Here is a 288,358-nt window from a genome sequence, read left to right as displayed (position 1 = left end):
GGATTTTATGAGGTATTAAATTATGAAAAAAAAAAATTAAAATTAAGAAATATATCTGACACAAACACACTCTTCCAGAAATGAGGGGATCACTTTTGATAAGGAAAAATAGAGTTGCAATATTGACACTTAGACAAAAGCAGTTTGGAGGAAATATATTCATGTCTTAGCTTACATTGAAAAGGAATGTTTTTATGTCTTTGGTGTTACTGCTTTCAGGAAAGAAAAAAAGAGACTTATCAGATTATGGGTCTGTTGGGACAGAAAAAAAATCAGACTTGGCTTGATGATCATGTTTTCCAAACCTGAAATGATACATTAACTGTGTTTTCAGAAAGACAGCTATTACTAGGAAAGCAAAACCTGACTCATAAGTTGGTCTCCTGCATAAGCAATGCAGATTGCAGTTTATATCAAGGATAACCTTGGGTCTCTCCAGTTGGCTTATCTAACAATGCAAACTCAATGGCTCACCTGGGAAAGTTCCTAGTTTCATAAATACCTGCCCACACACTTGTAGACATTTCTGGGGATACACTTGGACTGTGCTTTACAGAGGTGTAAAATTATGAGGAAAAAGAAACTGTCCACTACTTGAATAAGCTACATGATAGTTAAATGCTTTCCTGTCTCATTTTACCCTTAAATTACAGCATAAAACACAGTGAGAATGGATTTACTGTCTCCAAATGTATTGTGAGAAGGGGTTCCATTCTGCCTCCTTCAGGAGGTTGAGTACTGCTTTGGTGTGTCTGGAAATCCTAGGAAACAGGCTAGTCTTACACTCAGGAGGGAAACATGATCTTGGGAGGCCATGCCTCCTGTAGTCATTGGTACTCCTCTGTCTGCTGACCCGGCTCTAGGTCATACTGGCAAGAACAATATTTTTTTGTATATTTGCAGTATTTTCTAAATTTCAGGAAGGTGACATGCTCACTTTGGCTGCTCCCGTGTCAGATCCATGCACTCAATGTGAAAGGCACAGAGAAGCTGACATTAGTCATGTAATGGATTGTAGTGGTGCAACCCTTCCCTGCTCACTTGAACCTGAGCTCAACTGCTGAATGGACAAGGATGTCACCACTGTTGGGTGGATGGTGACAATGACAATGATTATATTATTCTTATTCTTATTTTTATTTTTTTCTTAATATCATCTACAGCAAAATCCATCTTCTGATTAGTTTACCTGATTAATTTCCTTTCTACCATAAGGTTTAAGTTATCAGTGTGTGGGTTTCCATGAAAGAAAGAGGATACCTTTCTCAGCTACAGTATAGAAAGGAGAAACAAAGCACACTAGTGGTGAAGTCAATATTCTCATGTTAAATACCTCCTCACCTTTAAATAACGAACTGCACACTCTGCAGGAGGGTACTTCCCTGTTGGAGTTACTCTATATTACTCAAATCATTAATATTCCTTGGATTAGAGGAATTGTTTAGAGACACTCTAACTTTGAATTAGTCTTCCCAAATATCTGGTGACTGGCCTGATCACTGAGATCCTGCCTGGTTTCAGGTTGTGCTCTACATGTATAATCAGTACATTTCAAGGGTTTTGGTTGCTCTGTGATACACAATGAAACTATGCAACTAAATTGAAATTATTCCTACCTAACCTGACAAAAACAAGGCATTTTCTTACTTTGGTGTAAGTGTTCCTCAATTGTCCCCATGTAACTAGAACCAGGATCTAGCACTAGAAAGGAAATACCAGATGACTAGAAGATCTGAATACCCACCTTCCCATGGAGATCACCCCAGCTGTGATCTCACAGGCATGTAAAGTTTGAGCTTGGTCCAAGTTCTCGTGCTTTATATCTCATGTAAAAAAACCCTTCGCTGAAACTATGCCGTGTGGAAAATATGCATTATTTAGGTATACCCTGATATATGTGATTGACTGTGGATATTAGCATATACATATATTTGCAAGGAAAATGGAGCTTGGTTTCAATGGTACATGTCTTCTGATTTATTTTGTAGGTGTACTTTGATGCTTTTTTAATCAAATATTTATAAAACCAATGATGAATATATAGCACTTCACCAGTTTAAGCATTAATCCCACCATGACACAGAAAAGCTGATGATTCATTTTTTAAGAGAGAATTTTTAATGGCCATCAGATTAGGCTGTGATTTTTCCAGCACTGCACATATTTATTAGCATAGCTAATATTTTCACAATCAAGATATTCTTTCATCAGTAATGAACGGAAGCAAGAGAGGCTTTGCCACAAGCTTTTGTGTATGTTTCAAATGTATTATAAAGTTACACTCAGGCTGATACGTTTGAAGGTTTATGGCTTAGCTAACCTTTTCAGTCTTTTTTTGGGAGTAACTAGCAGTTATAAGCTAATAGTTACCTTTACTATTCATCACTTATGACAGTGCAGAACAGACTGATAGAAATTAAATGAGGAAGGTCTGTTTACACCCTCTATTACTATAGCTATCTGTGTTCAGGTAATTTGTCTCATTTTCCTTCGTTTTTCCAACTGTTAAGAAAAGACTACTCTAATTCTTATGTCTATTGGTGAATGTAGAAGGACGCACTTCCTCCAGGGCAAACTATTTCAGACAGATGAGAGGAGATGAGTTATTCCACTGACTACTGAGAAAACCTGAAAAACAAGGTTGAGCAAGACAAATTTGCTAAATAAATCAGTTTGAATTCTGCTTTAGAGAGGAAAGCCAATAACTTTTATTAGTCTAGTATTTCTAAAGCCTTGAACACGGGATGGAGGTGTCCACGTACAAAGCAAAAACTGGATATACCAAACTCAGTGTTATTCCACAGTAACTTGCTCCAGAACAAAAAAACTCCAAGCCCATCCTTGGGAGTGTAGCGAGAATTAACATTTCTATATTTGCACTTACTGAAATGGTAGTTTCAGGAGGTGATGTTTCTTACACACATATTTCCTTTTGGAGCAGAAGGGTTTTTTTTTCCTTCACTAAGCTCCTTGTGTATTTGTGGTTAAGGACAATGCACAGATGCTTTCCTAGATGTGGCACTGAGGTTATGTGTGGTAGGAAGTTATTTGTTGGTGCCATGGACTTTTTCCTCCATCATTAACTTTTATTTTTACTTTAGTGTATCAGTTACTGAAATAATGAGAGAAGGTTTTAATCTGTTTTCTGTGCAATTTCTTTTTTTTTTTTTTTTCCAGGTTTGAGGACCCTAGGTTTAAGCAAATACTGGGTCTATAGAAAAAAGTCACACCTCTGTTTGTCTTACAAAGTCAAACATTTGGAAACACTTTTCATCAGACCCTGAAAAAAGAAGGCAGATCAAGATGGCACACCAGTCCACAGAGTTAAGAAACAAGACACTGTTCTTTATCTCTCCACAGATCTCTTTATTTTTTGGTCTCTGTGACTTCCCCAAGATAACTTTCTTGCAAGAGAGCTACACATGTTGAGGGGTAGGTTTATGGGAAGAAGAGCAAAGAGATCTTTGATCTTCTTCTGTGCTCACAAGAGCAGAGATAAGCCTACCTCACCACTTGACTCAAAGGCTAATGGAAATGGGGTAGTCCTTCAGCCACACTGTCCCATCACTCACACATGCCTTTCTTCAGAATTGATGTTTTCTTGAGCTTATGGCTGGATGGTTATACTGAAGCCATTTCCAAGGTTCTACATTTCTCTCTTTGCTGTTCAGAGTGCACACTCTTGAGCTATTTTGGCACAAATTTGCTCCCAAAGGGATGTTGATCTGCTATTATATTCTATTTAAAATGTAACTGAAGCAACTGCATGTCAGATAGTTCATAAACTTACTTGAAAAATAGGGCCAAACCAGATATGTTTGTCAATCCTTGAAAGATTTTATTTTTGATCAGTCACTTAATACGTTGTGATAATACCAGTTAGCAAGAACTAAACCTTGTACTCAATTTTGTTTTTCATGTTTCTGAAGGAAGTTAGTAAGGATGATGAAATGATATGCCACTTCCCAAGTCTAGCTAGAACAAACTGTTTGCATTAAGTTCTTAATGCCATGATACATAACTACTATACTGGCCGTTCTGTGGGGAAGTTCTAAAGGCACAACTCTGTCAAAAATAGCAAAAAATCAATTGCCTGTGACCCTATGGGTGCAGTGCACTGAGAGGTAATATGTTTCAGAGCTCTTTCCTCTCAGTGTCTGCCTATGCTGTCTGTGTGCTGCGTGATGAGACCTGTTGCTCTGCCAGAAGAAAATTCCTTTGTCTGAAGATAGTGCTGGAATTGGAGGTCCAGCCCTAAGCCATCTGCTCATGAATCAGCTTCTCATACTGCTCCATTGCTCTTTTTCCTCGAGCATTATGTTGAGCCTAACACATGTTAAATGGTGATTGAGAGGATTGTTTTAATCCTGAGTTAATTAAGTCCCCTCCAGTGACATTTCTGCTGCAGACACTTGTTTGTTGTAAGGGTATTATTTGTCTGTTGGCTAAAGGAGTGCTGCTATTCAATCCCCTCATTGCCTCAGTGAGGTAAGGACTTGAATATGTTTAAACTCAAGGCAGGCATGAAGATGTTGGCAGAAAATAGTTTGAAGAACTCCAGACCTCAGTAATAACCCTGTTGTATGGAATAATCTGCCTGCCATTTAGTATGCCAACCACCTGGTCCCATACTGTGGCAAGGGGTTGACCTCACAGTACTTGACCTGGCTGCTACCTGAGACATTGTGACAAAAAGATGCTTTGTAAAAAAACACAGTGTCATGTAAACCAACCACTATCAAAAAACATGGGAAAGTGGTGCTGTTTTGCAACTCTTCTAAAAATCTCCATAGGAACATAAATTAAATAACACAGAGCAAAATAATAAAATTAATTGACCTTAACTATAAAATTTAACTCCAAAATCCACAGTTTAGCCCTGTAAAATGAGGAGTTAAGAAAAATGAAAGACTACTAGGGATGCATTACTTCCAACCACTGCTGAGCCAAATCTAAGCATGCAGATAGTCCAGTCTGAAAAGTCACACTGTCTGGCTGAAAAACAAAAAAGAAGTTACATTTTTTCTTTCTAAAAAAGATTTCTTATTCTTCAGAATTTTCTTGTGCCCAAAATTTCAATTATATTGTTTCTTTCCATGTCTGGAAATAAAGTTTATCTTACATTCTCCCTCACTTCTCCACTTGAATTTTACTGCCTATGCTTCTAATTGTAATACAAATGTGAAAGTAGCTTTCAGCAGTAAAATGAGTCGTGTAATAAAAATTCTTTGTTGAAATTTTTCCAGTGCACATCCCTATGAAGTAGAAAATATGTCTAATGATCAGATTGCAGCTTCCATTTACTAGTTATAATTACTAAAAAAAAAATAATGTGAATGTTATAAATCTATAGAGTTTTTTTGCAAGTAAGTACTTCTACTGAGTTCTGATAAAATATGCCAATATAGAGAGGAAAGCTACAAGCACCTGGTTACAAAACAGAATCTTGGGGAAAAATCAATTCTAGGAAGCCTGTTGATTAAATAAAATTCTGTTTTATTTTGAATGATAACTTTTGCTCCTTTTTTCTATTGCAATGACATGTGAACAGTTTTTTAACAATTTCCCTCATTCTGGATTCCTTTTTATATGGAATGTAAAAAAAAAAAAAAAAAAAAAAAAAAAAAAAAAAAAAAAAAAAAAAAAGCATGGTTTATATATATATCACTTGGATTCCTACATGCAGGGAGAGAAGAAAAACCCTCGATAATGAAAGAAGAATCACTCAAGTCAGATTCAAAGACAGTTCATGCAATTAGCATATAATTTAATGCAAGGACAAAAACTTGATGTATTAAGAAAGAGTCATTAAAATGTTCTTCATTTCATGACTCCAGAAAATATGGCAGAACGTAACTAAAATTTTGATAATAGCTTCTTATAATCACATTTTTCTTTCCAAATTATAACTTTTGCTACAATGGGTACTAACAAAGTTTATGTCATGTAAATGCATGGTTGAAAAAAGAAAAAAGCCAACCTTAATTACACTTAATACTCTTTTTTTTACCATTCTAATAAGTAGGCTGAGGTTCCTTTGTTATGCTGTATACCAATTTGTCTATATCACACAACCCATAATTACAGTTTTCAGTTGCAGTGAAATATGCAGTAAAACTTTATGTTTTTATAATTTATTTCTCCCCCACTCCCAAAGCACACATCCCTAATTATATCTGCCAATAAGCAGCCCATAATTGTAAGAATATCAAAATTCCTGAATGATGCAAAAATTTTCATGACAGTATATGAATAGATGTCACAGAACAATTCCATAAGGGAAACAAATGCGTAGGTAAAGCCTCTAGCTGAGCAGTTTAACATTTTCATTAAAATCAGAGATTGCTGAGTTTTGGTCTTGACTTGATAAAAATTAATAAAAATTAATTATAAAAAAGAAAATTCCAGATTCAGAAAAAGCTGAATTTGATGCAAGAGATGAATGGGCTTTGGTTTTGTCCCGGAGAAAGGCGTATTCTGCAATTTAATTTACAGACTAGTTCCTTGAGTCAAAACTAGCCATAGCTAACCACATCCCTGCAGTGAGTCAGGTTTTGTCGTTTACCCACACGTCTGGAAGCTGTTGGTGCACATGGCATAAATCCTTTGGTGACTGTCTGAAACAGGCAGCAGTGATGGCCCATTATTATAAAGATGGGATTAACAGTAGAACATTGCCATCTGCAACAGCCTGAAACTTATAGAATGACAGAGAAATGGAACAATTGAGGCTGGAAGACACCTTTGGAGATCATCGAGTCTAATCCCTCTGCTCAGAGTAGGGTGGGCTACAGCAGGATGCTCATGGCTTTTTCCAGCTGGATTCTGAATATGTCTCTGTATGGAGACTCCACAACATCTGTGGGCAAGATACTCCAGTGTTTGACCATCCTCACACTGAAACACTTTTTCTTTTGTTTAAATGGACTTCGTTGATCCATGCTGACTGCTACCTTCTTGTCCTTCTTATATTCAGAAATGGCTTCTGAAGGGAATGGATAGTTATGCAATGTGGATGATGATGGAAGCACGACTAAATTAATGATCTCTGTTGTGTCATGTGTTCCTGATGTTATACATGTCTTTAGCGTGATTTCAGAAGGACTTTTAGGAAATGTGGGTGTACATGTGGCTGTCTTATTCCTGTGTCATAAATGAGGTCAGGAGATAGATTCCTGTGATTACTCCATGTAAAATAACCAAGCTTCTGGATTCAACTTTCAGCAAGAAAACTATTGTTTGTAAGAAATTCTAGGTGTACTTCAGACACCTATGGAATTGGGCAGGTTTTATTCCTTCGTTTTTCCTTACTTCATGGCAGAGGCTATAGTTTCCTTAATTTGAACCTGTTGAAATGCTCGTTTGAAGCACAAGTTGAAAGCTTATCCTTGGATCTGTGATATGGCTTGTCAGAGGGATGGAATTTCTGTTGTAATGTACAGAATCACTGAATGTTAGGGACACGTGCGACAGGTATGAACTGTTGTAAAGATATTTTTTTCTGTGGACTGGACGGATCATATATTTTCCTTCTTGGGGATTTGCCTGTTAAAATAGAAGTGGTTTGCAAAGCACAAAATTTAAATCCCCTCTCCTCCCATCAGCAAAATTAGAAACGTTCTTTGCTAAATCCCTAAGTAGTTCAATGACACTTAAAAAGCAGTTTTACAGGGCAGTAAATTGTTTAAAAAGTAAAGTATGAATATAATAACCATTTAATTTGATAAATCACCGACACAAACAATAGCTAATAACTGGTTATTCTAATTAGATCCTGACTTTTAAAAGCATGGAAAGAACAAATAACAACACCAATGTAGAGTAGCACTTTTGTCCAATTACTCAAGAAAATGCATTTCATAGGATAAAAAGTGAGCTATTAATTGCTCCCCCCCCCCCCCCGCCCCAGTTAGTCTAATTTGCTTTTGGTGTTACTTTTTCTATTTATTTTTAGAGTCCATAGAATTTATGCTTTTTATTGAAACCTAAAATGAAAGAAAAACTGCATTATCATCTAATTTTCAGGTAAACCTTCATCTGTTTTTACACTACCAGCCACATTTACAGGTTATGAGCCCCAGGCATCTGCAGACTTAGCACTCAAAGACTTAGGCTATGATGTTTGAAGAAAAAAGTAACAATTTGTTTTTCCATAAAGACACAGATATGTGAGTCACAGTTTTTGCTGAATTTCAGGTAAATTAATTTCTTATGGCTTTGTAGGCTGCATTTAGCATCTCCCAGGCCATGTCAAAGTTGGTTATTTTTAAATATCTAATTTTCTTTAGCTTAGCATGGCTTTGATGGTGCTGAAGAGATTTAGAGTGATTCAGTATTGTCACATGACACAAATACATGTTAAATATGAAGGAATGTCTTAGACTAGCAAAATTAAAGAAATGCTGTTATTAAACTGAGCAGTCATGGATCTTGGAAACTCAGAGATATAAAAACCAGAAGATAATAAAACTTCTCTAGGAGAGACTGTACAGATATATTAGATTAAAAGTGCATAATGCAAAGAAAAGTACAAAGAGAAGAAAATGGCACATGAAAACTATAGGATTTATTTGGGCTGCTAAGAAAACAACAGGAGTATGTTTTAAATGGATTTCAGTGTAAAGCTTCAACACACTAATGCCTCTGAACTGAAACAATGTTGTCAATGCATCTCGATAAAAATGTGAGAATCAATACCTTTGGATTAAAATACCAAGTTATATATATATTTCACCATCTGAAATTGTAAGAGTACACATGAATGGACGCAAAAAACCTGGCTGATAAGCTGAAGAGAGCAGAGCTGGATTCAGATAGGTCATCTTTAATGCTCTTTAGTTTTAGTAGAATAAGGTGCTTTGGGGAAGAAATAAATATTTCATAAAGTTATATCAGTTTCATGTGGGTGTCTTCATGTGGATGGTTCCCCTGAGATCCAAAGGAAAAAGAAAGAGGTAAGAAACCAATGAATCATCTTCTAAATTTATTTTATAAAGTTGCTTAAAGCATCAAAACTGCAAATGTTTACTTTCATGTTTAACTTTAATTACATTTCACAGAGGATATTGAAGCCATATGTCTCACAGTACAAAATTTAACCACCTCAATATGGTGTTGGAAGGAGTAATTTTAAAAAGGGAACAGAACTCCAAGTAACCATTCCTGTTAATTTTCATAAGTGTTTGAAAATAATATTTATATTCTCATTTTTGGAGAAGTTGTGAAGTGATCCTTAGGCATGAAAAGCTTGAAGAAGCACCCCAGTTTGTATAACAATATGGTAAAAATATCCTAGAAATGATCCCCCACCCCTCACAAAAATGCTTAATGGAAACTAAAGCACCAAGAGAGGTCATTACCCCAAAGCAGGAGAATATTTGTAATTTAATTTACTCCTCTATTTCTGCTTATGTTACAGCCTGGAGAAATAAGCAACTCTCACAGAAAAAAAAAAAAAGACTTTTCATTCTGCATGTTAATTGCTAAAGCTTTTATGAATTCACTAACAATATTAATAAGAAAAGCTCTTATAACCAATTCATTGCTCTTTTGTAGAGATTTGAAGCAACATTTTGAGAAAACATGCTTCTGGTGAGCTTGATTGGTTTAAAAAAACCCACGCCAATTCTTCTTCCAGAAAGCCTTTGAAGCACAGTATTGAAAGAGAGAGCATATTTTGACAAATTACTTAAAAAAATATTAAAATTCAATTTTACAAGATATGGTATATTATTTTCTTAACTTTCAAAGTTTAAATATGATCTATATTTTTTTCAAACCTTGTTTCTGTTCAAGAAAAAAGGTATTTTTTTTTCCTTGAAAAACAGAGGTTTTGAATTATGAGCTGCTTTAGTCATCATAGAAGAGTTTCTAACCATGGGTTTAGGGGTAGCTGGTGTTACTGTTGCCTAAGCTTCCTCTCCAGTCAAGGGATATAAATAAGAACTGTCCATTTTACATGAGAGGATGAATGCCTTGTGAGTTACTTCCAGCACAGATAGAGGAAGCTTGCATTACTGACTTAAACTATTTGTTAATTTACTAAAAGCTTTTAGTCAGGTAACTCCCACTGGCAATGTGGGAGAAGTGTGTCTAAGTGTGTGTCAGAAAACAATGGCAACAGCAAATTCTTCATTTTTGTCAATGTCAAAACCAAAAAATTAAATGGCCTTGTTAGACTAGAAAGAAAAGGAGGTTATGCTATAATTTTTAGCTAGTCGGTCTTTCCTGATGGTCAAAGAGAAAAATTATGGCTTATATTTCCTTTGATAAAACAACTGAAATGTACAGGCCCAAAAGCAGTGGACTCTGTACACTGGGGACAAGTGAATTCATGCAGGTCAAAGTTTTCTGAACTTCTAAGTCTAACGGGAATTCATAAAGCAATTAGAGTTTCTTAACCTCTTTGAAGCCAAGTTACACCAGTTACATGATCGCAATAATAGGAGTGCAAGGCTATCAAAAGATATAATGTGAAATACTGAAAAATCAGTTGTCTGGAATGCAATGAAAACCCTCTTGCCTAGTTTTGAAACCAATTCTTGAAAGTTGAGAAAATGATGGCACTGTCATCTGTATTGTACTATCTGGAAAACATAATGGCATAGAAGTCATTCATTGCTTAGTTATAATAATGGAAGGCATTAAAAAAAATCATGTTTTTAAATGCTCTGGAAACAAAGTCTAAGTCTTTCTACAGCTTGGAGTAATTTACAAACACAAATTGTTAAACACAAACCTTGGATAATCTTGAATTATTGGAAAAATAGAGCTCTGAGGCTTGTTTTTCAGGCTAAGAGTTAGCTTTTTATTATGATTGGTCCTCTGAAAACCGAGATGCCCTGCAATAAAATGGTGTCCTTTTCACTTGGACTGTGGAATACCTAAAGTATTGTGCTGGAATGCTCATGTTATTCTCCAGTTAAGCCCTTCGTGGGGTGTTTATTGAAAATATTTTTATTGGATACTACAGACAATGATCTCTTTTCTTCCATCTGTGAATTGCAGATGTTGCCTATTTTGCTTTTCAATGTACCATTCTGCTTTTGGGAAATAAGAATATAGAGCATTTCTGGCTTTATGAGAGAGAGCAGAGTTTTCCAGTAAATGAACAGCACATTGGAAAAAAACAGTATTTCACTTTCTCAATGGATAAGCAGCAAGCTCTTTCCAAAATTATAGCGTAAATTCACAGAATGTCTTTAAGTTTGCAGAGTGGCTGCTTGCCCAAAAGCCATGTTGAGGTAATGCCAAATGCCAGAGTACTTATATACTTTGAAATAAAGTCCATGTTCAACAGACTGCTGCTCTTTGTTTCCATATTTACTTCCAGTTTAAGCTAACAAAAAGATGGTCTGAAATAAGTTTTGGATCTCGACAATTTGAATGTGCCTGAAAATTTGCATTGATCATTTGTAATGGATTTGCTCACATGTTCTTACAGCTGTAGACATGTATTTTGGTTATCACCTCCTGGTTGGGTGGAAAACTTGAGCTGAAATGTTTTCTTTTGGGAAGAACATATTGTGGTTGAAGATACCATTTAATAGCACTGTTAAAAGTCCTTGATGCATATCTCCTGCCAGACTGGCCTAGACAGCTGTCAAAGGATTTGCCCAGTGCCTATGGAAACAAGTGGAAATAATCTCACTGATTTCAGTAGGTTTTGCTGGTTGACTTCCCCACCATGTTATTCAGTACACGCTCACTTCCCCTTCAGGAACTTCCTCTCCTTGCCACATTAGCTTTTCTCTATCACTCCTATACAACAGGGAAACAAGAAAGGAGTGTTAAAACAGAGTGGTGGCCTAGGTAGGATTCAGCTGTGGAAATGCATTGTGATTGAGCAGAGCGGAATAATTTGAGTAAGTGACTATGCCCATGGAAAAGCAATACAGTGGTCTTTTTTACCTCTTAGGAAAGGTTTGTAAAACAAACTACTCTGGATTTTTGGCAGTTCAATAGGATTTTGCCATAAACTTTATTCACAAATTCCTCTGCAGTGAATGGAGAGCCTGGAAATAGCCTTTCTTACTGCCAAAAGTATGTGACTACATACTTTGTATGTAGATGTAGTAGACTGAACAACATGTACATTAAAGATTATATTTAATTCCTGATGAAAACCTAGCTGTACTTGCCTGTGATCACTTGGGTTTACTCAGTGAGGATTGCTAATGATTTCCAGAGTAATCACACTTCCACTGGTCAGCATCGTAAGAGAGAGGGATTACACAATACTTTATCACAAACAAGGCTTTAGCACAGGTTGAGGAAAAGCAGCTCAGATTTTTTCTGTTCTTGATTTTGTTCTTGAGAAGAACCTGACTGGAAAAGGGAAGGAAAATGCTCTTGAGGAGCAGAAGGGATCATAGAATATTTTGAGTTGGAAGGGACCTTCAAAGTTCGTCTTGTCCCGGCCCCCTGCAAGGAGCAGAGACATCTTCAACCTCAATAAGCAGGGACATCAAAGGTTTCTCAGAGTCCCATCCAACCTGACCTTGCCTATTTCCATGGATGGGCCATCTACTACTGCTCTGGGCACCCTCTTTCAGTGTTTTACCACCTTCATAGTAAAAAGACTTAGTTCTTATATCTGACCTAAATAGATCCTCATTCAGTTTAAAACCATTGCCGCTTTTCCTATCACTACATGCACTTGTCTTAGGTCTTCAGCTCTTTCTTAGGCCCCCTTAAGGTACTGGAAGTCTGACATATGAGTGTTATATAGCAGAAGGCAGTTACTCCATGCTTTATAGTTCTAGGTTTGGCCAAGGAAGGGAACAAGATAAATCACAATGGTAAAAATGATAATTTCACTAGGACCATAAAATAATTTTTTAAAAAAAGTTTGCCTAAGACTCAGCTGCATAATAAAGCGAATAATAAAGCCTTTTCCTTATGGATGCTGGAAATGGGTTTGGCGATAGCTGACACAAGGGGACAACCACCAAAGAAAGTGTTATGTTAATTGAAGGGAATTTGCTTAAAAATCTCAGATTATTAACCATTATGGAGTGTGAATTGTGTGGGCCTAATTCCAATATTCTCCAACTTTAAAGCAGGCTTCAAAGAACTTCTTCTGTGGGTTTAATAAAAAAGTTTGAGATTTTTGTATAGAATACAATGGGCGATTTTATTTTGCATAATTACTCTACTGGAAAAATAGCTGATTTTGGTTTGGAACTCACTGAAATAAACCCCCCTTTGTTAGGGCTGGACCTGCTTCTTAGTCACTTCTTCTACAGAACTGAGATTTCTTTTCAAGTGTGATTAATTGGCAGTCTTTGATATTATGATTAATTAAACATCTCATCCAGACCCTCTTAAAGGTAAAACTCAGCACACCTCCAGTTAATCTTACGTTGTTGATGAAGAGTTGCTATGAAACCACAGGGGTTATACATTTTCTTTGTGCGTAAACCATCAAGCAGAGTTACAGTGCTGAGGATATTAGGTAATTTTTTCTGTACAAATAGATCAGTAATGTTTGTCTATAGCTATTGGTGATATAGTACAAAAGTTCAACCTTCTCTGAATTCCATTTTTATGCATGCAAAACACAATAAATAAAAACAAGAAAGGATCACATTTTTTGTTTCTTAATTTCAAAAATGTCCCAGTTGTTTAGTAAACCAGATGTTTTCAGTCTTAAAGTGCAAGAGTTCAGAACTTGGTGCCTGGCTAAGGCAACTTTTTTTTTTTTTTTGTAACTAAAGATATAAAATAACAAATAGTTAAGAATAATATGTTGTAATCTTCTGTGTTAGGGTCAGTTCCATGGGGAAATTAAATCTGAAAACAAAAGGGAAAACCTCTACCCTGAAAGATATATCAGTCCTCTTCTATCCCTTCCCCAAGTTTGAATAACAGGATGTGACAGTACGTAGAAATCATCTGTTTCCACCTTTTCCCCATCTGCTTTTCAATCTGATGCAGCAGTATACTTCAGAGTAGGAAAATATGTCTATCAAACAGAGCCCAAAAGAGTTCTGTAAACCAGGTGACTGTTATAAGGATTGAAGCAAAAGGTCTGTAAGAAAATTCTCAATATCTCTAGCGGGATATAAAGTTCCTTATAAAGGCTACTAATTTAGCTGTCTGTGCTTTGATGACATGGATATACTAGAAGTGCTATTCCACTAAGTGCAATATTTTTGGCCAAGTGTAAAAAATGTGGTTACTTCAGTCATCTCAGATTTGTGTTTTGAAGGTTTTGCTGGTTTTGTCTGGGATAGAGCTAATTCTCTTCACAGTAGCTGGGATGGGGCTGTGCTTTGGATTTGTTCTGAAAATAGTGTTGACAACATGAGGATGTTTTAGCTATTAATGAGCAAGGCTTACACCATGTCAAGGCCCGTTCTGCCTCTCACCACACCCCATCAGTGAATGGGCTGGGGTATGCCAGAAGATGGGATGGGATGGGACACAGCTTGGACAGCTGATCCCCACTGACCAAAGATATCCTGTATCTTATGGCATCGTGCTCAGTGTATAAAGCTTTGGGAAGAAGAAGGGAATGTATGAAGTGATGGAATTTTTCTTCCCACATTCCTATTACACGTGATGGAACCCCACTTTCCTGGAAATGGCTGAACACTTGCCTGCACATGGCAAGTGAGGAATTAATTCCTTGTTTTGCTTTGCTTGTGTGCACGGCTTTTGCTCTGCCTATTAAAGTGTCTTTATCTCAACCCATGAGTTATCCAGCTTTTGCCCTTTTGTTTTTCTCCCCCATTCTGCTGTGGCTGGGATTAAACCACAGCGAAGGTCCATTCAGGTCATGGGTGCTATGGCTGACTGGAGATACAACTAACCACAGTTTTGCTTTCCTAGTCTTTCAAAAACTTTCACGTTGTTCCTTCCAACATTCTATACACATTATAACTCTAAATATGGTTCTCATGTGACTGACTGTCTTTCTTGTTTATGTTTTTCTGTATATCTTCTTATCTGGGTTTGCACAGACCTTTAATGAATTTTTTCATTCCTCCATGACACAAAGCCTCAACATATGTTTGAAGTGGATAAATAATATTAGCATATTTCTTTAGAAAAATACAAAGTTCATTTTATTAGCTTTGACGTGGCCATTGTTTAAGACGGATGTTATTTTTATTTCTTCCCAGTCTCATGGACCCTGATTTATTTTCTGGTTTACTGGAATGCACCCTTGGACATAAACTACAGTAGTACGTGGCAAACCTGATCTTTTCTGAAAAGGATACATAGCTGATTTGTCTCTGGTTAATGCAATTTTCCATCCAAACTTGAAGTATGTAAAAATATGATGTTTCATACTGACAAGAGGATGGGTTTTTCTGACCTGCTCAATTATATAAGGTATACCTTCCATTGAAAATAAAATAAAGCCCCAAGCCTCTTAATGAAAATTAAAGCATGGTAATGACCCATTTTAACTCATGTTAATGTGTATTCCATTCATTTATCTCATAGTTTTTTCTATTATTTTAAGATGAATATTATCCTTCTTTACATCAGCAGCTGATAAAAGTGATCATGTCAAAGGAGTTAGTAGCATTTATTTGCTTAAAGACACAAAGCTGATAGCAAGGCAGGGAAGTATCAGGCCTGAAAACAAAGATGGAAAATTGCTGAAGAGAAAACCTCTATCAACTGGCAACTGTAGGCTTCATCTAATATTGATGCCTTTGTGCTTTGCTCATGATTTTTAAAAATCAATTTCTTTATGATATTGACAGAAATAAGTCCCTTTACTACATAAATCATTGAGAAATCAGGTAGGGAGAGGTAATTTCTGCATAACATACTCTTGATATACTTGGATGAGGGGGAAAGGCACAAAGGCTTCTGTCAGTCCAGAAGACAAATCCTTCTTGGTTTCAGGTGTAGAAATATAAAATAATTTAGGTTGGAAGGGTCTGCCACAGATCATCCATGCTTAGAAGCCTGTGGCTCTGACGGTGTTTGGCAAGCAGCTGGCAGGAGAAAGAAGAACCTCACCTCAGTTCCCATCCCCTTCTCTCCAGCCCCTAGAGCTCTGTAGCCACTCTTGGTATGATCAAACTCACTCTGGCAGTGTCACGAGTACCAGTGCTGGTGATCAGAGAAGGATGACCACCCAAAGGCCCCTGCACTCTTTCTCTACCACCCCACATCTGGGTTCCTGGTAAGAAATACCTCTGCAGGACCACAGGTCTAGAACAGTGCCTCCATCCCCTGTAGCAGGAGTCCAAAGCCACACCAAATAAAGCATTCTTTTGTAGCTAGCACAGGCTTATTTCTTGAGAAAAGCTCCAAATAATAGGCTGATTTAATTTAAATGATATTTTCTTCAGTACTTGTTCATCTTCTATCCTGCTTCCTGTATGCACAATATCTGGTGCACTGCAAAAGAGGTATTGTACAAATATGCCCTTTCCATCAGGGGAACATGACATTTCCAAGTAAGTTAATATCCTTCAACAATCTTTGAAGATGCATTCTGGGTACAAGTGCTTACTATATATTTATATAAATCTTTGTGTGAGCTGCTCTTTTACGGGTGTTGTGAAATTTATTTGATTTACAAGGGGAAGAACTGGCACATTCCCACATGGCATTTGACACATTTTTATGGAAGAAAAATTCTGTACATTTGACTTATTTTCAAGATGTAAAGAACTTTGACATCTTCATGAAAAATAACAAGAGAGAAATAAATATAAATTAGCGCAGAAGAATCAACATATTTTTTTCTCTCTTTTTGGCCCAGAAGTTGACTTAAATCATCTTTTCCCATTCTTTTTCCATTATAGAGATTCTATGTGTACACACGTCTCCAAATTTGTTATTGACATTCATGATACTCACATATGGCAGTCATTAACTGCTGAAAAAATGTACCACAGCTGATTTAATTATTTTTCTAGAACATTATTTGTGGAATTCAGGTACAAGCACACATACTTAGAGACACACTTTATACTTTGTATCACCTTCTACTGAGGATAATACATACTACATTTTGGAAATAACATTATATACCTGTAATGACTAACTAAAACACATCTGATTCTTTTCTCAATGGAAGACTTAAAGGCAGACCTGGTATTTTGCAAGCAGACAGATTAAGCTGTAGTCTTGGAAAGAAAATCAGTGAAATATATCAAGCTCAGAATACTGGAAGGATCTTTATATTTCCTGATTTCAAAACCAGTTCACTCGTACACTATGCCATCAAGAAATGCTCTTTGTGTCTTTTGACATCAACCATTACTGAATAAATGTTGGAATATGCCTTTCCTGACCCATCTCTCTGGATTGTCACCCACAAGATTCTACTTTTCTATCACCAGTTTTAAACACCTTGGTCCACCTTAGTTGTTAAAGGTCACTTAGTTTTTACAGTTTTTGAACCAGACCAGTTTTCATGACTTCTACTTTTTCTCCCTTCCAATGACATCACCCTTCCACAGCAAGATCCTCAGGATTACTCTTGCCTGTCCTAGCCTCCTACTTGTCCATATACCTCCTTTTCTCCCTGCACCTGATCTGTGCCAACCTGGAACTGAGGAACACTCTTCATCTGATACCACGAGACCCTTGGCTAGACTCTAACTCCTCTCTAAACAAAACCCATGGAAAATCACAACTATGTAAACAGAAATCAACACTGTAAATAACTCTCTAAGGCCAATGGGAACTGTCAACATGATCAGTCCTTTAGCTAAATAAAATTGTGGTTTTATGGGTGGAGGTTAATGGATACAGAGTAGCAAAATCCAGCCTTATATTTTTGGCAAGTTGGATTTGGACAAATGTGAAGTCAAAAATTGCCTGTGCTGATATGGTGTCTCATTATGAAGAATTTCCTTTGTCGAATTTTTGCAAACGTTGGAGATACAAGGTCCATATTACTGAAGTGAAGTAAGGAAGCTTTTAAACTTCAATTCACCTGCCTCTATCAATCTGAACATTAACTCTCTAGTGCAGTATTGCTGTTTGGGCTCTCTGTATATTTGTCAGAGAGTGAGAGGTAATTCCATGTTTAATGAGAGATATCACAATTTTCTTTCCTTTTGTACTTCCTTGCCATAAAGCAAGTGTTCATACTAACTTGAACAAAACTGAAATGCTGTCATCATGAAGTTTAATGAAAAAGCATTTTTGGATTTTCATGTCCTCTCAATGTCACTATCATTCCATTGGAAGGGAAATTTATGCCCGATGGATACATTTTTATTAATGTTGTATTTTCAAAATGGCACCTTTCACTACTATTTTTCCCACAATTTTTTTCTCTATTTCAATTAGCTCTAATAATGTATGGAAAAAATACAGACAATTCTAGAAAACAAATAATTTGACTTATAAGTTGCCATCATTAGTATGCCTAGAACGTTACACATATATCTTTTTATCAATAGATATTTCCATCTGTATCTATCCTTGATAATTGTACAACAAAACTAGTTTTTATGATTACCTAAGTAAAAACAAATGTTTATAATGTCCCTGAAAATTCCTGGAAACTGGAAGAATTTTTTTATCCCCTTTAGGGCTGGTGATATAATTATATGAGTTTATAAAATACTTTGTTAGGCCAGTTTACATTTTGAAACTTTAACTTTGTTGCCAAAAGTTATAAAAAGAGTTCCCAGTGTAATGTCAATGATTTCATTCATAGCAGCAGTGCAAGAGAACACCCACAGCTCAGGAGGGCCACTTCATGCAAAATGAGGTCTTTGAAGAAAGTAGATAGATTGACAGATAATTTGTGCACCTAGAGAGGTGGTGTGTGCTGGGTTGAGGAAAAGCTGCTCCACCCTGAATGTCAGCCATGGTGAACATTTTATCCAAAGCTGGTTTTGCCAGAAAAAAATTAATCAACTTTTCTGCTAGAAAAGGATCTGTGTTTCATATACAACCAAGGAGCAGTGTGCATATGAAACATTTTTCCACTCATCGATAATTGGTGGGACATGAGGTAGCGTAGAATGCATATGTATGTCTGTGTATATATATATTATATATAATATATATATATTTCTTTTTACCAGACAGTGTATTAATTAGTAAACTGTGCTACATATTAGAAAAGATATAGCTATATCTGGAAAGCTGAATAACCCAAATGAGAATTTCTCCAAGCTTGTAAAAGCCCCTGGAGTTTAAATAATAAAAAGAATATTCTGAATTCACCCCGAGTTGGGTAGAGATTGTGGTTTCACTGGTATATCACTATCAATCATGTCACGAAGCATGTTTATGCAGAGAAGGCATGACTTGTTTGTGTCTCTTCAGTTGCTTTGTCTATTTACTTGGAGTATCACTAATGTTTTGACATGAAATATGCTTAAAACAACAGAAATCCCAAATCAGCAACTTTCTAGTTTCTTTTGACAAGCTGTTGCATGTTACCTCACTTTTTCACTGGAATCTGCATGCTTTCAGTTAGCTTAAAAAAAAAAAAATCATTACCACTCCTCTGGGTCAGCCAGGAAGCAGAAGTCTGTGTCCAGCTTTCCTGAAGGTACTGCTATTTATCTTAGAATTTTACAAATGTGTCCAAGAAACCCCCTTCTTTATAGTACTCCTCAAAACATGCCTGTTGAAACTTTGATTTAGATTTTAATTTCAAACTTAGTCTGAAAGCAAACTTAATGCTGGCAGAAAAGCGCAACCGCAAGTTTTCCACCGTTCATGAAAAACAGATTTTGTTTTCCTTAAAAGGCTGCACATGTACGTATGCAAAAGGGTTCAGGACTTTTACAGGCAACAAGAACATAACCAAAATTATAATGCAGGCAGGATACCATGTGTCCTTGAGAGGTGTTTGTGCTCTGCCTTTAGTGGCACAGCTCGTTCTGGAGTGGGGCTGTGTGTTGCTTTCAAGGCCCCAGCATTCATCCTTGCAGTGAGCATGGACATAGTCATAGTACCTCATGGAGCAATATGGCATACTGGAATAGGATTTATGGAGCAGGTCAGCTTATATTTTTATCCTTGCTGATTCCCAACATATTCAAACTTTACTTTTGTTTCTGCAAGCACACAGAGATTTGTGAGTCATTCTCAGGACAGTAAATCTTTGGCTTTTGTAAGGCATGTCCTGCTCTCACCTCCACACCTGTCTCTGCTGAGGGCTCAGTGGACTCATGAAGGGACTTAATTGCATATGCTGCAGGTTGTACTTAGTGTAAATTGTAAAAGCAGATGCAATAGAAATACATAGTAGGGGACATATTTCCTAAATAAACAGGCCCTCTGCTTACCTTACACTTTTGCCTTAGACAATAAGATAAATGCAGGTTTACCTACATACTTTAGAATGAAGCATTTTGATGCTTGTCCCAAAGAAGAGTAGGAACAGCATGAAGGAAACAGAGATATTATCTGTAACCTTTCCTAGGTGCTCACAGGCAACGTAGGGCAACTGAAACAGAAGGAAAAGAAATATCCAAAAGTAGGATGTGGTTGACATTAGTCATATTCAGCAATTCTCTCATACTGTGGAAGTTATTTTGCAGATTGTAGTGGTCACAGTCTCAAGGGCTGATTATAGAAGAGGAGCAAGAAGGAGAAAGAAGGGGAGACACCACTAATGTAGGAAACACGGAGATGAAGTGGGCCAAGACAAGCCAAACAGATTTTTTGTACCCTTCTGGTCATAGAGAAGAGATTTCTGTTTCAACAGTAAGAGAAAAACAGTAAATTATTAAATGATGGACTGAGACTGTGGAGCCTCACTCCTCCCCTTACTCCTTTTATTAATGGTTTTGAAGTACTTAAAAAATCCCTGAAACACTGCCCCATATCTGTGTGCTCTAAAGAGCCTGGATATGCACCTGTATAGCCTGTATATTCTGGCTGCCACTGGTTGTTAGAGTGGGGATACTGTAACACATTGTGGGTAGGGAAGTTGCTGGGACTGGTTTTCTAAGAATCTGTGCTGAGAGAGAACATTAGATCTGTATATATAAAAGTGTTTAAGAATAACCCTTTTGTTCTAATTTATTAGGAAAATATGTACAATAACAGGAGCAAAAATAGGCAGCAGTGAGGATTGCCAGCAGATTCACACAGTGGGAGGACTTGTTTAGAAATTGCTCATGGTGTTTCATAAGTTGTTAGCAAAGATTTGTGTACTATTTGTGCTATGTGCGAGGTGTAGTGGTGGTTGTTGGGGTTTGGGTTTTTTTTTAAATTGGCTTTACAGAGGCTGTGCTTCCATATGTATTTTTTTGATGACCATGCCTAGTTAAGCATTATCTTCCATCCCTCTGCCACGCCTTGCACAACCTCAGAATAAAGCGTTTGTAGGGCCGTTTTCTAAAGTGGATTGAGATGATCCAGCTGAAGACAAAACAAGTTTTCTTCCCAGCTAAATACATTCTTCATTCCAGTTGAAATTACAGTTCATTAACCAGGTCTGCTTATACAGCCCTGAGTGATGAGCAAAGAAGCAATGCGCTAAGCGGGCAAAAACAGCTGAAGCTGTCTAAGGCCATAAATGCATAGCATAGCCCCAAGATGGTTTCACCCCTTTTGCCTTGCCCAAAGCCATTTATTCCTTACTCCTCCAGTGCACTGGCACTGAAGTTAGGCAGATTGGGTGAGAAGAGGGCTTGTCCAAAGACAAGCTGGAAACCAGCTGAAAAATGAATGGACTGTTCCTGATTCAGCTTTGCTGAGTTGTTAAGTATGTGCCAGTGTAGTTTCATTGTAGGACAGACAACATTTACGAGTTACTATTAGACTTTGACATCTATGGGTTTTCATACTCAAATATTATACGTCCATCACCTTCTCTCTCCCATTCTTGTCTGAATAAGACTATAAAATATTAATCCCCAAGCTGCAGGATTTATGCAGTTTTTAACCTGTACTAAATTATGCATAATGTATCCTGAAAGTCCCTACAGACTAGAAATTTTGCCTTATTTGACAAATGAAGTAATCTTGGTTTCAGGAAAAAAATAAGAGGATATTAGAGATGACAGAGTTATATAAATATTGTCTGTGGTCTCTTCCACACAGAAATGCATAAATATTGAAAAAAATCTGACTGGAGTTGCATATGTTCTTTAGTCAAGAAATCAAATAGTTACTGGGTGTTATGATGTCAGAAACAAGATATTGATGGTGAAGAACCAATAATAACCTGCCTCATGGACATGAATGATTTTCTTGATATTTAAAAAAGAAAAAAAGAAAAAAGGCAGTCTGTGTGGTTTCTTTTATAAGGAAAATCAATTCCCTGCACTTCCAGTATTTCCAAATGTTCAGCCTGTCTCATGATTTAAAGTCATTAAATGCTGTATTTGTTACAGCAATGTTAAAAATATTTTATTCTCTCTCTCTTCAAGTAAACCATGTACGTATTTCAGCAGCTACTTTTCTGTCTCCTCTCACAATTGTAGTTCTTCAGTATTTCCATGCAGGCCATTTTTTTCAGATAAGTTTCTCTGCTCTCTTCTAAACTTTCTGTAATCGCCTTCTGCAATTAATTTCATGTTTTAACTAATCTTCCACTCCCAATTGTGTTTTATCTCCAAACATCCTTTCTGCCTTGAATAGAAAGATTTCTCAACACGTCTTTTTCAGATTGTACATCTGTTTAAATATATATGATGTTTACTTGTAACAACACGTGCTCAGCTTTGTTAGTTGAATCATATCTCTCCTTATGCTTTTTTGAAGAATTCATATGGCCATGTTTTCTTCCCAATATATATTTCATGTGTCTGAGTCTTCTTTCCCAAATTGCATTTATCCCAAACTGCATTCATTTATTGAATTTTAGTTTAAATTTTCTAAGCACTAATTTGTGAACAACATTTCAAATTCTGGATTTCTGGATTGCCTATGTTTAGTTAGTTTCATGTTCCCAAATTCAGCAAACACTTTCCCCATTTTACAATCTCTGCAAGTAACAAAAAAATATGAATAGTTCCATAAGAAGACAGAATGGTGGTCTGCATTTAATGATTCGCTGCTTAGACAGTGTTATTCCACTCATAAAAAAATGATGAATTAGTCTGGAGACCTGTATTTTCATGAGGACTGATACATAAATGGAAAACATAAGGACATACTTCTCATGTAGTATCTGAATACTGACTTAGAAGAACACTCTCTAAGGCCTCATGGGACAGCACATTTATCTTCTGGTCCATGGCTTGTCCAGTGACTTGTCAGCAGTGATCTCCCACATACAGTAGGAGTGGCTTTTAGCCATGCATTTTATTTGTTTGTTTTGGCGATTAAAATACCATCTGCACATCAAAGACACTTTATCACTGTTTGAATTTTCCAAACTCTGATGTGTGGGTGGATATTTAGAGCCAAACCAAAAATGCTCCTGCTTCTAAAGACCACATAATACAAAGTCTATTCCAGTAAATTATACTTTGGAATAATGTGGTTTTAAGTTGTGTTTACTTTTGAGATTCTGATCTGTAGGAGTGTGATCTTCTCATATACCTCATGACAGTTCAACTTTGTTTAATGCATGATAGGATGTTAATCTTCATCAAAATATATACCAAAGCTCTTAATCAGAGCAGTGACAGAAAGCATGTGTCACGGTTTTGCCAGCACAGGAGCAAGTAAAAGTATTCTCATGGTCTTAGGATGGATGTAAATTGTGTAGACTGGCAACTTGAACAGGAGAAGTTTTGTTCCTGCCTGAGTTAGAGATGGTTCTAAGATGTGACAAAAATGGGTGCCTAGACGTGCCTGGATACTCCACACCTTCCCCAGAAGATGGCGAATCAGATTCTCAGGTCAAGGCTCTGTTCTCCCTCTTGCCTCCCTTTCCTTATTCCACTGACATTTTCAGAAGCAGCTAAGAACCATACGTGATTTCCAATAGGATTTCAAACTGTCACCACTTTCCCATTACAGTCACCTTTCTCCAGCTAAAATTCAAGATATTGCAGGAAGTGGGGTCCTGTCTCACTCTTTCTCAGCTGTATTATACTATAAGATGTGTGCAACAGCTTCTTACCATCACCTTGCAAGCACAGACAGGTCTTGCTCTGCTCGGATTTCAGAAAGTCTGATCCATATTCCTGCAGACTTTTGGTCCCAAGTCTTACTCTCATAAATCCATGAAATTAATTTAAATTATTTTTAAAACATTACTTTCGTTTTATTAAATAAATGGAAAAAAAAGAGACATCTGTTTCCCAAACTGATTTTAGAGAAGAAAGCTGATGTGAGAAAACCAAACCTTTACTTATTTCAGACTGTTCTTATACATTTTCTTCTAATCCAACTGAAAAGCACTTGCACATAAGAAGCCAAATAAAACTTTGCTTAGAAAAAGAGAAATGACTGGAAATGTTCTTTCCTTTTTGGAAATGTGAGGAAAAATTAAATAAGAGTTAATGAAAAAACACAATTAAAAATTGCCTTAGTTAGACAAATAACACTAAACATTGTCTGTGATATTTTTTTTTTTTAAATGGTACTGTTAGAAAAGCTTTGCTGTCTGCTAAATTCATTATAATGAAACAACTGTGACTCTTAACATTTTACATATCTTTCACTTGAACACAGACGCACAGGACTGTTATTCATTTCAGCAGTAAAACATTTTCTCAGCTATGTTGGTCAAACAACAGTGCAGAAAGGCATAATGTGGGGAAGAAATAGGGTAGACATGTCTCCTGACACTTTTTAAACCTCAATATTCCCCTTAGAGAAAATACAGGCATAGATAGTAATGGGCATCCTATAAGAATGACATGAGGTTGATGAAACATAAGTCATTGTCTTAAAATAAAAAGTTATTGGTTACATTTTTCTTTTTTCAGTTGTCTCAGTAGAAGCCAGTTTTTACCACAACATTATTATTTGCCTAAAGTAGAAAGAAAGAAAGGTCTGTTTCACATCTGTAATAGGCTTAAATTCGCTTATGTGTCTGAAAAAGCTTTATGTCTTAAGCAGCTATGTACCCATATTTCTTAAGAAAAGGAAATCCATTAATTGAAGACACATTTCACTAATACTCCATTTAACTTGAATCTAGCTTATAAGTGAATGAAGGAAATAATTTTTCCTCTACTATTCAAACTTTACCCTGAAGCTGCAGCCAGGATATTTGCTCTCAGTCAAGAGTAAGCATTGTCAGTTCAGCTGCACCCTGTGACTTAAACTGTATGCTAGTGACTTAAAACAAATGTAGAGTAGCAAACAGGTCACAGCTGAAATCTAGGAATCTAACCTCATCAATAGATAGTTGCCCACACCTCCTGACAACAAGGATTCAGGCTAAAACTGAACACAGGAAATCCCCAGTGATTTATCAAATGGCAGATGGCTGAATTTGGAAAGCTCTAGATTTTAAAGCTTGAACTTACTGGTCATTAGCTTTAGCTTCCTAATGCCATCATTCCTTGGCAAACCACCCAGGTTAGTACTGAAACTTATATAAAGTATATAACAATAGTACAGTTTTGATTTGTTTTGGTAATTACACAAGATTGCTCAAAGAAAAAAAATGTATCAGGTAGCTGTGAGTTTATGCAACTTCAGTTGAGCATAAGGTTTAATTCAGTGAAGAATTAGCTCAATAACATGCTATGCCTCTGGATTTTAGCAGACCTAGAAGAATGGTTCCATCTGAACTGATAAAGCTGATGTTCTTAATTTTAGAGGAGCACTGAGCTAGGAGGCAATCTGGCAAGAAATCTAACTCGACAGCTAACCTTGCCAAGACGTGTATCAGGAAAATGGAGAGGATTTACCAGAAATGAGGGTATAAGTCTTTGAAGTCAGGATGTCATAGCAAAATTTGAGAAGTACAAAAAGATAACTGCCAATTAAACTTCATGAAACTGTTAAAATACAGGTCCGGAGGTCACCTTACCATAAAAATGATTGATCGCTTCCCCTGACATTGTGAAGGTGGTAGGTGGTAAAGTAACTTAGTAGCAACCCCCAGGTTAGCCAAAAATTTGACTCAGGTTTTGAGAGGAAGTATAATACTGGCTGGGAGGATAACACTGGGGAGAGAGGAAAGAAAGTGTGACCGGCATGGAAAGTGATGGGAAAAAGGGCAGTATGAAACCCACCACATTCATCTCCCTGGGGAATGTCAGCTCCAGGAATCACAGTGAAGGTTCGTATCGAGTTTCAGTCTGGCTGCAGATACATATAGCAGATATAGGGAGAGAGAGCACCATATTAGATTTAAAAGCAGTAGTAATGCTTATAAGTGGAAAATGTAAGGAAGTGATCCAGGCAGTTGTATTTGCTCTCATGGGTTATTTCTTTCTGAGCAGCATGAAAAGGTTTAGGAAACATCTTGAAAGGAAGAGTAACTAATACATGAATGTTGAAGGGGAGTGTCGTAAAGAGCAATGAAGATTTGCCAGTTGTATGTGCCAGACTAATCTGATAACTTTCTCTGATATGAGAGCTTATTTTCTAGGCAAGAAAATGCAATAGATTTTATCTGTCTGGATTTCTTCAACACATTAGATAGGGTGTTTCTTGAAAAATTACTAGTTAGGCGGAAATGATGTGGATAAGCACAGGAATTTTGATGTAGGTGATGAGCTGCCTGAAGAGAAGATAACCACATAACATTTTGAGATTTCAAGACCACTTTCTTATGGCTCACCTTTCAGTGTTTCCATTGGCAAACAAATGTTAGAACACTTACATGCAGGAGACATATTCCTTGTAAAAGAATTCGTTGGGAGGATGTTGAAACTGCAACATCTGGAAAGAAGCCGTAGCTAAAATGAAAGTTCACATGCACAGAAAGCAGTAACAAGAATTTCCTATGTGGGAGTTTGACACTTATCAGAGTACAGTAACGGGTTCAAATGTGCAATAATCCACCAGCAACACGCAGCTTCTGACTTAGTCATGTGCCACATAAGATACATGAAGCAGAGTATTAACGTCATGTGAAGCACTAAGAAGGTCACATTTCATGTCCTGTGCTTAGGACTGGCTAGTGTCTTTTAAAGTAAATGAGGCCAAATTGTAATGGTTTAGCAAAGGGCCTCTAGTGTTACTAGAGGCATGGACTGCCTGTGCAGGGAGCAGACAAAAGAAACTTGGCTTACATGGGAGAATGAAGGCAGGAATCGGAAAGGATTCTTCTCTGTACAAAGTAAGGTGGGGTAGAACTACATGAGTTGAATGAACCATGTCAGTGTAAGTGAGGATCATCTGGCTATGAATTAAGACAGGCTGGGTAACAGAAGAGATTTTGCCTCCAGAAGGAGGAGGTTCTGTGACAGCCTTCTAACACAAATAAAAGGGGGCAATAACTGTCTTGTTGCAAGGAGACACTTCACAGATTCCTGAAAGGTCCTGAGCAACACCACTATGTGTTGCTCCACGAGGCTGAATTCAGCCTCAGATTAGAGCATTTCCCCATGACTTCTGACCCCAAAATTTCCTCAGATTTTGGTGCAGATTTATGTTAATCTGAGGTATCAGAGTTTAAAAACCATTTCCATAAACTGAAGTCATCCACTAGTGAGAAAATGGAATTTCTATAATCCTTTCCAGCCCTTTGATAAATCTTTTCCTGAATAATTGTTTTCATATTTTTTTTTCCTAAGGATCTTAATAAAGCCAGTACTGGAACAGGCCTGATAATAATTAGGGAATTAGCAGAGTGTTATCTGAGGAGCTGCAAGCTTACACAAAATGATGAAAATATTTATAAGTTAATATTGGGTTTGGGAAGACATATTTTTGAATTTTGAATTAAAAAAAAAGAAATGTGAGGAAGATGGTGTTTTTTTTAAAATACTTAGAAGACTCGGCTTCTGAACAGAAAAGGGGGCTAAAAATAATCACAGTTATTAGAATGCATTGGAGCTGCTTCAGTATTTTCTTTATAACACAGTGTTTGAATAATCTTTAAGTAACAATATAAGGGATTGATCCATTTTAATTCTTTGTAGGAAAGGTAGAAACATAATACTGCTTTTGAAATCTCACATTTAACTAATCCAGACAATCCTGCAAATACTGATGCTGATTCGTGTTCACTTTCTATTTTCAAAATTATTTTCTTCTTCCTCATTGGAATGAAATTACAAATTTTTAAATCTTTCACCCAACATTTGCAGATCCAAGATTTTGCAGACCCAGTATGGGCATATCCTGTGCAAAATATGTCTCTGAACTTTCCGTCTATGAGGTGCTATGAATATTGTTTTCCTCAGTGCTAAAAAGAACATTAGGGAAGTGAAGGAATTTTGACTTCAGTCTGTGGAAAAATGTTTGGTTTTGACATTTCAACAACATTCATTAAAACACAAACCCCTCCATTTTTTTTAAAGATCCACAGAATTTATCAAAAATTGTTGAATAATCATTGGAGATCTGTAATCTGGCATATAAACACTACTGAGGCATGTGGGACACACGTGCTTGTCACACTCTGCTATTACAATGCTTCCTGTAGGGCTTTTGGCTTAGGTCAGCCCAAGTTGCCCATGTGATCCAAAACTTGTGGTTTGAGAAACAGCATGGGTCCAGTGACTTTTCCTGTTTGGGGCAACTTTAACAATCCATTCAGTTGTGATTCCATACCACTGGACTAGATTTTTTATTGCTCTGTCAGCTGAAAGGTCTTTACACTTGCAATGGAATAAAGTTCCAAATCCTGTTTTCTGTAAGCAGGCAGAGTATCTTTTCCTCTGAATTCTGAGAAAACAAAGAATGAAATAAATTATTTAAATTGGCACCCAAGTACACAGTTAGAATCCCAGACATCTCAACTGCATAAAAGTGCTGCAGGTTAGAGGATGTTCACTATGTCACTGTAAATTGCACTGTCCTGCTGACTGCAATGAAAGTATTCCAACTAATATTATCCCAGGATCTGGATAACTCAAAGCATGCCATACATACACCTTTATAAATTTAATATGGGTAGTAAATATTTAATTCTAAGTTTGAGAAAGCCTTATTTTGTTTAGTTGTCTTTTGTTTGGCAGTGAATGAGACATAGATACAAGTAGTTGAGTGATGGGTGCCTGTAGGATGCATTATGTCTCTGCAAAGCTGATGTGATCAATTGCTGGTTTTAAAGAATATTCACTGAAGGTTACCCTTTTCTAGTTTTACTTAGTTTCTTCTTATGTATACTTTCTTGATTCATTGCAGTGTGAGTACCCAAGCAGGTATGGACTAAAATGAATCAGTTTTCTCTTTTAGGAGCTTTTGAACCCATACCAAGACTGCAATACCTGAAGTATTTGGTTTTGCTGGAAACTTTGTTCTGATAGCTCAGATGTGGCATGGGAACCAACCTCTCTTAGGGTCTAAAGCTACAAACTGGTAAAAAACACTCAACATTTATTTATCCTGTGTTTGACACATACAGGAAAAATAAGTTATTTAGGAATCTCCTTCTTTTTGGATTGGAATTTTATTGCTTCTTTAAGCAACATTTATAAAGAAGATTTTGAGACATTTTCAAGTGTGAAAATCTATTTGGGAGCTATGGAAAACTAATCTCAACTCTTTTCCAGGTTCTCTGTGCTAAAATCTCTGTCATATGGTGTTTTGCCAGTTGCTTCAATGGGCCCAGAATCAACTTTTGCATTACAGTTCACAGAACTGGGCAGACCTGAAGTGCTAGTATGGTGAGCAAGCTGGTAGAAAGCTTAATTTAAACAACTTCAATTCCTTTAACATGCAATGAAAAAAGTCAAAGATCTTTATTTTCATTATTTTCCCATGTTTAATACTAAATTGGGTAAACATTTGCTGTGTGCTTTTCAGTCCAACGAGTTCTCAAAGTTGGGTACTGAGTTGCATTCACTTTCTGCTCCTTCTCTCAGAAAATTGTCTCAGATTCTTTGAGGTTTTATGAGGGAGTTACAGCTCAGACTAATGAATGTTTGTAAGAAGTCAGCCAAGAGATTCAAGTGGTAGAAAAATTGTTGACAGTCATGATGCTCTCTGTGAGAAGAAAGGGAATAAATCCTTTCAAGACAGCATCTGCTGATGGCAATTTCATGAGCAACACTTTGTATAAAATGAAACCCACTGGGGGCTGTGTCCATGGTGTGCTACTGGAGTTTAGTTCTCACCGTCCATATAATCCAGGGGCTGGATTAAGAATAATCTGACAAAAAAACTCCCAAGCTTTTGTTTTAACCTGGATCATTTTCCCAGACTGAGTCACCGAGCAGCTGCAAGGGCCATTGCAGCAGTACAGAAGCAGCTACAGGGCAGACATGAGTGAGGGAGGGGGAAGAGCAAGGGGGAACCTGGGAGCAGTAAAGCAGGTACTGCTGTTTAGTGGAGGTGTTACTCAGGCTCTGGCACTTAAGAAGGGAAAGGAATGCCTGCCTGGAAGGGCCTATCAGGATACACTGCCACCTGACATGGCCTGGGAACCTGTGTTTCCATGATTCAGTCAGCAGTCTCCATTGATTGCACTGAGAGCTTGCCTATCTCCTCAGTAATGGACATCCTCTTCAAAACTAATACAGCGAAGTTAAGAGGAGCCTGAATTTCATACCTAATATTTAGAGAGCAACACTTGCATCTATAACCTGAATCTAAAGGTGAAACCTCCCCTTTGACTCGTGGCCCTTCATTTGTGCTAGTATTAGTGGGCTGGAGCTGTATACTTGTAAATATGGTATGACAGTGATTTGTAGAACAGTAAAGAAGGCTTGCTGGATATATAAATTTTCTAATCCTGGCCCCAGTTTCTTGATGCATTGTGTGGGTGCTGGAAAAGTGTCCACCATTTGTACTCTGCTGCAAAAAAGCTCAAAGCATCTAACATAAAGGAGATGGGCATTCCCAGGCAGAGCCATCTCTATACAGACTATCTCAAAACTGAAGGGACCTATAAGTGGACCCATTGGTTCCACTATTTCATCTTTCAACTTCAGCTGTCAACTTTAGAAATTTTGATATTCTCTAGTGAGACTTGGAATAACTTGCAGCAGAAATCCAATTTTGAGAAAATACACTTTGCCATATTGCAATCAGCACTCAGTGAAGAGAGTTTGCTCCATATGCAGAGATGAGACTGTAAAGCTTAATTTGTGGTAGCATCAATATCTTCATTTATTATCTTGAGTAAGGTACAATGCTGATAAGTTGTAACACGCAAAATTCAGATTAAACATAAAGAAATATTTTCATTTCAGGAGGGACGTAGTATCTCTGTTGTTGGAGATTTTCAAGAATTTTTACAAAACCCTGACCTGTATTGTGTTGGCTATAATTCCAATTTGAGCAGGAGATTAGATTCTGTCATGTCTACAGATCTCTTCCAGACAACATTCCTATGGTCCTGCACTATGTTACTTTACTTCCGATTGCCTTATTTATCTGACAGTATCTGAACATCTTCTTCAGTACCTGCCATAGTACTTGGTCTTAATAATTTTGGAGATCTTGTTGTTACTGTACTCCATAAGAATAAATAACGATACTGAAAACATCTCTTTGTAAATTCTACCGTAGTGAACAGTTCTCTGGCAGTTTTTAATCCACCCATGAGCTTTCAAAAGACTATTTGTACATTGAAATTTGTGTCCTGCCTTATTGCTGGCATACTGTGTATCTGAAATCCACGAGGTCTTCATCATGTTGAAGAACTGTAGTCTGTGGAAATAATTATGAGAGGTTTAAAAAAAATCTGTCTGTAAAACCTCACTCCTTGAACACTTCAATGGTGTTTTTCTCTACCCATGAGCTTTTGAAATACATTTTGAAATACTATTTGCACATTAAAATATTTGTACTTTGAAAACTACTATGCAAATAGTTCCTTTCATAAAATCAAGAAAATAGAATGTTAAATATGTACAGGAATAGTTGCCAGATGGCCAGAGCAACGGTCTGGAGCTACTAAATGGAAAACATTCTTCTTTATTAATTCAAGGCAAACACGTATCTGTTAGGCACAGCCCTAAGTCAGGTATTTAGCCATAAAACACCTCCAAATTCCCCAAGAGACAGTCAGGAAATAACCTTTAATCCTATTGAGCTGAGACACGTCTGTGGTTAGGTTGAGAAAGCAATGTACCTTCCTCTCTTTCCTATTTCTGCAATCTAAAGCACTACACAGTTCTAGAGGGTGGGGAGGTAATATCTCTGTACATTTAGTCTCAAATTCTCTGGCTTTGTCTTCTAATTTATGGCACCCTTATGTAAGGACAAGTTAGTAAAATTTTTCATTTATCCCTCTTTCTTCTTCTTTCTTGATTTTTTTGTCCTAAACCTTCAATTGACTACCTTGAAGCTGTATCAAGAGAAAGCAATGACACAGAATTATTCATGGAATTATTGAATACATTTACTTTTCTTTTAGATCAATGTACATTTTATTTACATTCACTTGTTGTCAACCATGCCAAGTCCTTATAAAATGTTCAAAACAGATCATGTGCCTTAGTAAAAAATGGAATATTCAGATAACTTTTTCAACCTCTTTAGATGGAAAAATTTAAAATATTTTTCAAAACCACAGATAATTTTTATGGTGCACCATATATTAACACAGATTTCTTATAGCATGAGTCACTTAAGAAAAATAATCAAAAACTGCCGTGCCCCACTTGTGGACTACTGAGGACTGTTCATGCATTGTGTAATGCTTTATTGAAGAGAATGTCAAGTAAGTGAGGTAGCACAAGTTTAATGATATAACTGATTATTTATATATGGTTACTTTGCTGCGAGATGGTACAATAAAAATATTACTGCACAAATTAATTTTAAGTTGTAATATTCCTTTGAGGAAGTCAACATTGCAGATGATTCAGTTGTCTTCTGAAATCAGCAGTATATAAATCCCTTTAAAGTGTCTATTTTGAAATTAGAGATTAGCCTGCCTTCTCTGAAGGTTCACATAATTTCTTTCTCTTAAGAAGGGCATTATTACTTTTCCCCTCTCTTTTTTTCAGAGCTGCCTCCCAGCATCTGGACACTGCACTTCTCCAAAGACAGATTCTGCCTTTGCTAATCTTTAGTAGGTTTTATCATCTGTAAAGTTGACTCTAGATGTATAATTGTTTTGCAGTAGGTATGTATTTATTAGGGGACTGAAATTAAACCAAACCAATCTGCTCTGAAAATGAAGATGTAAATGAAGATGTGGTCACAATTTGTGCTAGCTTTAATCAAATAACCCCAGGAAAAAATACAACAGTTCAGGTTTCAGCATAGACTAACATCCCAATGGACTTGGACTGACTGCAAAAATCATTGGCAACAGGCTATAATCATGCATGCTTGTAGGAACCTGGGCAGTATGGAGTTAATGCAGTGCTATGCCTCAAACACCAATGGCCAATCAGGCAGGCGAGTTTGAACAGGATGTGGGTGAAAAGGGGGACTGTACAGAGGTATGACAGCAGCTTTCTGGCACCAGCTTCCCTGTTCCAGTTCATGGTGACCGCACAACATAAAGGATGGTGCAAGCACAGAAGTGGGGTCAAGAAGTGGGCATGAACTGTACAGTGAAAGTCAATCCAATAGAGGGGGATCAACACCACCAAAAAAAACATCAAAGCCCCATGGCCCATTTACAGAATGGGCCAGAAGAACAGACTGTTAATGCTCACTCATTTACATGAAGAGCAAGAAATTCAATCCCAGGACAAGGAAAACTTGTCCCCAGGACCATGGACACCCCATCAACAGGATTGATGCTGGCCCTGGGCTGGTGATTTTCTTTCCTCTCTTATCTGAGCTCTCTTTCACACTCTGCTTCTTGCCTATATCCTTTTATTCTTTTGTTTCTCTTACAGTTAGAAGAGAAGGGCAAAACATATACCAATTTCCATGCCAAGTGTGTAGTTTGTCAATAAAATGTAGTGAACTTGGTTTTCGAAACCCTTTTGGAACTCTTTTGGCTTTTGCCTTTTTTTTTTTTTTTGACCATGGATATCTGTGCATCTCAGATGCTCCGTTCCATATAGGAGTGGGATGCAACATTTTTACTGGTTTCATAGGCAGAATGCCATATCATCATTTTCTTGCAGGGACATCCTTAACCTTAGAGTAATACTGTTTTTATAAACTTAGAGAAATAGTGCTTGTGCATAGATGATGATATTTGCATACATGTAACATTTCTACCAGGTCATTTCCATAGAAGCTTCTCACAGTACTGGATGAGCCCAGTGCTTGAAGCACAGGTTAAAAAAAAAAGAAAACAATTCTACAAATCTCTTTATTTTGTGATAGGCCATTTAAATCAACTGATGAATACAAGTTGGTGTATGAAAATTTGTTTATCAGTTGTCATTGATAAGCACTTTACCTGCTAATTGCCATTTTTGAGGGTTACTTTGCTGATTTGCTTTCCTCCTTTGGAGCTTCCAGCCATCTGAAACTTCTTCACACACCTCAGGTGGAGGTTTCTGCCCCAACACTTAGAAGACAGAGACATAAACAGTTCATTTACAGGCATGGTCTGAGAGAGGGTAGGCAGGAATAGATGCAAATGTATTCAGGCATTTCTAAAAAGGGAATTATCTTCAGCAGGAGAAGAAAATCTCTTTTCCCTTATGGCAATTCATTTCCACTACCCTCTCCAGATGTTTATGTCCCTTGGGTTGAATACTGAGTAGACAATTTGTGTGACTGAACTCAGAATTAGCAGAAAAAAACCACCAACAAAATTCATTTGAGAGAAATAAAAATAAATATTTGATTGGTCTTAACAATGAAAAATAAATGGTCTTCCTCTGAAATATGGGGACTGGGTATTTATTCCAGTGGTTGTTCTCCAGAGTTTAGTACCTTTGCACATTTATCTAATTACAGTACCAAATCCTGCTAATTTCTAATCCTGAATGAAATGAAGTACTTAATTATCATCTTAGAAAAAAGAGATTTACATTTTCTGAGGTTGGCTATACTATGGCAGTAGTAGTAGAAAAGAAATAACTTATGCATTTAATCTTTATTTAAAACAATGCTTTATCATTTAATTTTTTATAAGGCTGCTAAGTAAAAAGAACCAGGGCCATGCATTTAGAATACATCTATGTAATTCATGCCATATTCATTACTTTCACAATACAAGTTTACTTACTGGAATTACTAATTCACTAGTAAAAGAAATAGAGAAATACAAATAGAAAAAGACAAATACTACAAATAGGAAATCCTCACAAAGTTTCCACACAGGCAGTTGTCAACACTGACTTTAATAAAGATCTTCTGCTGGCTTTTTTAGATATTCAAACAAGAGGAAAAGCCACTGAGGAAAGTAAACGAAATGAGACAAACTAGAACATTGGTATCACAACAAAGGCCATTAGCAGCCACAGATGGCACAGGGATGTGAAAATTACAGTTATCACTTCTGTATAAACTGAATCCCAGAGCTGAGTGATCTGCTCTGTGATTACACTCAAAAGGAACAGGAAGTCAAAAGGTGGTTTCACAATCCAGCTAAAAGTGCATTCCCTAATACTGACTTCATCTTGTACTACAGGCTGTTGTGGTCTCTGTGGCTTAACTCTAGCCCTTGGCTGTTTTCTCATGTCTCTGATGCTTTTGTCATCAGCAGGTCTTGCACTCAAGGATGTACCAACCAAAAGGGTGTCGAAGAAGAAGAATATGAGAAGCAGCAGCTTGGGTGCTACTGGTACGGCTGAGACAGCAGCACAGTCCCCAGCCTTTTAAAGCATGGACAGAAAGTCTGTTACAATACCCATATAAGTTCCAGGGGGTTTAGAACAATGGAAAATTCAAATACATTAAAGAAACCTCTTGGCTCATCCAGGCATAGGTTTTTTTAACTCTCTTATTTGCATATTTATCTCTTAACTTTTGCTTTTAGGGTGCAAGGTTCAGAAAATAAAAGAAGGAAACTAATCTTTTTTGACCTGCCTGTTATGCTGAAGAAGGACCAGGCAGGTCTTTGCTACTTCCATGAAATGGATTTCATGATGTCTGTAGATAGCCTGCTACAAGGTTTTGCTCTCCTGAGAATTACGAAGTCATTTCCTAAATTCTATCCTGTGGATTGCCAGTAGAACTGGTCATCATCCTTACAGTACCATTACGGTATCTTCCTTTTCTCCCTTCTTTTCCAGCTGCCCCCTAATTTGTCCTTCTCGCCACAAAAAACAAACCTAGTTCCTTCTCAGTTTTCTCATACTTTGCTTTTTAAAAACAAATTAACCAATAATTTTCCTGCATGTCTTATTACTCCATACATTTTAATGAATCACAGCATCTACCTTTTTTTTAAATAGGAGAATCATATTTGTTACTAACTTTTTAAAATTTAGTGGCCTTCTGTGTCCTAATCTGCCACTCTTCTGCCTAGTCATGTACCTAATTCCTTCAATGTGTTTTCCAGCCTCTCAGTTTGGTGTAACCTACCATCTTTATAGAAAAACTTTATTCTTTTCCTAGTATTCCAGGAAGCTATTAACCAAACACAAGATATGTATTTATGGGATCCTAATAGAAATGTATCAAGCACTTTAGGAAAAATCATGGCTAATGGCTTTGAGAATGACTTCTCAAACATGTACACTTTGTGATGATTTCCTTTATTCCACATTTCCTTGATTTGCATATGGAAATTTCACCACAACAGCGTCAAAAGACTAATAGAGACTTAAAGCCAAACAATACCATGTGTTGGCTTTCCTTTACCATCCGGCATTGAATGAGGGCTTCAGTGGATCGATGCTGTGTTTTTTCCACAGGGTCCCTCGTGGAGACGCTCAGGCGGCGCTCTGCCAGCACCCACACGTGCACACGATCTCACCTTCGCAGGTAGCCCTGAGCAGCCACTCACACACTCAGTCTAAGCACGAACCGGAGACGAAGAGGCGAGAGGGGCTCTCTGCACGCAGCTCCGAGGCGCTCAATGAAACCAACACACCCGCAGGGAACAGAGGCAAGAAGAACACAAAACCAAAAGCCCACACATGGTTTTATCCTGAAAACTCCCAAAGATGGGCAGATCATCCAAACCCAATAGTATGAGGGCTGGGGGACAGAGGCAGGGTTGAGTGACATAACAGGGGCCAATGGGAGAAGGGATGGGAGGGGGGAGAGGGCCAGTGACCAGCAGAATCTAGACAAAGGGAGAACTTTCTAGCACAGTGTTGTAGGGAGAGAGCACTTTTAGGGCAACTTGAGGGGTGTAAAGTGGGCTTAGCCACTGCAACAACCCACCATGAGAGAGAGGAGAATTATTTCAGTGGCTGAAAAGCATAATGGCTATAGGAGAAAGTTTCACGAAGGATGTCTGGACTTCAGGCGGCTCTCTTGAAAGCTGTTTATTGCATAGGCAAAGTTACAGCATTTCAGGGAGTGGGTATCCAGAGCTAGCCCTACAGCTGCCAGCTCCAGCTGTAGGCATCCCTGAAGCCGCTTTCTGTTCAAGTTACAAAGCATTATATACTTTTCTTTGCAGAGTATCTTAACACATAACAACCAATAAGCACCATATACAATACCTTTACATTTGCCTATAGCCTATCATAACTACTACCATCACCATATTATAGTCATTATTATCCATTCACAAGAGTAAGTAAGTTATAATTTAAGCTTACAGTGGAAAATTCTCAGACTTCTTTTCTTCTTGCTACATCAACATTTCTTGTTTGCCTGCGATAGCTCTTTTTGGTAAAGACATGTTTTCTGTTTACTTATGCTCTTCTTGAGACTTACTTACTTGGTGAAAAACATGTCTTTGTTTGTAGTCACATATCTTTGTCCTATTCATAAAAATCTCCTTCCATCTCATCTCCAACCTTTGCCTTCTCAGTTATTCAGTGGTCAGTGTTTCAGCAAAACATCTTTTACTCTATATCAAAACTTGCTTCTATTTCTATCTCATCCTCAGTTTCTACATTCAGAGATCTTTCTGCCAAGCCTACATACTTGTGAAACTTTCTTACCAAACTTTCGCCCTCTCCAACAAATGGCAAATATGGGAGCACAATGTAATAATGTAAATGACACTCTTCATGTTGTGTTTTACCCTGTCATTAGAGGTCTGGGGATGACTGTTGTCCATCTTTCTTAGACATATGGTTTTATTTAACTATGGTAAACCAGAAATTTCAACTGGAGGACATATATTCCTAATTAGGAGTAGCCTAATGCTATTGCCTAGGCTGCAGGAGAAGCCTTTATCCAGTTAATCCTTGTCATGAATGGGAGGCTGCCTATGATATTATGCAATTTTGTCCAACAAACCTTCTGCAAACAAAATCATAAAAGGGTTTCCATGCCATGAGTGCAGAACTAGGCAAAAATTCACCATGCAGATTACTGTAAGAAAAAAGTAGCAATGACTGAGGGCTGTACTTGAGGATGGGAAGGAAGCATTGTTTCACAGTTGCAGCTAAGAAAAAGTGAGCCTCTGAAGCATTTGAAGCTGCAGTAAATTTTAAATTAGAAGTTAATTTAAAAACCCCTGTCATTATCATAGATAATCTTCTGTTCTCTCAGTGTCTACATTATCTAAATTATCCTTTCTTGGAAGCAATCAGGATTTGCTGAAAGTGCTTCACACCAAAACTGGGATTTTGGGACAGCAATTTTTATTATTTCATATAAAATTTTCATGGAAATAATTGTTCTGTGCAAATTTATGTTGTTGCATTGTTCATGAGCCAAACATTTTTCATTTTACTATGTGTTTTCCTGCTTCCTCATCTGTCTCCCAAAATGTTACAGCATCTCTATTATTCCCTTCAAGAAAGAGGAAAGGCAAGATAGGTAACAAGCCCAAAAACAGCAAAAAGGAGGTCATAAACCCTCAAATATTTTAAAATTAAGCTAAATAGGATCACGCTAATATGTGAACATCTGCTACTTCTTCCAGTACAGTGGTGTATGACAAGATGAATATTTGGAGAAATTTTTACCCTATAAATCATAATAATTCCAGAAAATGATGCTGTTTAGTGGCTGTGACTCCAAAGACCATATAAATACAATGTCAGATATCATTATCATTATGGAAAGTGACATCATAAAGGAGCATGAAATGGAAAGCAGGTACAGAGCAAGTGTCCCGGGCTTTTAATTCTCTTCTCCTCCTGCATCCTTTGCCTGAGAGCAGGGAGGCAACTCCCCAGGGGTATGTGTTGAAGTGAAGAAGCTGCTTAACCATTTTCTGAAGGGTAAGCAAGCCAACCCTTCTGAATACACTCCAAAGACTCCAAAGATTGCTAGGACTTTTAGACACTCGAACTTGTAGCTATCATGTTGTGTCATTTTCCAGAGTTCTTTTCACCTGACCTCTGCCCACCAACAGCAGGGTATCTTGGCACACTCCAAATCCCTGTGCATGCTTGGCTGCATCTCTGGGTGCTTTGGACATACCTGCATGGTGTGCAAGGCTGTGTCTGGGCAAACATAACCTACCTCAGATCAGAGGGGTGCCTCAGCCTGAGAGGCCAGCTGGGTTGCAGTAAGACACTGACACAGATCAGCTTCATACACACCAAATCTGGCCTGTATCCAAATATCCAATTGTGGAACCAACAGGCCATTTTTTAATCCCACTAGACAGAGTTTGAAATACCTCTATAAATAGGATTTGGTAAGCAAACACACTGCTGTTACACGTAAGACTGATCAAATCATAACACTTGAACATGATTCAGTGTCTGAGCTATTCCGTGTTTCTGCTTAGTATAAGCTGTCTGTCCATGGGTTCCACCCACTTTCTGTAGTCACAGTAAAATCATTCTTCATTTGCTCTCAAAAATCTTGTTTAGAATATTCTTCTGGAATGTAGTTCCTCAATCATGCACAGTAAGTCTTCAAAAATTCTATCTTTCATAGGTTTTTTTTTTTTTAAATTTAAAAAATATTACTACTATAAGACTACTAGGAACATATTTCTAGTGAAAATGAAGTTGAACTTTTCTTAGCCTTCCTTTATTAGGTATAAGTTTAAATTCCAGACTCCTTCTGATTTCCCACTGGTATGTTGTCCCCAAAGCAATGCAAGTCTTCCAACAGAAAATGAATAAATCACAACTTAACCCAAGTATAACCTGCAATCTGGTTTTGCTTTGCGCAGCAAATATTGTGTTTCATTTAATTTTTTGGTCTTTTATATATTCTGGTAGTTTATTTGCCTTTAACTGTAACCACATTTTAGACTTATGTTTCACATATATTTTTTTTTACAGAAAATAACTATCAACAAAGACACCATTAAATCTCCAGAGCTTCTTTGTTTCTTCCTGCAACTGTTTTTGAATTTGGAATCAACTTCTACATGACCCATTAGAAATGTTCCATATTGTTTCTATACCCCACTTTTTCTTATATCCTACACAGTTACCAGGTCGCTGCTTGTTGTTGCTGTTGTTTTTACTAGATACCATTTCAGATGCAGTCATCCTTCTGCTCTGTGAGGCCTATAATGTTGATCTTTCTGACTCTAAATCTGTATCCAGAGATGGACCTTTTTATGGATGCACTTATACAAGTAATAACTTCAAACCTCTAAATGTCCAGGTACTGTCCAGAAGGGAATAGTCCCTCTATAAATGTTCGACGTAATTTGAATTTTGTATCAGGGTTCTGCTTATCTCCCATTCTGCTGTAGTGTTGCTGCAGTTAAGCAATGGTAGCTGTTTGTGACATGTAATTATCTAATTTTATTATTTATTAAATACTGCTAAAATTCAGAGATCACATTGGCCTGCAAATTGTGACATACATCTAAGGAAGTGGAATGTGTTTCCTGGAAATTTTATTTTCTGAAAATCATCAAAGCCTCCATAAATCTGTAAAACTAATAACATTCTCAGGTGTTGTGACACCTGACACCTCCTAGAGGCTGGATAATGTAGTAAAAGAAGCAAGGTGACAAAATGTTGGCAGGGAAACAGAGGGTGCTTGGCCCTGGCATCTCTGCCTTACAAAATTCAGTTACAGCATTGGTCATAAAGCTCAGGAAAATTACCTACAATGAGTACAAGAACTGCTTTTGAGGGCATGGTATGGGGCGTGGAAGATACCTCTGTGTTTTAATGTACACTGAAGAGGAACTGCTTGGCTTCCTGGTTATCTAAGCACTTCTGTTGCAGTGGAGTCAGGTAGGCTGCCAAAGAATGGGAAAGCATCAAGGGCACATTCCTACCACTGAATTCAGCACCAGTAAAAGGGAAATCTCTGTGACTGGATATGAGAAAACCATGTGGGATTAATGAAATAAGCATGATATCTGAATTTTGTATATGAAAGAAACTGGATCTAAGGCACTTAATTTTAGAAGCTTGTTATATGTGTAGCTTGTACATATGAATATTCTACTGCTAGCTTGGGATTTATGGAGCGGATTCCCAGATCCTTTTCAGTTTATAAATTAACAATCTGGACTGAGTCCAAGTGCTCTGTCTGAGTTGAAGCCCAGTGCCTTAAGAGAATACTCATCAGCTTTCTGGCAGGCGCAACCCTGGCCTTGCACTGCACTGCTTCCAGGGGTCACCGCTGCAGGGCAGATCACACAAATACACAAACCCGTGCTTTTCTGAACAGAGGTCTTAAGCACAAGGGTACAGAGTATTCTGTGTAATGACTCATGATTTATTCCCCCCTCCTCCTTTTTGTTGACTACTTAGTATTTTGCAACAAAGGCTTGAGGAGCTCCTGTGCTCGACGAGTATCAGGAGAAGCTGTGTAGATCAGCACTGCATTCAACTGGGAAGGGAAGACTTTCTACAATCACTCCTTTATTTTGTCCAGGCTATGCTGAATATGTGTCAAATAAGTAGAAAGCGAATTTGACAGCACGGCCCTGTGTGCAGGGCCAGGCACAGTGGGGTGTTACACCCATCGACTGGCTCAAAGTATTTTCTTTTGCCTGCTCTCTTTCCAGCATCCTGTGTACTTTAACGTGGTAAAGCTTCAAAAGGACAGGCGCAGAGTACCTCACTCTAGCAGAGAAAGTCTCATAATAGTTGCTGACATAAACCTCTGCTGACTGAGGTGAAATCCATCAGGGTGAAATTTCTTTTCCTCAGTGAGGACAGTTGCTAGGTAAGAGATGGCTGTGACCATCATAGTCTTCCTTGACTATCTTCTACAATTTTTAAAAAAGAAATGTCACTATTCCACCTTAACATGTTTTAGCCAAAACACATGCATAATTGTCAGACCTAACAGATCAGATCTATCAGTCAGCTTAAGCAGATGAACATGTGGATTTCAGATGAGTGATAAGATAGGTGTCAGTTACTGACCTCTGAAGTGTTTCTGGGACTAGGAACCCAGATATTTAGTGATCTTCAAAGCAAAAGAATAAATTACCCACAGAACCTGCATACTTCTAGCTTTAGGTGGTCTGACCATTGAAATGGCATTTGCTCAATCACATCTTAGGTTTTATGAAGCTAAATTCCATTTAATTGTCATATTAAATTCATAAGTGTCTTCCTGGATTTTAGCCATCCTCCAGGCTAGGAAGCTATTTGGCCTAGTGGTTTAATGGGATCTTACTGTGTGAAAGTTATCAGCATGCTGTAAAGCAGAATAAGTAAGCCAAGTTCTCTCTGTTTCACAGAAAAATTTCCTTAACCTCCTGAAGCCCTGTAACATTTACATTGGTGCAACTTGGAACTTTCCTCCGGGAGTCAATTTCCTTTTGCAGGCTAATTTACAGCATTCCTTTGATAAATGGTAAGATAAGAGCTAATTACTGTATGCTTAAGATGTATATTCATGCTTAACGAAAATGTTAATAGGTCATGGTTTGAGACTGTGAGAAAGTTATAATGGGGAGAAAAAAGGTAGCTATCCAAAGCCAGTCCTGCCATGCTGTTTGCATGGCTCTGGTGAACGTGTATGTCAGTGATGTGCTGGGTACAAACTGTTACCTCTGGGAGTTTGCTTTCAGTGATGCACTCCAAGGAACAGCCCTGAGTACAGCTGTGTAAAGAAACGGCATGGAAGTTATTTGATTTCTGAGAAAGCACAGATCTCTCCTCTATGCTGTGGTCTGTCTAAAGGTTCTTCGGAGAGGAATGTCAGCAGTAAAAGCTTCTGACCTCATTCTTATATGGACTTACAATTTGAACATCTGAAGCTTACTGAAGCTCACTATAATGTAGGTGAAAGAGACCTACTGAAGAGGGAGATTCCCAATTGATGAACTTGTGAAATATGACTGAGGGTGATAAAAGGAAGGAAAAGTGTAAAAAAACTTGTTGTTTCACTAGCCTGCTACTTTGCTAGACCTGCTGAAGATTAGCAGTGCCTTTGTCTGACAAAAATACTAAATGAATGCTTTTAAAATCTATAAAGTTTTGCAGCAGTTTTCAGTGGACTGGTAATCCTGGTAAGTTCACACAGGTGTGAACTTGAGACACCTGAGCTCTCTCCAAATGTATGTTTTTATTTTCTGAAATTCCCAATGTAAAACACCCAGATTAAACAGGAGCAACTTTCCTTCACTGTTGGAAACTTTCTCTTCTCCAGGTTGAACAGTCCCAGCTCTCTCAGCCTTTCTTCAGAGGAGAGATGTTTCAGTCCCTTCATCATCTTCACAGCTCTTCGCTGAATTGTCTCCAGTATACCCATGTCTCTTTTATAGTGAGGAGCCCAGCACTGAACCCAGTTTGTCTCACTTGTTCCAGCGAGAAAAGCTTCACCTCCCTTGACCTGCTGGTGATGCCAATTGTTAAGTAAAAGCTGCAGTTGCCAGGGTATTTTGGAAGAAATTCAGTGTGATGTGTCACATTGACTCAGATGTATTGGGTCTTTTGGGTGTTTAGAAGGAACATGTCATCCCTGCATCACAGCAGAGTCAGCTGTGGGACAATTATCTTGCCAGGACTGAGGCATCTTTTGATCAACTCAGAATTTCACATGCTGGGGGAATAGTCAATTTGTAAGGCAAAATATTACTGTGCAGTTTAGCAGCCTCCAATACTTAGCAGGAACTTAAGGTGGAGATAGGTGTGATAACTGGATAAAGGTGCCTGGTTTCTGTTCCAGCACCATTTTCCAAGAGTGAACACTTATGTAAAAGCTGGTTGTTGATCAGGAATTCAGTGATACAGGTAAAGTGTGAGCCAGCATAGAGATTTCTGAGTTATATTGCTAATGTTTCAGAAAAGGCTGACAGGCAATGCCAGTAATGCAAATGTTAATTACACTGTCAGTTCATTTTTTTTTTTTTTTGCTGGTGTTTGGAAAAGGGTAAATGCTGTTTTTATCACTCTTTAAATGGCAAAGGAATGGATTTCCTTGCTACTAGTACATAGGAAATGTGATAATATTTGTAAAATTATTACCTTATGAAAGGTTAGAATATTTTTTAAGTTTGTACCTTTGATTTTTTCAATCTAGACATAAATATCGTCTTTGCCAACTCTGTGAAGGATCTCTGAAACCTGTGATGTTGAGCTGAGGTCAATGCACTTAAAATGTATTTACACAAATTTCTGTCCAGAAATTTGCTCATTCTGCAGGTGAAGTGTCAATTAGACTATTGATGTCTCAGGTTTTAACTTTTATATTTTTCAAATCCTGTACTGCCTAGTGTGTAACTCTGAAGTTTCTTGTGGCCTGTTAGCTGCTGTTCTCTCATGATGGTTAGACATAACAAAACCTCTCTAGGTTTCCACCTCAAGGACACCAGGCCCCAAAATGTGTAAACTAAAAGCTTCTGAGAGGGGAGTAAACTTGGGGAAATTACATCATGAACTGAAGTTATAATTGGACAACTAACCCTGATATGCAAATGGACCAAACTTATAAAAGTGTGAAGAACTCGTGATCTGGGGTGTAGCCTTTGGCCTGCCCAGGGTGTACCTTTGAAGGCCCTTCAAATAAATACCTACCTTTATTCCCTTATTCTTGTCTAGTCTCTGTTTTTAGGTAGCCATCTCAGGCATCACTATGATGGGACAAGCAAAGAATTCTTGAGTGAGTTACTGAGTGACTAAAGTACATAAAACTGTACTTGCTGTCATAGGGTAACATAATTTGATTTTTTTCCCAATAGCTATTGAATAAACAATCATTTTAATATAATTTCATAGCAGTCAGATCTTCTATCAGTTTGTGTAATTGGGTGTCTTCTCACATGCTATTATGAAAATGCAGTTACAGCCCTCCTAATGACTAACTTCTGCCTAACAAGCTGTGTTGAAAATTTTTAAGGAATGAATCCATGTAAAACACATATCTTCTTGTTTTCTTTGTCAAATGAAAAATTAGAAAGAGAAAGTTAAGGTTTTTCAAAAAATATATGATAAGAAAACATTTCATTATTTTTGGATGTAATTTAATCACATTTCAGCCCATTTAATCAATTTTGTTCTGAAATTTCATTTTAAAATGCCAACTGAAAGATCCAAAAATGCTGGGATAATTGTTTCTTCCATTTTTAATCAAAATTATTCTGTGACCTTTATATGGATTAACATACATGATTAATCAAAATAAAATATCAAGCGTTGGTATATTTGTTATTCTCCTGGATACATTTACCCCCTTCCATTAAACATAATTTTATCTTCATTAATTGTGGTTCTTTGAAGTCTTAAGATCAAATCATTAATGCACAGCTTAGCTGCTCTGACTACAAACACATGGAGATAAGAGATCACAAAGTTCATGAAGAATCCTAAACAGCAGTAGGACAAATGACTCATGATGTTTTCTATATCTCAACACATTCTTTTATGGAACTAATGAGACAGAACTGTTTGTCTGAGCATTACAATGCATCACCTGAGATTTCTGGTTCTTTTTTTAGTAGGCAACCAATTTTTGTCAAAATAGTTTTTGAATCCATATTACATTCTGTGCTTTATTTATAATCACTACAGTTTCTGTTAAGAGAATTAAGCTTGGTGGGGCTCACATGAACTAGAATCCAAATCAGTAGTGAAGAAATTCAGGTTACATATTGATCCCTTTTCCTTCTTTCATTTTCTTCTACAGCCTGAGCTTGGAACGTAGAGTTTAAATTTTATTTTATTAGGTGGACATTGGCTTTTAAAACATTTCCCTCCTCTTTAGCTGAAAAAATGTCAAGTGATTTGAAAAATACATAGGTACCCAAAACTGGAAAAATTTCTGTGGTACTCAGCGCTGCAATGCCTAAAAGTCTGGTTCCTGGCTCTGAGATGAGATGTTATGACACTAGACCCTACAGGGGGAGAAGGGACCTGTCTGGACCAGGAGTTCTCAGGCTGGTTTTTTGTTTACCCCTTTGAGAGTCATAACATACAACCTTTGTTTTAAACTGGGCATGTGTGCTGGGTGAGCAAGCTCCCCACTCTGGAAGACATCGCTAATCCTGATGGTGGTACCTCCACAGTTATATGGCCCCATGGGAGAAGGCAGCTGCCCACCAGAGGCAGGAGAGAGGGATCTGCTGAAGTTCACACCTGCTGTTTTACTCACCAGGTCCCCTGGCTCTGCAAGTGCTGCAGCTGAAACCTCTTCCTTGAATTTGAGAAACTCCAGGCTCTTTGTGTGATTTATGAGATTATGTGAAGCTATAAATCTTCTGCTACAGCTAAATGCAGCAACGATACTGTTTGTGTAACAATTTGCGTCAGCTTTTCTTGACCACATCTGTGTTGATGCCGAATTGCTGAAGGACTGAGTAATGGCTGTACAGAGAGCATGACTGAAATAACTCCAGGCTCCCAAAGGGAAGTTCCAAAGGGAGCTGCCCTAGCTTCCTCTGGTTCCCAGGGAATTATCAGAATCAGTATAAATAAATCTACGAGAGCTTCAGTTAACCTCAAATGAAGTGACATCCTTTGAAAAACTAAAATAAACCCCCTGAGGTTTAGCTGGCAGAAATATCCACCAGCAATGTCCAGATGACCTTTCTCTATGGAAGAACAATTCTCTTCACAGGATGGAATATATCTGTCACCATTAGTGTCTGGACCAGAATGCCAGAGAAACATAAAGAGCTCATTCTCTTTCTCCAGTAGAAAAATTAAACTGAAAATTCTTCAGCACTTTTAAGAGTTGAGTTTTACTTCTTCACTTCTCAATTTTGGATTGGTGCCAAAAGAGGAAATATTTGGTGTAAGGTGCTCTATTTAGTTTTTTCACAGCTCAGCATAAAACTACCAGAAAATGTGTAAGAAATATTATACTTTGTGAAATTTACAACCTACTTCTGTAAACTAATAGACATATGGATAAATACAACATTTGGAAGAGCTTTAGTTTTAGGACAAAGTGTTTGGCCTGTACAAGAGATGTGTAAGATCTAATGGGTGCATGCTAAGACTAGCCTTTGACACAATCAGCCTATTTTCACATGGTCAACAAGCTGCCCATATAATACCTTAATTGCAAAAGCCAAACACAAAGTCTGAGACTGATTCAGTGCAGATTATTTCAAATGTAGGTCAATATAAATTTTCTTACATAACATACCATCCTAGGGTTTTTTGTACACTATATATATAACATAGGCCAATTGTTTTAGGAACATTTAGACAATTTAGAGGAGACTCATGGCAATGGGTTTTTTTTTAATGTTTCCCTTTCCTTGTATCCAGAAAGTCTATTACCTAGAAGAAAACCACATGTTTTTAACCTGAGTTCTAATTGACCATTCTCTCAGTTATGGTTTTCTTTGTTATTTACATGTGCTGAAAGATTGCTTCCTTCAGAACTTCTTCAGGATTGCAGTCCTTTTCTAGGATCATACTGAACTCTGCCCAATCAATAGGACTGAAAATTCATGTTTTCTGTTTTCTCCCTTTTTAGAAATACTTCTTTAAATGTTCCTGTACTTCCTTTCTCCAAAAACTTCTTCAAGGTGATATCTTTTTCTTCTGACATTAGGTCAGTTTCTGTTATCTCCTAGAACAGAATTCATCAGATCCAACCAATTAAAAGCCATTGAATTCTCCAAGTATTTTTTTTTTCATTCTACTCTAGAGAAAGACGTTTGTTCCTTGTCACTGGAGTTAATTTTGATAGCAACTTGTCTGATTGACCTGGGGAGCACTATTTCAAGGGGTTACAGAAAGCATCAAGTTGGTTGGCAGTTTTCCCTTTCAGTGTTCCTGCTAAACAACACTTCCAATGCTCTTTTTGCTACTTAAGAACTCATCAATTACACCCTGGTACTCTCATGGTGTTAGACGTATTTAGGTTTCAGCCTTGACTTTTCTGATACCCGCTCTGCATGGTTGGCTTGGTATTTATTTCTTGTTAGGACTTTTATCTCTGTGTCTTTGTGTTTTGTGCCGAAGGGGAATGAAGCGTTTATATGCAAGTCAAATTACTTTCTTACTGCATTTCCTATTTTTTCAAGATTAGGTGAAATTTGTACTCATGTTGACCTCTTTATTTCCCCCTATGGAAGTGCCAGCTCTTTTAGGTAAAGTTTCACATTTTTATATTTCATTTAACAATACTGCAACTTGTCGCTACTCAAATGATGGGAGCAAGGACATTGCTCTGCAGTTATTAAACTTAGACCTTCAGATCTTCAGACCTTCAGCTTCAGCCCATGTGTTCTATTGTGGTTTTTGACCACAGTAAGTGGGAGTTGCCATTGCTTACTTTGAGAAAAGAATAGAAACCCAAGGGGTAAACAAAATTATTGATAAGCAACTTAAGAGTTAAAATGAAAATCCTTAACAGTGAAGGATTTATTGGCATGAAATAACACATGGCAACAAACAGGAAAAATGCTTTTAAATGCAAATATTGGACTAAACCCCAAAATAACATGGCTCAGTAAGCAATTTTTATGACTTAAGGAGCCATGAAACCCAAAACAGGCAGAACAAATGCAACAAAGCATTAAATTGCACTGTTATTTTCTATCATAATATATGTGCGCTGTATCTTTAAGCCAGCAAATACGCTCACACAAAGGAAACCAAAAACTGCTGAACACTGCCAGATTTGGCTTTTCAAGAAGCTGAAAGAGGATGATGAAAGTATGTGAAGTAATGAGAGCTTTTTAAAAGACCCAGATGGCGTTTCATGAACAGCTGAAGGTACCCATCACATTGCATAACAGAAGCAAGGACTTCTGACAAAGATGTGAGCAGATGTTTTATGTCACTTATCCTAGAAGTTAGAAATGGAGAGGCAAGGCAAATGTACTGTGAATGTATGACTTATGAGTCCTGGTTTCTGTGGCCTTTTCCCATATTTTTTTTCTCTGAATAATCATAGAATCATAGGATCGCCTGGGTTTGAAGGGACCTTAAAAGTCATCTAGTTACAACGTCTCTGCCATGGCCAGGGACAGAAATCAGAGTTCCATCCAGCTCCTGATACCTAATCTAAACCTACTCTCTTTGAGAAGGAAATGTTTGAATTCATAACAGAAGAATTACACTGGTTTAGGCCTGCCTGGAGAAGCAAACTGTGTGCTTTTGTTCAAACACCTCTATTGTTAAAATAGTTAAGACATGTTCTGCCTCTTTGATCTCCAGTGATAGGAAGACTTAATGACTGATTTAAGCAAAATTCCTAAATCAGAAAGTCCTAAATCAGCACTAAGAATCTTTAGGCCACTGACTTATTTTTGTCTATTTCCTGGAACTGCATAATTGAATTTCAGGCACTGAAATGCACAGAAATTTATGCTAATAATTAAAAAAAAACAAAACAAAAAACCCCACTGGAACAAATATACAGCTCATAATGGCTCCACAAATCCTAACTTTTAAGCAGATGTATACTTACCAGAAACCTTTTAGTCCTGTTATGTTCTCTGACAATGTATAAATAATTCCAGAGAACACTTCAGTACAGTTCAAAGCAGTGTTTTATAAGGTATAAAAGGTGTCTAAAGATGGAAAAGGCTTCATTAAACAGAACAGTTCTATCAAAGTGTAAAAATGTGCCACATGTGGTGACAACTTAGTTGTCTAAAATGTAGGGCAAAAATAAAGCTGGAAAAATGGATTTTCTCATAGAAAGTTTCAATTTCTTTGAGGGGGAAAAAATTATTAATTCTGCACAAGAGAAAAATACATTGACTGAAAAACTCCCATGGCAATCTCTCCTGGAAAGTGAGCACAGGTACCTCACATGACTGTCCTCCTGAGACAAGGTCAGGAAAATAGACGCATACAACCCACAAAGCATTGGAACAAAATCCATTTCTCTCATCAGCTTTTGATTCCTTCTTGGTGGTTCCTTTATTGTACAGTTCACTGCTATGGAGACAATGTGTGTAGTCATTTATAATGAATGATTCTGCCTGCTGTAGAGTTTTCTATCTTCTGCACTGACAAAGAAAAAGAACCCTGAAGGATACTATTTTCTGCGCATCTTAGGGACAAGGTAATGGACAGTTGTGGGAAAGTATGGAAATGAGACGCTTCAAGTTACTCAATGGCCACATGAAGATCCAGGGATCCCAGCTACCAGTCCATATTTTCTAACACTTTGGGGTTTTTTTATTAGTAGTAACAGTAGTATTAGCGATACTATTAATCTTGTGGTTTTTTAAAGAAATATTAATTTTGTTGGTAAATATTTACAGTTTATGAAAGGGAAAAAATGTAATACAAAATAACAGATTATCATCATAAAAAAAAACCACTTACTTAAAAGACATGATCTGACAAAACAGAAAAAACAGCTTGGTTTTTTTATAAACATGATTAAAACTTTCTTGGATGAGGGTAAACACAGGTCTTTTCCCCTTATATGTGGCATATGCTCTCTTAGAATGAAGACCTCACATATTTTGAATGGTTCATAATTTCCTTAAAATAAGAAGGCAAGCAGTGTCTTTTACACTTTTTCTCTTTAATGAGATAGGAGAATGCACGAACCAGACAATGTCATAGTTTTTCCACATATAATATGTATTTAAAGTTGCACTTGTATCAGTGACCTCAAAGCATTTTTATAGGCTTAAAAAATTTATTATTATTATTATTATTATTATTATTATTATTATTACACTCAAGATTATACTCATTACCAGAAACAACAGAAAAAATGCTTCTTTATTATTATTTAATTATGTGTATAGGGTTTAGTATGTGTTGGCTATTTTTCTTCATATAATTTGAAATTATAAGGACTCCCACATTTTTTTTTTTATGCTTTTCCAGCTAGTTAAAAGCTGCAACTGCCTAAATGTTTTGACAATGAAGTCTAAATACCAAAGATTAATTCTAACACTGAATACCTTAAAAGACTTTAATGAAGATAGCCAAAGACTGTGCACGTTATGCATCAGGCTTACGTTCATTGCAATGACTCTTCCTTTTTTGGGTGAAGAACACTCACTCAGGCCGAGTGAAACAAAGCAAATTCCCAATTTAGAAACATGAAATATCCCCTGGATAACTCAAGTGTTTTTGTACTTACTGAAAAGGAGATTGAATTCACTACAGAGATCTTCACTCTTGCGTAGATTTACACGTGGCAATAAGCCTTATTGCCAGAAGTTAAAGTGCCAGAGACTTTCCTGTGGTCCAGGGCGTGTGCCTCTGCAGGCAGGAACACCTGGGCTGATTGCACCAGCAGCTGCACTTCCACCAGCTTTGGAATTTGAACATTTTGGAGAATCATTGTGTGAACCGGTCTGCAAACCACTCAGAACTGGTATTTCGGCCAGCACCACATCAGTGCATTTTCAGCTGAGGCAACTTGTGCACTGAGTCTCAGCTAACTACTAACAAAAAACATAATGATAAGAGCATTTTAAAATATTGAGATTGGGCTGGGTAGAGGGAACAGAAATCTTTCCCAAGTGAAGCCTGGGGAAGGAGGTGCAGCTTTAGCAATGGGATTTATATCCCATGATATAACCTGCAATGAAGTATGGGGTCAAAGCCATAGTTTCTACTTCCTTTGCTTTTGCTGCAGTATTAAAAATCTATCCTGACAAAAAAACCAATCCAAACCAAACCACACCAAAAAACCAAAAAAGTATAGCAAGTAGGTAAAGGTAAAGGGTAAAGTATTATGCCAGAGTTTTTTGTTATTATGTTGGAACATTCCCTGGATGTGAAGACTGTAGTGGATGATCTGTTTGGTCTCTTTACTAAGAGTCTGGCTGACTATATTATGGTGTGCCTGAAAGTATCCCTGTAATCACATGAACATCATGTCTTCATGTCTTCTGCTGAGGACTCATAGGATTCACCTAACTTTAGATCAGGCTCTGGTTACCTAACTTCTTCAGCTGTGTTTTGCCCCTGAGACCCTTCCTTTCCTGATTTTGTGGGTAGAGCTGAATTTTAAGTGTGCGGGTGGAATCTTTGCTCTTAAAGACTTGTTTCCTTGCTTGTCCACACTGGCTTACTGAATTCAGCATATACTGCTCATGTGTGCATGTACTTGGGTGTTCTATTGGAAAACCTGAGCTGGTGAGATGATGATTACCATAATTGCCACAAATCTGTCCCCAGTTCTGGAAAGAGAATGCTCTCCAAGGTTCTCCGGTTCAGGCATATGTATGGTGTTCTCCAAAGCAAAGCATTTCTTAATTTTATCGGCAGAAGCCGGACAAACATCTATTGTGTTGAAGGCTGTAATAGAGAAGAATGTTTAAACAGGCAGGTCTCCACAGGACAGTCTTTTTTGCCTTGTGTGATTGCATGATCAGCCTTCTGGCTGCTCTTTTATCAGGGGTGAGCACCTGTGTTTTCTCAGTCTGCAGCTTTCTGACTCTGCTGATAGCTGGTATCTATGTGTAAGTGAGTGAATCTGCTTCAGGGACATCATGCCATATGAGGACAGTGGCTGTATCCATGCTGTTCCTGTACAAGTGGATTGGCTCATCCATACGGTGCATGAATCCAAGCCTTCTCTCAACCCTGCAGTTCTTTGGTCTGTGCCTGTCCAGAGTGTCAGAAATAACATGAAACCTGTGTTGCAACCTTGCAGAACAATATGTCATGAAATTCCCATAGAAAGGTTGCATCCAGTATTTACAAATTGGTAAATTTCCATGTGTGTCCTCTGATCTAAATATTGTGTGTTCACTTTAATTTCTTAAAAACATTTTTTAAAATTTGGAAGTGATGTACTGCCAAACTGCTATATCTGGATATCTGATGCGACAAAGAGGATGATGGGGTTAGGTGAAAAAATAATTCTATGAGTGAATTAGCTGAGCCTGCTTCAGAGAGCTCTGGAATGCCATTATCCAAAACAGACTCCTTCTTTCTTAGATGCAACACCAGTAAACCAGATTCCCTAATTACACTTCTGTTTCAGTCAGTCATTCCCTTGAAAAAAACCCTGACCATGAGTAATTTACACCAAGTTGTGTTTTAACAGCATCTGAGAACATAGCCCAGGTGTTCCAGTTTGCACACTGGTATTTTGAGGCCAGTAACTTCCACAGCTTCATCTAGGTGATAGTCATAACTGAAGACTTTCCTTTCCCTGGATACTGAGATACCAAGAATCATAATCTGTCTATTTACTGTAGAGCAGATGACAGACTTAGGTACCTACCTTAGTTTCAAAGTCCAAGAGGAGAGTGATGTAGGTCCAAATCACCCACACTTCGGGACTTTCCACTCGCAGCTCCCTTTGTTGGTAGGAAATGCTGGAAGGAAGACCATCTCATGTACCAAGCCACTGACATCATGTATTTCAACGTTTTATTCAGATTCAGAGTCACAACTCCTCTTTGTAAGGTATTTTATTAAATTATGGGTGGAGAGACAGTGCCAAAAGATAGGAAAATATTATGATGTACTCCTGCCTGCAGTAAACTTGACAAAACTCCCACTGGGGTCTGCAGGGGAAGGGCATCTCCTCCCAGATTATATCCACCTAATGTCTGTGATGAAACAGCTGTTAAAATATGTGTCCCAGTGATATATTTTGCATATTTAAAATTAATCTGATAAAGTCACCATTACATCTGGTACTGGATCAGTTAATGAATATTCAGTTTCAGCCCCGATGATTGTGTAGCTAAAAGATTGTTGCAGGTATAGCCATAGCCACCAAAAATTCTCTTATTTTTCTATAGATTGTTGAAAAGACTAGGAGAATAAAAAGAAATAGTGGTATCAGTGAAGGAAAAATAAATAATTAAATTGCAGAAGTAAAAGTTTACCACATTAAATAGTGCAGAGAAATGAACATAGGGATATATCTAAATAGGGAAGAGGTTGGTTAATTTTATCATTATGTTCTTGTGTGACCTGAGAGTACTTCTGAAGTGCAGGGCTTGTGCATGACCTGCCATCACCCTCATGTTCGCGTGAGCCTGGGTCATGCAAGGATTTCCTCTCCACACTGTGGTTTCCCTGAGGGGAAGACATGGTGACCAGAGCAGAGAGTGAAGCCAGACTGGCTTCCAATAGTGCCTCATCACCCATGAATGAGTAAAAGAGAATCCAGGAATGGACATACAAAAAGTCTGGTTTGTATCTTCAATATTCATTATGACTTATGTGGTAATTTTTCACTGTAAAAATATTTTTAATAACATTCACACAAAAACCACACAGAGTTAGATCACAACCTCACAATTTGATTATATGGTAGTATGGAATTTTGGACAAGGAGAAAACAACTTTTATCCAAAAGAGCTGTTTAGCACTTGGTCCAGAATCTTAGTGGTGAAGGTATCAGTGTAGGGAATTTTAATGATTGAAATTATTTTATGATTAAAACAGAATTTACCATTGAACTACTCTTTGAGCAGAAGGAGGACAGTCCATGATTAATGGCATGGTTGGGTACTTTAGCATTGCTAAGCCACAGACTCATAGGTAACATGTGACTCTGGTTGCTTATATAAAATTTAGAGGAGCTTTTTTTTTCACGTAGCAGTTCAGAGTGGCTGGCTGCTGTACTAAGATAATTCGAATTGTACTGTATAACCAGGCTTCAAATTTTGACATTTCCAGTTGAGTACCCAGTTAAAAATGTGCAGAACTCTACACGTGGGGAAATCACGGTGACTGTGTACATGGCTTATATGGACAGATGAGGCAGGCACATTCTGAAGATTCCCACTGAACAAAGTGAAGATGCACATATAGCTTATTTTCTGTCTATGATCAGCTAATACAGCCTGATTTTGTCTTGTTATTTCAGTTACCAGTGCTCCTACTCACAGGTATTTCTGACGGTCAAACCATAAGCCTAGGGGCTTTCTACACTTTGAAACTCAGGGTCTAGATGCCAAGAGCTAAATGAGTTGAAATGGTTTCCTGATTCATGGGCACAGCCCTGGCATTATGGCTGCCAATGGATGAAGACTTTCAGACCAGTAAGATTTTCAATGCTGAAACTGAAAAGCATGCTGAATTTTATAAGCATCTGCTGCCACACTCCTACTGACATAACCTTACTTGATTCATGAGAAGTGTCAACAATTATACAAAATAGTTTTTCACTGAATGGTGTTGAAAAAATAATTTGGTTTTGGGACAAGGAGGAAAATACCTAGAGCTATTTCCAGTTCATAAGAAATTATTCACAAATGCAATAGAGTCTCTAAATAATTTTTAGAGCTCTAGTTGGCCTTACTGGAGTAGTGGGTTTGGACCAGATGATGTCCAGAGGTCCCTTCCAACATTAAACGTTCTGTGATTTCATGAACCACACATCCTGAACTTATATGGCATCATATGATGGCAAAAAAAGAAAAAAGTGGCAGACCTATGAGACCATCCACGAACTAAATCAAAGTCAGTAGTTTGTTCAAAACCAAAATAGTTACTCAATTGTACAGATGTTTCGGGAAAATATGAGTGAGTTGATTTTTGTCACATTAACAGGAACGTTCACGCTTGGTATAGCTAAAGCAGTTGTCACTTCTGCTGAAGGACTACTTGGTGGAATACATCTGCTTTATTTGATGGCAGGTAAGACAGGAAGGGGAACAAAATATAGGAAAGTGGCTCTGAGGAGAGTATGAGAGAATGACTGTGGGAAGGTACCACTCATCTGGGTAAAGCATTATGGAACGTAATAGTGGGGAGCAATCCAGTCTTGGCAAGTAGACTGATAACATAATCTAGTAAGACTTTTCCATCTGTAATGTCTCTGATCCCTAGGTGGAGAAACAATAAATACACATTTGATATGCAGCTGCTTTGTTCCAGACTCGCTTCTATTTGGATTGTGGCATGACAAATCCCTGGCTCATGCTTTTAGAGTCCTTTCTGAGGACTGGAGGTGGAGGAGAGTACACATTCAGGTATTGTCCCAAAAGAGGTGGGGTTTTTTTACACACATGAAGATCCATTATCTTGGATTTTATATATATATATACTCCAATACTCCTGGGGCTTCTTCAGGCTTGTACAGGAGGCAAGAGTCTTGCAGTGGTTACATGCAGTATTACTGAGGTCTTGGCACTATGGGATAAGTCTTTCCAAAGACAACCCCATCCATATCCAATTTCATATGAAAATTCAAAACAAAACCCCCAAACCAACAGCAATATACTTCTTATTTTAAAAAAGGTCTCTGCCAGGACTTCTCTTTAAAAATTGTACTTAGTGCATTTCCTGTCTCTGTCCAGCTGGGATCCAGAAATGAGTTTTCCTTCTGCCCTCCCTGGAAGGAGCAGACTTTCCCAGTTATGTCTCAACTGCTTTTTTTCTAGAGATGGGACAAGAGGGCACAGCAGTCTCCTCACCACTACATCTATACCTTCAAACACCATCCAGGCACCTTGTAATCGTGGTCTTCACAGAAGACAGAAACCAGTCCTACTAGGTCGTCCAGACAAATGGACCTAGGTAGAAAGATGGATGTGAGATCTGGATTTACTATGGACTGTGGTGGCAGTGACAGGCAGGCACATGAGCTTTGGGGGATTGCAGGGACATTGATGACCTTAAGAGGTTTTTTTCTCTAGTCAACAAGCTGAAGACACTGGGGTAAATTTCTGCAAATCATACCCCGTATTACTCCTGTCTATGCCTGAAATCATCCCTGTCTCTTTCCAGTGCTTTTTGCACTGATGCATTTTTCTCAATTAACAAACATGCTGTTTTTATTCTGTTTAGCATTACAATCACATCACATGGCTTCAATGTGCTCCTGACTCAGGGCACATGTTGAGTTGGTGAGAAATACAGCTGTTCCATGTGAGAAATACAGCTGTTGGCAAAGCTGTTAAGTATTTCACTAAGAAAAAGATTAAAATACAACTGGACTAGCAATTAGAGGTATTAATTGCCTGTTATCCAACCCAGACATGATTAAAACAGCCCTAAAATGTACCAGCAGGGGTTATCCTGAAATGAATTAATATAAAGCAGGCATGCAGAAAGCAGCGCTCCTCCTGTCTTAAACAGCCAACACACCATGACAAGCAGCATCTTCCATTTCTTAGTGGTATATCCCTCAGCAAGTTTGCAGATGACACAAAGCTGAGCAGTGCAGTTGATGCAATAGAAGGATGGAATGCAATCCAGGGAAACTTGAGAAGCAGGCCCATAAGAACCTCATGAGGCTTAACAAGTCTAAGTGCAAGGGCTGCACCTGCATCGGGCACTAGGTGGTAAAAGAAGCTGAGGACAAAGCGCTGGTAGTGTGGATGAAAGCTGCCTGTGCCACTGGATCTAAATACACAAGCAAAGAGTCTAGTTATGTTTTTACTTAGTAGCATAAGAAATAAAATCAAAAGTCAGGAAATCAGAGCAGACAGGAGATGCATCAGATCAGAATGCAACCTAACACATGAGGATTGACGAACATTGTGATCCAAAGTGCAAGTGCTGATGCCATTCCTCTGACTTACACATTCTATCATAGAGGTTACTTTTGTTTAGCAAGAAAGAAATCCATAAAAGAAGGCTTGATCTCTGTGGTATTTAAAAGACACTAGTTAAAACAGCAAGAAAAGAAGCATTTTAATCTAGTATGATGTAAGGAATAAATTAGTATGGCTGTAAATGAGACTGAAAAGTCTGAATAGAAAGTGCTTCTACTTTCAGTCAATAACATGCTTGGCTCCTAATGCTGTATTGTCATCCTGATCCTAATTACTTGTACCACACAGAATTTTTCTCCTCCCCATGTAGAACAATTAGCTAATTATCCTCTTTTGTGCCAGCTGTTAAATATAAATCCCATATATCACTGAATGTTTTAATTAGTCTTGGTTAAAGAAAAAATAATATACTGAATCAAATTTTTCCCATCTGTTATAAAAAGATTAATGCTATACTGGAAAACAACCCTTGGTTGAGATGGTATACCATCTTGAGATGGTATAAAAACCACAGCTGTGGAGGAAGGGGACACAAAAGAGAAAGTGAACCTTTGAAATCTTCACATTTGGGGTTTATGCAGAAGAGAAGTGGAGGCAAATCTTGTTTTAATAATTGAAGATGAAGCTCTGTGCCACTATAAATCTTAGAAAATCCCACATGATCCAATTACACATCTTATGCTATCACTGGTAATTTTGCAGCTCAGTACTCAAGGGAATCAGTTCTTCTTCCATTTGAGTTGTGCTTAGGCTTTGGTATCCCTCCTCAGAGCCTCCATCTGGGATTGGTGTTTATCAGTTCTGAGCTTTAGGCAGTAAAATAATTAATCACAATACAACTGATCTGGCAGGACTACTGCCTCCACCCACTATTTTATTAGAATACTTTGTGGACCAAAAGTGGAATTCTTTAGTTTAGTATTGCTATTCTGGTCTTATGAGAGATGGCATGAAAGGCCATTGAGAGGGTCACTTGCTTAGCACATTTTCAGTTGTCAAAATGGAAATGGTAAAAAAATATCCTTCCTGACATTTTTTTTTCAGATTTCACACAATTTTCTTTATAAAGGAATCAAAAGACTCATTTTATTTTACTTAGATCCTATAGTCCAATCCCCATATTTAGTGAGCGTGTAGATTATTTATGTGCACTTACTGCTGGCAAAACTGACAGATTTGGGAACGTTGACAGTTAAAAATTCTTCTGCATTAGTTTTCATACAGGATATCAAAGGAAGCAGAAGAAATGCTTTGAGAATTCCACCACCAACTCAACTGGACATACCTGCTTATAAATACCTGAGTGACTACAAGGAAACACAAATAAGTGGGTGCTTATTCTGACATGGTAGTGTGCTAACCCCCTTTTTAATCACATTACATCAATTTAAATTGCTCTGAGGTGAGGGGAAATAAATAGCAGGGCAGGAGAAGCTGTCAGTTCTCAAAATTTGCTCTTTGGTAAAAGACTATCTGTGTTGAAACAGAAATGGCTAAGCATATAAAAAGCAAATAAAAGAAGATATTGATTTTCTTTCTGCATTGGGTTGTGGAAAGATTCTTGTTCAGATATCTAGAAAAAGCCACTCCACTAAAAGAAATGTCACTGCTCATTGTAGCTGGGCAGACATCTACTGTGGTCTAAGAAGGACTGAGAGGGATGATATACCAGGGAAACAAGTTTTCATGGAGAAATACCCTTTATATACTGTTGTATTTAACTTGTATTGTATTATATATTAATATTATATTATACATTATATATTATTAATAGATTCTATTGAAGAGTGAAGTACAGAAATGTATTTTAGTGAATACCAGATGCTTTAAAATGTTATCAAAGCAGAAAACATACCAAATTTATGGTATGTCACCAATTTATTCCTAATTGAAAAGGTAAAATTGTCCTACCACAGGATAGGTTTTAATCATTTTTTTGCTACGTTCGACTTTCTTCCCATTTTCTGTCCATTCTTTATCTGTCATTACCATTCTATTTTTTTTGTTATCTCCTAAACTTTTTTGAGGCAAGAACACAGACACATTCTTCAACTAAAACAATTCCTGTCATTTAAAATCTTGCTTGACTGATAGCTTATGGTAGCACAGTAATGAAGGAAGAAGTTTAAAGCCAGTGGTTTAATGACAATGAATTGTCCCAAATTGACAGCTTCAGTTCACCTTCTAGATAGTCCTAAGACCTCTGATGCTGACCTAAAAGTCATCTAGGTCTTGCCGGAGTTAAAAGCTGTCCTTCCACTAAAGCACTATCATAGTAGATACGGAGGTTACCTTAGTGACATCTGATGGCCCAGTAAGGCTGCACAACTTATCAATCCCATTCTCAGATAGTTGTATTGTTTTAGGAGCAGTGTTTAGGATATGTCATTATGGAATTAGGGAAAGTTTTTAATTGTTTAAGGAAGTGATGCAGTTTAAGTCCATTAGCACATGCTAAGTAAGAAGGGAAGCATCAGTTTTCTTCTGTGAAAGCATATTTTGCAATTACCAGATAGACTAAAAATCTTAAGAATATTTAGAATTTGCTTTACTGCTAAAAAATATTTACAAATGAAAGAAGGCACAATTCAGCCAAATTCTTTATTGAGTATTTGTTTCAAAACAGAAGTAGAAAAGCATGTTAGACAATGCCTCTGAAACTTTGGTCTGCAAAATTGAGGAACTTTGAATATGTTTTTTCTACTCCATTAATAATTGCCTTTCACCTTTTGTTGATAAAAGCAGAAAACTTCTATGAGTACAAAACTAGAGTTATAAAATTGACATAATTTACAGAAAACTCCACATTATACCAGATATTAGCAAAGCATGCTTTGTTACAAAAGCTTTCGGACCTGGCCTCATTTTTGTAAGACCTTTTTCCATGCTGAATTAACTGTTTGCATGCATTTTATTTATCCCTTTTACAATCCACTTTAATAATCAAAAGACACATTTAGGGTAAAGTGGGAAAACACTTAAGAATCTCAGTATATGTATTAAGATTCCTTTAATGGGAATGATTTTTCTTAAAGGTAAAGAAGTTAACATGATCTCGAATACATTGCAAGAAACTCATAATGTTTGCTTTTTTCCTTTTTTCAAGAGCTTCCGTTAGCCAAGTTACTAGGAGGTATTTGGATATGCACTGTAGGACAAAAAGAGGATACATTTAACATAAGGCATATTTGTTTGCTCAGAAAAGGTAACATTACTGGTACCATTACAAATTTAAACACATGATGAATTTTGACTTATAAAAAAGCATACAATACTACTGAACCAAAAGTGCTATGTTAACATCTCTCACTTCCTTAGATTACTATAAAAGTCACCTGAGGTGATTATTTTTTTTCCTAGAAATTATCTAACTCATTTATATTTCTTATTTAGTGGAAATAATAATAATAAAAAAATACACTCTGTGTTGTTCCCTGCTCATTTTTAATCCAATCCATCAAACACTTACTAGCCAGCATACGAAGGGATCCTGGTTCTACAAAAGTTTTTGGGCTTCCAGGACCCCACCTTGCATATGCTTACTATCAAGAGCAGTAAAAGCACCTCCAATGGACTACTCCTAGTGAGCACTGTGCTGGCAGTGAGTATCTGCAGCTTCACATCTTTTTGTGGATTCATGGTTCAGTTTACGTTACTTCATCAAAACAACGTCATTTTCTAATGCTCTCATTTATAAAAAAACCCAAACAACAGTTCCTCTCAAAGACCATGTTGTTAATTTGCAATTCTGTGAGTTCTGTCTTGGCAAGCTTTTAGGAATGATCTAGTCTTGTCCTCCGTCTTGCTGCTCCCCCTGCAGAACATGGAAAAAGAACTTTAATTATTACCTATAATTATATATAACATAGTAACACTATATACTGTATTTACTTGTGAAACAGACATGTGAAAAGGAAAGATGAAGCCTGGTGGTGAACATTTCTCTCCTGTGCTGGCAGCTGTGAAATTAAATGGATCTTCCATCTTCTTCGTTAATCATAATAACATAGATTCTGAGAGTTATAAGTCCTGTGGTGGAAAATCCCAGATTGCCATTTTCCCATTGTTAAGACTCCAAAGTCAGATTTCACTTTGATGGCTTTGTTTTCATCTGAAACACTTTTTGACTAAAGCACATAATCTTGGTTGTTTTCAAATATCAGAAAAAAATAATTAGCAATTCCAGACTTTTTTTAGGTTTTTTTTTAAAGCAGAAATACAACTTTTTCCTTTTGAAGTCTGTATTTTTAAGAGCTTTATTTCCCTCCTGACTCTTAATATAACTGAGAATAATATCAGATATATGCTATATGTTTAAATGTATGCTTTGCTTTTACCTTGTGTCCTCCTTGTTGGTTGTGGTTTCCGTACAGGTGCTTCTAGAAAACAGAAATTTTGCAGTCAGAAGTTATTTGCTGAAGCCTTTGAATTAAAACTCATTAGAAATATTGGAAACTCGTTGCTCACTTTTGAAGTTTGTTCTTTAAATTTTTCAGTAAATTAAGAATTTTTTTCCAGTAGCATGTTGGCTTGATCACCTGAAACATGAATGCTTATAATACAATTCCCACATTTCACTCATGTGCAGCCATCCATTAAAGCTTAGTAACATTTCAAAAGTATTCTTGCATTTTAAACATATGAATGAATCCATTATCTGCACTGATCCTCTACAGATGGTTACAGGATGTAGGCAGGTGCCAGGGCATTTTGTCTATGCTCTTCATTCATCAAAAGCCGTGTGACACTGTCAGTGAGGTAAAAGCTCAGGTTAAGGCAAAGGACTCAGTCTCAGCTTTCAGCAGAGGATATCCAGGTCTGTTGCCATTACTTCAGGAATTATGCATAAGCTAAATGCCTGAAAGCGTTGCAAGATGTTGGCCACATTTCCAGCTGTGTTTGGGGCTTGATTTGTAACTGCATTGTGAGCCCACTGTGCGATTCCACATTTAGAGTTCAGTTAATTTTCTCAGTCTTCTGCTTTAAAAGGTGGAGCAGAGCAAGGGCTGTTGAATACATACCACCCCGATTAGATAGATCCTTTTTTTTTTACTTATTCAGTGAAACTGTGGACATGTTTTCCTTTTTCTCATCAAACTGAGACTTTTTTTAAACCAGATGTCTCCTCATTGGGAGGAAAGACACATCACAAGCATAAGAAGTAATTCTTCTGTTACCATCACAGAAATGTTACTGCAGTGATTTTTCCTTCTTTACAACCACGAAGTACTTGTGTATTCACTTAACAAGCTGCAGCCAGTTCTCTTTTCGTCCTGAGGAACAGGATATATCAATGCATAGCCCTGAGATACAGGCTGGACCTCATTCCAGCTGAGGCTAAACACTGGGTATCTGCACCACCATGGCAGAATATTTCAAGCTCTGCACTGCCCTGACAAGGACAGAATATGGTCCACCCAAACCATGCTTTCCATACTTAGGTGCTGTCGGTACAATTATTCTTTCAGATAAGCCTCATGTTTGGAGATCACACCCATCTGTCATTTTCAGGCAATAGGGGACTCCCCAGCATGACTTGTACTATTCAGCACCAAAGCTGTACAAACACTATGTATCAACCTGCACTATTTGGCACAGACTTCAAAATTAAAAAGGTAGAAACACATTTATTTAATTTCATTCTCCAAAAGCCATAATATTTTTTTCCTATGCATTTGGTTCAAAGGCTGACAGAATAACCTATTCTGCATTATTAGAATTAGAATTAGAAAAAGACATAAATACAAAAGAAACTGTAAGCAAATTACTTCTTAACTTTGAAAGAAGATCCTTAAACAACGATTGTTAAACTTGAAGAACAAATTGCTGGTATAAAAGCAGATTGAATTCTAAATGGGTCCTCTTGGACCTTTATTCCATTCTGGTTTTTCAAATCCAAGAGCTTCCCTCATTTAGCAACAGGACAAAGGTAGAGAAATACCAAGACACTGTGAGATATTTACTCAGCCCCAGAGGTTATATTCCCTGTACCCCACCCACTCTTTCACAACACTGAGAAACCCTCACAGCAACAGATCACATTTACTCTGACAAGAAATAACTCAAGTTAAAAGCAACTCACGTGGTCTTCTTCTTTATGTGCTGCTTAAAGAAAAGTCAATTCTTTATGGTGCATTTTTCTTCAAAGGTTTTACCTAAGCTTTGTGGTTGGGCATTTCCTCCTGTCTACTATGCTTGCCAAACCGTTTAGTTACTTTTAGCCACAAGGTAAGCCTCAACATTTTTTCTCTGTAACGTCAGTGAAAGGATTCCTTTCCAAAACAATTACAAAATTCTTCTTCCTAAAATGCTGGCTTCAGACCTAGTAATTTTTATGAACAGATACTATAAAACCTCACCTGGAATGATCACTTTAGACAAAGCAGGTCTTAGTGATACTGAATTTTTAACAAACTAACCTTCCAGATGAACTTTCTTGATTTCTCTCTCGATAATCTGTGGCTCCCCCTCAATTACTTTAGTAACCTTGGTGTACTCAGTTCCGGCTACGATAAGCATCAAAAACAAATGAGTTAAATCTGGAACAGCATTTTTCCATATGCAAGGAGCCTTCAGTGGAAACAATGTCATTTTTGGGCATAGATGTTGCAGGATGCCATGCTATTCATGCCATCAGGCATGTTATTTCAAAGAATGAGTTGTTCAATGCAGTCTTGGCTTAAAGCTTTGTTTCAGCAGACTGCTAATTGTTTTAAGCAGTGTTGGATATTTTATGAGCAGAATTAAAGCCCATATGAAATAATTCCTTTATTTAGACAGTGATAATACATTTGTTTGGGACTGTACTCAAATTTAAATGATTAGGAAATTCTCAGTAAAAAATAATTTTGTATAGACAAGGGGGCCATAAAGCATTATCACCATTATCACCAACAACCCTAAAGCAGCATGTGTATCTGCTTTTATTGGCTAAATGTCTAGGAAGGTATTATCATGGCAGCCAAGGGTAGCTGACTGGATAAATCATGGAAAAAATAGAGAAAAATCAAATTAAAGCAAAAGACAAATCTGCCTGTTTGGTCCATTCTGTGAAGCAGGATGCTTAGGCAAACTAACATATAATAGCAAGGAAAATAGCAAGAATTCAAGAGATGATGTTGTCTTTTTCAAATTTCCTGCAGAGAAACTATCTCTTTTCCATACACCTATGCTCCAAGAGGTATCTCTACAGATTATCCCTATTTAATTGTATACCTCTGTATCTGAAGGTGATTACAAGTACAGTTATAATTATTAGATTCTGGCATCAGACCTGTCAGTTTTGAACAGTTCTACAGATAAAGTTTGATCCTGCCCATTGTTACCTGGTTTAAACCCGTAGAACATAGTGCAGTATATGGAGGAATTTTCTTGCTGCAATTTTTTAATTTCCAGTTTTTCTTTTAAATATTCAATCCAGAAATAGGCATCTCCAGAGAGCAAATCTTTTCATATAGATGGATATTTAGGATAAAATTAAAAATCCTCTGGAAGTTTAGGTTTCTGTCCAATATTATAGGCAAATTCTGGCTTAGGTCTGTAAAACTAAGATTCAGATGTTTAAAACAGAACAAAGAATTACAGTCAACAGGAGTCATAGCCATACCTTGGCTTTTCTCTAAGACTAGCTGGGTTATCAACTAGCATATTTAAGTTTGGCAGACAGCTGTTCACCTGTTCAGCCATCAGGAAATTTTTTACTTGACTGAAGTTTTTCACATCCACAGAATAGTTTTTTTGAAAAACTACAAGATTTAGTTCATTGAACTAAATGTGGCTGTAAGTTACTTTACTGGTATACAACTTGGTAACTTACTAAAAAGTGAACATAAAATGAAATGGATTAATTTAATTTATGTCAAGAGAAGCATCCATCCATATTTTTGAGCTTCTGACTCAGGTTTAAACTAACATTTACGAAAACCTTGTCACTTAAATTCCTTTTTTATTCCCCATTGCTATTATAGATAGTTTTTCTAATCTACATTAAGCAGAGAACATTCCAAATTCATAGATAAAGATTAATTTCATAAGCAGAAGTTCTTTTACTAATTTTCTACAGCTACTGGTTATATACTGCCAAAACTGTTAGAATTAAGAGAGCAAGAAGGAAAGAAAACCATTCCTTGGAATGCTGTATTTGAAGAGAATTAAAGTTAATTTCTTGATATCCATCACCTGTAAGCATTTAAAGAAGGATATTAAACATGCCTTTAATTATTAACTTGAGGGCAATGAACATTCATTTCTGACGAACTGATAAGTAAGATGAATTTGGCCTGTTAAAATATGTTCCATTTCATAAGTGTTTTCCACAGATTTAAATTTACTGAAAAAAAAAAAAAGGAATAAATCTTCATTGCTCCCCTGAGTTTTAATTAGGTAACTTTTTAAAGACTGAAAAAACCCAATTTTTTTTTTCTGTGATCAATGTAATTAAAAAGATTGATAACTCAAACTTTGGTACTTATTTCCATTTCACAGATATGTGGCATTAGAATAGAGTATTCTATTTTTTCCATTAAAGTTCCACTTCTACTATGTCAGTCTTTAAAATGTTGAGTTCAACATATCTGAGAGGAGTTTCAGTTATCATAACCTGTTGCAAAAATGTTAGTTATAATACACTGAATTACCTCCCTGTAGAAGTCTTTTGATTTCTTCATCTTCCAGTAAATGACCATCACCTTCAATAAATTTGGTCACCTTGGTAACTTCTGATAGGATACAGGTTATGGCAAAAAAATTGATTTACAGAAAACATTTGGCAATCCCACAAGAGCATATTAATGAATTAATCCTGTCATATCATTGTTCTGAATTTAAAAATTCATCTGATATCAAATTCCACATAAACACTGGAAACACCATATTTTATGATAAACATAGCATACTATATAATAGACCCAGGCAGCCTCAACTCTAGAGCTGACTGAAATGTGAAGATCAAGGACTCAAACCAGAACATTACATTTGGACAGTTCCGAGGTTTAATCTCTGGGTAAGATTTTTCAGTATGAGCATCATTTTTTAAAACATGCAATATCTATTCATTACTTAATTATATAGAGAGCAATATATATGCATGAAAGAAATTAAACAAAACAAGCAAACTAACCTTCTTCAAAGATTTTCTTTAACTTCTCTTCATTGTCTGGATCCCCTGCAGTAATTCGGGTGTATTTTATTTCAGGACCTGGAAAAATTTTATAAGATAGTGGCTTTTTTCAGATATAACAGGTTTGTCCTTTAAATGATTTTTTCCTATTTAATACATATGGTGATTCCATGGTTGATATGCTGTAATCTCCTTATATGATAACTTTATTTTTCACAATTTCCCAAATTAAACTGAAAGAGCATTAAAAACAGTGGTTAAAACTATTCTTGAAAGTAATTAGGCAAATTTATCATAATTAGAGTAATTACCTGCTTACATTCTTAGACTAAGACACAATTTTAAACACTTCTGTATTAGGTCATAGATTGGATATTTCTGCAGTCCCATGATTAGTCCTAATTGACTGTTGTAAATAGACAATTTTGCTTTTTTAACTGCTATGATTCATTTGAAAGCTTAACATTTGAGATTCCTTATCAGTTTCTACAGATTAAAAATAAGGAGATATCAGCTCTGAAATTCTGGCATTGTATGTTATATTTACCACTTCCTGTGGGATATTAGTGAAACTTGAATCCAATAATTGAGAAAATTATATTTTGTTCATCTCCCCCAAATTTTTTTCATATATCTTCACCATAGCAAAAAGTTGTATGATAATAACTTAAGCATGGTTCTTTATTTCTGTCTTGCTCAAATGAATTCATTTAAATTTCAATATTTTCTAAATAAACTGAATATTAAGACTTGCAGCTAATTCAATATGTTGTTATAACAGTGTCTTTTCCTTGCAAGCTCCCTGGCAGACAGAATTTTAATGGCAGCATTCAAACTGATATTAAACAAGGTGATCAAAAAAGTGTCAATAAAGAACTCCATATAGCACCTAATATGCTTAAATACACCTCACTCCATTCGTAAATTTCTAGGATGCTTAAAGAAATATCTCTGTAATAGGTCAAATACAACTGAAATTGGACAAGGAATTTGGGAGCTTTTGTGTCAGTAAATCAAGGGATGCAGATGCACATTAATTTTCTCTCACATTAGCTGTATCCAAGTGTCTAACTTGTGGATGTCAGATAAAGTCCCCACCTTACAGAGAAATAGAGATCTTTTTCTGACATGGCTGTCAAGAGAGCCTGGGATGACATGCAAAAGTAGGCATCTACACATTAAATATCTGTGTTTGGTAAAATGAAACCTTCCTGGAGGTATACAACCCAGAAGTTCTGGAAAAAAAAGTTTTCCTTCTAAAGCAAGACAGAGAACAAAAACACAATAAAAGCAGTCTCACTGTGAAATGGTAGCAAGAGCTTTGCAAAAGAAGACTTAGCTAATATATGAAAATAAAAACCAAAAAATAGAAGACAAATTTTCATGGTTTTCATGCTGTTAAAATATTGTTGCCATTTCTGTATATGTGTGTAGGACACATGGCCAGTTTTTCAGCCTTACAGAGACAGTGGGAAGCATTAAGGAAAATTCATCTGTCAAGGAAATGCAGTTTAGGCACTGGGACAGAACTTAAGATGTGTTATGTTTGTGTGTAAATGTGGACTTTACTAAGAATGAACATCTCAGCTTAATTTACCTTGAATAATTCTTTCTTCTGTTACTTTTTTCTCTGTCACTTCCACAGGTCGTCCATCAATAATTTTGGTGTATGTTTTAATAATTGGTTCTACAAGGATTTTTAAATTGAAGACATTAATCAAGTAATGAACTTTCAAGAGTTCTTTTTGAGATGTGGAAACTGACTGAAGCATACAAGGAGATACCGTAGAATATCTTATGAACAATAAAAGAGTTCAGAGACCAGGAACTAATTCTACTCAAAATTTTGGATGATCACGTGATTTTTCCTTCAAAAACATCCTAGATATGAACATCTCAATGCCCTTAGCAAAGAGAAGGCAAGGTTTACCTCACTTTCTGACAAAATAGCCTTTTATTCACAGAATGATATACTACATATTTGATAGCAGGACAACAATGACCAAATAATTCTTAACTGAGACATATGTTATGTCAGCATGCAGAGTATTTCTAAAACTGTCTTGTCTATAGCTATGGGACACAACTAAGGAAAAAAAAACCATTTTGAAATGCATGAGAATTAAAAAATAAATGATGCAATAAAATTACAGCACTTCACAAAAGTTTTGTTTAAAGCAGAACGGCTGTCTAACATGAATCACCCAGATAAAGTAGAAATTGACGGGGAATAGTGAATGCTTCCAATTTAAGCTAATACAAATTGAGTTGCTGAAAGCATACCAACCTCCATGAATCACTTTAGTTATTGTCTCCCCTTCCCTGACTATTTTGAACTCAGGTTCCCCTTCAATAAATTTAGTGAGCTGTGTGATAGATGGGTCTGTGACATAGGAAAAAAACAACACGTTACAAATAGTCATAAAATAGTTATAGTATTCCATGGGGGTGAGATGAAGCTTGCTTTTTCTCCCCCTACTCTAGATAAACCAGATGATTGTAATAGAGGGCTGTTTAAATCTGAGAGGTTATTTGTGGCAGCATTGTACAATTCTTTGTTTCCTCACACATGATCTCAAACATAGATCCTATTGTACAGTAACTCTTTATATTTTTTTAATATAATAAATTTTAATTTTTTAATTTTGTGTATATGATATTTTTAATGTTTTTTGACTAGTTTCAGGCAATAAACCAGATCCTCAGCTGCAGAAAGGAAGTATTTTTTTATATATATTGGTAAGAAGGCTACTCTGCATTTTTGCAGGTATCTTATAGCTATTGCTCTACTGGTGATCAGCCTGCAATCTACATAGTGAGACATTTTATTTTTTAAATTATTTTTATTTTTCGTTGTTTTGGAGGTTATTATTTTAATTGTTGTTTTGAAGTTTCTTTTATTTTTTGCTTTGAGGTTTTTTATGTGGCTTTTTTTTTCCCCTTTGTATTTAAGAGTTGGCCAGTGGTTACACAGCTTAAAAAAAACCCCAAAAAGCAGATTTCTGAGGTCAGCTGGAATGGCTGTAAGGGTATTTATCAGCATTACTGGATATCATTATCATGAGTGAAGTCATGTTGATTAAACTAATCCAAATGTATCTAAATGTATCTAAAGCAGGAGATACTGGATAAATTAGGAAAATACATCAATTAGCAGTAATAGTACGGTTCTTCTCTAAGGAGTGCCATAGCACTCCTTCTACTTACGAAGCTGCTGTAAAACAAACTTCTTTTAATCATTATTCAGAGACAGAGACTTATCATAATCCATCTTTTTTACTTTCCTTAAAAATCCCTTAAATATCTTTATATGAATTTGTGTAGAACTTGATTATGCATTTGGGGTTTTTTTCCATAATTACTGATCAGGATTTAACAACAGCTTTTAAATATGTGTGCCTCATGTGAATTGTTGAAAACAGCCAGTTTAGGCTAAGTTTAATTGTAAAAAATAAAAATGCACTTTTTTTTATTTGCAATAGCAAATGATTGCATAAATTAGAATTTAGAGGTAAATAATTGATTTATTTGCTGCAGAGGAGATGATATGATGGGATCATAAAGATGCTCTGTTATTATAGACCTCTATTTATCTACTCTGAGTTCTAAACAGCTGAACAAGCCATCACTTCTTTTATTTTCTAACAGGTCTGGATGAAAACCATTTATAAATATTTTAAAGAAACCGTCTTAGAAGACTCATTCCCTTGCTTCTGTTTTAAACTTATGTTGAGAATCCATTAAATATCAATTTACATTGATACAAGTGAAGAATACAAATGAATTAATGTAAAAGGGGAATTTATGAATGTTTATAAATACTTTATTTTTACATTTCTCAAAAACTGTACCTTTCCATGTGATTGGTACTGCAGATGTATGCAAACCAAAAAGTGAAGGTGCAGCCAGCTATATCGCCTAGTCTAGGATCAATCCTTTGAATATTTAACCTGTTAAGATTTGGGTTTCAGACAGACTTAACTCTTTAAATCTGTTTAATCTTTTTGATCCCATACATGCCTATGTATGAACAATGGAAACTCAACACAAGTAGAAAACAATGAGAAAGGAAAAGTCACACATTCCCCTCTAAACTTGGTGAGGAGAGGTGTAATTTTTTTTTTTTTAATGGAAACCTCCTTCCCATCATGATCTGGTAGAACTTCTTGGCAAAAAAATTAACATGTAACTTAGCCAGCATTTATTTACAGACAGTTGTGGATTTATGTGGTTCTGATGGGATCTGCCACTTGCTACTATTACTGAGAAAGCTCAGAAGGGCCAGAATTGGCTTTATTGGGTCTATATCTGAATCAGTCATCAACAGAAAGGCTTCACTGGCCAGAGATCATCCCCTGGAATGTGTCCCAAAGCAGAAATACTGTACTGGAAATGGAAAGGACTAACCCTTCAATACTCACTAATGTCTAAAGTTATTTTTACTCTATTTGGTGAATAAAATATAGTTCTACATTTGACTATACAAGTGCTCAGACATTTCACTTTTTCTTTAAAAGACAATTTTGTTTCAGTTAATTTTCAGCTTCTAAACATCCCATACATCACCTAGCCTGTATACTCTCTCTCTCTGGGTTTAACAGGGGACGGGTACTTTCAGAGAGTGATTCATCCTCACCATAGGAAGATTTCTAAAATAGCTTGGATGAATCACCATATGAAATAATCTATCCATTTATATTGCACTGTGGATCTGATTTAATGATGGAGACTAGGCAACAAAGATCAGCATATACGTTAAATAGCGTCTAACCCTAAATGGGATGAAGCACAGTCAAGCTCCTGACAAAATAAGCATTTGTCACTTCTTCTGGAAGAAATTCCTCCCAGAAACACTGATTAAGCAGTCTGGATAAAATTCTTTGCATGAAATTTTTAATTGCCTTTCTCAGTCGAGCTCAAACAAGTTCCCTTTCAGCATTTTTATTTCAATGGGAAGCTAGATCTCATCAGCTTTAGTTAAGTTATAAATCACAAGTGATTTTAGCAGTCCCATCCCCACATTTTGTTCTCTTCAGCCCCAGCATTAATCTTTAAGTCATGCTTCTGTCTCAAGAAATTAAAAAACAAAGTTTGGCTAGATATCCTTTTCAGGCATCCAACAGATATTGGTAGTTAGAACTGATTGAAAATGATAGAAAAATGAACCAATTCTTCTTCAAAGTATGAGAAATATATCTACTCCAGTTTTTCAAATATATGTTTTAATTAAAAAAAAGGAAATGTCTTAATTAAAAAAAAAGGTAATAAATGTTTTAAAAAAATTATTTTAAAAAATTTTAAAGGCCTGTAGAAAAAGGAGAAAACTCATTTGGGGAGAACAACTGTGGGTAATCTTTTCATACAAAATGTTTCAGTCAGTTCTAATTGCAATATTTGTATCTTTGCTTTTCCAGCAAAGTGCTTAGTATCCTGGAGTTGCTATGTACAAAGTGCATCCCATGAAGAAATATATTTAATATATATTCTGAATATGCATATGAACATATGCAGAAATATATATAGACCACAGGCCTCATTTACCTTCCTTTGTGATGATAGGCTGGACGTTGCTTTCAATTATGTTAATTTCTGAAAATATAGAAAATGGAATATACAGTACATTCCAATCTTACAAATTCTTTGTGGCTACGATCAGTTACATTTGGTCTGCTCACAAGGATGTGGATAATATCATAGATAGTAATGGGTGGAAAAGCAGCTTGACAAGATCTAGAGTATGAATCTTGGTTCTGGTTATGGAATGGTGAAACACTCAGATCTGAAACACTCAGCAGACAGAATCTGCTGGTATGCTATTTCCCTTTGAGCCTCACGAAACCCATGGGTCACGGGACCCACCATGGTGTATGGTACATAACAGTGAGGGCTTGTATAATTACCCACACAAAGGTTTGCACAACTCCCTGACATACCTTATATCTGAGCATTGGCCTTTTCATTAGGGAGCAGATCTGGCAAACACAGGAAACCTTCAGGCATTCAGAACTATAGATAGAACATCACAGAATGTATGACCTTGGGAGATCAAATTGTCCCTCTACACCTAGGACAGACTCAAGTATTCATTGAACACCTCAGATAGTTATTTGACTCGTGTTCGTTCACTGGTGGAGAAGCCCTCACTGATAAAATTTCCAGCCTTCCTAGTCCTGTACTTAAACAAATCTATGGCTACAGCTTTCCTGATGTCCACATTGACCTCTCTTGCTTCATTTTTACAGACACTGCTTCTTGTGCTACTCTCACTGGCCATGGGAGGTAGAGAATATCTCAAGTTGGAAGAGATGCATAGGGATCATCAAGTCCACCTTCCTTCTTCTCAAAGGACTACCTAAGACTAAGCCATATGACCAAGAGTGTTGTCCAGAAGCTCCTTAAACTCTGTCAGGCTTGATGCTGTGACTACTTTCCTGAGGAGCTTGTTCTAGTCGCTGACCACCCTCTAGGTGAAGAACCTTTTTCTAATGTCCAGCCTGAACTTTTCCCAAAGCAGCTTCACTCCATTTCCTCGTGTCCTGTCATTGGTCACCATAAAGGAAACCAGCACATCCCCCTCCTCTGCCCTTCTTGGGGAAGGCATAGGCAGCAATGGGGTCGGTCACTGCTCAGCAATGAGGTCACCCCTCAGCCTTCTCTTATCCAAAATGAACAAGCCAAGTGACCTCATAAGCTCCTCATAAGTCTTGACCTCAGCACCTTTCACCATGTTGGTCATCCTCATTTGGACACTGGGCCCAAAACTGACTCCCAAATCTGCCCCCAGCACTTGAGGTGAGGCTTCCCCGGAGCAGAGCAGAACAGGACAACCCCCTCCCTTGCCCGGCCGGCAATGTTGTGCCTAATGCACCCCAGGACAGGGTTGGCTCTTTTGGCTGCTGGGGCACTGTTGACTCATGTTCAACTTGTCATCAAGGTGAATTATTCAGTTTTTTGTTCCAAGGGGTTTTTAACTTCAGTGTGTCCATTCCCAGTTTTCAAAAGTCTGATGTGATGGTTTCCATTTCTACTGTGCAATATGGGTAGAACTTCATAGGAATTTAAAAAATTGTCTAAATTCATACTGCCTCACAAAGTTACAGCAGGATCTTTGTCTTCTAACAGATTGTTTCAACATGTATTCTATATTCAGAAACTAAATGCATACCCTGAGAGAGGTTGCAAGGGAGCTAAAGGGGTCTTTTTTACATTTACTCCCTAAAGAGAAAATATTCTGATCAACTGTCTCTCATAAAAGCCTGATGTTTGCACATAAGGGAAACAGGCAGAAGAGGTACATTTGTCCCTCTGGAAATATTTATGAAAAAGAAAGTATCTCAGTGCACAGTCAATGCTGCATCTTGGAGAGTGAGTACAGTACAATGCTACATCTTAGAGAGAGAGAGAATACAACTCTGCTATGCACTAAACCCTGAACCTTGGCTAAGAACTGAAAAACAATCTTTTCCATATGTATCTTGCCTAACCCAAGACTTTGAACAGCTTACTTCAGGGTTACTTTCCAGTCACACATCTGGAAAGGGAAAAATACAGTAGCACAGCAGCCAGAAACATTCTACTTTGAGTCTTTCTCTTCCTTTTCTTCATCGGTACATCCTACTTTCCCAGAAATTGCTTTCTTCCTTATTGAAAAAGAGATGTACAATTCCAAATTGGAATTGGCAACACTAAAAAGCAATATCAAACCCATCTGGAAGTATTTATAATGAACTTACTGTAAAATGTCAGTGGAATCTCTTTGAAGGTACTGTCACGAACAAACTATAAAAACAGAAAAGCAATTTACTTAAACTTTAAAATAAATACCACTTGCCTTATAGTTTCCTAGTGAGTGTGGGTAGGATTTACTGCTTCATTGACCTAAAAGTTAGGTGATGCTACTTGTGTAGGTTCTCTCATTCATTGTTGAGAGAAAATGTAATCTCAAGAGGAAAACTGAGACAGAAAAGAATGCCTACTTTTCTTCACAGTCTATTGATGCTTCTAGCTTTAATGACATAAGACTTTAGCCACTCAGTGTTTTTTTCAAATAAGTGATTTGTTTCCAAGAGTGATAAATTGAACCAAAGAGCAGATTTGGGCCAGTCCGCACTGAAGTTATCCAAATGCAAATATTCTACAATTATTTGGCACTGAAAAAACCCAAATTCTAACTGTTGTTGCAGGGTATCATTCATGATTATATTTGGGTAACTGGGAGCTATTGAATGTGTTGTCTCCTGAGGAAAGCAAGGACCAGAGAATCACTCATGACTTATGAAGTGCTCAGTTTCACACACCCTGCAGAAAGACGGGGATAATTACTGAAAGAGTACCTTAATTTGAATGTACTTAATCAACTTCTTCAGTATTGTGAGCAGCTGATCATTTCCAACAGGCAGTTCTGACAAAAGAAGCAGGCATGTAAGAGGAAATATACAACCATATGCATTTTACTTTCATTTACAGTGATCAGGAGATACAATCATTCTCAAACACTCACACAAGTGTGTACTCAATATATATTATTCCATAGCAGCAGAAAAGGTAGGCTATGGCTACCCTTGTCTTTCTTATACTTTACTTTCATAACATTTCAAAATCTTGGCAAGGTTTCAAGCAAGGTTCTTCCACAAAATGAGCAGTGAGGTAAATTTTCTGTTTCAAATTCCACCTAAGAATTGTATATTTAAATTAAGTAACTTCCTAAGGTTATTGCAGTTACACAGCATGTAAACAGATTTAAGGCAGTGGGTATAAATTTCATGGAATAATACTCACCTGCTGGATATAGGAGTTTGTCAATGACATGAATGACACCATTTGTTGCCATGAGATCAGATTCTCTTGATTTCAGTTCATTAACCAGAAGAGTATCATTCACCTGGTAAAGGATCAAAAGAGAACCCGAGTTATCAGGGACATTAGAAAATAACCCCAAACCCTATTATAACATCTGGAGAAATGCATGCCATTCTATAATGTGGATGGACACAGAATATCAAATCTCTGTTACAAGGCTGTAGCAGGGAGACATTTTCTATACTTAACTGTTTTCAAGTAGAGTTTGCCTCCTTGGATGGTTTTAAGAATATTTGTTACACCAGGCTCAAAGCCACTTCCAATGAAAACTCCTTGTGTCAAGTGGTAAAGAAGAATATTCCTGAGAGCATTTTTGTCTCCTATGTAAAAATAAAAAAAGTAGGAATAAAAATTAAGTGGTAGGGGATTACTCTTTGTGGGAATTGTAAGGGTTCACATAGACTTGAGCTAGAATGAAACATAATACGTATGAAAATACCACGAACACAGAAAATTTGTATTTGTTAAAATTATGACAAAGAGGATAAAGCCCAACTATATGACAAAAAGGTCAGAACATAATCACAAAGAACCGATGAGAAATCTTACTGAAAAGAACATAAAAGGGGTCAATGGAGCAATTAGAATTGCTGGCTTTGTCTGTTCTTACAGAGGACAGAAGCAGCTTGAAGAAGTTGGCAAAGGGAGAAACCACCTTATTTTAGGGATGATTTCCATATTTCAAAGTTTGAAATTCCTATTTGGGATGAAAAGAAAAAAAATCCAATGTTTTCAAGACTGTCTTAAAAAAGAAATGTATCCTCTAGCCCAAGCTAATATCCTGATAGGTCTCTCTGGGTCTATGGAGGCTGACAGTCATAGGGGGGGCTGCAGAAAAACCCATAATATCTGAGGAGAAAAGGTACCAAGGAGAGCAGCTTTAAAACATGTCTGTTTGCCATTACATGGAATATTGACCATTCTAAGTTTAATACTAGAATTTCACACTGATATTGGTTGTTATTAGGAGTTACAGCCTTGATAAAACTGCAAGGGAGATCCTGTCTGGTCGTATTCTTTTCCTGATGTCTCTTTCAGTGAACATTTTCCTTTTTTTTTCTGTGTTTTGCTCTGATCACTGATAGTACTGCAATTTATTTCACTACTGAAGTGCAATTAAATGATCTTTTCCTTCCTAGTAAAATTAGTACTGGTATTTTGTGACTGGGTCACTCATAGATAGCATTAAATTACATACAAAGCCTAAACATGGCCACTCCAAAGATTTTTTCAAAAACTATCAATTACTTTCGTAAACATGCCACTATAGCTACTGGTTAAAATAATCTTTGGTTTGTATCTTTCTTACAGATAAACAAAGTATTTCTTTATATTTTTTTTAAATGTTATATACTTTAAGGTTTAATCTTTATGGAGAAAGCAACATAATAACTTAGAAAACCAAGGCAGAATTCTAGAGCACAATCTGGCACAAAAAAATTAGACATGCTGCTGCAAAAAAAAATTGTGAGGGCCAAGGAAAATATTAAGTAACTGAATCACAATGATAGAAAAGTGGCATAAAGCCCCTTGAAAAGCAGAAGGTCAAATAAAATTGTCTTTTTAAAGACAGAATTAATTCAATATGGCATTGGTCCTGGGCAACTTCAAGTTCGGAATTGAAGACAAAAATAATAAAAGGAAGTAACACCATTGAATAACATCCTGAGGAGTGAAATTTAAATTTAAAAATCAGATTAGATTCTTCTTTCCAAAAGGATATTTTCTCTATGCCCAAGAAGGGCATATAGGCAATTTAGGGAATTCCTATGACCTGCTCTATACAAAAGGTGAACTGCTTCAGCAGAGAGCTTTTGTGTGAAAGGCGCATTAGTCTCCATTCCAATCAATTTTACTTTGCTTATAATTCCAGTTTTCTTATGCTACTTACTTATCAGTATGTCCTTGTCATCATCAGTCAAACCTTTAAAAGCATCATTGGTTGGCACAAACAGAGTCCACTGTCCAGGCCATGACAGAACATCATCCAAATCTGCAGCTTTCACCAGACTGAGGAAAATGCTGTTTACAGCAAAGAGACAAACCACAAATACATTTTGTTGAAATGTGGTAACTATAATTGGGTCCAGGTACTTAGTTCCTCAATTTTCAAACACTTTCACTCTTTCCCAGAAAGAAAGATTGTGGAAGAGGAAAATGAGGAAGAAAAAGGCAAAAAAAAGGGAAAATACAATCTTAAAATTAGCAGACAGAGGAAAAGCTATGTAAAAAAAATATTGAGAGCCTGGATCAGAGCAGGATTCATCAAATAAAAATCCCTGCAGATCAAACAGATGAAAAGAGGATGCCAGGGAGAGTTCTTGCTGTAGGAGTATTGAGATACTTGCAGGAAAGAGGCAGAAATAAGTTCTGGAAAGGTATGCAATCCTGCGTCCACTGCATTTATAGCTCTGGATATATCATTCAATTCCTTCTGTCCTCTTACTCCTCTCATTCTTGTGTCTTACAACCCTTTGTGCCATAAAAACCCCATCCTAGTATAGAGTGTGGAAGTCTTTTCAGCATACAGCTGGAGGACACTTTTTCTTCCCCCACATTTTTTTTTCCCTTTTATGTTATTTGTGTAGGTAATAAACCCTTCTCTGCTCTCCCTGCTCTCCAAACCCCAGCAACTCACATACTCACAGTCCAAAACGTTTTCTCAGACCAGCTGTGATGTTTATACAGTTACCCTCTGCAGGAAAATCTCAGTTCTGTGAAAACTGCTACTCACCTAAAACGCTTATCATTTCTCAGCATTTCATGCAATGTCTTTTCTGCTGGATTGATGATCTGTCTTAAGATGTGAATAAAACCATTTCTTCCTTCTTTGCTTCCTCTGAGCATGCATGAATTTTCAATACATACAGCCTTATTGAAAGAGAAACAAGGGTAGCTGTTTACACAATGTTAAAAATAACAACCATATATATTTCCTACAGTCAAATCATGTGTTCTTGCCAGGAAATTTGGCATTGCTTGAGAAAGCAAAAGTAGCAAAATCTAGAATAAAATAGCATGGTGCAAATATTTCCAAACTTGATTTTTTTTGTGTTTCCCCTGAGAATGTTCTCAAAAACATTTGTAATGTTTTAAAAATGTTTTAAAAATGAGCTTTAAAAATTTATAATCGACTGAGTGCCCAATTTGAAATTGTGTTGCATTTTCCCAAAGAACTTTCCTTGCAAAGAAAGCTCAGATCGATAATGATCAGATTTTCATTTTTTGCTATCTTAAAAGTTTAAGGATTTTTTGCTAGATTCTCATAATGGTAAATATTGTGAGTTTCATTCAGCTTTGCCTTTTATTGATTGTCCATTTTCATAGTTGGATGCATATTTTTAGAAAGACTCATTCACTTACTGTGCGATACACAAAGACTCTAAGTAGTTTTCCTCCAATTGTTTCCAGCTCTTGTCCATTGTACAGTTCATTGAGCCCAACTTTCACTTTTATAATGTGATTCTGCAGGATTGTTTTGAGAAGACGTTGATCCAGCCTTAGGGTGTCATCTGCAAAGCCATTTAGATATTAATATATAGTAATCTATATAGTAAATTTTTATTTAAATAAAGTTAAAAGACTCTGGAAATACTGAATCTCTCTTTGAAATGCTTCAGTTAAAGCATGGAACAGGTCTGGTTATACCAAAGGTGAATTGTTTTGTAGCTCTTGCGTGTGACCATTCCTCAAATTCAGTCAAGAACTTTTGACGTAGCCATGATTAATTACTGTAACTAATATGTCTGATGTGTGGGACTGTGCCATCTTCTGAGTTACTGCTATAGTTTGTATTAGAACTAGTACTTTCTGCATGCACACCTTAAAATCTATCCAAATTTTCTCCTATGGTGATGAGACAACATTCTAATTCTTTGGGGAATGGCAAGATGCCCATGAGGTCACCTCTGCAAATATACAAACACCTGTTTTATGGTATATTTGTATCAGTTTCTCTCTGCTTTAATGTACTGGGAAATACTAACTTTCTTGTATTTCCTGTTTTTGGCTGGGATAGAGTCAATTTTCCTCCTAACTATGTCCTACAGTGATATGTTTTGGGTTTAGTATGAGGATAATGTTGATAACACGCTGGTGTTTTGGTTGTTGCTGAGCAGTGCTCACCCTAAGCCAAGGACATCTCAGTGTCTCATGCTCTGCCATGGGCAGGTGCATGAGAGGCTGGGAGGGAGAATGGCCAGGACAGGTGACCCAAACTCACCAAAGAGATGTTCCATACCATAAGGTGTCATGCTCAGTATATAAACTGGGGGAAGCTGGCCAGGAGGTGCCAGTCACTGGCTGGGCATTGGTCAGTTGGTGGTGCACAATTTTATCATGCATCACCTGTTTCTCTTAGGTTTTAATTATCTGTTATTATTATTATTGCTATTAGTAACATCAGTATTATTAATATTATTATTCTACTTTGTTACACTTATCAAATTGTTCTTGTCTAAACCTATGAGGTTTTCTTATTTATCTTTTTCCCTGATTTTCCTCCCCATCCCAGAGTGGAGAAAAGAGGGGAGTGATCAAGTGGATGTTTGGTACTTAGGTGTTGGCTGGAATTAAACCACTGCATAGATTTTCTGAGAATAAATAAGTTTTGAATCTAATGGAAGTAATGTAAAGATTAAGTCAGTTAATCTTAACTGGCAGTTCATTAATATATTTACATTCCCACAATTTGTCTGTTCATATTTTGTATCTTATTTAAGTGCTACTATTTTCATTAGCAAATGATATTACTGAAAAAAAAGCTGTGCAGTCTGGTGGTTAGGCTTGTTTTGTCTTTCTATGAGGGACATAATTTGAAAGGATGAAGTAATTCCATTTGTCTATGATGCTCTTGCAGTGAGACTTAGAACAGGTACTGGGAGTTATTTCGAAAGCTGTCAGGGTATCACACATTCTCATTTATTTTGACAATCTTTTAGGGCTACTAACCTGAGAAAGCACCATTCAGAGGTGCCAGGAGAGTGTATTGGCCTTCTGGCCTTAGAGAAGAGGTCAGACCTAGCTGTGCCACCAGGTCCGTAAAAGTAGTCTGCTGGGCACCTCCAAGCTCAATGACTTGTTTGGCTGCAAATAAAGAAATAAGGTGTTTTATCACACAATATCTTCCTATTCCTGATTTGGATTCTTTGTGCTTATCCAGAACTATATATCTGAGGGAATCTGGGTAAGGAAAAGATCTTCAGATATTTCAGGATAAGAAATATCTTCAGTGTAACAAGTTTTTAATAGATATCACTGACCAGAATCAGGAATTAGCACTTGATCAATGAGGTGGATAATGCCATTGCTTGTCACAATATCTTTGCGTTTCACCATTTTCACTCCATTAACAGTCAGACTTTCACCATCACAGCCAACTTCAACAGTGTTTCCTTCCAAGGTTTCATAGACAGCTCCACCTGTGATGGCTTCGGAGCACTGGAGAGTATTTAATATATGGAACTTCACGAGAGCTGCAGAAAAAAGAGCAGGAATTTAACAGACGTAGGTGTTAGGACACATATTTGTATACGTATACCTCACACATAGGTGTGGAATAAATATTATAGAATAAATAAATAAATATAGAAATATAAATATAGAAATATAAAAATAGAATACTCTATTTTTAATATTATTCTAGCTTAGCTAGCATATTTTTACTCCCAGATACTTTATTGAAATTTAATGATACTATACGCCCCTAACTAACACTTACTGTCAAAACTATTTGGCATCCCTTATATTATGAAAACTATACAGGTTATGCTACAATCTGCTGGTGATTGCATATGATACACTCCAAAAGGACCTCTGAGTACAAAACTCCATAGGCTATGCAAAGGGGTGAGATAATTTCATATTCAGATAACCCTGAACTTCTAGAGACAGGAATGTCTATCAGACCTAGGCAGCTGAACTATTAGAAAGTCAGTGTGCCTGTATTTCATAGCTCCCTGTAAGATGTTTTGGAGACTAAGTTTTCAATGACTTTCTATCCTTAGGCAAGTGGAAAAATTAAACACAGAAGAAATAACTCCTCCTATACACATGAAAGTAGAGGTGCTTAATTCCAGAGCAATAAGGATAATGTAGTTTCTACCTCCTGATCCACTCATACATATTTCTCATTTGCAAAAAAGTTCAAATACCTTCAGAAGCCACCTTGTCACCCATGATTCTTTCTAAAACTCCTCTTGGAAGTCTCTCAAAAGCTTCATTAGTAGGAGCAAAGAGTGTGTAATGACCAGGTCTTCCAAGAATATCCATGACACCTGATGTAATGGCAGGAGCCTAAAAAACAATTGTTTATTTTAATGCTGATTATTTGAAATATTAGTAAAACACATTATCTGTCTAGTTCCACTTCATGCCCACAGATGCTTGAATGCTAGGCTGAGATCACAGTGTTATAAAAAGAAAGATCATGAATGTTATAGAAAGATGAAAAATTTAATCGACAGAGGAATTTTCTTTTTCAACTGAAGACTAGAAAGGATTGTTTTTTATATTATGTTTTTTTTTAAAAGGTTAAATGTTGTGATTGCCTGTAACTGTCATTAGCTGGATTTGAGGGATTCAGAGGATCTTTTCCACCTTTATGCCTCTGGATTTAAAATACCTTTTTGCATTTATTGAGGAGATGGAAGATGGAAAAGGACAGCAGTTATTTGCAAACCAACGGCATATTTTTTAAATTTGCAGCATGAAATCCCATTACACTGTGCAGACACATTTTTCAGAAGATGGAAACATTAGAAATTTGGACAGTTTCTAATCATACTTCTTATGTGCAAGAAAAATCCTTCTTATGTGAGTCTACTGGTGCTCTAAAACTTGCTATGAGTCAGGTTCTTTGCTGTCTTTACCATTTTTTATCATACATTTTGAAATTGTTCTTATTTATCTAGCACCAGACACTGTAACTTCAGGCTCATGTTTCATTGGCTCAGTGCTTGAAGAGAAGACACTTTTTATGCACAGGGACACATTCTGTTCTATTGATGTTGCCTTTTTATATAACTAGATTTGCAATATTAGCTGGCTCTCTTAATTTAATTTATTTCTCTCTCTTACTGAGCTAACCCTTCTTACTTCCAGGTATCACAAACAAATAGAAAAGGAATGAAAAAAACCTCCTTAAATAAACAGAGAAGAGGTGTTTTTTTTTTGTCCACTTACTCTAAACGATGAAAGATCATCCTCGGCTTCAATGAAATCCTGAATGGTATTTCCAACAGCAGTCAGGACACGATCGACGACATGGACAACACCATTGGTAGCAATCTGGTTGCCATAGATGATCCTGGCACAGTTAACAGTAACAACCTATATTTGAAGAATCAATTAGTAGAAGATTAAATATTAATTTAATCATAAGCTTGGAACCTCACTTTCACAGACTGGCAATGTAGGTACTGTACATCGGGTATTCACTGTTGTTATTTCAGTTGGTTTTTTTTAAATATGAAGTAAAGCCTTGTAAGATTTGAAAGTTTGACTAAGCTTCTGGAAAGATAGCAGCAGATTTATTCAGGTTACATTGATTTCGTATTAATGTTTAATTTCTTACTGCAATTATTCTGATTTGGTTTTGCTTATCTGGCTAATATGGTGATTGTATTGTTTTTGATGATGCAACCTGTAGACAAACATAAACATTTTGATGCATTTAAGAAAACAAAGATGAGTGACTTAACTTGGAGGTGTCTAGCATTTATAAAAATAATTTTTTTCTAGCCAAATAATGGACGTGTGTTTCTTACAATCTTCAGTGCTCCTACCATGCACTCAAATTCAAATAAAAAACCTGCTTTAGTATTATTTAGAAAAAATATGAAAATAATAGTCGATTTTGCTGTCAAATTTATTATGATCGTGTATTTTGACCACAAAAGTCTTTGTCTTTTATGAAGAAAGTTCATTTTCATTTGAACTTTGATTTCTAAACAGCAAACAGCACAATGTTTACTTATTCTTTCTTAGTCTACACAGCAGGCAGAATTTCTTCAAGAAAGTATTTATTTTTGTCAGTGGCAATTGACTTGGTCAATGTTAAATTTTCAAGAATATGTTTTCTTAGTTATAAAAGGAAATAAAGGAAGTAAAGGCTACAACTAAATAAATATATTAGGGGAGAAAAAAGAGAATAAACTTACCCCATTGGGATAATGGTTAATAAGCAATTTCTGGCCATTGTACATAGACACCAGGGTCATGCCATTCTTAAGATCTTTTGTCAACATGCGCTTGTTTAACATGTGGTGGTGGAGAGCATTATACAGTTCAATATTTACATTGTCAACCAAATTCCTGTGAATTTCCTGAAGAAAAGAGGAATTTAATTAATTAGAAGCTTCAACACATTCTTCTCTCAGAAAGATGTAGTTATTGTTTTACCTTATTATATGCTTTCAACATATTCAACATCTGTTAGGGAAGACGACTTTGATGCCTAAAATCTGGCTCTACTTAAATGATCTTTAAGTCTGATTTGCTCACAAATGGAAGATGAGGCTTCATCACAGACAAGTCATTGGAGGAATTTTAATTCAGTGTTTATTTAACTAAAATCATTACTAAAAGAAGGACACCTGAATTACTGACAGCGTATAGCCATACATCATGCAGCTGCTGGAAATCCTAGAAGTTTCCCCAAAACTTTGTTAATAAAATTAACAATACTAATGTGTGTCATGCAAGTGCTTAAATAAGAAGCAATTACAGTTGCTTAGTACTGTTGAAAGTAAACCCAGCCTCCCCAGCTACAGAAATGTATGTTAAACATGCAGATTTTGTCATTCTAACTTGTGTTATGTCCTTTTATGTCTAAAATCTCCACATTGTTTCCAATCTAATTTATCCCACACTAGCTGCTTCAGCTAAAATGTTTAACTCATGCACGTGTGCACACACACACACACACACACACACACACTTACTGAATCTAACTGGTCCCAGGCTTCATTGCTTGGTGCAAAGAAAGTGAATGATCCTCGTCCCTCAATCTCTTCTCTCAGCTTTGATAAGTCAGAGTACTGCTGTGTGGAGGTAGCTCCCACAATACCAAGTGTACCGTATACATGATCAATAGGAGCAACTAAAATAAACATGAGGTAAGAATACTGTAAATTCCTCAGCCCCCCAGTTTATCACAATCAAATTTACTTTGTGTCTTTTGGATGCATAATAGTTCTGAAACTGTTTAAGTCAGTATTAAACAATGTTTAGATTAAAAATTCCATTGTCAACATACTCAAAAAATAATCTAAACATATCTGCTTGCTATTTTTATTTGTGTCTTTCTTAATGAAAAATTAGATCAAACAATATTGAATATTGTAAAGTTTCCTTTAGAAGACCTGTTGTATTTTGTACCAACCCAACATTAAATGGGAGGCTATCCATGTTTAATCACAAAAATTTCAGTGGAGTGGGTCTCATTCAGTCATGATGGACCAGAGTTCTTTTTGTGAGGCTTCTTGCTCTTTTTCCAGTGTCTGGTTTATACATATATTGATTCCTCCCGAGAGTAATGGCCATAGTCTCACAGTTAAAACATGGCTACATGAGAATAGCATTCAGCTCTCCTAACTTTAGGCATCTAGAAGTGGGACATTTGCATGCAATCTAATGGTTCTTGGCTCTTTTTACGGTTATGGAGAAGGACAGGTGATTCAAGAGTGTGACTGATCTCATCCTAATGTAAACATCTGAAGGGAGATTAATTAATCTAAACAAACTGAACTCTGCATTATTGAACATAAAAGGATTATTTCAGATATTTCAGATCAAAAACTATGAAATGTATTCTTTCTCATACTACTTTTTCCTGCAGCAATTAGTTTTATTTATACAAAGCAGAATAGCATAAATAAGAGAGATGAAGAATTTCTGTCTTCATTTTCACTCCTTCTTTGATAAACTCTATAAGATTCTTTAAGTAAATTAGATTCAAGTTTTTTCAGAAGAAGGAAAATACAAAATTTAGATATGGTCCACCTTGTGTCCTGGCTTTCTGACCACTGTGGCATACTTTAGACTAGTCTTGGATATGATGGGAATAGGAATTAAAGTTCTTCTTTGGCAGCTTTGGGAACTGAAGACACTATCAATTCTCACCAATCCAGAATCTGGAAAGAGCTGGGAAATTCAACCTAAACTCTATGATCAAATTCAGTGCTGGCTGATTTTTGACTGTGTTTGCTGTATGCAAATGAAGCTGTGCACTCTTAGGCAGTACTTCTTAAGAAGAGGCAATAGTTTCTCCTCATGACCACCTTTGAAACTGCTGTATTTATACTTCTTTCTATATGCCAACTTATCCATAAGAAAATAAGCTCGTACCTGCAGGACACCCTCTCATACCCTCCATCTTCATATAGCCAGGACAGCACTCATATAAGACAGTTCTGTGGGATATAGACAAAAGCACAATTAAATAATATACCAGAGAAGTATACTAATTTTAGCTAAGTCTAATTTAATTTTCATTATCTTTTTTTCATTGCTAAGTGCATACTCTCCAGATTCATCTTTTTTTTTGTCATTCAGCCTTTTTTGGGTTGGTTACAAATTGGTCATATTTTACTAAATGTAAAGCTTTTGAATTTAAAGAATGACTGCGATCATTAAATTTAAGTGTTGGGAAGGAACATGGATGCGCATGTTGTACTCATATGGAGTTGCTAAAAGATGATGCGACTAGAACAGCAGTTGAAAACCATTAATTTTTCTATTCTGTGTTGAACAGATTATATGACATTGAAGAAAGAGGGAAAAGACTATGAGGACATTAAAATAAAATCCTGGCAGAAGAACTGTAAATGAAAAAGACAAATTAAATGAATAGAATCGAAGTTAAAGTGACAGAACTACAGGAGGTCACCTACATACTGGTTACAGGAATTAACAAGTATTTAGGAGAAGATCCTGTGCATTGTATGGTGAAAAAAGTTGGATAAGAGAGCCTCTGTTTTTCAAGGAAGAATGTGAAGAAGCTCAGGAATGAGGGAGAGAACTAATTAAGAGCAGACATAGAACTGGTTACAGAGAAGGAAGTCACTGAAGACTGGATGGATGGACACCAGGGTAAGTTCACTGGCAAATGTGGCACAGATAAAAACCAGAATACAAGAAATCAAAACCAGAGTTAAAAGAGCATGCCATTACAGCATACAGAGACTTTAGCATTGCCAGGGGCCAGGAAATGTTATATAATTATGCCAGTAAAATACTTGCATTCTCAAATATACGTAAGCTACACATAACAGCAAACCAGGGCTGAATGATAATTCTATAATGTAATGATCATTTTAACATTGTGTTTCTTATAAGATATAATGTCTTCTTAATTAATAGACAGAAATGAAGTTCTACCATAGACCTGTTTGAATTCTCCTCTCTTACATGGAAATGGAAATTCACTAAAGTTATCACAGAGGTATCCTGGCTCCTTGGGAGAAATTTAATACATTAAACTTCAGATATTATTTTTCAAATTATGGAACACTGTACTGTATATGGTACACTATAATGACATCACTGTTTTACATAATAGATTTATTTTATAGGTGCTGCTGATATTGGCAGTTCAAAAGTTCTGAACACTAATTCCTTGAAGGTTTTTACTGGGTTTTTAACCACTACCATCCAGCTTTTAATTTGCAGAATCTTTGGTGGCAGCTGAGTACACTTCTCTCATTTTTCATAATCTAAAGATGACAAAAAGTTAACCACAACCACATTAAAATGAACAGCTTATTCAAATGAAAAATTGGACTTCATATCTTCAACATCCAAACTACTTGAAGAGATTTTAAAATAAAGTAGACTGGAAGAAAAATAATAATAAACAGCATGATTTAAAAAGTGAGGATTATCATTCCGTAAAAGAGAGCAATCTCTTTTTGAGGTGGGGAAGATTAAAGATTTCTTTTTAAAACACACTCTTTTATTTCTCCGTGCTATGAAAATATTTTTTCTCCATTTCCTCATATGCATATACATACATGACATATTCACCCTTCTGCTATGTGCATATTTTCAACTGAGAAGCCATATATTGAAAGTATTCATATAGTTCCTTTTAGTACATCTCTTTCTTTAAAGCAATTCACTGAATGGCTATTTCTCTGGAATGAACAAATAGCACAAAATTTAGGCTACAGATTCTTAAGCTAATAATAAACCTTTTACCTAATAATTAACCAAGTTCTTCTTGCATCCTTGCCAGAAGCTAATAATAAAAACATAATAATCTGATTATCTGATTGAAAAAAAAATGTGTAGCAGAATAGGAATCAAAGTGTTCTCCCAACTGTGTGAACTGCTTTGTCATGAGAAAATATTTTTTCCTTTCCTGGAACAGAAAATCTTTCTCCCTCATCCCATGGGAAGCTATGAAATATTGCAGTTTAATTAGATTTTGGAAAAACGAAAGAGGCAGCTGAGTTATAAGCATAGAGTAAGACATGGCAAGTTTAATCCTCATACTGTATCCAAACACGATACAATTAATGAAAGACAGAAAACTGGCTGAAGAACATAGTTAAGAAGAAAATGCTTCTTCAGCCAAGCATTACAAGATCCGTGCCTTTTTTTATCACATATCTTGTTATACACAGCCCAGGCTTCTTTTCAATCAAGTTCCTACTTAAAGTATTCATATTCCCTTACAGTTTTCTGCAGTTAGTTCGTTTGCTGTGCTCACAGTGTAAGAAAGATGGGATGGGAGAAAGGAGGTTTGTATAGAGCAACATCCCACAAGAAGGTTAGAACCAGATAAAACTCAGAGCAAGGTGCAGTTCCTCAGTGCCACCCATGTGCAGGCACAGCACACAGGGGCAGTACGACCTCAGACCAGACCAGAAATTATCCTCATACGTATCCCTACTAGTTCAATATAAGCCTGTGGCCAAAGAAGAAAGCAAGCAATTATTTAAATGAGAAACAATGTTGCATTCTTGACATTTTGGTGGGGTTTATATCTTTATTTGTCTTGGGATTGTTTTTTTGTTGTTATTGTCTTTTTTTTTTTAGTACAAAGTTGTCCTGATCTCATCCAAGGGAGTATATTCCAAAGGAAAAAGACTGAACAACACTACCTTAATCCTTGTTATTCTTGGCTAAGAGAGACAGTTTTCAGTTTATTCAAATCAGCTCTGTGACTCATCTGTTTCTACTTCTTGCTGGCGTGGAGACAAAATACTGCTGAGAAACAGTGGAAAGACTTTTGGTCCAAAAAAATGATGATTTTAGGAAATTTGTAAGTTACATTCCCATTGTAAACTTATAGCAGTGGACAGGAATTGTCCATAATTAAAACATTCAACATTTTATAGATATAAGTTAGGGATGACTTGTTAACATTGAGATGCTGACATGAGAAGAGCTGTTGTCCTTTGGATTAGCATTCTTTTTGTAGTAACCTCTTTAGTCTTGTCTACATTTCTGTTTTTAGTATGCAGAGTATAAAACTCATTAACAGCTAAGACTAAGTTATAACAGATGCTCAATTATAACCACGAAAACCCCTTAAACAACCCTCGGAGCTCTATGGTTCAACTTATTCTCATCCACATTCTTTTCCTCCTCTACCCTTTGCTCTGGGAATGCTTGGACAATGGTAGGGGGGTTAAAATGGAAGGGAAAGGGCAGGTGATAATTTTGTGTATACTCCCATGACCAAATCCATGCAGCCCCACTGCTCAACGTCTTCCACTGGTTGTCTGTATTAGACTTCTTGGGACCTTGCACAGGATTTGTAAAATGTTTTGCAACTTACATTCCTCTAAATTCTAGTCATGAAGAGAACAAAATCTTCAGGTGACTTCAGTTTGATGAATCTAAACTGCCTACTGCTTCAAACTATTTTTCCTAACACATGAAGGTATCTATCATTGCTCAATGCATTTTGCTTCTGGAGCTTGGCAACATAATGAATTCCCTCAGATTCATTCTGAGAGCAGACTTTCTCTCATAGGAAGACATGACATCTATCTAGGAATAAAACCACAGGAGTAGGTTGTTTTCCAAAACTGCCTGTGAGAACATCCAATTTCCAGCCTAAGCATTTTCAGGAAACACCCTTCTTCCCAATGTGTCTGCGGTAGAATAAAATTTAGTGCCAAAGTTGTCAGTGGTATGGCAGACTTTACTGAAAGGTGAAATATTTTGGATGACTTGCAGCATGCCCAGAGAAGGAAAGGGGAAGTCAGTATAGCAATGCCACCTGGAGGAGAAGTAAAGTTTCTAGCATAAACCAGAAAAAGTTAGCTTGTCTGTGAGAAAAGGAGTTTTCTAATTGTACATTTTATTATCTCAATCAATGGAGAATAGTTTGGAAGCAGAGCATACTTACGCTTTCTTTCCACAGATGGCTTGCTGGTACCAATTTCTGCAAGTGCTGAAGTATTTCTTTTTTGTTCCCATAACTTGCTGAAGAGCGCAGACGTTTGGGCTATGGGTGCAGTGAGAAACATTTTAAAAACACTTTTTGTACATCTTTCAAAAAATTCTACATGAAATAGCAGCAAATAATCTTCCTGTTGAGTAAGAAATTAACATCTGGCTTCAGTTCCTGGGACAGGTGTGCTTTGAAGTAGTCACAGTGCAAGCTCTTGGGACTGCCCAGCTGGATTCCTCGGCAAGCCCACTCTCCCCGGAGAGACAGAATCTTCCCCTTCATTCTGGTTTGACCCTGGGTCTCTGATGGGCAGTGATCACTAGCTGTGCCCAGTCAAGTCTCGGTATCCATTTCTCCCTTCCCCCTGCAAAGTGAATTACCAGCCACCAGGGACCAGTGAATACCATCAGGCCCTTTTCATTAAAGGTTTTGTCTTTTACACATCTGTGCAGCTGAAGGTCATGGGGAGATGGGGAAAAAAAGTGCCTTGTTCTTCATGTAGAAGGAAGCCCTGTCTTCTGTAAATCAATCAGCTATTTTGATTACCAACCATTTGGAGTACCGGAGGCACCTAAGTAAACATTCTGGGAATTACTGGGGACCAAAGGGTAAATTGGCATGTAAATAAAAGGAGTCACAGACTTCAGATGAGGAATACGTGTTCTGTAACATGGTGGTGTACAGAAGAGGAATTTCTTACAGTTAAATTCCATGGGGCAAGGGCATTTCATCATTAATTTTTATACTTCTGCAATTAAAAAATTCATCACTTCAGGACTTAGAATATATACTTTACATCACTGGGAAGTTAGTGAGTTTTTTTTTATTTGAGAAGCTAAAAATTTTGAAAAGTGTGTGTAGCAGGCAGTGGGAAGATAGGATAGTAAACAATTCTTATTCACAGAATGTTTTTTGCTTAAGACTAGAGGAAAATATCTTTAGGCACATGTGTTTCCCTGGCACCAGCTGTTCAAATTATTTCCATGTCTCCAAGCAGCCTGGCTTGTGAGTATTGTCTTTTGGAAGCCCTGCTGAGCAGCTTGCTGCATTGCTCTAGTGGGAACAGAAGTTTTACAAAGGGCTCCCAGTATATATTCCCATGTTAGAAAACATGTAAATAGAGTTCATGATTTTCATCAGGATGGAATAAAGAGAGCAAATACTGTGGGATAGCTCTCAACTCTCTAAAAGTTTGAAAACACACATTAAACTTTTCTGACATCCCATTACAATACTTATGAACTGAAATTAATTTTGGTGATTCTGAATCATATTTTATCCATTGAGAAGTGGTTATTTTAGATTCCTTTCCATTTTATGAAGTTTAACAGTTTGCTATCTCTTTTTAAAACTCCCAGAAAAGCTTTTTATTCAGGAACAATTATTGTAAAATGAATTTAAAAAGAAAGCTCCACTTGAATGACAATAAAAATTCATAGTGAAAAATTACATGTAATATAATGCTAGAAGAAAGGGGAGAATAAAGTTTAACAAGCTTCCTTTTAAATTAGAAATAAAAGCCAGTTACTTACCCCTGGTCGCGTGCCCTTATTCGACTATGAGTTAAAATCTTGTCATAGTGAGCATAAGCAGCTGCTTGTTCAAAAGCCGACAACAAAAAAGTCAAAAATGTGAATAGGAAAAAGATCTTCATCTTTAGTCCTCTGTTGCTTCTGGCAAGTCTAGAAGAGAGAACTGGCAGAGGGTCTGGAGAGCTGACAGTTTATATACATGTTAGAAGGTGGTGGGAGGGAACCACAGGATCAACCTGAAACATCGTACCACCCCCCCTTAGAACAGCAGCTTTTGCTGCCAGCTTCAGTAACCTAAATCAGTACCATACATTAGCCATATAAATAATTTCTTTTAATCTCTAACTGATTAATTTATTCATATTACAGAGGCTTAACATTTTATTCTGCTGACAAGACAACAGAGAGAGTTTGAGAAGTTTAGACTTTGACTTATGGTTTAGTATTTATAGCACTGAGGCATCCAGAGGTCATGATCATTGCACGTGGTTTTATTTAAAACCAAAGGAAGATGTCTGTTCCCATAAGAACTGCATTGCTTTCCTTTGTTTTCCATGTCCTCACAGTTATCAGCTATGAGCTGTTTAACCAGTGAAGTTGATGAAAGTTTCAAGTACAGTTGCCAATAACCTGGAATAGCATTTTTGTCTTGAGAAAAAAAAGCTGTATTAACACACATTCTGATTATGAAGTTGTTACTCAATCAAATACAGTACTAGTTTAAATATTCATTTTAATTCTAATTAAAGAAGTACTTTATTATGTAAAAGTACTAACAAGCACTATTACATAATGATTTTATTCAGAGCTTTATGTAATATATGATTTCATGTCATATCAAAATCACAGAGTATCTGAAAATTTGAACGTGTACCTCTCTGTACTTGTTAGTCAGTCCTTCAAAGCCTCTTGTACAGTAAAAGGAAAGTGTAATTCTGAGCTGTAACTGAGGAAACGGAGGCAGAAGTGGCAGGCTCAAGCCTCCTATCAAGTGATAGCCTTAAGGCTCCGGGGGCAGTTGGAGTTTGGACTGCAACACAGGAGCTTGAAATTTTCATGTCAAGGAAAATATTCTGCCATTTATGTAGATGTGTTTGCATATGAATTCAATTTAAAGGGAAAATCCATAGACGATTTCAGATCTTTATTAACATAAGGTGAGTTCTCATGGCTACTTCACTGAGTTGCCTTCTCAAACTGGAGCAAGTAGTGAGGTGAATAGCTAGGAATGGATGCAGGATTGGACTGACACACCAGTGGGACCAACCTATCGCTACAGAACAGGCACAAATGGGGCAAAGAGCAGCAGACACGGACAGTGACTATTCTGTATATATTATTGTAGGTAAAGGTGGTTATAACTATGCATAGATTACTTGATATTTTAAAGGTAAGGTCTTGCCTTATGTATCCATAACCCTTCATGGTTTCTAAGATTAAGAGCAGGGACATTTGGTTAAATGGTATGTGGGCTTCTCTTCTACCATGACCTCTACATATCAAACTTGCAAAAAACTCAAGATAGCTCACGGAAGTGTCAGCCCCTCTTGATGTGTGAACTCCATGCCTGAAGCCTCACTGACAGATCCACTGATGGAGGTGATAGGTGAGCTCTGTGATTTCATATTACCAGCTTTAGGAGAATATCAGTGCGGGGCTCTAATTGCTCTCAGAGCTTTTTATCTCTTTCTGGTCTTTGCAGCAAGAAATACTCAGAGAAATATCACCTCTTAAGTGCCTAGCTGTGATAATTCAAGCTGCTAAATGGCCTTATTTGAGTAGTCTTTGCAGTTCTCAATTTAAAGGTGAAAAAAATCAGAAGATACACTGTAAAATTAATCTGAAAAACTTCAGAGAGTCCCAGAACTGTCCCAGAAACCTGTCCTTCTCAGGAGCCCCTCCCTCATCTCTGGCCTCTCAGCATAGCTCAGGTTCTTCTCTTCCACACTTACCATGTAGCATCAAAAAATACGTAGAAATTAATGCTGCTACATCCATTGAGCTCTTGTTTACAGAGCTATCCACCACAGTTAAAGATGGGGCAACCATTTTCGTTCCATATTTTTTCAGCTTTCTGATTAGTTACCCTACCTCAAGTCGCAGAGAATCCTGTTTGTTCTCTGCATTGAGTACAGCAGGCTATAATTCAACACCTAATAACAAGCCTGGTGACATCATTATATTATATTTAATGAGGCAAGCTTTAGCAAAAAATAGTAAATGCAGAGATGAATTTCATGGAAATAAAGTAGCATAAAGACATAAAATAATGAATATAAGCTTCATTTTCCGAAAAAATATCTAAATTCCTGAATGAGTTGTTCTGGTGAGTGGTATATAAGTGCACAGATCTTGAAATGGATAAAGCTTACCTTTTAGTGGAAATTAGTTTTTTGAAAATATCAAGCCAAGGAATATGTCACACTTTTAATTGAAAAACTTCTAGTAATAACAAAACAAAATTGAAAGCATACAGAAGACAAAACAATCGAACTACATGGATCTTATTCTTCATTTATGTTTTTGTTAAACTAGATATATAAAACAATATTGGAGCCAAGCTCTATTTTGCCTGTGATATAATGGCACGCTGAGCTGCACACCAGAGTAACCATTTTATAATTTGCCTACTAAAGTATTGCTCTGGTTAACGAACATTTTGTTCACTTGTGCCCATTGCTACTTTATTTATTTTAATTTGTTTTTTATTTAACAGATTGGCTACCCCACCAAGCTGCCACCTTAGCTTTTTCCTTCCTCCAACTAAATGCTTTGTGCTACTTTATTTCCTAAGTGATGTGATGCTGAAGTTCTAAATATAAATGTTAAATATCTAATTATAAAATAGATTAAAACACCTCATGGATTTGAATTATTATTGTAGTTATAGGAATCTTTATTATGCACAACAGAAGGAGCATATCCAAAGAAATACCTGGAATAAGAATAGAACAACTGTTGATTTTCATCTTCCAGGAAATGTAAATAATGTCAAGAAGCGAAGTCTAAGGTATCTGCTATTCTGAACAGTTTATTGCATTTCTCTAGAGACCTCTAGTGGAGAGAAATCTGTAAAGTCATTTTCTGAAACCTGTGTTAAGTGTTTACACTAAGAATTTACTGTATGATAAGCAATTCATTTTATTATTCTTAAACAGGATTAGTTTACCTATATGATACAAATTCCTTGTATTCAAATATTTAGGATTGTGAATAACTGCTTTTACATCAAATTGAAGCAACAGAAGCATCTGTCTATTAGGAATTTGTAGCCAATCCATAAAAATGAAATCTCAACAGAATAGTAATATAATTCAAAAGAAGCCAGTACTAATTCTGGATTTAATTCTCTCTGGTCATTTACTGCAGGAATTAAGAAAAAGAATTCTGCTCCTGAATAGAAATCAATTTTGTTTTACATTTTAAATTTCATTTGGCATACATTGTCAAATATTTTTTCTCCTCATATTTCCACCTTTTTTCAATAACTAAACTTATTCTGTACATTACTCTGTCTTTCCAAGTTTTAGCAGCACTAAGGGGTTTGTCAAAATAATTTCATATGATTTTCCCTATGACATCACCCAGTGAGTGCGTGACATAGCATATATATATATATACATAAATGGGAATTAAATCACAGAAAGCATTGCCAGATGGAGAAACACGAAGATAGCTCATAGCCATCTGAATTTAGAAGAGAAGAAATGGAGAAAGGAAGACTCAAAGTTGTCATTCTGGTGATTCAGAGCTGTAGATACTAATCAATACTTTGGTTCCTTCTATATTGTAAGGAAACATCCATTTTTGGATATCCTCGGAAGCTGTAGGTATCTGGTTTTAAGCAAGTCAAAAGGAGCAGTAAAATCAACCTGATCTCTTAGAAAATGCTATTTTATAGTCAAATTCTGATGGAAGAAGAAATATTACTAAATTTTGAAGTATCATGTACCTACTCCAGTTTTTGTTTATTACAAAATTATTCTATCATTTTTATGCATAATGATTAAATTTAAAGTGTAATGTTCCTAGATGTTATTCTAAACTAGGACTTAGAATATCTGGTATGTCAATTTGTTGCTTTGTTTTTATTTACAAAACCATATTTAATGGTGATTTACAAACCCAGGGAAGGATTGCTTCTAATAAATCTCTCAAAAGTTTTTCATTCTATGGACTGATCCTTCTTATGGGTTTTGGGAAAAATCTACAGCCCCAAACATAAAAATATTCTGCTTTCTCTTTGTCAAAGTGACACTAGAAATTCAAACATATGAATTGCAATGTGAACATGGCAAAATTTTATAAAATATTGCAGTAAAGCATGAATTATATGGTCTGATTCCTCAATCCTGATCTGCATATTCAGCTCAGTTACCCTGAAAAATTAAATAAGGATTAGCCTAACCCCTCAGGAAAAGGGAATGTTGCTTTCTCATCCAGCAGCAGGTGATGCTGTTGCCATAGGCAAACAGTTGTTTTTTTCCTTAGAGAATGAGCACATCTGACAAGGCAGCCTGCGATAAAATCCAACTCATTCTCCACTTCTTGTGCTTGTAAAGCACGTGGCAAGTGTCAGTGTAACACGGAGATAAGAGCTGAGAGGAACAATCAATAGGAGTTAAGAAGCGATTCAGGCAGCAGGAGAATGTAGTACAGAGTCCCAAAGACACGGTAGAAGCTACAAGGGTGTTTGTGTTGGGCCCCAGTGATTTTTCAGGGTTGCCCTGGAATGAGACGGTATGGTAATGAGCTACACTGTGTGTCTACACCCTCTATTCTCTACTGCTTAAAGGAAAAAGCACAGACAAGCAAACAAACAAAAATCCTGTGAGTCTGCCAGTGCCATCCAGTTTATTTAGTAAGTGAACCTGCCTCGCGAACGGTATTTTTTTGGTTGAAATTGAAATGACAGCAAATTGTCAGTAATATGCATCCTAAATTACCCTATTACATGCTTATTTACTCTGCTGGAAAGCTTTTAGAAATTTCAAAGGTCATTTAAACTACTCTAGTGCAGGTAAAATTTACCATACTTTTAGTTAATCAGAAGGTGATTTATTGCAGTGTCTGTATTGTCATGAACGTTAAGGAGTGGTGCCCAGGATAATATACACTACACAAATGGCAGCTGCTTCATCTGGTTTGAATCTTGTGATGGCTACTGTCAACTTAAGGCAAAATTCTAAGCTTCTTGCTATTTACAGACTGTATAATCCTGAAGGTCATGAATCTTTCCTGTAACAGCCAGACTTCAAAACCTAGAACACACAAGGGCATCAATCAAAACCTAAAAAGATGCTGGAATTTATGGTTGAGGTGGTGTGGTGGGTATGTTGTGTGAAAAACATGGGAATAATCACTATTTATGATGAAAGAGATCTTTTAAGTTAGGGTTTTGATCAATAAGACTATAATAATAAAAGAGCTGCTTTTGCTTTTCACTAAGTATAATACAAAAACACTTTGGAGTGGCTCCAAGAGAAACAAATACCTTCAGGTTTTATAAGGTTAAACACAAGAAAGATGGCATTCTGGAAGATGTGAAAATAAGAATTACCAAAATTGAGGTGTAGTGAAACTTCAAAGATTAACTTGCTCAGGTTGAGCTTGTGTATGTATGTATGTATGTATGGAAGGGAAATTGATTTGACATTAAAATTATTGTTCATGATTGATTATTTTTCTCAAGTTTCAAATGCACATGCTATACCAAAATAGAGCTTCTGTTAAGAAAAGAATGTAGTAGTGTCAGCTGAATGTGGGAAAAGAGAAGTAGTCTAGGCAACTACGTGAAGTTTTTTGAGAATTATCTGTCAGATTCTCAGAGATTTCAGGAAACAGAATCATCAATATTGTTAGCAAAATCTAAAATTACTTCTTGTTCAGATAATTTTTTCAGTGGAAGCAATGTGGAACTGAATGCAAAATTCATCACTGATAAAATAGTGATAAATATTAAAATAGATAAAAATAATAATTGAAAAATAGATTTCAAAAATTAGTATAGTTCTATTTCCAGGGGTGACTATAGAACACAAATTAAAATCTTGAGTTTGCAGAGGTACTGGATAGCCACAGCTTCCCCTCAAACTGAGCACGTAGGGATTTGACCCTGGATTCTCACATGGTGTAAAATATCAGGCTCTCTATTTGTCTGAAATTCAAGTTTGTGTTTACTGCCCAGAGCTGAAATGAAAGTCAGGGAACCAATTCCAGACATGACAAGACACATTGCCTTCCTTCCTGCCATTTGCATTCCGATATATCCTGTCTGGAGTCAGGGCAATTGTCTGGTGTCTCTTTCCTACAAACAGCTATAGTACATGGCACAAATTTTAGAACCTTCTTAGTATGTGATTAGGCTACAGTATTGTAAATATGGGAAAAAAACCCAGTATGGGTTCTAAATCAGGGATTCTCCATATAAATATTCACTACGAAAAGTAGTTTGAGTTGGAGAAGCTTAAGACATGTTAACTTTTCTAGGAAACAAAGTACCTCCTCCAGAAGTTGAAGTATTTTGGGCTTTAACTTTTAAAAAATGATGAGTTCACTTAATAAGTCCAGTAAATAGCTCTGCTATTTATTGAACTTGGTGCTGAGGCATTGTCTTGTGCCAATGAGACCCTGCACTGTGCATGAAACAAAGGACAGTGAATAAGACCTTAAATGTGGCCAGACTTTAGTTTTCATATACAGTGTGATAAGGCCAAAAGGTAAATGTTTCTATGACAAAAAACATGTGACTCTCTTCACCATGAATACTTAAAAATACACAGGTTGACTTCTGAAGAGCTAATATGGCATGAAAACATGGGCAAGGTCACCTTTCTAAAGCAGATCATACAAACCAGCTTGAAGAAAATCAAACCTGTTTTTAACTGGATTTCATATAGATTCACACTTAAAGAAAATGAGTGTTGCACTAGTAGATGGTTATGATTTTCAGATTTCAATTCATCAAGTCATATGAGTACATTTATTGCATTTTAGAATTTTCAAAGCATGGACAGTCAGATTCGATCTGTACTATGTGTATTTGGATGCAGTTTTTGAACATTTGCACATCAGTTTTATTTTCAGTCCTTTCTAGAATATGTGACTTTTCATAAGAAGTGACACCTACTGTAGCTTTTATTATTAAATTGGAACTTTGCTCAGTTTAAAGATCATGACTTACAAGGCAAAATTACACATACAAAATCAAAAGAAAATTGATTTTCTCCTTGACATGAGTGGAGGTTTGAGAAAAAGATTAAGGATATCAGTATTGTATTTTGGAGGGAAAAATTAAACCCTTATGTATAATGTCAGGCACACAATCATAATTTCACTGATCTGGTGAATTACCACAGCAATAAAATCCAATGGCTTTCGAAACACCTTATTTATCTTAGTCACTGAGGGGAGGGGTTATTTTTTTCAGAATCAAGCTGAATCAATATGAGAGAATATTTTTTTTTCCACAATTATAGAGAACAGCCCATAGCTTCACAAAATAAGCTTATTGCTTACAGATCCATCTTTTGAAATCAGCCTCACTTCTATACTTAATGAATGCATGAATGCATTGTGAAGAACCAAGAGTAAATCACTTGAGTGGTCACTTTTCATGTCGTTAGGACCACAACTTCCAGTGAGTCTTATCTATTTTGTGGTGTTTATAGAACACTAGAAATTGTAATTAGATAACACAGCTCATTGGTGTGGGCTGGCATCGACACTGGTGTCAAACCAGTGAGATGAAAGTGCAATAGGTAAATTCAGAGCTCGCCTGATAAATCTTTCAGTAACACGGCTTACTTGTTTAGCAGGCAGTATTTATTACGAGCAAGGATTTCACTATCAGATAAGCTCTCACTTCATTAAAGATGAATTAATAGGAACTGGACTGTAATACTGGTTTTTAGAAGTAAAAACCATGGAGTAAAACAAGCATCCATGTCCACAGATGATCAGAGATTCAGCAAAATAAAAATCAGGTTAATTGAAAGCTCATGGAAAGATCTGTGTGTAAAATGACTGGATTTGTTATGCTGATGAACAGAATTACTGTTTGATTATTCTGTATCTGAAAAAGGTAAGTGATTTCTTGTATCACAAAATAGTAAAGTATAAGCCCAAATACTGTACCATAAATCTTGGATTCCATATCATCCCTGAAGATAATTATTGCAAAAGGAGAAGCATTTTTTTTGAGGAATTGATTTTCCTTTTCAATTGTACTTAGAAATTTATACCAGATTGTTTGAGTGATTGGTTAAATCTATATATGTTACAGTACAGACTATACCGATAAATTACATGCTACAGATGGTACCAATCTGTCAGATCATTAAGTAAATTTTAATTTCACTGAATATACTGATTTTTAATGAAATTGTATCTAATAAACTATTAGACACATGGCAGCCACCTCCTTAAATACCTATACTGAGATTTTTCTCACTTCAATGCTACTGAGTGCTGTAGAGTGTCAATATCAAGAAATTTAAATATTATGTATCTGACTGATCCTAAGGCTGTCCAAGCAAATAACCAGTGCCTACAGTTCTTATAAAACTCTGACTGTTAACACTGCTTAGTGTTTATGATGTGGAAAAGATTAAGTTCTTAGACTCTACTAATACAAAGAGAAGTAAGTTTATTAATCTAGTTATAACTGATAAGGGACAAAAGAAAAATGAAAATATTCTACTAACTTTCAATGGACACCACATTTGTACATCACTGAGTGACAAATTTGATAAAGTTCTTTAACAAATTAGAGGAAGCATTCTCACCCATGGGGAGAATTCTACCGCAATTCTGCACGTCTTTAAATTATTTTGAAAGCCTGTCCGCAGAACTGCTCTGAAAAGGTGATCTATTTCAAAGTAAGGACTAGGACACCTGATAGCATGCATGGCCACAGTTTCACTTTGAGACACTGGAAGAGAGCTTATGGAATATAGGATGCCCCAATATGGGGTCGAACCTTTGTCGCAGTGGTATAATAGTAGCCAAGCATACAGTGCAGAAAAAATGTCTAATTTAGGGAGAGGTTATCTTAGACTGAATTTCTGGGTTTTTTTGTTTTCTTTTTTTCCATTTAAGGTGACAATTCTCTTCTGAGCTATACAATCTTGATAAAACCTGAGAAATGTGAGGATTACTTTGGTCCAAGAGAAGTTGTGATAGGTATCATGTGCCCCGCTGCCCCTGGGAATGAGGGTTCTTGCTTTTTTTCAGACTTCTATATTTGACAGAATCATTCCTTGATGTGAACATCACCAAAGATGTATGGATCGATACTTGGTCAATATTTTGTCTTAAGTTACTTCAAAGTAAATAATAATCCATAGTTCTAGATTGAGCAGTACTAGATAATTCAAACATGAGTAATCATCAGTTCCAAGGTTTCTGTTTTAATACAATGTTGTGTCTAAACTAATTCAGAGTTTCTTCCTATGCTCTGCTCACACAGGCTTTAATTTGGATATGGTAATTGTCCCATCTGTAATTAAACGCTGGAGTTAAAGAGCATAATGAGCAAAAAATGGGAGAACAGCAGCCCTGGGGATACTGAGATTGATCTTTGTTTCTAACAGATGGTATAGGCATAGAGTACTGAAAAACATAATGCTTTACTCTGTCATTTTTAGCAGTACTTCCAAATCCTTTGCCCTTTGTCACACCATTGCTTAGAGACACTTAAGTCCTCCTTCTGCTTCCCATAGCTCCCTCTGGCAGAGTAAGGATGGCTGAAGTGGCAAAGAAATAAATCTACATGCACTTTAAGGCAGCCCATAAGAATGCCAGAGTAAAGTAAAAAGGAAGATATACAATTGAGAATGAGGCTGTCAAAATAAATTATAATCACTCCCAGCTGTATTTAAAGTTGATAGCAGACTTTTAAACATGCTGCTAACATTTAGTGAGAGCTGCGACTACATGTGGGGTTTTTTGCCATTGCAGAGCAACTTTGCATTCATGTTGATGCCTTACCCAGACTTGCCTTAAAGTTCTGGCTGGTAACATCAAATCTGGAGAAAAAAATCCCCTAGAAGTCATTAAGTGGGCATAGACATAAGATGTGTGACAGCGGGCACAACCCATTGTCTGAAGCCCTGTGTACTGGGGAGCCACGTGCACACTGAGTTTAAGAAACTCCTCATTGCTGAAAGTGCCATCAGCAATAGCTCCTGATTTTGGTCTGGCTCTCGGAAATTCACGCAGAATGGGCCCTTCCTATGTCTAATTTCTGTCTGCAGAACTCCCCATCCGCAGCTAACAGTTCAAACCGAGATTTGATGGAACTGTGTGCTGGAGAACTAAGCTCGTATACAGCACATTGCTGCCCTTCGTCTCTGGAAGGAACATACTTGAGCAGAAGTCATTAAATAACAGTGGGCATCTGACTGTGGGCCTGCAGGCTGGGCGGTGCCAGAGCAGCCGAGGTCTGCCTTCTGCCAATCACAGCCATTTACAGCTGGCTCCAAACAGCTTGGCAGCAGACAAACCCTGGGTCTTAAATATGTGTTCAGCAAGGCGAAGGTTGGGATATGTTGGGCATCCTTTTGTCTTCTTGAACATTCGTGGTGAACTGCCAAATTTTGCATAGTATTGCTTGTCTAAAAAATTATGTTTAACACCATAAGAAAAATCTGATTCTCCTGATAAAATTTTTAGTCTTTCTTTTAATTAGTTGTGTTTGAAGGCAAGAGTGGTTTTTTTTTTGGATAAATCGCAAAATGTGTTCAAGGTTTTTCTTCTCCATAAGGCTTTGATTAATTTGACTTTCTCAGCACAGAGGTTCTCATTAAGTAACTTTTCAGCAGCTGCCCTGGAGCTGTATGGTTTATGAAATGAAAAATTAAACATGTTCATGTATTTCAGTAAATAAATCAATCACGTTTTGGTGCGCATTTAGTTTCCAAACATTCTTTTATTTATTTTCATATTAAACTGAGGGCAAACAGTTGCCAATATTTATGTGTCTTGAATAGCTGAAGATATCATATTTGTGTTGCACCAGTGATTATTTCTTCAGGCAAGGTTCCTTTGCAGATATAGCTTTTGGAAAGAGAAAATATTTGTGCATTTCAGAGAATGATTACAAAAATTGAATTTGGTGATATTCATTCCATAAACACACCTGAGCCAAGGAACTTTGCACTCCTCAGTTGTCATCATACTGTTGGCACTGGTTGCAGAGGCAGGATGCACAGAATAGTGCCTGATGTATGCGCTTGTGTTGGTTTGCAGGCTACAGAAAACTTGCTCAGGAATCTGCATTCTAATGCCGAAAAATATATCATGCTTGAAAATCCTTAGGAGGCTGCATAAATCCTATTGGAAAAGGATGAGACCATTAGAAAGCCTATTGGCTAAGAAAGTAACCCCTATTCCAAGAGAATGGCCCCTAGAATACAAAGATGTTTGATAGCAAAATAAAGTAAATAAAAGAGGTAAGATTTTTTGTGGTATTCTTATTATTCAAGATTAACCACAATAAAGGCAGAATTAAAAGAAAACATGAAATAAAGCTAATGAGTTCCATTGGATAAGAAGTGTTAATATGATTGCAACAACATCATCTTGTGTGACTAAAACATTTTTGTCTTACACTAGACACATAATGAGAGGTGCTGAAAGGAGCTCAGTGTCTGAGTTTCAAGTTAGCTCTTCCAGGGAAGGAAAATCATTCCCAGCCCAGAAAGCATCAAGTTACTGCAAAGAACAGCAACCAGACAGATCTGCTGCTATTACTCTTAATCCTCTCAGAGTAAAAGCTGTGTTTGAGGAGCTGTGTCTGTGGAAGGTTGTATTCAGATTGTGTTGCTTAGTCCTTTGGGACTACTGAGAACTGATAAATCTCTCCTTCCTTGAGTCTGAGCCAGTGCTATGGCTTGGGATCAGGAAATTATAAATGGAAACTGAACACAACAGTTCATTTCAATCACATGTCTTGAATTTACCCTTCATCTAACTGCTGTGGTCGGTAAGTGTTCATAAGTGTCATGGAAAGGACACAAATCTGAAGATGAATCTAATGCATAAACCAAACAGAAGTGAGAAGTTTTCCCTTTGTCATCACCAAAAAATTAAGTCCAGCAGCACTTCAATATGAGATGACTGTGAAAAAAAAAGGGGGAAGCCTTATGGTTAAATATTTTTTACTTGAGTATTTTAGACTTATTTTCAGATAAAACCCTCTAAATTTGGCTGAGTTTTGTTTGTTTTTAATAAACTAACTTATTTTGCTCTTCAGCTTTATGACAGAGTTGTGGTTGGCTTAGATTAAAAAAAAGTGACCGCACATAAACATTAAAAAAGAATTTGAAAGGCACCCACTCTACTCAAGAATGTTATGTTCCAGAACAGTGTTTTCATTCATTTGTTTTATACCTTATAGCCTTATCAAGTCACTGATTGGTGAAGTAAAAACTCCTCTTAGGACTACAGATGCTGCAATGAGAGTAATGACTCAAAGAAAAGATGCACTTAATTTTGGCAGGGGTCCTCTAGGAAGTGAGTAAGTATAGTCTGACATAATAAATAGCAAGAGTTTTAAATGAGTCATTGCAGATTATACAGTAAATAACAGTTGTTTGAAAAAAGGAAGTAGAATTGTCCATGATGGTGATTACAAATCATCTGGAAAATATTGCCTGCTGCAGAAGAAATGCCATGGACTTTTAAGCATTTGTATGCATCTTAACCTCCTCAAATGCACAAAATTTTTTCTATGCCCATCCTCCTTAAAAGAAAAAGCATATGCCAACATAAAAGAGGACCAGAAGAATCAAAGGAATCAAGTGTTTTTCTACCACCCCTCCCACCTCCTGTTTTGAGGGCTTGTTCTCAGAGATGGAGAGTTGAGCATGTTGAATACTGGCTTCTCAGGGACGGATGGGTTTCTGCATGTGGAAAAGCTTAGGACTGGTCATGTGGCTTCCCTGAGATCAGAGGTACCATCTGTGTACTCTGTCGAGTACCTAAAGTATTACAGATACACTGCAGGCATTATCCCCTGGTATGGTTTACCACAAAGGAGACTGCATCACCAAGCTCCACACAGTTTTCATTGTAGGTGGACAAATGAACTAGGAGAAGTTAACTCCTGAGCTGTCTACAAGCAAACTCTTCAATTTTAAAAGTTTTCTTTTTTGGATGCTTTCAGAAACACACTGCATTGCAAACCTAAAAAAATGGTACATAAGTTTCAGTGGAGAGGATACGTACATATGGCAGTTCTTCCACCTGAATTTTGAAATTTCAAGCTCTTCAGTTTAAAGGAATAGAGCTAGAAAAGAATGAGGAAAGAAGTAATCTCCAGGGACTCCCTTGTCCAGGCCCCTTCAAGGGGAGAGTCAGAGGAGGTTGCTCAGCGCTGTGTCCACTCAGGTTTGGCATATCTGCAAGGATGCAGAAGATCCCACAGCCTCTCTGTTCAAGTGTTTGATCACCCTCAAAATAAAATATTTTTTTCTTATGTTTAAGTGGAATTTCCTGTATTTCAGTTTTTGTTTATTTCTTTTTTCCCATTCACCAGACACCTATCTATCACTAGATATATGGCTTTTTAAAAAAAAGTTATCTAAGTTCTTTCCAAAAACATCTAGAGACTGTTTACTCTTGTGTAGAACAGAATGTGACTTTTTATGTTTCTGTAAACTGATGAACCAAGAATATAAAATCTGAGTGATCATTTTATTATTAAACAAACAACAACAGAAATAAAAGATTTGAACATTAAAACTTATCTGCATGAAAGTTTTTATCCATTATTCTTGATGCTTGGCATCTTTAAACCCATTGCCATATTTCTGTAAGGTCTGTAATGGACCATTTATTCCCCCTAGCAGATATAGCACAGGGTACTTCACATTACACTCCCTGTGAACTCTGAACATAAACCCATAACCCTTCAGCTAGGATAATTGCTCCTATAATGGTTCCATTTCAACTGTTTTAAATTGGTCTTTCATTATTGCAGATTTCAGCATCTTGGTTACAGAGTCGATAAAAATAAAAGTGAGTTTTAAGCAAGTTTAATTTGCTGTGGCTTGTTTCCCTGCTACTTCCATGTAATTGTTTTCTAAACCCAAGGAGTAGGCATGGATCCTAAGCTAAGCCAAAATACATTCCAATAAATAAGTACTAGAATTATCTGAACATTTGTGCTGCTTTTGCCTCGGGTGGAGTTAATTTCCTCCACAGTGGCAAGCATGGGACTATGTTTGGGGTTTGTGTTGAAAGCAGAATTGACAGTATAGAGATGTTTCTGCTATTGCTGAACAGTGTTTGCACAGTGTCAAGGCCTTTTCTGCTTCTCCCCCCACCCATCCACTGAGAGGGTTGGGGGTGCACAAGGAGTTGAGAGGGGACACAGTTGGGACAGCTGAACCCAGCTGAACAAAGGGATATTCTATATTATATGGCATCATGTCAGCATACAAAACTGAGGGAAGAAAGAGGAAGGGGTAATGTGTGATGTGATGGTGTTTGTCTTCACTAGTGACCATTACACATAATGGAGCCCTGCTTTCCTGGAGATGGCAGAACAGCAGTCTTCAGGTGGGAAATGGAGATTTAATTCCTTGTTTTGCTCATTCTGTTTCACAGAATGTTATACATCAATCTCCTGAATTTCTTCAAGACAGAAACAAGGATAAGGGAAAAATAATTTTAAGTCATGTCTTAGCCTTTTTGCTATGAAATTCAAATGAATGCTCAGCAACTGATACATTTGTGTTCCCAGGGATTTAGTCGGTGGGGCTGGGTTGCTTCCAGAAATTCTTATGAGCTCAAGTTCATTGTGGAGGTGCTGCTGATGAAGTTACAGCAGTACTCAGGGGCTGCCTTTTTTTGCAAATGAAGGACCCCCTGTAGCCTGAGCTAAGGAGCAGCTTAAAGTGCAGAAGTTCATTGTGCCAGAGGGACACAAGCTGTTGCCAAGCCAAGCATTTTTCCAGCTAGGTCTAGATTATGCTTAGCCTTTCATGCCAAAGTAGGATAATGGTGACAAAACACAGTAATCTAGGGGAGACTTAGCTACTTGCTGATACAATGATCAAATTCCATCTGACACAGTGTGCTGTAGCTGGGACAAATGCCAAAATTGCCAGAGTATTTTATATTAATAAGCATCTTTCCCAGGTTCTGCCCATTTTTCCACTCTATAAATAGTGGTTTTTGATGAGAAGAAATGGAGAAACTCTTCAGGGTGCTTAGCTGGGGTTTGGGATATCTAGGTTTTTTTTACTGTATATATTTCACCTAAGAGGGGGAAACTTCCTCCAGGCTACCTAAAATCCTTGAGATACAGACAGGTTTTTTTTTTTTTCAGATGTGCACCTCAGAGAGAGTGAGAATTGCAACCTGGTCTTCTAAGCTGAGTGTCCTTTAAAATAGGTCTAGCAATATTTTGGAAAGAGGGCCAGTCCTCTTCTCACATAGAAGTCTAAGTCACAGGAAAACACTTCCTTGCCTTTTGCCTCTTCAGTTTTCCTCAGTAGCTGAAATTATTTGACACTTAGAGGTTTTCTTTCTAATCCTCAAAAATCGTGAAGGAAGGTTGGGTGTTAAACAAAGAGTATCTATTTTCTTTATTTTTAACAGAAATGCCTAAGTCTGTTTCCAGGTATAGAGCTGAAGTATTTAATTTTCAATATTTTGTTAACAAGGACATCATGCAATAAAGCAAATGTTAACTTCTCCTCTGTTGTGATTGTTTCAAGAACCTCTGTGAAAAGACATGGTCTAAGCATCAGGAAGCATGCTTGGATATTAAAAATATATGCTTGCTGACTTCTTTGATGTCAAATCAAAAGAACAACCTAAATGTGTCCAAGTCATTTAGTGGAAAAATACGAAGACTATGAAGCCATGATTAACAAAAAAAACATGATTAAGAAAAAATATGCTACTAAACCACAAGTTATTTTCAGGGAGCGGAAGGCTAGAATATTTCTGGGAAAGAGCGGAAAATTTAAGTGTTGTTCCATACCCAATGAACAAATTAAGAAACTAAAAGAGAAAAAAAGCATTTTAAATAATTTGTGAAAATTAATTTGTATCTAAAAAGGTTTAAAAAGAAGCAAAGATCAGTTAGTAGATTTTCCTTCAAATTGTCAGAATTCTTCAGTCTTCTTCACATGCACTCCCTCTTTCCATTTACTGTAATGGTTATGTCTGAAAAAATCAGTATGAACCTCAGATACAAAGGCATAAAGCACAAAATAGGCTCTGAGCTGGAAATTAGAATGATGAAACAGAGTCCTAAATCCTCATTTCTTACCATCATTAAAAATTAGATATTCGCTATTTTGTGATTAGGTGTATTAGACTAAATATCTTAACTAAACTGTACTGGAGGACTGAATTTTGAAGGATGTAGAGTCAATAGTAAATACCTATAGGAACAGAAGCAGGGAGAGAACTTGGAATAACAGAAGTAGAAGCTTGAAATAGGAAAAAACCAAAGTGAACATAGAAGTCTGTTTCTTGTTTATCAATGTAATTTACTGATGGAGTAGATTTCGAAGAACCATTGACTGAATGATTTTGTGTGATTCCTGAAGCAGGTCCTGTGTACATGACTTAGCATGCTGTTCTTTTCCTCATAAATTCAATTCACTATGGATATTCCACAGTGATGGAATCTCAGATGGCATGGGAACTGAAGCATAACCCTCCTGTTCATACCACACAGCTCAGTCTTACGTAAAACTGCAGCAGGTATAAATATTTCCAAGAGTCACTGGTCTTGACCTGTAGATGCAGAAATAATGCATATTGTAGTAATTTGCTTCTAAACTACCCATCAGAAAAATTATTTAGAAAAGATGTTGTGATAGAAGATTTCAAATTTCTTCTGCAATGTACGTATGACTGGGATGAGTCATTATCTCTATTTAATGGGATAGGAGAAAGGTGTTAAGGGAGCAATGTTGGGGCAGTGCCATGCTCCCGTTGCATGCCTTTTGAAGTTGCAATGTCCAAGGATCTCTGGGCTTTGTGGTTTTCTCAATCCTAACCCTAAAAGTAACCCTAACCCTAAGCGGAGCAGTAAAAACAGTCTTTTACTGAGGTGTCCAGCACATGGGTGGTTCCAAGAAGAAAGTTGGGAAGTTGGAAGAAGTGGGATTTTTTTTTTTTTTGAAGTGAACTGGAAAAAAACAGCCAAAATCATACTTATGGAAATCCCAAAATCAAAGAATGAAGTCAAAAGAAAAGACAGGACAAGAAATTGATGAAATGAAATGCTTAAAGAAAAAAAAAAGATGAACCGAATAGAAAACAATAAAAGGGAATGGGATGATGTGAAGTACACAGAAATGGATGAAACCTTGCCAAATTGATTGATTGAAATCTTGAAACCAGAGAAGAATGTATAACAAACATTCTAGAAAAGAGATATGATAAGTAAAATGCAATTAAATAAAGAAAATTTTGTGAATGGAGTGATGAAATGAGGAACATTGAAAATGACTGAAACTTACCAAAACTAAATTTACCAAAATCCCAAAATCAGTGAACTAAGTCAAATGAAAAGACAGGAGAAGAAATTGATGAAAGGAAATGCTTAAAGAGAAAAAAAAAAAATGCTGCACCAAAGGGAAAACCATAAAATGGCATGGGATGACATGAAGTGCCAGGAAATGGACCTAACCTTTCTGAATTGATCCTAGTTGAAATCACAAGATTTCAATTCCTTTCATGTAATGAAGAATTTCTCTTCATGAAATGAAATGAAATCCCAAAGTCAGAGAAGAAAGTGAAACAAACTGACTGAGGCGGACTTCTAATGAAAAGAAATTCAGTGGAAAGAAATAAATAAAAATTCTGAGATTAAATGATTGTAATAAAATGTAATGAGATGACATGAAGTACTCCCCTTTGCATGTCTTTTGCAGTTGCCATGTCCCTAGATGTCTAGGCTTTGTGGTTTTCTCAAGCCTACCCTTGAGTGTAAGCCTAACCCTATGCGGAGCAGTAAAAGCTGCCTTTTGCTGAGGTGCCAAGCACATGAGTGGTGCCAATCAGAAACCTGGGGAGGGAGCAATGTTGGGGCAGTGCCATGCTCTCCTTGGCATGCTTTTTGTAGTTGCAGTGTCCCTGTAACTCTAAGCTTTGTGGTTATTTCAAGCCTTACCCAAAGCATATGCCGAATCCCATACGGAGCAGGAAAAGCAGCCTTTTACTGAGGTGCCCAGCACATGGGTGGTGCCAAGAAGAAAGGTATGAAGAGAGCAGTCTTTGGGCAGTGGAGCAGTGGGGTGTTCTTGAAATCAGAGAACAAATTGTAACAAATGCTCAGGAAAGGAGATATGATAAAATAAAATGAAATTGAAAAAACCAGAAAATTTGGTAAGGGACTGACCAACCAAATGGATTGCGATGAAATTACATGCAGTGAAAAGGACTGAAACTTGCCTAAATGATACTCATTGAAATCATCAATTCAGGGAACAAAGTCAGGCAAAAAGACAGGAGATGAAATTGATGAAATGAAATGCTTAAAAAACCCCCAATTCTGCACTGAAGTGAAAACAATAAAAGAGAATGGGATGACATGAAGTGCAGAGAAATGGACCCAACCTTGCTGAATTGATCCTCACTGAAATCGCAAGATTTCATTTTCTTTCATAAAACCAAGAATTTTCTTTCGTGAAAGGAAATAAAATCTTGAAATCAGAGAACAAAATGGACAGTTTATCTTGTCTGAATGTCATACATGAAATCCCTAATTAGCTTGGTCTTTGCATGTTAAGTGCCTTAATTAGTTATTTTTGAGTTAAACAGTTCTTTTAATTGAATGATAAAGTTAACCCATTGTCCTGGGTTGAGGTGTATTCTATTACCATCCTCATGAGCTGTTGAAATCAGGTGGGGCAGTGTTTCCTTGCCTCCTCCCCCCAGACTATCTTTCTGTTAATGGCCCATCATTGTCCTGCTGCATGACTCAGAGATAACTCCCTCCAGACTATCTTCTGTTAATGAGCCTAATCAACACTTGGCCTCATGACTCATTACCCCATTGTGAGATGCTCCACCCAGAGGGAGGAACCAAGCATCCCATCGTGGATATAACTGGGACTCTGAGCACGAAAGACACTGGCTCCACTGGATTTCCAGAGGATAGGAGCTACACAGCCACCGCTGGACTTTCTGAGGAAGAGCAGACCCCTTCTACTACAGGATCACCACTTCAGAGGATTGCAGCCACCGTTCCACCAGACTGCTACCACTACCCTGCCTAACAGGGACTCAGGTTGTATCTTGACTCTGTCAGTGTTTTCTTTTACTTTCTGTTCCTTTTCTTTAATTTCCATTAAATTGTTATTCTGACTTGGTGCCTCTCACTGGTTTGTTTTCAAACTAGTACACCCATCAACCCAGGTACAAAAATCAAGCTTCATTATTAGTGTTTTCACTTGTTCAAAACAGTGTATTTGCACTAGTCCCAGTTAAAATTCCCAGTTAAATGTTTCCTAGTTAAAAATCCCTTTTTTCAAACTGTAAACCACTTGTACACTGTAAGAGTTGTTTCTCCTATGTTCATTGTCTGCTTTTGTGGATGTTTTGGGAGGTATTAGATGTATTTTAATTTTTTTTTTTTTTTTGAGGGTTTTGCTTTGCAATTTAGTCTCGGGACTAACTCCAAAACCCCAGTCCTAACAGCCAGTTGCTATTTTTAGCCCCATAGCCGTTATTCTGCAAGTAAGCCCCATAGCAACCTGAATCTTAATGAGGACATGTTACCACCCTTACTTCAGCTGTTACCACCCCCTGACAACGACGAGCCATTGGTAGACAGAGATGATCTGTCAAAAGGAAAGCACCAATCACTTTAGACCAAAGGGGCGGGCTGTGGGCGGACTGGGGCGGAGCAAAGGCACTATAAAACAACGAGGCAGGCATCAGAGCTGTGCAGAGACCACTGCAGATCAGCTGTAGTGGGTGCCAGTGCTGGGTGCTTAAGCCTTACTCCTGTTAAGGAGCCTTTAATAATTTTTCTTTTCGACTTTTGGATTAGCTAAAAGTCAGCCCAGCACTGCAAGTTCTTCCACCAGAGGTCCAGTGCTCTCTAAGCCTGAAGATCTCTAATCCCTGTGCTCCTGGGGCATACCTCCTGAGCCACTAGGATCCCAAATTTTTATATTTTGCTAATTTTTGTAATTTTTCAATTTTTCCATTTTTAATAAATTATTTTAATTTTTTCTAAGAGTTGTCTCATTCCTCACATGAATTAAAAGACTGTGAAGTAAATAGTCATTCTTAAAATTGTATTCCTTCCCTGTTTTGTAAACTGAAAATGAAATGGGCCAGAGAGAAAAAAGAAAAAAAAAAAAGACAAAGTAAAGCTTGAAATGTTTCTCTTAAGTTTTAAGAGTTGCTCTCACAGAATTGGCAAATAAATCAATATTGTTATGCTCTCTTGGCACTGGTGACAATGTCACAGAAGATCAATAAGAAAATCCTAGGTGAGATTGCAGAAGTTGACTTATGAAAATACTTTAAAGGATATTTTAATACTGCCTTTATGTGGGAAATAGATTTCCCATGGAATTTTTTTTTCCAGTTTATTGTAAAGACTTTTGTCTTTTGCAGTACTAGCAGCTTGTTTCAGGTTTATAGTTGCTTTTATTTGGTCTTTCATTACTTACTTCTCTTGACTATGCTGGGTAAATCTTGGCTCAGTATCATACATCTGGTTCTCTCTTCATCAGCTCCAGTGTGTGTGTGTGGGAATACTTAAGGTTTCAGAGGTTATTCATGTTCTGCAGAAATAGAAAACAAACAAACAAGCAAAGAAAGAAGTAGCTTCCAAATTGAAGTGCTCTTTCCCCACCATACATGGGCCTTAATGAATAAACTTTCTCAGTATTCATTTCTCTGGGGAAATGTAAGACAGATTTGGGTTTGAGTCTGACTTCCTAAAACTCTGGGTGTTCAGGCTGATGTTTTGGGTTGGCCTGTTTCAGACAGGCTTAAATACTGAAATGCTTTCTCACATATACCGTGCTTTTATATTTTTTGTGTTATTGTTCCTGTTGCTTAGACATGACTTTCAAGGGCTCTAAATCACTCAGGGCTCTAAATCTAAATTTACCTATGATTTGGTAAGCATCATTATTATAGATTCTTAAAACGAGCAGAGCACATTTGTCTGTGGCTGAAATCCTTATGGAGGCTTCCTCCATATGGATCTGATTTCAGATCAGAGCCACATAATTCAAGGACAGTGCATTCACTTTGGGAAATGGTCAGGGAGTTTTCGATCTTCGGAAGTTACAATCCTGTAAAAATAAAATCAGTAGAACCAGTCTTCAGATGAGGTCTCTCATGATCTCTCCTGATTTACAATCCCTCAGTAATGGAATTCTTATTAATTAAATAAACTTCGGGGTGTCTTGCAAAGCAACCCACAGAAGCAACTCTATCATTTAAAACAATAAAAGTTGAAAAAACGGTCTCTCTACTTTCACTTAATAAAAGTGGAGGGAACTAAGAATGCTGATACTCACTACTCTAATTTCATAAAAATAGATCTCTTTCAATTTTCTTTACTTTGTTTTCTTGATGTAGAACTGGATTCTGCTAAATTAGTCATAGAGAAGGATTATTTCCATGCTTTTCTAGGTGCATTCATGTTTTGGATATGGCTGGAACAATATATCTGAGTGCCACATGTAATTCACCCAAATAAAATTATTTCTAGTATTCCTTAGTAAACCATCTTGCAATCCTACGGACACAAGATCAAAGGTTATACTGCAGATGATGCAACATAAAATCCTGCATTATTTGGTCTTTCTGTCTACTTTTAGAAACAGGTAGCAAAAAAATGTAAGATATTTATCTTTATTAGTGGATTTACGTATCCTCTATAAAAACAAAGCACCACGTAGGTATGATAAGAAGAGGAAAAAAGGAATAAAATTTCTTGCACAAATGAAAATCTGTGTAGGATTCTGAGTTTCTCTGTGTTTGAATGCTTACTGTATTTGAGAAAAGTTGACACTTTCAGAAAATGACGATGTATGCATCACCCATCTTGTAAACTCAATTTTGTATGCTAAAAGTGTAAATCAGAAGGAGTTATTTTGCAGCTGACATTCTCACTTGGCCACATTTAAGGAGCAGTCTATGCTGTCCATTGAATTTATGAAAGGTTAGCTCAATGCTTTCAGATGTTCTTAGGGTACTAATTATACTAAAAAACCTCATGAGTTTCTAAAAACTGAAAAATCTCTGGTTTTTTTTTGTTTGGGGTTGTAAGGTTTTGTTTTGTTTTTCTTTTTTAATGGGGACTGACGTTCAGGAATACAGTATTTCAATCTGTGAAGACTTGCTATTACAGGAGAAAAAAGTCTTTTTACTACCTTGTTAAATTGAAACACATGGATTCCTAGAACATTATTTTATCTTGCTCACTAACCATGGACTTTTATTGCCTGTTTAAACATTTATGGAATAATTTTGTTGTGAACTTAAAAGCTGAGCATACAAAGCGAATACAGATGGGGCTATTCCTGCTTTTTCAGTTCCATTGAATAAAGTATGCCATCTCTTATGCATTAACTCTTGATTCCATGCAGTGGAAGAGTTTCCCATGAGTTCTGCATGTGTGAGGTTCTCTTGGTAATTTTCAGACTAGAACCACCCTTTCTGGAAACTTCTGTTTTACATCTTGAACGTTTCCTCTGTTTCCACTGCAAGCACGGCTCTCACACTCTTAAAGTGCAACGCTGAGTATGTTGCCATAAAGAGACATCTTTAACAAGGACATCATCAGCTGCATTGTCAAAGAAGAAAAGTGAGAGAAAAGATACTGAAGAAGCACCATGTGGAACTGGTATTCATTTCAACTATCAGCTATTGGAAACAGGTTTCTAGTCATAGATAACGAACTAAACTCCCTCTTAAAAGTACAAAAGAGGCAAGGATCTCTATCAAAGACAGTTATTCCGATGTTGAGTGTCTACAATTGAAAGCTGCATTGGCCCTTGAGTGTACCAATGTGGTACGGTGGTAGAAAGGTACTAGGTTACAAAGAAGTAAAGGCCAAAATGAAAAGGCCACAGCAATAATGAGCAGTGCTACACCTACTGCTGCACAGCACTTGGCTGTGACTGTGATAGACAACTAAAGAGAGCAGAAAGTTTAATTGAAATGAAAATAGCATAACTGGTTTAGACTGCACCCAAAGAAACCCAAGGCTGAAGGGGAATGAGTACAGTCAGAACAAACAGTAGCCAGAAAAAAATTATATAGTAAAAAGATAGTGGCTGCCCAAAAGTGCAAATATAAACAGTTGAAATGATTCATGTGTATAAACATTTCATAGCTATATTTAGCAACAGCAGAAGATTTGAATAATTTAGGAAGAGAATTATGTGTTGGAGGGACCTGTGATAAAATTGTATGGCTAAGTTTTCTTACAGTTCAAAATTTGTGATGGTTGAAGGTTGCAACTTTTTTTTTGTTCTTTTAATATTAATGAGAAATGACCTCTGCTTCATTCTTTACACTTACACAAATAAGGCAATTTCTCAAGTACTAAAGCAGTGGTTACTGAACTTGATTTGATGTAGTTCAATGAGTTCCACTCCTTTTCGTATCTGGAGGCTTGAAATTCATCCTCAACTGCAGCAATTTATTTTGGAGTACGTCCAACTACTTACCCATAAACTGTCTCATTGGATCTCTATTCTGCTCATGCTGCAGCGAATGTAGGGTCCATAATTAAAACTTCAGCTAGTGGAAGAGTTTAAACCCAGAGAAGTAAGATTTTCTCAACAGAGATTAGAGTGCCTATGTTGGAAGACAGGTGTGCCCAAGCAGTTTACTGGTGTTATCAAATGGTTACTTGACATGGAAAACAGGCAAATTTTGAGCATGGATTAGAACTGGGGAGTTCCCCTTTCCCAGGGGTAAATACATAGTATTGCTGTTGTTACACTTACATTTACTAGTACTACTGCAATCACTACCATTATCATTACCAGCACTATTATTTACTATTACTATTTACCAGTATTATTATTTTTGTGAGATTACCCTACTTCGTAAAGCTGTTGGTATCTCTCAAGAGACTTTAAAATGAAGATGGATTATGTTGTTGTCCAACTTGTACCTCTATATTCCCAGAATACTTGATACCAAATGTTTTGAACTGTATTCAAAAGTTCATTGCCTCTTCACTATATTTTTAAGCATGATTTGCTTCTTTTCTCTTTCATGTTGCTTCTCAGAATATGTTTAAATATTCATCTGAGGTTTTAAGAGTAAATGGAGTGTTATAACTTGCAATATACATATAGAATTTAAGATGAACATATAATAATTTCTTTGTGTCTTTTTTCTATGCTTTATTCCTGTGAGGAAGCTAAGCAAAAATGTTCCTCCTCAAAGATCAGTCAAAGAATGCTGTTGAGGAAGACATTCTTGTATCAAATATTCTGTTGAAGAATTTTGAGTGCCCAAATACCAGAAATTGCACCATTTACAGAAGATATGCATTCTCCTGGAACTAGGCACTACTTATTTACAAAAAACCCCTCATATTGGGAAAGTAATAGAATTTCTCATTAAAATCCTGATCTATCAAAAAGAAAGCGCTGTGTGAGTTGTTAAGCTCATACCAGTCAATGTAATGGTTTCAATCTATGTACTGAGAAAACAAGATTAAAACCAGCTGCAGAGCTGTGGTTCCCCTGAGGAGGCATCTACCTGGCTTGCTCTCTGGTAATACTGTACCACATACAAATACAGCCATGGCCTACAGCTGGTTCACAGGACCCCACAGTCTGAATCCCCTGATGTTCTGCAGTGCCCTTCAGGGCCACTGAAGCATGCAGAGTCAGAATGGGCTTTTGAAATTTTGTCTTGAAGGTAATCATGCAGTACTTGCATCCCCGACCTCTGACTGTGGATCAGTGTGAAGCACTCCCTTGCATGGATTCAAGCTGCCTCCTGTCCAGCTATGCCAAGGTAGCAAAGTCTTGCTGGGCTGTCTGCATGCTATTTCTCCAGGAGCTGAAGAAAATATAAAGGGCAGTCAGGTTTTTTCTTACCAAAAAAAAAAAAAAAAGATATAAATTAAAAAAAAAGTTATCTCAACATTCTAAGCAACCTAATATTGGTATTAAACCCCTTTGTACTTAGTAAATTTTCGAGGTCCATGGAACATTTTATAAGCTGTGCTTCAAAAGACTGTCTTTTATAGGGGTTCATATCCTGGTTCTTTTCTATTCCTCCTATACTGATGCAAATGGAAACTCAGGAAAGGAAAGGTAAGTTTGAACTTTTCAATTTCTTTTGAGGAGAAAGTATGCTCAGATTTGCAAGGCTTAATAATGCCTCTGCTGTGGCATTACAAACTTTGTGCATATCTAGATCTTTCTCGGCATGGGTCCTCTTAGAGGCATCCAGAGAGGAAGGGGGTTTTTTGGCTGCCTGCAAAGTAAGAAAAGTCCATCACCATTTCAATTTTGGATATATTTTGGGCTCATCTGTTTTCACAGAATGAGGTTCTTATTTGACATTACTTTTAAATGGAATGGCATCGGGTCCTTATTGGTGTCAAGCTTTGATGCCTAAGAATAACATAAAAATAGAGCAAATCTTGATTTTAAGTATGCCTTATTTAATAGATCTATGTTTTACTATTTGGATGTTAAAAAAAAAAAAAAAGAAGCAGCAAAAGACTGACCACCTGTTGCTATGCAGTACATTGTGTCCCTATGATTAATTATCCTGCCCACCTGCACTGTCTTTGCTGGTCTCTCTTGTATCCACTCTATGACTTAGGCTGATGCCCGGCACAGTGGGGTGTGTGTGATGGTATGGCTGGTATTTCACATTAACTGTACGGTGTTGGGAGCTCCATGCATGGGAGAAACAGGCTCTTATGATACCAGAATAATATGCAGAATTCTTAGACCTGTGATAGTTAACTTGTTCTTATAATGGTGATGTTTGCAATACAAATACCCTGCTCAGCCACTTTCTGTCTGGAGTGAAACCATATGGCTGGAATGGGTTGAAAGCTCTTTTGAGCAAGCACTGTCTGTTTTGAATTTGGCTAGTGTAAAGGGAGTAAGCTTAGGACCCAAAGGCATTACAAACCGTGATGAAGAATGAGAAACTGAAAGCAGTAGTGGAGAAGGACTGTTAACTGGGATATAGAAAACTTTGTGACAACTGTGACACATTTGCTTTATGGCACTTCTAGCAAAAATGTTACAGTATAAAAAAGAACTCTCTAAAAGAGTTGACCTAATACAAATGATATGAGGGTATTCCACCATTATTATTATTTATTTCTTTTTATACTTGTAATAATTCAGGTGCTTTCCAAACAGAAAAGCTGCAGGCCCTGCCCCAAGGAGCTTACAATCTAAAGGTGGACAAGGATAGAGACGTGAAGGTCTACAGAGCAGTCAAGAGGCCAAGATGGAAACCATCCAATCAAATATGATTTGAACACATTGTTGCAAAGCTATACAAACTGTTTTCCAATTGCAACTTGTATTTTCCATTTTGGTTTAACTATATCTGCCATGACACAAACAGGTGTGGAGGAAGGAAGCTTTCAGTATGTGAGATCAGAGAGAGTAGCACATGTGTGAAGTAGAGCTGGAAAATTCACCTAAAGGTATAGAGATGAGAGGGGTTTGCCTGGATTTCCAAAACACAGTTCAGTACCAGGACAGTTTAGATCCAGAATGATACGGCTTTAGGTCACGTCCTACAGTTTACATGGGATAGATTCCATCTGAAATGTAAATGTACTCTATGCATCTGGAAGTTCCTTAATACATGCTAATATGAACTAAAAAATCTATCATAGCAGGGCTGGGAAAGTTAAGAATGAAATAACCACACTTTTGTGGTACATTTGGGGTGGGGAGGGAAGAATGGTGTTGAAAGTTGGGGGTGGTCATCCTTATGCCAGCTGTAAAATGACATTTTTAATAATGTAGGACACCAGCCAATGATTAAAAAACCCCAGACTGTTTAAATTTAAAAATACTTGTTTCAACTAAGACAGCAAGTCACTCATCAGTTATGAAAAATACTATTAAGCTTTCTTTATACATTTAAGTATCTATTATAAAACATCCAATCAGGTTCCCCAAACTGTGAAACTGTCAAAGAAACTCTCTTAAGGCGTGCTTTTTAAAACTTCTCAACAAATTGCCATATTTATTCAAGTACTCAGGGGATCATTGTATGCTTATTTATTCCCAACGTATCTTTCCCTTAGCAAATGCAGGTGTATTGTGAAGGCAAAAGCTAATAAGCAGCTGAATATTAAAGTGCATAGGTTGTCCACATTAGGAAAAACAAATGGCTGAAGAAGCAGTAGCTGCGGTGATTAAGGATTCTTGGGGAGTAATCCATCAGCAATTTTTAGTAAGCCGCAGGTATTTCTTTTCCTATAAGAAACATTCTTACAGTCTTCAAAACTTGCAAATGCGTTTCTAACAATGGTATCACGACAATCATACTTCTCTTGCTGTGAGGGAAAAGCTGTAATTAAATAATCAAATAGACTGATTTTTCATAATTTACAGGTATTCATATTCCTTCAATAAATAAAAGAATATAATTTATCTTCTGATTCTGTATAGATCTTGACACAAGTAAGTTTCTAGCTATTTAAATAAATGATTCTAATAGCTGGACATGAATTATGCTGGCAGGAGCCACATACAATTATTATGGTACCCAGAATCTTCCAAGAACCTACAAAGTTAAATAAAAGCTTACAAGTCTCTTAAGCTACTTTTTATTTGCATAGAAAAATATTTATCATAGGAGTCAACTATCATATGAGAGAAATTCCATTTTTTGTAATTGAAAAAGATAGCTAAAAAGTTTCTGTGGGTTATTGCAACAGTACAAGAATACAAGATGCTTCCATTTATTAAAAAATGTAAAACAAATCGTGAGAGCTAAAGCAGGCTACAAAACAGAAGGTCCTCATATTTTCTTTCTCTTGACTACTATGTTACAAGATCATGTGCCACGGTTGAGTACTATAAAGTGTAATTCTGCATTAGCTAATATAATTCTTAAAACACCCCCCCAAAAGCACTATGCAAAATATATATATTTGTAAATGCTTCCTCCTGTAAGCATCACAACCTTGTTATCACATAGTCACCCTGAACAATTGTTTCCTGTTTCCCATCAGAGTCAATGCTAATGTCCAATGCCTTGTCCAGCTGATTCTGCAGAGTGGCAGGTTCTGAGTTCTGTAACTCCATTTTCTCTGTTTCTGAAACACAAATACTTCCCTCTTCCTGTGAATCCAAAGACTCGCTGTTATTTTGCGACTCAGCTAACACGCATTTTTTGCCAGGACTTTGGATGTTTAATTCACAGTTCATGGTCAATTCTCCCTCTTCCAGTTCATCAGTTTTCTCACATTGTTCTTCTGCCTGTTGACGGGAAACTTCTTCAGAAACGGTGTATATTTTATTTGTACTCTGCTCCACAGAGTTTGTTTTTGATCGTCTGTGAAACAACCCAAAATTTTTTATGTCTGTTACAAAATTCACACGCTTTTGTTTCTCCTGAGTGGACTCTGACACCATCATTGCTGAGCCATTGCTTACATTATGACCTTCAGAGGCAATATTGGCTGATCGTGGGTGAATCATCGTTGTTATGTCAAAAAGGCTGAAGGGTTTCTTCTTTCCTTTTTTGTTTCCTTCACTCTCACTATTTTCTTCATTTTCTGACAGAGAAGCAGTGTCTTTGCTCATCTTTGCAGTCTGCAAATTAGACAGCTTGCTTCCTTTTAACAAACCCAGGACTTCAAAGCGAAAGCTGGAAATATCTTGCTTTAACTCCTAAAAATTGGGAAGAAAGATGAAACGTCAGGACATCAAAGCTAATTTGACTTTTCCTTTTGAAATAGAGGGGAGGGGAGGGGAGGGGAGGGAAGGGGAGGGGAGGGGAGGGGAAGAGAGAAGAGAAGAGAAGAGAGGGAGGGGAGAGGAGAGGAGAGGAGAGGAGAGGAGAGGAGAGAAGAGAAGAGAAGAGAAGAGAAGAGAAGAGAAGAGAAGAGAAGAGAAGAGAAGAGAAGAGAAGAGAAGAGAGAGAGAAGAGAAGAGAAGAGAAGAGAAGAGAAGAGAAGAGAAGAGAGAAGAGAAGAGAAGAGAAGAGAAGAGAAGAGAAGAGAAGAGAAGAGAAGAGAAGAGAAGAGAAGAGAAGAGAAGAGAAGAGAAGAGAAGAGAAGAGAAGAGAAGAGAAGAGAAGAGAAGAGAAGAGAAGAGAAGAGAAGAGAAGAGAAGAGAGAAGAGAAGGCTTATACTGGAGAACAGGAATAAACTTTACTGTCTGGATGTTGGCATACCTGGCTTCTTCAAGGCTGAAGATCTTACTCTAGGAAACAATTTATATGCTACCTGAATAACTGAGTTTGAGTAATATGCTTCACAGTCTTAAAATATCTTACTAAATTACTAATATACCTATAAACATAAAAATAAACACATACCTTAAAATTTTCTTCTGTCAATCCTTCCTCAGTTTTGGCATCTCTTATCATTGCTGCAACGTATCTCTTAACCAGATTTCTCATAACTTCCTAAAAATATAAAGTATTGTGTTAGGTTTCTTGGTATTAGTTACTAAACCTACACTCAACAGGCTCTGCTTGGGCTTTTCCATGCCTTAGGAACATGACAAAAACTACACAAACCTTAGGTCTGTTTGAAAATATGTTTTGCTTTTTGATGGAAATTGCTAATGCTTATTACCCTGGGAACTACTATGTTGGGTTTGACCCAAGGTATGTCTCCTGCCAGTAATTTGCAGCCTGGCAGTGAGCAGTTGCCAATGCCTCCTGAGGAGAGCAAGTCTGGTGTGGTTGTACAACTGTATTTCCAGCTATTCTCTCTCAAGCCTCCTGTGCTGTGAGATGCAGTGACTTTCTGAACAAAAATGATAGTTCTAGGTTTAATTGGCTGTGATAGGCTTTTTTATGAGTTTTGAACTAATGCAGACTTTCAGCATTCAGAAGTCCTCTGCCAATGAATTCCATAGTATGGAGTAAGATTCCATTTGGGGTTTTATTTTTAACCTTTGATCTGGTAGTTTCCATTGTTGTCTTCTAAGAATCGTAGAAATTATTTAGGTTGAAAGAGATGCCTGGAGGCTGTCTGAGTCATTTCAGGTCCATGACCAGTCAAGTGCTAAATATCTCCACGGGTGAAGATGCTGCAGCCTTCCTGAGCAACATTTTCCAGTTCTTTACTACCCTCACTGTGAAGATAATTCTCCTTACCTTACGGAATTTCCCTTCCTGCAACTTGTGTCCATTTTGTCTTTTGCATAGTACCTCGAAGAAAAATCTGGCTCCTTCTCTCTAACCACCCACTACATTATTTAAGACAGCAGTTATATTCCCACTAACCTACTCCAGGCTGAAATCTGAACTTATTTTATGAGAATCCTCTAACCATCTTGGTGGTCCCTTGCTGGATCCCTTCCAGTTTCTTAACATCTCTCTTGTAGTGTGGGGCCCAGACTTGACATACTGCTCCAGATACAGTTTCACAAGTGAGGGCAGAAGGAGAATAATCACTTCCCTCAAAAGGCTGCCGACAGCCTCACTAACGCAGTGTAGTACATGTGTGGTATTCAGTTTGCAGATAAATGGCAAGCAGCTGCTCTGTGTTCACCTTCCCCACAATTTTATAGATCCCTGTTGTACTCCCCACAGCTGCCTCTTCTTCAGGTTGGAAAAGTCCCAGCTTACCTAGTTATTTTCTTTATGGGATTCATTAACTACCAAGCCTACAGCTCACACCTTGTTTAACTTGCAGCCCTTTTAACATGACAAAAACGCAAAATAAAGCTGAAAATGATTAATTGGGCAATAATAATCTAAAAAAAAAAATAGATGCTGAAGAAGGAAGGATGAAAAAGAACTGCTTACAGGGGATCTAGGCAGAAGGGTTATTAAGGAAGTTGTCTATGGGCTATAAAGCTGGAGAGATGAAGAGAAGGTCCTGATTATTCCTGGCAGGGAGGTGGGTATTTGCTTTTTTAAAGGCAATCCATGTTACAGTGGGCAAAATACGGGATAGCATGTTATTGCTCTAGAAAATATCCTTTTTTCTCCAAAAAGAAGACAATTATACTTCTCAAATGCTTTTTTTTTGAACATCAAAAATATTAAGCTTGTTTGCTGAAGATGAAATAACTACAGATTTTATGTTTTTTTTCCTTTTATTTTCCATTTCTGCTTTCTCATGAAATTCTTCCATTTATTTTTTTTTTCTCATGAAGACATTCTGGTGGCATAGAAAAACAATTGCCCAAAGAATAAACATAGGCCTGTACCTGGTATTGATGATGTCTCCTCAAATTGTCAGCTGCACGTCTCTGAAAAATAGAAACGAAGAAAAAGAAAAAAATTAATCCCTGTCTAGAAATAAAATACTTAACCATAGAAAACAGCAGGCCTGTGCATTATATGGTATCTAGCAAGCTGAGAGAAAAGGTTCAAAATCTGTTGCAAAATGACAGTGTTGGAAAAAGCCTGTCATTTGGTTTACAGAAATGAGAAGGCTGCTTTGGGGAAGGCAAAATGTATTTTCTACATTTTCGTCAAAATTCTTTTATTCCTTCATCATCACATGGATGTGGTGGAGCAGCCAGGTCACAGGCTGCAGAGCCTCAAGGTCAATGATCTGAGATAGAAGAGGAACAATGGATCATGTCATTCATTTGCACAGACTGAAGCATACTTTACTGAACTGAAAAAAGCTTGACTTGTGTAAAGTTATATTTTTCTTGGAGGTACACAGTGAAAGAACTGGAGTCAATGGACATGAGTTACAGGAAGGGAAATTCTGTCTGGAAAATCATCAATACAGTGGGGTTCGTAAAGCCGTGGTGTTAGCAGCACACTTGCTATGGCTCCTAATGTCTCATTTAAGATAAAACTAACCAAAATCTGCACTATAAAACTGTATTAATGAGAAAGTTCCCACTTATTTCTCTGTTAAAAACAGTAATAGAGAGGTAAATGGAAGAAAGAAACAGCTTTCAACACAGTTTGGTGTTGATAAGGAGGGAGAGTAAAAGGCTCAGTAACTCTGAAAAGGAGCAGCAAAAGGAAGTGTGGTATGATGAAAGAATAGCCCAGGTTTCAAGCAGGTGTTGTACTAGATTATGCTGCCATATCTAAGAGCTGCCCAGAAGAAGATGGGAAAAAACGGCCTGAATTATTTTTTCCCTTGAATTCCTTTTGTTCTCAATTGCATAATGAGTAACATATCTCCATCATCTACCTTAGTTACCCCTAACTGGTGAAAGAAATACAGCTTTAGCTTGGACTCTTACATCTGCTGCTGACAAGAAAATAATGTGTCTGACTACTGATTGTATTTCTACAAGACAGATCATTTAACAGCAGCTTAAAACAGGGTGAAAGGACATCCAAGGGACTTGTTAAAATTGACCTCAGTTGCATAGTAAGGCAGGCATGGCTAGTAATTTTGTAATTTTTTTTTTTTTTTTTTTACTTGAAAGAAGTGATGAACCATTTCCCTGTACTCAGAGTCAGTTTACACTTCCAAGTTGATTTCTTGTTTCCAGTTAATTTGAGGGATGCAGTGGCTTTGTGGCTGGGCTTGGCAAAAAATAATGGAAAGGGGGAAAATCGTTATTTCCTAATCAGTCTGAACAGCCACTATGGGGTAGGGCTTTGTACGTGAGAATATTTTCTTCAGTATTTTCCCAGATTTTGTTTCTCCATCTATGCCTCCTTAAAGAGAGAATGGGTATTTCTTGTGTTTAAGGATGGAGGAATGTGTGAGCCTGCCCATCACTGGGGCTGGAGGGGACAATGCAGCCGTGGGAAGGCTCATACCCTCACAACACCCTAACTTAGCCGGTTTTTAGAAAGAAAAATCAGATTTCTTGCAGTTGACCACACGGTGGAGATGTTTCATTCTGCTGAGAGAGCACTAAGGGAGTCCGTGGCTTAGAGAGCTCTCAACAACAGATCTGACTCACAGGTGAAGGGAAAAACACTTTAGGGTGTACTTGAAACACACTTAAGAACATGTGAATAACTCCTATAAGTAAAAAAATGCTGATATTTGACTTGCACAATACTTCCTGCAGCTGCTGTCTGCTCTGCTTTATTTTACAGTGAAATGTGAAATAAGTACATAGGTTTAATTCTGTATCTGTAACAAGAACTACCTAGATAACGTTTATCTTTTTTTCTGCAACCAGTTTGGAAGCTCACAGAAACACAGGCTGTTGCTTTTCCACTCAATGCAATGCCAACAAGCACAATTTGGGATAACTATGTAAAAAGATTTATTTGTAATAATGTGTCAGAACAGTTCTACTGCACTTAATTGTTTTCAGTCCATACCACCGAGAAGCTGAAAGAAAATTAATTTAATTGTATGTTTTAATGCACAGCCACATACATACTTCACATACATACTACACATACATGTAACCTATCAAATTTAATATCCCCAAACAGTTCTCTATCTCCTGTTTAAATGTTTAGGTTCTGTCTCCAGTTCCTAGTCATCTTTTGCTTCCTTTTGAAAGCAGAATGAATCTTTGCCTAAACACATCTGAAAACCATGCTATTCACTAGAAACAAAATCATTAACATTCATATTGTCCTTATTTAGTTCTCAGCTGGTCTGCTTTTCTCTACTTGGTTATAGTCTAATTTATGGTTCAAAATTTGTTTCAAGTAACCATTGTGCTATGTGCATGAAGAAGTTGAAAATTATGGCTGGCAAAGGGATAAAAATTAAATCTAAATAAAAATAGCAACGGGGGGGAAACACTCTTTTGAGGACCATGTTGAATGCAATAATGAAATTGACGGGGATGCTGTTGTCACTTTCCAAAAGGGGGCACTAATATCCTTTAGAAAATTTTAATAGTAGCTCCACTAGTAGTAATAATTATTTTGGTCTTCCTGTTTATGCCATTCCTAGTAATTTGCACTGTTTGGAAAAAATATTTCTTTAGCAGTCAAAAATTTAATAAAATTTTATTACTTATTTTGATGTGTTTTATAAAAATTATATCTTTTGTAATGCAGGAATACAAATCTAATGTCTGCATTTGACTTTAAACTGCTTAGTCATAAAGGTCCAGAAAATTGAACTATTGTCTGAAGTTGTGGCATATATTCCTCATCTTGAATAGCAGCATCACCTTTAAAGGGTTAGAACTTATTTGTGTTGACATAGAGGTTTCTCCATGAAATGGTTCTTGGCTATACAAGGAACACTCCAAATTATTGATTTCCACACCAGATGGAACGTGTTATTTCTTTGCTCAACTTTCACCAACATACATTACAGAGAAAATACAAAATGCTTACACTGACTTAGAAATTGCATCATTTTCCACTGGGTGAAAAAAAAATAGGAGAAGGGAAAATGAGATTTTCTGTGACAAATGATAATAAAACCATGTGGGTTGCTCGGAAAATGGCATAAAAATCTGTATAGCTAGAAAAGAGGCAACTGTTTATCTAAACATCAGATGCACAAAAAAAAATTACTGAAGTTATTCCTGGCAATCCTTTCCATTTTCTCTTCTGAAATACTTAAAATTGTAAGTAAAACATTTTTTGGTGACTGATCAGATATAATGTAGAATGCAATTTGAGGAAAACAGTACAATTTGTTCCAGTGGGACTAGGATTTCTTTTCCCATATATCTTTTTTTTCTGAAATAGCAATGGATTTCAGATGGCCAGCAGGATTAGCCTTGACACACCTATAAACCTTGTGCAGTCAGGAAAATCTCAGCCTAATCAATAGAATTATATTACTAATCTGGTTTTTGCAAAGGTGAGCTAACAAAATTAATGGAACTGATACAGATATAGATTAGATACAGATATAGATAGATACAGATAGGTATAGATATATGTAAAGAGCTGCACACACTTATTTCAGAGTTTTAAGTGCAGGAGATAACTGATAATAGCTGAAGAAAATGCTGCATACCTGGGATATGTCAAAATGACAGAATATAAAAATGTGCTGAACTCTGAATGGTAGAAGAGCTCTGTCTTAATTCATAGCAGAGCTGAAATAGTAGTAAATCACCATCCTGTCCTTCCCTCAGCTGAAGCTGTGGCTAGAGAAGCTGCCATTAGCATGGCTGGGCACCAGGTTGCTTTGGAGAAAAAGCCTCTCCCTTGAAAAACTTCCCCTTAACTTCACCACCCACTGCTTCAGCTGTCCCACTACAGTAACAAAGAACAGAAGAACCACAGAACCAACATCCACGAAGAATCAAATTAATTGGCTTTTTTTAGAGGCACCTCACATCGCTACAGACCATGTTCTTGCCCATGATAATTTTGTTATAAACAGCAATGTAAGATGATCCTCCCAAGCTAACATGTCATACTTATTTTTACTGGCATTTCTCTTCTTCCTATGGGCCAGATAAATCATTTCACTAGAATGTGTGCTGTAAACTATCCTGACCCTGAACCCTTTCTTTACACATTCTGCCTGCATATACTGAACTCTCAAGTGTACACATATATAAATTTGAGAGTTTGTTGACACATACGAATTGATCCTTGATTCAGTCCTAGTTTATAATTCCTGGCTTTTTGGTACTGAGGATTTTTTGCAGAGATCATGCATAATTCTTGCCAGCTCCATTCTTCTATCATCTATTTTGTATCCTCTAGCACTGACTCACTCTTTGGATGCACACTATTGCTTTTTCTACTGGAAAACACCATAGTATGTCACTGTTGATTAGTGCTTCCTAATAAGGAAGTTAACATTTAGAGATTTCAGAACAAAATGTTTTGAAATCTGAGTTCTGTCTTACAGACGATGTGGCATCCATCCATACATACAGCCAATATAAGAAAATCAGTTTATAGTATTTTTTTCTCTCCCAGTACTGGTTGTAGGGAAGGAGCCAGAGTTTATAACGCAGAACTCAGTGAAAAGGAGTAGATCCCAACAAAGCTATCTTGTAGCTCAGAGGCCAAAGTTATTACAGGGGAGATACAAATGGGCTGGAGTCATCTGAGATCCTTGAACAAAAGGCAGAGAAAACTGTTCATTTACTTTTGGTTGAAAGGGCATAGAGGTTCTAAATTTAATTCGTGATGTACCTTGTTGGGACAATTGAAAAAGTTCTAGGAAAACAAGGCTGAGCTGTGGGTGATGGGAAGAAGAAAACTAGAAAGAAGTACACTCCCCCAGGACAAACTATGAGATCACCATGGTGTGCCCATTTGTTGACTGATGATTTAACCTCTTGGGGAATGTCCAGTTAACAGTGCTCATGTGGTGTTTTGCATCTATCCGATGTGGAAATCAGAGCACAGAGTGCATACACACATCTTACTCTATTTTGGGTGAATAACTGGGCCTGGAAATTGCCAAATGTTTCAAATTCACATAACCCTAATGGGGCTTGTGTTATGCTGAGGAATTAGCTGAAGAATTTTGTAGTTTTGTGAGATGCTCATATGGTGGACTGAATCTGCCTGGTCAGCCACAGCCACTCACTTTTTTCAGGCAGCTGGAAGTGTGGTTGCCGTGATGGCTCTGCTGGTGAGCTCTCTGCTTCAGAGGGGTTTCAGCTCTAATTCCAACTAAGAATCTGTTCTGCAGGGGAAACCAGTGATGGATATGGCCCTACTATCCCACATGCTTTGGGGGTTCCACTTTCAAATAATGTAAAAAAAATTTGCAGAAGTCAACTAAAAATGTCCCACATCTCTCCCTCGCTGATGTACTCCACTCCCAAACAGTTCAGTAATTAGTGGTTCACATTCAAATCATAAGGAAGCTAGGTTCAGCTCCCTCTCTTCTGTTGTCCCAAGAGAGAACCTTAGCCCCTGCAGTATCTTAAAGATCTTGACAGGAAGTTTCTGTTATAGCTTTTATGCTTGGGGTAAATAATTAAATATCCACTGGAGAACAGAAGTAAACCTGGGTCTACTCAGGCCAAGATATTTGCTTTACATGGCAGCTGCTCCTTTCTTCAAAAAGAAATTTCATTCTGAAGCTGTAAAGTCTATTTGGAAAAATTCTCAAGTGGTTTGGTGCATAGACTCCCTACCCTTTGACCCTTTGCTGCACCAGTTTTCCCCAATCTAAGCTGTAGGTTTCTCAAAGGTGGTATTTATGTACCCTAGCAGGAGGTAGATGCAGGAAGTAGAGATGATACTTCTGAATCCCCTTCCTCACCAAGCCATTCTGCATAGTGTGGGGAGCACCCCATATCTTTCTTTATTATTCCACAGATCCAGGAATGCGTTTACTCACAGATATGCAGTTTGAGAGGGTAAGAAAAATGAAAAAATCTTTCCTTATCCCAGATGGAAGGTCTGTCAAGAAATATTGTCCTGAAGGTTTAGCTGGGATGTATAAGGGTATTCTGTATCTGCCTCAGTCAAACAGGGAGATTGTGTTAATCAACCCTCTGCTATACACTGGCATCATACCATTAATTTTAATATCATTCTCTCAGTTTACACTAGCTAATCATCCCTACCAAATGTTTAACAAATGCCTAGAAGCATTGCCCACTATCTCACACGCACAAGTACATCATTCTCTCTCTCTTGACTTTTTCTTTCTAACAACATCTCACAATTTTTCCTTCTGTTGGTCTCTGCACTTACTTTTTTCACTTCCTATATTACACAGAGATGTTTTGGTCTTAAAATTATTCACCACTCTTGCTAGTTCATGTACTTTTTGAAATTTCTATATGAATCACTGTTTGTCTTTCTTCACTTAATGGGGTTTTTTTCAGTGTGTGTTTCTTGTAGTTCATTACTGGTTTGTTTCAATGTCACCCTCATGCTTATTAGCTTCTTTTCCTGGCTATTTCTTTCCTATATGTACAAATATGACAGCTAAGTGAAAAAATTTTGCTTTCACAATTTAGATACTGGCCAACAATATCAGTATATTGCAATAAGCCTGATTTGAAGCTTTCTACAAAGAGGAGAAAATCCATTTATCAGTACAGAATTGTGAATTAGTTTTATATGTCAGTTTTCCTCTTTACCATAGATCTGTACATGCATGTGAACTTGTGCCTCCAAGTACATCTAGACATTAAGCTGCATTCCAGGATATGACAGCAGAATAGGTAGGAAAAACTTATTACTCACTTATCAAGAAATGGCAAAGAAATACAAAGAAAAGGTTGATATAGTAAGGGTCCATCAAAGAATTGTATCATATCCCTGACTTCTTTGAAATGGATGGAAGTTTTTTTTAGGAGAATCAATAGCACAAGGACTATACGCCTTTCTTTTCCCCTTTACCCACATTTGACTCTCATACTCTCACTTAATGCTTGGCTATCTGAGTTCCTAACAGACTTGAAACATTTATATTCATCAAATCCCTATGGTATAGAGAAAGTGCCATTATCCACATCTTACCCCAAATTGTCTTCTTCATGCTGGAGCTGGCTAAATACAGTCTAGTTACTGAGGTACTGACTTGCTAATGGGAAATGAAGAAAACATAACTAGAGGGAATTAGTTGTTGGTGGGTTAGGATGTTGCCTGAATATTTTGCACTGTCAGTATAGAAAAACTGTGTTGCTGACTGAGGTATCTCAAGCAGATGAAGTTAGGAGGGAAAAATTCAAATCTGCTTTACCCATTGTAGCTACCAGAGAAAGTAAGTGGCTGAGATATTACACAGGCATCTGCTGAATCCAGGGGCAGGAGTATTCTTGGTTGCCTTGTGTGTCTTTTCCCCTCTTTTTTTTTCCCCTAGAAATATCACTGCTAATAAGCAGTATCAAAATATGGTATGATTTCAGAATGTGATTCTAAAATAACTCTACCTGTAAATTCAAGAAAACAAGTCCAAGTAAATGCTGTTACCTTTCAAAATGTTTTTTTTTTTTAATGAGAACAGCTTTTGGTAAGAGTGCTTTTATGGCAAACCCATTTCACTACATGTTGAGAGACAGAGACAGAAAATATCCCATGATGAATACTTCATACATGAGTCTATGGTTCATGGTATTCAATTATACCTGAACTGTGATGCTTGAGCTAGGGATTAGCAACCAATTCTGACACTGGCAGACAAGCATATGCATTTGATTTTTGTATTGCCCCTAATCTTTCTTGCACTATCTGTAGATGAAGCACAGTCATAGTTCATACTGTCATTGTACAGGGATATGATGCTGTTCTCTCTTCAAATACATTGACATGAACGTAAAAAGTAAACATTCACTGCTAGAATTATTCTCTAACTCATATGCACATTATTTGACGGTTCAGATGCTCCATAAGGCTGACAAAAACTCATCTATATAGCAAAGAGGAGGACTACAGGCAGAGTAAACCACACAGCTTACCCCTATTGTTCCAAAACTTTCAGGCTTTCTTCTAATTTTTTTCTTGCAAAGGTGTCTCCATAACCATTTGATCAGATACCACAAAGACTTTGGGCTTGGTATGACATTAAAAGGAGTGGGCAGAGTTCCTCCTTCTTCAAAGTAACTCATCCAGAGTTTTGTTCGAGCAAACTTCCACTCAATGTCTGCATGATCCTGCACACAAGAAACAAATCAGCAGCACAGATGTTGATGTAATTAAGGAGGCGAAATAAACCCCTACAAAAATCTCAAAAAACTGAAACTAGAACAACCTTGAAATACTAATGAATTGTCCTGTTAAACTAGTGCTATCTTCTTTTGCCAGAAGGCCTTTAACACAAAGCAAAGGCCTTTAACACTAAGCTGCTTTACATCAGTAAAGAGATGTTCAATATGTAAAGTATATATCTACTTATAAGCACTTCTTTCACTCTTACAAGCTGTTAAATTATTGAAAGTCTCTCAGAAAACAGAAAGCGTAATTACAAGCAGGGAAATACTACATTTCTGGAAAAAATATTTTGTTATTAATAGCAGCTCACCATTATTCCACATAGATCAGTCTAATTACGCTGCTCTGCAGCAGCTTTAAGAAGGCAGTAAGGCTCTTGTATTTTCTTAGAAATTACCAGTTCCCAAAATTCACAAAAAGGCTATCAAACAAATTATGAGGCTACTAAAACTGTTGAGTCAAGTACCTTTTTTTTTCTGTACTACTTTAGAATTCTATATTTGGCATAGGTTGTGGGGTGGGTTTTTTATTTTTATTTGCAATTTTATTTCTTTTGGACCCTATATAGTATTGTTAATTCTTAAAATTTTTGGAAAATGAAAGCTAAAGTCTGTGGAAAGATTTCTAAATCCTAGCAGATGAACAAGAAGTTTAAATCACTAATTTGGATAGCCAAGAACTTCAGCTACAGGTCTAGCCCTGGCCGTACAGTAACAAAAGCACCAATTTAGAAGTTGTATATTACCTACAGCCCCCAAGTTTTGGTGAGTGGTACTACATTGTGATATTGTTCACCAGACTTTCACAACTAGAGTTACACAAACCCAGGTGGTCAGTTTTTCTTTTGTGGAAACACTTTTTAATTTCCAGATTGGAAAAACAAAAAGGCACATTTTTAAATCTTAAAGACTGCGGAGCTTTCTTTTATTTGCTTTCTGCATGATCATATTTGAATTATCTTGTGATGAATCAGTGTTTATTTTCCTTAGTCTCCTCAACAGACAGTTGAGAAATAAAACTATGCCAATAGCTCTGGTAAGAATAAAGACAATCTTCATTAAGGAAGGAAGCAGGACACTGTTTAATGAGAAGACATGAGCTTTTGTTTGAACAGCTAATGGGTCCAAAACTGTCCTTAGAACATGGGCACCCAATTTCTGTTAACTGTATATCCATACCAGATTAAAAAAAAAGAAAAAAAAAAATAAGGAGCCTTTCAAAGACTAATAAACGTAATGTATTAAAAATTAAGCAGAGACAGAACAATCCTGGGCAGTCCTTTTCTAAGAAGTCCTGCACAGTGTAGCTTGGGCAGGGCTGTAGCCGATGTCACTTGCCAGAAGCATCAGAACACCCTTCTCAACCCACAAGCTGGCTTCTTCATCAGGGTCACCTCTTCCCCATTTGGTGTTGTGGGGAAATTTCCCTCTACCCAGTCCAGCTTGGGTTTGGCTTCTTTGTCCCTCCCAAACAGTGCAGAAGAATTAGAGTAAATCACAATTTTTGTCCCAATGTCCTGCCTTGAAATGTTTTACTGCCAGAAAAATTGAATGTAGGAACAGGGAGAGGGTATGTATTATAAATGATCTAAAAATAAGGAACAACTTACAGCAATGAGTTGGTAAGAGTTATTCATCATGGCTATTAGCATGTTGAGTAGAACAACCAGAGATATTACATTATAGGTACCAAACATGGTGGCCCCAACAAATTCAGTGAATTCATGCCTCGCTTTCACATTGGTCACATAGAGATTGATGAGTCCAAATATAGACCAGAATAATGACTGCAGTGTTTCAAATAACCTGAAAAACATGACCAAGAATGAATAGCTGTATAATAACAACAGATTCAGTTTTAGATTGTTCAGTTTTTCCCAAAACACACAAAAGTTCTTGACTGGACTGAGATGAATGACACTTATCACAATACAGCCAACATAGAGGTGTAGGAGACGGTCCAAAGATCCCACATCTGCCTCACGATCATTGCTGAAGACAGAGACTGAACACAGGAGTCCTGGCCTGGCTGAGGTGGGATGTCTGCCGAGTGTTGCCTGCAGATGCCCACTGGGAACTGGTATGCATTCCTGAGGAAAATTAGTGCAGGTAACAATGGACTGCGCTGTTCTCACTGCCCAAGTGGGAAGGACTGCGCTGAAGCGGAAAGGAATGACCTGTCCCGTACACCTCTCCTGTACACCTCTCCTGCACACTTCTCCTGTACACCTGTCCTGTACCCGTTTCCCAAGGCAACGGGCCCCAGAACAACAGCTGTAGATTTCCCCACCTCTTGGTCAGTTGCCCCTCACTTCTGAAAAGGACTATAAAGGGACTTTCTAAATTAACCAAGATGAGATCTCCCCACAGAAAGAAGACGAATCTATTGGCAGAAGGCCACGAGGATTTCATCTCATCCTCTGGTAGCTATTCCACCCCCCTTTTTCTTCCTCTCTACCCTTTTACTTTGTTTTCTTTATCTCTCTCTTTCTCTCCTCTATTGCATTACTGAGTTGTGGGCACTTAATAAAGGTGCACTGTTCTGATTAAGACTGAAATCCCTTGTGTGCTTTTGCACTCTGAGATCTATAAACAAACCATCACGACCCTCGCTTGTGTTAGCAGATCGTGACAAGAGGGAATATATTTCTAGTGAAACAATGGCCTAATGTTTCCAATCTGAGCCTCTAGATATACAATACAGAATCTATAAATAAGCCTGCAAGAAAAAGGCTGATTTTGTTCAAACTTCAGAGATAAATATAGTTTCAGAGATCTTATGTTGGACACCTTCTTTTGAAGTATTTTGACCCTTTGCTTTAACTACAGGGGGTAGAATAAGGATCTAAAAGTAACTCGATTGTGTTTCACCAGGATGTTGAAAAAAGTATGGTATCCTCATATTAGGCAATTCTGGTTTGTTGAGAGCCACTGAGATAAAAAGAGTTGAATAATTAGAAAGAAATTATAATCATTAGCATATGTTTTGTTTTATAAAGAAGGGAGACATGTAAAAGAGAAGCACACTGCTCTCAAAAGAAACTTGTGCTTTTATACCTAAAGCATATGATATTCCCTTAGAGAAGTTTGTAGAACAGCTAGGAAGCTAGTTACAATGATGAACTCTAAAAAATAATCCTCTGCACCTAGATAGCTTGAAAAACTTCAACCTTTGTTCTGTGTTCAGCTACATTATCACGTCATAAGAATGGTCCTGGTGAGACTTCTCCTTAGAAGTTTGGAGCACGTAAGGCATCACAGTTTGCCATGACACCACCTTCTGACAGTAGTACCACCAGTCCCCACTATTTCCCAGGTGAATATTGCTTCCCTCAGTGCTGAGCTCTGAAAAATTTCCGTGTGCTTTTCTGTTCAGATCACACAGAGTTTAGACCTGCATAGGTGTTATTAATATACAACAAAAATATGCTGTGCCTGCAAAAAGTTACTTGATTAGGGTGATATAAAGGCTGCTATTTTTATAAAATTATTTCCTCTAAGAAGGAAGCCATTGGTAATAAATACATTTTAAAAACAGCCTAGATACACAGAAGTTAATAGGGAATGAACATTTATAGCAGGAGTTTGATTCAGGTTGGAAGGTGAAGGAGAATTAGTGTTCAGTTGGCAGTGTTTTGGTACTGTAGATGAACTAAAAACCAGAATCAAGTAAGATTGATTTTAAAGTGAAAGAAAAAGAAATAGCTTCTAACAGAAATTAGAAATTTGATTGTGTGGAGTAGGGTCAGTAGAATCTTGGACTGCATGTTTTTTTACAGCCTATCACATTTGCAAGGAATCTTCATGTTTTAGAACACCAGACTCATTTAATGCCCACAGATAGACATGGAAGAAATGCAGAGTGACAACTGCCTGGATGAGCAAGGTCTGAGCTGGTGACCTTATGTACCTTCTAAACTCATTTATCTTCCTCTTATCTCTATTTTAATTTTTATCTTTTCAGATATCTTGAATTGTACAGATTTCACTGCCGTATGATGTGAACGTTATTAGAGAGATGAAATGTTAATTTTTTTTTTTATTAGGGTAACATTAGATGTGTCTGTCAGGACACCACTGTAATACCAATAGAAAATGAAGGTTCTTTTCTGTAAACAGCATCTAAGTGATTAAAATATTTGGGGAAAGGTGGAGGATAGAAATAAATAGCAACTTACGTTGAAAATGCATTATTCTGCTTTTCACATCGTATTCCTTTGCAGTTGCCAGGTTCATTTGTCTCATAGTAGAAATACAGCTGGTTCAATCCATTTGCAAAAGCAAGCAGCACAAGGCAGTATATGAAGAGAAACTTCAAAATGTCCAGCAACATTCTTCCTAGAGATATCTGCAGAGGTCCCAGGTGAGAATTTGCAGTGAATAGTGAGATCAAGCGCAGGGAGCTAAAGATGTTTGCGATTGCAAACAGGGCTTCAGCCACCAGGGTTGGATGCCACATGTCCCAGCTCTCCCGTGGAACTAACCCACTATACTGAAAACAAGCAGAAGGGAAGAAATTACTCCTCTGATTTTATGCATAAACAAGCATGTCAGTTTCTTTATAAGTTGCTCAATTAATTTTCAGATTTCACAATCAATTTTCACAGTAGCAAAAGCAAGTTTAAAAATTCTGACAGTGCAAAAGGAACAGCTTTGAGCACCTTGCTTTTTAGAATTATAGAAATTTCCAGCTGTACAAGCAGGTAAATTATTTCTTTGGAGAACAGTGCAGGGCTGACAGTGATGGATAGAAATCCACAAGAACTCTGGCAAATAGGAAGAAAACATTCAATCACTGAGTAACTATATCACTTAATCACTAGTACTGGACCAATGATGAAAAAGATGTTTATTAATGAACCATGGCAAACTGCTTATGTGTCGCATTACCAAAGAGTCTGACCCCTGAAACTGTGACTTCTGTTCCAGCTCTACCAAAAAAAAAATTTCTTGAAGATTAAAGATATTTGAACTGAGGATTAACTACTGTGGCGGATTCATCATTATTTATTTATATATTAATCTGTTTTATAGAACATGTCAGAGGAGAGAATCTATGCTAGGAAGCCCTCTAAAAAGGGGATAATATAATATAAAGCAGATTTCAAAGAGGGACTATGGTGTTATCTGTATTTACCCACTCTAGGCCACACAGATTAACCTTCAGAGCTGCTGGGCATGCCCTCAGCAGTAAGGAAAGGGACTCCATGTGTCATTGGGGCCAGATGACACAACATAAACAGGCATCACAGCATTTCACCACACTCGCCCTCCAAAGAAGGTGATCACTCAGAGTGGTTCAGGAACACCTGAGGAACTTGAACATACGTAAGTCTGTGGGATCTAATGAGATGCACCCCAGAATCCTAAAGAAATCCTAAAGAAACTGGCTAACATAGTTTCCAAGTCACTCTACATCACATTTGAAAAGTCCTGTCAGTCAGGTGAAGTCCCCGGTTACTGGAAAGAGTGAAACATTGCAACCATTTTTAAAAAGGGGAGAAATGAAAACCTTGGGAACAACCAACTTGTCAGCCTTCCCTCTGTGCCTGGGAAAGCCATGGAAAATATCCTCCTAGAAGCTGTGCTAAGGTACTTGGCTGACAGGGAGGTGATTTGAAGCACCAGCATGATTTCACCAAGGGAAAGGCTGCAGGTGTCATCTGTCTGGACTTGTGTAAGGCTTTCGACACTGTCCCTTGCAACATCCTTCTCTCTAAACTGGTGAGAGATGGATTTGACGGGTGGACTGTTCAGTGGATAAAGAACTGGCTGGATGAGTGCATCCATAGAGAGGTGATCAACTGCTTGATGACATCAGTGGCAAGTAACACCCCCTCAGGGATCTGTACTGGGACTGGGACTGTTTAATATCTTCATTAATGACATAGACAGAGGGATTGAGTGCACACCTAGCAAGTTTACAGATGAACCTAGCTGAGTGGTGTGGCTGACATGCCTGAAGGACAGGATGCCATCCAGAGAGACCGGGACAAGCTCAAGAAGTGGCCCCATGGGAACTGCATGGGGCTTAACAAGACCCAAGTGCAAGGCACTTCACCTGGGTCAAGGCAGCCCCCAGTACCAAGACAGTCATGGGAATGAAGGGATTGTGAGGAGATGGAGTTGATGTACTGGTAGATGTGTGCTCACAGCCCAGAAAACCAACCATATCCTGGGCTATACAAGAAGTGTGGCCAGCAGGCCAAGAGAGGGATTTCGGTTCCTCTACTCTGGTGAGACTCCACTTGGCATGCTGCATCCAGATCTGGCATCCTCAGTACAGGAGAAACATGGACTATTGGAGTGGGTCCAGAGGCATACAATGAAAATGGTCACAAGGCTGGAGTACCTCTCTTCCGAGGAAAGGCTGAGAGAGTTCCGTGTGGAGAAAAGCTGACTTTGGGGAGATCTTGTGGCCTTCCAGTACCTCAAGGGGCCTCACAGCAAAGATGGAGATCGACTTTTTACTAGGGCCTGCAGCAATAGCAATGAACTAATGGTTTTAAACTGAAAAAGGGTAGATTCAGACTAGATATAGGGAAGAAATTTTTTATGATGAGGGTGGTGAAACACTGGAACAGGTTGCCCAGAGAGGTGGCAGATGCTCCATTCTTGGAGACATTCAAGGTGAGGCTGGATGGGGCTCTGAGCAGCCTGATCTAGTTGAAGATATCTGTGCTTATTGCAGAGGCACTGGACTACATGACCTTTAAAGGTCCTTTCCAACCCATACCATCCTATGACTCTGTGATTATATGATCCAAACTGTGAAAGGGAACTGGGCATTGTTTTGGACACTAATAGCTGGCACAGGCCCCACACCAGGGTTTCTCCAACCGACTGGTAGTGCATGTGAAACTGTCCTAGTGCTGACAGCAATCCCTGGCACAGTGTCATTTACTCATATACAAGCAGCCATAGTGGCTGACAGGTTTGTGGATTTGGGGATGAGAACTGCAAAACAATAGCCCATTAAAGAATTACAAATTACTCAGCCTTACATTTCATTCACCGGTGATATTTGTTCTCTGCAGAGCAGTGAATTAAATCTAGACCTGCTGGAATCATAGATCAGTACTCTCTTCATTAGACTATCCTCTCCTTAATGATTATGCTCATCTGCCCCATCCACTACTGCTCTTTAATCCAGTTCTGATTGATTAAAGATCAGTGATGAAAAACAGGCAGTAGAAAACAGAATTTAGTTACCGGAGACAACACCTAAGATATAAAAGCACGTTACTGCAAATTCTCACGGCAGTTTACAACCTTCACAACTGAAAACTTGCACCTATTAAATAACTAGGAATCATTGTCAGTACAAGCAAAGATTGGTACTGAACAATGCTGTAGATACACAGATTAGGGAAAATTACACAAGGTGTGTTGGGGCAATAAAGGAAAACATAGTCATGGAGAAATGTAAAGAACATATATAAAATTAGGAAGAGATTGAGTTTTTGATAGAAAATCAAAAGCATCAAACTGCAGACATAATTTAGGTGAGGGCAAGTAGTGGCAGATTCCAGGGAAGTTACAGAAGTGGGGAGATGTAAGGAAATACCCTTCTGAGAAATACATGGAACTACAGGACACTGAGTAAGTATGGCACACGATATACCAAGAGAGCAAGGACCAAGTTTAACAAATCAGGTGTGGACAGCTATATCTGCACTCTGTCACCTACTTTTCCAGTCAGCAAAGAGAAATGAGAATTTCTAGAGTAGTGGGAAAGCAAGTATCCCACAGAGGTGAGTTGTTAATTAACTTTCTCATTTTCTCCTCACTGACTGTTGGGGAAGGGGATAGACTGTCTTACAGCTGTAGTCTTGCAAGATGTACCCAGTGTCACATTTTCTACAAGAAATGATGTTAAGCAGAAAGATGAGGAAAAAGGACTTTGCCTATGATGTCCTGGATCAAGACACAAAACTAATTTGCTTAAACATTCAGAAAAGATCAATGACCTTTTATTTGTAAAAGGGAAATCAAAGGCACAACTGTGATATTTCAGCATAACTGACTCTTCCTTTTTTGGGCCCAAGTGCTTCCTGCATGTTTGGATAGAATTCAAGAGGTGTCACGGCTGTAAACAGAGAGGGATGGCTGTTATTTCAGGGTTGAAGAAACATAATTTAAGAGACTGGAAGTACTTGGCAGAAAAAAGTGCGAAAGGTGAAGGCCTGAGAGATAATTTTGGAAATTATCTGTGAAATACACTAACTGTAAGAAGACAGCAAATAATATAAAGAAAATAATGAGTATAAAAGGTCTATAACAACAATGTCTATTGATTCCACTAACTAGAGCAGAGAATGCTGAAAAGGAATCTAGAAATATTAAAGATAAAACCCTAGAGAACAAAGCAGCTTTTATGTGAAAAGGCAAATACAGAAGAGTAGCAAAAAGACTAGGTATAACCAGGAACAGTGAAAAAAAAGAAAAAAGAATAAAAACTATATCTCAGACCCAAACAAGCCAAACCATGGAGAATTGAAGTATTTGTTCTCTCACTCATGTTTGTTGAAGTCCTTCTGTTTTACACAGGATAAATAAATGATTATTGTTCTAGGGAAGGGAAAATGGTAAGAGAAAACACAGCAACACTGAATTTGCTGTAAATTATGACGCTGATACTCTGCAGTCCTCTGTTTGGTGACCCTGATGAATTTCTGGCCCCACTTGAAATGAAAACACAACTTTTTGACATGAAAAAAAGCAAATCATCACTTAAATTGATTAAATAACACCTATTATTGGCTCAGTGGTTGAAGGAAATTTACATGGCACATCAATAGAAAATTAAGAAGAGCAGAAAACAAATTGAGCAGCATATAAACAGTAGAGTTTCAAGGCAAATATATGATGCTTTTGAGATGTCAGCCATGGAATACAAGATAATAATTCTTGATCCTTACTCAAAGGAATTCAAATGCAAATTCAATATCTGAACCATTTGTGAGAAAAAAAGCTGAGTGAGCACTGTTTTCCCATTAAAACAAAAGACATGAACTCTAGATCTCCTGGAAGCACCAAGATCAAACAGACATGTAGATCAGGCTACCTGAATGTTTAATGGGCTGTTGGACCTTGGTCTCAGATGACCCCCTTGTTTCTGGTCACAAAAAGACAAGTTAAGTAATATTCATTTCAGGAAAAGTACTTTAAATCCTTTCCTGAAAGGTCATATGTAAATATGAACTCTTCCTATTTTAAAATGTATGCATCAAACTTTGCATTCATTATGTGGAATTTCAGAGCAGCAGTAGGAAAGAGGCAGAAGGATAGCCTAGCAGAGAGCTTTAAAATGGTAATTACACTGAGGAATCAAGTCCATAATTTCTCAGGGGTGGAGAGGTGTTAATCCTCCTATGTAAACGGACATTTAGTCTGTGAATCTGGTAAAATATCAATCAAAACCATTTTATAATGCAAGCATGCAGGAAGATGTTAGCTTCTGCAGAGCTGGTGGCAGGAGAGATATTGAATCCTATTTACTACTGAACAAAGTAGACCTGACACAGTGATCATTAAGCCAGTAAATGTTGAGATAAATAATGTACTTTAGTTACTCTTCAGAGTTCTTGCCCTGAATAGGAATTTGTTTCCCTACTAGATCTTCATGTCAGTGGCTGAGGCACATTATCAACAATACAAAATTGTATGTGATTTCTAGCAAAATTGGAAACAAGCAGCACTAGGTCCAATGCTCAAGTTTAACATTTTTTCTTAATGCATAATGATTTCTACCTAAAACCCTCCATCAAAACAAATGGGTTGCTTAAAATCTGTCATTTTGTACTTTAAAAAATTTGTGACAATGCACTATTTATGATTATATTTTTATGGAGGAGAGAGTATTTTCAGTGGATATACTGGATAATTTAGGAACACCTAACATGTTGATACAGAGACAAAAAAACATAGCTCCTCGAAAATTATAAGATATCCTCATTATATTTGATTACTGGCAATGAAACCAATAACTTTGAGTTATCTTTGCAGTTCTCTCATCCTGAAATTATACACTTTGGTGCATTTTACACCCCCATCAGCTACTCTAACTACTATCCATCTACTTAACTACTGCATCAGCCAGAGAGCCTGTAATGGGCAATAAACACTATGTTTTACTCTGGGAATATTTATCACACAGGAGAGTAGCATGGGGGCACTCATAATTTTATTCAAGGGAGTTGGTTAAAATGTTTTCTTAGGTGGCTTGAACTGATCCATAGAAGACAGAAAAAAATCTAAGAACTGATCTTTGGTTCAATAAATACAGAACAACTGTAACTTAGAAAAACCTGTCTTGCAATGCTCAGGAAAAGAGAATTAAAGCTTTATATCAAAACATACTGGTTACGTTTGGCATCCTCTCAATCTTATCTGGCATTGTGGCAAGGAACTCTGTTGTAGGCATTTGAAGGAATGTGACTGGGTATTAAATCATACTTGTATTCCTCTGTTCATTACTTCATCATGTGTTCCAGTTGACTAGCACAGCTTTTTTAAGCACTGTATTCATTATCATTAAAATGTAAGCACTAATTCGGAGAGTAATGGATGCCCATTATCCCAGATACTGCCACCTTAGAATCCCATTACTGTAAGCAGAAGCTGTTTGGGAGATGAAAGGATTATAATGTCTCCTAATTAATATTATTCTGAAGTGAATAATTGGCCATCTCCAATACTTTGGAAACATCCATTTTCAATGAACTGTTTGCTTTGTTACAAGGGATAGTGAAATGACTACTTATTTTCTAGTCATTGTATGATAAGGCACCTTTGTGTGTAAAAAGGCATTTCATTAGCTTTTAAATGACAGTTCACCACACTTTGGAGCACCTTTCTCTTTCAGGCTCCAAATTTCTTTGAGTGAGAAGACTTCCAAAGGTTTGCAGCCAGAGGCCTAGCATGTCAGAAACCTTTTGTCAAAGGAGACAGCTGGTGTGTCAACACATCCCAGGTCTTTGTTCATCCCTGTTCCTGACCAGCTGACACATGGACCTTTGTGAACAGACACAAGATGATATAAATTAGAGTCCCTGAGCTCCTCTAAGCCTGTGGCAGGACTGCAATGAGAACAGCTGCTGCTTGAGGAGGGAAAGCCATAACTGGCTACTTGACAGCTCTCTCCTTGTCCCAGTCAAAAGTATCTTGGCAGAGGAGAGACTCTTCTTCCATGCACACAGGGTAGTATTATTGCAACTATAAATTATTGCTGGCGGCAGGGAACTTGGAAAAGCTGAAGTACAATGCAGATCCCAGTGGCCAGTAAATGTGGGCTTATCTTTACCTGGATGTGATAAGAACTCTATGACAAATGCTAAAAACCGCTTTAATTTCCTTTCACATTTTTTGCTCAAAATATCTCATTTGTGAGGAATTTCTATCACATTACATATTCATGTTGAATATACACAAAATGTTCACACAACATGTTCTATGCCTTTGGAAAGAAGGTTTGTTCTGCTGGAAGATACTTAAAACAGCAGAAATAAAAGACTTTTCACAACAAGTCCACGAGAAGAATGAAAAAATGAACATACCCAGCCTTGAGTGACCATTTTATCCCCTTCAATTTTAGTTTTTCATGTTGCACTTATCATAAATTTTCAAAAGAAATTAAAATCTTGCTCTTTAGTTCCCCCCACCAATTTTGACTAAGTATTTTGCCAGTAGACCTGTCTGAAAGTTGTGTAAAATTGTCTTAGGGGCAATAATTTGTCACTGAAAAAAAGTTAAAGATTAACATAAAACATAATTTTATGCAAACATTATAAAATATTACAGGCAATTTTAGTTTTTCAAGAAATTAACAGTATGACAGTTCAGGACAAAATAAGAAAATATTGCATGGGCCAAGAAGAAAAAAGCATAAAACACAATGTTTTGTTTGCTCTTATGCTGTCTAGCTTCCTGTCATTGCTGCAGAAGATTCACAGAGCACATCATACATCTCTTGCATTGCTAAGCCTCAGGACCTCCAAACACAAAAGAAAGACTGAAGAAGCCTGATTCAATTTATCTTAAAAATTTTGCTGATTTTTTTTTAGTTTACCTTTGAAAATGCAACAATTTTCAAGGAAATTGTTGCCAAGTACAAGGAGTTCATTACAAAATCCATGAGGTTCCACCAGTCATGAATGTAGTCCTGCAGTCCACCATCCCACATCTGTTTAATTTCACCCCAGATAAAACCTGTAAATAGAACACAATTCATTAGGTATGAATATTAAATAAGAAAGGCTGTGACTATTCTAGACACTTATCTCATGATAGATTGATTCTCCTCACATCAAGTGTAAAGGGAAAGTGGATAAGTGCTCTAAATTACACATCTAGGTAGGTGAAATTTCATCTTTACGCTAATGTTTCCGGAATTAATTTGTCACACAAAACCCACTTAAAAAAAAAAAAAAAAAAAAAAGTAATCTGCTTGTATAAGGACAGTTTCTTTGGTTCTCTTCAATCTCTTTCTCATTGTATCCTAAAAAGTATAAAAAGGGTCTTAAAATAAGTTACCAATGCCAACTCAGTCCTTGGCAACTGATGCAATGTATTTCAAACTGGAAAATTTATGACTGCAGAAGTAATCCAACACAATTTATTTTGATTGGAACCCACACAATAAGGAAGAGAATTTCTATTGTTATTGTCAATGCTAAACTAAAGTCTCCTTTTCCATATCAAAGAGTAGTGTCTCCAGAAAAAAGTTTTTGTTGATACCTTCCTTTGGGACATGAAGGAATTGAAACTGTCTTCAGGTGTGCAGAGCACACATTGTGCTAGACACAGTGAAACAGAAATATTCAATCCAAGTGGGAAATCTTGCAAGTTGTCTGACATGAACTTGGTTTAACAGCTTCAGAGACAACTGTGGGTAGACTCTTTAATGCTATAAAAATTAAAACCACCCCAAAGAAGATACTCCACATTACTGTATAATATGTTAATAAGACAACATGGAATATTTAGATGCATATTTCACATTATCTACAGAGATTTTTTGATAACAATACCATTACAGCTTTTAATTTTTCACAGTTAATTATTTTCTTATAGGAATTTCTTTGTGCTCATTAGAGGGGCAAAATTCCAAAAATAAGGCAAATCTCTCACATATTGGTGTTGAGACACAGTTAATTCAACATGGCTTTTCTTCACCTGCTCTTTTAGAATGTTAAACAGATCTTCTGCAGGGGCCTATATAGTTCTGCATTTCCTTAATATGAACTTAATTCTCCTTAAACCTTAACATTTTTCTCAATGGTCTTCTGGCTGACTGGATGGAAAACGTGTGATTTTTCTCACACATGATCCCTAAGAAGTAATTTCTGGTCTACTCTTGTTTGTGCCAGGTAGGTTTTTGAGTTATTATAGTTTAATTTTGTAGTGTATTGGCTTGGTCTTTCTGTCCCTTGGTTGCTTTCAAAAGGAAAAGTTGTCTTCCTTACTAACTTCACCCTCAAACCTCAGACACATGGTCCCATCTGTGTGTCATCACCAATAATCACAAGCCTCAGGAGTATCTGAATGATCTGATTGATCCAGCAATTTTTATTTTCATAGGATTAATTTTCAGCCATGCTGCCATCACCATTTCAGCAACACACTGCCCCACAGTGTGGGGCAACACAATCTGAGGAAGGACCATGCTGGAAACATGTAGACAGCAAAGTGGGATAGGCCCATTTTACTGCCTACAACAGCCAAGACAGGCAGATTGCAGCTCTATCTGTAGTGTATGAGATAAAACTAACACAGAAAATGCAGCACTGTTACAAAGTGAACACTTATTTTAAAGCTGCAATCAATTGTGCTGAGTAACAGTGGGAGAACAGCTGGACATGATCGCACGGCACGGCTCAACATCCACTAACAGCACACATGGCAATGCTGCTGTTAGCTGCCCAAGTGCCATCACAAAGGCAACACACCTTCACAAGGCTACTCGGGCAGGCTCCTAGGTGCCTGCCCATTTCAGCCTGTGAAATGACTTAACCACTTCCTCTTCAAAGACCTGGTAACCCGTGACACTGCCGTATGAACATGGTGACAGCAGATCTGCCTCCCCCTTCTCGCCACAGTGCTCTCCATCCTTCATCACACAGTCCATGAACTTGAAAATGTCCCTGCTTGTTCTTCCACTACCTTTCAGGCATAACTATTTAAGACCTAACCATCATTAGGTCGTAAAAGCAGCTGTTTCGTGTGCTGCTATATCCCATTCACATTTCAGACACTGCTCTGAATCACCCCTGCTCCACCTGCATTATAGCAGATAAAAATCACCACTGTGCTGCAGGAGAGGACCTGGATCCAGGCTCAGAGCTGAAGTCTGTGTAATACAGATATGGCTCCTAAGTCTTAGTGTCACAGACCAGTGCCTTGCTCTTTTTAATTTAATAAATTTTCACTTAAAAGTTGCAGGATCTTGACATTGGCAAGACTGCTATGGCACAGAAAGCAAACAGTTGCATTGGTGGAAGACCCCCAAATAAAAAGGCTTTGCAGAAATCAATACACACATTCATAGAATGAAATAAAATTTTTTGTAACTTGTCAGAGTTAAGGATTCTCTTTAAAATATGGTTTGAAAAGAGAGCAGTAATAGGTTGGGATGAAAAATAAGAAGAATGCTTAAACAAGAGCCTTTAAGTTAATTAAAGCCTTCTGCCAAGATCTTCTATAGTTCATAACCAGCCAAAGACGTGAACTGACATAGACTGCAACGGGGCTGTTCTCTGTAAGACTGTTGCTCAGCATTATATGCTTTGACAGCACTGCCTAAAATATAATAGGATTATGTACAGATTGAAAAAGAAATGCTGACTAATGCTGCTGCATTTGATCTGTTTTGTGAGTGAAAAGCCAGACTGTTTCCCCAAGCACTTCCTGAGCTTCAGAAAGTGAAATGTAATTTTAAAGTTGACATTAACAGAGAAATACTGACCTATTATAGAATAGTGGAAGAGAGTATATGGCTGCTGAAAATTCGATCATTTTGAATTAGAAACACAATTAATCCAAGCTACCAGAAATTTGGAAGTCATTTGGCAGCTGAAAGTTCTGAGTATACTTTGACATCTTAAAGGTGGTAGTTCTAATTATTTTCTTTGTTCAAGATGACTTTTATGTACATCCTGATGCATGTTTTTTTCAAATTGTAATGGAGAAGTGAAAGTCCCATAATTTCGCTGGCTGTGATGGAGATGTGATAGTTTACTCTTCTTGCCAGCCAAACTCAATATATAAATACAGTTTCTGAGATCCTACGTCACTCCAGACAACTTGAAGCTATGTTGATGGATGGAGGGATGGAGGGATGGATGGATGGATGGATGGATGGATGGATGGATGGATGGATGGATGGATGGATGGATACTACGTTTGTGAAAGACACACAGTCCATGTATGCACAGGAGAACTTCCCATACATGTATTTTTGAAAGCAAATCTTGGTACCAAGTCCTAAGGTTGATTGCCCAAATTCACGACTCCAGGGCAATCTCACCATGATAGCTGTGATCGGAGTCTTTGCAGCTACCAGGTCTCCATGGCTAGGGATCCTTAAAGGGGCTCAGTTGGGGCAATGAATCTTGGAAGAACCGGACCCTCTGGAGTTCTGTAAATCCTCCCAAGTGTGCCTGAAGGGCTATCCTAGAAAAGTGTACTCTGAAATCCCAGAGCCTTTATGCAAGGCTGAAGATGTCTCTACGGCCTGATGAGCTTATGCAATGAAGGTATTCTGAACAACAAACCTCAGGGATTCCCAGCTGTGCTGTTTAGGCTTAATTTATGCTCACGCAGCCAGAGGCCTTGAAATTTTGTTGTAGATCAGAACTATCTTTTTACAAGAAGGAAATGTCTTGGGGGGGAAGAAGTCAGACCACTCTTACCTCCACAGGCTCTGATAAAACATGCCAATTTTGTTCTGTTACAGTCACTGGGAGAATCAGGAAAAGACTTGGAAAATCTATGTGGTTTTTGGTTGGTTTTGTTTTGTTTCATTTTGGTTTTTTTGGTTGTTGTTGGTTTTTTTTTGGTTTTTGTTTTGTTTTGTTTTGCTTGCTTTGTTTTTTGAAGAAAAATACATCCAGAGATCAGAGCAGCATTATCTCTGTGACCTTGTACACTTTTCTACTTGGAAGATTTATGGATAGCTGGATACTACCTGATTTGATTATGCAAGGAGGTCATTCGGGCATTTCCAAACACAACCTGCATGACAGAAGAGATGACATGCAGCGACAAGACTGTCTAATAGAGGCACTGCTACAGGTAGGAAAGGGATCCAGAGTCCAGGCACTGCCTGATTATTAATGTGCTAAAGCAGCAACATTGCTGCACACTGACAGAGCTCATGTCAGAGCTACATATTCAGAAGCAAGAAAGGTGACATCTCAACAAAACAGAGGGGACACTGCCAGCCTGCACACAGGTATTGGGGAAAAACTGCTAAGACAAACCAGTGAAAGACAGGGAGCAGATCTAAAAGCAAGAGCCTTTTTGACAGGCGGGGGACAAGTTGCTTGCCCAAAGCCCTCTTTACCTCCCTGGGAGGAAACAAGAATCTCCAAGGCAATAATCCTGTCATCTGCAGGTGGGTCAATCTTCCCACTGGCTGAAAAGAGAGCCATGGAGGATCAGGCTTAATTAAAACAGATGTCTAACTTCCAGATGCCTGTATTTAGCTGAAATAATTCCACTCAGGGCAGATTTCACTACTTTAGCTGGATATTCTTCACTATTTCCGTTTGTCTCTTTGCTCAAACTGTGTCTTTGCTATCTCTCCACACCAGCCAGATTTAACACCTGCCTCTTAGACCCTCACCTATCCATTCCATGCTCTTATCATTTATTGCCACTTACAAGGAAATTATCAACATTATGCAGCTCTTCCACTTCATTAATCAAGGACTTAAATTGGAAAGTTGAGGGTGAGACTTTCAAATACTTGCTGCATTGTTTATACCCACATATTGGAGCAGTAAAAGAGAAATTACAACATGGATATTTTGAAACAGACTGAGATGACAAATTTCATTAAATGCCCATGGTTTTAATGGGATGAAATTGAGATAAATTCAGGGCAGAAATCCCACAGACCCCATGGGGCGCTGGGAATGACAGACACCATGGAGAGGTTTTGTAAAGCATTGTGAATTATTATACATGCAAGCTGATCAACTGCAACCATTTGATTGAAGTCCAGTTTGCCTGAAGCAAGAAAGGAACTAAAATTCATCAGATAAAATGAATTTTGAGAAAAAAAAGATTTTTTGAGCTAAATTTTTTTTTGCAGGAAAATTTTCTGAGTATTAATGAAAAAAGTTGTTTCTTATAAAATAAACCCTACATATTGTAAAATTAAATTTTATTCAAAGCAACAGAATGAAAATACGTCTTACTGAAGAACAAAAAAGCACTGAAATAAGAACGTTCTTAGAAAAATAACATCTTTCGTTAAAAATCTCATAACACTTTTAAAAAATCCTTAAGAATTTAGTAATAGACATCACATACTGCATATGATCAATGTGTAGATGCATCAATAAATATACACTGATAAGATTAGCCTTTATTTTAGATATTTATCTACAGATTTTAATTTTGAAGCTGTATTTCCAGTCTTGAAATGTTTGGATATCAGATACTGAAATATCTTTTCAAAAATGTGAACCTGCTTTTCTTAATTTCCATAAATTAAGACTCTGATGGCAAACCTTGCAACTCTGAGCAGGGCAGCAGTTCAATACACTTACAAACATTCTCTGTTCCTTTGAATAAAGCTTGGGTTAAACACAGTATCTATTAGTGCTGGTAGATAACTTTCGATTAGAAAACATTTGGATCTATCCTGCTTGATCCTTATAGCTACCTAGAGCTGTAATTTTACTCTTAAGGAACACATCTCTTAGAACCTAAAACACCTTTGAATGGATTTCAGAGAGAAGTTATTTCTTTGTTGTTTCTTTTGCACGAGACTGAAAAAAAACCTTACACACAGCCTGTCTAAATTCCAATGTTGTACTGAAACTTGAGCAACTGCAAAAACAATTTCCAGCAACTGTGGAAATTCACAAAGATTTATGCCATGTCTAGAACACTGCCTTTTGTTGTTTATAAAATTATAATTATGGTTAAAGTCTCACTGTGAAAAATAACACCAAAATTTGACAGAGAGAGATATGAAAGGCAATATCCTGAACTATGTTTGGCCTCAAAAAGTTTTGTGGATCCCTGGCTAATTTCGGCCTTACCTTTCCCACAAAAGGTTGGTTGCTCTGTGCTATTTTTGTTCCTTACCATTAAGTGATGGGAAGCAAGAGGTTCCTTGGGGTCAATCTCTGCATGCCAAGATCAACAACCTTTTAGTATGTTTCTTGGAGAACATATTTTTGCTGGGCTGTGAAACCATTTAACTGACAAACTCAACTTTGCTCTGCTATGTGATGTAGAGTTTTTCACAGATACAAAAAGTGAGGCAAGCTGCTAATGATCTAAATGCTAATGCTAATGATCAGTGAAGCAAAGGAAAGTCATTCCAGGGAATTCAGTGAGTATTGACGAGGCTTAAAAAAGCTCTTCTGTTTTACACCTGGACAGATGAACTCATCTCTGCTGAAGGTATATGAAGGTAATAAGAGGCATCCTGGCATAATTCAGGGGCTTCCACTCTCTGGGGCATATTTTGTTAACAGAGTACAACTATTTCAGGAGAATATGCACAAAATCAAACACACACCTCTGGCTTTCCCGTGGGTAAATGGCTGTTTGTGAAGGGAACAACTGTGCACAGTGTCTGGGTCCTGTATCAGGTCACTAAAAGTACTTGTGAAGGAAAAAGTCACCTGGCGTTTTTTTATTATAATCAAAACAGAACACTTTTCTTTGGCCTCCATTTTGGAAATAACAAGACCATTCTAGATAAAGTCTTAAAGTACAAAAAGCCACATATCAGCCAACATCACCAACAGCCAAAGAATAAAATAAAATAATCTATATAGAAATTATTTATCTTGAATACTTACAACTTGAGTAACAGTAATCAAGTAAAAGGTCCTATTATGGCAAGATACAGGCATCCAGGAGAAGAAGTGGCTCTCCTGATGTTTAAATAAATAATTTCATTATTGAGTCCAGTTTTGGAATACTGAAAAAAAAAGATACATTAACTGGCTGAAGTGAACCTAGTGGAAGGCCATCAAGCTGAATGGGGGCTAGATGACATGATGTACAAGAAGAGTTTGAGGGATCTGATTTTGTTCAGGCTAGAGAAGAGAACACTAATGGGCAGTTAATAGTCTCAAAGCTCAGTTGGTTAGAGCATGGTACTAATACTGCCAAAGTTGTAAGTTTGATCCCTGTATGGGCCTTAAGAGATGGTCCTTGTGGACCCCTTCCAACTCAGAATATTCTGTGATTCTGTATTGCTGTTGTCACCCACTAATGAAACTGCTAGTTCTGAAAAGCTGGAGCCAGACTTGTTCTAGAGGTGCAAATTGGAAGGGCAAGAGATAATGGTTGCATGTTGTGGCATGGGAGATTGCAACTAGTATCAGGAAAAAAGTTTACCAGTTGCTAGACACAGGCACTGTGAGAGAGGCTGTGAAATATTCATCCCTGGGGAAATTAAAGATCTGACTGCACAAGAACCTGAACAATGTGATCTGTCTTTGCAGTTAGCCTGTGTTGAGCAGTAGTTTGGACAAGATGGCCTTGTGTGGCCATTATGTATATTATCCTTCCTTAAACAAAGTTGTGTTCCTGCCTTCTCTGGGGTTGTTTTCCTCTTCTGTGCTATATATGTCACTATTGGTTATGTACTGTTTCATCTTGCCAGCCATACTGCCCTCCGTATCTGCTCCCTGAAACATGTCAGTTCATACTAAGTGCTTAATTTTTTACACAACACTTTCCTGACCTAATTTAGATGATGATGCACACTGTACTAGTCACCTCTAAGATCAGCTATTCTGAAGTGTTTTGCTGTGCCATTGATTTGGATGTGCATTGTGCTAAGGACTGACAGGACCATACATTCCCATACATCCCACCAGCAGTTTGCTAACCACAAATGTTTGCAATTTTGCACAGTTCCCAAACATCCACCTTCTCTATAGATTCATGTACTCCAATAGCATAAACCATTCTGACAGAAAGCATGGGGAACACATTGTTCAAGAGATCCAGTAAAGCTGCATTCCTGCTTCAAGCATTCTTCTGAACAATGCAATTAAAATGAACATTTAAATATGACCATAAAAGAGTGAAAAACTCATCAAAAGAAATTGCCAAAAAAAATGTCCTTTGCTGCAGCCACCCTGAACATCTGACAGGGAGCTTTTTAACCTCAGCTGCCAAACACTTAATTTTTCTGGTTGATGCCTTTCTCCTCTGAATTTCTTAGCATTTGCTGGTGAAGCAAATGCCCACTGTGAGGACACAGTACAGTCACTGCTAGGTTTGAGGCCATGGTTTAGGACAGAAGAACAGCTAGGACAAGTGTACAGGGATCAACGTAATCCTTACATGAGCTGCAGTCAAGGCATACAGAGGCTGAAGTGGGGTCTTATTTGATTTCCCCTCTGAATCACTGCTATCATGCTCAGAGAATACTCAAAAACTGGATGGGGAATATGATGGAAAAAGCTGTTCTTCCTTGATTTTTTTCCCAAGATGATATTCTTTATTTTCCTGTTCATTTTACAATGGTGATAGATTCTCAAATATAGTAAACAGGCCTATGTTTCTGTAGTGTGAAGCAACAGCTAATAAGAAGACAATTAATTTTCCTTATGAGCCAAAGCTTGTTTCTTACTTCTCTAAGTGCAAGGAGAGGAGATTCTGGCTCTTCTTACTGAGAACTTTTTCCACAACTACTTCTTAAGGTTATGACAGCCTTGTAACACTGACTTACTGTTCCATGGATAATCACCACATACTGGAGCACCACTTGTGTAATCATCTAATCATGTAAAAGACAAAATTAATGCAGAAGTTTCCTCAAGAGACTTTTAAAATGTAAAGTCGATAGTCTCCATGGAAATGTAGCCCAATACAAGTTTTTCCTCTGAGCCTCCTACTCTAGTGACACTTTTAATATGTGCTAATTATGCACATTCAGCCTTCTGTTACATAGTAGTTGGCAAATGCTGATTACTATTTGCTCACCGGAGAGCTTAGGTCATTATGGACAGCCTTGAAACTTAAATTGCATGAAATATGTCCTGAAGTTCATGTTGATGAGGAACCTGAAACAGTGAGCTTTTCTTCCTCTCTTAATTTTAAGAGAGATAGTATTAAAATGGAAACTACATCCACAGCTATCTGAATTAAAAGAAAACAAAACAATTCTATTGTTTAAAATATTAATAGTTTTGACATATTGCTGCTGCTCCAGGATATCCTTTCCCAATTAAGTATTTACTTGGTCATGTTTCAGGTTTCAGAGAAGAACTAAAACCCTAGAGACACACTAGTTTTGACTCAAATGAAAAAATTTTTTGTTTACATCCAGAAAATGCAAAAATATCTCTGTGTACCTCAGACATAGTCTCCCTTGAAGAGTGCTTCATTTACTCTTTTTAAGGATACTGCATAATTTTATAGTTTGAAGAGATGAGAGAAGAAACTAAATTGCAGTCTGGAAACAAACCTTAGCTTATTGATAAGGGCTTAAGAAAAATATTAAGTTGATTAAAAGATGACTAGACTATAGTTTGTACGTACGTGAATAGGAAAAGAACAGGGTTTGGCTGAGATTCATTCCTTTAGAAAAAAAACCACCACCACCAAAAAACACTGAAAAAACAGAACAACCAAAAATCCACCAAAACAAAATGAACAAAAACAACCCCCTCAACAAAAACCAATGGAACAAAAAAACACAGCATGAAAAAGACCTGAATATACAAACAAAAAAGCTGAAATAGACACGTTCATCACATGCTGCGAGCTGAAATGTCCTGTGGAGATGTGTGTCTCCTTCATTGGTAGGGGGAAATTAGGTACCTAATGAATTCCCTGAGATTACAATGGGTGAATCAGAGGCCTCGTTATTTGGGTGGGCTAAGGCACTACAGCAACCAAAATCTGAAGGCTGAACACAGAAAATGTGAAACTGCAACAGGAAACTTCTAGTTAGGAAACACTAGAGATCAGTGTGTAAAATACATCATTTTGGATGAAAGAGATTTTGGAAGGCACGGTTTTCCTGAACAGCACAGCCTAGATTAATTACAAACTATTTAACCACACGGTATCAGAATATTGATCTTCATCCATGCTCATGAATTTTTGTTTATGGAAGTGACTCCCTTGACTTGACCTATACTGCTTGCAGATGAAGGGTTTGCTCAGCACAGGCATAATCTGGCCAATATGAGTCTATACTGAAAATATTAATGTTGCTTTTAGAAGTGATAGTCATCTTGATCGCCATAACTCTCAGGATTAATAGCTTCTTCAAACAAGTGCTTTGGGATGCTGAGTTACTTAAACATCTTCCTAAGTAAACAACTATGTCAAGGGTTGAGGGCAATAGAGGTTCTTCCCACTGAGTGTTTTCTGGAGAGGAGCTAGTTACTACAATTTTTGAATTGCCTTTACCAGAAACTAGCTCTTGCCCTTCTCAAATTGTGCCTCTTTCTCTCAGCTCTGTTAAAAGACAGGTTAAGGATAAAATCCACTTTGGCATGTCAAGGTCTATGTGTCAGCTATGCATTTGTTCTTATTATCCTTTAGCCTCCGGATACTGTGAAAGCCGAATAGATACTGACCACCTGCTATTTTGGAAGGCCAGACAGAAAAGATACTAACATCTCCTCTGGGCATGGCACAGCACAGAAGAGCCTCCTACTTCTCCTCAATATTGCAGCACTTATTTCTAAGGAAGTAATATATTAAGCTAATAACTTTTATATTGGTTTCTCATTTCTTGAAGGTACAAAACTGGGAAAATTAACTGGAGGAAATTTTTCTTTTAATATTTAAATGTGAAACTTGCTTACTGAAGTTACTTACTTGTCTGTAAGAAATATCAGTCTAGACAACCTCCCAGACTGAATAATTTCTTTGCAACAATCTTGGATATTGTCTTTTTTAATGTAGTAGAAATATTTACCCAGCCAAGGACAACACACCTCACAGTGAAGGCTGGTGGTGAGGACTGCTGTGCTACCATGGGAGAAATACCAAAACACAGTTCACCTGTGGAAGGCAGGTCCTTCTGACTGGTGCCTGACAAGTAGTGTACACAGGGTTTTCAGTCATGCACACTTGTTTTTCTAAGTGAAAAACATATGCACACCTGCCTCCTGCTTCCCACAGCGCTCTACCAAGGTACATATAGAGGAAAAGCCACTGAATTATTGTTCTCCGAAATATCAGGCACAGCCAACTAGTGTATTATGAATTCAACACTATATTGTAAATTATATGGGATCAATGGGGCCAAAAGCCTTGACAGTTTAATTGCTCTAAAGAAACCCACAAGTTTGGGGAAAAAGGGAAGATACACAGTATCTTAATGGGAAGCTCCGGGAGAAATAACGGTATCAAAATCCCACCAAAATTTCTGAAATTTTGTGCAGGAACCTATGTGATGACAATTTTAATGAATATATCAAACCTAAATTCTTGCAGTCAAGACTACTAAGTCCCTCCTTCTGTACTTTTATTTTAGACAAATATATTTGCCCTGACCTGGTCCAAATTGTGTTGATTCTTAAATAAGAAAAAGGAGAGAGACCACAGCACACTGAGAGAAATTACCATCTGGCAGGGTAGACAGGCAAAGTTAGGGAGCACCTAGGATAATCCTAGGATCACAGGATGGAAGAACCATGTTTAAGGATGACATGGCCCACAAAAAGTAGACTTTTAATAATTCCAGACTGAATTTTTTATTTTAAACTATGAGGACAGAGTGGTAATTTTTTTTTTCCATTTTAAAAATGCTAGGGAATTTTCTTTTTCCTTCTAATACAGGATATTTGGTTTGAATTGAGTGACAAGTCCTCATCACTGGTCTTGCACCAAAACAATACTCTGTGTGCGTATTTTAATGAAAATACTCACTTGAAAATGCTGATCATCACTATTTGCAATATGTGGGTCTGTCATTTAGAAAGAAGCATACTGTAGGTAACTAAGGTTAGTAATAACGCTACAGAAATTACATTATGGCTCATTTCCATACATGAAAAATAATTATTCTGGCAAAGGGATCCTTTTATAAAGTAGACTAGCAAGTTAAAAATATGGAAACTTACAAGAACCAGAAAAATTTCTGGTCTGGAGAAAATTGATATTAAAATGCAAAACAATATATATGTTTCAGGGCACTGCATAGTCATAGGAAGGAACCCTTGATATCTTTTGTTTTTCCTCACTGTAATCTATGAGATGGTGACACTCTGGATTTTCAAACTCTACTGTTTGTCTACATTGTCAACTACTCTTGCTAAGCACTGGAGGAGATGGACCATTTGCCTGCTTCAGTAGGTGAATAATTTATTGTATCCTGCCTCAGGAATGCTTGGCAAAACCACAGGGGTCAAAAATACTTTTCACTGTATTTTCTTTAGTAATACATTTACCCAGGACCCACGGTAATATCATCCACTCGACGATGGTTGGTGGGGGTCCCTGCATGCTGAGGTCTGACCTGTCGATGTGCTGAGAGGCAAGCAACAGCAGGAACAGAAAAGTCAAGTACGATGCAGTATGGCAGATAAATTTGATAAATGGCTTTCTGATGAACAGCCCCAATGGGCTTTTGGGAGCTATCAGGTAGCACACAGAGAAGACTGGGAAAAGGAGTCCTATCACAACACATGTCAACATCTTCACTGCCCAGTGTCGCCTCCGCCATCCGGGGAACTCGTCGTACCAGCGGGATGCGAGCAGCTGCTGGCAGTTGGGCTGAGCAACAAACTACAGAAAGAAGAAAGGAAGAGAGTTAGTTTCTTGTTACCTCTGTAAAGTTTTTTCATTCTATGTATGTTTAGTAGGTAGAGATTAAAAAAAAAATAATAAAAATCCACAGCCTGTGCAAGCCCACTCATGCTGATAATACCAGTAAGACAGGGCTGGGTCAGCCTGCCTTACCTTCAATGCCAAAAGTATAGTGCAGAGACAGAAAATAGTAGTTTTCACAATAAAGCCTCACTTCCCCGTCGGTTGAGCACACAAAGAGTCAACAGACTGTGAAACACATGGACCTCAAAACCTGACTTGAAACTGAAAAGCAAGTTCACAGATACCTCCATTATTTAATCAGCAACGTTTGTGAAGAATTCACAGAACATGAGGTAGAAGTTGACATGAAACCAAAGAGCACAACAGAGATCTGCAAACAATGAAACTGAATTCCACAGCCATGAACAAACTGTTCTCAGTATATTCCCTGCTAATTCTCTAAAAAGCAGGTTTACATGCTTTAATACTGACAAAACTCTTACAGACGTAGTATAAAATGCTTAAAAAACCACTAGTATTGCCCAGTATTTCACTAATCCTTGTCAGGATACACACCTATCCTGTGTGATAGTTTATGGTCTATCTGTTTCCATTATGGGATTTAATTTCTCAGAATATGATCCTTAAAACTGAATTTCACCAAAACACCCCAAAAGCAAGTAAATATTTAATATTTTTCAGATAGCTTTTCAAATAAGTATATATCAAGGTTTTATGTCATACTTTTCTTTGATCACTAGTTCCTATTTCCCCATTGTTTTCTTTTATAAGGTGACATAGAGTAGCAGCACACAAGAGTTGACACAAAAGGCATAGAATAGAAGCAACATATGTATCAAAGAGGGCCAGAGTTGCATTTAAAAAAAAAAAAAGAAAAGAAAAGGAAAGGAAAGGGAATAAGCATTTTCCTTCTGGTACTCTGGTGCGTTAACCCCGGCTGGATGCCAACAAAGCTGCTCTATCATGCCACTCCTCAACTGGGGAGAGGAGAGAGAGAAGGAAAGGCTCATGGGTCAAGATAAGGACAGGGAGAGATCACTCACCATTTACCATCATGGGCAAAATAGACTCGACTTGTGGCAATTAGTTTATTACCCACCAAACCAGAGCAGAATAATCAGAAATAAAATCAAATCTTAAAAACAGCTTCCTCCCACCCCTCCCTTTTTCCCAGGCTCAACTTCACTCCCAAATTCTCTATCTCTACCCCCACATGGCGCAAGGGAATAGGGAATGGGGGCTGCAGTCAGTTCCTCACGTTGTCTCTGCCACTGCTTTCTCCTCAGGGGGAGGACTCCTCACACTCTTCCCCTGTTCCACCATGGAGTTCCTCCCATGGGAGACAGTTCTCCAACATGACTGTCTACAAGATGACTCCTTCCCACTGGAGTCATGCAGTTCTTCATGAGCTGCTCCAGCATGAGTCCCTTCCATGGGGTGCAGTTCCTCAGGAATAGACTACTCCAGCATGGGTCCTCCATGGAGTTGTAAGTCCTGCGAGAAAACTTGCTCCAGCTTGGACTCCTCTCTTCACAGGACCACAGGTCTTGCCAGGAGCCTGGTCCAGTGCAGGATTCCCAGTGGGTCACAGCCTCCTTCATGCATCCACCTGTTCCAGTGTGGAGTTACTGAGAGGTGCATGTGGATCTCTGCTCCACCATGGACCTCCATGGGCTGCAGGGGGACAGTCTGCCATACCGTGGTCTTCTGCACCGGCTGCAGAGGAGTCTCTGCTCTGGCACCTGGAACATCTCCTCCCCCTCCTTCTCCACTGACCTGGCTGCAGAATTGTGTTGCTCACATATTTTCTCTCCCCTGTACCCTGTCTGAAATTGATCCTGTGCAGTAACTTCTTTCCCCCTTCTTAAATCTGCTATCCCAGTGGCACCACCATCACCAGTGATGGGCTCAAATTTGGCCAGAAGCACATCCATCTTGGATTCACCTCGCATTGAACATGGGAGAAAGGGAGAATCTTCTGGCAGCTTCTCACTGAAACTACCCTGCTACCAAAATCTTGCCACGCAAACCCAATAGGCTTACACTAAGTGTATCACATACATACATTGGATTAAATCATTAGCTGAATACTTAGTAAAGCTATGCACAAACTTTTTTCCTCTTATTACAAAATTGTTTATTTTCACTAAATAATTTCATATTTGAACTCTAATCAAATGCACCTAGTATGGGATCTTACATTATTTTGATAATACTTATAACCACAGGAGCCAAGTTCCTTTGGGGATGAATAATAGGTAACTTTTTAAACTGTTTCTAAAATCACTGGGATTACTACTGGTAAAAAATGCTCCTTAGATTGGAATGAAATAAGAGTCAGCATGCATTTTTCTATATATGTCTGGATCTTGTCAGAATTGATTACCTGAGCCAAATTCAAACCTGGTGTATGTTAATGAAATGCCAGAGTCTTTAAGTAGAGACAAATTTGCCTACCAGAGACCAGCAGTGAAGCTGCCTCTGACTGTTGTGAAAGATAAGAAAATTTACTCCTACTGTAAGGATCTTGAAAATAGCCTTAAAGAAGAGCAACACAGTGTATTCCTCCACTAGGAAAAATGAATTCTCAAGGTTTCAGATTGTTTCTTTCAAGGTATAAATGTCTGGAATAATAGTGTACGCAGTCAGAGAAGATGGTTTCAAAGTTATGTTTTTGCCAAGCTTATTTTCTCTAAAAATTTTTTCAACCTAATTAGTTTGAGTAGGTACAGATTAGTGTTTTGCTTGACTGGTGAAAAAGTGAGACTCGTGAAATAATTCCTCAATAAAATATTTTTCTCTTTTTGCCCCAAAGAGTACCAGCTCCATGTTTGCTGCCTCCTGTTTATAAAATCTTCCCATTATGCATCCTCTCACCCAAAGTAATCAAGATCCTAAATCTTGCCTGTGCCCGCTTTCTAAACACCCTTGGCCACCCCCACAGTGTTGGGGACCTACATGAAGGAACAGCTTCAGTGGCTAGCAAAAGCTGGTGACAGATGTAGGGGACCTAATCCTTGCCAAGCATGGCTAAAAGGGAATTAATGTAGAGAATATTAAGTAAAAGGAGGGGTTTTTTGATGTCCAAATATTGGGCTGCCCTGGGACTGGGCAGACCAGAACTGGTGCAGAGGTACCTCATGCCATGAAGAGATCCTTGCTGAATGCACCATTTGGAGGATGCTCCATGATGGGGTGGGCAGTGCATTGCTTAGTTCTAATCTTTGAACAGATTAATATGCAAAACTGTCAGTGTTAATAGAGAACGCATTTCAGAACAGGCTTAAAAAAACTTTCTTGTCTCCTAATACCCATATTAGATTTTGTGGTGTTGGGACTATTGTGGCTAAGGTACAATGTGTTAAGGATGGTGTTCTGAGGCACAGGAAGTTTTTCAGTAAGTCTGGAAAATTTTCAAATCCCAGAAACTGAAGATCCAATTTTTAAAGTAATCATTTCATAAGAAATTCGCTTTCACTTTTCTCAAAATACAATTTTGACAAGAGAGTTCTAGCACTGGTTGGATCCTGATTAAAGGAAAAACGTACACGGACTATACATTTGATATGGCTGGAGACAGAGGGAGCCTTGGTAATGTGCTTTAAATCACTTGCCATAAAATACTTAAGAAACAACATAGGGTATGGTATAGTATGGTATGGTATGGTATGGTATGGTATGGTATGGTATGGTATGGTATGGTATGGTATGGTATGGTATGGTATGGTATGGTATGGTGCAAGCATATAAAATACTACGTCCACATTTTAAGAGCTGTATGCACAGGGAAGCAGTTCTGTGCTATAGACCAGTGCTGCAGGCAAAGGTCTATATAAGAAAACACAACACAGTGTGTTTATCTACAAATGATATATGCATTTCTGAGAGGTCCTAATATCCAGTTTCATGCTGTTGGCTTTTTATGTAACAACACACTGGCAAGGTTGGTTAGCAACGTCCTGAAACAACAAAAATATCCGGCTCTTCACTGAAGACTTTTCTTTATGGTTCTGAGATTAATTTGCCAGTAACATTAACTATGAACCAATCCAAAGTATTCTTTGGACAACTGGAAAATTATCCTAAATCTCTTGCTGAAACATCTTTTAAAGTTTAATTTGTCAATGAACTGTGTGATGTTATTAAAATGTCCAAACTAATCCTCACAGATTTGAGTACTTCCTTCATTTTTGTGGTCAAGAGATTGTCATCATATGCTGTGAAATATGGTCAGTAGTTATATCTACATTTATTACATTAGCTGAATAATGAAGGAAGGTTTTGAACAGGGAACAGTTATATCCTGATGGAAGAAAAGTGTGCACAGTGGTACACCCTACAGTCTTGTTCTTCAGCTGCACAGAAAAGGTGAGCTTGTCCCTTCTAGTCCTTGTGGACCTGTTTTCTCCAGAGGAAATGAGGGGAAGATGTTTTTTTTCATGCTTTGTAAGTAAATATTTGAGAGCATACAGGAACTGAGGGCAGGGAAGCCTTCCTGGGACTCACAGTGTAAATGCTGCCCATGTAGCCTGTCTCAGAGACACTACTCACAGCTAAGACACAGTTAAATAGATCAACTAAGTTAATCTGTGATTAATATATTTTATTACTGATTCCAAATTCTTATTACTCTTGAACTTTTAATTTCTCCACCGAAAAGCCCTTCTCGACAGAAAAAATAAGGAAAAAAAATCTTCATGACAATATTCTCTGGTCAATTCACATTTATATTATAACTATTAGAAACCTTCTATTAGGAAGGAAGAGTTAGAACTGGATGGAAGAAAGACATGCTCCAGCATAGGACAATTCCTTTATAAATGGATTGCATTAAATCTAAGATGATCACATATTAAAGCTAAGTAGACTTGCAAGTTCCCTGATGAACTTTGAGATTAAAGAAAAAAAATTTAAAACTATTTTACACAAATATTTTGTGACTAGCAGAAATAGACATACTCTGTGACATTAATTTGCCAGTTCTGCATTGCCTATGCCAAAATATTTTCACTGTGGTAAAATTTTTCTTCCTTAATTGGAGAGATTGGAGGTATTCTTTTACTATTCCTGAGTATCTTTTGTACTGTCAGTATTATGTTATTTGACTTTGACATTGTGTCCACATAATTAGCAATTAGCAAGTCTCTATTTTCACATTATGATGGCTTCCAAAAGCTTCCAGCAGTTTGTAATTACACAAGGGATTTTTCTATATGATTTTTCCTGATTTCACATCTTTAGCTCCTTCATAGAGTCTACCCATCTGAAAATGTTCTGGTATTCAATCTCTTAGTTGTCACGCTGGGAATTGGCTCTTCCCTGAGACCATTGAAAAACAGAAATTATTCACAGTGCCAGCAAAAAGAATCTGGTATAAATAATAACAGAGCCTGATTCTAGTGCTATGCAAGCATATACATAACACAGAATTTAATTTTCACTTCTGATTAAATCTAATCTTTGGTTTTGCTATAATACATATCTCTCAGTCAATGAAATGATGAAGAAATAACACAACTGATACTATTAACTATATATGGTCTTTATAGAAATAATACTTTTATAAATAATATATTATCAGAGTAAGTTTTCAGCTCTTTACCATACCACAGTGTTGCCTTCAAGTATTTATTTCACTGTATTATGAAATAATAATACAAAGATATAAAAAACCTCCACTTGTAACCAGGTGCTCATTTTTACATTTATAAAAGCAGTCTAACAAAATCTGAGGTCCAAATTAAATTCTCATTCTGACATCAATAGGCAGTTGAGATTGTTATATGAAAAAAGGACGCAATTTTTCATCTAGAAATGAAAACTGTCAAAGAAAATTTACTTCCTTTCTGTGTTATACACAAGTGAGCTATGCTGTAGCACAAAGAACTGTCTCTGATAGCATTCTCTAACAAATGAACATTAAGGACTTTTTTGAGGAGGAAACATATCAAAACATTTATCATAAAATTTCTTATTAATACTTTTTTGCAGTCATGGCCCGATTCTGTGTTGTGCTGTGCTGTACTGCCATTACAGCCACACTGGTAGGAAAAGTTTGCTCTGAGGTCTGCTGCTTTGTCACACACACTTCCCAATGATAGTGCTCCCATTTGACAAGAACTAAACTCAATTCCTTTTTCTTTCCCTAGAATATGTTACTTTTAATATTTTACAGATTTTCACAGATATTTAATGAGAACCCAGTGTCTTCTATTTAGTTTAATTTCAAATTCACATCATTATTTTCTATCTATTGGTTGTGAAAAGCATTGGCACTAATGACAGATTCAAGTCCCAATCTCACTAAGACTCCTAAATTTGGTAGATTGTTTCTCCCTTTAGAGATGTCACTGCATGTTCTTTTCTGTACCTTCCCCCAAAGGCTATATTTGAGAATTTCAGCACTTACTCTGTGAGGACTGCTTCATTAAGACAAATACCATTTAGTTGCAATTTAAATGCTTTAAGTCACTGAGTAGATCAGCTCTATGTTTTCCTATCCAAAAGCTAGGGACTGTGTGCTGGACTCTTTTGGGTACAGTTATACTGCCTGTTTTCTGCCTCAGGCCAGAAACCCTGATTCCTGAACCAAATAATATGAATCTTCTCACGTCCATCCGTTCTAAACCTTGGGCCAACTGGAGCAGACCATCACAATAATCATGCTTCTTGCTGGATGCACACCACTGGTGAACTTTTACTCAACTTTTAGCTCTATCTGCAGCTGTGTCTTTAAGGGAACCAGTGAGCTCGCTCGGTGTCATGGTTTAACACCCAGCTGGCAACAAAATACCATTGAGCTGCTCACTCACCACCCCAGTCCTCTCAGTGGGATGGGGAGGAGAATCAGAAAAAGGTAAAAAATGTGAGTTAAAATAAGAACAGTCGAACAATTGAGTTAAAGTAATATAAAACATCAACAACAATAATAAAGAGACAGAGGAATAAAACCCAAGAGAAACAGGTGATGCACCATGTGGTTGCCCACCCACAGCTGAGTGATGCCCAGCCCATCCCCAAGCAGAGATTGGCCCTACCTAACCAGCTTCCCCCAATTTATATACTGGGCATGACATTCCATGGTATGAAATATCTCTTTGGTGAGTTTGGGTCACCTGTCCTGGCCATTCTCCCTCCCAGCCTCTTGTGCACCTACCCATGGCAGAGCCTGAGACACTGAGATGTCCTTGGCTTAGGGTGAGCACTGCTCAGCAACAACCAAAACACCAGCGTGCTATCAACATTATCCTCATACTAAACCCAAAACATATCACTGTAGGACATAGTTAGGAGGAAAATTGACTCTATCCCAGCCAAAAACAGGACACTTGGGATCAGAGAACCAGACCACACCACCTTGTATATTATCAGGGCAACCTCACATCAGATTCCCACAGCAGAACAAATTCACAGCACAGATGCCTTCCTCATAAAATCCAGAGTTTGCATTCCTCTAACCAAGAATAGAATACAATTCTAGGGGTTTTTATTTTAATTATTCTATTGTGTAAGTTCAAATATGACGAGGAAGGAAACAAAAGAAAAGGAAAATAGAAAAGTAAAAAGTGAAATGGTTTGTTAAAAGGATTAATGACATTGCAGCTTTGAGCATTTTAAACTTCTCATTTGTTACATCAACATGAGCAGAAGCTCTTACTTTGATTCATTACTCCTTCCCAGTAAAATGAATCAGCACAGAAAAAACTATAAAATATCTATTAAAGAAGTCAAGAATTATCTATAAATTCAGTGATTCTGATTAATTGCTTAGAAAAGGCAATGGCAACTGAAACTAGAATGCAGTTGCTAGGAACCAGCTGTGCATGAATAGCTTTGTTAGACTTCCCAGTGGTAAAGGAAAATGAATCCATTATTGGGCTTTGGGATGATAGTGTAAAATAGCTCAAAACTTCAGAATTGTGATATTGGTATAATACTTCTAGCTCCCATTCTGGGCAAGTGTTAGAACCACCATAATTCAAAACATTTTTGTAGGGAAAAACAATTACAGAATCCCTGTAAGTATTTGCAGAGAAAATAAAACATGAACTTGCTTTTGTTATACTGGATCCCTGTTTTTGCACTCCTAGCTGGTGTATTTCCACGCACAGCAAACAGAAACTAAAACCAATATTTCTATATAAAGTCCTGCATTTGGGACAGACAAACCCTGTGCAACAGTACTGGCTGGAATTCATAGTCTAGGAAGCAACTTAGCAGAAAACACCTGGGGACACCAGTAAGCAGGAACATAAATATGACTGGGCACATATTTGCTTAAATCTCTGTCATTTCAATCCTATTATTCTCAAGGCACTCTTCAAATACATCTGACACCAAGTTTCCTGTCTGGACCAATAGTTTCTACAAAATACACTACCTCACAAGAGAATAGAAATAGTGGGTGATCTCTTAGTATTCATTGTAACACTGAATAAATTGAGACTATAAACATGTTTATCATCTCAGAAGTTCAAGCTCATTTTCGGAGACCAAAATCAATATGTATTCTAAACAACTTCATATATCAACACAGGGAAGTGTAAAAAGAAAAAAACATACCTCTGGACCAGTGAGCAATTAGCAATTAAAGATCCTTTCCAGCCCAAATCATTCTATGACTTTACTTTTCTTACATTCAAATTGTTTTTGTGTGCTTTAAGGCCTCTAAGCATTAGCTGGTCAGCCAGAAGGGGTTAGGATCTAAGTTAGTTACAGTTCCAGTTCATGACAGAACTGATGAGTTCCCTCACATCCAGAACATTCTACCACTTCGTCTACTTCTGTAGCTGCCATGTCACCAGAAGGAAAAGTTACAAGTTAATAAACCAACCTTTCAAAATTCATGAAGGAGCTGCAAATATGTTGGAAGCAACTAAAGCACAGAACACAGTGTGAGTTTAATTGGAGAAAAACTAGCTAAGAAAATCTTTGAGTGAAGGATGGGTTGGAAAGCAACCAGAACAGCTAGATTCTTCCTCTGGGCATTGCCTGCTCATGTGAGAATTTCTATTGGCATCACTGGATACCACCCTGTTCCTCATTTGTTCAGCTTGCTGCAGAGGCCAAAACAAGGTAGAGAGACATTCTTAGTTCCATTTCCCTTTTTTGACGGTCTTTTCAGATTTGAGCAGGGTAATTGAGGTATTTGGAAGTAACCTGTCCACAAAAATTTTAATTCCTTCTTTTCATCATTTGCGGGCTCTTTTACTGTTTCTGTGAAGAGAAACCTTGGACCAGCGATATTTTGTTGCACTATTTAATCTTTTCTGTAAAAAAAAAAAGGTAATCACGTCCCATTAGCACCAGGCAAATTTAGATTTTACTCTGTTAGCTTAGCTTTATGAGGTGCCATCCTGCATCCTTATGTGAAAAATGCATATTAAGCATAACTGTCCTTGACTCCATGCTTATACTCCATGCTTATAAGAGATAAGAGAGTTGACCTTCATGGTTTCCCAGTTTCTTTAGACTGTCTATGACATGAAGCTTGTGTGGAACTGAAGAGGCCAAAATGCCCCAAAATCAGTGGGATTCCAGTTCCTGGAAAGCATAACACTCATTCGAAGGCTGGCTGAATACAAAATTAGAGGGATAAGAGAAAAATAAAAACACAGACTGATTTCAAAGGCATTCAAACTAAATAAAGCAATAAACAGCATATTTTTCTGTTGAAAGTTCTCTATTAAAGTGTAGATCTGGCTTTGCAGTTCCATAAATACTTAGGAACAGAATGTGTATATAGTCACTTAATCTGCTTTTCTTTCTCTTCAAATACTTTAATGCTTTTTATCTTTAGGTTCCTCTTGCTTAAATTGGCTGTGTTTTTATCTGAGAATGTTGAGGGCTGAGAAATCAGATTAATCACCCTGTTCCTGCACAAAGACTAAACTGAAATGATAAGCCTTTGGCAAGGATGCTCAGTGAGCATTATTCTGAGACCATTTGCAGGAGAAACGCATGTGAGTCTCTAACAGATGCATCAGTTTTATCAGTCAAGTGCAGCCATGTGCAGCTTCTGCGGTTCAAACACAAAATATTAATCTTGGAAAGTATTTCAAGGTAGTGCAATTGCTTGCTCTAAAGCCTTGCTCTCCAAAAGCTCTTTTACACCTAAGAATAAGTTGAGGTTGAAGAAAATTACCTTCTCTTGTGTAACAGACCTAAGAAATACTGTGCTTTCATGTAATGGGAACATACCCACTTACAGCTGTTAATGAAATTCTGTGTACCCAGCATCTGCCAGCCTGGATAAATAATTACAGTCCTTGGAATAGTTCTTTCCCCTTATGAAGCTCTGCAATTTGTGGCAAAACATTAGTGTTTGATATCTCAAATAAAAACCTGGAGTTACTCTCACTGTTGTTGTAAAAATGTCTGAACACTGCTGCTTTCTTTCATGGTGAAGAACCAGAGTGATGAAGGAATCAATAAAGAGACCATTTTACTTGAGAATTACATAAGCATTACTTTTAGGGATGTTCAGGCCTCATCGACACTGAAGAAATCAGTGACTGAGTCTGAGCATTTGACCCCAGTCATCCCCACTACCTATTTTTTCTTGCCTGGTTCCAGTTTTTATTTCTCCAAACAGGTCTGTGCAAAGCAAATCTGCAACTTTCTGCAGTCTGCATACAAATCCCTTAGCATCACTCAGTTGGGTCAGGCTATGGTCTGCTTTCATTTAGAGCACAGAGAACCTTTCAAAGACCAGTTCCTTGCTCAATATTTTTTTGATTTACATTATACATTTCTGTGTTAGACTGGTGTTTCTAAAATTTATTGCATGCTTCTAGTAACTGGATAACTCTGAGGATGTTTTTGTTTGGCCAAATTCCATAGCATTCTCTTATGGAGATAGAGCATAATACATTGGCTTGTACTACCAGGTAAAGGAATATATTTTATTTTAAAGTTTGGAAGAAAATGACCATTTGTTAAAAGCTAAAGGTGGAAGAAGCATATGTGGAAGGATATAAACAAAGGTTGTTTCAGTCCCTGAAGGTTTGAGGCTACATTCTTCCTCGACAAATCAAAGCCAATTTGTTCACTGTCAGAGAAATATACTTCATAGGCTGTTGTCACTGCCTGTATGACATATGTGCCCTGGCCTCTGCTCCAGCAAGTCAGAAAGGGTACATTTCTAAGAAAGAGCTGCTCTTTAATCCTTGTGAAAGATACTAGTACTCTGAAGAAATATTTTCTTTTGCTTTTTTATTCACTCTTTAGTGATGTTTTCTGATCATATGCATGAAATCATGATTCTTTAAACTGAAATTTATTTGCAAATCAGTGATACATTAAGAATAAAGAAACTTATTGTATAGTGAGACATGAGTACAGAGAGGAAAAAATCCCAAGTAAACATACAAAACCCCCTGAAGCTCCTATGTGACATGCAATTTAAATTTAGATCACGTGTACTTTTACCATCCCCTGAACATATATATAATGTACAGGCTTTAACAAAATCAGCTGGGTCAAAGATTTCTGCTATGGACCACAGCGTCCACCCTGGTGATGCCTCCTGAGCTAAAGTAATCTTCAGTAATCTTTTTCTCCACAAAATCGAGCCTACATCTGTAAAGGTCTCGTACTAATACCATCAAATACTGTAGTCAGGAAGCAAGAACTCTTCTTTACCCCATAACCATTTTAAATTTACACCCAAAATGCCTGCTTCCTGAGGTCATGGTGGTGAGACCCCAGTTTCTCTTTATTACTTAGTGCTGCCCACTCTGTGCCAGTCAGTACCCAGCCTGACAGAATCCATAGCTCTCCCAAATCCAGCCTCTATCAACACAACAAAATGGTGATTTCTTCAGCATCCAAATGCTTCAGTGAGAGGCTGAGAGCAATGGCAGCCAAAAAACTCCATACTCCACAACTAACTATAAAGTCAACTAACAACACTGTAATTGTGCAGGGAAACAGCAGCAGCACTCTAAGTTTTAAGTGCAAGCTCCTTTAGTGCTTCATACTAGAACTTCAAAGGTAATCCAACATCAGTGTCTTTTTGTGAGGAATTTTAGAAACTCCAACAAGAGATCTGACACACAAACCCCTTAATTCTCTAATCTTGACAGATAACAAAGGTAAAAAAATCACCTCCTCTTTGGAAAAGAAGACTTGATGGCAGATGTATTATCACGACTGCTTTGGGAAAATGTTTTTTTTCTCTGAAGTACTGAACTTGCTAAACTTGTTACAAACCCCAGCTTTTCCATGGAAATTGAAGGAGGATAGAAGCCAAAGGACCCAAGGCTGAGAGAATAATATTTATGTTAGTATTAGCAGAGCATTTATATTGGCAGTATTACGATGGGTCAATTTACATTAATTGCATTTTTGAAGGAAGGAAAGCAGTAAGGAAGGGAACTTCTTTTCCTTCATTTTCTTTCTGAAAATTATAGGATAATAATTTTCACCTAAATGATTTGAAGTGAATCATCATATCTGTTGAAAAGTTGGTATAGGAAGAATAATAAATATTTGCTAAATAGTTCATTGTTTAATTATGTTGTTGGTTTTACTACCTTTTTTTTCTAATGTAAGTATTTGTGTTTAGTTCCTGTGAAAAGAATATCTGTAAACTGAACACTTTGACATTCTATTTTCTGATGTAATAAATAATTTTATAGCGATCCATCCTTTTCCTTCCTCAATCACTTGAAAATTCATATTGCTTGATTATTTCAAACTCATTGAGCTATTCGGGAAGTTAAATATCCCTGGAGTACTGCTGCAATATTAGTAAGAACAGAAATACTCCTTCTGTACCCTTAAAATCTGTTTAGGGTCTTTCTTTATGTTTTCAGTGGAGATTCCAGGTTATATACTCGCAAACTCATATGAGAAAGAGTAAGGTGGCCAGATTCCTTAATACCACAGGAGAAGAGAGGCAAGTATGTGTCATCCTCTGTACACTTGATGACAGAGATTTCCAAGCACACTGGTTACAGAGCTTATGTCTCCTCAGTTCCTGGCATCAGGTCACACAAAACCCAGCCTAGAAGGGACCTCAGCGGGGAGTGAGTTCCTTCTTTTGCTTTGCTTGCATGGGTGGCTTCTGCTTTATTTATTAAACTGCCTTTCTCTTTACCCACGAGTTTTGTCAATTTTCTGATTCTCTCCCCCATGCCACTGGGGGAGAGTGAGCAAGCAGTTGTGTGGTGCTTAGTTGTCAGATGGGGTGAAACCACAGCAGGTATGTTTACTCCAGCTGAAAGCTGCAGCAGAAAAGCAAGACAACCTCAAACCAATATAGCCTTAAGTATTGGTAAATCTTGTTTAACCATCACTCATGCACTGTAATTTGCAGATCATACCTGGAAAGAGCAGTCTGAAAAGAAAAGAAAAAGTGCTTCTCTTGCCAGGCTACTTTTGTCAAGGTTTAGTACAGAACAAAGGTTATTTTCATAGCCAGGTTAGGAAGACATAACCTTAATTTACTATGAAAATGATTATTTCTCTTCATTTAAGTGTTATTATGCTACTTACCTTTAGTGTGGTTTGACTAACACATTTTTACTGAGAATAGGGTCACATGTGGTGAAAGAAAATATTTTTTCAGTGCATATAAAAGCTTTATCCAGGGTTTTTACTGGTTTTGGACAAATTCACTAGCGGTTTCAGCTTTGGAAATAATGATGAAGAAAAGTCTCAACACAAGTGGAATATTGCAGGCTGTCATAGCTGTGAAAGTTCTCTCTTGCAAAACTTTCCATCTGATCTTCAGAATCTTTATGTAAAATTGAGGATTTTTCCCTCAGACCAAAACTCTGAAATGGAGCTTTGCATCATGGTTACTTCTCCAGGCAGACCCTTAGATCACACAATGCATTAGAAGGGATTCCTGTAAACAGGTTCATCATTTCAGCTTAAGGGCCTTTTCTGGGTCTCAGAGAAACAAAATATCAAGACTTAAAAAAATAGCTTTTTCCCACTGTTAGTTACCTTCCAGAAATTATATGCTATTCTTTTTAGCCTGTATAACACATCTAGTTGTCCCTTGTCACCTTTGCAATAATTGTAAGCAACATAGGTAGTGACAAAAATGATTTTGTTCTTGGATGGCCTGAGTCGTCTGGAAATGTCTGTCTCTTCCCATCAATGATGAAGGAACACAAGGCTCAGCTGCTGACATAGGTACCTCAGTTAAATACCTGAGGTTATGAGGAATGAGTCAGGGACTCACAGCACAAGCACACAACAGGAATGGCTATTTCTAGTTTCTTTCTGTGTGCTATTAAGAAGGCAGAAATAAATACTTGAAATAATTTTATTAATAATGTGTCAACCCTTTTTAATGTGATGTTACACTTTCAGTTTAATGTCAAATGCCATGTAACCGAGTTGTGTCGTTTTGTGAACCGTAACAGCGCTGCTAATAAAGCCCTTAAGGTCAGCTATTTAGAACAACCTCTAATTTAAACAACTGCATTACCCTGATAATTAAACATTATTATCTTTTATGCACGTCAGGCAGAGTAAAGCATTTCCTTTTCCTGTCTATCCACCTAAAAAGCCTAATGAGCCAGACCTTGTACTTGACCAACACAGCATAGGCAAGTTGTACTTTGTAGACCTTCAGCAACTTCTACTTTCTGAAGATCTGCATTGGTCTTTCTCTCCCACAAGTGTTAAAGACTCTAACAGTTATCCAATAGTACTCAGGAATGAAACACATTCAAAAAATAAAAGCCATGATTTGATGTAAAAAAGAACATGGCAGAGGATGTTCATCTCTGGATTTCTTTCTTCTCCTGTTCATATGCATCCACCTTTGGCTTTTCCCTGTTCTCCAAAACATTCTGCAAAATCTTTCCTTATCAAGTCCTTGCTAGTTGGCAAGTACTCACTGGCAAATGAGATTATTTTCTCAATAACAAAAACATTTCCAATTTCCTGAAATCTTTTCTCAATATGTCTTATTTTTGTAAAATATCTCAAGAACCAACATATTTTAACACTGAAGAATATCATCGTACTATTTACAGAAGAAAGCCAAGTGTCTCTGCAAGGAGGACTTTTTGATAGTTTTGTGTAAACGTTTTCCTTTCTCCTTGAAAAATACCCTAGAAGTTCAAATGCCAGCACTCAAAATTGAACCCTATATGACTTTGAAAATGCAAGTTCCTCTTTGTCAAACCACTGCCATATTCAACATCTCTCCTAATTTTTCTACTTTAATTCCTGGAGCTGGAAAGTTTAGAAAGTAATATTCTCTGCTCAACTGAATAAAGATCTGATCTCTTTGGAAGCACAAGAGTGAGTTCATCTAACAAGCATTTGTTTTTCTCATAAATCTTTTGTTTGACAATGGGTGCACATATTGATGGAGGCAATGGATAAAGACACCTTTTGCTATTTTAATTTTGATGGCTAAGGCTTCCACTAAATCAAGGAGGGGGTAAGGAAGGAAGAGAAGAATTCTTTGTGGACCTCTGGTGGAACAAAGAGAAGATGGATTAAAAGAATGAGCAGACTGGCCTAAAACAAGTTTGCTTTGGCTGTCTTGTTTTATTGCTCAATAAATACTCGTGGAGAGAGTCAGGCAGTAGAAAAATTTGCACTGCAACAACACACAGAAGCTTCAGTCAGCATGTTCCAATGTGCCTCAGCTAAGAAGTTGCTCTTATTTCAGGCCAGTTACACCTAGCACAGGCACGGATTGGTTGGTTTTTGGACAGAACACTTTGAGACATAGTGCTAAATCTACCCGAGGTTTGTAGGGAAGCTTGTAGGTGCATTAGTAGGGACTCCTTCAAACCAACTTCTGCTGCTGCCAGTCTCATCTTAACCAAAGGGCTGTGCACTGCCGGTTAGGGGTTTGCACTACTGGTTTTTCCTGTTTGAGGCAGATATTCCACCAATGTCTCTTATAAGGAAGATGCAGAAAATGAACTGAGAGATTTCCACTGTACTTCATTAACAGCAAGTCTCCTCTTTGAGTTAATTACTTCTATCAAGTGCTCAAAATAAAAAGACGCTGATGTTAGTTTATGAATAGTTTAACTGGAGCTGTGATGAGAGGGTTGCAACTTGTGTGTAGCATATAGCATTTAAAGGTTATTGATGCCTTCTGAGACATCATTAATTACTTATTGCGGAAATTCATTTCCCCTCACATGGGCTCTGAGCCTCCAGAATTCGAAGTCTCTGTTACCTCAGTGTAGAAATTTCAGTTGATGCAGTAATTTGTCTAACCTGCTTCTACATTTTCAATGTAGAAGTGTAGAAGTACTTCTAGTGAAGTAATTCTTCTAATTGAAGCACACTGTTTCCTTACCCAGCCACGGGAGCAGAGAGGGATGTCTCTGGAATTAACTTAGATTATCTTGAACAGACAGGATCTCCCTCTGTGCATACTTCTGTCTTTTGACTGTATAAGGACTTTGCTCACATATTCTAGGAAAATTGCTTCACCACAACAAAATGCTGTATTAAGCAGATGTGCCCTGTGATTTAAGAACATTTTTTCCTAGCAGCAATAAGTACAGCTTCCACATGGACAGCGACACCTCATTTAGTCCTGCTTGACTAACTTATTTCCTTCTATAACAAGGTGACCTGGATGAGGGAAGGTTGTAGATATTGGCCACCTGGACTTTAGTAAAGCCTTTGACACCATTTCCCACAGCATTCTCCAGGAGAAACTGGAAGGTCATGGCCTGGATGGGAGTACACTTCATGGCTTAAAAAAACTGTTTGGATGTCCAGGCCCAGAGAATGGTGGTGAATAGAGTCACATCCAGCTGGCAGCTGGTCACTAGTGGTGACCCCAGGGCTCAGTGTTGGGGCCAGTCCTATTTAATATGTTTATCAATGATCTGGATGAGGGTATTAACTGCACCCTCAGTCCGTTTGCAGAGGACACCAGCTTGGGTAAGAGTGTTATTCTGCTAGAGAATAGGAAAGTTCTGCAGAGGGATCTGTAAAGGTTGGATTGATGGGCCGAAGCCAATGGCATGAGGTTCAACAAGGCCAAGTGCCAGGTCCTGCACTTGTGTCACAACAACCCCAGGTAGCACTAAAGGCTGCTGGACAGCACTACAGGCCAGGGGCAGAGCAGCTGGGAAGCTGCCCAGTGGAGAAACACCTGGGGGTGCTCGGCACTGATGAGGCCTTGAATCCTGTGTTCAGTTTTGGGCCCCTCATTACAAGAAGGACATTGAGGTGCTGGGGCATGTCCAGAGAAGGGCAATGGAGCTGGGGAAGGGTCTGGAGCACAAGTCTGATGAGGAGTGGCTGAGGGAACTGGGGTTGTTCAGCCTGGAGAGTAGGAGGTTGTGGTGAGATGGCGGTCAGTTTCTTCTCCCAAGTAATGAGTGATAGAATGAGAGGAAATTACCTCAAGTTGCATTGGGGAGGTTTAGATTGGATGTCGGGAAAAATTTCTTCACCAAAGGGTAGTTAAGAACTGGAACAGGATGCCCAGGGAAATAGCTGAGTCACCATCCCTGGAAATATGTAAAAGACATGTAGATGTGGTACTGAGGGACATGGTTTAGTGGTGGACTCAGCAGTGCTGGGTTAATCATTGGAATTAAAGTTTTTTTCCAACTGAAAGGATTCTATAACCAATTAGAAGAAGACTTTGTATGTGTAGCAGATAATCTATCACCTGATTCATACTATTTAACAATCTGTGGACTTCTTACCTATAAACACGGAGACTTTTACATGATTTATAAAGCAAACATATGACCTGGTTTAGAGTACCTGACTCTTGCATGGAAAAATGTTTATCAAACTTTTTGAGTACTATAGCTGAGAGTCTACTGAAATGGAGACATGGACCCAAACATGTATATATCACTCCCCTCAGTTATGCAATTCATAGACTAAACATATCTTCGTTTGGTGTCAAAAATGTCCAAATATTATCAGAGTCTGGTTTTTGTGAGGTTTTGTTATTTTTTACATGGAGACTTCTGAGGGCACCTTTGCAGTCTTTTGACAAATATTCATATACACAGTGACTTGCTACACATGGCTGCTGTGTTTCTGCTTGTGTTTCAGGTGTGGGTTAATTTTAATCACAGAACAATTTTTAAGATACTGTTTTTCCAAAGTAATTCTTGCTTACAGAGTCAGTAATTCAGGTTTTTGCATCTGAAAGACTTTTAATGATAAATTCATTATAATTAAACATTAAAAATATTACTAAGAACACAGCAACTTTTCATTTCAGTAGTTTAAAATTATTTTCTTGAGGAATTGCTAAGATAGTTTTGAAAATCAGTAATTCTTGCTTTCTATCATGCCTATAGTGGTTTCTGTAATAATATGATATGGGATGATATCAGCTATAAGAATTTCATTGGCAAAAATGTTAAAGTCCAAGTGGATTAAGAAGTAACTGCAGACAAACAAAATCCTTTACTTCATTGAAATGAAGTGTTTAGATGCTGACATGAAATGACAGATTTGAAATGATTTGGCATGTTTTCATTGAAAATTTCACTGAAATTCTGACATTACTGTGAAATATTTCCATTTCACTAAGGCTGTATTTTGCATAGAAATCTAGGAAGAACTGATGATTCCTTTTTAAAAAGTCCTCTTTTGAGCAGAAGTAAACAGATGGTTTTTGTTATCAAAACGAAACAATTTTTTTTTCATCCTGCAGCATCACTTTCCTAGAAAACATTAATTGATCTATGAAATCTGAATATCATATTAATGTATTTAATATTTAATTTAGTCTGAAGCTGATTTCCCTGGAATATTTCCCCTGAAATTCTTTCTAATAAAGCCTGCACTCTTGTTAATTTTATATGTCTTTAAATAGGTCAAATTGTTAAACCCACTTCCTTTTTCTCTCTGCCCCTTTGCCAGTACAGGTTCTGCAGCTGCTCACAACTCAGAAAAACAGGTCCTGCCCCTGGGAAAAGGGAGCATCTAGAAGACCAACTAGAGGTATTCGGGAGAATTTTAGTAGTTAGCAGCTGCATGTCTAGTAAACATGGAGAGAAATTAAAATTTAGAAATTTTTTAATCAAACCTTTAAAAAAGTTAATTCAGGATCAGGAAAACTCTAGAAAACTTAGTTCTGGCTTCTCAACATGATAGATAACACTGGATATAGGCTATGTAAACATGTAAAATGTATACATTTACTTTAGGTTTTTCAAGGTAAAAGCAGAAAAAAGCTTATTAAAATCTTTCCAGACTGCTAATTTGAAATGTGCAGAATTTAACCTATTTACATCCTATTTACAATATTAGGTATTCCAAATTCACCAGTGATTGCATATTTGTCAAGGAAGAGAAAGATGATCAGCATAAACTAAGAATGGAAAAGATAAAAAAAAGAGTAAACCCAACACAAACCAGCCAGTGTTTATTCATTTGAAAAGTGAAGGAGAAAAGGTGAACAGTTAAATACTTAAAAATTCCTATTTCTTCTGTATTGATATGAGAATTTCTAATAACAAAGCAAAAGGAGATAGTACTAGCAATAATTACAACCTCATTCCGTTACTATATTTGAGCTTATACAGCTATAGCTTAAATGAAAATGGGACATTTAGCATGAGGCAAATGAAACAGAGATATAAATTATAGTATAAGTAATTAAATTGCACTAACTAAACTTACTGTGAAACCAGATGATATTGATCCAGCCTATTAATCTCCCCCTTCTTTATTTCACATATAAGGGAAAATTAGTAAGCATTGTAGTAAGCACTTTTTCATGTTTTTGTAGTCATATGCTTAACAGCTAAAGAGAACCAAAGCTAAAACAAAGTTAAGTGAACAGTGACAGACACTGGGTTTTTGCTATGATACCCCTATTAAAAACTCTGAATATTAACGACAAGAAAACATGCATTTTGCAATGAGTGGAAAAGATGATGATCTACTAATTCATAAAGACAGCTACTATTCTCTTGTACTTAATTGCATTGCTGCACCAGAGGTTTGCAATTAACTTGAACTCAGATTTGCTTATGAATCACATTTGGGATTCCCCTTCTACATCCTTACATGGAGCTGCAGCTAAATCAGATAGCATTTTTATTTGATTCAGAAAGAAGTGAAACTTACTTCTCACTGCCCATTGTGTACTTGAAATTGCGGCAGCCTTCACAAAACCAAACTCTCCCTTACTTGAGATAATATTAAACAACGTGTGATTGGACAACAAAATGTCCATGCCCAGCTCAGGGTGGCTGTGTGACTCCAGGAAATCTTCCTTGTTTGCTGCTGGTTGTAGCCCAGACAACAGTAGGTGTCAGAAACAGGCACCATAAGCTTCAGCAATGTGTCTTTGCTGACAGCCAAACAGCACCAGTGGTGCAAAATGAACAGAAAAAAATGTGCTATGCTAAAAAAAAATTGTGGGTAAGCACAGAAAACATACATTCTGGTGGATGTTCTTTGGTTCTGCCCCATAACTGAACAGATATTCTTGCCAGACATTATCCTGCAGGGTAAACTTGAGAGTATGAATCTTTGAACTTCATTAGTTATTAATAAAGAAGAATGATGATTTTATTAGGGAAGTTTCTTTGTTGATAACACACCTCTGACCTGACTCCACGGACTGAGAATCGATACCACTGAGATGCCTTTCGACAGCACATGAATGAGAATCACAGTATTATGGCAAGTGTGAAAGGAATGGAAATGCAGAGATGAGCAGCTTTCACTATGAAGAACCTCAAACCCAATTGGCATAAAGTTTTGGGTTTTTGGAAGACCCACTTCAGTGGGCAAAGTGGTGAACATGGACAGTTCTGAGAATAAAGGTACTTTCTCAATTTCCATAAACACAGGGTGATACCAGAGACTTGCAGACCACTACAAAAAGCACTGCTTAATCACTTTAATTTCAAGAGACTTTCTCTGTTCATTCCAAGGCATTTCTAGATCTACATTTCAAACATCATGTCATTTTGGAAGGTCCTCAAAAACTCCAAGCTTGGTAATTTTCTTTACACGTTTGTCAATTTTCATTTCCTTACACAATGAAAATTCTTCACCATCCACTTGTTTGCTTCTACAAGTACACTCTGCTGTTCTACTCCATACTCTGTCTTGAGATTAAACCAAGTTATATTTTCCAAAGCCTACTCCACCCCTTTTCAAGGTTTAGTTCTAATATGTTTCATGTTTGCTTGCTTAAAATGCTGAAAGGAATTACTGATAATAATTTTTGGTATTATTTTCAACTTGAAAGGAAAAAAATAATACTTAACTCCTGGGCACTTAATCATAAAAACAACGTAAAAGGACACGTTCTAATTTTACTTGTCCTCATTCATCATTATTTTGTCACTTTAACGGCAATTTTTGGATTTTGACTGGACATTCTGGACAACCAGACCTGATTGCTTACTTGTAGAGCTCTGACCTCAGCCTCAATATGGTGTAACAATGTTCTTTGGTAATAGCATGAATAAAGGTTGAGATGTTAGGGATGGGTTGTAAGATAAGAGGGGAAGACAATGCATTCTTATCTGTTTTCTTGGGGGGGAGCATTTAAAGGAATAGAAATAGTAGTTGTTAAGTCTAGAGCAGAAGCATCTGAAAATAATTCACAAAAACAGTGAATATATTGCCTAAAATACTATACTCTCAAGAACTCCTGGCTGGGTTCCAGTGCCCGAGATGAAAGAACCCCCTGGCCCTGGATACTTCTGTATTCAGTGTCCTCTGTAGCATCCTTAACACAAGAAATAGAAAGACTCTGCTGATGTGCTTTTATCATGATCTACATGGACCAGGACAGCCAGAAACTGAGCAATTGTTATGCCTGAGGTAAGTTTCTTGAACTTAGAGCTGCGCCTACCAGAATACTGTAGTAATAATCAGAAATAAAGTGACTGAACAGTTACAGAGGCTACTGTTTCCTTCAGCAACCTGTATGGAATACATTTTGGAAGACAGCTAAAGAATCTAGTAAAACTTGATTTTACTTCAGCGAGAATCTAATGGTAGGGATAGCTGGAAATATTTATAGAAATGAAAAATGTGTATAAAATATAAAAGATCCCCTGATTTGGTATTGTTTCACTAAATCATTATGGCCTAATGTTTTCTATTATGAAGAATCAATGATGTAATCAGCTGTATTACTGCAACTTAATTAGGCACAGCAATCAGATGCAATTATAAAAAACATTTCACCCTACATATGCCTAGCACTACCTCAAATTAAGAAAATTCAAGCTTTGTGTTAAAGTTAAAAAAAAAATCATGAGAGGTCAGAATTTCATGTCAATGCATGAATCTTTGTAAAAGCAGCAGTTTCTTAAATAACTGTAAAACAGGATTGGCATTTCAAGAAATAGAAATAGTGGTTGTTAAGTCTGGCAAAGTATGATCTGAAAAAAATTTAGGAAGGCAGTGAATATGTTGCCTGAAACATTATACTATAAAATATAAAATTATCCAATACATTTCCTGAAGGAAAAAATGCTTATTAGAAGACTTATGAAGTCAGAGACCAATTGAGGTATTTTTCCATCAGTACTTCAGTAGTTCCCTACTTCCATGGTAGCTTCTTAGGATTACTAAATTCTATTTCAAATGAACAAAAGAATCATTACATGTTTGGTTATTATTTCTTCAAATCTTTCTAAAATAATAACTTAACACATTTACTATTATATTTTGCAGAACAGAGATTTAGCAGTGATAGACAGACCAGCTCAATTTAGCACCAAAGTTTCTTAAGCATTTGCTGTAATTAACATGAACAAGTACTATACAGTTACATTTGTCTTGCCTATGGACTTCCATAGCTCTGCTGAATTGGTATGTGCAGGTTCCTAATGAAATGATACAACATATTCTGACATGATGATGTGCAGGGATTAAGTGAAGGTTTGGAAATATCATGGGAACTATCTTCCTAACTCATTTTTGTGTCTTGCTTCTTTTGCTTTTGCATGCACAAAAGAACCAGAGTACTTTTAAAAAGATATGCAGACATCCTCTGATTCCCACTGAATGTACATATTGGTGAAGTAAATGTAAAATGAATGAATTTTTAGTTGTCATGGACACCAATACTCAGGTATTGCCATTTTGAATTCTTTATGAAAGAGAATCTGAATGTCAACATTTCTGGGAGTCATGCACTGCTATTAAACTTCTGTTTCAGTATCTATACCTACTTTTTGAAGAAACCTCTCTATAGAGATACCTGTAGTATGTGTTTAAACACGTAGCTGCCTTTCTCTGTCAGACACGGCTAAAGTTTATTTAAAGTATGCTTTATATATTTCTCATCCTATTACTGAAGAGCACTTCAGAGCACAACTACTGGACTATGTCTATTCAGAAGTAAGAGAAGAAAAAGTTTCACAGAATCTGTGCTAGAAGAGAACATTTTAAATTCTGATACTATCAAACTGTTCAAATTAATCTAATTGAAACTATAAAAAGAGCAGAAACCCAGTAGAACAAAAAAAGATAAGCAGAAATTTGTCTCAGTTAAAAGGTTGTATTTCAGGCTCTTATCTATCACATTACTACTACTGAATATGCTTAAATATTCTCCAGCACACTCACCTCTTTTTGACGGTACTTAATTGCCAGTTTCAATCTTGCAAGATCATTACCACTTTGTTCTTCTATCAAGCTGTTATCATCTCTGTAATTAAGAATAATTTCCAATTCCCTGGAACTCCGTGTCTGATCCAGGAGATCTTTTGCAAATTGCTTGCATTGCCGTGACAGTTCCTCATACTCTGACTTAAACTCATTTTCGACTTTACTCAGTTCTTGCAGCTCCCAGCTCAGTTGAAAAGCGGTGAGGAAAGGATCCTCACTGGACAAAGCAATCAATGATGGGCTCGCCAGAGCCTTGTAGATATTGAGTCTGGACCGAGAGTGGCGGAGGCTGTCCACATCTGAGCTTGAGACACATTCGACGCAGTTACAGCGCACCTCGTGTGGCCGGGGCACAGACACCCCTTTCTGCACAAGGAGCTTTATGATTTCGTAATTGTTGGTGTGGGCAGCCAGAATAATAGGTGTGATATCCGGCGTAAATTCTGAAAACTGCTTGTCCAGAAGCACTGGTGGAACCTGTGAAAGAGGACAAAAACCATTACAGGCCTTCTCATTGAATAGGAGTTACAGAAAATTAAGCTACAAGTGGTTTACCAGGTAATACACTTACTGATGGATCTTTATTTCTGGCCAAAGTTGAAGGAAACACTTCAAACAGAACAATTCAGCTAGCTAAGATAGCGTCTTTCCAGGTAATAAATTGCTATAAACAGGGTGTGATTTTTCATGGAACCTCTTTTATATGTAAACAACCCATGGGTAATGATTCATTCGAGCAAATTATTAGATAAACAAGGAGGAGTTAGACACAAGTGCTCCTCTCTGGTCCCCTGAAGTGAGCAAGATGGAAATGCTCTCTCTCACTGGTTTATCTCAGTTTTATAGGGAAGAAGGAATCATGGGGGCATAACTGTGAATCTCTGAAGCAAGCAATGACCAGGACACAGGCAAATTATATTTATAAAATAAAACAGGCAAGTAAATGAGAAAAAAATGTGTTTTCTTAAAGAGAATGTTGAAAATAAGACTGTGTAGAGAAAAAAAGATACTTGCTGCAAAGAGCTTAGTGTTTTAAGACTCAGTTCTACATTCACCTGCACAAAGAAACATATTCTGTTTATAGGATAACAGCGAAGTTTGTAGGAAAAAAGGTCCCCAGACACCATTTTTAAAGACTCTTCTGATGTGCATTTCTGTATTGTCAGTCTTCTTTATCAGAAAACTGTAAGGTTTTTCATTTTAAGCTTGTTTGTTTATTTTAAACTACCAGGCTCTAAGGTTAAAGTCAAGACAATTCTTTCAATTAGTATGATTATGAATGTAAGTGCAATTAGCCAGTGTCAATCAAAAAATTGGTATTGCTCATCACTTACAGACTGCCTTTGGTCCACAGCTTAATAACCAAGTACAAAACTCAATCCATAGAGCACCACTGATAGGTGCTCTGAGAGATGCTCTTTCAGGAGGAAGAAAAAAGGAAAACATCTGACTCAAAGTTATCTGAATTATAGGGAAATAGATGGCCACTTCAGGGAGAAAAAAATGTTTGATGCAAGTCTCATGACAGCACTATGTCCTCATTGCCAGGTGGAAAAAACACAAGTGGAGTGGGAGTGGTAAAATGGGGTGGAAAGACAAGACTGGAGACCTGGCATTCAGGACAGTAATCACACATCCCTAGGGAAGCAAAACCTGCTGGGCCATAATATACTGCTGACCTTGAGTAGCTGTGCCAGATTCTGAGAGGGTATGTGGAGTCAACAGGCAGAAATCCCTTTTCTCCCTTCCCATGCTCTCAGACATGCATGCTTGGCTTGGCACTGAGTCAGGCTGGCACTGAGTTTGTTTCAGCACAGGACTGAGCTGACACACCCACCCTCATGATCCCATGCGGAGGGAGCAGCTATCCTCACAGGTAGATGTTCACAACCAGTGAACCAAGCAGCTCCTGTGCAATTTCACTTCGGCTTTCTCTATTTTGAGGTACAAACAAAATGGTGTGTGTGCAGACATACAGAGAAACATAGCTTAAATACCACTCATGAGATAAGGAACCCAGATGAGAATATACTGAAGGTACATAGGGGTGGAGGGAACACTTGGATACAAGAGCAAACAGGAGGTCTGTGTGCTGTGCCTGGTCTCAGGACAAAACCCTCAACTTGGACATATGTCTTCCCAGAGGACTCTGTAGCTCTGCCCACACTTCTCTGTCAGGTCTATTCCAGGGTACCTCTGGGACATCTGCCGCCTCCTGGCTGGATGCTGCACCGAGCCCACCTGGGGATGCCCAGGTGCCCAGATCACATCATTATTCCTGTCCAGTGTGAACTGGGGCTTGAAATCCATGTCTGTTTTCTCACCTGTCTTTGGTGTCAGCGCAGAAAGTGAGACCTGTTTCCAACCTCAATTCTTACAGGTTATTGCAGTCTTAGATTTATCGTCTCTTCTACTTACTTATTATATAGGAAAAAAAGAAAACACTGTGTGCATACACACACGTTTCCTGCTCTCTAAATTGCAACTGTAGCCAGTGCTTTTGAGACTAGAAAGAGATAAAAATGGCAGTAGAGATTCAAACTTTGCATTAGTAGAAATGAGATTTTTGGCTATCATAAAACTGGAAAAGGTTTACAGAGTTGTGTTGTGTTGTGACAGTGTCTCCTACAAGCAGTGAGACTCCCCCTCGGCCTCAAGTTCAGGGTACCAGGGAGCGAAGGAGAGAGCTGCAAGGGCAGAAAATTCAAGGACAGAAAGCTGTAACTTCAAACTCACTGACTGCTCAGAGTATAATTCTGTCACTTCACATGTCGCTAGCTTTGTACTTTCTGACAGTACTAAAGTAACATTTGCTTCAAGCCCTGCCAGAACTGAAGGCTATCTTAAACATATTATCAGCTGCAAGCTCTGAAAAATTAAGACACAGCTTCAAACAACATGGCATTACAGTGACTGACTTGTACATGGGGTCCCATTTCCTTAAAAGCTGCTTGCTTTTTCTCATAGCTTATCAAAGCCTTTCATCTTAAGCTAACTCAGACACAAGGCTAATGCACACATTTTGGAATTCATAGCATCAGAATTTACCCAAATATAGAAGTGCTTATTAAATCTTTTCAGCCTTAACTTACAGAAACATTTAAACTTAAAGGGCAAACCCTATGACTTCAACTTTAATTACATAATGAGTTTAACCCCTGACCCTTTACCTCCTATTTTAAGATTTTGTACTAATTTAAACCAAAGAGAGAATATCAAAGTAATAAGGTCAAATTATTCCCTCATCTGAAGTAAAATGAAGTACTTATCTTTGAAGTACTGAGTGCTCTCATGGCATTCAGAAAATTTCAACATTTAACTGTTGACCCAGAGTACTTGCTCTTAAATCATCAGACTTACAATGAATTTTACTTTCAAAGTACTGAAAAATAATTCTCTTAAAGAGAACTAAACCAAATAACCAGCACACACTGATATTAGTCACATATTCTGAAGCTTTGACAGAACACTCTCAGAAAACATACAAGTCTTCCTTAAATCCTGGAAAGCTACTAGGTCTTACAGTCACTGACTGTGACTGTGACTTCCCAAGGCTCAGCAGTGGTGTAACTATATTACGCATTTTGAAGTTAGAGTGCTAAGTTTGAGGCTGCTTAAACTTGGCAAGGTCAAGAAATTTTTGCCTTCTTACATTTTGTTGAAGATTTTCTACTTCAACACTATTTACAGGGGTGAACAAAGAGGTTTGGTGACTGTGTATATTTGTTATGAATGTCTATGTGATTATTAGACAAAAAGAAAACAAAACAGAAAATAAAGGACAGCTCAAAGTCTGAACACTTCCGTGCTCAAGGGCACAAGATTTTTTTGTCCCATTTCCTTTCCCTGCATTCACTTGAAGTAGGAATGAGTCAGTCTGGCTGGGATATCTTTTGGATACCAGGTGGAACAGTCCTCTTCAATGTGTTTATATTCCCTGTATGGTCAGTGTGAAGAGAAGCTCCTTTGCTATGACAGGAAGAGAAATCTAGGTTAAATTAACGCCAGTTAGGTCTGAGACGTCACGACACCAAATGAGAGACTGATTGCTGATGAGCCCTTAGACATCCAGGAAACAGAAAAATACAACAGTCGATTTGGAAATGAATGTAAAACCCATATGTGTCCTTTTCTCCATCTAGATTTTTCATAATAGCTCTCATTACTGCAATATCTCAACAGAGAGACTGAAAACTGCAGTATCCATTTACCTGCTGTTTAAGTGCAAGAGCTCAGAATCTATGGAAATCTATTTCCTTGGGCAAATAGATTGCTTCCCTGGCTCTTGTCTTTGTTTATTTATTTGCAATTATTTTATCTTTTGTTTGTAAAGAAAAGCAAATCCCTCATGGTTTCAGGTAGTTAGGGGAATAAATTTCTGAGTCATGTCCATCATGATAGCATGATTGGAGGAAAAACCTAAAGCAAAAGAAAAAAGAAAATATACGACAGATAAGATGAATACATATGTCATGCAGTACCAGGTTATATATGGAAATTAATATTATAAAAGTGTGTAATCAAAGTCTCAGCTGCTTTAGCACTATTTATCTATAGCTGTCATCAGTCAGACACCTTGAAAATGCTCAACTCTACATTCCTGTACAGCCCACAGCACACGAGTTATCTCTATGCATACACAGTTCCATGCTTTACATTCTGGCTTGTTGAATTCTTCTCTTCTTTGGTTTGCTATTGTTGTATCATTATTGGATCACCTGAAATACATCCTGATTAAGACCATGGAAGTAGTTCCCCCGGGCGGGGTTCAAAAATTCCTCCTACCACAACTCCCTTAACATGGACTAAGTCACTGATAAACATCCAGATACATGGAATAACTTAGAGATATCATGTCAAAATAACTTGAAATCAGTTATCAAAGCACTGGAGGGGTCCTGACAGCCATGCTGAAACTGTCTTCACAAGACCACACAAACAGCAAGACAGCAGTGGTGGCTCCTGATTGTCTGAAAGTGCTTTTTCCCCATCCCAGGGTGCTCACTGTGCATTGTACAGCTGGCAGGCTCTGTGGCCATCAAGCACGTAAGACAGGCAAGTGGATAAAAGTGGCCAAGCTGAGCTCAGGGACAGCATCATTTCCGAGAAGTGTGCGTGTGACACTAACCATGCAACACCAATCTGGTACACTGCCATTGTCTGCTTTCCAGAGGCAACTTCCATGGCCTCCCTGGGAAGGATTCAACTTCTTTATTGTCCTTGAACTTATAACATTTCCTGAAGGTAAGTACCACACTCGTAACCTGCTACTGAAATATTATATTTCATTCGATAATATTCTACCTCCATGTCTATTTTTTTTTCCCCTTTTGTAGGAAACAGATGTATCCACAAAACAAATGTAGGAAACAGGTATGTAACAGATGTAGCAAACAGATGCATCCAGGGGTCTTAGGCACTGTAAATTGACTAACAAGAATCTGAGGACTAAATGTAAATATTTTAGTAATATTGTATCTTCTTAAGAATGCATACTTTCATAAGACTTAATTCATATTGTGTCCTTTAACATTTTCATATCCACATTTTACCTCAGTGCTGGCAAGGTGTTTAATGCTTGTCTTCCAGATTTCTTTTCTCTGGAGTCTAATGCAATTCCAGTTATGCATTGAAGCCAGGTAGGTATAGCAAAAAATAATAATTAAAAATCAGATATTTTCTTGTGGACATTTTTAAACAAAATATTCCAGATTATATTTGTATGTATCTTGAAATGTTCCTTTATTCCTATATTTTCTTATAATCTAAGAGGGGCCAATTCCATATTTTTTCCAGATTAAATTCTTGTGATTATACTATATGATTACGACAATTCTAACTATTAATCTTACAAAATGTCCCTAATATTTTCTTATGAAACTATTATATTTAATGTCATCCAAGAAAGATGTCTAGCAGAAATGAGCTCTGACAAGCAATCCAAGATATATATCTAATTTTATATAGCTGAAATTGCGTAAGGTAAACACTCCCCTTAGCACAGGGCTCAACAAAATTTATTCTTCAGACACAAGCCATGTGCTAGCTAGCTCAAAATGTGATTTATTGTGCTATCTCATGCTGATACTGACCCACAGCTAACCATGGCTCGTGTCTCCTAACTTGCACTGCTGGGATACAAGACAGGTATTTTTCAAAAGTACTGCATTCATAATTTTGGCCAGTTGTCCAGGATGTGTGAAAAGAGGGCATGAACAGTTAATGCTGAACATGTTACCTTAGGAGCTTGCTTTTAGTCTGTCTCCTACTGGTAAGGGGGGAAAGGTGACATTTTTGCCTCTGTGTAAAACCTTCTCAATGTATATCACATGTCATAATGTATTTCCGAGGCTCAGGCCTAAATGCCCTCATTTGGTGCTAATACAAATTACTGTTAGGAAAGGATATCTTCCCCCCACCGAGAATAGTGTTTTATGTAACATCATGTCCATTTATTTTGGTGAAAATTTACTTTCAGCTTTGCTGGGACATGACTGGAACAGGGATGTTTGTTGTAATACAAAATCCCTGTCACATTTAAGGAGGCTTCAGTGCTTGCCTTTTTACGAGTCTGTGAATTTTGAAAAATTAATTTTACAAGTTGGAGTTATTTTCATACAAATTTTTCCAAGCACAAGCTGAGTTTTCAAAACCTTGGATGTGTTTGTTTTTTTTTTATCAGCTACACTTAACCTATCCTAAGATGTTAGCTTTTTAATGCTTGTTCATGCTCATCTTATTACTACTGAACCAATTTGTGTGTCACAAAAGTCACAGCATGGACTGATCACTTCCAGTCTCCATGACAGCCACATTGCACAAAAAGCACTAATGTAACACATTAAGGAAAAGAATTTGACCAATCTGTTCCTAAAGCTCTGCAGTGGTGGGTGGATATGTCACACCATTTCCTCACAATGTTTCTGATACTTCATGTGTTTTACCTTTGTGCAGTTTAAGCCCATAAATTCATGTTCTGTGAAATGTGGATACAGAGACTATTTTATTTCTTTGCTTAGCTTCTGTTTTCTAATTTTTCATTCAGACTTTCCTTATAGGGGCTGGAACAAGATAGTCTTTAAGGTCCCTTTCAGACCAGGCCGTTCTGTGATTCTACAATTCTATGATCTGTGCTCATTCTGATGTGATCAAATGAGATACTGACTTTTGAACAGTAATATGGTATTGTCCAGTCTTTTTATGCTAGTCTTGTTTTAATATTCCCTGCAGAACTGTTATCTTAGTTGTTTTCAATTCCAATACATACTTGGTTGATTATTTCTGCTCTACTTAGAACCTTAAATTTTTTCTTAATGAACTGTTTTATTTTTTACAGAAATAATTTCTTGCTTGCCAAAACCTGAATTCTAATTGTGTCTTGCAACAGCCTTGAGATCCCCACATTTCTGATGCCTACAGAATTAACACGCCCTGTATTTAATCTAAAATGTCATGAATAATTGCACTGATAGGGATAGACCCCTGCAGGACTGCTCATTTCATCCCTCTGTTGAATTCATACATCCTGTTTCACCAAGTACTGTTGGCAACTACTGTGAGTGTGGTTTTCTTAGGCTGTATTTTGAGTGACAGTTTATGGAATCTTACAAATCTCGAGCTATATGATATGTAATGCTTTTCCCCAACATACAGAGCTTGCTACCTGGTGATGAATGATAATTATATTGTTATGACAAGATTTGTTCCTGACAAATCTTGCTAGACTGCTATTCATGTCTATATTTTCTTCTAGGTGCTTACAAGCAGAATGACTATTTTCTTCAAGATAGTCCCTGCTGTAAAAAACTATAGGTTTCTTTTAGTTGAAAAAGGAGAATAGAGAATGGTAAGAAAATACTGTAAAATGAATTGATAACAGCTTCCAGACAGAAGCAGAGGAAAAGATACTGGATTTGATAGATTTATGGCATAAATCTGTTGGGTGGGACTGATGTCAAAGGACTTCAGGGCTTTATTTCTCTCTCTCTTTTTTTTTTATTTCTCCTCCCTGTATCTCTGAAAGAACTCTGATCCAAAATACTGCCTGTACACAAAACTGCTCTTTTCCAATTAATGTTTTCCTGTGAGCATTATTAGTGAATGGATGTGCTGTTTCATCAGTCAATGACAGTAGCTTGAGCAAGGGTGGGAAATTGCTTAAATTAAACACTCAGTAGAAGTGTCTACAGGATATTTAGATATTTCTAACAGGTTATTTAGAATTTGTTTTCTGTTATGGAATTTACACTTGCTCTCTCACCACATATCATTTTTAAACAGGTAAAGGAGTGTTTCCAGTAAGAGTTCTGGGCATCGCTTGACTGATCATAATGAGGAGTGACAAGCAAATGTTGTTTTCACTCAAGGGACAGTGAAAGAAGAAAAGTAAAATGGTTTGGGAAATCATGAGACCTGAGAAAGAAGAAAGATCTTATTATGGAAAGGATTAAAGGGGAACTTAAATTATTTTTCCATCATAATATAGCTCATATATACTTCTCTCACAGTTTGCATGGTGAGTAAAGCCAATACTGAAATGTCCTGAATGTTCAAAGTAGATCTAGTGGGGTCCTTCCCATCTGAATTTTAAAATGGATGCATAGATACTTTTCTCAAACACAGAATGGTTCATAAAGACAAAATCATTTCAATGAATCTTAGGTCTGATGTTCTATTTGCTGAGAAACCTCTGGTCTCCGGTCTGATTAGTAAAATGTGGAAAAGCTCTTGCTCTCCTGTGTTTGTTTTTCTTGTCCCAAAATGGCTCCAACAGTCAGCTAGAGAGGTGAAAAGAACCCGGCTTGCTTTGGCAATGAGGTCTTCAGGGAAATGTCAGAAAAAAAGGAGTTCTTAGAATCTAAGCAGGATCATTTGTTTATCCCTGAGCTTCCTATATCTAGAAACAAGAAAAGGTGTCACACTGGCTACGGAATTATAAACATGGTTTTTGAAAGGAGCTTTTTCAGAAAAAAACAATAACAGATTGGTGGCCTCCCTTGGTATCAACAAACTCCTTAGGAGATACAAGTGTCTCAGAGGGTGGGAATTAGCTAAGCTTCTTTGCAGCTGATTACAATTATTTAACATTGCAAAGTAATTTGTGATCTCTTCATGGCTGGGAAGTAAATTTCATGTTTGAGAAAGTTAAAAGGGTTATACTCACAAAGAACAAAGTGGGAAACAGGCAAATTTGCATAACAATTACAGAGAAATGTTTTCTCTATTTTAAAAATGTGAAGATAAAGGAATACAAAAGATTATGGCAGGGACAAAGAAACCTGTATCTTCAGAGGATGCAGAGGAATTTCATAGTAAACTGTTTCATAAGTAAATTATTCCCAGTATGTTATTCAGTGGCTTGTTATTTAGCAGCATACTGTAACTTTCCCATATTGAACCGTACTGTAATTTTCCCATATTTCACAGATGCAAAACAGGACATTTTTTCTGAAGTATACAGAGGAGACCAAGGCTTACACATCTACACTAGCATATGCTGGGAATGAAATACACATTTGAGAAGCAAAGGATGAAAACTGCATTTTATTGCAGGTTGATGGTATTCTCAGCTGGGTTCAACTCCTTAACAATAGACACTTTAAGATCCCCCCTGCATACAAGAATCAATTGAGCAATCCTGCTGCTTAAGAAGTTTTGGAAACATGTAAATAAACAAGAGAAGATTGCTAGAAATAAAAATATCCCCTTTGAATTCCCACTGCAAAGAGATCAAAGGAGAAACATGCATCATTATAACCTGTCCTACACAGTGAGAGACCAGGGGCAGAACAGTTAGTTAGAGGTGTTTAAGGGCACATTGCTAGAAAGGAGCCTTTGAAACTGATGCCAGGGGGAATGGATTGGTTCAAACCCCTTATTACTCCTTGTTTCAAGTTAGGCTTATCTTGGTATTGTATTCCCTTTGAGTTTACCAATTTATTGGATCTTGATCTGTACAGATCTTACACATGGTGCATCCATGCATAAAGAGGTATTCCTAATGTGTTTCAGAAGCATATGTAAGTATATTTTTACTAAATTTAGGGCATGGTAGTAAGCAGAGACTTAATAAGCAAAGGTCTAAATGAGCAAAGAGCAGGGAAGAGAAATTTAATCTTATCAGCCAGATTGCTTGTACTTACAGTAAACGTCCTAAAACAAGTTGGTAGCAAATAAAATGGTGGCAAACTTTTTCCCTTTTCTGCAAATATTCAGCTGTATCTCAGCAGTACATAATATGAAATGTTAGGATTTGAGGATAGATATTTCAGGTTTCTCTTTTTTTTTTTTCCTGCCAGAAGGCCTCACACACTGTGACAAGCCAGCAAACTTAGATAATATTTTATTAACAACTCTCCGTAGTGTTTTAGTAGCTGAGTTGAAAGGGGAACTAATTTTGCCTCCTGCCAATCTGGGGTGAAGATATGAAAGATATGGATCCTGGCACGAGTATAAAGTACAATTAGAACACTTCTGTCAGCACAGTATGTGACATACATATCCTCTATCCAGAAAACAGTTGGTAAATTGACAAGCTAAATTGGTAGTCTCCTAAGACAAGTAAGCCCCTGTTATCACATTAATAGGCTTTGTCAGTCAGTCCATTGTGACTTTTGAATTTGTTGGATTGCTCCAGCTGGATGTTAACATGAAGGAATATTAGAAATATTAAATTCCTGTAAGTTTCCCAAAAGAGATGGATGTTTGAGATCTGAGGAGAATTCTGGAGTTATGAGCACAGCTATGTTACTAGACACCAGAGAATTCATACAAAAACAGGATACTCTAAGTGCATCAGCCTCTTCAAATCTTTGATGAATGTTCATAACATCAAAAAGAGGAAATTCAATCATGATGCATATAGCTATTTGGAAATCAGATTTCATAAATTTCACTGCTTACAGAGCAATTTGACAAGGGATGCCCTGTGACACAAGCGAAGATAACGGTGGTGTGTGGAAGGCCACATATGAGCAAGCTTCCTGACAACGGCATGTTTCTGTTTTGTAAATTTTCCTAGGGTTTTCCCATGGCTGAAGGTTTGGAAAGCCATTTGGTTTATAGATTATTATGTATGACTGCATGTTTGACTCTCAAGGACTAATGAAAAAGTCTTTCAAATTCTACTCTTGCATACAACTTCTTTATGAAGTATTTCCACAGGCAAGTTCAAGGTAACTGCATTTGAGCACAGTGGCTCCTCATAGACAAAGAAGAACTCCAGAATAGTGGCTCTTTGAAAATATATTTCAGTGGACCACTGTACAGCATTGGATTGCCTGGAGGTTTGTGTCCATCAGAAACTGCTATGACTTGAGTTTCTTTCAACAGTAGGTGGTCCTGTTCCTAAAATCTTTCCTGGGTTTCTGCACTGTGCACTGTCAGAAAGAGGATATGTTGCAGAAGAACCTACTGGATGGTATTTATCTTCAGACTTAAACACCTAATTATAGCTCTATATGTGAATCATGTTTTTAAGCTCCTATTATACCCAGGAAGATCTAGGGTTCGTCTCAGTTGCCCACAGGTTCTGTGACATAACTCCAAGGCCACAACACATGTCTCACAGATATTCTAAGATGCTTCACATTTCACTTGCCCACTACATGTGAGCTACTGAGCTGGGCCCCTGGTTGATGTAGTGAGTGGAGTCCAGGGAAGCCTTTTTCTTAGCTTACAGCAGACGTGTATTTGGTCAGCAAACCCTCTTGCTCATCACTGACCTTACTGGGACCTCAGCTATCTGGCTTATATGTGAGCAGTAAATGGACTGATTCAAACAGCATTTTACCATTTAAGACACTCCAGAGAATGAGAGAGATCTACACAGATATGACATGAGACCTACTGGAGGGTCTGCGCTTTGCAGCACAGGCAGGGGACAGGGAGGACACATCTCTGCACAGACTCTGAACTCCACTGCTACCTTGCCTTCAGCTTCAGGCATCTGAATGAGGGGCTGATTTCCACCCCCCTACATCCATGTATTTGTATACACACATTTATATATAGCATATATTTATACAGAGCACAGATCTCAAGCTGCTGTATCAAGGGCAAAAACACTAATTGTTCCCTCAGAGGCTGCTCTAGGCAGAAGAGATATTGGTTTGTTTATACTGCTCCTTTAATGTTATAAATTTGTTAACTTCCCAAGTTAAATTGCATCACCAAATGTACAAATAATTGGCAATGGGGATTTCTAGACCTTAGAAGACAAGACTACCTCAGTTTAAAAAGCTTCTGTTTGTTGAACCTCTTGGTCTTAACAGATTTATAATACTGGCCTCAGAGCTGATTTTCAGGCACTGAAACTTCTTTTCAGGCACTGAAAGACTATTAAAATCTTTAGATGAAACTATCTTTCCAGTTGATGAGTTGTAAGGAGGTGAAAGCAGGTAGGTTTGGCGAAAAGGATGCCAGCCATGGATTGTGAAGATGACCGTACAGGACTACTGACTGCAGAAGGCAGAGATTTTGGACATTTTATTTTTTAATTTGTATGCTGTCCCTATTCTGATGGTAAATTTGGGTGAGTGCTGTAAAGTGGGCCTCAAAAATCATAAAAAGATGGGAAAAGAAATCAGTGCAGAAAATGTGACTTCTGGAGGAGAAATCTAACTTTTCCACAGACCTTATTTTTTAATTAACTTTCTAAAGAGTTTGAGGTGTGTTTTTTTTTTAAAGGGTTTGATTTATTCTAGATTTTCAAATATTTTTGCTAATCTGCACACATCTCGCCATGGTAGGAAAGTACTTTCATTTCTATCATGAGCTTAAAGCAAGAAATATGAAAAAGGCCAGCAAGTAATGACAGAAAAGTACTTAATCTTCATGAATCTGTAACACTTCGAGTTTAGAAGTTTGATTAACCAGTCGTCTTTAAAATAAATCTGTATTTGTCATCACCAAAATTTTCTGGATTTCTGCAAACTGCTAAAACAGAGGATTAGATTCATAGATGGGGAAAGTCATCCTCAATAACACTACCTTTCAGGAATCTATCTGTAAGGATCCTGCAAGTAAGAATTTTTTTTATAATGCCAGTAAAAATTGGCTCATCATTTTGTACTGGTCAAGAAACTGCCATGTTTCCCCATATTTTGGCATTCATCTTTTGCTACTGCTTCAACTTCAGAATATTATGATTTAGCATTTGTTACAAGGTAATGGGTGCATATTGTAGAACACATTGCCTACCTCAATATTGAAATTGCTAGCAGCTCTGTTTGATGGCACAGGCATACCAGCTTCTGGAGCATTTCTTTAGTAATTGTCACAGGTTTTTCTACTCATCCACCCACCTTAGCTCTGATGCATATAAACACAGACAGTTTGGGTTTATTGCCAAGACATAATGACATTTATGTGCAGCTTTTTTTGAACTTGAAAACAGCCAGCACCCTCTAAAAATCCAAGAACAATACTTGTGTAAATTCTTATCTCCATCTCATATGCAATTAGTCAGCTCCACCTTTACAGTGCACCTGTGCTACATGTTGTTCTCATGTGCCCAAATGGTTATATGAAAGACTGAATATGTGGATAAGCTACTCTATCTATTTCGTCCATAAAATGAAATATCCCCGACAAAACCTCTCCCATTCATCTGTCTATCAACATGCCAGAAAATTCTAAGTAATCAGTTGCCACTGGGAAAAAAATACTCAGCTGCCCACTCAAGCAGCTAGCAGTGGGAAGAAACAACTTTTTGTCCTTACGTTCCACTCCAAGAATGTGTACTTCAAGCCCGACAAAGTATCTCTGCAATGTCTTCTCCATACTCATTAGTAGCTAGACTGTCATTAATCAGAACATTCAAAAAACTCATTTAGTTCATAAACTTCTGTGGCAGACATTTTCAAAACAAAAATGATACTTGAATTGATCTCAACAAAGAATATCCCACAAGAGATTGTGACTGGTATTTGGCAAAGACTGGAGAAAGAGGTTTAGATAAGAAAACTACCAGGCATCATACAGTGCTCATAAAACCTTTCCTTCTGCCCCCTCTTGATCAATATAACTCCCAGTTCAGTAACCAGGGGAAAATTTGAAACAGCATCAAAAAAACATCAGGTTTAACATTTACATAGTCTGTTGCAGGCATGCTGGGCCTACAACCTGTACACGTTCCCTGGTCTTCTCTATGATGGCCCACTGTTACCAGGAGGAAGTACAACCCTGACATAGGAGCTTTCCCACATACACCATTGGGCTGTGTGGCAATGTAGGACAGGGAAAATGATATCCCATGAGGCTTGGAAAGAAAACAATGGGCCAAAGCTGCCTAAATGCTCTGCACGCATTAAGAGAGACTGATACTGAAGCTGGATTACAAGTGCAGCTCCAAAGAAGAGCACTGGCTTCATCTCAGGACCCTGGGACTCCTCAAAGGGCAATTTCAAGAAGTCTAAAGATACTAAGAGACATGAAAAGAACAGAGCGGGTGATGTGGCTGCATGTAAGGAATTTCCTAGGAGACAGGAGCTCTGTCAGGCCTGATAGGAGCTCTGTCAGAAGAGCAGCATTTATGCTGCCAGTATTTCAGGAATGGAAAATGACTCTTCAGGCTCTCTGCTACTTTCATGATGTTCCCTGACTTTTCACTTTTAGAATTTTTATCTGTTTCTGGGAATGCTGCCAGACTGAAGGCACTTACCCTGAGAAGCTGTCCAGCCTTGTCATCCGTATCCTTTCAAGATAGCTTAGGTGAGTGCCTGAACATCCAGAGAGAAGTCTGTTCCACTGGCCTAGAAACTATACTGCACAACATCCTTGACACTTCCTCACACAGGACCATTCCCTCATCCTGGCTGTTCTCTTACAGTCTTTCATTCTCTCCAAAACTACATAGCAACACTGGTAAAAAAAAAAATCAATGTTGAGACACGTTTTGGCATATAATCAGTCACTGTTTTTTTCTGATGAGAAGTGCATCAGTAGATTCAAGTGAAAGACAACTTGTATTGTTGTCCTTTTCTACCTTCCCACACTTCAAATAATTATCAATCAGATACATGCATTGATATTTATAAAATATAACTTGAGCCTTTGACAGTAAAACAATGCCCTTTCTCTCCCTACCTCCCAAAACGTCCCATGATAGCAAGCTTTCCTACCAATCACCTGGTAACTCTTCCTGTCCAAGAGTTCACAAGGGCTGTAAGCACACTGAATAGCACATAACTACCAGGGCGTTCCTGAATTCACATCTGGTTTGTAAGATGTCAGAGCTGCCATCTTCTTACACGTGACTTCTCACCTCACGCATCTCTTCCAGATGCCATTCCTTATAACAGCACAAAACCTCAGCTTGCTGTGGTTACCCCCCACAAAACTTTCCGTCCTTTCCATTCTTTCCCTACAGATAAAGGCTAGAACATACCATACCTAAAGTCTACCTTGACCAGAGAGAATACTAAAGACGTCCCTACACATTGATGAGGAAGGGCTGCTCACAGTCTGTCTGAAGACAAAACGGCAACCGAAATGCTGAATCTTTCAGTTCTTCAGAAATGTCTCTATATTTAAAGTTTCAGAGGTTTGGGTTTTTGTCTCTTCTAATAAATATTTTTTCCCAAATATTTAGACAACATAATGAACTCAGCCTTTCTTAGGCCTTTGAGAAATTGCCAGGAAAATCCATGAAACCCAACAATAAAAAGTTGTATATGCCATGGACTTGCATTTTTAGAGGCCAACATGTTGACAAGCTGAAACCTGGCTTCCTGGCTTGACTTCGGCAGAGTAAGTAGAGGCAGGGCATTTGCATATGGTAGTTCATGATGTGACTTTACTGCTTGTCCTGGGAGAGAAAAAGGGCTCTGAGTGTTGTAGCATGTGGATATAGCTTATTTTTAGCTTGCTACTTCCAGCACTATGCCAGTGATTTCTACTTTTCTCTGCATGTGAGCCAGGCACATATCACAGCGATGCCTCCCTGTCCCAAAGTTCTCCTTCCTCTAGCAATTCCCTTGTGTTTGCAAATGCCAGTCTGGCATTAGTTCAGTCTTTTTTTCACACATCTGCAGAAATCTATCCCTGGAGCACTCACCCATTAAAAATACCCTCAGGTATTCCAAGACTGACATGTAATAGGGAACAGAAGGCATAAAAGCACTGCCATGTGCTTTTTTTTGCTAGTCAGGCAATGCTGTAAACACTGCAGTCAGGTTCCCAAGCCCTAAAGCAAGTCTCTCAGCTAATACAATGCTACATGGATTCAAGTCTAGTAACTGAGATTTCAGCTTCACTTACGTGATTTGCAGCCTTAGAAGGCAGCTACACCTCTGCTTCAGTCTTCCCTGAATATATATGAATATCTAGATAGTCAATCACCCAGCTAATGATCAATGACTGGATTCCTTAAGCAGTATAGCATAATATAATTTAGATAAAGGTATTAATTTTTTTATTCTACCTAACCCTCAGCCCATCTGTGGATGCTGCATGCAATTTAACAAGACAAAAATGTTTTCTGAAGACACTAAATTTAAAAGAACAACTTTTTTCCCCCTCTTAATTTGGCATTCAGCTATCCATCAGGGTAAGCAACAAGTGGCTTGGCAGATAATTCAGGACATATGGCTCCGAAGAATGGTAATTTAAAAGTACTTGGACAAGTTTCCTCAACTCATTCACATTAATTTGTGCTATTCTCTTTTACTTGTGCTCTAGCAGCTGGTACAGCTAAAAAAGTATAGAAAATATAATGAATATAATGCAAGTGACAAAAAAAAACCCCTTTTCCAGAGTTGGATTAATGTATAGTGCAAAAGTTTCACTCAAAAACTGAGTAACAGAAGAAGTTCAAAGACAATTCAAAACTCTTAAACATACATGCCTCATCGGTAGTCACCAGGTGGCACTAGATGTATCCATATACTGATAATAAGGTTAAAACCATTGCAACCTATGGGGTCTTTGAAATGCTGAGCACATCACATATCAGGTAGAGCCCTGAAGCTGAATGATCAGTAGACTAGAGAGTTTAGATCTAACTTTAACAAAATGTGAACATTGTTTTATAGTTTGAAGTTTGGGGGGGGGGGGGGGGGGGTGCTGTTTGTTTGTTTTATTGGGGTTTTGTTAGGGTTTTTTCTTATTGGGGTTTTGTTTTGGATGGGGTTGGTTTTTGTTCTGTTTTGGTGGAGGTTTTTTTTGTTTGGTTTTTCTTCTTTTTTATTGTTTTATTGTTTTTTGTTTCTTTTAGGAGAAAGTGTAAATTGAGATTCAGTGGCATCTCCTAATTTGGAGATGTTGCTTATAAAACTTTTCCATGCAAAAAATGCAAAAACATATTATTTTAACTATATGCACTGCTTCTTGGTCAGAATTAACATATTGTTACATTTTCCCCATTTTCTTTTGCAACACTTAAATTTTTAAAGAATTAAATTTTGGAGGACAACCAGTTCTTTTAAAAGATACGTCAGCAGTCCTGAAGAATGGTAGCTTTCTGTTGATACAAGAGGACATTTTCTTCTAGCTTTCTGACATTGACAATGAGCACTTGACTTATATAAGAAATTCTATGCTTAAAAATGATTTAATTTTACAAATATAGCTACATTATTATATGAGGTGAAGCTGAAATTAGCTATGCATCATACATAGGATATTATCTCATGAATATAAAAAAATAGTGAGAGCCAATTCACTTTCTTGTGAATCATATCAGTTTTTTCCCAGAATTTGAATGTTCATAACTTTTATCACTAATGAAGTATTTGGGAAACTGTTTTTTGTGCTTGAAAGTATTTAGCAAAGTTTTTTTCTTTTTATTATTATCTGTCTCCTGTTCATAACTTTTATCACTAATGAAGTATTTGGGTAACTGTTTTTTGTGCTTGAAAGTATTTAGCACGGCTTTTTCTTTTTATTATTATCTGTCTCCTGTAGAAATAAAACTTTTAAGCAGGGACCAAAAAAAAAAAAACAAAAAAGGTGAAATCTTGACCTCCCTGAATCGATGGTAAAACTCCCACTAACTTCAAGGGGCCAGGATTTTACCACACATGACCAGATTCATAAAAAGAAGGAAAAGCAAACAGCCAAAGATAATATGTTATTAAAAGCATTGAATCTGAAAATGAATCATTGTCTAAGTAATATGTTAAATATTTACAAATACCAGTAATCAAAAAAGTAAAGTTGTAGTTTGAAATAGTTTCAAAAGAAACTTGAATGAAAAAAAAAAACTGGAGGAGGAAAAAAGTATGCAATAAAAGTATGTAAAAAGCATATCATTCTGAGTATCCAGATTTTATATCTTTAGCCCATTGGAATGATTGTTCAGCCAGAAGGTACTTTATTATTATACTAAATTCATAGTGGCATTACTGCAAAAACGTCATTGGCATTTACATTCTCTTCAGCATGCCATGTTTGTAAAAATGAACCAGTGTGATTATCAGTGTATTATTACACACAGGACACCCATAGAAGCTTAATTGTTGTTGTGCCTACAACAGAGAACACATGTAAGCAACCTGTTGGTTGAAAAGCCATTTTTGTTAAGCACTGGCTTGCAAGCAGTGCCTGCAGTGGCAACGGGCAAACCTAGCCTTGTACAGACACAAAAGGAGATGTCTCTGTTCAAATGGTTCATGATTATTCTTCACACTTTACAGTAAGACCCGCAGCAAATGCAACCAGGAAAACCAAAAAAGAGCAGGAGGAGCAGCACTCTTCACATCAGCCAGCGTGCAGTCTGGCACTGAAGCAACATGCTTATGCTTCACCACAGACACCTAACCTCTGGACTGGAGCAAAGCAGTTTGTGGATAATTTAACATGGTAGTATTCACACAAAAAGTAAGCCTATCTTTTTTCTGCTATAGCATGAAGCTCACCTAATACAAGTTTTACTGTTTGTATGCAAATGTTTTCATTACAGCAGCTGTGGCACATACAAAAAAGTAATCCTGAAGGTCTGAATTACAGTCGGAAATTTAGGCAGCTATTTTAAGGTGAATTTGTTGATTCTTAAAGCCAAAAAGTGGTTTGTTTATGCTGTCTTAAAACAAGTAATTGAGAAAGACAGCAGGAGGTGCTCTCCAAGGATCTCCATTTTTCTCCATTGCTAAGGGGAGCGCAGGAAGCCAGACCAGCGACGAGACACCCCTTTGGATGGCTACCATCAAGTGGCATGAACTCTGCCCTGCAAACAGCAACTTTCACTGTAGAGGCTGGATAATGGACACACAGGTGATTTAACTGGTTTGGGATGGGGCTGTGCACTGGATCCATCAGGGTCCTGGTACACAGCATTGATATACTATCTATACTATACTATACTATACTATACTATACTATACTATACTATACTATACTATACTATACATCCTATGCATTGTATTCTTATCTGCACTATCAGTTGAGGAACAATGAAATGAGACAAACGTGAACCTAGACTTCTCTTTCTCTGATATAAATCTGTTGTCATTTTACAGGAGCTCTTCTTTTACCCTCTAGAAGAGAAGGCAGGCACACGTATTTACAGAAATACCTAGTATAATTCTTTCCTTAAAAAAGAAGCAGAGAATTCATGTTATTTTATCAGAAAAAAATATTCTTTTTACCTATTATCTGCAATTCTATCCATGTCAAGTACATTATACTGTAATTAAAGTATATTGTATGCTTTATCTGTAAAAGGGCTGTAATCATTTCAACATACTATTCACTGAAATACATTAATAGAGTACCTATAACACATGACATTTGAAATTGATGAAAATAGAATACAATAGTATAACTTACTTTTAAGGTTTTTCTTCCTAGGAAGACTCCTAGGAATATCAGAATTTATGGGCTATGTTATCCTATTTTCTTAAAATGAGAAAGATTTGCAAGAGGCTAGATACTTCCTAGAGATTTCTCAAGGCAGCTCAAGGGAAAGCAGAGTAGGTATCAGAACATGAATGAGACTGTATGTAATGATTTTTTCCTTTGAGAGAAGCCAGGGAGAAAGGGAGAAGAGTTTGCACCTTTCTAGTTGTACTTGATAAGATGGATGACTACTTGAGACAGGACCGAAGTTCTGATCAACTGGGCCATGTCTGCAAGTTTTGCCTTGCTGAGTTGGGATATGATGACCTCCACATGGATGGGTTAAAACATTTACTGACTTTTATGGCAGCATCATAATTAATTCAAATGGACTACATATTAACACTACCAGGGAATTAACAATTCTCTTTTGAATTACTTGCTACTTTGAATGATTAAAGATTTCCCAGTAATATTAGCAGGAATAATGTTATCATTATACAGAGGGAGCTTATGGGAAAGACAAAGAGAGACTTTTAACCAAGGCCTGTAGTGACAGGAAAAGTTTTACAAAACAGTTTTAAACTGAAAGGGGGTAGGTTTAGAATGGACAGAAGAAGACATTTTTTACAATTAGAGTGGTGAGACACAGGATCAGGTTGCCCAGAGAAGTTCTGGGTGTCCTACCCTGGAAGTGTTCAAGGTCAGGTTGGAAGTGGCTTTGAGCAACCTTGTTTAAGGAAAGATATCTCTGCCCATGGCAGGATGTTGGAACTAGATGATAATTAAAGGTCCTTCTGACTCAAAACAATTTTTGATTCTATGATGTCTAAACACAGATGAATGCAATGCATACAGCATCAAAGTAATTTATTTTCTGATTTTAAGTACTGTGTGCAAGGATGATGGTTGGTTTTGTTTTTCTTTTTCTTACTCCCTCTGCATGATTCTTCTCTTTACATTAAACCAAACTACAAACTCAGAAAATCCTGCACATACCTGCTTCTCTCCACTGGGCTTCTTGTGATTTAACAGCAGCTCCACAGCCCCAACCACCTCTTTCCGAATGGCATGCAACAGAGCATCTCCCACATACACATTAAAACTTAAGAGCAGCTCAATGAGCTCAAGGTTCTCATTTTCAATTGCAATAAGGAGTGCAGTTCTTCCCAGGGGATCAATGCAGTTGATATTGATCTTGAAATAAATTTCTGCTTCCTCCAAAGCTTTCTTTACACTGGCGTAATCTCCTTTCTCCACGGCGTTCAGATAGGCTTTCTCTGAATGAGACAGTTCGGATTCTGCCCGTACAATGCGAAGAGGGATACGATCTCTGTAGGGAGCATTGACACTTCTTTTGTAATAGAACTGGGCCATATTTTATGCCATTCTAATCCTTTGTCTCTGCAACATGAAAATAAAGATCAAATCAGTAACTGGTTTTGGGGGTACAGTGCACCAAATTAATATTTGCAATATATAAGTACTTAAAACTCATATTAAAATGTGATGTTGAAACATGTACAAAATGTTGTTTACCAATAGAACCTGTAAGCAAGAGTGGAAGCCAAAACAGTGCTTGTTTGTAACTTACCAAGTCAAAGCATACGTGTCAGAATACCACGCGCTTGTATGCATTTTTTAAGTCTTTGGCAAACATGAAATGATATGATACAACATAGTTTGCACCAAAAGTGTAGCTCTGCCTCATCCTTAATTTCTTCATTCAGTTCTGCAAGGAACTTAAAGAGTAGACTTGCCTGCCTCAAACACTGTAAAGTCCACAGAAAGACTTTGCCATGGGAAAAAGCACAGAAGGGAGTGACAGGATGGTGACAACCCCATGTCTGACAGAGGTGAGATCTGGTTAGCACATCCTGGTCAGTGCACCTGGACAAAAAATTCCCACTACAGCAATCTGTGTAGAGAAGCAACTGCTAATACATATATCACTGGTCAAACAAAGATCACACCAAGTTATGGGAAAGATGGCATCTGTGACCACCAATGACCACCAAAGCCTCCCTCTATCCTCCAAATATACCTCTGTGGATATCTTGGACTTGGACTGTGAGATAAACCACTACAGCAGGGACCTGAGATAAGTTAAAGGTGGTACTATTGTCCAAGTGTTGTCTTACACCTAGGGGGAGGTTAACAAAGCCTGGGGAGAAGAATGGATTGCTGACAATGGACACAAAGAATGTAGAATTTATAGGCTACAAGGAAAGGCAATTCAAAAACTGTGCTGAAAACAACTCCAACTGGGCAAAAGATAATTCCGATGGAGACATCGTCTCTGACATCCTACAACAGCCCATATGTTACTTGAGGATTATGTGTAGACAACTAAATACAGCTTTTACATCTTCCTAGTGCTACTCAAATACCCCGACTTATCTGTGGCAGGCACAGATTGCACAGTTCAGTGGTGAGCTTCCCTACTAAGATTTTGATTCAATCTGATATGCTATTAGAAAAACATTCACATAAAATGTTCTTCCAATCAGAACTTACAAACTTATAAATTAAAATTCAGAACCTAAAAGCAAAAACAAAATCCATAGGAGATAAATTCCCAAGGACTGGTAGATAATAGTCACAGTTTTGATTCTGAGCTACTCGGTTCTAAACTAGAATTAATACTGAAACATAGCAGCTACAAAACAACTCCAAAGTGTTACATATAGTAAAGCACATAATGTCTGTGCTTTTATTTCTGTATTTCTGTATTCAAGGACTTTGCAAAAAAAAATTCCTTCTAACAGAAAGAACCATGAGAAAATCCAATCTTCTACCTGGGAAAAAAAGGGAAAAATAAAAAGGGGAAAAGGGGCAAGAGAAAACTTTTACCTCAAAGAACAAGGTACACAAAAAATATTTCCCTCTGCTGTTCAGTTAGAGGTTGTACACCTTATTAGAGAAAGAACTGTAGCTTCTTGTAATTTTCTCAGCTGATAATGCAAGTTGCATTAACCCACTGCCTTTTCCTCCACTTTCTTCCGTTATTAAAACAAAATCTCTGGTGAGATTCTATAGCAAGCTATAATATGTATTTTTATTATTGTGAGGTTTTGATTCATCAAAAAAAAAAGTCACCAAACACTATGAGGAACATAGTAATTAATCTGCACCACTTTTCTTAAGCAGTGCAATGAGAGATGTGTACAAAGGCTGTTACTGAGTTGTTTTCTTTGTTTTCCAGAGCAGATCAACAGGGCTTGAGGCAGGCAGGAAAAAGCAAACAAGACACATGAGAAAGAACTCTCCTCCAGATCCATATACAGGAGCTGAGGAATCACAATCCTTTGCAAGATGTTTCCCAGTTCTCTCTGCAAGATGGTATCAGTCTACAGTCTGGGCTAGTAGAGGTTTCACAGTGTGTGGATTATGTTCTGTTAATCTCACTCTAAGTAAAATAATATTCATATCCATTGCACAGCTTTATACCCCAGAACAGATATCACATTCTTAATGCACTGTATTTTATCAGCTTGCTTTTCATTCTTTCATTTCAAAACTGCATGTACAATTCAAGAAGGAAGAAAGTTTTATGTTCAGATGCAAATAAACAGACATAAATGTAGAAGTTCACAAGAGGTATCTACAAGAAAGGTGGACTGCCATATTCCACGGACAGCCGCGGACACTTAAGAGTTTCACTTCCCTGTTCCCATACTCAAGTAGATTGGGTGCTGGATGTGGAAGGGTGTCCTGCCTGACTCCAGCTGCCACCTGACAATGACTTAGGCCTCACCACAGGCTCTATTTCGTATCTGTCAGGTAGATGTCAAGTTAACCCATAACAACGTACACATACTATTCATTTTCGTACAATCTACAGAGTTCCCCAAGACCCCTGGAGAAAACTGAGGGACTGCAACTGGGAGGTTAATGCTAAAAGCTCCTCTCTCTTGAAAGCACAGGAAAAAACAGATCACTGTCTCCCCGTTTATTGTGAGACAAACCAGAAATGAACCTGTATCAATGAAATTGGGCATCAGAGATGTTTATGGTAGAAGAAGAGTACAGTGACCTACAGATGGGATCTATCATGATTTCATGACAATGATTTGGGAGTTTTCTGTTTCTTAGTTTTTATGTTAAGTCTGATGAAGATCTTTTATTGCTTCACTGTAAACCATAAGGAAAATACTTGTTGGAACCTTTTTTGTTTACCTTTTCATGATTCTTGGAAAGTAGGTCTAAGTTTAGCTTGTTTCTTTTAGAAGAGACATATTAAACACACGTTTTCATTCTTCTGAATAGCTGTCCTCTGCTAATCTCTATTTCTTGCCTGCACTAATTCCTGAAAATAATTATGCATAAATAAAGTTCTGTCATAACTAAAAGTCTATGTTTACATGCAATTAGAAACTAGAGATTGATTGCTGATACAGTACACTCCTGGAAGGTGATATAAACAACAAAGATATGGTTCCATGGGTGTTTACAAAAATAAAACATCTCTTTTTATTTTATCTACAGGTAGATACTGTTGTGTAACAACTGTTACTGTGCTGTCACATGTAAATGCATGCACATGACAGATTTTCATGGAGCTGTAAGAAGTAGAAACAGCCAGCAGCAGTAAAAAAGTCTCCAATTGCTTTGAGTGTCTGTGCAGGAAGAAGCCTAAGAAACAAGAGGTCAAATACATTGGGCCAGTGTGAGGGGAATGAAAGAAAAAAAAATATGGTGCAAACTTATAAAAAAGTGTAATTATAGTTTCTACAGAGTCCATATGCCTGACATACAATAAAAATATTTTAGAGAAGAAATAAAGACAAAATAACTCTATATAGTGCTTCCTGCCACGTCATGGAAATATCAGCAGCACCTGAGCAGGAGAAATAGATAAAAACAGGAAATCATAATACTTTGACTGAAAAGTGATTCTTACACGAAAATATTTTTTTTTAACAAGCAGTTCAGTTTACTCCTGCTACAGACCATTATTTCAAATTATATGGGACTGTTTCTTTCATATGCTGTTTTTCAGAGGGGAATGGTAACATTCCACCTTCTTTGCAAACCTTTATCATTTACACTCTATTTAATAATTTGGTATTTCTTAAGAAAAGCTAATGTTATTAATTTTACTAATGCTAAATAAATAATTGGAAGTTTTTTTCTGCTGCTGTTATCATTGTGTATATGTGTATATATTTGCATATTATAATCACAAGCACACAGATGTTTCCCCACTAAAGCTCAAGAAAAACTACAATCAGATTTCCTTGGCATTTATTCAACCATATTTGCTTCCTCTACATATATGATCATATCCTCCCTATCTTTCCAGGGGACCCTGACTTGCATTTCCCTAGCATGTGTCCCCCTACCCCAAAACAGTCACAGCCAGATGTGAGAGGAGAACTGGAATGAGGCACCAGCAGGCACCAAGAGCCTCTGAGATGAGCCACTCGTATTACTGCTCACAGACGTACTGCAAATGTTTCAGAGACAGAAAAAGACCCCAGTGACAACACATCTCCTTCAGCAGATGGCAGCAGGAGTGATAGGGATGGGCTCCATAGTATCCACATGTGCAAATTCTGAAGTCCTCACTGACAACACCTTTCTGAAGATATTTTATTTCCAACATTGACCACTGTTAGACTTACTATAGGATTATACTATATATAGATCGATAACTATAGCATTATACTATATAGCTTCTTCAATGATATCATCAAAAGCACACTTCTGATTTTGCTCATGAGTTAGTTTTTCAGACTATCTGCATAGAAAAAAAAAGTTAAGCTTCTAAAGTAACTATGGCATCACCCTGCTCAGGAAACCAGAACATTTATGACAAGTGAATAATGTGCTGATGTCTTTGTGATCTTCTGAAAAAAAAAAAATTAGATGCACTTTTCATGGCAAAGGAAAGTTTCTGACATTTTCTAGGTTCATGAAATATGAAATTTTCTTTCTGAAATAGATTTGCGACATACCAGCTTTATTCTGACACAGAACCCTATTTGATACACAGTAAAAATGATGTTCAAGGACAGTTTTGGAAAGCAAGACTAGCTCTGATAAATCCCAGTCCAAACGAAGCATAAAGTTCCTTCACTGTCAATCACCAGAACTGAACTGTTGCAATTCAATAAGAACAAAAGAAGTGCAGATAAGCCTTTGATTTCTGAACCCAGCATCAGTCCAGATATTGCCTTGTAACCAAATGTCTAGACAGTAACTTTAACATGCTCTAGGCACCAGGGTCAACTGGATAGGCTGTGCCCATGCTGTCCATCCTTTGCCCAAAAACGGGGCAGCTGAATGAGAACTGTCTTCTGGGAATAATTTGGGGTCCATGCTGACTCCCACACTGTGCCTGTGTTGGGGTTTTAGTTTTGTCCTAGTTTTTTTTTCTGTTAGAGGAATTTTCTCCCATATGCATGTTGCTAGGGGACAAATGACTATATTTAAGAAAGACAAAAGCAGCAGAGCAGCCCGTTTTGGGGGTGGGGTGGGCCTGGCTACTCTTTGTTTCACCTGGGCGTGTTGGGAGTTCGCTCTCAGCATCTGGAGAGAGAAGCCGCGGAGAGAAGAGCTGCTGGTTCCCGTTTTCGGCGTCTTTCCTTTCTGCTGGAAACAACACCGGGATCCCAAGGCTGCTTTCCCTGCCCTGCTGGAGGCTGTGGCCGCCCTGCACCGCTGCTGTTTCGAGCCTTCGCTACGCTGTAGCCGTGCTCACCCTGCCTGCCTGGAGCCCCGGGGGGTTCCCCTTTTGGATACATCTCGTCCGCCACCCGGGATTTGTGTTTGTGCCTGCTGCTCCAGCCTGCCATTCCAGCCTGCTGTTCCGGGAGTCCAGGACCGGCTGCCCAGCGGTTTGTGGAGCCTTTGTTCCACCCTTCCCCGGGATCCCAGGGCACCGGTGCCACGTGCTCCCCGAGCTCGCTCCGGAGCGCCCCCTGCAGCCGCGGGGGAACCATCGCACCTGCCCTGCTCACCGGGAGCCGCCAGCGATCCCTGCCGGCTGTGAGCGGAACTGCACCCGAGGGGAAAGGGCCTGACAGCCGAGAAGGCTGGGACTGGGTTTGTGTTTGCTGTTACTGTCATAGTTGTTGTTGTTTTGTTCGACTGGTTATCTATCTATCTATCTATCTATCTATCTATCTATCTATCTATCTATCTATCATAAAGAACTGTAATTCCTATTTCCCACATCTTTGCCTAAAGACCCTTGATTTCAAAATCATAATAACTCAGAGGGAAAGGGGTTATATCTGCCACTTCAAGGGAGGCTTCTGCCTTCCTTAGCAGACACCTGTCTTTCAAACCGAGACAGCCTGGAAAGTGCATAGGAAGATGTTATTGAGCCAGCAATTGGGTTGATTCCAGGGACTGCTTGAACAACTTTGGCTGCAGGTGATGAAGTTTCACTGAAGGCAATTTTTAATTGTTAAAACCACTTTCAGATTTGAAAACTAACAATAGCAAAAGCAATTTGGACTTTAACACTGAGTCATACGCACAGGAGATAAACTGAGTAACTCAGTATGGTGTACGTTCCCTGTAAGGCTGTTAATTTGAAAAAGAGCTAAACCTCTTGGTTTTGCTCTGGTTTAAAATGCCCTACAATCAAAGTTTCAGTAAAGCAAAGAACATGACCTAGTATACAGCTTTAGTAGATGATGAGAAGCAGGCTGTCATGTTGTCTGCTTACACTTGTTCTGGCTTCCCAGTCAGGAAGATAGGATATCATCTACAAAGAACAACTTTTGGGGTCCAGGGTACAATGGTTTTTTGGTAGATTAAACTCCATCAGCATCTTAAGAGATTGAGACCTGGGAGAATCTGAGTCTGGGACACTGAATGTGGTAAACCTTTGATGAGGTGACACAGATTACTGGCTTTGTTCCTTTTTTTTTATAAAAGACAGGATGCAATTTCATAGCATTTTTGGGGGGGTTAAAGCATGGTGCTTCATATATAGCATAAAGATGGTCTGTAAGTTCACTTAATGCCAAATGGGAGGAAACTTTTGCCTTCTAGAGCTGATGTTACACCATATCTTAGTTGAGAATGACAGGTTCTTACAACAGTAACCTTTAAAGTCAGGACTACTACCAGCCTGAGGTTTGAGAAACATCAAAATATAAATAAAAAGTGTTGAGAGACATTAGAAATTATTAACAGATCTTAAGAGGGGTAGGATGATTTGGAGTCAAGCATGCAGTACTGCAAATGTGCGTATTTTTTAAAATAAGAGATACTCAATAACTTGCTTCTTCAAATACACATGAAACTGACCCTAATTTCATTTTTACCTTATGGGCAAAAAATTCAATAGCTCACCCATGAGAAAAAAAAAAAAGAGCATCACTAGGTCACAGAAGTATCACTAGATGACGATATTAAATCAGTTCACCTTCCCAGTTTTATTTAAACTAGAAGGAGGCACTCTTCAGAAAAATACAAGATGCCTGGTTACCTCTTGCTGATGGGTAGAAGTAGGGAAATGTCCTTGGGAATCTGTGGGAATGACCTTGAAGCCTGAGCTATTTGTTCTCACTCAGAGGGAAACAGTGACATGTTTAGACCTGCTACGAGAGCAAAGGAGAGAAAGACTGCTTTCCACTGACTGACATGAACCTGTCCTTTGAAATGATGGAGCATGAATGATTTGAGTTCAGACTACATGCAGTAGGCAGACAGTTCAGGGTGGGAAGGACAGGGAAGGCAATAACACAGATAATGATCTTAATGAGTGACTGCAACATCCAGTTGAGTAGACCTTCCTGTCTCCTTGGCTGGTGTTATTCTCCTGGGTAAATTCAAGGAGCTCTCCAAAACAGTTCTCAAGATAAAAGTACTTCAGTGTCATCTGGCTACAGAGAAGGCTGTCTTCCAGCATTTCCAACAGTAGCACTGACCTAATGCTCTGTGGATGTGATCCTGCAGCTGCCACACAGCACGGCAACATCTCTCAGGGGACGCGGGGAGTGGGCTGTCCCTGCTCATCGAGAGGGTGGGTGGTCTTTCTCAAAATGAGAACAAGATGGGAGAAGAAACCTGTACACAATTTCTGTGGAAAAAAGTATTGGGCAGAAAGGGTCTGACTGTGCAAGCTCACTTGAGGAGGAAAGGAGAGAGGATGCAGATTAGGTTGGGAAACATGGGACAGGAGCATTACTTGTGGGAATTCTGCTACACGGAGCAGTGACTTTTATAAGTTTCAGGGTTATGTTTTCACACAGAACCACGTCTTCCCATGCTTCCTATGATGAAGTACAAGGCAGCATGCAGTTTGGCCAGAAAAGGGAGCATTTGGGCAGACTGCCCAAATACTTTTAGTAAAGACTTGCTAATAAAAACACTCCACTGTGGGTCCATTTTCAGATGTACAAGCCAAGCCAGCCCAAGGATAAGTTAAAACACTTTTCAAGTATTTTGGGCCAATAGAGAGCCAGCTGTGAGGAGATTTGTGTACATACATATATCCTCACATAAGCATCTCAGTACTGGCTGCTGCCCTCAGAGTGGTATATGTATTTTTCGAGCCTCGAAAGAGGCTAAGCTTTAAAAAAACCCAAAAGCTGCCAATAAATAAAGGCTAGTTAGGGAAAACTGTTCAAGTTTTGGAATTTATTGGTCTGTTTCCACCCACATCCTTCGTGGTTCTGCCCTCACACTGCTTAGAGACACATGAGTTGGTGCATTTTAATATATTTTACTTAAAGACTTCATAAAAATAAAATCAGGAATATTTATTACCTAAACTGACCTACCAATAATAACCCACAAACTCAAGTAAAAAGAATTATAATGATCAATCAAATCAAAATCAAATGGATCTCAAAGCAAACCATTTAAACTCAATAGCAAAGAATGTTACACAATTTAATTAGTTAGGTAACACAAAATATAGTTATACAAGTCTATAAGAAGATGGTCACCCTTTGGTGATAAACTCCAACAAAAGAATTTGATTGAAATCAGTCAAATGTATAATTTAGTTGGTTAAATTGTTTAACGGTGAAACCTATTTACTATCTGGACCAGAGCCTGACAAAAATAATGCTGTTTTTTTTTTCTCAAGAAATTGTACACTTATGTGGTGACTAACCCTTTCCTGCCCTTGTAGCAATAAAGACTTCAAAGAAAACAGAACAGAAAACCAAAAGTTTGACAAGCTCTATTTGCCAGAAGTCATAAAATGACGGTTTCATGTCACTGAGGACCTTTAAATGTATAGCACAGAACATGCCCTAATGAATAGCTTGATGAGGTATTATATAAGGCTTCCTAAATCCAGGGGAACAGTTCTTTCCAGAAATTTGCCTGCATGGCCAAATTTTCATTTACACATATGCTCAAATAACAATTCAGGATTAAAAGTCTCCTGCTAAGTTACAACAGGAGTGAAAAATATAAATAGTAACAATAAGAGAATTCTCATTGCTAGGGAGTGATGGCACCAGAATGCTGTCATGTGGATTCCCTGGCTGACAAAGGCACGTCTATTATAGTGTTCTATAGATCTGTGACCCAGCAGCAATTATGTGAGATGGGTAATAGCTCAAATACTTCTAGCATCCTTCAGGAAGTTTGTATTTTCTTGTGTGGGAGAATGCCAGAAGAAGGTACATTGCTGTACTACAACACAAAAACTTTAAAAATAGATCACCTGAAAATCTGAACAACAAATCTATCTCCTCAATACTTATCAACTGCTTTCTGAAGTATATATAAAGTCTTTTCTCCTAAATAATGACTCCTCTCACAAACATATAATTATTTCAGCATGTTATTCACAGAAAAAAAGATATCTGACAGATAAGAAAATAGGAAATAATTGATACAGAAAACTTTCACTGAAAAATGCATCTTGTCATTATTTCCAACTGGCAGAAGATTAATTCTTCACTCTTTTAGCCCAGTATTTTAATCATCTAGTTTAAAAAGTAATATTCTAGATTTATGTCTGGAAATAGTGAGTAAACTTCATTTTTAAGCACCTGTGTTATGCTTTCTTCATCGTAAGCCAAAGGGTACAAGTTCATCTAAACACAAGCCAGCCTAACTAAGATTCTCAGCATAGGAATACCTCCTTGGCAAGACAAGCAAATAAAAGCTGAAGAGAACAGCAAGTAACATTAACATTTCAGGAAAATGACAGTTGATTATCAGAAACTCTTTGAAATAATATTTTAACTATCAAGAATCTCAGATGTTGTAAGAGATTCACAAACTTAAGGATTACTGTAAGTGCCTCATCTGAACTCTGACATAAGGCAGATTGAGGGAAAATCAACATGCCTTCCTGGTCCTGAAAAACCTGAACTGGAAATGGCTTCCTGAGCCACCAAATCCAGCCTCTCACACAGCCAACTTCCTTCAGCAGTCTGATTCTGTAAAGCCCAGACTCCCTCTCAGAAGTAGCTGGGATGCCCCTGACCCACTGCTTCTGTGAGTGGTGGTGTCATTCCTCCAGCACAACCATTTCCTCAGTCCTAAATTATGTTCAGCTGTTGAGAACTACTGACAGGATTATCCTTCTTTCAGCATAGCTGGAGAAAAAGCTATCCCAGCTTTAGAGCTCATTTTGCCAGGCTGCACAAATATGTCTCCTTTACAGCTCCAGCCTATTTCTTGCACATTGGTGCCACCTGTAACACCCCAGGATACCCCACCTGTCCCCACCTGCTCTCCTGAAAAGACACAGGTCCCCTCTAGCTCTTATTTCATGCCCCAAACCCCTGGTACCCTCAGGCATTCAACTAGTAACAGATGTGTACAAGTGGTCAGCTGAATTGAACCTTCAGACTCCTTTGGTGTTTGCAATATTCGTTTGCCACAACACTTTTTCTGAGTGACCAAAGTGTACATGTTACTCCAAGAAACACTTTCCTGCCTTATATGATTTCAATAATTCTCTATCTCATACTTGGGTATTTTACTTGATTAAGTTCCAGACCTACAATCACCTTGTTCAAGACTGTATCATAACCATCAACTTTTAATCTGCTGATAACCCATGTTCTTTTCCTCCTCAGATGTTTTCAGTCAATAAACTTCTGGTAAAAGGAAAAAAAAAATAATTTTTTTAAATTATTCTGCAAATGCTCACATAATTTTCACTTTTAGATAGATTAGACTAACCTTTTTTACTCTGCTTCCCACAACAGTGGAATAATAGGTCTCAAGGGCAAAGCAAAAGAAACCTCATAATGCGTGTACCTAATTCTGCAATGATGCATACATATAAGAACTTCTTTTCTTCCAGTAATCATCTTCCTCCACAGACGCTGAGTTTTAGTCAGTTTTCTCTTTACTTAGATGTATCACACAGGCCTCTGCCTCTGTTTGTTAGCAGTCAGTAAGTCTTTGACTCCATGACCTCTTGTAGTTAAGAATGTCAAATGTTCCCTGTGAACATCATGAACTTTATATTTGAAGACTTTGTTCTAAATATACCCACCACCATTTTATTTTATTGAGTAAGATAGGTGGACTATAAATATGGTATTTTCTTTCTATTTCATTTTATTTTATTGATCACATTTGCCAATACAGTAAAACAAAGGCACTTATCAACTGGATAAGAAGAGAAGCTTTTACTGTTTACTCTTTTTTCCAAGCGAGTTGAATGACACCCACCCATGCCTCTTACTAATGAATATAAGAGGTAAACAATGTAGATGTTAGCCACATTCAGGAGTGCCGTACCTCGATGCAACCTGCTTAAATTTAGACAGCCTGCTAAGGTTTCTAAGCTGGAATGTATTTATCTTGGTCTCCTTCTAGAGCTAGCGGAAAAAGAGAAGGAAAATCCTGCTCCGAGCAATTAAGTCAAATCTCCATTTCTTTCTTTTGACTGGCACAGGTGGGTATGAATCTAGGCCTGAGTATCTGCATTTGAAGAATTCTCTGAACCGAAGATGTTCAGGAAGTTCGTTTTCAAAAGAAAAAACGCGCAAATAAGAAACTGCATTTTGTCAAAACTAAATTAATACAAATGTATAAAGGAAGACATACCCTACCTTCATTAGAAATATCAGGAATATCTCCTTATATGCAGGTGCCTGTCACTATTGTAAACCAGATACAGCAATAATGCTGGTTATGCATGCAGCAAGGCAGGTTATGAGCCAAATTTATTTTGGAAAGATTTCCCCTTGCAGGAAATTTATTTCTTACTCTAATTCCTTTCTAAGAAAGAATACATATACTAGCACATAAGGGACTGCACCATGAGTTGTGGCACATGTTCCCTTTCAGATGCTGTGCTAAACCAACGTATCAAACCATTGCTGGCCACTAAAATTTCATTAAATGTCCTGAGATATTAAAGATCATCAATATTCAATGGGTATATATGTACAATTCACTATAACTGGCAAGGGAAGTAATACCCATTTTTCCTTAAAACTGGTTTTCTAAGAGATGAAACTGACCTTAGGACACATAAAGGAATTGACCTTCAAATAATATGTGGAAGCTGTTAACATTATTCCTCATTGTGCAGGTGTATCCTACACTTTCTGCAGTCCCCTCCATGCTGATGTTGCAGTTACATACTGAGTGTAGGAATTTCTTTCAAACTCAGCTGCTAGTGATGGAGCTTCCATTTGCAATTTTGTTTTTTCTTCTAAAGATGAGAGTATATACAAAGCTGAGCATAACCCAAAGGTAAAACGAGCTGTTAGTAACAAGGCTATGTACTACTACTAACTAATGTTCATGCTCTGTCTTGAAAATAAGCAACAGGTTTTTCTGGCCTGATGGTAACATCTTCCCTGAAATCAGAGACTAGCACACATCCCTACAGCAACATGCCCTCCAGCCATTGCTTCCCTGCCACTGGTGTCCTCAGCAGGGACCTCCACCGGTCCCTGTGGGCCCTGCTGCCTCCCAGGGCTCACATTACCTGCAGGCCATCCACATCCAGCTGTGCTGGCTCACACTGAAGTGGGTTAGTGCCCTGATGTTCTGGGCACTAACAACCAGTGGTTTCTATTCAAGGAAATCTAAAATTATGGCATTCTTTCCATTGAGAGCTAGAGCTTCAGACATGCAATAACCCTTAATAAATAATCAGGAACTATTAACATAATACCATCCATCACAAAAAGAGTTGATACTATTTTACTGGTTCTCTAAGGAGAAAATCAGACAAATGAAAATAATCCCATTTCATATTAATGTTTGTGACTAGAAGGAATACTCCTTTCAGGAATGATTAAGAATCAAATTATTCAAAGTGATTTTTTTTTCACAGCAGCAAAAACTTCAGACTGTCAGGTATTAGGGATGGGATGGTACTGAAACATGGATCCCTCAGTTCTCTACACTCAGTGATTGGAACAAGGGGGAAAATAAAATTGCCATTGGTACATACTGTGCTTGAGTGCTCACTTACCGCTGGTTGTGTAAGGAGATGTTGACTGAGGTTTTAATATTGTTCACAGTAACAATTCTCATGGTAAAATGAGCAATTTGTTTTCCAGAGGTGGAACTGTTTCTAGACTAATGACACTCATTTGCTTAAATAGTAAGACAGATTGGACTAATTCAAGGGTAGTATAATTCAGACATTGCCTTTACAGAGTAGTTCCAAAGCTCATTGCACAGTGGCATGTCAGTGAGAAGTTAATCACGCTAATTGTCTCAAAACATAAGGTCAGCCTCAAGGTAGAAATATCAGCTGTTAATAAAGCTCTTCTTAGAAAGGATTACTCAATTTGACTGAAAAAGAGTATCTCGATCCTGTATTTTACAGATATCAGTAAAAAATGTCCACCATTTTTAGCAGTGGCTTAGCAACTGATGGGACCAGGCCAGAAATGAAATTGTAACAACATAAGAACAACAAGAAATAGGCAGTGGATCATGCAACAGAATGTGTCCATTGGAATATGGTAAATAACACAGAATTGAGAATTACATCCAGTGGCAGTGGACCCTAAAAGTGTACTCTCATTTATTTCTGAAAAGCAACCAACTGTTTGGATGAGAGCTGTGTCAAAGTAGTGCATATATTTGACAATCATTTACTGGCAAGTTTTTGGCATTTTGCTTCAGGCAGTCTCATGTCCTTAGACTACTTCTTTTGGGAAAATAAAACTGTGGGTGGGATTCAGTTCAGGGTTAAGACACCTACGTTAAATGTCTAAATGTAGACATCGACATTTGAGATAAGTCCCCAAACTCCCTCTGTTGTCAGTGGATAACCAGGATGGGATTAGATTTTCTAAACAGAGAATGACCTTTAAGATATCCTACATGCCTGAGACATCCTTGGTAACTGGCCAAATAGAATATACCTTTCTTTGTGCACAGGTAGAATCCAAGAAGGACACCATTTCAGATATCGCTAGACACATACCCTCTAGCCAACTTTATCACAGTTTTAGCAGCACTTGCAAAGTGATTCAACTCGCCTTAGGGATCGACCAGCCAGTCAGCACCAACAGGTAACAGACTGTGTTCTCACCTAGCACACTTAGGGACACCTGCATGAACACCCTGTGTGGGCCTGGATGCAAATCCCACACGGTGAACAGAATTCAGTTGCCTGAATATTGGTCTGTAGGGCCACAAGATGATACATTGAGGTTTCAGATATGAACTGGGTCAGGTGGAAGTCATGAGACAGGCTGGGGATCGGCTGCCTCTAGGGCAGGTATCATCTGCCAAGTTAAGCACTAGGAAGAGCCCAGGAGCACACTGAATTTAGACGTCTGCTGGGGAAGGAATAATGAAGACCATCTGCTTTAGGGCAGCTGCAGCACCAAGGGGGTGACTATCAAACTGCTCCCTAGCTGTGCAGTCTATAGAAAAGCCATGCACAGGGGCAGACATATGGAAAAGAGCACATCTCTTCTCACCATGGTGTCAGAGGGTCAGCAAAAACTGAGACCTCAAGGCTGCTGGCAACATACTGCAATGGATGAGCTTCACCTCACTGCATGGGTGGATTTTGCCATGCACTTGTTGCTACTAATAGTAAAATCAAGAATGTCTCCCATTAAATCACTATCTGATGAGAAAATGAAGATATAATACATTAGCAGCCATCATTTGGCACAGATGAGGCTGTTGCAGGCACTGCTCCACTTTTGGGACAATCAAAGTTTTGCCTTGACACAAAGTGCTAACAGGCAACCAGGTGTTACCATCCCACAGCCTGATAGCCTGTTACTCCACATTCGAGCAAACGTCAGAGCCCTTCTGGGCTGCCATCTGGTTATTTCTGATCTATGATATGTGGCTCACTACTTGCCCCACTAGAGATATATACTGCTAGGATTAAATCAGAGGTGCCAAGATTTCCCAATAATTTTCATAGATACATGATTATCATATCACATTAGAAAGGCAAAACAGCACAGAATATAAATTATGAACACATATGCATGTATTTCAACACTAGGAGAGAATGTTTCACAGTTCAACACACTTCACTATTCAAAATGCTTTCCAGATATTTCCCTGCTATTTCACTTTGCTATCTCACACCCCATTACTTCTAATTATACTCAACCCTGACCTATTTAAGCAAATTTTGCTAACAGCCTTCTTATTGACAACCATTCATCCAAGTTGTTTTAATCTATGACATCCATCAGATGGATGATGGGTGGATGGAAAGATTTGGGGTGAACTGGCTATATGTTTGCCTTTTGCTAGGGGACAATGGGCAAAACTTTCTTGCTTTCAACTTCTTGCTGTCACATTTTCAGGGATGACAGCATAAGATGTCTTCAGTATCATGTGTCACTCCTGAAGCAAGTCTTTATCCTTACCTTTTCCTTCACATTCTGCAATCAATTTATTTTATCCACACCTCTCCTCCAAAAAAAACCAAAAACCAAACCCCCATTTTCCCCCCAGAAAAATGCCCAACCAAACCCAAACTAGACTAAACCGAAAAAAAGGAAGTATAAAGGAAATTAAGCCAGCTTTCTCGAGAACACTGTTAGCAGCCTATCTGCCAAACTTCAGTTTGTGTCAGGTGAGAAGGTAGAAGCAAAGAATTGAACTGGCTGGTGACCAGCTCTGCTTCTACAAGTCTAGTCTGATTTGATGAGAGCAGATGAGCGACTGCTAAAATAGCTAATCTCTGCCACATTGCTCTTAACTGTGCGAAGCAAGGCTGATCAAGAGCAACCACCAAAGAGGAAGCAGGAGCAGGTGTACCTGTGCCTACGTGACATGAGCCCTGCTGTCTCAGCTATATTCAGAAAACCACCTGCTACCACACAGATCTGCATGTGACAGAACCAAGGCATAAGGAAGGCACCAGTCTGCTTAGTGAGACTTGCTCTGTGCTCCTCAAAAGCATGTGCAAAACTTGAGTGGGTCATCACAGTGCGCTGGAGCTTGAGCATTATTTTTTCATGCTGTCATTCCTAGAGGAATAGATACCCTAAGACTGCATCTGCCTCAGCAAGTATCACAGTGCAATAGGAGCAGACCTCCTTGCTGAGAGCCCTGTATTTCAGGTGATTTACCTCAGATGAGCTCTATCCTGGTCCTGCAAGCTAAGCATTAGCAGCTGGAATATGGAAGGAACATACCTGGAGTCAGTGACCCGTCTTTAGACCCCATTGAGGGATCTAGTCCACCGGCTCCAGGCTTCTCTGCAGCACCAAACAAAGCATGGTAGGAGGGGGAAAAGCAGAAGGGAAAATCACTTAAGAGGGTACTTTGATGTTATGATACTAGACTAATGTAGATGCATCTGCAATAATTCAATCTCTTGTTTTCAGTTTAGAAACTCTAGTGTTGACATAAATTGCTCTGATCATTACTGAAGAAAGTTCCCCCTGGTCCATTGGTATTTGAGAGTATTGCAGTAATTTCCATGGGTTGTGGTGGCTGGCACATGAAGTTAATTTTTTTAAGAAGCAGCTAACTTAATCAAAGGAAGTGTTCAGTTACTTATATGACAGCATGATCTTTGGTGCTTGAGTAAGTTCTTACTCTCTGTGTTGAGTCCCTCCCAACCCAAACTGTTCCATGATTCTATGACTTAAACTTCACTTCTTTGTGAAAAGACTGTTGCCCCCAACCCCCCTGCTTCTTCACAGATCTAGAGGAAATTGTTCCCCTTCAAGTAAGATACACTGTATTTCTCTTGAAAGTAAAAATATTATAATCTGATTTTCAGGAAAATTATCTTGGACTACTGCTTTCAAACCAGAAAGATGTGTTACTCATTATGTTCACAAAACAATTCAGTGTTGAGAGCACTTGGTCAAATCTTGAACGAAGCATATTCTAATAACAATGTTTTTCTGAGGCATAATATTTTTCAGTATTCCTTCTGAATTTTGCCACTGAAAAAGGAATTCAAAGTTGACTATAACAGAGAGAAATGATAAGAGCATGATGCCAAAGACAAGTGCTTACAACATGTGCCTGAAAGAGCCTGTGCTCAGTTCTGCATTCAGGACTGGCTACAAATAAAAGCTCAGGAGATAAAATAGAAACCTTCCAGTAGGCCTTTTACCAAACACAAACTTAGAATCACAACAGGACTGTAATCAGAGTATGCTCGAATTTATTATGTGGTCTACAAATTGAGAATATGAACTGAAAATTATAATGTAATTTTTACCCTATAAAATTTTGGTTATCATTTGCCATAGAAGAATGTTGTTCTGCCAGTACATAATGTTAATTTTGAACACACATTGAAAAGAATTTGGACTTACGCTTTCTATGCATTCTATAGTACATATCTAGTAAGCAGAATATAATAATTAAAAAAAGAAAAGCCATTCTATTTTGGATGCCACTACAGACTTTAGAAATTATAGGTCTTAAACTCAATCCATGATTTGTACTGACCTCAACAAGTCAGGAATTATTTGTCTCCAACTACTTCTTTTTTTTTTTTTCCCTTCTTGATTGAAAACAAACCTCTGCAGCTGTTTTTCTAATTTTGTAATAGTTATATATAATGGACCAATAAGTGTAGAACACTTTGGGCTTTTTAACTATTCTTCAGAAATTCTGAAAGTCAGCCTTGGTAGTGAAATATTGCTTCGATGATAGGACAAAACAAAACAATTTCATACTTACAAATATATCTGGAGAAGAATCCTAGGAACAATAATTGAGGGATTTCTAATTTATTATGTTCATTTGCAAGTCAGAACCACCTCTGTCATCTGGGAAATTTGTAAGAGTTCCTGAATTAAGTACCATGCGGCCTTTTTAGGAGCAAATCTGCTAAACTGTTACTACTATGCTGAGTGTGAATAAAGATGCTTTGTATATTCTTTTTCTTAAGACAATGTTCTCTACACACCACCCACAAATAGAGCTATATTGTATTTTGATACTATTTCTGAGTATTACTAAATAAATCTAAAAAAAGCCCCTCACATGAGAAAGAGCTTTGTTCTCCTCATATCTTTGCTTCAGGAGACATAGCAATATTCTAAACTGCAGGGATCATTTGGACCACATACATCTTCATCATGGATGTTTCCTCTGAAAATACGTTCATACGACTTGAATCTTCTACTTGCCTAGTTTACAAAATGCAGGTGGAGGATAGAGACAAAGATGTCAGGTAAAGGGGATCTGAGATACTTCCTGCTGCTTAAACAACCTTCAAAGTGAATCCAGTTATGACTTTTTAATAGTTGGACTTTTGCAGAATAATCAAACCAAGGACTATTTCATCACACTTGCAATTTAAAGGGAAAAGGCTGTCATGTTGCATCAAGTTAATGCACCACAAATAACTACCACTCCTATAATACCATCACTCTCTATCTCAAACAAATCAGTTGCCAAGTGCAAAGTTCTAAGCCTTTGCTAGCCAACTGGTAAACAGTTCTAACTCCTCCACCACATGCTTATAAATCAAGAAAAAATGTAGCTAAAATAAGATGTTCTGAACTGCAACTTCCACCGTGGTCTATCAAACAAATAAAACGTATCTCCTTACTTATATAATTGATTTTGTTGGAATACCTAGAAGATAACACTTGAAACACAAAGCAACCGTGATGGCTGTTGTACAAGCTACTTTGCAGTGCAGTAGAAGATGTATGGAAAAGGATACAGAACTACAAGTGCCCTGTATCACATGCTATGCCAGAAACATACTTGGAAAAAAGCTGAGACTTTCTTCTGTACTTTTCCTGCTCTCTGGCCATTAATTCAAACTCCAAGTGTACCCAGGGCTGCTCAGTTTGAGAGCATAACCAACTTATTGGTTAACATATTTCAACCCAAGTGAGAGGACACAGGCAAAGAAAAAAATTTATTCATGAAAAGGTGACAGTCCAATGAGTATCAGTAAGTTTGAAAGTGAAATGCTTGAGGAACATATTGGAGTGACTAATGCCAGTAGCTTCTCAAGACAGACACAAAATGGGGCATTTGTGAAAGCTTCCCATGTCCTGATACTATGTCTTCACTTGCACCAAGACAAACAGTCAGTTTCATCTTTGCCCACGACAGTGAGATCATCATTTCTAACTGGCATGTAAACTGTTGTGGAGGAATTCCTCCCACCCAAGTTTAGTTGTCTAAATTTAGCTGTCCACAGTAGTCTTAGTTAAATTTAGTTGATTAACTAAGGGGAGTCCTCCTTTACAGTCAGTGTAGTGAAACAGGCTGCTACAGATTCTTCATATATATATCTTAGATACTTTCTTTAGGATCAGATTCATTCCTCCTGGAGAACTTGTGGGCTACAAGGGAGGCTGTCGTTGATTTGTTTGGATTTAGACATGCCTAAATGAAGTAGGAAGACTTCTAGTATGTCATCCAGAAAATGGATTTAGCCTACAAATTCTTTCCATGTGGGACACACGAGTTTTGAAAGACAGCAGGAGACAGTTTAATCATGAATTAAACTGTGTTTGGATAGATGGTAATTTAGATCTGTAGTACACATATTTATAGATTTAGAGTTGTTTTGCACAGTGGAATTAATATTAATCTTTAGAACAACTCCAACAATTATATTTGTAAAATAAAAAGTGTGACATACCCAGTTTTTACACTTGATAAATTATTTGTAACTTAAAAATTAAACTAGGTCTTAGTTTAATTCACCTTTTAAAGTAGTTACTCTGAAGCTTGACATTTTATCAGTTTTGTGAGACTGTAATATAGTTTCTTCAAGGAAACTTTCTTTTTATTTTAATCTATAAATAAAATGAATTTATATTAACAATTTTGACTGAAAACCCTATAGCCATTTACATACTCTTTATACAAAAGGAATTATGACTCTGGAAAACTTATTTTTCCCTTTCTCATTAGGTGAACATAGTGTCCCTGGTACAACATGTAATTTAAAATTACAGCATCACCATATGACAATGCCAGAGGCATTGGAGAACTCAGTTCTAAAACGGTAATTCTTCAAATCTTTCATTCATGCCACTGTGAAGGTCAGATGTTGATGTTTTGAGCTGGTTAAGGACCGTGGAATGTTTTGCTTCTCAGCTTAGAATATTCTTCCCAAGCAGCCGCAGGGTTTGTTCCTGGGCCTAAATCAAGACTCAAAACATTCCATGACCCTTTGCCTTGTAAACTCAACATTTGCCCCACATGCCACCCCTCCAGAAAGAGGGCACATGGGATGAAACATCATCACAAGTATTCTTACATGTTATTTAGGAAGAGCCACCTTCAACCACCACAGGACTTGTAAATAATTAATTAGATTTTAAAACCCCATTCTTTTATTAATAGGGTTTTCAGCTGGTGTAGCTTGGAGCAAATTCCAGATGTCACGTTCTGCGAATTTAGCTTTTATTTTTGCAAATAATTTGGCCATGAGAGCAGCCAAAAAGCAGGATTCTCCAGACTTTCTGCTGCAGTGGAGCATGCACTACGGCTTTTATAACCTGGCAGAGAGAAACTTTAATTTACAACCTTTAATTTCACATTATTTCATACAGTTTCCTCAGGACACTTATCTTACTGGAGACAGAAGAAATAAGCTGTTACTAGAAACAAATACCTCAGTAGTACTTCTAGCACCATTTCCTATTTTTAACAATTATATTTATCATTAGGCTTTGTACTTCAGATCGTTGCTTATGTTCAGAACTATTTCTTTTCTATTTTTGGATCTGATCCTTCAGCACTAAACATTTCATTCCCACAAAACTGCCTTAAAGAGACAGTAAGAACACATAGGAAACCACAAAAATAAATGTTTAGAAACAGCTAACCTTGCAGCATGCACACAAAGCGTAGCTGCCATGTAACAGAACCTCAACACCTCTAATATATCATGTTTCTTCATTGTGGATCCAAAAAAAGACCATGGTCAACCACATGACATGTGCACCCTGACAATAAACTGTGAAAACACTTGCTTAGTAGTTAATGCACTGCGTATTTCCTGTTTGGTTTTAAGCATAGAAAGCTCTTCCACATACTGTCAATTCATTGCGAGAAGCATCTACCTCTATTAAAGCAGGAGGCAACACCACCATCGATTTTATGATGAAATTCTACAGAACAGCTAGTTTAAATTACAAGGTAGTCAGTAATGGATTGAGATCATTGATCAGCAATAAGGATGAGTCCAGACTGGGACAAAGGAAATGTCCTCATGCCGGAACCTGCCACTGATTCAGGACTGCAAAGGGTCAGAGAGTGATCCAGGAGAGCTTCAGAGAGGAGAATCATGTGGTCCACAACAATGGCTTGGGAAGTTCAGATTCCAGCACCCAGGAAAACCAGTTGAAGAAAGCTGGCAGAAAGAGGGTGCAATCCACTGCAGACTGTGTGGAGAAAGAAAACCTTCACTACCAGGAAGAAAGAAGACAATGGTTTAGGAGGAGAGCACCAGAGCCATCACCAATTCCCTTCAGAAGACTGCACCCTGGACAAAATATGCTTCATAAAGGATGGGATGTGGGATAAGTGTCATGTTCAGGAGACTCTTCCTCCAAAATAATTCCAGTGCCCCCTCCCCATGATGTAATCTATGCCACCAAAAGCGCTTGTCTGTAGCCATAGCATTTTTTAAAGTATACTGTGTGTTTTCTGGAGATTATGACCTTTCTCATCTAGCTAAATTACGTAAGTATGTGAGGAAAATATTTGAAAAACATCTCTCCAAAGCTAAGCAAGAAGTGTGTGTAATGACTGAAGGCTTCTAATAACTTAAAGGTTTTCCTCCCTCTCTGGATCATGTCAAAATTATTATTTCTAATATTTATTTTATGATTGTTTCAGGGCTTTTTTAATGACTGCACTGACTGCACATTGTACACCATCTCCAAATGCTCTGTTCTTATATACCACCTCTACTTCAACAGAAGAGCAGCAGAGGTTGGTAAAGTTATTGGGAAAACAATAACCTGAATGCTGGATGGTGTGGAAATACTTAATTGAAGTTGGAGCAATAATCTCTGCTTTGCTGATTTCCTTTGTATGAAAAAAGAGAAAACCAGCAATTATAATCTAAAATAAATACCACTCCCTGTAGCCTTTCTGAATAAAAACACTGAAGCTGTGCTGGTAGGCTAAGAGTGGATTCAGCTCTTCATTAGTGTCAGGAAGCACACACTGCCCCTGTGTTGGGTGGTGGGAATGCCAGTACACGGCTGTACAGCTCTTTTCCAGGGATCCTACCAGTGCCTATGTAGTGTACGTAGATGTCACGAGAACAGTGTGTGGACACACATCTTCTCTCTTCTGTATTTTGGTCAGACTTATGTTTGCTGCTGGATTTATTTGCTGTCATTAAATCAAATGTGACCTCCAGCTTGCAATATGAATATGCAGCTCCTCATGGTGCGGTGCAGGAACCAGCTGAGCTTGAACAGAAATGGTGGAAATAAAGGCTGGTTATCAACACAATTCCAGCTTGTGGAGCCCATAGCTGAGACAGGCTGTTGTCAAATCTGCCAATAAACTTCTTTCTTGATATTTTTTTTCTTTTTCCTTCTTGGGTTTGAAGATGGTGAAGGACCTTGAGGGGAAGCTGAATGAGGAGTGGCTGAGGTCACTTGGTCTGTTCAGCCTGGAGGAGACTGAGGGGAGACCTCATTGCAGTTACAACTTCCTTGTGAGGGGAAGAGGAGGGGCAGGCACCGATTTCTTCTCTGTGGTGACAGAACACGAGGGAACGGCCTGAAGTTGTGTCAGGAGAGGTTTAGGTTGGATATTAGAAAAAGACTTTTTTACCCAACGGGTGAAAACCAACCAGAGGGTGGATGGGCACTGGAACAGGCTCCCCAGGGAAGTGGTCACAGTACCAACCCTGACAGAGTTAAGAAGAATTTGAACAGTGCTCTTGGGCATATGAGGGCACAGGACTCTTGGGGATGGTCCTGTGCAGGGCCAGAATCTGGACTTTGATGATCCCAGTGGGACCCTTCCAACTCAGAATATTCTGTGATTCTGTGAATCTTTATATTATTTCAAAGTTAAATTTTCATTAGATAATTTGTTCTTACAGTTCCCAGTGTGGCTACTTCTTCCACCTTGGTGTAGCTCCAGGCAAGGAATATTGTTGCAGACAGAGCTCCAGGAACCATTTAATTTAACCTCTCTCAGAGAAGAGAGAGCATAGAACAGCTAAATTGTACTAGCTAATCCCTGCCATCTTACCCAGCACAGAAATAACCCAAGGAAATGTTCAGGAAAATAAAGCTAATGTGAACAGACTGCTGCCTGGGTACTTACTTTCTCTCCTCCTCTTGGTACAGAAAACCTTCAACTCAGAGGCAGAGAGCCCTGGGTATTCCATTTCTTTGAAAACTCATGCAAATTTAGAGCAATTTGCATTCAGTTTGACTCTCACTATTCTGTTTATCTTTTCTATTACTTATCACAAAGTAATTTTGCAGGAAAATTTAATAACACAGAAAGACTGTGCCAGAGGTGGCAACTTTGCTCCAGCTGCCCAGAAAGCCAGCCTGAAACAGACAATACTTGTAATAGCTGGTTAGTCTGAGTGTATTACTTGGCTCATCTCTTCTTTGCAGATTCCATACTTAACATGTTTTATGTCAATAATTCATAACTCAAATTACATTAAAAATTTGTCATCATATGAACAGTTCAAACAGCTAATGAATGTGCTAATCATCTCTTACTAGATAAAGACTATAAACAATGTTCTGCCAAAAAAAAAAAAAGGATGAAATCTGCATGCTGAAATACTAACAAAGTCTTTTAGTTTGAGGTCATTATTTAATGACAGACTCAGTCTTTGCAAAGGATCAAAATGCCATTTTACAATGGATTTCAAAGTTTCAAAATGGAACTGTGTTCCAAATGAGACTATTTCAATATTACTCAAGAAGATGAAGAGCTGAGAGATGGAAGTGTGGGAAGAGAATACATTGATGAATCAAAAATTTAAAAAAGAGTTACAATTTTGACATTAATAGTGCATTTAAATAATTTTAAAATTAAACAAAAAATCAAATAACTAAAACTTTCTGAGACATTGTTCCAACTCTATCTAAACTAATTATTTCAACATTTTGAAATAATAATCTCCCCCGGAAGATGTCATCCAAAATAAAATTCTGATATCAATTTTTCTGCTAAATGCTGGATGCAATTTTAATTTGTCTTATTTTTACTATCTCTTGGTTTTACTGACTTTGATTTACACTGAATGACAACTCATGAATCTCATTAGCAGAATGAATTATGTTCACTATTTTTTACTTCAGATTTCAGATGCAGTGAGGTAAACTTTTTTAACTCTTCATTTCTAAGCATACAATACAAAATCTGTGGACACAGACAAACTTTAATATAAACTACCTGAAAGAATGTGATTACTGAAGATGCTCCTACTATATAACAGGTCTGCATTCCTACTGGAGTGTTTATATATTTTTATTTATATTTGAATACTTATAAATATATTTTTATATATATTATGCAAAGTTATGACATTTCTGTTATGGATTACATATTTAATGACAAAAAACAATTGGAATTATGTTATAAAAGATTGGAATAGAGACATGACAGATTTTTGGATCAGAATGTAAGGTTACAAATATAGTGTATGTGATTTCATTAAAAGCACTCCAATAGTCATTAAGTCCTATAGATACCAAATTATATTAAAACAAATATTAGTTTCTTTATTAAGAAATAAAATGTCCCTCATATAATTCCCCACTAGCTCTTGCAAGGACGAATTTCATATTTGTTTGATGAAGTCACAGAAATGCCACACAGAGATTCAGCATTCTTTATATGAAATATGCAAATAGCAGCTATAAAAGATTGAGGTGATCTGCATAAAGCACCCTCAGGCAAGGTTCATTATACCTTAATGGAACCAGAAAATTAAAAAAAAGTCTCACGTGCCCATGTTTAACTGCCTGAAGTAAACCAAGAGCCAAACCATGCAACGCTGATTCATTTCCTTGGTAGCTCTTTTACTCATGTAAAGACCCTCACACAGAAGACAGAATTAGCAAGATGCACTGCAAAAGGCACCACAACAGCATCACGAAAAAATCTTCACAACACAAGAAATGTTGGTTCAGGCCTTATTTAGGAATTTACTGATTCTTACTACGTCCTAATTGTGCAGGTCTGCCACCATCCTTGCTGCCTGTGAACACCTGCCAACCATCCTGTGTTGCTCACTGCAAAATGCTTTCACAGGTGATGCCGCATCCTCTTATGGGAAGTGAGAGCCTCCGATCCATTGAGGCCAGAGGATGCCCTCATGCTGTGAGAGAATTTAGCCAGGGCTGGACCATCCTGCTCACACATGCTGAGAGGCTGGAGCGAAACCATTTGCAACTTCCTCCTGAGTCCTGGGCTCCAGGCACAGAAGTGAAGACAAAACTGGGGACCACACTGCCCACCTTTAGCCAGACATGGTTTGTGTCCAACTGCATTTCTGCTTGCCCAGTAGTTCTATACAGAGGACTTACATGACTTTTCCTCCCTGGGTATCTTGACCTCTACAATACAAATGAGGCTTTGATCTTCCTTGGTGTCTTGTTTGTTGTCTACAGAAGTGGGCAAAAAAATATGCTCCAGCTGTATTCAACCTCGTACTAAGACAGCCCCAATATTATTTTCCCTATCTTTGCTTTTGGGCAAAGAGATGCAACCACTGGGACAGGTCTAGCATAGAATAGAATAGAATAGAATAGAATAGAATAGAATAGAATAGAATAGAATAGAATAGAATAGAATAGAATAGAATAGAATAGAATAGAATAGAATAGAATAGGAGTATTTCACCTGAAAGGGACCTACAATAATCATCTAATCCAACTATCTGAACACTCCAGGGCTGACCAAAAGTTAAACTATGGTATTAAGGGCATTGTGCAAATGCCTCTAAACATTCCCCACCAGTGGGAATGCTCACCACAAATTGCCAAGCATATTGAACTGAGAACAGTGTTTTCACACAGTTTTTTGCTGACAGCTTGGTGTGAAAATTACTTTCTGTTTAGTTGTGTGGTTTTGATTTGCTTGGTAAAAATTTACCTCAGTTGTACTTTGGTTTTCATTGCCCGAAGGGTAGATGAGGCTGCAGGATGATGCAAATTGCAAATCAGCTAAATGAAAGCAGGAATAATAAACAGTCTTAATAAATTCAAAAGTCTTTTCACAGGGAACATGTCAACAAAAGACAGAAGTTTTCTCTCACAGTTATTGTGAAGAATGTAACAATTAAACATTATTTAACTGTAAAAGTTAATTAGGAATGGCACAGTTTTATATTACATATTGAGGATTAATCACAGAGTGAGAAGAGCAAATCAAGAAATACTGAATAAAACTTGGTACATTTTCCTTAATTTACTCCAATACTGAAGCTCAAATAAAGGTAAGAGTCTAATATTTTTAAACTCCTGATACACTTATTGGAACACTTTGCTTTAATAGGTGACATCGGAAGAGGCACAAGCTTGAAAGGGAAAACCTGTAGCATTCATGATCATTTCATTCCTATTCTTTTGATTGACAGGAGATGACTTACCTGTTTGTGATATATGGCGGTGACACTCAGGCACACTGAAGTAATGTGACAGTGATGACTTCAAAGTACAGTCATTGCAAAATATACATTCAGGGAAGTTCTACAGTCTGCTGTTACTACTCATGAAAACATGATAAATAATCAAAGAATTATAGTACTTTGTTTTCTAGCAGGTACAATTCTGGATTTCACTGTGAGAAGTCTTAAAATAAAACAGCTGTAAATAGAAACAACAAACGTGCTTATTTTTAGGTCTGTCTTCAAGTGTATTGCACTGTCTCTCTGCTACAGCAGTGCCAATGGGACATCACACCCTCCCCAGAGAGGCACAGTGCTGACTGCAAACCTCACCTGCAATTGTTCCCTGAATGAGAGATTATCTCTCTTTTACAGATGAAATCTGAGGCTGAATTTGTATTGACTTGCACAGTGGCAACAAGGCAGCTGATGGTTCAGGGAGTAGGACTGAAGTCCTGTCTCTGCTGCCTGAGTGCAAACGTGAAAGGGAAGATTAGCTTATATTTGACTGGCAGTGCTGGCTGCCATTCAGATGAAGAGTCACTCATGGATTTGCTATGTGGAGAAGGGAAGGACAAGGAAAGCTGTCAGAGTCATGGAGCTGCCCATCAACAGCACCCTCCGAGACCCCATGCTTGTTGCTATACCATGAAGGGGGCCATGTCCTTCTCTTCTCTTCTCTTCCTCCCTCACCCACATGGAATCTCACAAACCACATCTCCACATGGAATCACACCCTTTTGGCTCCCTTCACCCTTGAAGCCTACAAGATATTGATGAGGCTATTTTGCTGTATTTGGTTGCATTTAAGATCTATAGACACCCTTGGGCATACAGTGACAGGAAAAACAATTTAGTAGTAGCAGCAACAGCAAAGGAAAGTAACTATTACCTGGGAAGATCTGTTTCTTCAATTGTAAAGAAGACCAAATTATATTTTATTACAACACTGCACCAGCCACACTAGATGAAATCTGCCAAACACATCATCATATTACAAGACGAAGCAATTCTATGGCAATCACTAAACAAGGTTATGTAGTCCAGACAGTGCTAATGCAGCTTCAGAAAGACAACATAAAAGCAGAATTCTCCAAACTTACCAGTTAAGGAAGAATTTAAATTTGCATATTTAAGACCTGTGCTTAGAATAAATATCCACCTCTTTGGTATTTAGATGGAATATGATTTTATGAATTTTCATTATGGCTGTGCTGACATGTCAGAATGAATTTGGGAACCATCCCAGGCTGGCTTGGAGGGGACACACTAACTGAGATGGACAGGGGAAAATGGTCCTCATGGCTGTGTGTGCTGAAGAGGAGCAGATGTGCTTGGGAGACAATGTCACTGTGGGACACCAAGCATAATGGACCAACATATAATTTTTTCCTGATAAAGGAACATGGAAGACTACCAACTCGGATCGTAAAAGCTTTTGCTCATCATACTCAGGCTCACATCTCTTCGAATTTCCATGACCACAGTGCCCACGACAATTCAGCAAACAGCCACAGCACTGTCCAGAGACAAATTCTGCCAATGATCTGTAGTTAAGGAGCTGGATTTCAGGTAGCTGGATGCAGGGAACCAGTGAAAAACTGAACAAGTCACGGAAAGCTCTCCAACCATGGACTTCCCTAGGACTCCTCAAAAGTAATTGTGCTCCTATGGCAACAGAATTTGATCCTACCCTAACTAGAATTTAATCCATAAAAGCCAAATGGCACCCAAGGAGATTGTCCTACCAAGCATGGCTTCATCAGCTGCTAAGAACACTGACTGGAGAAAGAAACAAAAGGAAATCCCCTCCCAGCAGAGAAACATTCCTTCCTCCACTTCTCCCAAAAAGGAAAAAAAACGAGGTGCTTTTTCAAGCCAGTAAGCCTAATGTTTGCCTGAGGGTTTCCATGTTTCCTATTTTATCTAAACTGTGTCTGTCAAAGTGAAGGACGGGTTTTGAACATAAGTATGGCACGAACAGCCAGAGCCTTCTACAGCCTGTATCCTTGAGGTGAGGATGGCACACAATGCCAGTTGCCTTTCTGAGATTTACACACAAGCAGGAGATTTTTGGCCTGAGCAAGTTACCTCTGTGCAATCTTGTGGGGCAGTGTATGAGACTTTGGGGAGAAGTGCCAAGGGACAGTAGAACTGAAGCATTGCTGGGGACACGGCAGAAAACATACATTCTTACTTTGTTCTTCTCTGCCATCTCTTCATTTCCTTGCACATGGCTGCCATGAGTAGGGCCAGTGATTTTTTTGTCTAAAATGGCACCTGGGATGAATTAAATTTAGAGGAGGGACATCAGTATGACTATAAATAGTAAATGTATTTTCACAAAAACAGTCCTACAGACAGAGCTAGAAGACTACCCTTGATTCAGCAAGCACTCTAGCACTTACTTAAATCTCAGTGGGGTTTAATGGAGTTTAACAGTACTCTGAAGGCTTTGCTGTACACAGTATTCTAAGTGGTGTTGTGAATGCACAGGGCATATAAAAGATTAAATGCATCTGGCTTATGAAAGGCTTATCATCATTCCTGGAGTTGTACCATTTTACATGAAGCAAACCTCTAAGGAGATCATTATTTCAGGTCATTTTGTTGGCTACATTTACTTACAAACTTTCTGTTTCACTTCTACATCATGCCCTGCCCACCACATCCTGAAAAGCAAAAATCCAAGACAGAAAGGAAACTACACAAAGATCTCAGTTAGACTGAATAATACATTCCAGAATTTAGCTACAAAATTATGTATAAGATATCAAGAAATTTGCCACATTTTCAGATCCTTGAATGCTAAGTGATACAAAGTATTCAGAGGAGAATTTCTTCCTGCACATGTGGAGATTTCTTATTTTTGTAAGCCACCATATAAAAGCAACTTCTAGTATAAATAAAAAGCTAATTTCATCTGAAGTGCAAGGAGTGAGGACAATTAAAAGGAAATAACTGTGTAGACAGTGAATCTAACTTTGGCCTCTCTAAAAAACTTTTGTGGAATTGTTGAACTTATAGATCACGTCACAACATCTAATTTTTTTCCTCCTCCTTAAGACGTTCATCCTGAACTAATGAAAGTAAAGGAGCCTCTGAGATCACTGTGTACATAAGCCAACTCCCAAGCACCTGTTTAGGAAAGACAAATATGTTTTATTTCCAGAAGAATTACTTGTATCCCTGGCACCTCCATTCAAAGGGCCAAAAAGTGATAGATATTGCAAAACTGAGTAAGAGAACTCCAGCAAGCAGCTCCACATTGCAGAACTATATATACACTCATATATAGTCACAGTTGTTCTTGTGCTGGTGAGAACATGCTTATATAACCCTTAGGAGAGACTCTTAGGAAGGGGAACAAAAGATTTCAGAATAGCTGTACTTCTGTTCAGTTACCTGGTGAGCCAAGCATCAGGCTGGAAATCAAGATACCACTGGGTGATATTGGGTGAGTCACGTTGCCCAGTGACTCACAGAATTACGACTGTAAAACTGATTTCACTTGGGACAAGAGCTGCATACAGAAGAGATGTTACTCTAATTCCAGCTGGGGGAAAAAAAAAGCCAATACTGCCCTTGCTGCACTTTATGAAGAAGCTGCAGACTGGCCTGATTCAAAACTCAAATGGAAGTCAACATTTACTAATTAGAAAGCTTTTAGGGTAAAGCCATTGGACCTATTCATTTATACATACATCCAAAATGCACACAGGCATATTGGTCTGGATCAAAAATACTTGTGTTACCTATTAAAAAAAAAAGTTAAGAGCTGTATAAATCATAACTACTGTTAGTTATTGAAATTTGAAGCTTCTGTTCAACTATGAATGTTTGTGCTCATATGAGACCACCCACTGTGGCCACTTTATAAGGCAGTGTTTTCCTTTGAAACACGATATACATTGTGTGTGGTACTTACATATGCCCCATTATTTTGGGGTAATCCTGGACTTTATCAAAAGAGGCATGACCAGCACGATGAGGGAGGTGCTTCTGCCCCTTTATTCCCCTCTCCTGAAACCCCATCTTGAGTGCTGCATCTAACTCTGGGGTCCCCTGCACAGGAAAAACATGGATCTGCTAGTGCAGGTCCAGAGATGGGCTATTAACATGATCAGAGGGATGGAGCTCTTTTCTATGAAGACAGGCTGAGAGAGCTGGGGTTGTTCAGCCTGGAGAAGAGGAGGCTTAGGACAGACCTTTCTGCAGCCTTTCAGTACTTAAAGGGAGCTTATAAAGAAGCTGGAGAGTGATTTTTTTACATGGGCAGATAGCCACAGGACAATAATTAATGGCTTTAAACTGCAGCAGGGTAGGTTTAGATTAGATATTAGGAAGAAATTCTTCACTATGAGGTTGTGAGGCACTGGAACAGGTTGCTCAGAAAAGCTGGGGATGCCACACCCCTGGACATTTTCAAGGCCAGGCTTTGAGCAACCTGGTCTAGTGGAAGGTTTTCTGCCCATGGCAGGGGGGTTGGAACTGGGTGATTTTAAGGTCCCTTCCAACCCAAACCATTCTATGATTCTATCATTTTTATGAATTAAACAAAAAACACATAGATATTTTCAGGATGGCAGAACAGATGCACTTATGAAATATTTGAAACAATTTTGAATATTAAGCTAAAACATTCAGAGATAAACAGTTATTGAGAGGTAACTCTATGCAAGAAAAATGCCGGCCTTCTGTAACAATTGTTAATGAAAGGAAGCTCTACAAAAAATTAATCTCTTCTCCCAGACTATTTGGATGGTATCAATTTCATGAGCCAGCACTTCCCTTAGGAAAGAAATTCCAATTTAAAAAAAATTCCTTTTTTTTTTTTAGGAAAAATTAGGTGTGTTCTGGTACTTACTATCACCTGTGTGAACAGCACAGATGTGATTATTTTCAAATAAAGGTTTATGAATTTTTAAACTTTTTGTCATTGCAAGGAATCTTTTTCCTGCATATTTAAATATGCCTTGGGCTAAAAGATCTAGAAATTTTGTCCATAAAAAGTAGTAGTTTAATGTTAGATTCTTTAGCTATAAACAACATGTAGTACGGTTTCTAAAAGCTGGCTTCTTGGTTACACTACGACAACTATTTTGCAATTTTAAGTATTCTTTCTTAAGCAAAAGTGAGTAGTATTTATTGCCTATAAATGGCAAAAGTAGCACCACCCACATACTACAGTGCTGTCTTATACAGTTCACTGATGTAAGTCTGCTACAGCCTCTGTTTTGGAAGTAACTCCTGGCAGTACCTTTTATATATATTGTCTTTCAGTTCTTAATTTTTCTGACCACATACCAAAAGTACTAAAAAAAAAAAAATCCAAAATATACACTCATGGAAGATGAGATCACTGAGTCCCACCATTAACTCAGCATGGGTTATGACTCTTCCTTTTGGTATTTTTTCTTGTTACAGCCAGCTACATGAAATGTGCAGCCCAGCCATACCAATCTGCAGTTTTTATGTCCCTTTATAAAGTATGATAATTTTTTCCAAGACTGTAGTTATTATTTACACCTTTCAAATGCACAGTCTAATGACGAGAATGAGATACAGGCTCATCTCCAGTAAAATAGGCAGTCCATTTCAGGAAGAATGATTTACTCCATGTTCTGTCACTGTTATGACTCCTGCTGGTTTTTCTGCCCTCTTCTTCCTTTTTCTCTTCTAGTCACAGCATTAACATTTATGATGAGCATAAACAGACCATACTTGGCAATTGCAAGATCTAGATGCCTTGCTTGGGAATGTATTTCCAATGTCTGCCTTTGTGGTTTGTTCCTTCATTAGATACGCTTCTAGCAGTGCTCGTGGAGCCGAGAGGTCTATCTTATCTGGCTGATAGGAATTCTCTCTTCCCCTGTTTCTTCAGGACTCACTCTTGATTCTCATCCACAAGATAATAATTTCTATTGGTAATCCAAAATACATGTGTGTACCAGTTTGAAAAACAAACCAGTGGGAGGCACCAAGTCAGAAAAAAAATTTAATAGGGAAATTTAAAAAAAAAGGCAGAAAACACTGGTTCAAACTGACAGAGTCAGGATACAACCTGACACCCTTTTAGTCAGGGTGGTGGTGGCAGTCCGATAAAATGGTGGCTGCAGTCCTCCTGAAGGGGTGGATGTGGTTCTGTGATGCTGTAGAAAGGGTCTGCTCTTCCTCAGAAGGTTCAGTGGTGGCTGTGTAGCTCCTGTCCTCTAGGAATCCAGTGGAAAGGGTGTCTGTGGTGTTCAGAATCTCAGATTATATCCAGGATGGAATGCTTAGTTCCTCCCCCTGGCTGGAGCATCTCACAACGGGATGATGAGTCATGAGGCCAGGCGCTGATGGGCTCATTAACAGAAGATAGTCCGGAGGGAGTTATCTCTGAGTCATGCAGCAGGACAATGATGGGCCATTAACAGAAAGATAGTCTGGGGGGAGAAGGCAAGGAAAACACTGCCCCACCTGATTTCAACAGCTCATGAGGATGGTAATAGAATACACTGCAACCCAGGACAATGTGTAAATGCTTTTTCATCCCAAGCAGCCTTAAAATGAAAAAAATGCTTACTTTTAATTTTACACCAATGAATAACTAAAATTTTGGATGTCTATTTCTTTATTCATGTTCATAAAACTAGGTAAGACGTAACTAATCACAGACTGGTCCCTCTCTTATAATGTGCTTTTATTAATAATAACTATGCCATTAGAAAATGTGATTCTTCAGGGTAAACAACATCTGCTTTGGACCACTGCAGGTAAGTACAATGGCATCAAGAAGAAAAGGAAGAAACTGGTGAATCAGAAGTGAGACCTTTTAATTGGAGAGACATTAAGATGCAATGTAAGAAGTGCTGGTTTTGAATCAGTATAATGAGTTTAGGGGAGCTAAGCTTGGGCTATAGTGGGTTTGCATGACAAGATTTTCATGGGGGTGGGGGAAACTGCAGGGGTGGCTTCTGTGAGAAGGTGCCAGAAGCTTCCATCATGCCCAACAGAGCCAGTGCCAGCCAGTCCCAAGATGGACCCACTGCTGGCCAAGGCCCAGCCCATCAGTGACAGCGGTAACATCTCTGTGAGAACATATTTAGGAAGGGGAAGAACTGCTGCACCACAGCAGTTGGAGAGAGGAGTGAGAGGCAAAGCCCTGCAGACACCAAGGTCAGTGGAGAGGAGGGGGAGGAGGTGCTCCAGGTGCTGGATCAGAGATTCCCCTGCAGCCCGTGGTGCAGACCACGGTGAAGCAGCTGTGCTCCACAGCCCTGGGAGGTCCATGAGCATAGAAGAGACCCACCCCCAGTCTGTGGAGGAGACCCACACTGGGGCAGGTAGATATGCCTGAAGGAGGCTGTGACCCTGGGGGAAGCCTGGACTGGACTAGGCACCTGGAAGGACCTGCGGTGCCATGAAGAGAGGAGACCACACTGGAGCACATTTGCTGGTAGGACTTGTGACCCCATGAGGGACCCACACTGGAGCAGCCTTTTCCTGTAGGACTGCACCCCATGGAAGGGACTCATGCTGGAGTACTACATGAAGGACTGCAGCCTGTGGTAAGGACCCAAATGAACCAACGCAGGCTGAGTCTTTTTCTTTCTGAAAGAGTAATGCAAATGTGCGACATCCCAAGGGTTTGCATAGTTGTCAAAGGGTGTGATCTATGTCAGTAAGATCAAGATGCTGAGCACTGCTGGAATCAAGTGAATATTTCAATCCCATATCAAAACATATCAAGAGCAGAATAAGCCTTACAGTGCAGTTGCTGAGCAAAGAATTCAGCAGCACCACAAAATGAAAAACACAAAGTGGTGTTGTATTCAGATTAAATAGTGTCATGAGTTATAGACTTTGCAGCACGTCTCAACTACCAGATCCTCATCTCTAATGCTCTGTCACAGAGAAGCATGACAGAATCAAATTATTTTAGTATTGCTTATAATTAAAAATCCATTATAATACAGTGAAACATTCAAGTTTAATAGTTCCTCAAAGGTTGGAAATGTATCAACCATGGGCTTTCTGCCTGCTCAGGCTTCCCTCTACTGTGGCTGATCATATACAGTAACAAAGACAACACCTTGCAGTTCTAAGGAACTGACATCCCTCTTTGGCATGTGCGGAGCTTTCAAACATTACTCTGGTGAAAATCAGAATTGCTCTAGTCCATGGCTGGGTTATGTTTCTGTCACTGCCAACTGAGGGGAACTTGATTATAAATGCATTTCAACAGGCCTATAATATAAACTGTAAATTTTTCAGGTAGATGTGAGAGAAATAAGGTTGAATGATGACTCCTTTTCCCAACAGACAAACTGGTAAAACAACTGAACTGTTAACCTTTTGTTAAAGGATCTCTGATTTATTTTCTTTGGATGTCTTAAAGAGAAACACATACACTTAAATGATAAACTTCAAGTCTGAAGAAAAAGAGGGATTTTAACTTTGTGATATGTGTATTTAGAGTGTGAAAGACAGAAAAGAACAGTGGATTCTGCATGGCTAAGTGAGTAGTCTCCCAACTCTTATTTTCAGTATTATATGACTCAGTAAATTCCTATTCCCTTATATTCTACAGTTCCACAGCCTGACTGAGATACATTTTTAACCAACTCAGAATGAATGACAAGTTCAGTTGGGCAGAGACTGAAAATTCAAGTGAATAACAAAACTTCTTCTACAATTTCCATTAGATCCATATGCTACAGTGAGCAATAAGCAGAACTTTAACACATGTACAGGAACTGAAAGGACTGATCACTAGCATTAGCAAGCATTTCTACAAGATAACGATTCAGGTTCTGCAGCACTGTTAGATCTTTATTTCACTTAGTAGAATAAAAGTTAAGCTCCCAGCACTGAAATAGATTGACATAAACAAAGCACAAGATACTTTATAGATCTTCCTTTCTCGTCTATGCATAAATGAGTTATGACCAGTTACATGCCTCAGCTACCTCTGCCAAGTTGGCTTCAGGAAAAGAAGTACTCTGTAACTCTTCTTTTATAAAAAGGGACAAGGCAAGCAATTTGGAGTCATGGTTCCCAAAACCTGAGATGAATTTTCTCTAATTACTATGCCCATTTCCTGTCAAACAGAATTTTCACTCACACTAATGCAAACGTGTATGTGTCTGTAGTTTCAGAGTGGCATGCAGGACTGAACATGCATTTCTAGGCTCCTTATCTAAAAAAATTGAGCCAGTTGCACCAGAAAACCTCCAGGCAAGGGCAGGAGAAAGATTAAATGTCCAGAAGACCTCCCAGAAGCAGAAGGACTAAATAAGGACTGAATAAATCTTCACTCTGTGTAAGAAGGATAGATGGCAGGTGTAATGCAGGTCTGTGTAATTATGGGTGTCAAGAAAAGGACAGACATGGATTAATTGTTCATTGGCTTTTCAGGTGTGAGATCTAGAGGCAATCAAACAGGCAGTAAGAGTCAGGTTCAAGAAAAAGAAAGAGCTGATGAGACTTCAAGCAATTACTTGAGGAATTCATTGCTGAAGGATTGTGAAGATGCTAAAAATTTCTGTGGGCTTCATAGAAGATTGGATGACTTTATGAAAAAGAAATCCACAGAGGACTACAAAACACAGAGAAACTGTATCTGGCAAAGAAAGACCCTGCTGAGTACTACAGCAAGTAAAGGTACTCTGTTACTGTACTCCTGTCTATAGATACACTTTTCCTGCCACTGTTAAACACACGTTACTAGGCTTAAAAAAAATCTAAATGCAGGCAGTGAGACTGTGACTGTATTCAAATCAGTTGAAAAATTTCCAATAACACAGTTTATTTTCTTCATTTAAGTTACTATCCTCCAGATCATAATCCACTACAGTTTGCAAATTCATTGTGTTATTTTGCACAAGTAATGAGATTTACATATCTGATACTCAGGAAATCAACACTTTTTTCTAGAGAAAGTACCAAAACAATTTTTTCAGAAAAAGACACAAATTATCAAGATCACTTGACACTTCATATGGTAGTCTTTCACCTTCAATTGATTTTATTTAGGAAAAAAAAAGGATTGTTTTCATTGCCTAGCTTCATCTATCTGTTCCAGTACAGTATATTCATTTTCAGGGATCTGTTCCAACTCTTTCTTTGTTTGGAGTCTCTCCTACTTGACTGCCAAGACACCGTGTAGCTCTTGGTCTGTGTTGCTTCTTATTCAACAGCTAGAGAAAATTAAATACTCTTAAGAATCTTACACCACCCAAATACATGATTCATTTGATTCTCAAAAGCTGCCAGGACTGCTACAGTTCAGCAATTACATCCACAATACTACATAGCTGACTTTTGGTGTCACTCAGATAGTGTTATTTAAGGCTCCAGTGGTATTATCATATCTTGTTTTCTCAGTGCTTTCCCAGGAAATTTTAAGACATTCTCATGTCCCCTTTGATTTTTCTCATGTGAAGTCTCCAAAATGGTGTATGGTAAAATGTTCCATCCTCTACTGCCAACACTCCAGTAAGCCAGTTTGTCCCACCACTCATACTGTCTCTCAATCTTGACTGCTGCTAAAATATCAAAGGCATTACAACTACCCAGTAGTGTAAGTAATATCACAGCTGAAGTCAGTGGCAAAGCAAACTTTGACTTAGCTAGGTAGGCTGGGGTTAAGGAAATGATAAATAAATTAATTACTATAGGATTTCTGTCTAAATCTGCCAGATACTATAGGTCAGAAAGCAATAAAGAGTTAACATGTATAAGTACAACAGTACTGCTATACTACCAGTGCAGCTCAAAGCTCTACTTATTTTATGGCCTAAAAAATACTGTTTCGCAAATTGCTAGTACCTCTTTCACTCACTGGCACTAGGAAATGACAGAGAAAGTGATTTTTGTACCTTTCTGACTCACAGTGATATAGCTTTACTTGTACCATTTGATCTTAAATCTTCTACTTGGAGCGATCCCTTTCCCCTTCAGCAAACCATGGTTTTATCTACTCCTAAAACCTGTTAGAAATCTGTTCAGTATTTGTCTATCCTGCAGCGTACTTCCTCCTAGTCTGTGTGTTTTACTTGAACAGTTTCTTAATCTTTTGGAATTAAACAGCTGGTAAACCTTCTTTCAAACAGGTGTTAATTACTATTGCTTTCTGATCTCATCTCTCCAATTTATACCTTTAATCCTGTAGCAACTTCTTTCCCTTTTTATTTTTTTTAGTTAAACTTTAAATAGACATTTTGGATATGTCCTCTCCTTGGTTTTAGCATTATAGGAAACTTGCAGTCATGTTTCTGACCACTACTGAAACCTCCTAAGGCAACAGAAGAAAATGGGAGAGGTAAGTGTTACTACACTTCTGAAACTCCAGCCCTCTGATTAGGAACAGATTCAGCAGTCCAGAGATAACAAGGTATGATGACTTAGGACCTTTCACTTAATAAAGGACTCTCAGAGGTTGTTACAGCCTCTTGTATACTTGAATAAAGTTATCTACCTGAAGAGGACTATTCAGCTTCTCTGTATTGGCATTCAAGGCTTAGACATCTGGAGAAGGAACCCCAATACCCTCAGGTTTGTCTATCATCCAGCACTAGGACAGACCTTGTATAGTTTGGGGGATTTTGCATGAGAGTAAAATAATTATGATAATTAAAAATGGAATTTATGATTGCAAAACAACAAGGAGATAAGCACTAAGCTATTAAAGGAAAGAACCGTGAACACATCTGTGAAAATCAATCATGCAATAAATGAAGAAAAGAGCCTGCTTTATGGACCTCAGCAAACATGAGTCTGGACTCTATCTTTTTTCCAGAACAGCTGCTACTGGCTTCAGTTAAGCCGGCAAATCTACTTTGTGAGCAGCTTTTGGCCATCTTTGTTTCTGACCTGGCAACCCAAGTCAAATCCTTGCATTTCCTTAATTTTGTCTTGGTAGCACTTGGCACTTATCCTTGTTTGATCAAGGAATTTACCAGTTCCACTGAGTAAGTTACCAGCTAGCACTGAAAGGAACTGGATAAATCAGCTCCCAAGCTTCTGCTGCTGCAATGATGCCTTGTGAAACATCCAGCAGGATCCTGAAGGATCATATCACAGAATCCTAGAAAGGTTTGGGTTGGAAGGAACATCAAAGATTATCTAGTTCCACCCCCTCTGTTATGGAGAGAGGATGACACCCACTAGATCAGGTTGCTCAAAGCCCCATCCAACCCAAACACTTCCACAGATGGGGCATGCACAGCTTCTCTGGACTACATTTTCATTTTATATTATGTACCCCTTAGTCTTTGCACTCAAAAGCAGGTTTCTAAGGAGGTTTGGAAACCGTGGAGCACAAGAGTCTCCTGCCTCCTTTCAGATGCTTTCCCTGACAGCTGCCATGTGCAGTTCACCTGAGGATCAAACAGTTAAAAATGTTATTGTTGGACTTACATGAATCTAATAGACTGTTGTGCTTTTAATTGCATGAATTATAACCTCTACATTAAAGTCTACAAAAAAAATTCCTTTTGGATAATAAACAAAGTGAAAGATAATAGATTAGTCCTAGTCAACCTGTATTAGCTACCAGACTTGAGGAAAAAAATACCTTTGTAGGAGCTGTGTCTAAGTTTCCACAGTGTCAGGGATGTCAGCTCCACAGACAGAAGTTGCTGGCTTTTAAGAAGCCTCCACCTCCTGCGAATCTCTAAATTCACAAGAAAAGTAACTGCCTCTTTCTTAACTTTCCATGTTCTGGTAGGTTGCCATTAAGTTCGCAGCTCTGCTCTGTTTGGGGTGGCAAAGAAGCCGTACTTGGCCAAGAGCTGGGCTCAGTCACTTAGTTTTTAAATCTTATAAAAAAGTGCAAAGAGATAAATATTCCCAGCCAACAGCATACTGATATAACTCTGTGTGTTCACACAAGATAGACACTTTAATAGGCTGTATTCCTGAACTTTGATTAGCTCTTCTCTTTCACTCACCAGAGCAAATATGAATCTTTCCCATGTGCCAGTTACAGAGTGCACATAAATATTTCTCTCTACATGTAAATATACACGTGCTCTTCTCATTTGTGTGTATAAAGCTCTATATGTATATACACACAAAACTGTAAGGATCTATGAATACTAATATTTTGGCACAGAATACAATTGGGGCATCCATAAACTGGGAAATCATTCCATCACAATACAACACCTGGTTTCACACTTAACTTAGGTAGATAAAATGTTAAACCCATGTTCCTTATTCAGTGAAGTTTATGGGATTTACTGGAAGTATTAATAACAGCTTAGACATATTCAATTCGTAATAGTACACTAGAGTTCTGCCTATGGTAGAGACTCCCAAGACTGATTTTTTTTTTTTCATTTGATGTGCTATAACCTTGAAAAGGAAATCAGATTTTTGGCAATTATATAAAATCCTGTTCGGAACGGTCCCTGAGTGTTTTACAAACTATTAAAAAAGAGGTTTGGTTTAAAAACTGTACGTGTCATTCCCTAGTTGATTTTCATTCTTAAAGTCAACTTCTGAGCAATGGAAAGAAGCAGAAATTCTTATAATGAGATGCAGTGAGATTTTAGACCTTGTCAACTAGAGCAGTATATTTAAAAATAAGGTACACTGCTTCCCTCCATGAAGATTCAATATATATGAGTCTGTAAACTGCAAGAAAAAGGTATTTAGAAAGAGAACGAAGAAAACTTTATATTACACAGGACAGATGTGGCTGCAATCATGGCAATAATTTCAAACAGATGAATGTTTCAGGACTACATATTTTTCTAAAATACTCAACAAGATAAGAGATTTTGGATTAGATTCTCCACAACTTGTAATTGCATTAACTGCATCAGAGTGGAAAAGTAAACAAAATCTATTTTTCATAAACTGCTAAATTATTGAGAAGAAACAAGAAGCTGCCAGAGTCCTACAATTCTCTTGAAACTAAGGGGACAAATTTTCTGAAGTTACATCATCTATACGCATGGATGATTAATGAGAAGGCTCAATTGTTGTATTTTGTATTTTGTAAAATTTCACATAAGGCGGGTGTAATTTCAAATTACTTTGACCATTATCATAATTTTAAATTCACTTGTGATTTTAATATTTCCCTAAGACCAAAGACCACACATAGTTGCAATGTATGACTAATAAATAGACAAAAAAATGAAAAAGCAGAAAGCTTTTGCGATTTTAGGAACCTTTATGATACGCAAAAGCAGCTGAAAGAGTTCTTGAACATGGCATCTTTGGCTACAAAATGGCCTTCTTAAATGACAGCTGCTTATATAACAAAAGCACATAATAAAATGAGTTTTTTTCAGGCAATTATGGTAAAGGAATGGGAGAAATTTTGAACAATGAGTTGAGTATCTGAATCAAAGTCATACTTCCAAGGGAGGATGCAAACATGCATAGCATAAACATCTTAAATATGTTTCTAACACCTGGGAAATTGCTAAAGAGATGTTAGATTGTGCATTATTGATATTTTTCTTTGTTGTCATATATAAAATGTTCACCCAAACTTTCAAATTATACTCCTTAAACCTGGATTAAGGAAAATGTGAAAATGCTCATACAGAGTAGAGGAATGAAGCCAATGCTTAACAGGAAGCACCTTCTGAAGCTACTTTCAGTAGAACACCGAACTTCTTTATGCTTGAATACTTTCTTGAATTAAGGTTAAATTAGAAGGAATCATCTTATTTCTTAAAATGAATTCCATCATGTGCTGGCCATAAAGCTTTGCTATCATGAGTGGTGGATTGGTTTAGGTAATTTTTATTGTAGGCTTTGTTTTTCAGCAATGGGTTTAAGTAAAGAGAGTTAAAGTAACAGTAAGTAGGCAATTTGGGAGGAAAACACTAATGGAGCAAGATGATTAAAGTATCATATTGCTCCAGTACACGTCAGCCAACCCATTATGCTCCCAGTAGGAAATCAAGCCCTTAAAGATGTCTATTATCTAACTGTCACCGGGAGTATCATGGGAAAGACAAGCATGGGCTGACCTACTTGAGTGTGCTAATGTCTCTCAAGAGTCATGGTCTTCATTGTCCTTTATTTCCTTGATTGCTCTGAAATGACAATACTTACTGTTTTGTCCACTTTTGTTTTGAAATGTCAACTTATTTCTATCCTCCTCAAAGTCCTACTTATGCCCTTGCTATCTTGCCCAAATTCATCAAATCTTGGTTTTAAGAGAAGGCTGATTGTAGATTATCACTGAGAAGAATCACTAATCAGCAACGATTCTTTCTGAAAATAAGGACCCTGACACGTGGGGTTTAGGTACTGCAAGATACAGTGTCCTAAATAACTTGTTTCTTGGGTGTTAGCAATGCCCTGAAGAATTTCAAAGGCTTTGAGGATTAACCAGATGATGAATTCCTTGAACATCTTATCACACAGACCTACAGACCCAGACACAGGTACTGCTGGCCCAAACCTTTCCTCAGGGACAGCTGATTGTTTCCTTCCCGCAGAACTTGGTGCCACTGAAGCCAAATGAAATCCTCTTCAGTCTCCGTAAGAGCTCACCTACAACTTCTGGACTTCATGTACTGAGCAAGTGAGTGGGAAATCCGAAGTTAATAAGGGACATGGGTGAATGCACAGGAGCTCATCAGTTAAGGAGACATTGGTAAAACCCTTCGCTAAGGGTGCTAAGAAGGAAATACCCTGCTACGAGAGTAATGTTTCTTTAACAAAATAAAATGACAGAACAGATTGAAGACACACATCCAGATCCTATGCACTGGAGAATCTTTTTAATTATAAAAACCTATAAAGCGAGATCTTGTCTGCAGTTAACCCAAAGGAATTCTTCATATGAAAAAAGGTCCAACCTGGCTTAAAGCCAGCAGAAGCAGTAGCAAAAGGAGGCTGGTGTCTAGGAAATGAGTGCATAGGAAGCATGGTGAGGATGAATGAGAAATCCTTCTTTGATCCTAACCCATCCTTATAAAATCTAGCTTGTGCAGTTAAGATAGTTCAGTCAATCAGTGCAGCTCTGAGATGGACTAGTGCCCAAGAACTGAAATGCAACCAAGCTCACTGAGCATCCCCTGCTTCTCTCATCTGTGGGCAAGTCACACTGAAAAGAAGGGACTTTCAAACTCCTGCTCAGTTTGCCTGGTTTAAGTATTGTGAAAAGAAAGCAAATTTTAAATTAAAAAGAAGAGAAGAACAAAAAGAGTTATGTGGAAGTTTAGTTCTACATAAAGACACTGAAACATAATACATGTTATCATCTCAAATCACGTCAGTATTTGGTACAACTGGCCTCAATGTATAAATTATGCTCAAAGTTAATATCACTAAGTTAAACAATCATGAATAAAATATTTTTATATAAGTGCTCAGACTAAAATATTATTTTGAAATTGCTCTGTATGAAGCATGATGCCTTTTATGAGAAAATACAAGAGTAGTTACAGACTAGTAGTTAGTATAAACACCTGCCTATGTTATCAACTTGAAATATGTGATCTCTGTGCTGTAGGTACCAGGTTCCTTAACAGTTTAAAAAAATTATTACAGCACATTCTTCATATTAGACTTAGGAAACCTTATTAATCATTATGTGACACAATAAAGTACTTCAATTTAAAACATGTGAAAAATAAAGGCAAGACACGTATTCACTACGCCAGGAATCCAAAACACTGACATCCAAGGCTGGTTTGTCATCCCAATTTTCCTTCATTACAAACAGGAAGAAATGCACCCCCTGCAGAAGGAAATTAATTTCCTTCAAGATATGTCATATGAATCACCCTATGAAGTTACCAAGTTCTTTCTAAAGGCTATACAGACTCAGAGGTCTGATGTTACGGTGTCTAGATGAATTCAAAGACAAACAGTTAGCTACTGCCTTTGGAATGACAGTTTTGTAGCTAAGAGGCTTAAGGCAAATTAGACAACTGTTCTCTAGGCAACTTGTATTTGGTTTTATTAATGGTCAAAATTCCTGCTGTAGGGTATCAGCTAGCTAGGGAAAAGCCACTATAGGGAAAGTACATGTGGTGTTGTAGGTATAAATGTACTATGGAACACACCAAATTTGAAAAACAAACTCACTATGCCAGCATAAACAAGTAAAAGGGATTGACTGCAGCTCTCATAACTTCAGATCATTACCATCAGAAATTAATGGCCAGTACCTCTCCCAGTCTAAAAGAATACAAATGTTGTCTGTAGAACCAAAACACAAATGGGATATTTTAGCTATTTTTCAGTGGAAGATAGGCAGGATCCATTCAGCAGTCAGTGCTGAAGTGCAGCAGAAGGATTCCTTTTGAAGTGTTTAATAATAATGAGCATTTCCACATGAACATCAGTTAAAACTATTTCATCACTGAGAGATAATTTCTGCATTTAGTGGACTAAGGTACACTGTGGCACTGGCAATGCTGAGAACATTTGAAGAAATGTTCTTCATGTGCTTGCTTTCCTTGCTCCACAGATACAATGTGTTCTCTCTGGAAAAGAGACACCTTGCCCTTGGATGTGAGCACCCAGAACTCTGTGTTTTTCTGTTGCAAGAGTCCAGCTAACACTCCCATTGCCCTTGGCACAACTAGAAGCTGTATTTCAGCTACCCAATCCATTCACAAGCTCCTAAGAATTCTGAGAACAGACAACAGGATATTTAAATTACGTTGCATTTATCACTGTTGTGATGTCTGCATCAGTATCAGCAAAGTCAACAGGACCTCAAGACAGCTTAGAAGAAAACCAATGTCTATTTATTGTCTCCTCTGAAAATGTTTATTTTGGTTGTTTGGGGTTTTTTTTTGACACCACTAGGGTAAGGTTCATTTTTCCTTACTTCAGCTGTGTGAAATCAAACAACAATAAGCAACAATAAATATCTGTTTCTTTCCACTCTATGTCAGGTATAAGTTGGATGAATTGGTTCACTGGAGGTTTCTGTCTCTCTCCAGTGACTATACAAGGAATGTAGGTGGTTGGTGTTTACAACTACAATCAAATTTGTGTGTCCAGGTGAAAAAAAACCACAGGCCTTCCCTGCAAAAATCCTTTTTTAGAGCGTTTCAAAATTTTTCATTAGATTTTTTTTTAATTGAAATTAGTATATAGGAATGAACTAGGAGTAATCTTAAATCAGACACAATATGACCCTTCATCTCCTGCTATAATCCTATTTTTCATTCCTTTACTCAAATGAAGTAAAAGTTCTAGTTTACTTTTTATAATGGAAATGACAGTAGCAAATAAATGCAAAAAATACAATATTTTTTGGCAAAGATAAAATAAATTTAAAGTATATCAATTTTTAGAAGAAAAAACATATAGAAGAAAATCTCATTTTAACTGGATGTAAATTTGGTGCTCTGTCTGCTTAGTCCAGTACTTTCTAGCCTGACAGCAAACTGCTAATCTGTTAAAAACATCTGTATGCTAGGGAGTAGTACAGATTTCTTCTTTAAATCTTTTATATTCTTCCCCTGATTTAGGGCACTATAGAAGGAACACAGTTAAAAGTTTACCCATTAATTTAAAAAACACAGGACAGCATTGATTCTACTAGAACTGCTAGCCTAGTACCCTGATGTGAGTGGGTACTTTAATTAAATGATGGTTATAGGGTGAAATTTGAATTCTCAGTGAATCCACAGAGAGTCTACTGCAGGAAGGTCTTTACTGGCAGAATGCCTACATCTCTCTAGGAGATGTGAGATGTAAGGAGTAGTGAGGCTCTCAGGCCAGGCCAACTTCTCAGCACACATTTTGGGCTGGATACAGAGCTGTATTAATGCCCCTCTCGTGCTTTATGACCTGGGTTAATAATCACCCCCACTACTCAGACATCACTGAGAAAAAGGCTGTGTTCTTTGGCAGCAGCTGCCTCTCTCTGACAGACACGAGAAGCAGACACCTGAGCTGAAAAGTGACAGAACTTTTAAGTAGTTATTGATAGTTTGCATAAGAATCTATTTTTTGAAGAATTCTGTGAAAGGAGACTGGATTGCAGAGGTGGCAGCTGGCAAACTCCCAGAAGTGTACATCCAACAGGCAGCTCTGAGTTCATGCTATTTACAGATTTTTTAAAAGTTAGCCCAGCAGCTAGGAGTATGTGCATGTGTATGCATGTCTTGGGGTTTTTAAATGTACATTTGAGGCTGATAATAGCAACCATTTATCCTGTATCTACTGACCTCTGTGCTTATTCAGCCTTTATGATGTACTATCATAGCCTGCTCTGCACAGCTGGGATTCAGCAAATCTACCTTAAGAAGGAAGGTTCCTTGTCTTGGCTTTTGCTGCATGGTTAACAAAGAGAGACAGTCACCTGTGGAGGATGCTTGTTCTGTTATAAAGGAGATGACACAATACAGAGGATGGTTTACTCTCTGCTTCAGCCCTTCTCTTTCCAGGAAAGGAAGAGAAACACTGCGGATTCACCTTGATAGCTGGCAAATACGTATTTCATGTGAGTTCAGGGTTATCAAAAGTAGCCACAAAAAGTTAGCCTGCATGCTACAAGATCTACAGGAGGCTGGTGTCCTCCTAGGTGCCAGCTCTAAATCAACCAACCCGTGCTTTGCCTGACTAGCTGGCACAAGGACATGAGGAGCCCAGGACCTCTTTTGCCAGTAGGGTCTAAGGTGTGAATGCAGGTAGCATAAGCTTTCTGATTCTCTGAGCCAAGGAAGGATGTACTTCTGGTCCTTAACACTGGTATCAGAATCGCTCTGAAGAACCAAAACCAAACCAAACAAAAAGACCTCGTGTATCCTGGAAAACCAGCATGTGCTGAGCTAGGACTGGAAGAGCTTAAGGGCACCACCTCATGGCTTGGCTGCTATGGGGCTGTCCGTGCACCAGTGGTGGGATGGAAGCCTTTGCCTCCTGGGGAAAGGCTGCTTGCTCCTCAGAAGTTTTCAATGATATGTAGAAAGCATCTCCAGGAGAATCTCTTTCTCCGAAAAGACAAGTGAAAAATCTTTCTCCATTTACTGTTCCCCTTACTACCCACTGCATAATATACAAGATAATATTATTATAACATTCCAATGGTTCATCTGACATGCACAAGTATGTCAGAAGCTTTTGAGATGAATGTAGCGAGCAGACTCAGTGATCAAGAAATTGCAGAAACTGTCACAGACTTCAGAGATTAGGTTTGACTGGTTCGTAATCTTAGACAAACATAAAATTCACTCAAATTTAAGGAAGTTTTCAGCCCACATTTGCTGAAAAATAACTTTAGTTGTAAAAAAAAGAGTAATTTTTGTCCAAGGTTCTTTCAGTTTTTGTCTCACATCAGTCAATATCTAAACCAGAAATATGGTTGTAAAAGAGTGGAAGAAGTACTTTGAGAATTTAAACCAAAACAGAAGTTTGAAGGGAGAAGAAAAACCTCAAATGAAACCAAAACAGCCCACAACTCCAAGAAGAATATGATATAAAGCAAAGTCATTTATTTGTTACTTTTAGTCTTTGTGGCACACTAAAAGCCTTTTAATTCCTTTGGAAACTTCACTGTGAAAAAAAATTGTCTTATTTTCAGTTGTTCCTCTTTTGACAGTCTCAGATTCTATTAGACTAAAAGGTAATGCCCCTTTGAAGGACTTCTGCATGCGTATCTGTTACAGAAAGATTTAATTTGCTCAGCCTTCCCCTGTATTCACTACATAAAACTATATTAATTAATATTTATTTAGTCAGGAGAGTTTCTTTCTTCAGCAACAAATGGCAGTGGACATGAGGATCCTGGCACCATTGCTGCTGGTGTTACACTAACACTATGCTACACTACTTAAAGCAGTGTCAGTGTAATAAAGCAAGGGCAAGTTTGGCTTGTCCTTCTCCATGATTCAGGACTTGTAAAACAGATGGTTTCTGGAATTTTGTTTTGACACAAAACATGGTGATGGAAGATTGATTTTCACACAAAGTTTTACCTTCAAACTTCTTTCAGTAATGAAGAATATTGTATTTGAGAAAGTAACAAGAATATAATCCAACACAGCTTAAAACTGAACAGAAAAAGTAATGATAAATCTGACACTCATAAAGTCATTAGGTGTCTGAATAGAACAATTCTTCATCTATTTTTATCTGATATTTCTTTAAACAGGTTATAACAGAGTCTTTTTTCCTGCTTCTACGCTGCCTTTCTGTAAGATAAGTTATGGTGACTTAGTCATCATTTTCAGAATTAATTTAGTCCCTTTTAACACTGACTAGCAGCACCACCAGAGGCAAGCAGAGATGCCACACAGGATTTTGCCTGTTGATTTTGCCACCTCACACCAGTGAATCAAATCCCGTAAAAAGCTGACAGATTAAACAGTGTGCTGGTATGGAGACAGGTCTCAGGTCCTGGGAAGAGCAGTAATGCATATATTTCCTTGTCATTTAAGTCAGGCAATAAACACACACACACAAAGGTGAAAGCTAATCCCTTAACAGTTTTCTCTATGTGTGTCCTTCAATATATACTTGGTGGTCTCTCCACACTGAAGAAATGCAAGCCCACTGTCACCAAGAGCAGAGCCACATTGGTCAGGACCCAACATTTTCAGTAGATAAGCAGAGATCTCAAAAAGATAATCAAAATCATACCAGATCTGTAGTGACCTCAATTTCACTTAAATTTCAGCTAGCAGTATTTGGCTCTAAATAGCATGAGATAAGAAGAAATGGAATTTTTTTCTGGAGCTATTTTAAGGGCAATGACTACTATACATAGAGTCAGAGTAAGTGGCTGAAGTTAAATTTAAAGAACAGACATATTTTTGTTTTCCTGTTTCCAAATAGAGTCTCATCTGTTCCTAAGCCTGAACAACAGAAGAAAAAAGAGAAAAACATAGTAAAGAATGCCATCCTTCTGCAAACAAAACCAAGGCCTTTCAATGTAGAAGGCAACACCAAAGGAAAACCAAACTGTGTTTGGTTTTAGCTATTTTGATATTGAAGAACAAAGTTTATTTCTGAGTCTTGCCTAAAAAATGGGCGTAAATTCAGGTCTTCCAGAATTTCTTCTTTTCTAAAGCAGGTCTAAAGCACTCTCACTGGTACCTGGCCTCTCTAACTGTACACAAAACTACTGCTTAAGTGAATTAGGCTAATTTATGGAAAATCCAGTAGGCTTGTACAGAAAACCTTGCTAAGTTATCCAGGTGTGGGCTTTGGAGCAAGTAACATAAACACTGAAATGTTCCGTATCACTGCAGTACAATTAAATTTGAAAATTCAATCAAACTGGACTTAAAGGTGCTGTAATGTTAGTATTTATAATGCTGGTGTAGAACTTAAACTATTTCTGTCTATTCTGCATTCTACAGAAAACCTCTATGCGTCCTGTTTCTTAGAAATATTTATTTCTCAGATGAAACCAACAGGCAATGTCTATTACCTATTTTTTTATTTTTTGTTTGTGGAGTACCCATTCTCTGTAACACAAACACACATTAGAAGGTGTTTTTATTTACTTCCACCTGAAAGGTGTTGTAATGTTCGAAGAGCCATCTCACAAGTCATGTGTAGAGAAATTTAAAATTCGGTTGCCATGCTAACAGGAAGTCACTCAACTAAGTCCAGTAAAACAAAAGTGCATAAATGACATTTTCTGGTAAAAAACAGGGAAATAATAGATCCATAGTAGATCCATAGGTTTGGACAACTGTAGCCACAACTACAGTTGTGTCCCTTGGTAGAGTGATGAATTTCTGTCGGCATTTAAACCTCCAGAGCATCAGCTGCTTCTTCCCAAGAGGACCATAGCCTCTCTCCCATCACCTCAGGAGTCAGGGCCTTGCCCGTGTAAACCCCACGCTGGATGAACCCACCAGCCCCTTCCTATTCTCCAGGAACCACTTCACCCTGCTCTGCTCCTGCCATCTGCATCTCGCCATCCTCCAGGTCCCTCCTGGGGGCTTCCTGACAGGATGCCCGCCTTCCCTGGAGGGTCTCTGCGGACTGCACCGGCGGGGAGCGAGGTCCCCTCGGGGAGAGACCCCTGCGGAGATACCGCAGCTGCGGCCGTCACTACCGTGGGGACCAGGGGCGGCCCGCGGCGCGGCTCCCGCACCCACCCGTGTGCGCGACAGGCGAACTCCCGCTCTGGCGCTGCCGGGGGCCGCGGTGCTCTCAGCGCCGGCAGGAGCCGCGGGGGCGAGGGCGGCCGGCGGGGCCCCCACCTGCGCGGGTGGCAGGTGCGGAGCCTCCTCCTGCCCCGCGCAGCGGCCCCGGCCCGCTCCCTCCGGCACCCTGGGCGCTCCGCTGGGCTGCAGGTGTCACCCAGCGACCGAAGGATGCCGCTTCCCACGGCAGCGGCTGCCAGGGAAAAAATACGTTTGTTACATACCAGAGGAAGGAAGAGATCCTAATACTCCTCTGGACTATCACCAAGGGCCAAGGGCGTGCATGATGTCGCTTTATGCTGCTTGCGTCGGCGGAAAAAGTTACCTTAGACAGTCCTAGGGACTTCTTTTCCTTTTTTTTTTTTTTTTTTTTTTTTTTTCAGAGGGTCAAAAAGGTAATCAGAGGCTCAGAAAGAGAATAGATCAAAGTTGATGAAAACTTACTTGGTTTAGGTGCTTGCAATGACAGCCGGCATCTTCCGACAGCTGTTTTAACAGGTCACATTTTTCCACGTAAGTTGTACCCTTTTCAATCCCGTTTGCAAATTAAATCCTTTTAGAAGGTGTTTGTTTTATTTCACTGCCTGCCGTCCGTCTCAGGCACTATCCACATTTTTTACTTTATTTTCTCCATGTTTGCTACACATGCAGGCACTCTCGGACGCACGCCCACGAGTCAGCGGGTGCCAATCACCTCCGGTCGGGGGGACCGCGCCTGTCGCCGGACTCCGCTGCAACAGATGAGAGGCAGGTTCTTCCCCGGTTGCTTAGCGCGGCGTCTCCTTGTTCCCTCGGGAAGCCTCATGCCGGCTGCAAAAAGTACCAGCTCCTCCCGACGCGGCGGTCCCCTCCGGAGCGCGGGCTGCGCGGCGCGGGGAGGGGGGAAAGACACCCCAATAGCGGCAGAAGGAGCGCGGAGGGGCGCACGCCGAGCTTCTCCGTCCTCGCCGCCGCGCTCTCTCCTGGGCCGGCCGCGGGCTCTGCCTCGGCGGGCGCTGTCCCGCCGCCCCCCGCCCTCCCGGCCGCCGCCCCCGCCGCGCTGCCCCCGCGCCCGCGCCGCTCCCCGCGCCCGCCGCCGCCGCCCGCCTGCGCCCCCCCGCGGCCGCGCCGCGCACCGCGCGGGGCTCCGCGCAGAGGCCGCCCCAGGGCGCTCCGCGGTGCTCACCGCCTGCCGCCCCGGGGACGGGGAGGAGCGAGAAGGCGCCCGCCGAGCGCTGGAGCGGGGCTCGTCGGCGAGCCGAGAACGCGCACCGCTCGGGACCGCTCGGAGGCACACGCACCAAGGAGCAGTATGGACTCCGGAGAAAGTTGGCTATTATATCCCTCCGCATCTAGGAAAGCCCTAGCCCGCTCCATGCAGCCGCGGTGGGGCTCTATGAGTCCGCCTCCGCGGGGGCCTCGCCCGGCGCGCTTCGAGCCTACAGCTGAGGTTGCTCCAGGTACCTCGCCCGACGCTCCTTCCCGAGGCGCAGCAAAAGCTCTGCCCTGGGTGCGCCACTCGGCGCAGCCTCCAGCCGGGTGGTCCCTGCCCCCTGCGCCGCCCCAGCCTCGCCCGGTGCCCCTGGGTCAGCCCGGCCTGGACGTTAACGGGACAAAGCGGCAGCCAAGATTAGTAATAGAGGAGCAGAGGGAATGAGGCTGCTAGACACCCAATTCCTCACTTTACTTCTCTTTTCCCTAAAAATATTATGACAGAACTTAAATACATGAGCTAAGAAATGGTAGGAAAAAGATGCAACGTACAGAGATGCATAACAGAACATCCAGGTCTTTGCTAAGTTTTGGTTGCTTGGTTGGGGGGTAACAATAATAATAATAACAATAACAATAACAATAATAATGAATTGAGGTCTGTTTGGAGTCAGCCCCGCGTTGGGGTCTGGACACGATGCGGGCAGGGGGCCACCTGCCACCATGTGCAGAGCTTGCCGTGCCCGGGCGAGCATTCCTCAACTCCGGCCCACTCCTGCTTCTCCTCCCCGCCGGGAGGATGGCCCCCGCCTGGCACTGCCAGGCAGCATGCCACCGCTTTCGCACTTTGCCCGTCTCTTTGGGTGAATAGCTTCCACCTGGGAGCTCCGGGAAAGAAAGGGGTGAAATAAGCCCAGGGCAGCCCCGGGAAGGGCCGAGTCTCAGCAGGGTGTGCAGTGTCACACGGACAGCCCAGCCGCTAACAGCCCCTTTGCTTCCCGCACCGCCGGCGCGGGCGTGTCCCTCGCGCTGGGTTTCACCTGCCTCCCTGGATCACCGAGGAGTGAAGTGCTTGCCAAAGCAGGCGAGCCTGAAAATGTCACTACAGCAAATGTGAAGAAACCGCCAGCCACAGCACACTCGAAGGCAACTGTGAGAACAGGCACCAGACCACCAGACCTCCATGGGCAGCAGAGGTGATGCAATTAATCTGCGTTAAGCTGTGCAGTGAAAATGCCAGATGCATTCTGCTCTGAGACTTCCACGGTTGCAGCATCAAGTCTCTACATCAGACTGCTGTGTGAACCACTGGCATACGTATTTAAGATGTGCCCCAAATCAGGCACTGCTGAGATTTCAGTGGAAACATCATGCCTTTGGGGACCTACTCAGAAAGCAGCCTCACGCCACAGAGCAGCGTGCAGTGCAGGCAGTCTGTAACAGGTCTCTGTGTGTCTCTTCCTAAAAGATGACAATTGAACGCGTGAGACCAACTCATGTCAGTTTAAATACAGATCCAAGTGCCAAAAGCAGCTGCTTGGAAAGCTGAGCCAGCCATTCTAATAAGCACACATATGTGTATGCAAATGTTTGTGTATAAACACATGGACCCACCCATACATATCCACACAAAGGCAAGGAGAGAGTGTTGGGTAAGTAGAGGCACACTAGAGGGCCAGAGAGCCTGCAGTGAAGGCTACGGCTGCTCCATCAGATTGTATTGGAATTGGCAATGTGAGCACATCAAACTATTATTGGAGCATTTGTACCTCTTGTGCAGGCTACCAACAGCACTGGTATTGCTCTGTGTTGCTACAGATTGGAAGTGTAACCACAGCTTACTACCCAGAGCCGAGTGCTTTTTTTCCCCCATATATTTCCTTATTAGACCATGAGAAGCCAACTTCTGGCTTGAGTGTAATATTTAATTTTGCAGAAGCAAATATCTCTATAATTAACAGTATTTCCTCTGTCTTTTTATGCATATTGTGACATTTCTACTCTGCAGGGGTGAGTGCAACATGGCACTATCAATGTGTTTTACGTTTTCTGGCATTTTACGTATGATAACCCATTAGCAGTCTCCCGTGGGTCTTCCCAATGCTTATAATTCCTTATTAAACTAATGTTCAGATAAAATCTCTGTGGTATTACTCAGATGAGAATTAAGTAAACAGAATTTTACCTCCGGTTCAGGACAGCGTGGTCGGGATCCTTGCAACATTTTGAGTGTATGCTAGTATGTTTTATTCCTAACGTGTACCTAGCTGCCAAATGTTTCTCAGCAGTGAGTACTGTGGCCAGGAGAGAGAAGTAAAGGGGAAAAATTAAACATTCTGTGAAACCTCTATCACATGTTGAGGTTTTAGGGGTGATAAATAGCATGACTGGGCCTTTCTTTAATCTGCTCATAGTGTCCCACCAAAACAAGTTCCCTTTAGGACCTTCTCCATTTCTACCTCCCGTATTACATCCTCCTCCTCAGAGCACCTACTGACACATGCCCAGGTGCTGACCATTTTCAATTCAACCAAATCTTATATAACAAAAAAACCAAACAGACTGGGATTTTCCCCTCTCTCTGCAGTTCGTGCAAATATCACTAGGATATATGTCTTGGTTTTATTTCATGAACAGAAAAACACCAGATTAAAGACAGCTTGAAAAACAAGATAGAGTTGGAGCACTTAGGAAATACTAATTGATTTCACCTTCTATTATTAATGGGTACAGGTAACAGCAGCTGCAGCATCTGTGATTCGGTATAACTTTACCCAAATCAGGTAAGCTGACCTGCCTCATTATCTCTAACAAAGAAAGGGAAAAGCAATGCAGAAATTTTAACCATATTTGCTCAGTTAGTACCAGGTAAAAGGTGCCATAATATTTTAATGTCTCAGCTCCTTCTCTTTATGTGTTAATGACAGCTTTTCTTACTAGCATGAACGTATAAGAGATTCTGAAATTTTATCCAAGATGAAGATTTATAGGCATAGAAAGAAACTTATACTAATTATTTAAAATATTTTTATTCAATTCCTTAAAACATTATTTGTATTGGTTTTTATTGGTTTGGGATAATGGAGGAAGATTTTCTCAGATTTCTTATTATTCTCATGTAATTTTAAATACGCTTCTGCCAATCTGTTGCTCATTAGCAATGATGTAAAATCACACAGTACAATAGTATCTCTTCTTGCAGTTTAGGTTTTTTTTCTATGTTTGTTTTGGAGACTGCAGTTGTACACAGAATAAGGCTCATAATTTTTTTCTCTGTATTAATCTAATTCATGAAATCTGTAACAAGTTAATTTCATTAATTCTATTGTTACAGACTGTGCAGTTTTCCCAGACAGAACTCTGCAAGCAGCAAATGGTTCTTGCCAGCCCACACCAATCATTCTGTAATATTAAGTCTTTCCTTCCACATAACTCAGTGTATTGCCATTTATGTACTTAAATACCATTAGACAAAACTCAAGTTTCTGGGACTTGAGAAAAAAGATTCATTTTATTGACTGATTGATTAATGTGGATTCTATGAAAGAAGGTGGGGAACCCCAGCAGAAATCTTTTATTTTCTATGAAACATTTGTTGGCAGAGATACCACTCTTGTGAAGGTTTAGTGGGGCAGAATGGTTGTGAGTGAAGAGAGAGACAGGAACATGGGAGGGAAAGGAGAACTAGAGGAAAAGATTGACCCAGGGATGTGAATAAATAGTAACACTTTCTGTAAAACAAGCAAGTACTGACCTCAACTGTAGGACTCTTTCCCTTAGGTTGTTTTTCTATGCCAGACTAGTATCTTGAACTATATTTCTTTTGAGCTTTTTTTTTTTTTTTTTGGGGGGGGGGGGGTTGGGTTTTTTGTTTTTTATTATTTTGGTTTGGTTTTTTTTTTCATTAAAAGGTAAAAGTAAAAAAAATACAACATGTCTTAACACAAGTGATCTACTAGAAAAAAATTACAATACCAATATTTGGTATTTGCTTAACCTTAATTTCGGGTCATGACAAGCAAGTTCTTGTCTGACTTTTTCTCAAGACTTCCAAGTTATTCAGGTAAGAAGATATTTGTGGTTTGTATTTTAGTAGCAGGAAGAAAGTCGCTTAGCTTCATTGACAGTTAAATTGCTATTTAATTTTATTATTTCAGTTTACATTAGAAGTATGCAGAATTCTATGTAGATTCCCATTTTATTACTACTTGAATCTCAACAATTCATATTTTTGGTGGACAGCAAGCAATTAATCTTTTATCTGCCTACATTTGTCAGTTCCACAGAATTCACATCTGTTATTTTTCCTGACATGCTACAAGCTCTTTCTCCCTTCTTCTAACCAGAGTTTTTGAATGATTTAAGCTTGTTTTTCTTACATCAGAGGATGGAACTTGGTGCAGTAAGGTTCACTGCTTTCTTTTGCAATTTTTAATGAGTAGTAAGATAACATCACTAAAGTTTTTGGTGTTTTTCAAAGTAATTTAATTTTTGTCCTCCATGATTATTTTCATATATGTCTGTGCTTCCCAGTAAGCGCTTACTTTCTGTCAGAATACTCAGCTGTTCCATTTTGAGGTTTTTCTGGCACAGTCTTTCCGTGTAGGGGTTTTAGGAAGGCATGAATCAAACCCTCTGCTGGAGTGGGATGCGGCTCCAGAGTAGAGGCATCTACATTAAAGTGTACACATTTGAACTCCTAAGTGTCCTAAGCTCCCTGTAGAGCCAATGGCAATTTATTCAATACATTGATGGGATCTTAGAGAAAAGTTCAGCTTTGCATGTACATTTTGACTTCTGGGTGAGCTACTACATCCTGTCTAAGCATTCTGCTGAAGGGGCAAACCCCAAAACAGAGGTGCCTTGCGCTGTTTGAGGTTCCTAAGACTATCCAAGATGCCTGCAAAAGATGGAACAGATGGTTTTTGACCAGCCTTGCATTGCCTTGCCAAGGAAATTGCCTTATAGGTGACCTGTACATTTCTGTATGTTAGACCAAATATTCTGTGACATTTTGTAGGCTTTGGACACCTATGCACAGCCACCTGAATCCACACTACATCCCTTTTGGCTCTAATAGGAGATCAAATCTTGCATGTAAACACCAGCATGATAGACACACAGAATCAGATGTTTGAACCTTCATCCTTAGAATAACACGGCTAAAGCCTTAAGACAGCAAAGTTTGTTGAAGAAGAGTAGAAGGTAAACCTAAGGAATGATCCCTTTCCCATTTTTGTGAAAGAAAGAAAATGAAATGGAAGAAAGAGCTGAAACCTTTACCTGTGTTTATAAGGGTGGTATCCTGATAAAGGACCTGAAATCTTGGAAACAAGTGGTGTATTTCAATCACGAGATAAAAGAAAACAAGAGGCAGGATTCCAGGGCAACTAGCCAGATATTTTAGGTATCTTTAAGTATGTGGAATAAACAGAAAGAACGAAATGTCTTGCTACACAAACAAAGCTATAACTTAATCAGAAAGACAGGGAGTTTGTAGGATAAATCAAAGGATTGGAGTCTTGATAGAGAACGGTACAGGCTGTTCAGGAAAGAAAGTCTGGGAAAAGGAGAAGGCAGCACTGCATTACCAAGAATGTGTTTATGATTTCCTAAAAGAGAAGGCAGATACATCAAAAGTCTCTAAGGAAACTTAGAGACCAATCTTTTGAAACCTGAAAAAAGGTTTCAAAAGATTGGTCTACCTCAAATCAATGTGGGAGAAGAGGTGATTGACCATCTTAAACACACACGAAAAGGAGATTTTTCTTGGAGTTGTGGAGCTGTTGATTTATATCCTTAAGTGGTAGAGTGTATACCTAGATTTTATTCTCTCTTAATGGTGTGAAACAGCTGAGAAATGTAAAGATGGAGGCCTCTAAGATCTGGTAAAAGTGAGCTTGAAATAATAGGCTTGAGAACAGCAGAGACCAGCACTTCAAAAAAAGAAAGTGGTGACACACTTAGATTACTGGTAGGAAATGTCTGAAGATTTTAATGGAACAGACGCTGAAAGAGAGAGTCAGCCATGAGAAGCTGTAACAAAAAAAAAAAAAAAAAAAAAAAAGGAAGCATTATTGGCAAGAAAGCTAGTAGACATTCAGGATGTATTACCAGGAGTGTAACATGAGAGAAACTGTTGTTTTGCTCTAGGTGAGCAGAAGTTTATATCAACTTCAAACCTCATGTTTGACAGTGGTGTAAAAAGAACCCCATGCAGATAGCCTGGAGATCAACATCATGGATAATGAGGTTATGTGGTCTTTCAGGAATATTTCATCTGGGCTTGTTCTGGCTAAGAAAAGATTAGTTATGTCATATAACTTATAGTTGTGGAAGAGTAATAAAGAGACAGCTAACATATTCATCAGAAGTAGAAGTAGTAATCAATTTTTCATCTTAACAAAGAAGGCCTAAACTATACATAAGTGGAATATAAAGTGTTAAATATTGGAAGATTTCACATGAGAAAGTTGTGGAATCAGTATCTTTGAAACATATGAACCTTTTTCAAAGAGTAGGGTTTTTTCCTACTTGAAGATTCTCTAAGTGTCTGTAATGAGATTTTTTTTCCCAAAACTTAGTGTACCCCTTTTTATCTATGATATTTTGGGAAACTGAGTTTTCATGCTGTTAAGAAAGACATGCAGCCAATCTGTTTGCACTCTCAGATGCCATTTGAACAGCGTGATTCAACTTTGGAAGCATATGTAGCTTAAGAGACCAAATTACAGTTTCTGTCGTGGCCTTTATATCTGAAAAGGGTGTATTCTTGTCTTTGGACAGAGTTGTATAAAAGCCAGGAGGGTACCACTGCATTCAAGTGCAGGAATTTGGCTTGTGTCCATTGTGGTTTAAAACAATGGACTTTAAATGAAGAGTTCAACTGCCTAACCATAGACACCCTTTTAGATTCCTTGGGGTACCCCAAAGGTCCACCCCAGCCTAACAGCAGTTCCATACCCACCCAAAGAGCTGGAGGGATATTCCACTGCCCAGGAGTTCCACAGAGCCTAAAATGGCACCAGGCAACCAACTCCTGTCCTGAAGGCGCTTTTGGGTAGTTTTATCATTTCCATATTTTTTTTTTTAGCTAGCACTGTGATAAAGATCTATTTTTTTTCCTTAACCTCCATTTGGAACTCTGTTTTAAATTCAAATCACAGACTAATTACCCAGGCTTTTAGAAAAACATAATTATTCTTCTCTCTCCACCAGACAAACACATCAGTAATGTTTTTAACATCTGAGAAAGGGAGAAGTTTTTAAATTGTGTGGCTTTTACAGTATATTAGTGGTCAGGCTCATAAAACAGCAGCATGACAACAGTTCAGCTTGGTGGTGGGTTGTGTTGAAAGTGTGTCAAACCTGAGAGCGTATAAAATTCACTGATTTTGCAGACAGACACTAGAACAAGTAGGGGATGGCAGAGACTCAGGCTTGAGTCATCACTTCTCTTCCTGCCTTGTAAATACTTCTTTTGTGCTGTTCCTGAGACTCAGTTTTCTTCCTTATGATATGGCAACCTTCTTTATCACTCCATTATGACTGTGCACTCAGCATCCAGGAAGAAATCGTAAATACCTGTAAAACCATTAAAGACCCTGTAAGTAGGAACAACAATTACCATAAGAAGTTTGGTTAGAATGGATGCTGCACTGGTTCTGCATTTTGGATTAAAATAGTTAATCTCATTTTTTAAATTGTTTTTTGTGAACGTAAAGTGCTGCAAGTGGATTATTTCTATATAGAAAAGATTACTTATAGTAAGACTTGCTGTGCATGTTGAGACTCGCTAATAAGATCATGGTCATGCATATTTATTATGGCAGGTCACACTGCTGACATTGAGAGGCAAAGGGTATCAAGAAGATATCAAAGGATCTTTCAAGATTGAAGTTGCTTTCCTTTAACAGTTGAAAACATTTTCTTTTGCCATACCTTTTATGTTTTTATATAGCTGGGCAAAAATAAAGATAATTGAATCATGTTTTTATTGTTATCATTTTAGAGTGATCTGGTAGCTTTCTGATTTTTTTTTTTTTTCTTTTTTCTGTGTGACAGCACAGTATGAAATTGGCTTCCTGGATTTCAGAGTGCTTAATGCAGTCTTTAGCTACATTTTTGTTATTACATTCTCCAAGTGATGTTAAACTCTGACAGAAACCTACTTCACGTTTGATTATGTGTAGCAGAGATGGAAGATAATTTATTGCATAGATTTCCAGAACATTGCTTAATGATTAATTCTGAGAGACTGAGCTTCTATTTATCCTAAAAGAAATAGATACCATTATATTCCCCCATTATTCCAGCGTGCTGTGCCCGTAGTTATTGGCTGAAGAGAAGTGGCAGTAGCTGGGCAGGGCAGAGGGAAGAGCAAGCACACCGAGGATATGGCTATGTTGCTGAGCACTGCAGCCCTGAAGTGTGGAGTTTTGGGGCGTGGGTTTTCTGCGGCGTTTTCCAGCCAAGGAAAGGCCACTGGATGGTGCTGTGGAGACAATTTGCAGTCATGGAACAGACCTGCAAGGTGCACAGCCTTGAAGGCTTCTGCCTGAGGCGTGAGAGAGACACAAATAATTAAATTTACCCTTTCCTTTCTTTCATTTCTTTTCTCACACGCTTTGTAGAATTCCATGGTAAGTTCTAAGTCAACAAATAAAAATCAGCTGCAACCTTATTACAAAACATTCGTCCTAATTCTTGTGTATGAACTTTTTATTGAAGGAAACTGGTCAAGACTTTGTGTCGGTTTGATATCTTTTTCTGTCACTGCACTCACAATAATATAGCCATAAAGCTGTTTGATTTATTTGCTGGAAGTTTAGTACAGCATGTCATCTCTCTGGGCATTTTATGCAGGTATGTATTTGTGCAGAGAGCTTTAGCCTCTTACCACTTGATGACTGACTCCATGGGAGTGAGGGGAAAGAGCTTTGCTCTTTCTGTGCCCTGCCTCTGGTCACTGCTGCCCTTGCTGTGGGCAGGGTGATTGATCTACACAAAAAGAGTTTCCTTTCCATCAGTGCTATGGTGGGACCACTATGGGGGATCAAGAAAGTAGAGAGCTGTTATAGTCAGGCCCCAAAGCCTCTGTACCTCAGGGTAATTCAGCACTTGGTGCTCAGATCCTGCTTCCATGGGCGCCTTCTAAGCGGGTCCTAAGAACTCCAGTGAGATCCAGCTCAGGAGGTGTCAAACATTACAGTACAAGTGCATGAGACACTTTCTTCCATATTGCCACCCTGCAATTGATGTAGACAAAATTCTTAGGCAAAATGTGTTCACCAATGGGATGCATCTCACCATAGGAATGCCATTTTCTCCTCAGTCACTCCCAAGACTGAACATAGCACTTTGCGTTCTGTAAACATCTGCAGAGAATCTCATCCTTATACCTCACAGAGACACAATTGGCCATGGCCTTCAGGGAAAGGACATCTAGGCAGCATTGCAAGTTGGAAGCAGGAATTTACAAACACTGTGTCCATTAAGTGTATGAAAAAAACTGAGTTATGTCATCTCAGCTGCCTCCTTGAATTCAAGTTTGCTCAATAAGCTGATTTATTTCATTTTCTAGGTGTCACAATCACTATTGCTCAGATATCAGAGGTAGAGCTGAGAAAAATATTGAAATAGCTATTTCATTTCTTTGAAATTAATTGTTTGTTCAAGATAAGTTCCTTAATGTTTCTCTACAATAACTCCAGTTCATTCCAGATCACTCTTGAGTATTTAGATTTTGCAAATACTTTTGCATTCTCTTAAATTCACTGAATCTCTGAAAATTTATGACTATGAATAAGTGGAATGATCATGCAGATAAACACACAACAGGAGAATGCATTTTTGTTATCAGAAGAGAGGTAATGAGAATATATTCCTAATAGTCATTCAACTTTACTCATGATGTTTCTGTAGAGGAGAGAATATTTGGAACAGCTGGTCAAATAATATAAAGTAGATCTTAAAGATTATTGGCAATGCTACTGAAGTTATACATGATGTTGCTGTAAAAGAATGGTAATAAATAAGTGCATTTAGTGATATTAGGATACTTAGTTCAATAGAATAGTGTGTGTTTGTGTAAACAAGCACAACACTGTTGACAATAACGACTTAAAAAAGCTAACACCAATTTTGTCCAGTAGGACTTAATGGAAAAGAACTTACAGACATGGGAAAATATGAATCTGAAAATCCAAAAGCTTTATCAATAATTGCCTTCTGGAGTTTGGTTGACATATTCATTTCCAAATACAATCTAGTGCTACTATTTTCACTTAGATTATAGACTTTTCCCCACTGCTACCCAATGACTTTGCCTAAATACAAAATTTCGTATTTAATGACTTGCTAGAAATCTTTTTTTCCCCCCACTCTCTTGGATAATCCTGTGGGTGGAAATACTTCTCTCTGTAATTGTATTATTTGTGCAAGTGACTGCCAAGATTTCCCAGAATTTTTAGGTTTATTATACATGTTAAAATTTATGAATAGTTTTTCAAAACTAATGAGATTGCTTGAAAAAATCAGATTTTCTTATCACTGCAATCCTGTGACTGTTAGATCATTTTCTTCCATGAAGTGACTTCTGTAATAATTTTATGTCTATAGAGACCTTTCTCTCTGCTAAAATATTTGTATTTGTCATCATTTAATTTTGATGTTAAATCACTTTATAATTTAAGGACCATTTCATCTCACTCCTATGCTTTCTTACTTCACACATGAATAAAGAACACTTTTCATGCTTTGTCTCCTAAACAATGCTTGCCACATCAGTCAATTTCAAAAATCTAAAACGTTAAATTTGAAAGTAATTTTTAAAAAATAATGATCTTTAACATCTTGTTTCTATCTGGAAAAACTGCTAAGGTCTGATGGCTCATGAAATTAATATATTTAATTTAGAGGAAGTAAATCTTTAAAAAATAGCCTTCTGCATGATTAGTCTTAATAAATTACTGTTATTGAAAAGAAATAAATAACCTGTGTAAAAGGGAAGACATAACACCATTGTCTTTAAATAGAAAAATAGATTGGTGAGGAATATATAGTTAGATTATTCTTGGCTTTTGGAGAAATCCTACAGGAGGGGAATGGTGTAGAAATTCTCTTCATGGAGCACAGCCTTACATCTCCCACTTATACTTCCCACTATCTCTGCCCCGTGAGAAGACAGCGCTGGTGCCCGATAGCGTTGATTTTGATCTGTGGTATTAGACAGGAAACAGGACTGCACTGATGATGAAAAAGTGTCCATAATTATTTTCCTGATGTGGCAGACATCACTGGCTTCATTTCTGCTTTTCAGCCGTGAGCAAGGGCTGCTGGAGCCCGGAGGTGTGCGACAGCCCCGAGCAGCACAGTGATGCTGGAGGAGCTGAGCAATGCACCCGGATTTGTTTCCAGCTTCATCAGGCAGGGTCTTAAAAAGAATAACACAGCTACTGGAAAATTATGCTAATAGAATATAAAAGTGGCAGGATACTTAGTCTTGGACTCTGTGTTAGGACCTCTGAAAGTCCTGAAGTGCATGTCAAGGCTGGTGACTGCAGTGCTTCACTGGAGAGGAGATTTCTGGAGCTGAGAGAAGAGCTGTGTTGGGGAGCCTTATGCACCCTAAAGCAGAGCTGGCTACCACTGAACCATGCTTGTGCATCTCTACACTGAGTTGGAAGTATCAGAGCCATGCCACCTATATCAGTTTAGTGCTCAACTCCCAGTGTTGGTAGAAAGCTTCTCCTCAAGTCTAGACTAATTTTTCCTCTTGTAATCCCACAAGCTACTGTATAAATTTAATTCACCTGTAAACAAAATGATTTTTGGGGGAGTCATGACTCTAAGGAGAAAGAGAGGAAGGGGAGCTCATGTGGGTGACAAAAGAGGGAAGGTTAGGAGTGAGAGTAGGGAAGGGCTAAAAGGGACTCAGTACCACAATGTGTCATCTTACCCAAACCCAACCATTTACTAGCCTTGCTTAGGTGGATGGAACATCTTACTTAGTCCCAAAAGGAACATATAGATTATATCTGTTCAATAAATAAACCACGTCATCCATATCCAGTGGAAAGACTTTATTCAATTCATTTTTGCTGCCTTCATGTGCATGAGGACTGCTTTCATATTTCTTCTCACTTTCATTTTCTCTAAAATGCCCAGGACAAACACTGTGAGTCATTTATCCATATTACTGACTGCTTCTGTACAAATAAATATTTTTTGTTCTCTGACCAATTTATACACTTCCATTAATATATGCCAGTTAAAGTATTGACTTGTATCTCGTAAGGGTGGGGAATTTTTTGGGTAACAAATGTCTCTTGCATTGATATCCAGTTTGAGATATTCAAGAGAATTCTCCTTTGTCTCCTTTTTATCTCATGTTCAGACAGACTTTACATCAGCTTAATGGCAGAGATAGCTGTAGCTCTGCTCCCCTGAAGCATGCTAAAACATTGCCAGTTATCATCCAAGCACCAGGAAGTGACAGTCAAATAGCTGAATATTTTCCAGACCCCTTAGGATTCCTGTATGGCAGCACATATCCACAGAGGCCATCCCAGCTCAGCAGGGTAGGCTTCTCCATCCAGAAGTCCCAGCCTAGCTGGCAGCAGGTGCCTGTCACTTTGGGGGCTCAGAGGGCAGGCATGGGTACAGGGACCTGCTGCTTGGGTCGCTCCCTCCCTTTGCAGCATTGTCAGACAGCTCTCAGCTGCCTGCTCAGATTGGGGCTACCACAGAGACCACCACTCAAGCTACATCCTCCTACCAACTATAGCAGAGAAAATATCTTCTATGTATAGAACTAATCCAAATTTCCCTCTTTTTCTCTCTTCTAAAAAAACCTCATGCACTGTGGGCAGTGTATGCAGTACTGTAGTTGTTTTCCTACCAAAAGAAGATAGAAAGAAAATATTTTAGAAGCCCAGAACGGTTTATTAATAACCCTGTTAGGAGCACTAAATCATGTGACGTGCCTGAACTTCCCTGGATTTTTAATTCTGGATTCAAACATTATATGGAGAACTAATTTTTTAAGGAATTATTCATTTTTTCTTTGCAGTCATATTCTCTCTCACAAGTTATCTGGCTTGTACAAAAAGTTTAAAAGCTGTTTAGATGAAGAAAGTTTTCAGCAGAAGCAGAAGCAGTAATTCTGAAAGTCAAACTCAGCTGACCTTCCTAGGTATGCTCCAAAAATATTCTTTAATTTTGCTTTGTTTGACATGTTGCTTTGAAGTATTTTTTCAGTTATATTTTCAGAAATTATTTTCAAAGCTGCTGAAGCTCACATGAAGGTTTGGAGGAAGTCAGCTTAATACAGAATTCCTCCCATAGAAAGTTAACCCTATACTGTGCATGGATTTTAAAATTTTTTTATTTCTTGGCAAAAAATGGTCTCAGCCGCCATCTGCTGCACCTTGCCAGTTTCATCTGAGAAATAAGTCTTCTGTGTAGCAGGACATGATTGGCAATTTTCTGCCTATTGCCTGTAAAATCATGTGGCTAATAAAATATAAATCCATTTCAGAAAATGACAGAAGCTGAAGAAAAAATAGATAGTCTTCCTTCCTGTGATTAATGACTCAACATAATAATGAGACAGTGTTTCAGTTGTAACATTTTCCCTAATGTCTTGGTGCCTCATATGAAATATTCCAGTTAAAGCTATAAATGAATATGCTTGTTTTTCTACTTTCTATCTTTTCCTCATTAATCTTCATTAGGGAACCTCCAATCCATGATTCAGAAAGATCCAGACAGTAACAAATGTGTTTCCCAGACTCATACCCAGTCTGCTTGAAGACATGGGTGACATCAAACTGTTTATAACGGTCTTACTCACAAACAGCCTTATCTTTACAATGGAGTTTGGTAAGGTTTCCTCTTGAGTCATTAAGGATACACAGAGTGCATCTGCATTTTTAAATAGAGGACACAATCACAGAATTTGTGCAAATACTGGCAAACATAAGCTATGGGGATAGGGTTTTACTTGTTTGGGATTTGGTTTAGTTCTGAGGTTTTGGATATTTCTTTTTCTTATTTGTCATCCTCCCCCTCCATCTTCCATACAAAGCATCCAAAATATTCTGAGGACTGTGCCATAGTACTATTATTTTATGGCAAGAAACAGAGGTGTAAGGTGAATACCCAGGGGTGTGACATGAAGTCGTGGGTGGGTGCTTGGAGACCAATCTCCCAGACCTTACTGGGACAGTGTCAGTGAGGGAGCAAAGGAGCCAGGACAGGTGTCCCTACACCTTCCCTGCCATGCTGAGTTTTGTTGTGGCAGGAACATGCAGAAAAAGAACTCCAACATAAAATAGCGTTAATGCTATATGTAAAATATGTGGGGAAAGACCCAGGAGTGCAGTGAAGAGCTAAAATTTTTGACTGTGAAAAAATATCCAGAGCTACACAGCTGCTATGTGAAAGCTGCTGTGTCTTTTCCTTCTATTGTTTTTAAAACCATATAACCATGGGGAGAAATATACTAAATTAAGAAAGTCAAGGAATGAGCTTGAACACTGATCATTAACTGTTCACACAGTTTAGGGTTCTTTTTCCAGACATCTCTAGTTAGATGCGAAACAAACAACACCAAATGCCACTGAGTGTTTACTGACCCTCTCAGATGCACATTTAATTTTGTATTCTTCACAGGGCAGTGCCTATTGTAAGAAGGCTATATATATGTTGATCTATTACATCAATATGAGCTGAATAAAAGAATTTGCTTGGTGTGAATGAGCATAGTTTGGCTATAATAACAATGTTTATGTGCTCTACAGTGTATATTTACTGATATTCATTTCCTCACAATCATTTGTTCTTGTTCTTTTTTGGACTTGATTATTGCTGAAATTTCTTGATTCAGAGTATATTTTAGTTTTCTATTGTGCTCATTTATTGAAATTCAGAACAACGATATTGGTCGTTTATTTCTTAATAGATTTTTCTTTTTATTTCCATGGGATAATTCTACTAGTCACTTGACAAATATGCTCAAACATAAAGTCATGGAAATGCCTCATTTTCCTGAAAATAGATGTTATAATACTTTAGAGAGACAACAGTAAACTTTATTTATTTCATGTTGGAGTCAAAAATATCCACTGCAAGCTATTTCTATAGATCTATTTTTGCATAAGTAATCTTTATCCCCATGAAAGTAATTACAAACATTTTAAAGCACATTTTGGTCTATGATTAACTGTTCTTTTATATCTTCTTTTGTGTAGCTTAATATTCAAATTTTATACATTTAAAATCTTTGATTTATTTTTAAATTATTTTAAGATTAAAGTAATTTAGATCAGGCTTTATGTGTCATGTTCATACATTTTTAAGTGGTGATTATAAGCATTAAAACAGAATTGTGTTAAATTATTTGTAAATCTAGCTATCTTATTCATCATAGCTTCATAGGAGAGGCCTAAGCCCACCACAGAAGCCCTGTGCACTCCTGCTGACCCTTTGGTCTCATCGTGAATTTGGGGATTAATGACAGTTTAAAAATACCAATGAAAGACAGGAGAATAAAATAAACTGGGAAGACTGTGCAGCACTCACCTTGTCAGCAACTGGGTGAAATAAGACCCTTACTGAGGACAGAGAGAAGGTTGATGGAATATCTCCTAACTACAAATACTATTATTTGCTCTACATAGAGGGAAGTGAGGCCTCTCACTCAAATGTGGTGGGGAACATAATCCAGTAGCTCTTAATAATTTGTTTAGCTCAGCACAATCAGAGAACAAACATTATGACAGAAACTTGGAAAGAATAAGTAATCATCATCTAGCCCCAGGCAAATTGTATGGAACACAACAGGGCTGTCTGGCAGACAATATCAGCCCCAAGGTTGTTTCAGGGAAACAGTGAAAACTACAGCAAATAACATATTGAGAAAGAGAAAAAGAAAAGAAACAACCAGTGATACTATACAAAACCAAAATGGATAAAAACTTTACAGTTTCTGGTCAATATTTGATTAAACAGGACTACATACCAAAATAATGAAACTTTTTGAAGGTATTTCTTAAAATGTGAAGATTTCTAATGAAATAGAAATAAGTTCTCTCTCAGATGGACAGGTAGGCAGCTTGCTTGAGGATGAAATGGTAATCAGCGCTGTGAGAAAGACTCTAAATATTATAGCTGAGATGCTCTCAGGAATAAAATTTATTTTGTTGTCTAGTCAGTTTTTTGACATGAAATAATCTGTAGTTTTTTAGAATTGTAGAGTTGAGTTCTATTTCCTTCTAACACTCATCTTTTCAAAGCTTTGTAGAGATGAAAATTTAGAGAACTGGTACCAGTAATAAGAGAGGCCTTGCCTCTGTGTGTGAAAGATTGTTAACTACAGGGGCTGAGATAAGATCTGGGTGCTGTTTTTTAATAAACTCATTCACAGAAAGGAATCCTCTTGTTCCAATATTTTTACATACAAACGATCATCACCCATGAACTGTGTGCAGTAGTGAGACAGCATCATGACTTACTCTGTACCTATTTAGAATGAAATTTTTGAAGGCAATCAACCAAACCTGAAGGGGACATCACAGTGAGCATGGTTTCTCTCTAGGTAACATCTGCCCAGAGTTTAGTGTTCTCTGACAGGCCCTTGTGCAATACTAGACACATGGGACTGGCCCACCCTCGTGGGACTTGCCTGCCCTTTGTGGATCAGGTTGTTTCCTAATGAATGTATTTTTGCAATTGACCCAAGCATGAGTTACACCAGTATGTTAACTCTGTTTCTAGGCTGCTGACTGGTGAAACACAGTGCTTTTCATTCTGGTACAGGCAGGGTGCTGCAATGAACTATAGCCCTGAAGACTGCTGGTGAAGATCATATTTAAATGGTCTCTATGGCCATTTTACTAAAGATTTCTGGAAATGGATTGTATCTTTCAAAATATTGGGGCTACATATTTTGCTATTGCCAAGGGCAACGATCTCTGCAGAAACTAATTTCTGGTTCAGTACCTCTTCAAAGAAAAAGAAATAAAAGATCTTCTTAACACATCTGTGACTGTAGCTGTTTTTTGGCCTACTGCCCCTTTAGTCAAAAAGAAATATGGAAATGATGAATTAAGGAAAATGCATTCATTTCTTAAGCATGATTTGCATCTTTGCTTTTGAAAGCTTTTTCTTATCACCTCTCTGTTTATTTAAATACATTACTGAACACTGGGAGTTTTAAAATTATTTTTATTTTATACTTGGTGAAAAACTCTGGAACAAAATATAGCAATGCTAGTTGAGGAATAAGAAGTCCTTCATTTATAAGGGGGGGGAGAAGCAACACAATGCTCTGTTTTATCATTCGTAAAAAATTTATTGCTTTCACATGTTCATGAAATTCATGACCAGAATTCACTGAGAAGAAAACATATCTTCCCAATAAAATAGAGATGTCTGTATTAAAAACAGGAGCTAGAAGCAGTCATTAAACAGAACGTAACAGTAATATACAACTGAGTAAGGCAAGAAGAATCTCGCACTCAACCGAACCTCAAAGATATTTGTGGTATTCAAAATGAAATTTTCCAACACAGTTTCCCACCAAGAATCAGGTCTGTCATCCCACTGCTATGATGAATTCCACTGATGGGAGGTTTTACAACACTGCATGCTGCATCTGGTTGTTTTTCAAACAAAGGTGCTTTCTCTCCATAAACCAGCAGGAATCGATCTTCACATTTGGGTGATATGAACGTCCTTTTCCTATTTCTGATACTCCAAAGCATTCAATGAGGGACCTGTTGTAAGGTGAAGTAAGTTGTATGGCCATGGCAGAAAAACCTAAATCTCTTCTTGTGAAGGTAAGTATGAGTCATCCAGAAAAAAATTGCAGTGATCCAGGAACCACTGATGGTGCTCCTCATCAAAGAGAATGGTGAAGGCAAAGGCTGCTTTATTCAACCCGCTGGAAAGTTTTCCTGAATTGCAGTAGTGTTACACAGTCCCAAAGATGAAGAGAATTCATATGATGGTCAGAAATTAGGGTATTTAAGTTTTCACAAAATAGGTTCTTCACTAGTGACGGAAGACACAGAAGCCAATGGATTAAGATTCCCTTGCAACAAAAGTCATCTCCAAATTTGCTCATCGAAGTTTCTGAAGGAAAAGTAGGACCATATCCAAGGGAAAAAAGACAGATCATATGTGCAGCCTCAAAATAGTGGAATAATTGGAATTCCATGCTCCTCTTTCAAGCACTAATGAAACCAAAGTAAAATACAGGTGAACTGGCAGAAATTGGTTCCCATCCAAGGTTTTGGAAACTTCGGTAGTTGTTAACAGAGTTGTGCGAAAATCATTGAGTGGCAATCTAAATTTCATGTAAGTCTTTCTAAATTTCATTTTCAAATTTTTCTTTTGTTCCTCAGACTCACTCTGAGAGTTTTGGCTTCATAGAACTCTTAATACTCAAAGGAAAACATAGGGTAATATTTTATGTTCCCATGTAAAAATACAGAGCTTTGTAAGGTTTCCAGTGGAAACCACAATGCCTTTCCGGCATATCCTCCCCTGGTAACAGCAGGTGTCATGTTTTGTGGATTATTTAAATCACATTGGAAGGTTATAGTTAGGAGCCAGCATGAGTACAGAGAAAAGGAACAAAAGGGTTTCAATAACTTATCAAAACTGCTATTTCAATTAAACACGGAAAAGAAAAAAACAAACAGAACAACTCCTGAAGTCTCTCAGTAACTCTTGGCTTTGTGCTTTAACAGAGATCAACAAAGCACACCTTGTTATATCCTGTCACTTACTAACAGAGAAGTTCTTACTATGCTGGTAATAATTATTATGACTTCATCTTACTCACTGTGGTGGATAACATTAAATATTCTATTCCTAAATTTGGAGTCATATAACAGGAGCACATATTTGAATTGGTGATAAAAGTATATCACAATATCACAGATAGTGACTTAGAAATCTAATTCGTTCCTAACAGTCATTAAAAAAAAACCCAAAAAACCCCAAAACCCCCAACAAAATTATTCAGGACTTCTCTGTCATTCAGTCTTGATTTTGTTTGTTCTGTGAAAGGCTGAAGTGTCAAATTCTTCCCTGCTCCAGTGTTTCCCTCTGCTGTTGACAAAACAGCAGGGGAGGAAAAGACTAATGAAAGAACAAATCCTAAATCACTGCAATGGTTATTTTATTTCTTATTATGAAATTAGGTGTGGTCCTCATTTCATTCTGAGTACTGTGAATATGGAGTACAAATGTTCCTCAGATCTTAAAGATGAATGTTTGCCTACTAGGAGACAGACAGAATAAATAATCATAATACTGAGAAGTGTATGTATTTTGCATTTAATTAATATCAAATCCAAGTCAAAATTATGTTCTTTTTCCTGCCCATGTTATATCTTATCAGAAGCAACACCAGTTACCTAGCTGATTACATTAGCATGAATCAACATAAGTAATCTGACATTTAGGTCATTATTTTGTAGCTGGGAAAAACAGTTTGATGTTGAAGCTCAATACATATATAGCAATAAAAATGGAGGACTAGGGAGATCTGCAAGAGGCACTGCAATTCATCCTATATTGTAAGAGAGAATTAAGTATATACTACACATGATGTCCTTCAAAATAATTGCTTAATTAGTTCTTGAAAATCTGGTTTTATTTGAATTTGCTGACCTGGTGATGCAGTTTGTTTAAGTGCTTTAGCTAGCCTCAAGTCAGAAAGATTTTTTACTAATTTCAATAATATTTCTTCTGAATCAGATTTTCTGCGAAGTAAGTTGGTACTCATCCTGATCATAAGGAACACAACAGATGGAATAACCCCTCAGCATTTTCTCTTCAAAGACATGCTCGTGTCTTCTGGTTGTTTTTCCAAGTCACACAAAATTACAACCCATCCATGCTTTGCTCAGATATCTTGCTTTCTTATCTATTACACTTTTCCTTTTCTGTCTCGTTTGTCTTCCTTACCAAGAGACCTATGCCTTTCCTAATGTATTTTTGTGCACCTTCTAATTTTTTGTGATTCTTTGTATATTTCATTATGTACTTCATTTTTTCTTGATTTTTTAACAGCAGGCTTTTCTGTGCAACCTTAGGACTCTTTTAATAGACTGACACCAAAATTGACAAAACTGGCAATACCTCAGGTGTGGGGATTACAGAGTAGGGATGCTGTTGGTGTGTGACCCTGAAGAGGTTTAGTCAAACCGCCCTCTGATACACTGGGCTGTACACTGGGGTCCCCATAACAGGGCACTGGTTGGGTGTAAGGGTCTCGACCTCCCTGGGGGCACTGATAGGTTGATAAAATACCAAATGTAAAGAGTTTGAGGAAACTCTCCCTTGTGGACACTTCCCTTCAAAATCTGCTTGCTCACCTGAACCATGTTGTCCTTTGGAACACCATCTCAGGAGCTCTCACCATTTTCTTGGGCTTTTTGGAAAATCGCTGTTTGGGGGTTTCTTTCTCCTCGTTTACAATCACAAACAATTCTGTTGGAATTTCTTTCATACTAATTGCTTTCCATCTTCATATTCTTAATCACTTCCTCAAATCAGCAAAAGCCTGATTCATTTTTCCACCTTCTATATGAAGGGTCTTGTCCAACCCTTTTGAGAAGGTTTTAGCTCATTTTGTGGCAGGTGTTGATGATCATGAGTATTTTAGCCCCCTCTCTTTCAGGTGCAATCAACTACCATCCTATCCTGAAATAAAAAGAATGTACTTACAAAGCTTTTGAGTACAAGAATTTTATTAAAATAAGCTTTTTTTTTTCCTATACTTTTGTGCTAGGAAAATCTACAATACCGTACTTTCTGTAGAGTATGATACAAAGACCACAGAGATTAACAGACTTCTTTACTGACAAAAAATGTTCTTGAAGTAGATCCAGGATTACATTACTGACTAGCTTTTGCACTACTCTGTAAAAATGCTTATACTGCACTAGCTAATAGAGAATTCGGTGTTCTAACAGTCAGAGATATAAGCAACAGTGGTAAGAATTGCAATTAGAAAAGCAGGGGTATAATACTTTTTGTGAACTCATCACTTGAATAAGTCTGAATTCCATAATATTTGCTATAATTAGCAGTCTGATATTTTCAAATTAATGACAAAACAGTGTGAAAATGTTTCCTTAAATCAATAGAATGATGAAGATCATACAGTTTGAGTCTAAAAATACCTTCCTTAAATCAAATTGTTTCAAAGTTCATTTTAAAAATGTCTTTTCTAAATTTTTTTTTGGGGGGGAAGTAGAAAGCATTGATATGGGACATCTCTTGCAAGTCTTTTAAATAAGCCTTGGGGGTTTTATCAATTCTGATTACTTGAAAATTACAACCCTAAAAACCTCCAAGATCCTATCTCTCTTAGAACAGTGAAGAAGCTAAAGAAGGGATTTCATACCCTCTAGGATTTGTGGGAGCACCACTGAGGATGTAGAATGTATTGGAAATAAGTTGCCATGGAAAGGTAAGTGTGAAAAAGAATCATTTATGCTTGTTCTGCCTCTGTAAAAGTACTCTGTAGAGTTCAGCAGATTTCAAAGCAATTCTGCCCTGTTTTCTCCTTGAATTCTACATCTGCATTTTGTAGTTGAAAAACAAACCAGAGCAACCAAACTCTACATCTTCCTAGTGGAAATTGAGTGTTGATTAAGTGCATTTTTTCCTAAAACCAGACATGCTTCCATGATAAGTTTTAATTAAAAAACTGGAGATCTACACGTAGGAATCTTGTGTAAGCTCACTGAAAACATGTATTTCCATTTAGAAATGCTTCATAGAATTTTCAGTGTGATTTCCTGCTATCACTACTTTCTCCTTCTGGTTGCATTCCCCAGTCAGACTCAGCCTTCTATGATTCACTAAAGATAGAAGTCCCAGGAGCAGGAGGCAATAGTGCATTGCAGAAAAATGTATTCTAGCCAGGGAATCTGTCATATGGAGGATGGCAATAACAGAAAGCATGTGAACTGCTTTTACTATCAGTCTGGGGCAAAAGCTGTCACAGTCTTTCTGTATAAAAAAGTCTGTTTTCAAATTTTAAAGTATTTTCATCACTTTGTTTCCCAGTTAAACGTAAACAGTTGTTATGAGGGGGAAAAAAAAGCTGTCATCAATATCTGACAAAAAAAATTTCTACATTTGAATGTTTTATTTATTCACACAGGAATGAATGAAGCCCAAATATATAGCAGCTTTTGTAAGCCAGCTCTAATGATATTTTTTAGAAGGTATGGGAATAATGTTTAGATAGCATGTCCTTGTCATCCAAGTTGAAATCCAGGCATTACGAAGAAGAATGTGGAAGCAGATATTTCTGTAGGTAGCTGAGAGGTGATTTTTCCATTTGAGTTAGTCCTTCATATTGATAGCCATGAGTTTTAGAAGTCAGGAGGAGAAGTATAATGTTTAAATCTCCAAACTGTGCAACAGCTCCCATAAACCAAAATTACAGTCAGAGCCAATGCCAAGAGCGTCTGAATGACCCTGTGAAGCCAGTATGTTGCTATTTATAATAACACTGTGAAATATGCACCTAAAATGTGTCTGATTAAATTGGGTTGAAAATATGGTGAAATTCCATTAGAGGGGATCTGTGAATATACTCTAACTGAGGAGCTGTGTCTAAGCCTGATTTTAGAAACCTTATAAAAAATAGACCATAGCAAAATTATTGGTGGAAAATGATAGCGAAGATAAAAAGTCTCTCTTGGACTTTATATGTGAAATAGAAGTGTCATGGTCTGGCTTTCCTTAATTTGATGGGGAATACTCTAAGTTTCTAGTACCTTAAGTAACATTCAGCACTTCAGTTATAAACCAAGTATCTGTTTTATTTGGCGACCTTCACAAAAGAGAATAATAATGATGAAGAACAGCTCCCAACAAAGAAAGAGCCTTATAATTTAAAATTGATGCCACAGGATCATTAACTACATGTCTGCAAAGTGTAAGTAGCAAGGAAGCAAAGGAAGGACAGATGTGTCTATATGTGCTTTGCTTTTTTATGTCTGCAAACTGTGTAATTTTCATGTTATCAAGGCCATTGTTAGAATAGCAGTAAAAAAAAATAATGTATTTTATTTCCCATACTGCTTAAACAAATGCCATCTAGAAAATTCCTTGTCAGAGACAACTCCAGGTGTTTCTGAAACTACTGGCAGGAGACTGTAATAAAATGAAAATCTGTACTGATAATTTCCCTCCAGTCTGATAGCACTACCCTGGTGCCCTTGGAGTGGATTTACATTGCTACCTTTCTTGATTCCTTATTAGATTGTGGGTTTGAGATTTTAAACTTCTTCATCTACTTCTTAGTAGTAGCAGTGACACCAGTAGTAGTAGTAGTATTGTGATTCCTGGAGGTCAAAACTAGATTCTCTACTGATGTCTAAGGAATTGATTCCCTCTGTCTTGAAGACTGACTCAGAGATTTTATTCACAGTGGAGAAAAACCTGTAATTATATTGCATTTTGTCATAACAGTGTCCACCTAAATACAATTAGCATTCAAAACAGTAGTAATAATGATGGTGACTATTGATTTCAGCATACACTAGCAGTGTAGGCATGTATCCAGGATCCTTGCTATGCTCCTAGAGATTTCACTGATGTCTGTGCCATCATGCCTCTATTAAAATTAACTGGAGTATGGCTTCCTGAACAGAGGTAGATGAATCAAATTCATATGGAGAATACAAGAATGATTAAGTGTTAACTCATCAGTATGATGAAAGTGATTATAGAAAACCTGTTAACTAGATTTTCTCATTTTGGCAGACATATTGGCAGAGAGTATTTTGGGGAGGGATCTAGGAAGGATAATAAAGCAGTGTGATTGCATGCAGCTGGATTTGTTATTCAGACTTTCTTTTTTTGGACTGTGACACTCTGTAGGAGCCTTGTATACAACAATATGTAAAAAAAAATAAAATAACCTACAGAAAAGCTTAAATGATTGAGGATGGAAAAATCTTTTCTTTTAACAGTGACATTTAAAATTATATCTAAAGCAAAATATGTTTTTCTGCCTATTATTGACAGAAGGAGTCAGTCCTCTCAATGAGACATTCACTCTTGCAAGGAGAAAAACAGGAAAACATACATAATGCTTTAAAATCTTATTCTGGGCATACAATAGAAGTAAACGTACATTTCATTGGCAGAAGACAAATGTAATGATTCATTATCCCTTGCTGTTTCTGAGAAGTACAAATAAAAGTCTGATTCATCAGCTGTGTCTCTGGATCAAACATATTGCTATAGCCTCTTGATTTTTCTTTCTCTACATTCAGTTTTTCTGAAGCAGATTTAGACCCTTTATTTCTACAATTTAATTTGGCTGTGCAGAAAGAAATTCCTTCTCAAAATGCTTACAAATTTAGACTAACCGTCATCAATAATCCATTGAAAGAATTACTCTTTCCATATCATGATACTGTTTTCTCCTAACATTGTTCTTATCTGTGTTTTCCCCTTGAAGCTGTTGAGCAGCCCATTGGAGATTTGTCACATCTCCCATATGCAGTGAAAAATAAATTTGAGCATGAAGTTGAGCCTCTCTTTTATTTGCAGCAGGTGTTGGCTTACTAGCACTTTTAAATTTAGTCCCTCCTGACTATGAGAACAAAATGTTTCAAATTGGCCTGGTTCTGAATTTAAAAGCACTGTTCACATCTGAGTTGGGAGATAAAACCAAGGAGTTTTACAACTTTAAAATTAAAGGAATGGCCTTAAAAGGTTTCAGGAAGATATTTTCTAAGACAATACTCATATGTCAATGGCCCTGTGCTGGGCAAATTATTGAACACAGACAGTTGTATTTCTCAGCCCATTAAAACTTTCAAGACTTTAAAAACATTCCCATAAAAAAAAAAAAAAAAAAAAAAAAAAAAGGATTTTTATCTCCAAATTTTCCAGAAAGAAGTAGATACAAACTGAGTCTTGACTGGTCAGACCTCTGTGGTTGTGGAATTCTGCATCCCACATAATTGCCTTTACCTTTAGATTTGTTGGTGTTCAGGGCTTGGTTTTCCTTCCTTCTTTCCTTTCTTCTATCTCTTCCTCCCCTACAGCTTTAAACAGTCACCCCAAACCTGATGGATACAGCTTTTGTTCAATCACTGTTTTATCACCAGAAATCTTAGAACAGAAAACACTGAAAGAAATTCCTGAGTGTATGTACATGGTAAAGCAAGCAGGGCTGGAGTGTGAGTTTGCACATTGTCTCAGGTCACCCTACTGGGGCAGGAGTCAGCCTGCTCCCTGCTTTGATGGTATCCCATACCAGTTGGCACTATCTCAGTCTCATTTAATTTTTCCTGAACAAAGATTTAGTCAGGGCAGTCTCTTACTGACAGGGTTCACATAGAACCTAGCCAATCAGTAAAGCTGAAAGTCCTAGCAAAACAGGTTGGAGGGAAATGTTGTAAGGAAATGACATGTAAAAGCAGGACAGCTGCTCCACATGGATGCACTTGAACATCAACAGAGGTTAAGTTAGGTCACGCAGCTTGTCATAATTTTTTCACAACATATAGGCTCATCTTTTCAGTGTCAATCCAGTTAAAAAGATAACCAACCACATCCCATTAAGTTTAGTTCAGTTTCTTGGTTGCCTGCCTATCTGTTAACAGATGGGGAAGGAAGGGGAAGGAAGATTTAGTGATGCACTTACCCAGCACATATGTGTTGGTACCCACCTGTTTCAAGGAGAAGCCATTGAGAGAAATTCCTCTCAGAGGAGGGGGCTGAGAGTGTAGTAGTAAATTGATGTCTCATTTCAGCCTCTGGTTAGAAAACTTCCTAAGAAAGTTGACTCAATGATGAAAATCTGTTGAAAGAAGCATTTGGAGGATGAAATGGGTGCAGTACCAGGTATAAGTACCAACAGTAGTTACCAGGAATGAGTCGAATTTGGGCCTTCCTCTCTCTGCCTCTGCACATCCCCACTTCTTATTTCTGCCACTGCCTGTAAAGAATGAGAGTCACTCTCCTACAAATAATGAGAAATGTTTTACTTAGATATCACAAGGGCAAAAGCTCAACAGCTGGTGTGTAGGCTGGAATGGTGCTTGTAAGAGACAGACTGTGATGTAGGGAAAACACTTCTAGTCTTTTCTTCATTCTTTAGAGATTTTTTTCCAGAGCTTTAAAGAAATTTATTGTTTAGATGCATTCTCTAAACTGTGCTGTGTTATCACAGTGCAATATACCATTACTATGATAATGTTCAATACTATGAACTACAATGTATATCATGATAGCTCTGAATTCAGTGCATTCAGTAGTCTTAATTCTGAATTTCACTGGCTCATATGCTTTCCTATCTTTGGGAAGTTGGTGTCATCCAGATTCAATGCTGAATTTGTCTTGTAAGCTGGTTTTATGCTAGAACATTAAGTTCTGCCACTAGGAAATTATCTCCTGCTAGTCAGTTAGATTGCTCTTGTACTTACTGACTGATGCATATGGCAACATACCCTGGAATCGTGGCCTGTGACTACAGTAAATAATGGGATGGCTCCTCCTCCGAGACTGAGATGTGAGATGTTATCAGAACATGCACAATAAAACTAGGAAAGGCTCTCACTTCTATTACAGTGCCATGATTTAAATTTATTTGAAATCTCTTGCATAGCTTGAACATAGCTTCTAGCTAGATTTATCTGTATTTCCATTTGCACTTAATTTTTCAGATAGCTATAATACTCTCATTTTGAATGTTAATACAGTGCATCAAAATGATGACTAAAAATACAATATAAGGTAAAAAATGTCAAAAAAAAAGCAGCAAAGCATGGAAAAATGCATTGTTTTCATATTAAACAGCAATACAAATACACAATTAGATAATAATGCTCTGCAAAATATAAACTAATTCTTTCAGCCAGGCTGAAATATTCAGTCTTGGAAGAGTCCCTTACAATAAATAGATTAACATGAGGAAGGTTAGCAGAACGGAGCCCTTAATCAAATTAGACAACACTAGACATAATAATGTTTAAAAAAACCTTCTGAAAACATGTGCTTTCTTCTCCTTTATGGACATTTGAAGGAAGTCAGTATTTTAACACTGTAATTACAGCATGTAACTATTTTGTTTCCAAATGTAATTATTAACCCCTCAAACTCATTTTCATACATCCATAATATCATGCAATCTGATTTCAGAGGTTGACCTGGTTTTGTACCAGAGTTACCTTTAAGTTTAGTTAAAACATGATGACTTACATTTTACAATAAAGTGACATTAGAAATACTTTTTCTCTCAAAATGAGTCTTTTCAATAACTTTTTACTGCTGATTTCAATGGCAAATTCTTATGTTCTGGAATAAAAATGATCCATGCTTCTAAAAAGAATATAAATATTTGCTTTTCACTGTGCAAATAAATCAATTCCTCTAAGTTTAATAGTTTTCCAAATATGCAAATAATTCAAATTGTTCATGGTTAGATCAGATTTATTTTCTCACTTTCTGGCAGAACAGATGAAGAAGCAGAACAGTTATTTATCTTTGTGAATAAATTTAACATTAAAAGATTATTTATCAGCTTTTTTGATCTTCAATTAGACATGAAGGATTAAAAAAGACTGATTCAGAATACAGTTTATTCTTAAACAGTGTAAAATCAAAGATTGTAGTTTAGCCATATGGCAGATTGTCTTCATGTCTGAAAATGAGTAATATGGGAACAGTTATTCTCTGTAAATTGATAATTCATATCAGATTTAGCTATTAATCAGCATTTTTAAATGCATTGTAGCACTGAATATTTAAAATTAGAGGTAAAAAATGGTAAATAGCACTATATCAGCTTAGCTCAATGTATTGATTATTTATTGGGTTGCCTAAATGTAGTTTTGATGCATGTATCAGTAACCTTCAGTATTTATATCCACCAAAATTTTCACAGAAGAGATTTTTTTATTAGACTAACCAATGCAGTCAGAAAAACAAACAAGACTTTTTGTCACAAAGTCCCATCTTAGAGTTTGAAATGAAAAAACCAAACCAAACCAAATTAAAACACACAAACAACAACAACAACAAACAGGAAACCAAGCCAAAACAGAACCAAACGAATAAAACCACCCCAAACTCCTTAAATCGATGAAATCTTGTCACTTCTTCAGAACAAATGTGCTGCAATCAGAAAGTCTTCTTGTCTTTCACAGCTTTCTACAATGTACAAAGTCTTTGAAGCTAGGCCAGGTGTTTTGTGAGCTTTATTCACAGGGTAATGTTCATAATGTTACACGATTTCCTACCGTATTTATCAAAAGCAAAAACATTTCTACCAATATGATACTGCTTTGCTTCACCCCACAGTGTCCCTATACTGTATAGTATTATTCCTGAAAAAGAAAAGGGGAAAACCAGAGGTTATTCGCTTTGACCATAAAAAACATCTTTCCTGATGGCTCTACAGCAGCTCAAATGCATTTAATCTTTGATTTTCTTTTCCTTCCAACAAATTCAGCTAGATGACAGAATAGATTTGGAGCAAAGCTAATCCATTATATTTAGGAAAAGAAATCCTTTTCAGACTGAAAATAAATCCTTTCTCACATTATGGTGAATTTATTTGGCTCCTGGAGAAGTCTAGAGAAGATGATGTATGAGGCAATGAAAGGAAGATGACCAATTCCTATGAAATATGCCAAGTTAGAGCCATAATAGGCCTTGAAATAGTCATGTATTCCAATGGCCATTCATCAGCTTAGCCAAACAGTGAGCCTATGAGCAAAACAATGTTGGAACAGTGGTAGATGTTCAAAATGCAGTTTACCTATTTAAGCAGAAAAGAATGAGCTTCTTTTAAATTTTATTTTAAAGGCTCAGAGGTTGAGGTTTATTTTGAGAAATACCAGTTGTAACATTCTCTTCAGTGCAAAAAAAGGTGGTGGTTTCCTTCCAGCACCAATCTTTGAGTGGACTGCTCCTCATGTTTTCTTTCTGAAGGTGTTTCCTTCCCCAGCTCAAGGAATGACACAGGAAACCGAACAAATAATTGCCTTAGCTTACATGTCCTCATATGTATTCTGACAAATAGGTTGCCAAAATGCCTAAACTTCCCCATACATTTATTGAAGTAAGATCTAATTCAAAATCTAAAACTTGATTTAGTTTTTACCTTTCTGTGAGAATAGAAGATCTGCAATTGTTCACAGGAACTTGTAAAACTTATGAGTACTGATTTGAGCTGGTGTGAAAATCATATCTTCTGAGACTGTGTTTGTTTTTTTCTCATTGGAAATGTGTCTGTCCTTTACACCTGTAAGATTTAGCTTTAATCAGAGACAGAATAGCCAAAAAGGAATGGAGGTAAGAAAATTAGCCTTGTAAAGAACATCTTAACAGAGGGGGCATAGTGAAGATCACTTGATCACTTCTGCAGCATGAATTTTCAGTGTCATAATGGCATCTAAAGTAATGGTCCTGCAGCAATCCAGACTGAAAACACAAAGGCTCAGAGAATCAGCAAATGTAACTCATTTGCAACTGGACTGGTTTTCCTGAATTTCTGGTGGTGTCTTGTCTCATAGACCTATAGAATAAATGCTGAACGCCACTTTTGGGATCCACTGGTGTGCTGTGTCCCTTGCAGACCCACATTAACCTTATGTAGCCTTTTTGTTTCTCCTTTGATAGTGACCAAGGAAAGAAACATTGTCTTTTTTTCCTTCGTTTCCTATTGTTTGAGCAGTATGATCACTTTTACACAGAAATGCCAGTTTTTTTCTGACATTAACAAATTGCCTTTGGTTATGGTAGATGATGACTAAGAGAGAATGGATTATAGCCTGTAAACCTAATTCTTTTGATATATTTTACCATTTTGTTTCAGTCTATATATACTCAAGAAACACTAGCATTTTAAATTACAGCCTTTCTGTTAACTTTAAACCCTGAATATTTTATGATTAACAAAACTCAAAATATAGGTTCTGAAAGTCTTCTCGATGAAAATAAAATCACTCCATCCAAGTAGGCATGGAAATCCAGGAATGAGCTCAATCCACTGCTCATGTCTTGCAGTTCTTTAAGCTAAAAGAGATTCTTTGATTTTTAATGTCACCTGAGACTGTTTCAACAGAAGGCAAAAGAGCAGACAACTTCATACACAGCTCTCTATATGTTTTGCTCATTTTTTTTCTAGTTCTATCATTTTTCAGCAGGTAATATTCAGGAACAAGGCCAAAGGAAAATGTTTAGGAATTTGTGTAAGTGGCCTGCCCCTGTATGGATATTACAAACAGTGTTTGTTATTCTGACAACCACAAATTTACTGGTATCATTAGCAAAAACCTTACTAAGTACTTATTTTTAGTAGCTTAATGGCATGAAGCTGAGTCAGGGGAAGTTTGGGTTGGATATCTGGAAAAGGTTCTTCACTCAGAGAGTGGTTGAGCACTGGAACTGTCTCCCCCAGAGGAGTGGTCACAGCACCAAGCCTGACAGAGTTCAAGGAGCATTGGACAATGCTCTCAGGCACATGGTGTGACTCTTGGGGTGTCCTGTGCAGGGCCAGGAGTTGGACTCAATGATCCTGATGCGTCCCTTCCAAGTCAGCATATTCTATGATTCTGTTATTCTACTTGAGTCACTTTACTGGGATATGGACCCAGAATTACACTACATTTTTTTTTTGCTTGTTTGTTTGGGAAAAGAGAAAATACACCTTATATATAAAGTCAAAAGTTAATTGTTAATATATTTAAAATTATTACATTTTATTACAGTCTGATTCAAGGATCATTGCTAATTCAGGAGTAACTGTGGCAGAAAGAGAAAGAATACACCTATGCCAAAAGAGTTCCCGTAATGATAATAATTCAGTTAAACTCATCATGAAAACACTTCTTATTTTCTATGCCTTTTCCTGATTTTCTCCTCACTCTTCCTCTGCTCCTCAGCGTCATAAACTTGCTGGTCTCACCCTGGTCTTGGCAGTGAGGATGTTACAGGAAATTGCCAACATCTAGAGCCCTTGATGGGAAGAAGAGGAAGCCCAGGTTTCTTCTACCTCACTCTAGGATCCATATAGGGTCATATTTGTACGTCTGGTAATACACTTTTACACCATGATCTTTCTTGCTTGGTCTGAAGCTCTCTGTCTCACATGAATTTTTTAGCTACTACTTCTTTGTTCTCCATGTAGCACCCTTTACTTGAAATCCAGTCCTATGTTCCCGTTAGTGACCACTGGCGGGGTGTTTATGGCCATAAGGTCTCCAGTGCCAGCCATGGCCCCATCTCTTACCATCTCATTCCCACACCCCGTGACACATCCTGCATCTCCACTTCTCAAGGCCTCTGCTGCAGCTTTAGGCCTCTTATTTCTCTACACTGCAGAATAAAATTCCTGGGAAAACCCCAGCTATTGACCCCTACTGAAGCACTGCTGGGTTGCAACTTCAAAGTCAAGTACCCACCTAGGAACAACTCTGAGGCAGTGCTGGCCTGTGGTGATGAGAGCCAGTAGCAGTAGGTCCCCACAGCTTTTATATCCCCAGATGTTTCTTCAGTTATAGGAAAGCCATAGGGAGGAGGGGGACTGTCTTCAGAAATCAGAATTATAGGCAGCAACCCCTGCCTCCTCTTTGAGTGGTGCCACAAGTCAGGTGGTATTGGCAGAGTGTGGAGCTGAGGACTGGGGTAGATCATATGGGAGGAAGATAGCACAGAAACAGCAGGGTGCCCTGGACTGAAATTTTGCTGTTTCCACACTGTGCAATTCAGGGGAAGTAACTCCTTAAAGAATAGGCAGAGATCCTGAAGGCTCTCAGTTTTGTGTGCCTTTATACCTTGGAGAAGACAGAAGAGATAAAGAAGACATCATGAAGTGCTGAAAAAGGAAAAAGCAAAAAAACCCTCTTTTTCTGGAAGGTTTTACAGAGCCAGTTATTGTGTACAGAGGACACAATGCACTGTGAGCTACTGACAAGCTTGTGAGCCTGATTTTTGTCATGAAGCACTTGTATTTCAAAAAATAAAAGTTAGAGCACAGCAAGCACACAAATATTCAGAGTACTTCAGTGAAGAAACATTTTGCTAATATTTATTACAGGCAGTTATGTAGGGGTGATAGATTACTAGGAAAAGCACCAGATTCATTTTGAAGGTGTTTGCGAGGTTAATATAAATTGAGACTTTGAAAACACCTTTTTCTTCATTTCAGATCATTCTGTAGAAAGCATCTTTGAGAAGGGTGAAAAACTTTGGTTTGTTCCACCAGCAGCAAAGATAAAGACTGTGTAATCTTCTGGCAAGAGCTGCTGAAAATTTCTATTTATTGTCTGTCCTTCCCTTTTGATCTTCTTTTCTCTGTCTTCTTTCCATCCAAGTTACCAAAGGATCTTTCTTCTCCAGCATCAATTTGAAGGAGGCAACATTCACCTTGAGTCACTGGATGGAGGGATCTGAGGGACCTGAGCATTATGAAAGAGTCAGACTGGAAGAGTGTTTTTTAAAAAATTAATTTGTAGTGAGAAAGTTTAAATGAGGGAGGGGCGGAAAGTGCTATCAGACCAAAGTGGAGACTTTTATTTTTTCCATCAGAATTTTGTTTCAAAAGGCATGATGGTTTCTTTGGTCTTGTTCTAGTGCAAAGAAGGTAAAAAATAAAGCCAACTGATAATTTCCCATGAACCAGAAATACAGTTCTCTCCCATTTCTTCCTTAGTTTCAAATTATACTGGTCTAAAAATCAGCAAATCATCACCTTGAAAGAAGTAGCATTTTTCCTTCAAGAGGTCTTTTTATTTTTCAAGACACCTAGAAATATGGTAGTTGCTCTGTTTCTGACATTCTCACTCCTTCTGGTTTCCTTATTTGTATTGTGTTGTATTTCTGAGGGTTTTTTTAGTTAATTAAATTTCTAGAACCATCTGAGCAAAACCATAGAGATTGTATTGCAGCCTAAAGAGATTTTTGACTCCACAGGAATGCCATTAAAAAAAAAAAAAGTTATTTGAAATTCCATTATAAATGCTTCCATGATTCCTAAACATTCTCAAACTTGTTGCTTTTCAAAATTCTCACTCTTTAATTTAAAACTGACATCTTAGAAGATAAAACCCAGGATGTTTCTAAAGAGTACAGAAGAACTTTGCACAATATGTGTGTTTTATTTTCAGAAATTCAAAATCCTCTCCTTTTCTCTCTCTATTTAAGTTGTCTGGTAGTGCATATATTCTCATGACAGTGTATTTTTCATTTTAATCTACATGAATGCTGTTTACTAAAACAACACAAACTTTGGGGATAGGGTTTCAACATTATCAATAAATTTCAAATTTGAACGGAATTTAAACTATAAATAACTTCTTTATTTTAGCAAAAATAAACTTTTAATTTTTATAGTCAAAGAGTTTCAAATTCATATTTGAAAATGGGACATTATTTTAGAAAATTACTTACACACAGCTAGAAAATGCAATGGAAAATATCCTAAACCACATTTGGATGTGTCAGTTCGGGGTTTGTTATTTTTTTTCTGGAAACAGCATTGTTCTGGTGAAAGATACAGAAATTATGGCCAGTTGGTGTGTGTCTGTGAGTTACACTCTGCTGGTGGAGAGAGTACATAAGGTTTGCCTCCTTGGGCAGCATCTACAGCTGCTCCAGTAAGAAAAAAAGTCTTGAAAATCTGCTTCCAAATCGGATCATCACTCTGTTCATATTACCATGTCCAGAGGGTCACTCTTCATTGTCTAGACAAATGTTGGAAAGCTAATTTCTGCTTTATGGGGCGGTGAGCAGCCAGGCAGTGGTGGCACAGCACTGGCACGGCCCACCATGGCAGAAGAGCTGCCACATGGAAGAGTGATGTCACAGAGAAAAGTTGCTATGAAGACCAAGAACCTGCCTGGTGCTGGAGCACAGGCTCTGCCCAGGCTGGTTGCTCAGCTGCCTGCTGCAACCACATGGGCAGCCAAATAAGTCAGCATTTTCTGGAGGAAAAAGATCACCTAAAAAAAAAAGCACATTAAGAAAGTTTACATCCGTTTGTACTGGAAACTACCTTTGTAGCAGTCCTTGGCATGGCATGTCAGAAATGGAAGCTTGCTTTGAAATGTTTGTTTCCATTTGTGTTTAATTTTAGATCTCTTAGCAGAGTTCAGCTGTCATCTAGTGCAACAGGAACAGCAGAGTTCAAACTTAAAAGTTCTCCTAGACTCAATTTTAAACAGTCAGAAGTTATAAACTCTTTGTTAGCTGATATTTTAATTATAAATCAATGTTTCTTAAAGGACATACAATATCAAGATCCAGAAAATGGCACTTTCTGTGTAGCAATAATTAAAAAAGAATTGAAGTCCTGAGGGAGTACCAATCTGGGGATGCAAACATTAGAACAACGTATTTTCTATATTACTTATCTTCATTTTTCCTGGTATTCCAGTCACCATGACCTGTTGTTGTGAAAGCCAGTAATAAGATCATTGTACTAATGCATGTAAAAAGTAACTAGGAAAAGAAAAACTTGCAGATATTGAGCCTAGGTTTTAGGGAAGAGATCGCCATCATACACATTATCTGCTAGCCTTTTCTTGTCCTAGTGTTCAAACTTGTAACACCTTTTGTCCCCTTGTACACATAGGAAACTTCTTTTATACTCTCAGGTACAAAAACTTTCCAATTTTTTTTTTTCAAGAAGTGACTTATTTTGTACATGAGAACAATATGCAATAATAAAACATCTTAAGGTTACTTTGATAATTTGAGCCTGAGACATGAATGTATAAACTTTTGGCTTTAAAAAATCTAGAGATTCCACTTTTCTGAGTTCATTTCTTGAACTTTTATTTTCACAAGGAATTGAGTTAACCATTTAGGCAATGTCAGGTGGGGCAGTTAAAAGTTATAACTAATAAATCTCTTCTGGCTATACCATTTCCAGACCAAACAAAAAATCTCAAATGCTGACATAAAAATGGTCACTGAGATATAGGAGGATGTAATTCAGTGGAAAGGAGACCACTGCCAGGCACAGCCTTTTTCAGCTTAAAATAAAAAGAATAGCCAAGTCCTGATTGCATACTTTGCAATGGATGATTGTACTGAGGCAAATGGCACTTTCAGAGTACTGTTAAAATAACCTGGGAATAAAAGTCTGCTCTGAGTTCTGTAGTTGTTAAAATAATCTGGGAATAAAAACCTGGTCTGGAACAATATAAAGATAGGGAAGAGATCCAATGAGAGTATGGAATCTAGATAAACCAGTACAGAAGTGCAGTGGGCTTTCTAAGACATCTCCAGGTCTGGCTTTGAAGAGTGGTGGTTGTTGACAGTGGGGCAGCTGAACATCTTTGCTCCTCAGGTCCCCCTGCTGCCTTAGCTATGCATATTGACTCTCGTGAAATGTCTCTTTAAATGCCACAGTGTGGAGGGTGTAGTTTCAAAATTCATGCTGTTTAGCTTTAAAAATATACTGTAAAATTCCATGTCAGAGGAACAGTTTCAGGGACAATTACATCTGTCTTCACTGGGGTGGCAGAAAGGTCAGGTTACAAACCCAGAGTAAGTGGTCCTTTCTGCTGTGTCAGAACTATTCACATGTATCTTATGAGTTAGGGACTCGTCATTTTGCACTGCTATTTTTATACACAGCCCATGATATGGCTGACTCTCTTCTAGTCTTCTGGAAGTGCATTCAGGGCTTTAGATCATGTACAGTATACAGTAACATGAAAAATTTTCTTCATTAGGAGATTTGGCATGCAGGGAGGCTGCTTTGAAGTCTGGTTCTGTAACAAATCTTGCATAAACTCTGTTGTTCAGATGTTGAATACTTATTAGTGATCCTTTCACTGGAACAGAGATGCACATTATTCCAGTTCAGATAATGTGTTAGCATAAGGAAGATATTTAAGCCACAAATACTGTTAGTTGCATGTCACAGACTTCTCAGACACAGCAGAAAAAGACAAAAACAAAACAAAAAAAACCCTACAACATTTCATGGTAAACAGGTGCAATTGACCAAAATATAAAAATTTTAAAAACTGCAAGAGATTTATTGTCTCAGCTCTTCAAATCTTATTCCAAATATCCACTTACAAGTTATATATTGTCCACTGAAACAGATATCCCCAGAAATTGATTGCCCTGCAGAAATGCTCCTGGCTTACAGTGTTGTGAATTTATTCAATGTTTATGACTTAAAAAGTTAGAGACAGTAGGAAAAAAAAATAAACTAAATCTGTTTTGACAGAACATTCTAGCTTTTGAGCCTGAAATGTTTACTTTCTAGCATGTAGGTTGGAAGTATTTTTATCTGGATCCGTAATGAACTGCCTTACAAAAAAAGTTTGTTTCAGTGTTTCTAGATCTGTGTTAAGCAATTTGGCACGTTTGCTTTGGATATGAAATTGCTTTACAATTGTGGAATCAGTATGTTCCTAAACTTATAAGTCTGACAGAATGACAGGGTTTTGACACTGGGATAGCTACAGATTATTCCAGGACTGGCAGATTTAAAATACTGAGGCATGGAGAAAAACATGTCTGAGTGAGAGGCTAAGCCCCAGCCTCACCTAACTACAGAGCCTCCAAGTGCAAGG

The 288,358-nt window shown here is 37.9% G+C and overlaps 2 protein-coding genes across 9 annotated transcripts; both read right to left on the bottom strand.

Moving 5' to 3' along the window:
- Positions 1–60,197: 60,197 nt before the first annotated feature.
- POSTN (periostin) lies at positions 60,198–91,802 on the bottom strand. Of its 8 annotated transcripts, XM_069011912.1 has the most exons (24): positions 91,527–91,802; positions 89,950–90,048; positions 85,935–85,999; positions 84,530–84,687; positions 83,747–83,911; positions 82,770–82,916; positions 81,740–81,881; positions 80,849–81,061; positions 80,538–80,672; positions 78,951–79,099; positions 78,322–78,458; positions 77,479–77,609; positions 75,777–75,907; positions 75,507–75,609; positions 75,062–75,129; positions 74,462–74,507; positions 72,270–72,317; positions 69,016–69,111; positions 68,326–68,415; positions 66,729–66,806; positions 66,247–66,327; positions 64,030–64,116; positions 61,948–61,989; positions 60,198–61,424 (listed from the first exon to the last, which is right to left on the bottom strand). In XM_069011912.1, exons 1-24 carry the CDS (start codon positions 91,646–91,648, stop codon positions 61,384–61,386), a joined length of 2,574 nt encoding a protein of 857 aa, XP_068868013.1. In that variant the 5' UTR covers positions 91,649–91,802; the 3' UTR covers positions 60,198–61,383. The 8 variants fall into 8 exon arrangements, with proteins under 8 accessions (XP_068868013.1, XP_068868022.1, XP_068868031.1 ...); XM_069011921.1 differs by lacking the exon at positions 64,030–64,116; XM_069011930.1 differs by lacking the exon at positions 68,326–68,415.
- A 26,066-nt stretch (positions 91,803–117,868) lies between these two features.
- Positions 117,869–251,466, bottom strand: TRPC4 (transient receptor potential cation channel subfamily C member 4). Its single transcript, XM_069011898.1, has 11 exons — positions 251,013–251,466; positions 200,523–200,927; positions 179,706–180,224; positions 155,795–156,131; positions 143,248–143,387; positions 135,356–135,669; positions 132,788–132,983; positions 130,926–131,120; positions 122,889–122,930; positions 121,039–121,128; positions 117,869–120,388 (listed from the first exon to the last, which is right to left on the bottom strand). Exons 2-11 carry the CDS (start codon positions 200,898–200,900, stop codon positions 119,672–119,674), a joined length of 2,928 nt encoding a protein of 975 aa, XP_068867999.1. The 5' UTR covers positions 200,901–200,927; positions 251,013–251,466; the 3' UTR covers positions 117,869–119,671.
- Positions 251,467–288,358: the final 36,892 nt, after the last annotated feature.

This window comes from Aphelocoma coerulescens, chromosome 1 (genome assembly GCF_041296385.1).
Source record: "Aphelocoma coerulescens isolate FSJ_1873_10779 chromosome 1, UR_Acoe_1.0, whole genome shotgun sequence".
NCBI lineage: Eukaryota > Metazoa > Chordata > Aves > Passeriformes > Corvidae > Aphelocoma > Aphelocoma coerulescens.
This window is presented reverse-complemented; position numbering and strand designations above follow the sequence as displayed.

Excerpts from the sequence above, each read along its gene's own strand:
- POSTN (XM_069011912.1), bottom strand. The coding sequence starts at position 91,648 with ATGAAGATCTTTTTCCTATTCACATTTTTGACTTTTTTGTTGTCGGCT. Across the intron at positions 81,882-82,769 it reads ATGATCTTTCATCGTTTAGA|GCTCCTGCCATTACATCAGG; the intron begins GTAAGTGGACAA and ends ATTGTTTTTTAG. Across the intron at positions 72,318-74,461 it reads GATTCCACTGACATTTTACA|AAATTAACATAATTGAAAGC; the intron begins GTAAGTTCATTA and ends CTATATTTTCAG.
- TRPC4 (XM_069011898.1), bottom strand. The coding sequence starts at position 200,900 with ATGGCCCAGTTCTATTACAAAAGAAGTGTCAATGCTCCCTACAGAGAT. Across the intron at positions 135,670-143,247 it reads AAATTGTTGCATTTTCAAAG|TATAGTGGGTTAGTTCCACG; the intron begins GTAAACTAAAAA and ends GCTTGTTTTCAG. Across the intron at positions 122,931-130,925 it reads AAAGTTTTGGAACAATAGGG|AGACGTGCAGCTGACAATTT; the intron begins GTAAGCTGTGTG and ends TCTATTTTTCAG.